The 233,838-nt window shown below is 40.0% G+C and overlaps 3 protein-coding genes across 5 annotated transcripts; 1 reads left to right on the top strand and 2 right to left on the bottom strand.

The window, feature by feature from the left end:
- Positions 1-17,232: 17,232 nt before the first annotated feature.
- Positions 17,233-31,835, top strand: LOC123820235 (INTS3 and NABP interacting protein). The gene is made up of 5 exons (XM_045840978.1): positions 17,233-17,365; positions 19,261-19,340; positions 25,398-25,500; positions 27,745-27,835; positions 28,925-31,835. Exons 2-5 carry the CDS (start codon positions 19,316-19,318, stop codon positions 29,018-29,020), a joined length of 315 nt encoding a protein of 104 aa, XP_045696934.1. The 5' UTR covers positions 17,233-17,365; positions 19,261-19,315; the 3' UTR covers positions 29,021-31,835.
- A 16,320-nt stretch (positions 31,836-48,155) lies between these two features.
- On the bottom strand, positions 48,156-152,573 carry KIAA1958 (KIAA1958 ortholog). Of its 3 annotated transcripts, XM_045840244.1 has the most exons (5): positions 152,441-152,573; positions 107,227-108,421; positions 80,351-80,434; positions 63,559-63,731; positions 48,156-50,671 (listed from the first exon to the last, which is right to left on the bottom strand). In XM_045840244.1, exons 2-5 carry the CDS (start codon positions 108,395-108,397, stop codon positions 49,865-49,867), a joined length of 2,235 nt encoding a protein of 744 aa, XP_045696200.1. In that variant the 5' UTR covers positions 108,398-108,421; positions 152,441-152,573; the 3' UTR covers positions 48,156-49,864. The 3 variants fall into 3 exon arrangements, with proteins under 3 accessions (XP_045696200.1, XP_045696199.1, XP_045696198.1); XM_045840243.1 differs by lacking the exon at positions 80,351-80,434; XM_045840242.1 differs by lacking the exon at positions 48,156-50,671 and having other exon boundaries at positions 63,597-63,731; positions 79,385-80,434.
- Positions 152,574-157,400: 4,827 nt separating this feature from the next.
- HSDL2 (hydroxysteroid dehydrogenase like 2) lies at positions 157,401-216,776 on the bottom strand. The gene is made up of 11 exons (XM_045840816.1): positions 216,624-216,776; positions 209,287-209,450; positions 208,245-208,343; positions 207,283-207,397; positions 202,105-202,208; positions 198,677-198,775; positions 181,853-182,047; positions 180,086-180,157; positions 177,198-177,341; positions 173,855-173,983; positions 157,401-158,166 (listed from the first exon to the last, which is right to left on the bottom strand). Exons 1-11 carry the CDS (start codon positions 216,638-216,640, stop codon positions 158,054-158,056), a joined length of 1,251 nt encoding a protein of 416 aa, XP_045696772.1. The 5' UTR covers positions 216,641-216,776; the 3' UTR covers positions 157,401-158,053.
- Between the last annotated feature and the right edge of the window lie 17,062 nt (positions 216,777-233,838).

Genomic DNA, 233,838 nt, shown 5'->3' with positions numbered 1-233,838 from the left:
GAGGCCTATCATAAGAATGGCATAAAGTGCTATTCTTAGGTTCAGAAGAGAACAACACGTCAAGGAGACTGCGTGAGATTTCTTCAAACGCACGCCGAGGTCCCCGTGCCATCTTGCTTCTGCAGCGAAGCTGGGTCTGTGCTAGGTTCAACCGCGGAAGAGCGAGCGCCAGAAAATGAAGGGAGGGAGTGCTACAAATGATACGTGACTTTTAAACTCACTTCTTGACTGAACTGCTTTTTGAAAGAACCGTGAGGTTTAAGCTCTTTTTTCATGCTTTTGGGCTTCCTTTCCGGGCCTTTGGCCTAGCTGGAAGCCCTAGCTGGATTCTCGGCATTATTTGCTGGCGGAGTGGAGATAGCTAAGGCATTCCTTCAGCTCTTTTGGGGATGGAAGTTCCCTTCCTTACCCCACGTTGTCTCTGCAACGTTTGTTCTTAGGGCCCTGACAGTGGAGGTTATCAGTCCAGGCAAGAACAGATGGGTTACTAACAAAGTAACGGGTGGGGTGGCTTATCGTGAGGGAGCAGGCTTTCCCTGTCTGTTCCCAAGCTCTAACGGATTGCCCCCGTTTCACCTGACGAATCCTGAGGGTGGGATTCACTGTGGTCTACAGCCCACTTTCCTCTAGAAACAAGTCATGCTTCAGCAGGAGGAGAATGCAGAGAGTTGAGGCTGACCCAAAACATCGCTCAGAGACTCAGCGAACGTTGGAGATCTTCCTTACTTTCCCTGGTGTGATTCATCGGGCCTCCGGCCTCACTTAATCACCTCTTACCTCTCCCACATGGGTCTGCCTGGTGGGGAGACGAGGACCGAGAGGACACAGGGGACAATGTGGAATGCTGCATCTCCCACACAGAAATGCCAGTGTCTGGTTCTCCTAGAGTTGGGCAAAATTACCTTCTATAGTCAACAGCTGCTTAACAACCCCTACAGACCCTATTCACCATTCTTCTGATTGGCGCTAAGATAAATAGCATGAGTATAACTAGAAATGAGTTTTCTATAGGTGTGCAGCACAGGTGTTTGTTACTGAATGGCATTATGCATTTTAACAACCAGGCTCCCTGAACATAACGGAGATCTTATTAAGACTCTGCACAGCTTTCTCTTCGGCAGCCAGGGAAGAGTGGAAAGGGAACCAACCACCTTTGAATTCCTCCTCAGTCACCACAAGTGGGTGACCATGAGCAAGTTGCCTAATGTTAATGAACCTGTTTTCTAACCTAAAAAGAAAGAGCACACGGGGCCGGTAAAAGTACTCACTGTAGGTGGTGGTTGTAAGGATGAAGTAGCATATTCTCTAACAATCCTAGAAAAATGCCGGCGTGGAAATAGATGCCCCTAAATATCAATCCCCTTCCTCTCCCTCTCTCTCAGGTTTTCTCTAATTTTTTTTCTTTAATTTACTTTTAGAAAGAGGGTAAGGGTGGGAGAAAGGGAGAGAAACATCAATGTGTGGCTGCCTCTGGAGCGCCCCCCACTGGGGACCCGGCCTGCAATCTGGGCATGCCAGGAAATCCAACCCTCCACCCCCTAGTTTGCAGGCTGGTGCTCAAACCACTGAGCCACACCAGCCAGGGCTGTACTCTTCTTATGAAACAATTATTGTACAGTTTTCACAATGAAACATGCTGCACTCCAAGTTTTTCAGCTTGGGTCAGAGTACTCTATTTCTATGCTCCCACCAAAAACCCAAAAACAAAACAAAACAAAACAAAACAAAAATACCCAGAGTTCCTGAAAGGCCATATGAAGCAGTTTATTCATTTATTTTCCAGTTTCCTGGTTGGCCAGTGGCATGTGGCCACAATGACCCAGTGGGTAGTCAGCAAAACTAAAGAAAGTGAACTTCTGTGGAAAAAAGTTTGCTACAAAGTTTCCACCGTTCCATTTTAGCCCAGGACTGCCTATTCATACTCACCATTTCCTGTTGTATTTCAGTGGTCCTTGTGGTGGAAAACTGTCACTGAAATAACTCTAAAGTGTCCCGGAGTAGGTGACTGTGCTTTTACTAAAAGTTTTCAAAGCAACATGGTAGTAAGGAGGAAACGTGAAGTTTCTTTATCAGGACGAAAGTTTCTAGCATTTGATGGAATTTGTGGAGGGGAGCGTAGATTTCCTGGGCTGAGCTCTGAGGAAGAACACCCTAGATACATGCGCATAGGGGCCTGGGGAAGAGACCACAGAATCCAAGAACAGAGCACCGGGCCTTCCCCATCCACAGGGAATCTCAGGCCTTTGGGCTGGCGCCTTGTGGGAGACGGGGCCCTGGGCCTGATAAGCGAGAGTCCTGTAAGCCTCACTAGCAGGTCTGTGAGGACTTCACATGAGCACCCAAACCTCAGAAACAAAGCAGAGTCACAGCGGATGGAGGCTTCTCTCTTTGTCTCCCCTGGTACAGCATGTGCTTAGGCTGCATTCATGTTTGTGTCAGCTGCTCACACTCTCCAGTTTTGAATACAATCATGGCTTTATTCTATATGGCATCGCAAACCCTGCCTCAGAATAACACCAGCCCCTTCTGAAGTGGCCGGCTGAGGAGGACAAAGGAGGTTTTCAAAGAGCATCCACAGTGACACGGAGAAAGCCACAGAGGGCTGTCTCCAACAAGAGGGGCAACTGGGAAAGCACCATCACCGACTGAGGCAAAATTGTGTGGACAATTTAACTCAGCCAACAATGTCCCAGGAAAAAGCAAATGCCAGCAGGTCCACTTGAGGCCAGGACCTGAAGAGTTTTGCAAACAAGAAATTGGACCTTGCCCCAGAATCAGCAGAGAGGCTCGTGGGTAAATGGTAGGACCCTTTCTCTTGCCATATCTGAGTGCCGGGACCCCAAAGCACAGAGACCCTCTGCAGTGGGCAATGCAGCACAGGTCACAGACGGGTGCCCGAGAACCACCTGGGAGTCTGTTCAAACGCAGCTGTCTAAGAGATGCTGATTCTGGGGTGGGGACTGGAATCTCTGTGTTCTAACAACCGCCCACCTGATGCTCATGCTTTGACAAACGCCCTCCCAGAGCTCCACCCATTTCTCTAAACCAGAAACTGACATTCCAAACCTCCTTTTGTAAATAGTATTTAAGTGCTTGCTTTGGAGAAATTTCCTGTTTGCTGAAAAGTGCTCAAAACACCACTTTCTCTTACAAAATGCTATTGCAGAGTCCTTTACCCTTAAACTTTTATGGTTACTTTTATTGAGGATTTACCAGGTGCTGAAAGTTTGGAAGGGCTCGCATGACCTCAATTATCTGTTGACAGATTCATTTTGTAGCGCTGGCTGTGAAATGCCTCACAACGAATATTTCCCAGAGCCCCTCACTTCTTTTGGCTGGTCATGCAGGCTCCTAGGGACAGGGCCTCATCTGGCCATAGAGATGCAATTCACCGCCATCCCCAGGGCCACCTGCTACCTGTCTCTCTCCACAGGCAGCTCCAGAGTGGGTAGGGGTGTGTGTACTCTTTGTGGTGGCTGCCCACTACAGAGGTGGGGCTGGAGAAGACACTGAGCTGGCAAGTACTGGGAGCCCTGGCACTGAGTCCATTAACAGAGGATTTTGGATCGGATGGAAAAACCTATTTACTGACTGTGTGCTGCTCCACGGTAGTGCTCTGGTCTATCTGGAAGAGGAACTTTCAGACATCATGTGACCCAGCAGTTTCGCTCCCAGACCACAACGGAAATGCATGTATATATTCATCAAAAGATGGATTCAAGGATCTTCTCATCAGCACTCTTTATATAAGTGTATGTAAAAAGGCATCTAGTGTGTGATCCTAACTTTATAAATGAGGAGGCTGAGGCCCAGAGAGGTTAAGTAATTTGCTCAGGGCCAATCAGCTAGTGCTACTGCTAGGGTGTCCTTCCATTTGGATGTATAGTGATTCCCATGTGGGTTTGGGGAATGCTAGTTAAGTAAAGCCAAAAGGTAAAGGAGTGAGGGGAGGTGGGGAGGGGGAGAAAGAGAGAGAGAGATTGAGATTGAATAGCGACTATTATTTGGTTGCTAGTCATTTGTCCTTTTTCACTGTTGTCCTGTCTCCCTCCCTCCCTCCGTCTCCCTACAAAGGCAGATTGTGAGGCCCGGATGCCTGGAGCTGCTACTGCCACCTTGTGGCCAAGAGTGGAGGCACCCGATGCCCTGAGGATCGCTGAGGGCGTGAGAACCTGGGTTTCGATGGCATCACTGAGCCCCTGCACCTAACCCCAGACTTCTTGAGCAAACAGTAAACACCCCTCTGGGCTCAGGCAGTTCGATCAGTATCCCTGGAACACGCAGCTGAACTCATCCTTAGAAACTGAGAAGACAAGAAACACAGCAAGCGGGCAGGAGAGAACGTAAGAAGAGAGATTCCCTTTCTGGGTAGCAAGGTTTCTCAGCAGCAGAGCCATTCTTCTGTCACGTGTATTCTCAAAAGAGGAAATTGATTCTTGGAAAGAAGCAAGAAAGTCTTAGATATTATAGTGGCTTGTGGCCCTCCAAAGCTATCAGACAAGATCTTATGTCTTATTTTTTAATGTTTCTCATGTGGGAAAACTTAAACCTAATCAACTTTTTCCAAATAGAGACAAGGATAAGAAAGAAAGAAAAAAAAACTTGAGAAACGCTCCTCTCTGAAGATGCAGGAAAAGCTCTAAGACAGAAGAGGAAGGGAGTTCCTGCCTTCCCACAGGCTCTGAAGGCCACCAGCTCTTCCCAGATCCTTGCCCTGGCTTCTGCCACCGCCACTGTGTGGCTCCAGCCAAGCCCGCTCTGCCCTGCACCGCCTGCGGGTTGTAACCCAGGTGCTGAGCGATGGACGGTGCAGGCCCACAGCCTCATCCCATCACACAGAGGCAGTGAGGCTGCACAACCTTGTGAGCAGGGTAGCAAAAGGGTGCTGGGGCCACAGAGGAAAATCAGACTCAGTGCCGAGATTACAGACCCAGGCGAGGTGACTTGCTAACAGCAGGGCTTTCCCCACCCCACCCCAATCCCCAGCTGTATGAGGGTATTAATTATGCTGAAACCTCAAGAGTCTCTGATTGGGCCCAGCAGGGGGCTGGTTCCCCATGCCCCCCTACTCCGAGCCTCCTACAATATGGCAGGCGGCACACCATCACCCCCACTCGTGAAGAAGATGGGAAATTCAGGAAGCTGCACTCACTACACTCCCATTAATCTGATTCTCTCTGTTTGCTAGACTAGCAGCCCTTGAGCCTAGGCCACGAGACAGAAACTTCCAGAAGTTTTATCTGTTGGAATGTTCATTTTCTACAAAATCAAACCCTGTCTTCTACAAGACTTCTTAAACCTGGCCGTCCTACGCTAGAATGAGGGTTCGTTCAGCTCCAGATTTCTGATGCCGATGGTGTTTCTCGGCTCCTCCAGGTCAGCACCCTTGTGAGGTCGTCGGTCTCATTCATCTGCTTTTTGTTGTGGGGGCAAGGCAGACCTGAGTTCTTCCGAGGAAATGCCACACACCTGGCCCCTCTGCGTGGGATCTTAGGAGGTTACTGATGATGATACAAGTAATTTAACGCTGAAAGGAGAGCAGGGTTCCAGGTTCACCCCGACATTCAGGTCTGCTCTGCTGACTTCGGTCCATCCAACTGCCCTGGCACTACCCAGAACCCCCTGGGGTGTTGCTACATAGGCACACGGCCAGTACCACCTGGGATTAGGAAACAGAAAGGACACCAGAAACTAGATCATGTCACTGCTCCCTTTACAAAGTAGAACATAGGGTACCAAATCGTAATTTGATATATGAGTGTAATTACTACTAGAGGAGAACAGTATTTTTTAAAAGCCGCTCTCATCTGGTAGCTCCTGTATTTTTCCTGGAGTACAGATATTGCTGCTGATGGCATCCCATCACTTGGATAAGAGAAGCTACACACTGCCCACTCCTTCCAAACGACACCCAGGGGGCCTTGGGCCAATCGGGCAGTGAGAGAGGTGGAAAGAATATCTCTCACCTGCAACTTCAGGTGGTACAGAAATCAAGAGACTGCAGAGTTGAGTGAGGAGCCAAGATTAAAAAAAAAACCAGGGCAAGGGCTCTGAATTGGTCCCTAAAGCAAGGGGAGGCTGGTCAAAGCAACTGTTGATGGTGAAGAAAAGAGCCAGGGTTCAAGAACCAGAACACCAGGTCCAGAAAACGAGCCTCCTGCTGATGTGAGCACTGTCTTGGGGCAGGAGAGGGGTAGTGGGGGGGGTGCCATTGTGCTTCCCGGGCTGGGATACACGGAGTGGCCAGGACAGCCAGAGCCGGCCGATCTGGAAGACTTCTCTGAGCTAGTGGGGGTGGGGGGAGACTTGGACAGGAGAAACGCCTTCCCCAGATTCCTTTCTGACCCACGCACATAATTTGCTCAAATTAAGCACCAGGTTGTAGAGACACCAACTCTTATTGTCAGAAGGCGGGAGTCTTCCTTGGCCTATATTATGCTCCCCCAGGAAGAACGTGGCCAGCAGAAGTATCTTCCCCTCCCTCTTCATTTAATCTTTTTATTTTAGACTACTTTTAGATTTACAGAAAAGCGGTGAAGATAGGACAGAGTCCTCACATACTCCTCCCCCAGCATCTCCTGTTGCTAACATCCTAGATCATTATGGTGCATTCGTCACAACTAAGGAGCCACCGCTGGTACATTACCATGAGTTAAACTGTATACTTCATTGGCTTTCACTAGTTTTCCCCTAATGTTCTTCTTCTGCCCCAGAATCTCATCCAGGGGACCTCATCACGTTTTGCAGGCATGCCTCTTCTCCTCTGGTGTGTGGCTGTCTCTCAGACTTTCCCCTTTTAGGGTGACCAGGATTTGATCAGGCCATTTCACAGCACACCCCTCAGTCTGGGTGTGTCTGGGGTTCTTCTCGAGGTTAGTCCGCAGAGGTGAAGGGCCCTTCTCATCCCATCATATCCACGGCACATATGATCAGCGTGATCAGTCATCATGCTGGTGGCCTCGCTGACGTGGTCCAGGTGGTGTCTGCCAGGTTCCCTCACTGGAGTTACTCCTCCCCCTCCCCCCATTTTCCATACTGTAGTCTCTGCAAGCACAGTGCTAAGCTCAGTTTGGCTCCCTTCTGCCCATTGCTGTTAGGACCCCATTTTCAACACTGTTTGAAAGGAGAAGTTATCCGGTCGAGGCAGGTCTCAAGCATCACCTGAGCGCATACCATACACCCTGCAGCGATCACACATGGGGCTGAGCAGGACTCTGCCTTTGGGGGGCGCTCCTCGCCCTTGCTCCTGCACTTTGGGCCTGGCCCTGGGGGTTTAGCCCCCCCACCCCTGCCCCAAGACTGCTGAAAGAGAAACTTCTCCTTCATTAAGTATAACAATTTCTTCTCGAGATCTGGTTAAGAAGTAGGAGGGCCTTTGATTAAAGGCTAGGAAAAAAATTGAGAATACATTCCAGATGAAGATGTAAGTGTAAAAATAAAATATTAGCAGAATATTTAAATACTTTTAGAGAGAGAGGGGAGACCTTAAACCACACTGGACATTGGAAGCCTAGAAGCTGAAGAAGAAAATATAGAGATACTTGACCATAGGAGAATTAAGGAAATTTGATATTAAAAGTACCACATATCAAAGGACAAATTGTGGTGGGGAACTGAGGAAGATAGCCAAGGGGCATGGGATTTCTCTTGTTTGTGCTGGACCCTGGATATGTGAAAAAAAGTGTTTGATCCACGAAATGTCAACAAAAGCAGAAAGAGACAATTTTTGTTTATCCTACTGGCAAACTTTGAAAGACCAATAAATCGGAGAGGATTCACACTTTAAGAGGCCTCAAATTTAAACAATTTAGGAGCCATTTTCAAGAAAAAGTACCCAACATTTTAAATATAAAAGTTGGTCCAAAGGTGAACACTTATTTAGAGTGAGAAAATAAATCACCACAATTATAATTTTTATGAAACTGATAAACATCACAAATATCACAAAACTTTTCATCTGCCTGACACACCTATGTGATACTATTTTTCATAGTTTTTGGAAGCATAATCTTCAAGAACCTCTTCATTAGACCACAGTTTTATAATACTATTTTCTATAAAGAGAATAGAAAGATAATGAAGTCTTTCTTCTAGCATGGTTGATTGAATTTTTTTTATTATTGATAGTTTAGAAAAGTTTCTTTCAGCTTTGAATTCAGTCTGATATGTTGGCAGGCATAAATATGTGGCTTGCCACAAAACATATCTGCTGTCTGTACAAATGCTACAGATTTTTAGCCTATAAATCCAGAAATTCTTATTCTGTTTTGAGTTAAGTTCCACCAAAAAGAAAAAAAAACATTTTTGTGGAGTTTATAATTGTATGTACTACTTTATCCAGGACAGTCTTAACAGGAGAGAAATTTTGGTTTTGGCTACTGATCAGTGAGAATGCAGTCATGAGCTTATAGTTCAATAACTCTGATGACGGGAAGAACTGCCTACAGACAAGCTTCTGGCTTCACACATTTCAAACTTCGTTTCTCCTCTAGATCCCTATACAACTGGTGCCAGGTGTCGTAAGACAAGTTCCTTTCATGACGTGACCTCTGGCCCTGTGTCTGAGGATACGTGGAAGCTATTTCTACATGAGGATGTCTGGCAATAACCCCACTAGGCATAGAAGCCACAGTGAACCTGCTGCATACGCCCCCACTAAACTGAAATAGATACATTCCAACTGAACTTTCAGAAATGCCTGCGACCCCTCCAAGGCCATCCCACCCAAGGGGACATGTGAACAGCGGGCAATTCAGAGTGGCAAGGCACAGTTGTCTTAACTGGTTGCAGGTAAGATAAACTTGCTTTTTCAAATATTGCAAAAATAATCATCTATGTGATTACATTGCTAAGACTTCTCTCCAGGCCTTGGGAGTGGGGCTGGGGGATTGGGAGGGTAGGAATACATGTTCAAGTAAAGGTCGTTGAAACATAAGCTTCATCAGCTTCCCATGAAATCTACCTCCACATCACTGCCAGTGAGGGTACAGGGAACCGGGTGCTTTCCAAGTGTCAGCACACAGGTGCGGTGCTATCAAAATAAAGTCACTGGTCCCAAAGGGTATATGTGCAGAGATGTTGGTTGTGGTATTGTTTGTAGAAGCAAAGAGAGTGGAAACAACCTACACATACATCACGAGGGAAAAGGTTGAACAAACACAGTACAGACACACTATATTATGCAGCAATAAAAGAAGAATTAGAGCTTTATGCATTGGGAGGTCTATGAGAAGTTAATTAAAACGTCAGTGATGAAGTAGTCTATACAGTGGGGTCACTGTATACGAATGAATGTGTACGCATGCATGTTTATACAAGGATAGGAACCCGCCTGCTAGGATAGGACCAGAGAGTTAAGGGATTTAACCTGGGGTGAGGGGACGGCAGGTCAGGCAGGGACAGATCAAATTAACACATTCTTTCCACAACTTCCTGTTGTTTACTTTCACACGTTACGGTGAACATTTACTTTTGTAATTTAAAAATTCTAATAAGAAAAAAATTTAAATCGAAACATAAGAAACGCCTGGGTTAAACATTTATAATACCCCCTACTTGTTTTCCTACTTCTGACACAAACAATAAGGGCTAAGCATTATTATTTGTGTCAGCCAAGCTCTTGCTTGCCTTTCTCCACTTCTAAATTGATACAATTATAAAAAGAACATTAAGAAATTCCTTTTACACCCCAAATGACAGTGCATAGCATTAAAAAAAAACCTCTTATAACAGGCATCACTTTCTGTTTCCAATTAAATGTATATGCTACTCAATAACAGCAAGCGGACGTCTAGGGTGCAGCCCTAGACGTCCCCACCTGACAGCCATGCTGCCCCCTCCCACTCCACAGGCACACTGCTCCGCGTCCCACCGCACTGTAATCAGATGCGAGGCCTGTGGTAACAAGCAAGGTTGAGTTTGTGTCACAGAATTTGAGGTGCACCACAGAAGTATTTACATTTTAGGGGAAAAAAATTCAATTTTACTTATTAGAATATTCTATGCTTCAGAATTATGTCTTTTTGCTGTTAACTTTATGTATAATGTGTATTTTTTAAAAGATTTTATTTATTTACTTTTAGAAAGGCTCTCTGGCTGGCGTGGCTCAGTGGATTGAGCGCGGGCTGCAAACCAGGCATCGCAGGTTCGATTCCCAGTCAGGGCACATGCCTGGGTTGCAGGCCATGGCCCCCAGCAACCGCACACTGATGTTTCTCTCTCTCTCTCTCCCTCTCTCTCTCTCTCCCCTTCCCTTCCCTCTCTAAAAATGAATAAAATCTTAAAAAAAAAAAGAAAGGGGAAGGGAGGGAGAATGGAGAGAAACGTCAACGTGTGGTTGCCTCTCACGTGCCCCACAATGGGTACCTGGCCTGCAACCCAGGCACGGGCCCTGACTGGGAATCGAACCTGTGGCCTCTTGGTTCACAGGCCAGTGCTCAATCCACTGAGCCATACCAGCCAGGGCTATAACGTGTATTTTTAACTGGAGCTGGTATGTTCTCAGAATCTTTATTTTGATGATGATCTTTAAAGTTAATATTCTGAGTACATTCTGAATATAAAATATAACACAGCATATGTTGAATCATCTGGATGACCATTATTTCATCAGTTAATGAAACAGATGTCAGTTCCCATACGTGCATTTAAGATCAAGAAACTATCAAACATTTCAACTCTAATTTTCTTTTTTTAACCTTTATTATATTTTTTTCCATTACTATTTAGTACCCTTAGACTCTCTTGTCCCCAGCAATTTCCACACTGTTGTCCAGGCTCATGAGTCCTTTTTCCTTTTTGCTCAATCCCTCCACCCTCCGACTCCCCCGCCCACTAGCTGTCATCTGTTCTCCATCTATGAATCTGTCTTTGTTTTGCTTATTAGTTCAGTTTGTTCATTAGATTCCACATATGAGTGAGATCATATGGTATTTGTCTTTCTCTGACTGGCTTACTTCACTTAGTGTAATGTTCTCCAGGTCAAAAAGGAGAAAATTTTCAACTTTAACTTTTCTTATGCAGCAGACCTAACACAGGTAAATGTACGCCTAGTCAGGCCTAGCTGGGCCCACCTGAGCATTTGTGGGACCTGGGGCAAGAGTACACGTGCAGGCTCACATTCCATGCGTTCAAATATTTGACAGTTATAAATCACGCTAATGAATTTGTGCAAAGCTATGGTTTTGAAATGACTGAAAGTTGGCTAAATATCGAAGACACCTTACTCTATTATTTTTTAAGTCTAGGTGGTCTGTTGCTATTTGATATGAGTAATAAAATCAATACATGAGCAGTTTATAAAATTTCTTTTTCTTGCCTTTCTAAAAGCAAGGTAATATTTATATTATTATAACATTATAAGATGTATCACATAAATTGTGTTCCAATGACAGTGTTAAAAGGTAAACTGGGACATATTAAAATTTTTACGTGTTTATTTGAGCAAAAATCAATTCCAATTGGGCAGCACCAAACCAAAGTGGTTAAGAGAGTTCCTCCAACAGCAGCTGGAAAGAGACTTTATAGAGAAAAGGGAGGAGTAAAGTAAGGAAATTATTGATTGGTTATGGCTTAAAGCCTAGTTGTCTGTGATTGGTTGTCCTCAGGCTTCAATTTCGTCAACTCTGAGGTTTTTACAGGCTTAGACTTTGTTTCTCTTATGTGGGCTGGGGCGGTGTGAGAACCACCTTGGTCCAATGGCCTCCTTTGTGTAATTAACTTAGCAACAGTATTGTCCAATGGGACAAACTCCCTTACGCATTTGTAGTTCTTAGACAGTTTTTTATTAATTTCAATTTGGATAAAACATGTCCTCTAGTAGGGACACAACTGAAATAGCCAGTTAAGTTATTAAAGTAACAGACTCAAAAATGTATCACATATTTTGTGTATCATATTAAGACACTGAAATGGGTATGCATAGGATAAATCATTATCACAGAACATTAGTTTGCATTTTAATTTTATTCTACGTGATCATCACTTACAATGTTCACCACCCCTTAAAGCAGCGTCTAGAGTCATACAGCAAATAATCTTCACTCACGTGTTGGAAACAACAGCCTCCAAATGGCAGCGCTTGTGCTAAGCCGGCATCGTGGAACTGAAACCGAACACCTAGCTTATCTGCAGTTTCCACCTCTCCTAGGGGTGTCATCTTACCCAGCCCGTCTGAAATTTCTCGGTCAGCACCAGTGAAGTGATCCACCTAATAGACCCTTTTTGTCCCCCAAAGGAAGGTGACCTTGCCAGAAACAATCCATCTTTTTCTTGAGGACTTCCGTATCCCATGTCCCCCTGCCTTTAAATGCCTTTCCTTTTGTGTAGCTCTTTGGTGCTCCTTTCTGTTCTCTAGATGGGATGCCGCCTGATTCGAGAATCATTGAATAAAGCCAATTTGACCTTTACATTTAGAGATAAATTTAGCTTTATCTTCAAAGGCACCAGAGGCATACAGGAGAAACTAAAGTGTCTGGCACCAGGGCAAGAGCTGGGAGGCAGCTTTCTCCCCGACAGAAGTGCTGGCAGAGGCCATTTCTCTTTTCTTTAGCCCACTCCCATCAGAGCCAGCAGGCAGGCGCCGTGTCTGGCCCTGGCCCACGCTGTGTGCCTCTCCCTCGTGATTCCTAGAGGCTCCACCCGCCCAACTTTCAGGCCCACCAGAGTCCCATCATCCTGGCACCTTGACTATGGACTTCCTAGCCTCCGCAATTGTAAAGCATAAAATTCTGTTGTATATAAGACCCCCGGTCTATGGTATTCTGTTCAGTAGTCCCCTTCCACACTATATGAAGGCTGGTCTGCGTGATCAACAGTATATGACAGAGGCAATGGATGTGTCACTTCCAAACTCAGGTTATAAAACACACTGTGACTTCTAGCTTGGCCCCTCTCTTTCATTCTTGTGTCACTTGCTCTGGCAGTGAGTTGCCATGTCATGAGCAACCCAGTGGAAAGGCCTGTGCGGTGAGGAACTGAAGCCTCCGGCCATTAGCCATCCTGAGTGAGTTTTGCAAGCAGGTCCTTCGTCCGAGTTGAGCTTTCAATGGCCATACAGCCCCAGGGGGCATCTTGACTGCAACCTCACAAAAGATCCTAAGCCAGGTACTTGGCCAAGATTGCAGCCCCTCAGAAAGTGTAAGAGAATACATAGTTGTTATTTTAAACCAACAAGTTTTGGGGTAATTTGTTACAAGCAATAGATGGCTGATACAGTAATTGTCTCAAATTTCTACACCCTTGATTTCAAAGGCTGTCTAGCCTAATGCATTTCCCATAAATAGTTTCATCACAGAATGGCAAAAGAGGATTAGAGTGGCTTCAGTTAGAAAACAGGGACTATTATCATCTCTACTTTGATACTGAAGGTGTATAACAATCATAACAGCTTCAGGATGAAGTAATTCACACACTGCTACCTTGAGTTTCCTTATCAGTTAATAGAGCCACAGGACTATAACATGCACTTCTTTTATCCTGGACTTTGCCCTAGTAGATAAGTGGGAGCTGTGACCTATTGACCAAGTACCAAGATACCCGGTACGACATGGACCTTCCATAGTTGCTGCCATCACCACCATCTATCCCCGAACTCTCTTCCTTTTGGAAAACTGAAAGCCTATGCCCATTAAATAATTCTCCATTCTCCCCTGCCCCCAGCCCCTAGCAACCATCAATCTGCTTTCCGTCTCTATTATTTTGACTACTCTAAGTACTTCGTATAAATGTAATCACACAGTAAATAGAGTTCCTGGACCCAGTTCCGATGTGGGGGTTGGTTACCCCATACCAACAAGCAGTTCTCAGACGCTAGCAGGGTAACAAAGAATTCAACTCAATTCTGACACTATCTACTCAGAGACAGCATCAGATTCCACATGCTAAGGAACACACACACTTCAGATGCGAGACACAACCCAGGTTACCTGTGCTTCTCCCTGAGTCACAGTATTAGACCGAGTGGCTACAGATTAGAGGTTCTGATGACCCTTACTTGGGTTCAGTTAATTTCCTAGAATGGCTCAGAACTCAAGAGAAATCTGTTTATTCACTACATTACTGATTTTTCTACAAAGAATATTAAAGAATACAAATAAGGAGCCAGATGGAGAGATACATAGGGCGAGGAATCCAAACAAAGGAGCTTCTGTCTTCATGGAGTGTGGGGTGCGTCACTGTAGCACAGGGAAGCCTTCTGGCTCCCCAACTTGGAAGCTCTCCCAACACCCTCTTGGGTCTTTATGGAGATTTCACTGGGTGAGCAAAACTGATTAAATCATTGGCTGCTGGTGACTGAATTCAATCTCCAGCCCCTTCCCATCCCAGGAGGTCAGGGGTGGGACTGAATGTTCCCACCCTATAATCACTGGGCTGCCTCCACTGGCCACCACTCCTCATCCTTTAGTGCTTTCCAAAAGCCACCTCATTCACAAAACAAAAGACACCTTTATCACTTTCAAGCCTGGGGAAATCCCAAGGATTTCCTGAGCTATGAGCCAAGAATTGTGGTGAAGGCGAATATAAATGAAAAATGCATATTTCTTAGAAGTCACTGTATCGCACACAGTATTTCTCTTTTTGTGATTAGCTAATGTCACTTAGCGTAATGTCCTCAAGGTTCCTGCATGCTATGGTATCTATTAGAATGTCCTTTTTTAAGGCTGAATAATATTTAATTATATATATATATATATATACACACACACATATATATATGCACCATATTTTGTTTATCCATTCATCTGTCAACAAACACTTGGTTTACTTCCACTTCTTGGGTATTGTGAATAGTGCTGCTATGAACATTGGTGTATGAATACATATCTCTTCAAGGCCCTGATTTCAGTTCATCTGAGTATGTGTAACTGAATGCAGGTCTGGCTGCTTGCCGCTGTGAAAGCCAATACTTGAGAGGCAGGTGCTGATGTTTAGTTTCAGGTGCCTGCCACCTGGAAGATGGGGGACTCATGTCACAAAGCCCATCTCCTGGGAAGACTGGGGACTCACTTCTCAAAGCCCGTCTCCACCTCTCAGTGGAGGCAGAGGTTTTTAAAAGAAGAGCAAGGGGAACAGAAGAACAAAGAGATCGACGGTGGGGGTTGAAAGTGCTCTGTGTGCAGACGAGCACAGTCCTTTCCCATGAGGGGGGTGATGGTCCCGTGTGCATCATTCCGGTTTAGTTATCCCAGCTTCATGTCATCCTGGCTCCATGGCCAAGGTCAGCAAATCTCCCAGAGCTGAGGTGCCTGAAGTTCACAATCTGTATCTTCTGAAGTTAGTTCCTAGGACTCTTATACAAACATGCTGTTCATCTACAAGCTACATATTAGTCAGAGTCAGCACTTACAGCAACAATGTCAACAGAATGGCGGTGTGGGTTATAATTCCCTGTTATAATATTCCACTGTTACATATATACCCAGATGTGGAAATGCTGGATCATATAATTCTATTTTTAATTTTTGGAGTAACTACCATACTGTTTTCCACAGTACCTATACCATTTTACATTCCCACCAAGAGTGCACAAAAGTTCCATTTTCTCCACATCCTCGCCAACACTTACTTTGTTTTTTAAAAAGTAGTAGCCATCTAATGGGTGTAAAGTGTTAACTCATTTATTTTTATTCTCCTTTTATAGATGACAGAAATTAAGCACTAAAAAGTTAAATAAGGGCTCAAAATCATTAAATGTCAGAGCTGGGATTTGAACTCAAGTATATTGACTATTAACCAATATGTTAAAATTCTTGTGAGGCAGAAGTTCCAAAACCTCTCAAGAAGAAGACTGAGTCAAGGGCTAACTCCTACCAATTAAAGGGCAAAATGATTAGCAGCAATTTATCTTTCTCCCGATAATGTTCTCCCAACCCTGGGAAGCTGAACTTGCCAGGAAATGGCAAATGTTCTGGGGGTGGAACTCTTTTTTTAGCCCCCCCCACCTTTCTCCTTAAATAAACTTTGCTCACAATGGGTATTAGGGACTTAGTTTGGAGCTTTCTCAATTTCCTAGTTCCTGTATTGTCTAGTCAGGCAATGTAAACCCAAATGTTCTCTAAGGTTCTATCAGTTATATACATATCGGTCATTTTTCTATTCCCTCCGGTAATCAAAACACCTTCAACTGAAAAGGGATCCAGGACAACTACCAAAACACTCACGAGTTACACTTTATATCTAGATTAGTCAGCAAGAGCTGGTCTCAGAGGAATTCCTTCCTTCAGAGCAGAGATGACATGTGAGGTTTAAGGACCCAGACCTTAGTGCATGGCAGACCTTCACTCCTTTGAAACTCTGCTGGCTACTTGACATAGAGTAACTCAACATTTCTTGGCTTCATACAAATCAGGTATGAGAAGCCTGGCGGTGATACACAGGGAGCACCTAGGTGACACACAGAAGGCATTCAATAAATGCTGGTAGTGTCACTGCTTTAGTCAGGAAACCACGAACCACAACAGGGCACATCCTAAACATCTACTGTTGAGAAAATATCGATTATTAGGAACATATTCTAGAAAAGATGCGTAACAGATTAACGACCACAGAACATGCGATATACATCAACGTAAGATGAGCTTTTAATGGAAATGTACGGATCTAGTGCGCTGGAATCAGGTATCAGGTGAGACCCCACTAGGAGCGACTTAGGGTTCTGAGATGTAGCACACCCATTTCTTAAATACAAGTTATTAAACAGTACTAAAAAGGTCTCCATGTTTAGCGCTTTTCTTATGTGTATAATTATGCAAACTATAGAAAAGAAAAATAATCCTGGGATTTGTGTGTGCGGACCTGCAACCTGAGGGAGGTGTTATAGTTTGAAAGCAAGCCCACCCTGTGAAGACGCGCCCTCCGAATTCAGGCAGCAGCTGCGACTCAGTTCCAGTCTGAGTATACACGCCGTCGCTGAATCAATCAGCCTGGTGGTGTCTTCTCTCCAGCCAGTGTGACCTCAAGGAAAGGGACATTACAAGGTGCTAGGGACCCAGTCGGTCTCCGCCCCGCCCCTACCTTGCAGAGCCAGCAGGATACGTCATTGCGCCCCGCCCACTCGGGCACCGCCCTCAAAGTGCAGCCTGCATCTCCCATGAGCCTCTTTGGCTGTCACTCTTCGGAAGGAAACTGGCCTCTGCCCTGAGGCGGCAGTAAAATACGAATCGTCGAGGGCAGCGGCTGTTTGATTCGGGTAGGAGGCGGGACTTCCGCTGCCTCGGGTTACGTCATAGAAGGCGGAAGTGCCGCGGGGGCGGGAAGGTTGTAGAGCGGCACGTTGGGCGAGGTTTGCCGGTCTTTAAGTGGTCGCGCCCCCTCGGAGAGCGCGATCGGACGGTGGGGCACTCCCGGGCGCGCACGCGTACACCCGGTAAGTAGGGCCGCTTGGCGGCGCCGGGGCACAGAGGAGTGTGGCTCCAGTGCTGACCTGCTGCCGTTGTCTCTGTTGCCACTGGTCATTGGCCTCTCAGCCTTCATCGCTTCCCAAAGTTTCTCACCGCTCCCTCCTCTCGGCCGCAGCCCCAGCCCCGCCTGCCATCCACGCCTGCCTGCGTTGACCCTTCTGCGGAGCAGGTCGAGCCCCATCACGTCCCTCACTGACGTTGACCTTCATCCGAAGCGCCCTCACAGCCGGGCTTCGCTAGCTCCGAGCTTCAGCTATAAGAGATGCCTGACCACAGTGGGTTCAAAACCGACGTCAGTTTGCTAGTCCCAGGGCTTTCCCCGGCTCCCCTGAAGGCCTCCCTCTCCACGCCAGGAGAACCTGCTCCTGTCTGCTTCCAGAGTTGTGTTTACGCCTCTTAAAGAGCGCGTTAAACTTTTTTAGTGGGGTTGTTTCCATGAGACTATGTTTTCCCACCTATTACGTTCCCAGAGGGCAGGACAAGGGTGTTACTTATTTGGGATCTCCCTTCGTTTCCTTTTTAGCTTTCAGTGTGCACAATTTTTGCTGGGTGTGTTTCTTTTTCCATTTTTTTAAAACTTTTATTGTTATTTTATTACAGTGGTCCCAGTTTTTCCACCTTTGCCCTCCCCTGCCCAGCTCATCCCCCACTCCCACAGTCAACCTCCACACCGTTGTCCATGCCAGTGGGTCATTCATACGTGTTCTTTGTCTAGTCCTTTCCCCTCCTACCCACCATTATCCCCTTCCCTCCCCGCCCCGCGGGTCGCTGTCAGTTTGTTCCACGTTTCCATGCCTGTGGTTCTATTTTGCTTGTTAGTTTATTTTGTTCATTAGATTCCTCCTATAGGTGAGATCATATGGTCTTTGTCTTTCAACAACTGCCTCATTGCATTTAGCATAATGCTCTCCAGATCCCTCCATGCTGTCAGGAAGGGTAGGAGCTCCTTCTTTCTCTCTGCTGCATAGAATTCCATTGTGTAAATGTACCACAGTTTTTTCATCCACTCATTTACTGATGGGCACTTAGGTTGCTTCCAGCACTTGGCTATTGTAAATTGTGCTGCTATGAACATTGGGGTACATAGGTTCTTTTGGATTGGTGTTTCAGGGTTCTTAGGATATAGTCCCAGCAGTGGAACTGCTGGGGCAAAAAGTAGTTCCATTTTCAGTTTTCTGAGGAAATTCCACACTGTTTTCCACAGTGGCTGCACCAGTCTGCATTCCCACCAACAGTGCACTAGGGATCCCTTTACTCCACATCCTCTCCAACACTGTTTGTTTGTTGATTTGTTTATGATGGCCATTCTGACTGATGTGAAGTGGTATCTCACTGTGGTTTTAATCTGCATCTCTCTGATGGCTAGCGATGCTGAGCATCTTTTCATGTGTCTCTGGATCCTCTGTGTGTCCTCCTTGGAGAAGTGTCTGTTCAAGTCCTTTGCCCATTTTTTAATTGGGTTGTTAGTCTTCCTGGTGTTGAGTCAGATGAGTTTTTTATATACTGGGTACATTTTTTAAGTAAATCAAAAGGCACCATAGATGAATGATTTTTCTTCCTAACACTGTGATCATATTGATGTTATCGACTGATGCATGTGGTAGTATTCGGTAAACAGTCTAATGCTATATTAAAGACAGTAATGCCAAATGTTTCACCAACATCTGCAAGAATAAACATTTGCCTCTAATTAAATACTTGCAGAGTTTGTGATTTAAGTCTGTGTTCTTTTCAAAAGATGTTTCTGAAGAGATGAAGCAAGTGCAAACGTTTCATAGTAGGAAGGCTAGCTGTTCCTGAGAACTTCTAATTTGTCACTAAAGTATGATGCATTTTTTCATGGATGTACACATTTTCACAGGTGATTGTAAAGCGTGGAGCAATTGCCAGTGAACGGTTAAAACGGAAATAGGAAGATGGCAGCAAACTCGTCAGGACAAGGTAATGGCATGCTGGAATTGACTGTATTAGTAGGGACTTTTTCCTCATACAGTAAGTGTATTTTAATAGAAAATTAGCACTAGGCAGTTACTGTAGCCAGAATAAAAAGTGAACAGCAAAGTAAAACCCCATACTTGAAGCAAGTCCGACATTGTATCAGATATATAACATCTTTAATAGCTATTAATCTTCTATTTTAATATGTTAAGATTATTCACATCATAAACCTTAGGCCCTCCTCTAAAATCTGTTTTCTCTTGCTCTTGTACTTGAAATCAGAACGTTTTCAAAGCAGTTATAATGTCACTAAGCTAAATCCATACCTGTGCCTTCATTTGCTCTGAAACTTTCATACACGTTTCACCGGTGTTGCTCTAGCTCTCTAAAACAAATCAAGTTAGACACATCCTAAAGACATTTTTACTTAAATGTAAGCTTTAAAAGGTGAAATTTAATCTCTATAAAGTATTAAGTTCTACTTTGTAAGTCGTTTCCTACCTGAAAACTTAAAGCCAACTCCTATTTAACTCACCATATTTTTTATTACTCATCTCTGTTCTGATCTTTTCTGATTTTTTAAAAAGTCTTCGTTTCATCTTATCTTAAACTTCATATACGTGGAACCATAAAGTGTGCACTCGTCTGTGTCCGGCCTCTTGCACTCCCTCTGCTGTCTGTGCCATTGACCCATGTTGGGCCACGTGCTCCAGTCGTGCCTTTCTTTCTAGTGGGGAATTCTGCTCTGTGATTTTACCCCAATTCATTTATTCGTTCTCCTGTGGGGAGGCTTTGGGGTTGTCTCCATTGGGGTCAGTGTGAGTAAAGCTGCTTTGAATATTTGCTGTAAGCCCTTTTGTAGCTATTTGGATAAATTTCTAGGGATGGGGCAGCACAGTGTATAGTAAACCTTATGAAAACTGCAGTCCGTTTTCCAAAGTGGTTGTGCCGTTTCCATGCCCTCCAGCAAACTGGGGGAATTCTGGCTGCTCCACACACGGCACTGGCTGCCTTCTTTTTGGAGCCGTTTTCCGGGGTGTGAGGTGATATCTCATTGTAGTATTAGCTTGCATTTCCCCGATGACAGATGTTGAGCAGCTTCTTAACGTACTCATTGGCCACTGTAAATCTCTTGTGCTGTGAAGTGTTTGTCGCATCTTTGCTTGTTTTTGAAAAAACTGGGCTGTTTATTTTAAAGGTTATTTAGAGTCTGGATACAGGTTCTTTGTCACTGCTAATTGCATTATCTGTATCTGATTCATCTTGGAGCTGGTTTCTGTTGACTGCACTTTGTTTTTTAGTATGGGTCACCATCGCCTCTTTCTTACCATACTCGGTGATTCGTTATTGGATGCTCGGTATTCTAATACATCATAGTGGCTCTGGATGTGGTTGTTTTCCCCTGAAATGTGATTTCTCTTCTAGCAGTCAGCTGGGCTCAGCTCAGCTCAGCTCAGATTCTTGCCTCCCGTGTGCTGGGCAGCAGCTGAATCTGCCCGTGCTTGTCAGCTTCCAGCTGCTGTTTATTGCCTGGCTCCCTGTTCTGTTCTCTCGAAGCACAGATCAGCGTTCCCCCATGGTCTTTGACCTCTTTTTCCCCAAGTTATAGGGACTCAGATGAAAAATAATTTACACTAGAAGGAAAACTAAGAGAAGTCTATTTTGAAAAGAAAATATCACGCTGCTAAAAATCACACCGCAGTCCAAGTGAAAATAAAATTTTAAATTATCTCTTCATTCTAACACAAATGAAGTTTACCTAGTTACTCTTTTTTTAGCAGTTGCAATAAAATGCAGTTATTTTCAGTGTTGCCTTTGATCCCTAGTCAGACCCACTGTGAAACAGTCAAAGCCACTTTGGCTTTTGTTACTACTCTTTTGTCAGTTCGTTGGTGTCCTGGAGCTGCTGCAGCTAGCCACCAGCAGAGGGAGTCAGTAGCACGTTCTAGAGACTCCCATACTCTGCAATGAAAATTGTAAATTGTTATTTGTATGTATGGCATTTTACTCTCTATATCAAATTATCTCTGCACTGTTTATGTATACAGGGACAACTTATTTTGGAGACTGAATGTCAGGTGCCATCATTATCTTACAGTGATAACTGAAAGAACAATGACTAAGAAAAAAGTCTTGACCCATGCATTATATTAATGTCTGTGGCACAGAGAACAGGATCCCATCATGTTCACTAAGCCCTCTTTCCGATCTAGTCCTCTGTCATGCTGCAGTAGTAATCAGGACTGCTGAATTTCATAAGCTCTTGGCGGACAGTTACTGAAGTCCCATATTCTTAGTAGCCGCTATAGTATAGAAACTTATTTGATTGAAGTAACATTTTGAGAATTTCAGTATGTAAAGGTAGATTGTCAAACTGGAATTTGTCCCAAGTACCATTCCTATGTTAAGAGTCTCTCATTCTTGGTGACATTAAAGTCCTGTGGTCTCGTGGTGGCAGCTGGGTTGGTCTAACCCAATTTCAGATACACAGAGAAACCTGGTGAAATTCTGAGTGAGGCGCATGAATTCTTCTCTGATTATTTTATACTTATCTCAGAATGCTTGTAGAAGAACTATAAACCCTGCAGATCAAGTGGTGGGAAGGTAGATCTGGGGCCACTCTGGATGCTCTTAGTTGCGATTCCAGGGGCTGTGTAGGGAGTGGGTGGCAGAGCCCCTGGGAGGTTGTCTTGCTTGAACCTCCCAGACCCAGCAGAAGTCTTACCTGAACCACCTGTGGTCCAGAAGGAGAGCAGATTTACCCCTCAGGCTTATACTAAGGTATGCTGCCTCTGGATCAAGGCTTTGTCCCAGTGATGCACAACTTGCTTTTCTGGAGCTTTTTGACTTAGCTACAGTTCCCTGTGTCCACCAGTTCCTCCTGCACCTAAACAAAAAAGGCCACAGCTCTACTTTATTAACGGACATATACTTATTAGGGGAAACAAAACACCTAAATGTTTACTTAATTATTAACATAGTAACTATTATTTTCACCCTTTTTTTACAACTGTCTTTTTTTTATGTACTTTCACTTTCCTTTTTGTATTTTATGAATTTATAGTTTATCATAGATTCAATCTGTTCCATTTAGCTATAATTATTCTCTTTAGTGTTCCATTTGTGACAGCCTGGCTAATCTCAAACTGGCTGCTTTGATCTTCGAGCACTATCCTGAGCCATTACCAAAAAAATCTTACTTTCTGATAAGATAATTCCAGGCCTATCTTGATTATTTTCCTGCTCTAAGACAGGGAACTAGTACTCTCTGAGAACCTTGGCTCCTTTTAGTGGAGGATAGTATGAAACATTTTCTTTTTTTTTTATATTCTCACCTAAGGACATGCTTATTGATTTTAGAGAGAGGGGAAGGGCAGGAGGGAGACAGAGAGGGAAAGAAACATAGATGTGAGAGAGAAACACCGATCATTTGCCTCTTGCATGCACCCCAACTGGGGACCAAATCCTCATCCTAGGTATGTGCCCAGACCTGGAATCGAACCCATGACCCTTTGGTTTACAGATGACGCTCCAACCAAATGAGCCACACTGGTCAGGACTAAAGTGTTTTCTTGTGAACAAATTAATCTTGAGGGAATCTATATTTCTGTAAACGGCACTTCAGTCCTTTCCAATGTGGTGACCTTTTTTTGCTTATCATATAATTTAGACATTCTCAGATTTTTTAATTTGCTTTTCAAGAATTTTCTATTTTACCCCTGGCTGGCATAGCTCAGTGGATTGAGCTCAGGCTGCGAAACAAAGTGTCGCAGGTTTGATTCCCAGCCAGGACACATGCCTGGGTTGCAGGCCATGGCCCCCAGCAACCGCACATTGATGTTTCTCTCTCTCTCTTTTTCTCCCTCCATTCCCTCTCTAAAAAAATAAATAAATAAAATATTAATAAAAAAAAGAATTTTCTATTTTATATTTATAGTATCTCTAAATCTCTAAAAAGGTGTAATTACATAATTCCCCTCTGAAAATGCATAAGCCTCTTCTGAAAAAAGGGAAAAAGTCTTGTCCTATAGTTGAAAATGTAGCTAGTGGTGTGTTTGCCTTAAATATTTACAACATCCTATATACAAAGGGGAGAGTACCAGCTTCCCTTGCGAAGCATTTTCCACTCTACAAAGGATTCACTTTTGGATTCCTTTAAATAATATAGTCCGGAATATACCTATCCTTCCATAGTAATATTTCCTTAATTTGTATTACATCTCTTTTAGGGAACTTTCTATGGTATAAAATCAGTAATACCCATATTCTAAATTTCCCACCTAATATATTATCAGATCATTTATAGTCATTTATTTGTTGGGATAACCGGCCAACCACTAGGTAGTAAGTAGATTGACAATAGCATAGCCTTCCTTAGCAGACTAAGAGCATTGGCAGTCAGAAACTGTGTTACTTTAGAAGTCATATATTAATTTAGAGCCTATAGTTACTACTTTTCACACTAATTTTCACGGCAGCAGGGAGTGACTGCAAGCTGCCTTGTGCTCTGATTGTCAAACGTGCATGGGTTTTTTTAGGAGGCTGTTCCTTCTTAACCAAGCCGAGAAGGGCATGTGATTTAAATTTTTAAAAAGTTGGTGAATTATATGCAATTGTTAGTTTTGTAGGCAGAAAATGGTCAGATAATAGGCAATTTAATAAATTTAATACATAAAATAAAAGTTCCCTTACACTGGTTGTCATGTTTACATAATACTCCTAATTGTATAAACATGAGTTGATGTTTATGGTTTGTGATGGTCCCCCTTCTTAGAGGTCTAGATATGTAAGACATTATTTCATCATTGAAACTATTTTTTTTGTTGCCTTTATTTGTATAGCACCTGATTTTCAAACCCTTTGACAGATTGCCGTGATGAAATGAAGGGAATTGTTCATCAGTTGCTTCGGTGTTAGTTGAAGTAAAGGCCTAACACTGTGGTTTGTAAAATACAGTAGTCCCCCCTTCTTTGTGGGGGACACGTTCCAAGACCCCCTGGGTGCCTGAAACCTCAGGTAGTACTGAGTCCTAGGTATATGACATGTTTTTCCTATACATAATACCTATGATGAAGTTCACCTTATAAATTAGGTACAGTAAGACATTAACGTGATAACTGATAACAGAACAGCTATAACGATACACTGTAATAAAAGCTGTGTGACTGTGTTCTCTCTCTCTCAAAACATCTTACTGCGTGCAGAGCATGAGGGCCCTGCACAAAGGAATGATTCGCGTCCTGGGAGGGACAGAGTGGGATGGCATGAGACTTAGCTGAGAATGCTGCAGACCTCAGTGTATATGTTTTGTATGTACTCTCTCAGTGTTTGCACGTTGGCATTTAATTCGGATTTTTAAAACATTTTGAATACTGCTTCTAGGCCAAGACTTTGCAGCTTCTTCTCTAAATCTTCGGTAAGTTTGGAGCTCAGAGCCAAGCCCGGTATTAGGTGTTGGTAAAGCACACACCTTTTCGGACCCTGTCAGTTACGCTCCATTTCTTTCTCAGAATTGCTTTTCAGTCAGTTGCAGTTCTTTGATTTGTTCCCTCAGAGGTTGTGTCATTTGGAATGAAAGCAGTTGAGAAAAAGAAATAAATACCGTTTTGATCTGAGTATGTCTAATGCTTTTTCCCTCCTTGAAAGAGGCCTTCACGAAGGGGCCTAAATCTGGGAACTGAGAAAACCTCCACTGCCAGGGCTGGACTGAGCAGGGCAGGTTGGTCCTTGCAGCATTTGGGGCCTCAGAGATTTTGTTAAAAAACAAATGCTGTCACCCATCCCTTGGTGGTTAAAATTATTTGGAACTGAGTCTTTAAGCCCTCCGCCATTGTTACACTTTGCATGTATCCACGTGTTGTGCTGTTCAAGTTGCCCGGAAACAGGCAGGAGGACACAGTAGCCATCTGAAGAAACTCCCTGCCCGTGAGTGAGTTCACCGGCGTGCTAAGAGAAGAGGATTGTGCTCTCTGGGTTTCTACATGGCCTAGGTTTATAAACTAGCTCTGAAGTGTTTTTTTATTTCTCTTTCTCCTCTCCCAACCCTCCTTTCTTCTTTAGGTTTTCAGAACAAAAATAGAGTTGCAATCTTGGCCGAACTGGACAAAGAGAAAAGAAAACTACTAATGCAGAACCAATCTTCAACAAATCATCCTGGAGCTAGGTATTAAAGAATAATGGGGTTTTTATGTTCAGTCATATAAAAAATACCTTGGACAGAATAATTGCAGTTGGTTGGCAGTGGTTTGTTTCTTTATCATTGGAATTTACGTTGTTTCGATTCCTAGTTAGATTTGAAAAAAATTAGACAATTTATTTGACTAAATTTTAAACATTTTAATTCTAATTAGAATATTTTACTTTCCCTATTCCCTAGAATATTTTACAGCCTACTTTTTAAAAAGGGGGGGTCTTGTATGATTTTTATTTATTACTGAACTTACTCCACTGTCCCATCTTTAAGCATTCTGCAAAGTAGGTGAATTGAGGCAGCTTAATGATCTTTATTGTACAGTATTCTGTTTCTGTCATCTCACCTCTCTTCCCTCAGGTTCATTGTCCCATCCACCCACCACCTTATCCTCACCTCTACTTTCTCACTCACTCCTCAGGCCACTACAGTCTGACAGCCAGGGGTCTCCCTCCCCCCACCCACAATAGGCCTGAGCCTAGTGCACTTGCACCCTCCTAGTGGCTAAAACTGGTAGAGCAAAGTCGTTTTCTTGTTAGAGACCTTACAGTCACCCGTCAGCACCGATCACTCTCCCCTTAAAGTACTCTTTCCTTGGCTTCCATTCACTGTCACTCCGCCACCTTGCTTTCTTTAGCAAACATTTCTCCGCTGCCTCTTTCTCTTAAATGTTAATGTTCCTCAGAGTTCTGTTCTAGACCCAGTCTCCCAGTCTACATCTTTCCCTGGAGAGTTGCATCCACTTTCACAGCCTGGTAGTTACGTGTAGATAACCTTCGCACATTCGCCCCTTTAGCCCACCTCTCTCCCCCCAGCACCCGGCTGCCTCTTGGACACACCCACTTCGGTGGGCCACAGGCCTTTCAAACCCTGTGTTCCCCAAACTGAACTCATCTCCCTTCCCTCTCTTTAACTAGTTACTCAATGTTCTTTGGCTTCTTGTCTCAGCAAGTGGTACGGATCTACCAGTTATCAAAGTCAGAAATGTGAACTTGAATTTGTTTATCATTCCCTTTCACTTTTCATCTCCAGGCACTTAACCCTTCTCTTACGTTTACACATTAAAACGTGTCTCAGATCTGTCCATTTCTCTTCATTGCCCGGGTCCTGGCACCGCCATTTCTGTGCTCAGTCACCACACCTGCTTCCTCACTGAACTTCCCTGTAGTCTCTCAGGAAACCAGCAGGGTCGCCCTAAAGGTTGGGGCACGTGTTAAGCGGGAGGTTGAAGAGAGGGTGCAGCCCGCTGCAATGGCACAGCCGTGTCAGCAGTGACCGGCTACGTCCTCCCGGCTCTCCTTTCTGCCTTCCGCACGGGTCAGCAGCTCCCTAATGGTCGCGATGGGACTGCGTGCCCTAGGCCTCCCCTCCGCGCTGAGCCGCCTACAGAGGCAAAAACCTCGAGGTCCCTATCCTGCGTTCCTTTTTCAAAAGTGAGGAAACTATTCTCAGAAGCCTTGCAACCGGCTACCCATCAAACCTAGTTGCTTAGAATCAGGGACCTTTTTCTTGCCTAAGCCAGAAACCAGCAAGGATTATGGCATTTTTTACACCGAAGTTCGCCCCGGAGGCAGGAGCCGGGCCAGCCCGAAGCGTGGCACCGTTGCTGACTGAACTAAGCGTGGGTTTTCCATTCGCACAGAAGAGAGATGCACAGTTGCTGAGGAGACCGGCCCTGTCTGCCATCGCTGTGGGCTTTCCCATCCGTCATGTGGTGCTTCTGGTCTGTCACTCCTCTGCTTGTGACGTCCCTCAGAAGCCTCCTTTCTTATCTCACTTCATATCCTGGCACCTGCCTTCCTCCCCCGCCTCATTTTTTGCCAACCCACTTCGCCCCTGCCCAACCCCGACCTCCAGTCCTACTGAACTCTTGACTTCCTCAGGCACGTCAAGTTCCTCTGCCCTGCATTCTGTACCTCCTGTTTGGGACATTCAGCTCTTCATTTTTCATCATAAATGTGGCTTTACGATAGACTGGAGCACCTCAGGTCTGTTTGAAAGCGGGGGAGCATAAATCATCAATAAAAAGGAGATCATTGGGAGCCCCAGTAAATAACACAGGCTCTCTTCGTGTACATTAATGTAGACAGCGGGAAAAGGTGAAATGCATTCTGGAAGGTCTTTTTTTACCCCTATATATTAGATAATGAAAAATGTGATTCAGAATTAAGGAGGCGTGTACCTTCAACAGCCGAGTAACTAAGCTCCCCTTTTTAGCATCGCACTTTCGAGACCCGCCCTGAACAAGGACTTCCGGGACCACGCGGAGCAGCAGCACATCGCGGCCCAGCAGAAGGCGGCTTTGCAGGTGAGCGGAGGGCGGCTGACACTCTCGTCTCCCTGGAGACGCCGGTCTCCCTGGAAGCCAGCACAGTTCCCATTCTGTATGTATTTCAGTGGAGCAATACCAATAAAAATGTTCCACACATAATTGCAGTGGTTTGCTGATGTTCAGTGGTGCCCAGAGGATTCGAAGGACCAATATAGCGGTAATGAAAATATCTTTTACGGTGTTGACACGGCCCTGATTGATTCTGTGCTGTCCCCGGCAAGGGAGTGCTTGTGCCTAGGCATTTAGCATGTCTGGATGGACAGAACAATTTTCAAAGCTGAACTGGCTGGTTTAACAGTGGTGAGGGTGTCTGTTAGGTAGGTATTTTCAAATTTGTCATGCCATTATATCCTTTGATAGTCTTGCTGGTTCACTGTTGTGTGGATTCTCTAATGGTCTGCGTGGCTGTTGTGCAGGAAATGTTTCAAGACTAACTTTTTCCGTAGGAATGTGATAATTCGTCAGTTAAAAAAACCTATTTTCTTCATGATAATAAACAGTTTTAGTATTTTACTGATCGTAGATAATTTAAGCTTCCCAGAGACACGGTTATCTATGCTTTTAAACCTTAGGATCTCAGAATTAGAAAAGATATTAAAGATCATCTCATTTTAGACAACCTGAACACAGTCCCCCTGTCTTTAGTGACAGAGGAAGTCGCTGGTGGTGTTCTGTTATTTACATTCCAACATTCAGCTGCCTTTTTCTTCGTCTCCTTCCAATTGCTGCCTTCCTTCTCAGGCTCCTGACTTGTTGGTCAAAAGCAGAGTGCTTTGGGACCGTTCTTGCTAGCTTCCCCCACTCCAAGGGTCAAAGTACATAATTTGTGTTTTTGACTGGGATCACTGGGGAGAAGGTGCACCAGGAATACCTGGTGCAACCTGTTGATGTGAATTCTTCATTATTGTCCATCTCCTGTGTATTTAAACAAAATTAGCACAAGAACTGATTTAAAAATAAATTTGATCTCAAGTACTCAGAAAGGATAAGTAATTTTAATGTCTTTGTTGAAGAATTATGAGTCTTAATAGCTTAATTGCTGTTCTTTTTAAAACCCTTTCCCAGCATGCACATGCACATTCGTCTGGATACTTCATAACTCAAGACTCCGCATTTGGGAATCTTATTCTTCCTGTTTTACCTCGCCTGGACCCAGAATGAAGAAATTATTTGTAATGAAACTGACTTTGTAACATCAAATGCCAAAGCTACTATTGTTCAGTGCTATACAAGCGGTGACTTTCAGAATTTCGGTGAACGTATATATTTTGCTCCTTTAAAAGAAAGGTATGTGCAAATGAACGGAAAAGAGGGGGAACCAGGATGATGAGAGCTTTGGAAGCTGTATCTGAAGACTGATTCTGCTACCCGTGACTGTAACTTATTTGTAATGCAGGTTGACTTTAGGGCTAAATCAAACTCTGAATTAGATGGTCACATAAACTCACTCCCCCAGCTCCCAACTACTTGGACTGAGTACATCATGTCCACAATAGACTTTTAAGAACCATTAATAGTACTTAGCTTAAAGAAATGAGGGTGCTTTTAAACATGTGAACCAAAAGGCTTAAATAAGTTACATTCATATTTGCTGTTTATAGAATTGATATCTGTGTACCTTTTGAGTTTATAGTCAACACGTCATCCTGAAATAATACTCTTTAACTCATAACTAGTTTCCTTGTTCTCAACTTTAAAAGAAAATCCAAGACTAAGGTACTAGTCACTCTGACACATCATTTATAAACCAATATGCCACTATAAATTAGGTGACTAAATGCTATTAAAAACAATGATATGAAATGTGGTTTTAAATTTTATGCATGCTCTTATTTTGTGTTACTACATGAATGGTGTGCCTGCATGGTTTTCCTGTCCATTTTTATTCTAATTAAAAAACATGGCAGTTGAGCCCCTTTTTAATTACTCTAAGGGGAAGGAGGTAGGTTAAGCAGTTTCTCAACATGATACATCTTAAACAGAATCTGGAGTGCTTATTTAAATATCCCCACTGCCTTCCCTACCCTACAGGACCAGAATCTCTTGATTCAAAATAAAGTCTGAAAACCATGGGTTAGAGAATTCAATTTTCATGATATACAGGGTCTAGCGCAAATAATGTCCCCTTTTTTACTACAGACTCTTTTATTACAAAATCATAAGCATGCAATTCTCTAATATAACAATATCACACTCAAGCACACCATATGACATTTTAGGTGAAATGTTCAATGTTCAAATTAAAACCATAAATGATTACACCCATATCATTACCCTGCCAACCACACTCCGGTGTTACTTCTGTTGGGTCCTGTAAGTTTATAAATTCATAATGTGCATGTCCCTGAAACTTAGAGGTCATTTAGCTAAAATCTCCTTTACTTTACTTTTAATATGATTCAAATTATACTTTATACTATATCACAGATACAGAATTTTATTTATATAACTGCTTATAACTGACCTCACCTTGGCCTTGAGTCCCCATCTTCTGTAGTGGAGGATCAAACTTAAACTTAAAATCCCAGTCAGGGTTAATATTTACTCAAAGTTCATGTCCCTTTTCAGAAAGTTTCTTCTCCGTCCCTCCCTAGACATGCGCACCAGCCACCTAGCCCCGTCTCACCCAAACTGCAGCAGGAGCAGACAGCTCTAGACTTGGCTGTGCCATTTAGGTTTCCTCTTGAGGTTCTGAACTGATTTTCTTCATCCGGTGAGTCGGCAGCTGTCCCCACTGCCATGGTCGCCGTCACAGCAAAGGTGCCCTCACTCCCGCCGCTGAGGAGCTGCCCGGGGGGCCCCCGGCTCCGTCCTGCCCCAGGTCCCTGCAGCTTCTTTGTGGTGGGCCTCATTTTCTTGAATTAACTTGACTAAGTTTCTGTTCTTTGTGACACATGACCCAAATCTGTGGTTCTAAATCTATCTACTTGATGCTAGGCAGATAGGAAATTGGGATTGTGGTTTTTATACTCTCAAAGCCTCTAACTAATGTGTGACTTTTATAATTTAGGTGAAAGAGATCTTTTTTCCAGTGATATCTTTTCTAGTATCTTCGCCTTTTCAATAGATGCTGCCTAAATCTGCAGTCCTGGCTCCTCCCACCCAAATCACTTTCAACTTCACTTCTGTTCCTTGTGTATTGATGAATAGCTGCTCGGTAAAACACTGTGCTTTGGGGGGAAACGGTGAGTGACACCCGCTCCTTAAGGAGGTCACAGTGGAGAGGGGCCTACTGTGGCGCAGCAGTGGTGGCCAAGGAAGCCAGATCGCAGTGAGGGATGTGGGAGAGGCACCGCGGAGCACGAGGCAGTCCAGACAGGCCTGGAGGTATCGGCATGGCCTCACCTGGCAAGGGAGGGAGGAGCTGCTCCAGGCAGAGCTGAGGATTTCCTAACCAAACAGCAGTAGGAGCTAAGACACGGAGCGGACCGCAGAGGATGCCGGAGGATGCCGGAAAGGGCAGCAGTGGGCTCAGAAGCCCTGAGGTGAAGTTTCATTATTGCTTCCCTTGGATTGTGGGTGAATTTGCTTCACTCGCTTGCTTAACCTCTCTTTCCGTGTCACTCCATCCCACCTGTAATGTAAGAACGGGACACTCCTTCACTGGAGAGACACAGCATGTGGTGATGGGAGGCTTCGTTCCATGAACCTGTTCCTGTGTGTATATGTGTTTTACTTATTTGTTTATTGTGTCTTCCACCAGTGCGGTCTCGGAAGGCAGGGATTTTTGTTTCCCTCCTTCTCTCCCTCCCTTCTCTTCCTCTCTTCCTCTCTCTCTTCCTCCCTCTCTGGTTATTCCTATTTTAGTAGAAGGTCAGCACCTACTTATGGAAGGAAGGAAGGAATGAGTATTTATAACCTGGATGGTGATATAACGGTTTTTTTCCCCTGTGTCTCATGGTAATAAAGTTTTGAAAGCCACTGGTAAATAATACAGGTGATAGTGCTTTGTACGATTCTGGAATAAAAACTGAAGTGACACAATTTCAAAAGCAGATATTTTTTTTCCTCAACAATCTGTAAGCTGTCTCATTAAGTTGTCTCAATTCTTCGCTTTGCTTTGGTGGTTGGAACGCCACCTTTGTATGAGTTTAAGGCCCACTGAGACAGGGCTTTGGAAACACAGTTACACAGAACAGAAGAACAGAGGATATCAGCTCATTAGTACAGGTCACCCCCACTGCCGAATCCCGTCAGCCAACACAAGTCCCGTTTCAACAGCATTAAGCTCAGCCAATATTTACTGAGTGCTTTTCTTACCCACTTCTGTGTGCACTAGTGTGCAGTAGATGCTGGGAGTTTTTTTAACGGGCAAATAAAGAATGGATGGAGGAGGAGACCTTCACTGTCCTCAAGAGTCTGACCATCTAGACAGGCACGCAACTAATGCTGGGCGCCACTTATTGCGGACAGGACGAGTCCCGGAGCCTCGAGGACCAGTGGAGGAGGACAAGCATCTGAAACTGGCCTTCACGATGAGACGATGTCTCCTCCTCAAAGGAAAAGCCTGCACAGCAGGCAGGGAGGAGGGCAGGTGTAGGGGCCGGTGTGCAGCGACCAGAAGTCCCAGTTGGCTGGACGTGCAGGAGTAGATTTGGAGAGATGTATATGGGGCAATCGTTAGAAATGAAGCCGAAGGTAAGCTGGACTCACGTTCTGAAGAGTCCTGAATTCCAGGGTGAGGCAGGTGTGTTCAGCCAGGCCCTTTGCTGGGAGCTATTGAACATTTTGGAGTGTAGGCAGGTATAGAGATGAACCAGTTAGGGCCTTAATCAGCTCTTGGGGAAGAGGAGCTTATAAGACATCAGAATAAGACTTTTTGGGGGGTGGGGGGTGTTTTCTATCTTTTTTAAAAAATATTTATTTATTTTTACAGAGAGGGAAAGGGAAGGAGATGGGGAGAAACGTTAATGTGGGATTGCCTCTCCCATGCCCCTCACTGGGGACCTGGCCCACAACCCAGGCATGCGCCCTGCACAAGAATCGAACTACTGACCCTTTGGTTCACAGGCCCACACTCAACCCTCTGAGCTACACCGGCCAGGGCAGAATAAGATTACTCTTAATTCCTGTTGAGAATTCAGGCAGGTATGTTCTGTGTACATGCATACGTCAGCTCCAGCCCCGCCTTCCCCTGCTGTCTCATTTAACTCTGGTACTCTTCCTCCAAATTTCTTTCTTCACGTCCCTCCCTCATCAACCAATCCTCTCTCCCCAGCTTTCTTCTGTATCTCCACCTCCCAGAACCTTTTAAAAAAGGAAAGGCAGTGCATCCTCACAGTTTCCATTTGATCTTCACAACAGCTCAGTAAGAACTGGATGTTCTCAGTAACCTACTCAGCATGAATTCCTCCTTCCCCCTCCCACCTCCCCCAGTACGGCCAGTGTGCTCAGGGGCAGATGACTGCCCGGCTACAGGACACCCTTACATGCTCCGCACCCATCAGGGGGTTTATTCCCTTTTGCCACAGCCAGTCAGCCCATGGTATTTCAGACAGCACAGGAATTGGTTCCGCATTGCACTTTATACCCAAATTCAACCCAAATGAAACTCCAGGAGAGGACTGCCGGATTTCTGGAAAAGGTATGTCCTCACACATCTGAGAACACTACTGAAAGGGTGTCTCTCTCCTGTTGTGTAAAAAGGGAAGTGTATGTATATACAGATGCTCCTTCACCTACAGCGGGGTTACGTCCCAATAAATCCACCGTTAAACTGAAAACTCTTCAGGGAAAACGCATTTAATACAGCTAAGCTACCAGATACCACGCCCTAGCCTGGCTTACCTCAGACATGCTTGGCCCATGTATCCAAAACTCGCTGGGCAGCACAGCACACCGCAGACTGTTGGTTTTTTCCTCTTGTGATCGTGTGCCTGACTGGGAGCTGACCCCCGGGCCCCGACTCCCCATGAGCCCCTGGTGCGAGGAAGCCCAGGCTAACCACACGGGGTGGCCACATGTGGGACACCGGTGTCAGACGTGTGAGTGAAGCTACCTTGCGCCTTCCTGCTCAGCCCAGCCATCAGCTGCGTGCGGCCAGGTGAGACCCCAGTGGGATGCCACACAGAGCCCAACTGCGGAGCTGAGCAGAAGTCCCACAGAATTGTGGGGAATAACACATCATTGCCGTTTCAAGCCTCTAAGTTTGGGGGTAGTTTATTATGCAGCGAAAGGTAATGGGAATACCCTCGATCTCCAAATTTCCGTATCTGTTGTCAACATTGACATCTCCACCTTGAAATCTAATAGGCGTCCTAATATACCGTATTTTGCCATGTATAACGCACACTTTTTTTTTTGCCCAAGTGTTTGAGGGAAAAATAAGGATGTGTATTATACGTGGGTAGTACTAATTTGTTACCGGTACATAAAATTTCTTGTACCTTGTATCTGTTCTTGTGTTTTGTAATTATTTGTTTCATTAAGTTTCTTGTACCATAACATGTTCAAATATAAATGCTAAAATTCCTTTATAATACAAAAAACAAGTATCGAAATATAAATAATTGAATTAAAAGGAAAGATTTTTCTCCTGAAAGTCTGGGCCAAAAACGTAGGTGTGCATTATACATGGCACAACACGGTAACATGTCCAAAATGGGGCCCTCGGTGTCTCACCTTCCCAGCACACTCCCCGCAGCACGCCCCATCTCGGCAAAAGGCTGCCTGCTTAGCCATGAACACAGCAGTCATTCTAGGCTCCTTTCTCCCGCTCCCCTTCCGTCCAGTGGCTCCGGCCTCCGTGTATCCAGAATGCCAGGAACTCTGACCAGTTCCGCTGCCATCGTTCCATTCCAAGCCGCCACCATCATTTACCTGGACGACTGCGATAGCCCGACCGGCCTTCCTTTTTCCACATTTCGTCCCCTGCCCTTCACAGTTGCGAATACTTGATACCTTAGCCAGAATGATACTTTCAAAACATGAGGCACAAGGAAATGATGCTCAGGATCACGAATCCGGAGGGAAATGCAGATCAAGCACCACGAGGAGACCACTTTGCACCCGTTAGGATGGCTACTATCAAAAAAATGGAAAATGGTTGGTGAGGATGTGGAAAAATCGGAACCCTTATGCACTGTTGGTGGCATTGTAAAATGGCACAGCTACTGTGAAAAATAGCACAGCGGTTCCTCAAAAAAAACCAACAATTATCATTTGGACCAATAATTCCACTTCTGGGCGTATACCCAAAAGAAATGAAAGCAGGGACTGGAGCAAATATTTGTACACCCACAGTTACAGCAGCATCATTCACAATAACCCAAAGGTGGAAGCAACCCAAATGATCACCAGTGGGCAAATGGATAAACAAAACGTGTTATATACACAAAATGGAATATTTTTCAGCCTTAAAAAGAAAGAAAATTCTGACACATGCTATAGCATAGATGAACCTTGTAGACAGTATGCTAAGTGAAATAAGCCAGACACAAAAGGACAAGTATTGTAGGATTCTACTTACATGAGGTACCTAGAGTGGTCAAGTTCAGAGCAGAAAGAGTGGTGGTTACCAGGGGCCTGGGGCCTGGGGGTGGAGGAGTGAGCAATTGTTGTACAGTTACAGTTAATGGTACAGAGTTACCATATGGGATGATGGAAAGTTCTAGAAATTGTCCTGATGGTCACAACAACATGAACAGACTTCATGCCACTGAGCCATACCATTTAAAAAATGGTTAAAACGGTAAATTTTGTGTCATATGTTTTACCACAAATATATTTTTAAATATAAATAAGGTTGTGCCAATTTTCTTCTCTAATGAGTTTCCAGAGCCAAACTCTTTACAATGGTTTGCAAATATAGAAAATATTTTCAAATGAGTCTATTTGTTAGAACAAAAAGAATTTAGCTGAAAACAGGCAAAGTGAAGTTTTCCCCTCTTGATATAATATAATCTTTCTCTTTCCCCCTTGGAGTTTTAAGATCTTTTATTGAGAGGCTATGATCTACCGAAAACGGTCAGTGACCAAAATGATCGTGGGAATTTGAGCCAAGAGTATACACGTTGGCTTATTAGCAGGTTTGAGTGATAATATCAGTCCCCGGCCCAGAGCGATATCCTTATTGTGTGCTACTTTGGTCAGGCAAACCAGCCTGACCGGCTAAACCAAGCTGGTTCATCGAAGAGAAAATGGTTAGACCTGAGATGTTCGGCCCTTCCACTCTTCCAGAAGGTGATGACGTTTCTTAGCCCCTGCTGTCTGCTTGAATGTCAGGCCGAAGCAACTTCGAAGAGCTAGCTCTCAGGATACTTCTGGGGCCTCAGGGCCTTTGCATGCGCTGTTCTCTGACCAGCATGCACTCCTTCCTGTCACCTGCGTAGCTTGCTTCCTCGACATCCTCCAGGTTCAAATGTCATCTTTTCAATAATGCCTTCTTTGAACACCTTGTTCAAAATTTCAACTCCGTTCCCCTGTAACCTTAATTGTTCTCTGGGGCACTTAGCAACTTCTAAGTTGCTCTTGTTGCTGAGTTATTTCTGTTTATTGTCTGTCTTTTCCCACTAGGATATATGTGCCGTAAGTGTAGGTATGTTTTTACGTGTGTTTTTTTTTCACTGACATATATCCCCAGTGCTTAGGACAGTTCCTGGCACATCATAGCAAGTGTTCAGATACTTTAATGAATAAATGAAGTAAGTCTGACATTAAAAGGAAAACTGGCATGTTGATCATCAGTAGTGGACCCTGTCCCCAAGTGAAATGTACACATACACAAAAATATAAATTAGGGGGTTCCTAGACACCCTGAGGCCCAGCCATGGGCTCCATGTTAAAACCCTTTGATCAGAAGGAATTTAGCTGTACCCCTTTCAGCTGCTTCTCCAGGGCAGTCTTCTGGAACTCAGCACCACAGATGTCACTGCCCTCAGGAGTCTCCAGGAGATGCAAGCCTTGCAATGTTGTGTAGCAAATGCAGTGAGGCTGGCAGCCCTCGTTCTGCTAAGAAAACAGGAGTGTGTGCGCCAGCCCCTCATCTGTCATTACTGAGCTATCAATTCCAGTTCTCTCAGGAAAGCATCCAAAAGTGAACATACAGGCTCTGAGCAGCCACAGGCAGGAGCAGGGCCCCACGCCCAGGGAGGTGCAGGCTGCCTTTACAGAGCTGATTCTCCCAGGGTAGCCACTCCGTGACCGCTCACAGGTGCCAAGCTGCTCCCTTCAAACGTGCTTGGCTCCCTGGGATTGGAGATGGCCTTCGGGGTGACGGCAAATCAGCTTGTAGCCTGTTCAACGCTGCTGACTTCTGAGGCTGCGGAACCCAAGAGGACCGGCTGCTCCTTGGAAGAGGAGCCCACATGTACACATGCCAGAAGAGAACTGAAGAGTGAGCAAGACTTTTACCGAAGGAAGGGGCAGTGGCAGGGGAGGGGGGAGGAGGAGGGAGAGGGCAGCAGGGAGGGGAGAAGCAGGCACAGTGGCAGAGAGGGAGGGAACGGTGTAACAGCACTGGCTGGCAATCCAGGTGGAGGGTTTGGAGCTGTGTCAGAAAGGCTTTGGAGAGCCATTGAAGGGGAAACGACAGAGTAAGACTTGTATTTCATGAGACTTTCCCAGGCAGCAGGGGAGCGTGGACTCGGGCGGGCAAGGAGACCACTCAGGTTGCTGTCAAGCGATGGTGGGGCACAGTGGTGCGGGCTGACCGAGAGGGCGGCAGTGAGGAGAACGGGAGGCGAAGAGGTTCAAGGACACTAAGGTAGGCAGAATGATCAGGAAATGGAAACTGATTATGGAGGATGAAAGAGGACCAGGGAAAGGGAGGAAGGAGGCCCTAGAATAACTCGGGTTTCTGGCTTGGGCAACAAGGTGGATACAGGTGCCATTTCCTTAGGAAGAAGTACAGGGTGGGGACACGGGGTTGAGGGGCCTTTCTCCACGGTGCTTCCCTTAGATACGGAGCCCTAATGCCAGGAGGCCTCCATTATCCGGGATAATTAACACCTCCCCACTGCACCTAGAGTGGTACTGGTAGTTACGTTCTAAGGAGAACTGAGGAAAATAGGCACTTGGGTCATTTTATGCACAGTGTGGCTCAGATGAGGAACCCCAGTGGAGACAGGTTGAGATAATGCACATCTGCTTAAGCTCAGGCCGTGGGGGTGGAGGAAATTGCCTTGAGAAAATGTATATGTAGTTGAATCTCTAAAGGAGGGAGTCAGGGGATGAGGAACCTGGGAAAGAGAACTTAGAGATGCAATGGGGAAACCAGGAGACACAGACACCTCATTCTCGTGGAAGCTGGCATGAAGATCCTTGTGAAAAGGAGAGAGGGTTAAAGCTACTTCCCAAAGTGTGGCTACCGTGCCACTGGTGATGCTCGAGTTGATTCCTGGGGTACACACAGGCAACCCTTTTCAATTTTAATAGTTATATGTATGTATGTATATATGTATTTATTGCAAGTAATACAGCATCAATATAGTAATATACGTAACCATAGCTATTTTTTGAGAGTTATTATTTACCAGCCATTGTTCTAAGTGCTTTATATGTGTTAACATCCTTCCTGAATCCTCACCACACCCCTACAAGGTAGGCATTGTCACCCCCACTTAGAGTTGGAGGAATGGAGGCACAGAGAGGTCATGTGACTTGCCTGTGGTCACAGAACTCGTAAGAGGCAGAGCTGGAATCTGAACCCAAGTGGTTTGCTTCAAGGAACCCTGCTTTAAAAAAAATACATTTTTTTTGGCTTTAAAATACATTGAAGTAAAAAAGGGAATTAATTTGCAGAATAAAAGTGGGCTTAGCTATCATAAAATTGTGGAGGCAGCCTGTGAGTGACTGACCCTTGGGAAGGAGTGCCCTGGCTGGAGAGAGTGCCACTGAGAAATAACGAGCGCGGAGGAATCCGTGATAGTGGGGTAGCCGTCGACTGCACACGTTCTGATATAGGACAAAAGGAAACATCTGGATCATACTATTCCCTGCCTAGGGGGAGATCAAATTATATCCTTCCAAATCTGGGCCATTATCCTGGGGACAACAAACCACAAATACTGTGTTACCTATTAACTATCAAAATGCATTTGCTGTGGTGGGGGTTGGATTCTTTAACAATGTCCTCGAAGATTCGCTGGGTTCTTTAAATTTGGCCTAATTCTTCAACATTATTACCATAGTTAAGTGTATTAGAAATGTGCTAAATTACTTCCTTGATTGCATTTTGAACATTTCAACAGCTGAGTACATTGTAAATACTCCAGCAGGAATTTTTATTTCTCATCCTTATTTCTTTGGGATCCCATGAGAAATACAAGAGTCTTGTTTATTGCTGAAATATATCTTGTTTAATGTCTTTCATGCCTGTCCCTGGTGTGTTGCCAGTAAAAAATGATCATGAAAATCCTCCCAAGCAAAGGAAGAAATAAAACAGGGAAACTGAAAGAGAGAGAGAAAGGGAAAACGTATTGGGAAGAAAGGTGGGTGTGCCTTCTGGGGCTCCAGGTCTTCATCTCGGAGAGGGCGAGACAAAGGAGACAGAACAGACTGAAACCAGCCAGAACGTACTGACAGCCCCTCCAAGCACTGGGAAATGTCGTCTTGACAGCTCAGTGAGAGGGGGCACACGCCTGGCCACTGCTGCGTCCACGCTACATGTATCCCTTGCTGGTGCTCGCCTGGAGGTCCCCTCCCGCTTTCAAGGTTTTGGGAGCACACAGTTCCCGTAGCGGCTCCTGGAGGGATATTTGTCCTCGTGGCCTACAAGGCCATGTGCTAGCCCAGGCCCGTGGACTAGCCCTGAGCCCAGTCCGGACTCAGACTGCCAGTCTTCGCAGCACTTTCAGCACGAAGGATTGCATATCAATCTGTTTGTCATGAGTCAATCCCTAAGAGCTGTGATAGTTGTGGCTCAGTTGGTTAGGCAGCGTCCTGCAAAGCAAAAGGTCGCTGGTTCGAGGCTCAGGGCACACGCCTAGGTTGTGTATTTGGTCCCTGGTCAGAGCATGTGCAAGAGGCAACCAATATTTCTCTTTCACATTGATGTTTCTCTTCCTCTCTTTCTCCCTCCCTTCCCCTCTCTCTATAAATAAATAAGTAAATAAATAAATAAAATTTTTAAAAATCAACCCCTAAGATTTCTTAATTAAAGAGAGAACAAAATGTGTCTCTATCTGGTGCGTACAAATGAAGTCATGTGAACAGTAATAGTTCAAATTTCACTAGTTACTGCCATTACTGCCACAACCCAGCCTTCTCACCAGAACATCTACTTTTTATCTGGAGGGCCTCAGATCTGTGTTGGGCAGGGTCAGTACTGTCATCGCTCCTCAGGTCCCTCCTTCCAGCTTGTGATCTGAGAGCCATGAGGAGGGCTGTGGAATCTTTAGTACAGGAGCTTTTAGGGGGTGTGTTTATTTTTAAACTCTGCCTTACAGAAAATTTCAAATATATACAAAAGAACAGAGAGCAGCATAACAAACTCTCACATATTTACGGATTTGCTTTAACAGTTATCTACTCAATACCAATTGTGTATCAATTATATCTCCACCTACTCTTCCCCTCTGGATTATTTTGAAGCAAATCCTTAAATAGTTTACTTAGTATGTATCTTGAAAAGACAACTCTTAAAAGTCTAGTGTAAGAGTTTTGAAATCAGGGTTTATGTATGTAGGGTGTTTCGTGCATTTTCCCGAGAAAATGGTTGATAGCTTTCATGAAATCTTTAGACTGGTTCAGGAGTCTACAACTGTAGGAATTATCGCTCTAAGCAGCACAGTGAGGAGAGAGAACCAATCCGTCTGAGGGTCAGTAATTGTCAGTGAAGTATCTTCACCATCACCACCATTCTACTCATAGTATTTTTCAGAACTTTCTTAGGAATGGCTTTAGCTGTTGTAAATATAGAGCAGTAAACTTCTACTTTAAAAGTTTTTAGTATGAAATGTAGTCTGCAAAAGCTGAAAGTGATAGATTTAAAGAGCAGAAAAACATTAATTGGAAGCAGGTACACAATGGTCAATGGACAATCAACGAGAGGCTTCCAGACGGGCTCCCCGCTTGCCCGGGGGAGCGATCCGAGTCAGAGGCTGGACGGGAGGGAACCACTGCACCCCGGCACTGGCTCGGGAGCGCAGACTCGGGTACGGAACGGTTCGAGATGTGCTGACGTTTTGCAAAATACAAAGGGAAACAATACTTCTAGGAATGTGATACTAAAATAAACATCCAGAAACCATACATACTGCTGGTTAAGTTAAAATAACTGTTATTTTAATAAAACAGACAAAATATACATTAACATTTTTTATTTTAAAAAATATGGGTTAAACAGTCAAGCTGCATTTACATAAACCAAACCAAACCAAACAACAACTACTTGGGAAAAAAAAACAACTCCAAAACCTTGCAAACTATTAACAGACTCCACTATAAAGTATCTACCAAGAGGCTGGACTAGACGAACAAAGAAGCCCTTCCAACTCTGACTCCGACAGAACACAGATGTCACACGTGCGTGTGTATGCGCGTGTGCGTGTGTACGTGCACGCACAGGCATCGCCGGGGGAAGAGAAAGTTGAAAATGGTACAATAAAATCACTCAAGTTACTGACCATTTCCTTCATCATTTAAATGATGTTTCCAGTGTTAAGAAATTATGGATACCCTCTTCTACAATAAAAACAAAAAAAACACATCCGGAACAGTGCAAACAGGAGGACGGTTTTGTTGCTATCATTTGGAACATACAGCCACATAGAACATATTAAAATTTTAAATACAAGCATTTGTGTTTCTTATCTAAGTAGTTAACGTGAACAGACTTTTGCCAGCCACAGCCAAGCCGGGGGAGGCCCGGGGGAAGTCACACTGAGAACCTGTCCAGAAGAGTGACAACCAGGAGAGGTGAGCTGTGCTTCCGAATGACAAACCCAGCAAATGTAAAGCAACCCATTTATTATTCCACTGCTAAATTTAAAGCAAACATGCTGGTGTTGAAAATTTAATTTAGACTGTCAATTGGCAAGCCCACTTGGGGCACAGATAACACCTTCATTCTAACGGGAAGGAACTGAGCATTAAGGCCAATGAGAGTGGACATTCCCGTGTTTTCAAAGCCTCCTAGTGCAAGGCCATGCAAAGCGACGCCGAACCACCCAGCTCCAGCTCCAGCACTGTCACTGTGGACTCCGGAAGTAATTAACTTGCTGTGTTGTTGTTGTTGTTACTGCTTTTATTCCCTTATTCACTGTAAACACGGTTCCACAAATCTTCAAGTGCAACAGACTTCTTGAGGGGATCACTTTGTAAATGATATACATGTCTAACCACTATGTTGTATACCTGAAACTAATATAAAATAGTATTGAATGTCAATTTTAATGGAAAAGAATTAAATTATTAAATTAAATTAAAAACAAAAAGACCCTTCAAGTACAGCTACGGAAAGCACCTCACTGCCCCAGGCCAGCTTTCTGCTGTTGAGACTACAGCTTTTTCTGGATTTGTATCTGAAACAAGTCTGATCAGCCTGATCTCAGACTTTCTAAGCCACACATATATCTATTCTGAATTTTCTAATTTTGCACTTGTTGTCAGCTCTGAGTTTCAGGAGAGCGGAGAAGCGCACGGCTGGCCTCCATAAACCCCAGCCAAGGTTCCCAGACGGCCAGATGAACGTGGGGGCCTTGGGTTTGGGCACTTAGAGACATGTGGCTTCCTGGCCATATTATCTATTTTAAAGCATACATATCCTTTCTGTGGGTAATGATCCTGATATTTAATGCCCCAGAGTCCCATGAAATTATTATGCAAAAATTGTTTTCTTAAATTAAACTTTGTAGGATGCAGCGCAATTTATCTTTGTAAGAATAGTATATGGATGGTTTATGCCCTGAACGATTGTCATAACTAAAAACATTTTGTGTCTTAACATACGAAATGCGTATCAAATTCCAAAGTCACAACTTTCCCCTTCAAAATTCTCTATTGTTTCCTGGCATTTGGTGCTAGAGTAGAAGTCTGAAGCCAGAATGCACTCTGGTTTTCTGATAAGCGAGTTGCTACTTTCCGAGTGGATGACGGCACATTTTCATCCTCTACCCTCGGTAGTTTAAAATTATTGCCATTAGGGGCGTAGGTAGTAGGGGTCTCACTTTGGGGAGGGGGAGCTGGATTGCACTGAGTCCTTTCAATCTACATACACAGATCTTCATTCTGTTCGGGCAAGCTTTTATTTTTTGGTTGATATTTCTTCTCAATATAGTCTGTCCACCAGGAAAACCAAGTATCAGTAATGTCAGCGAATGTTTCATCTTCCCAATCCATTATCTCTCTCCAGTATTTTCATCTTTTGTGTCTTTGGAAAGAACATAAAGGAGAAAATCTCGTTTGTCCTTCACAGTACTGATTTGAGATTTTTTTAAAGCACTGAGTATTATTTTCTGTTTCCAATGTGGATTTTAATCTGACGTCGTTTTTAGCTTCCCTAAAGTCCTTCTTTCTCATCTATCTTTTAAATTTTATTCTATTGCCTTTTTCTCTGAACCCATTCCCATTCTGACTGTTGTTGCATAGAATCAATTCTTCCGTTCTCTCAACTACGACAAAAGGATTCCAAAACTACTACTTCCACTCTCAAATGTTTGGGAAGCTGTTTATTTTCCTTAAGTCACATTTTTAAAATATGCATTTTGCTTTTTCCTCTCTACTCATCTTTAAATGGGGTCCTTTCTTCTCAGACCTAGAATTTGCCCCTGGTTATGCTATCTGTCCACCTGACAGACAAATCCCATTTTCCAACACAGAGGTTGATGGTAAGGTCACATGCAAATTTCCAAGTCCAGTTTCTAGTTTAGCACTTTTCTATTACAGTGGCATCCTTTTCCTCACCAGGTTCCTGCCTCTCTGAATCAACATCATACATGAAAAACCACAGTATCTACGTATCTTCTACCTAGTGATTGTTTCTGCTCTCGCCATAAAGGGTGTTTATCTCAGAAAGCACCGTGCCTCTGCCTCCTGCCCCTGTTCCAGCCCTAGAAGCTGGGGTCTTGGGCTGAATGAAGAGGAGGCGTGGGTAGGGAGGATAGAGAAACTTTCCATTCCTTATAGATTTGAGAATTGAAATTTGGCCTTTTTTCTGAGTCTTTTTTCCCCCCTCTAAGAGCAAGGGAGAGAGAAGAAGGGAAAGAGAAACATGGATTTGTTGTTTTACGTATTTATGCATTCACTGGTTGCCTCCTGTGTGTGCCCTGACTGGAGGTCAAATCTACAACCTTAAGGTACCGGGATGATGCTCTAACCAAGTGGCTGGCCGGGGCCCTACTGGGTCTTCAGGAGTCATTTTCTGCAAAGGTAGGAGCTCACTGGGGGCTCTGTCAGCCAGGTGTCATTCTGACAGATGCAGTTCCATTAATTAATTTTTAAAAATCCAAGTCTTGCCAACGATGGTATAAAGGAGAGAGTTCTGAGATACTTTCCTGATTCTACCACTTACTGTCCCACTGACCTTGGATGGGCCCTTTAATACTTCTGGGCTTTAATTTCCTTATTGGTAAAACGAGGAAATTTGACCTATAGCCTATTGTTTTTTTAAGTCTCAAAACAGAAAATAAGCATGTCCCCATAAAGGAAAGGATAAAAAACCCAAATAACTAATTATATTTTGCTCTGAGGGTGCCTTAAGCCTAAAGATCATAAAAATCCTCTCACACTAACATTCAAAAATGAAAATACCTGAGCATATATAACTGTGACATAGGTTAGAAGTCCTTTACATTTTAAGCAGTAATACCAATGTCAAAACAGGTGCAGTTTGTAAATTGCTTGACTTTTATTAGAATTAACTGGCATGACCGTTCTGCCCTTTAAGGTAGACAATAGGCAAAACAAGTTATTTATTGGATACAGGCAAGGGTCTCAGTAAGCAGAAAATGTTATACTCATTCACAGAAAACCATCGGGCTTTCCCAGAGCTACGGAACTGGGCCACGTGACCAACTGATCAGTAAGACTATGTATAGAAGGTGTGAGACAGTATGGCTTCGGAAATGAAAAACTTCTCAACTACACACTATGTTTAATTTTTTAAAAGTCTCTGTGATAAATGGACTTTCGTGGGCCTGAAGAAGGCAGTTTTGTCTGATGGTCTGAGCACTGGATTTGGGTCGGAAGACCTGGGTCCAAATGTCAGTTCTCCGGTTTATTAGCACTGTGAGACTTTGGGAAGTCTGGCCTGTCGGTCAGCAATCAGACCTACCTTGCATAGCTGATGTGAGGACTGAGTGGGAAAGGAGCAGCGGAAAGAAAGCACCTTGCTACAGTGTTAGTCAAATCCGAACCTTCTAGAAACTTGTTTGAACAAATAGTGACAATAACTACAGTCAATTACAAAGTAAACAGCTCAGTTATATGGATCATAAAATATTTAGGAACCCATTCTCATCTCAGTGGGGGAAAGGGGTGTATCTACTTGCTTTTAACAATAATGAAAGCAACATACACCTACACAGAATCCAGGGATCCTTTTTTGGTTTTGATAAATATTTCCTGAAACTGTTAATTTCTACATGAGCTGCATTTGGTAAATAATAAAGCACTTTAATTTACATAAAAATGGATCTGATTCACAGCTAAACACGAGGGACTCCTCTGGATTTCTTGGCTGGTAAGAACTAGCAGTACTCAGAATCAGCATCGTCACAGTAACAGACAAACTTTGTCAGAAGGACGGGCAGCCTCCCTGAAAGGAGTTCTGGGAAACCCTGTGAGGTCAGAATGCGTGGATACAGAGTATGCAATTTCCGGAGATGAGCTTGTTTATCATCCCACACGACCTCTCCTCTCTCAGAAAGGGGGCCTGGCCTTCGGTCACTGCCGAGCCCCGCCCCCCCTCATGTTTTGGCTAAGGTCGTTCATTTATATGGAAAACACAACAAAGGTTTTTACCTAATACCACTGCCTAAGTGGCTGAACGTTTCTCTTTTAATACTGGGCATGAAAAATTAACCCCAAAGCAAAAACACTTAAAAGATACGTTTGAGTCTGAAACTTTTAATGTATTCTTTTCTTTAGCGCGGTATGTTAACAGCTTCTAAATATGTACGGGCCTTAACTTGGACCAAATGGCAGCTCATGTGGAGACAATGAGGTAACTCTTCTTGGAGGTCTTCGTTTTTGCGTTTACTGATGCCTGAAGTGAACTGGTGACTAGCTCAAAACTGCTCAGCGATCCAGAGTCCAATAAAAGCAGCAAAGTGGTGCCTGTTGGACAAGCATAGCGAATCTTCTGTTTACTTTATTTAAGCAGTAACATGTGGTCAGTGTTAGCCTGAACAGAAAAATAACCAACCTTCTGCTGCCTAAAGATAGCAAGATAATTTTAGAAGTTGTGAAATTTGAAAATTCAAGAAAACTGTTATTCCTAGAGAAAGCGTTCCAGTCCAGTAAGACGCACTAACTTAGAAGAAGCACTCTGTGACCTTGAGGGATTGGGAATTTGGCTCCCTAGTTCTGCCCCGCCCCAGCTGCAGAAGTGCAACATTGTTCACTTTGGAGACAATCCCCTCGCCTGGTCCCACTGTATCCTCGGCTGGAAAGTGGGAACAGAACTTGCCAAGTGGGCAACCAAGGAGTCCCAGGCTAGTGATCCTTCTATTACAACAAGAGGCTTTAGCATCTCCGTGAACATTATTTTGTCCAGATTCTCCTCATGACCGTCTATGAACATGTTGAGAGAGTGGTATAGGGCTTAATGCTTTTAGTAAGGCTGAACTAAAATAAAAATCAAGGTAACAGAATCCTGCATTTCTTCAAACACCGTTTATCAGTCAGGGCAGATGAACACAGCATATGTATATAATCCATGGAAATTGCCACCATTTCTGTCACAACTTTGGTCAGGTTCTTCCATAACATTCCCCTTTGCAAACACACTCAACAATGGAAGAGCTTTCTTATAAAGTTTCTTGACATTTCTCCATTCTTCACTTATTTTTGCTTATATCTGAGGTATTAGGTCCTGGCTGTATTGGAGGTAGAATTGATGGGCATAGATATAACCAGATTATAAGGTTTGGTTGCCTCTTCACGTTCAACAGTTTAAAGAAGAAAATCTCCATATGGAAGAAATAAGTGGTACAATGCAGATCAGTTGAAAAATATTAGTTATTACTGTTACTGAGAGTTGTAACTAAAACAGCTAACATTTATTGCATGCTTACTATGTGCCTAGTGCTGCGCTAGACCCTGTATAGTTAATTGAATCACGCTCTTCCAGCTGACGCCCTGTTCTCTCTGGCAGAATAAACATCCCAGGGGAGACTGATGGACTCAGGGAGGAGGTACCGAGGAAGCAGGGCTCACTTCAGAGCAGGTGCGGAAGGTGCTGTGGGCACCCAAAGACTCTGCAGACCCTCCCATAACACCCACGGCACCGGCACTCCCGGTGAGGAGCCAGAGGCAGCTGTGCCTCAGGGAATTGGCGAATTCCTGATATTCGTACCCACTTTTGAGTAAAAACAAACGAAAACAAAAAAACAACTAAAGGTAAGTGGAGAAAACACTCAACTTCCCCCACTTTTTTCCTTGGGATTCTTCTTTTCCCTGGCTCAGGTGAAGAGTAGAAAACTGTGGAGCCCCCAGAGGGTGTGGTTTAGAGCCGTCTGAAAAGGCAGATCGGCTGCCTTGGAGCCAGCTGCTCTGCCCCTTCGAATCCTGAGCACGGGCACAGCCACGGAGATAGATACGGGCTTGGCTGTTTCAGCAGGTTCACTATGTGTTACCACGTAGGAATTTAAAGTGTGTGTGTGCGTGCGCAGCTCCACACAAACACATCACAAAGTACCCAAAACAGCGTTTGATAAATGCATTTTCTTTCTCCTTTTCCCCAAGGAGGCATGTCATAAACGGCATTTAGAATGCTGAGAGACAATTCTTTCATTTCATCGGCCATCACTGAAGTTTCCAACCCCCGATTTTTTATTATAATCACTCGCTTCAGAACTCTGGGGATTTACACTGCACCAAAGGTAATAAGTACCAAATATGAGAGATGATTGGTTCCTCAGCTGATGAAAAGCCACTGTCAACGCAAAGATTATACAACCTTTGGAAATCTGAAAAGATCCCAGTGATTCCTGGTGGCAATTTCTTCTTGAGTCTATTTAAATAAAAATGGAGATTTTACTTAACTGCCCAACAGGCTGCAGTCTCTGCCCAACAGATCATATAGGTTCTATTTCTGTTTAAGTGCAGAACTGACAAGAAAAAAATGACCATCCGTTTTCCACAAACAACATATCCTTTGGATGTTTAGCAAAACTAAAAGAAGCTACACCTAATGTTTTGGATCTCCTTTTAATCAAAACCCTAAAATCACCACAGGAAACTGTAATATAACAGTGTGCACCATGAAGTCGTAACACTGGGTTTTAAATATTACCTGTTATTTACATACAGATGGAGACATACCAAAGTTAATGTATATTCAGGACAGATCAACTAGTAAACGACGTTATAAATGTGCGGGAACTACAAAGGGAACAACATTAACCCTTAAGGCAGCATTGGTTGAGTCTCCTCTGAAAAAGGAAGTATTCAGTGACCAGTTAATGATTTTTTGAAAACAATCAATTAAAATAAATACTAAAATAATATTTTGAAAAAGTCATAGGACTGATTTTAGGACTCCTACAATGCCAACTTATACTGGAATTTTAACTTTGAATCAGAAAGCATACACAAGGAACATAATGGTATCACGTTGTAGCAGTCTTTCTTCAAATGTGAAAGAAGGATCCCTAGAAATTATTATTATTAGCTAGCACTCTTTAGGGAGCTTTCTCACTTCTCATTCAGGGTAGCTTCTGGAAAATTCTGCTGATGTCTCAGTCACAAGTGGTCAGGTTGGGTTTTACCTGAGTGAAATGGTTTCAAACTGTAATAATACGCATGGATTCTCACAGCTATGTCCTTAATGCTGGGTTTGCTTACCTGGTCGGCTGCCTACAGCATCGTGTCCCAAACACTGGTGCCAACCTACAATGATGAAATCTACTGTGGCTGAGTCATACTTGGACAAAAATGTTTCAATGCGCTTTAATGAACACATTTTCCGATTTGTTTCCTTTGCAGCTTGTTTTGTTGGGTTTTCCTGGGTCCGCCTGAAAACTACCTTTAGTTTGTGTTACAGATCCAGTGCTATATGCTGACAGAACACACTGTAGGACACACAGAACAGATTTTTAAAAGACTCCAAAAAATGTTCAAATGAAAAGAGCTTTCCCATGGTGCTGAGAAATACAACGTAGGCACTTCTGCTTCAGGAGGTGGTCACGTTTGAGCACAGACCGTTTTTCCAAGCCGCTGTCTTTCGCTACTGGAAATTCCCTCACTGCACAAACCCCCAGTTTACTGGAAGCCTTGCTCTCACACACAGCTTTTGGCGCATTCGTCTTTTTTCGTAAAATCGCCTCTAACGACGCAGAGGTAAGTTTCTCCCAGTGATGAGAGCGTGACCGAGTGAGTCTCCAGCACCTTCCACCACGCAAGGCTGCTTGCTCTGCAGCATCGAGTTATCCATCAACACAAGATAAAGAGGGGTGTCAAGTGCAATTCTCCTTCCGGAAATAGTTAATGTGTCTGCCTCTCTCTGGTTCTTCATTGTGAGTGTAATTTAATAAGGTGTATATAGTCTTCTAAACATTCTAAAGCTACTAGGCTACTGGGATTTTTAAAAAATCACTAATTAAACAGTTTCCTTTTTTTTTTTGAGAAAATCTGTGCTAAAAAGGCACTAGATAAAATAAACTTCCTTGCTCCTGTGTACGTAGCAATTACACACTGTATTAGATTCTATAATTTAACAAAGGTGACACACATTTGGATAAAACATCCTAATTATTCAGACTCATCTACTTTCAGCTTTAAAAAAACCCCAAAGTCAAAGAAATAGCAGGTCACACTGACAGAGACCGGCCTGGCCATGAAGTCACGGTCACCGCCGGCCGTGTCAAAGCAGTGGCCTGGACCCAGGGAAGGCTCACTGGCAGCTCACTGGCAGCAGCTGTGGGAGCTGAGCCTCCTGGAGACCTGAGTAAATGAGACGAAGGTGAAGTTCTCACAGTTTTCCAGCTTGACCTTCTTGGCTAAGTTTGGAACAATTCCTCGGAGAGACCGAAGCCCCATCCTCTGCTCCTCGTACCACACACTGCCCATGTCTATGGCCTCCTTCCGAGCGGTAAGGTAGAAAGGGGACTTGGCCTCCATCTGGGTGGGGGGCCGGTGGATGTACATGTACTTGTAGAGGAGGCAGTAAGGGCACTGTTTGTGTCCCCTGGAATGCTCATGGTAGATTTCCCCATGACATATTCTAGTGGAACCACTCCGGCTCTCCCGCTTGACACTGTCTGTCCGGGCAAAATAGGGCTGGTTTTGGGCGTCTTTAAGCAGCTCGATGTCACCATACATCAGATCTGCATGCTCCTGCAGTGTCCGCATATTCAGGTACTGGCTGTTGTACTTGACCACAGTGGACAGGAGAGTGATGGGGCTGTCGTCCCCCAGACACCCTGCCTGCCACATCTCCTCCTCGTCGGAAAGGGAGAAGTAGATGATGTTGCGAGAACGGGCACCTGACATCCCTGCCTTACTCAGTACCCACAGCTTCTCCTTGAGTTTCTTGGTGGAAGAACTGAAGGTGCTGCTGGTGATGGAAAAGCCCACGCCTGCATTCTTCAGGATGCGGTCCAGGCCTCGGCGAATGGCATGGAGCGAGGTGGCCAGGAAGTCTGAGCCATCACTCTTCTTAACGGTGACATAAAAGTTCTCCAGCAGTTCGTTCAACTTCACTGCAGGGATCTCAAATGAGACAAACACCGGGGTTACACATTTGAGGACACCCACATAGCCAGACCCCCTCCTTCCTTCTCCTAATCCTCACCAGGGGCTGTCCCGTAGGCAAGGCATCTTGTGGCCTCTAGAGGGTTGACTCCTCAGCGTGATATAATGGAAAAAATGGGGAACGTCAAGCTGGAAGATCTAGTTTCCATACTTGGCTCCACTTAATATCTTTAAACCTCAGTGTTCCAAGCTACAAAATGGGCCATAATAACCAACGCCTCCTCAAAGGATTACTATAATGCTTAAGTAAGTATGGATGTGAGAGGTTTGTAAACGTTAATGAATACACACAGGTAAATATACATACACATTTATTATTATCATTATTATTATTAATGTTATTGGCCTTTCTAACTTTCACTATTCCTCTCTGGAAAGCAGTTTCTTCTCTTTTCTAGCAAATCCTTTCCTTTCCTCCCCTTCAATAAAATTCAACCATCCCCTCTGAAGAACTCCTCTACCAAACTTATCAAACTCTGAGTCATTCCAACATTAATTTCCTTGATATCGGCACATAGTATTTGGCACTGCTGGCCCTAAACATGGTGCTGTGGCAGGTTAACAATCCTTGAATTCACTTGAATTTACCAGAATAGGTCTGGAAATGTCTCTGGCTTAATGAACCACACGGTTTAGATGTCACTGTTTGTTCAACATAAAAGAAAAACTTAATGGCCATACTGACAATTTGAGAGAGCTCCTTATCTGGGTATAAGGAGGAGAAGGAAGCTTTGTTTTTAAGAGGGAGCTAAAAGAGAAAACCAGACCTTGCTCAGTGCCCATTCATGCTGAACGAACACACATTCTAGGACAAAAGGAAGCCTCAATAAAAAATGCTTTAAAAGCAGAAACTGTACCGGTAACATTTATTTTTCTAATGGCTATTGGGTCAAAGAGAAAATAACAACTGAATTACAGATTTAAAATAAACCAAACTGAAAACATTACACATCACAATGTATGAGATGCTGCATTAACATTCCAGTAACATCCCATGTGTTAGAAAACTTTACTGAAAATAAGTAAATATTAATCAACTCAAAAAGCTAGAAAAAGTGAGCCAAATTAAACAATAGTAGAGTGAATCAATAAAAATGGAATGGATTAATACATGAAAATATATGAATTGGAATAGATAAAAATAAAGACTTGTCATTTTTGAAAAGACCTATAAAGTTGACAAACTTGTAGATCAGACAGAGAGAGAAAGAAAAGGAATGGAAATACACATAAACAATGTTAGGATGAGAAAGACTGTACACAAAATGAGTCAAGAACATGGAAGAATATTATATACTTTACGCATGTTAATTTGAAAATGTAGAATAATTTTCTAGGAAAATATAAATGACCAAAGTTGATTCCATAAAAGGTAGAAAATTCTGAATAGCCCCAAACAAGGGCAGAGGGTGGAAGGACTTTCAAAGATGCAGATCACTCCCAAAGAGATGGCTTTGCGGAGTCGACCTAGCTTTTCTCTCGCATTTACACGTTTTGCAGCATAGGAAAAGGAAACATTCTTCATTTTTTTCTAACCCAAATCTGACAGATATTATACCAAAAAACAAAGTACATGAATACGAATATAAACTTCCCTAAGTAAAATAGAAGTGCTTTTTGTTTTGCACAGTAGCATATTAAATAAAACGTGTGCATGTGAGAACCCTGCATATAAGAGGGACAAGGCTCTGACACGTGCACAGGGCAGTTAACGTGCTGCCGCGCACAACGAGAACTGCCTCTCTCACGCAGTCGCACTCAGGAGGCGGGAAAGTCACACCAAGTCAAGACAATGAAGGATTACTACAGAGTGCAAGGATGATCTAATCTCAATGAATATTTTAATATAATCGACTTATTCCCATATTAAGGAGAAGTAATATGAATTTCATAAAGACTAAAAAAGTATTTTAAAGAATGTGATCTCCATTTCAAATTTTTAAAAATTCAAGTTCAATTTAAATTGGAAAGGATAATCCTCTTACTATGATGAAGAGTATTTTACAGACAAAAACTACAGAAATTACACCCAAGATGACAACATTAGAATCTTTTTTATAATGTCAGGATTAGGGTGAGTATGCTGAATATCACTGCTATCATGTAACACTGTACTGGAGGTTCTAGCCAACCAAGTAAAGCAAGAAAAAGAAATTACATACACATGTATACAGGAAAGGAAAAAGGCAAAATATAACTGTTTTCTGATAATCTGATTATTGGTCTATGAAACTCCAAGCTGAAAATCCATCAAGAAGAGCAGGATAGTTGTATAAAAAATATAAAAAGCAATGGCTTTCTTATCTACTACCAAAACTAAGTTAACCATGACATCCTAAGTCAGCTGGTTTCAGATTTTTTTGTAGCCACTTGTACTCTCTACTTAAAGAGTGGTATTAACCACTCTTTGTATTAGTTGGGACTTATCTGGTTGCAAGAAACAGATCAAACTTGAATGAGCTCAGGCAAAAGGGATGTCAAAATTAGTAGAGCATCAGGACTCTGTCCCTCATCACCACATCTCTGTGCAGAGCGGTTCTCTTTATATAGCTCAAAACATAGCCACCTAGCACTCCCCAAGGTTTACATGTGATGGCTTCGGGTGTTGGCAAGAGACCACCTCTCTTCAGCAGCTGAAGAATTCTGATTGGCCCACTCTTGATCCAAACAACTGACCAAGGGATGGGCCACTGTACTAACATGATGGCTTTTGCAATACCCACGGGGACTGTAGGAGAGAGATGGCTCCTAGATAAGGGGTTCTGAGTAGAAAATGTTATTTATCACCTTAGTGCTTAGAAACCAAACAACAGCAACAACAAAAACTAACTTCTGATAGCTTCTTGTGGCCCTTAGGATAAATTCCAAACTATTTACCTTGCATGCAAGTCTTCGTAATCTGGCTCTACTCTGTGGTAGATTATTTCCAAATATAGTCACAATAATTCCCCCCATCCCTGTCCCCAAATCCCTCCCTCCCCCTGCCCCACTGTTCCCATGCCCCTTTGCAACCTGACTTTGCTGCTCCTCCCATCAAGAGGTGGAATCTATTTTCCCAATCTGGATTGGCTGTGATTTACTCTGACTCATAGAATGTAGCATGTGACAATGTGTGAATTCCAACCTAGGCCTCAAGAGATGCTACTTTCATCTACTTTTGTTTTATAATTCATTATAAGTTCTGCTTTCATCTTCTTAGTGTGTCGTTGCCGCTGAGGAAGCCCCATTAGACCATGGGAACATGTAAAGCAGAGGGAAGCTGCCTTTGTCTAATATCCAGATGACTGCACCCACGTGCACATGCCAACTGAGCCCAGCAGAAGAACTGCCCAGCTGAGCACAACCCACAGAATCATGAGCAAATAAAATGAATGTTGCATTAAGCCACTAAGTTTTGGGGTGACTTGTTATGCAATGGTAAATAAATGGTAGACACAGCTTTTCTCTAGCCTCATCATCTGTTCTTTTTGTGCTCTATTTCCAGCCTCATTCTGTGAGTGAACTTTGTGTCATTCACAGAAACCAAATGCTCTTTCATTCTTCTCTATCTTCTAACTTTCTCTAAGTGGAAAATCTCAATTACTTATTTCAAATCTAGCTCAAATTCTGCTGTCTTATTAAAGGCTTCTACAGCTTCCCTAAGCAAAGTTACTCTCTCACCTGGGATCCCACTGCACTTAAGCTTTGTTATGGCCTCTCCATAGTGCACAGCCTTTTTTCTACCTATATATCTGTCTCTCTAAGTGGACTAAAAGTTCCTTGAAAGCAAGAACTGTATCTTATATATGACTAGGTCTTCATCACATGCCAGAATCCCTGAACTATATCATGAACCAATGAACTGATTGATAAACATGGGTTAAATCAATAAATTAACCTTGGTATCAGGAGAACTAAGCTGACTTATGAAGCATAACATTATTCTGGTTTACAAAGAATACAAGTTTCAAAGAAAACTAGTTGCAACAAGGCAGTGAACTGGTGGACCAGGGTGGGCAAGGCAGTGGCTGGAGGACCAGGGCAGGTGAGGCGGCAGCTGGCATACCAGGATATCCTACATTCACTAGTGGATAATCCGGGAGGAACAACTGGAGAGTGAGACAGACCGCACAACCCAGGGTTCCAGAGCAGGAAACTAAAGCCTCAAAACCTCTGGCTGTAAAAATTTGTGGGGGTTGTGGAGGTGGGAGAAACTCCCAGTCTCAAAGGACTGTCTGTTGGAGAGGCCCATAGGATCCTAGAATGTACACAAGCCCACCCTCATCGGAATCAGCATCTGACAGAGCACAATCCACTTGTGGGAAGCAAGTGAAATGACTAAAAGCAGGGTGACAGCCAACCAAGCGGCACTGTTCTCTCTCTGACCCCTCCCCCAAATACAGCACTACAATGCAGGCAAGTGGGTTGCCCTGCCCTGGAAAATACCTAGGGTTCTACCTATTACAACATAACAGGTGCACCAAGACAAAGAAATATGGCCCAAATGAAAGAACAGATCAAAACTCCAGAAAAAGAACTAAGCAATGAAGAGAGAGCCAACCTATCAGATGCAGAGTTCAGAACACTAGTAATCAGGATGCTCACAGAAATGGTTGAGTATGGTCACAAAATAGAGGAAAACGTGAAAGCTATGCAAATGAAATGAAGAAAAATATACAGGAAACCAACAGTGACGGGAAGAAAACTGAAACTTTGATCAAAGATTTGGAACAGAAGGAAGAAAGAAACATTCAACCAGAAGAAAATGAAGAAGCAAGAATTCAAAAAAATGAAGAAACACTTAGGAACCCCCAGGGCAACTTTAAACATTCCAACATCCAAATCATAGGGGTGCCAGAAGGAGAAGAGGAAGAGCAAGAAATTGAACACTTATTTGAAAAAATAATGAAGGGGAACTTCCCCAGTCTGGCAAAGGAAATATACATGCAAGTCCGGGAAACTCAAAGAGTCTCAAAGAAGTTGGATCCAGGGAGAAACACAACAAGACACATCATAATTACATTACCCAAGAGTGAAGATAAGAAGAGAATCTTAAATGCAGCAAGAGAAAAGGAGATAGTTACCTACAAAGGAATTCCCATAAGACTATCAGCTGATTTTGTAAAAGAAACCTTCCAGGCAAGAAGGGACTGGAAGGAAGAATTCAAAAGTCCTGAAAGGCAAGGACCCACATCCAAGATGACTCTATCCAGCAAAGCTATCATTTAGGACAGAAGGGCAGATAAAGTGCTTCCCAGATAAGGTCAAGTTAAAGGAGCACCTCATCGCTAAGCCCTTATCATATGAAAGGTTGAAGGGACTTACGTAAGAAAAAGAAGATGATCAAAAACTATGAACAGGAAAATGACAACAAACTCATAACTATTAACAACTGGACATAAAAAAAACAAACAAACAAAAAAAACTAAGCAAACAACTAGAACAGGAACAGAATCACAGAAATGGAGATCACATGGAGGGTTATCAGCAAGGAGACAGAGGAGGAAGAATGGGGCAAAAAGGTGCCGGGAATAAGAGGCATAATTGGTAGGCACAAAACAGACAGGGGGAGGTTAAGAATATAGGAAATGGAGAAGCTAAAGAATTTACATGTATGACCCATGGACATGAACTAAAGGGGGGGATGCTGGTGGGAGGGGAGTGCAGGGCAGAGGCAGGTAAAGGGGAGGAAAAAATGTGACAACTGTTAACAGCATAATCAATAAAATATATTTTGAAAATTCACCATGGATTATAAATGTGATTTCCCTGATGTGAAAATGAACAACGAGAAGTGAGAGTGTAGTCATGGGGCTGGTGACTCCAGACGGGAAAAAATAAAAATAAAAAACCTAACTTGTCAGGCAAACTCCAAACTTCTGGAATTACACAGCAATCCTTGAAACTTGAGCGTGAGAAGACAAGTAAAACCAAGAGTTACTGTTGGGGGAACGCCTCAAAATTCCCTTTGTGACCATGTTGTCTAAAGGGATGAAGGAGGTAGAGAAAATGCTTATGAACTTCCAGAACCTAATAGGAAAATAAAATGAATCTCAAAAGAACCATCTCTAACAAGAAAATGATTTCACCAATTTTACTTTGTTCAGAAAGACAGATAGTGAACTTCAGGATGCTCTATTTTCTGAGTGGATGAGAGAAATACAGAAGTCAGTGCGATGGCAACCTTGAAGGAGATGGATCAGTGAGGGGTGGGTCACCCCTGCGTGAAAAATTACTAAGTTAAATACACACAGAGAATGACAGTGTATACTCTACGTATTTAGATTATATTTTGAAGTCTTATTTGACTCCTTGCTTCCTTCCTTAAGTAAACAAGGGCTGTTACCTACCTTGTCTGCTGTCAGCTCTATCTTTAAAGACACACCTAGACTAAACATAGCTTGCATTGAAACCAAGAAAGTGAGGTTAAAGAATATGGGCTTTGATGCCTCAAGCCCTTCTTTTATTTATTTATTTTTACTTTTAATTTTTAAAATTCTTTTTAAAAAGATTTTATTTATTTATTTTTAAAGAGGGAAGGGAGGGAGATAGAGAGAGAGAGAGAAACATCAATGTGCGGTTGCTGGGGGTCATGGCCTGCAACCCAGGCATGTATCCTGACTGGGAATCGAACCTGCAACACTTTGGTTCCCAGCCCGCGCTCAATCCACTGAGCTACACCAGCCAGGTACTTTTTATTTTTAAAGTGATTTTTTAAAAGACTTTATTTCTTTATTATTAGAGAGAGGGGAAGGGAGGGAGATAGAGAGGGAGAGAACCATCAGTGTGTGGTTGCCTCTTGCACACCCCCTCCTGGGGACCTGGCCTGCAACTCAGGCATGTGCCCTGACTGGGAATTGAACCAGTGACCCTTTACTTTGCAGTCCGGCTCTCAATCCACTGAGCCACACCAGCCAGGGCTCAAGTCCTCCTTTTAACTAAATACTGGCTAATTCTCCAAGATACTGGCCTCATTATTAAAAATATGTGAGTAGATTACAGAAGACTGAAACATATCTTCTTCCTCACCCATTATCTCTCTAGATATCACAGGGAAACTAAGAAATACTAATTATTTCTATCATATTAAGAGCACAGTAGTGTTGATAAGGTGCACACTACTGAACCTTTCCATCTCCTGGGATGTATGCTTTCTAAGCCACAGAAGGTTTGAAGAAATGGAGCTCTTTTCATGGATTCCTGCATGGAAATGTAAAGTTTCCCAGCAACAGAGAGTATCTTCACAGCGACTTCACTGACCTCTGGTCTGGAAAAGGTTAAGGTTCACAGGGATGAAGAACTAACTGGTGATGGGGGTATGTGAGAATAGCTGAATTTTAAAATTATTAATAAAGGTGAAAGTTACATTTTATTGATCTTTTTGTTGTCATAAAATGTGTATATGTAAAAAACACACAATTTACCATCTTAACCATTTGTAAGTATACAATTCAGTGGCATTAAGTACATTCACAATGTTGTATAACCATCCACATTAATTTCCATTATGTTTTTAAACCATTCCAAACAGAAACTGTGCTTGTCAAACAAAAACCCCACACTTCCTCCTCCCTCCAGCTCCTGGTAACCCTCTATTCTACTTCCTGTCTCCACGAACTTGCCTTTTCTAAGTGCTTTACATAAATGGAGTCACACACATTCAGCCTTCTGTGTCTAACTTATTTCACTTAGCATAACGCTTTCAAGGTTCTGCCACGTTGTGGCATGCAGTACTTCATTTCTTTTTATTGTCGAAGGCCGTTCCCTTGTATGGATATGCCACATTTGTTTATTCATTCATCTGACCTTTGGGTTGATTCTACAGTTTGGCTACTGTAAATAATGCTACAATGAGTAATTGTGTATACTTTTTTTACAGATATATACTTTCCATATTTTGGGTATATGCCTAGGAAAGGAGTTGCTGGGTGGCAGAGTAACCCTATATTTAACATTTGGGGAACTGCTAAATCACTTCCACAAAAGCTACATCATTTACTTTCCCATCAGAATCGTATGAGGATTCCAATTTCTCTCCATCCTCATCAACACTTGTTACTATCTGTTCTTTTTTGCATTCTTGCCCATCCTTCCTTCCTACTGCATATGAGGGGAAATCTCTTGCAGTTTTGATTTGCATTTTCCTGATGTCTGATAAAGTTGAGCACCTTTTCATGTGCTTACTGGCCATTTGTTTATCTTCTTTATAACAACTGTTTAATGTTTCTGCCTGCTAATTCTAAATTCCATGTCAGTGTCAAGTTGGTTTTGATTGGATCATTCTTTAAGAAATATATTTTCTTGCTTCTTTGCATGTCTGATGATGTTTAGTTGCCAGACATTGTGAATTTTATTTCTTGGGTTCTAGATATTTTTACATTAGTATAAAATATTCTTAAGTCTTGTCCTGGGACATAGTTACTTGAAAACTGTTTGATCCATTTGGGTCTTTTTCTACTTTAAAAAATTCATGTGTAATTTTGAGATGATATACACTATATTAGTTTTAGTTGTACAAGGTAATGATTTGATACTTGTATACATTGCAAAATAAACATCACAATAAGTCTAGCTAACATCCATCACCACATGTTGTTAAAAATATTTTTCTTCTAATGAGAGCTTTTAATATTTCCTATCTTAGCAAGTTAGAAATATATAGTATAGTATTACTAACTGCAGCCACCAAGCCATACATTACACCCTTAGGTCTCTTGACCATCTTCACGCATTTTACCTGCTCCCTCACCTCTAGCAACTACCAATTTGTCATCTGTACTAGGAGATTTTTTTTTAAAGATTCACTTATTGGTGAAATCCTATGAAATTTGTTTTTCTCAGATTTATCTCACTTAGCATAATGTCTTCAAAGTTCATCTGTGTTGTTGCAAATGGCAAGATTTCATACCCTTTTATGGCCAAATAATATTCCATTGTATACATACATTCCACTATATATATAATTGTAACACACACACACACACACACACACACACACACACACACACAAAATGAGGTCTGTCCGAAAAAAGTCCAGCCATTGTTAATATGAGAAGGGTTGCGAAAGCGACATGGATGTAACCTGGCAGTCAAGGAGAGTGGATTGGAATGCACATGCATGAACAATGGTGACTTCACTGTATTTGTCAGTGGGGATGATAGACACCCTTGAGTGAGCATGTGTACTGTGTGGCCGTCACATTCAAAATGATTGAGCGAGTAGAGCCATGAATCTGCATCAAATTTTGCATTAAGCTTGAACATTCCTCCATGGAAACTACTTGGATGACTCAGAAGTCTGCAGCTATGGGCAACTGGTGATTGGCAGCTTCACCATGACCACATGCCCACTCATGCACCACGTCTCATACAGAGTTTTTTGGTGAAACATCAAATCACCCAGGTTACTCAGCCCTACTAAAGCCCAGATTTGGCACCCTGTAACTTCTGGCTTTTCCCAAAACTAAAATCATCTTTGAAAGGGAAGAGATTTCAGACCATTGATGAGATTCAGGAAAACACGACAGGGCAGCTGATGGTGATTGGGAGAACTGTGTGAGGTCCCAAGGTGCCCACTTTGAAGAGGACTGTGGTGTCATTGTCCCATGTACAATGTTTCTTGTATCTTTTTTCAATAAATGTCTCTATTTTTCATATTACATGACTGGATACCTTCTGGACAGACCTCATATATTACATATATACATAACAATTTCTTTACCCACTCATCCATCCATGGACACTTAGGCTGCTTCCATGTCTTGGCTATTGTAAATAACACAGCAATGAACATGGGGGCAGGTATATATATATCTTTTCAACTTAGCATTTTTGTTTCCTTTGGATAAATGCCCAGAAGTGAAATTGCTGGACTGTATGGGGTTCTATTTTTAATTTTTTGAGTAACCTCCATACTGTTCTCCATAGTGTCTGTAACAATTCACATTGCACAAGGGTTACCTTTTCTCCACATCCTCGCCAACGCTTGTTATTCCTTATCTTTTTGATACTAGCCATTTTAACAGATGTAAGGTGGTATCTCATTGTGGTTTTAAATTGCATTGGCCCGATGATTATTGACGTTTAGCACCTTCTCACGCACCTGGGTCTTGCTTGTAAGATTTGTTGTGTGGGATTAGAGCAGAGCTCAGTCCAGGGACAGTTATTCTCTACATCTGATGCCGGACCTTTCTGAGTACTCCACCCCATGAATCCGGAGGTGTTTCTAGTCTGGCCGATGGGAACGGGTATTACTTCCAGTTCCATGTGAGCTCTGGGTACTGCTACTGCTGAACCTTTCAGGTGATTTTTGCCAGCCTGAGGCAGTTTCCCCACATGCATCTGTCGATCGGTACTCAGCTTAATGCTTGAGGGGAACTGTCTTCAGTTCTCTTTGTAGCTCTCCACTGTCGAATACTCTGTCATGACAATGCTAACCCCCTTGGTTTCTCTGGACTCTCAGCTCCGTTGCTCAGCTCAGCAACCCAGCTGGGCTTGCTGGCATTGCCCCTCCCTGCACCAGAGCCCAGGAACTCTTCTTAGGGCAGCGGGCTGGCTGCTCGTACAGCTCACCTCATTTCCCGTCTCTCAGAGAGAACGGCCCTTCCTCGAGTCTTATACAGTACCTTGCAAAACACTTTATATTATTTGTCTGTATTTTGATTGTTTCAGGAAGGAGGATAAATCTTACTCTCCAAATTGGCCAGGAGTGAAGGACAACTGATTTTTCTGCTGAGTATGGGTTACACTTCTTCTGGCGAGGAGTACTTGATTGTATACTAGGAACTGTGGAGTTTACATTGTTCAGTACCCGATTTGTCCTATTTTTTCAATGAATGTTGGGACTTTTTTTCCAGTGTCCTCTTGTCCTTGTCCTCCTTGAACCCTGATCTCAGTCTCCTCTCAACTCAGCAAGATTCCTGGGTTCTGTGTGGGTCCCCCTGGCTTTCCTGCAGCTCGGAGGCTGCCTCCAGGCAGAAGGCCGGGGAGACGGCAGCTCTCATCTCCCTTGCTACCTCTCTCTTAGGGGTCAAGTCCTGTGCTGCCCGTCCTGTCTCAAAGAGTTGTCCAGTTTTCTAGCCGTTACAGCAGAAGGATAATTCTGCATCTTTTCATTCCCCTATGACCATGAGTGGAAATTTCAATTTATTTTCAAATCTGCTGGATCAGTTTGATTACTATGCTAGTGCTGGTACATTTTTATAAGTATTTTTGATCCACAGTTGGGAACCCACTTATGTGGAGGGCTGACTTAAGTTATATGCAGATTTTCCACTGTGCAGGGGTTGGCACCTCTAACCCCCACATTGTTCAACAGTTCACTGTAATTCTTTTCATTTCATACACCCTTAACATTTCATACATCCTTAATCTATAACCTACTATGTGAAGTCCTGGGTGTCTGAATCTGTGGTTTGTTTCTAGTCTTTCTCACTCACAGTCATGCATTTCCCTGAGTGGCCTATGACTTGTTGAAAAATGAGCACATTTAGTTGCTTTTAATTTGCAAAAACCCGAGCACCTACATTTCAAGGAATGTTTCCCTTCAAAGATTATTACAACATAACAGTGAGGAGTCAGGGTAGGCTGCTCGCCTAGAACCTCTCAAGCCCCTTTCAGGGTCCTCTCCTCAATCAAGGGTTCTTCAGTTCACCTGCCCGTCTCTTCTCTTCCCTAACAACGTTGGCAACATGTGCCCTCAGGTAGAGCCCCGACTTTCAGGTGTGCTTACTGCTCACCACTCCAGTTTCAGCTGTCCTTTGTTTTGGCCCTGAGATGCCTCCTTCTTTTTCTGCAAGTACAGCAGAGAGGCCCCTTGCTGTGTCTAGTGCGCCCTGCTGTCAGAAGGACAAACCTGGGTTTCCTGTTTCATCTCTTGTGGGTGCCCTAAACACATCGCCCAAACTTGGAGCCATCATCGGCCCTTGGGCTTCAATTACCAACTCTATTTGCCTGGCCTTTAAGTCTATACTTCTAGATTTAACACGTCCCCCATGAGTGAAACCCACATTCCCAACTGCCTACTTGCCATGTCTGATTTAGACTCAGTATATCCAAATCAAATACAACATCTTTGTCTTCTGTCTCCACACGTCCAAGAACTTTTCCCAGTCACAAACCCCAAACATTTCAAGTTGGAACATATTCTCAGAGCTCATTTTACAGGTGGGGAAAATGAGGACCAAGGATAGTAACTGATTTTTTGCTCATCAGTTCCACATAGTTCCTCTAAAATATCACTTTCACCGTTTCTTCCCATTCGGACACCTTCAGTGGCTTCCCCTTTGCCTGAACCTTAAGACCCTTGCAGACTGCATGGTCAGAGTGTCCTCCCCATTACAACAGTCCCTTCCCCACTATGCAAACAAAAGCAAAACAAACTTCAGTGACTTCCCAACAGCCACAAGATTGTGGCTTGGCATGGGAGGGTTACCCAAATCCAGTTTTATAGCCCCTTATTCCCATGGGTGAAGCCTCTGCTACGGGCAAGGCTAACCCTCCAAATGTTACTTTTGTCCGTGTCACTCAGCCCAGAAGACTCGTGTCTTTACCCAATTCTACTGAAATTCTACCTCTCTACCCAAAATACAGCTTAAATATCAGTGCTTTTGCTAGTGTCACCACACTGAAATTAATTTGTCCAACTGATAATATTTTTTTTGGCATTTCTGATCTGTGAAGTCACAGGGTATTTATTAAATTCTGCTTGGAACTATGACATTTTTTTCCTTTCTATTTTATGTCCTTTCAAAGTTTCTCCTGGCAGAAAGCAACTGTTCTGTGTTCTCCACCATCCTCAGCACAGTGCTGGGCACTTGGGCACTCAGTGACATTGGCTGAAAGAAGTAAACTCAAGAGGTCCTTACCTTAGTGATGTCCGTGTGATCTTTGAGCCCATTGGTCATGCACCAGTATCGCCACACATTCAGGGCATAGCGCGTGGCTTTGGTAGTGTTTGGGCTTACTGCACTGGTACACAGATCATTCAAGTCATCATTAATATTAAATACAGGAAATTTGTTGAGCTTAGTGGAATAGGCTAGAAACAGAAAAAATAAAGGGCATTAACAGAACTTGCCATTCCTTTCTTTAGAGAATTACATCTTGAGCTCATGTTAAATAACAGGAGGCTCCTAAGAGATAGCACTTATAAAAAATGAAATTTCTATCAAGTATACATATATCCGGATAAATAGAAAGCAATATTTCTAGCATAAAATCAACGCAGTAACCCTGCATTTAATCACAACAATTTGCCATATATGCTAACTGATGTACTCATGCAGGCATTCCAATGACAAAAAGCAGGGGAAACGAATGCAGGGAAACAAAGAATATTCTATCTAAAATTTTCACTGGAAGAAACAACATTTCTATTAACAACAACAACAAAATGACAAATGGGAAGACAAGTTACATGTCCTTTCTCCTTACCCTTAGCACATGAAGAGCTGTTATTTCTCTGTAATATACAGCCTCAGATGCCTTAATGTGCCATCTTGGGCAGCCGTGAACTAAACAGTATTAGCATATTTCTTAAGTTCTTTTCAAAAATTAATAAAGAGAAAGACATTTGAACCTGACTCCACAACTCATCAGCTAGCTTAGAATCAGAATGCTAGGGAGAGGGAGAGACATATTAGGGGAAAGACGGGGAAGGGATACTCCAGACACTCACATGTCTCAGAAAAAGGCAACAGGTTTTAAGATGCAATTGCCAAATTACTTCATATTAAAACTCATTTTCCTCAATGTATCTACTTTCTTGGTTACCAAAGACATAGTCAAGTCCATAACCATTAGCGGGCCCTTCCTCATACTCTGACCTACTAAAAATAGGCTTAAATTGTTCATACTGTGACCTTTGGCTAAAAAAAAATCAAGGTAGACCACCGAAAGTAAAAATGATGCCAATTCATATTTTATATCTAGTGGTTCTGACCTTCTCTAGAATGTTTCTATGTTCAAAACAAGGAACTAAATAGAGAAATAGAAAACTGAAAAGGTAGTTCAATGACCAAGGTGACCCACAAATCCGCTTCACTTTACCTAACTCACCTCACCTTTCACTGCTCCCACCGAGGAACTCGAACCACCAGCCGCCTGCTGCTCCCAGCACCTGGCTACACCCAGGACGCCCACACCCCACCTTCCCCACACTCAGCCTGAGAAATCTCCCCACGGTCTTTGTATTAAATCAAAAGTGCCTTTTTTCCCATTCCAATTCAAAGCTCACTTGTACATGTTTGTCCATTCTGCTCAACTCCCTTATTCTTTCTTTCAGTGTGTCCCACATTTACTTTATTCTGTAGAATTGTGACCTGTGTTAGGAAGATCTCAATGGGTTTGTATGCTCCTGAAGACTCTGCCTTCACCCTTTAAGCCTGCTGTTAACTGTTGAACACACAATCTGCTTTAACAAATGGTTGTAGCAGGACAGGAATAAACGTTGCTAGCAAAGTCATCTGAAGCATGTGAGTCACGTAGACACATTTCTCTCACCACCCTCATAAACTGAGGTAACTTGTGTTACTTCTGGGACTTGCTTGATATTAATGAAAAGATTCTAGCATAAAATGTATTACTATTACATCTAGCACTAACATCTACTAGCATCTGCTTACTATATACCAGAGGTGTCAAACTCATTTTCACCAGGGGCCACATCAGCCTCACAATTGCCTTCAAAGGGCCGAATGTAACTTTAGGACTGTGTAAATGTAACTACTCCTTAACAGTTAAGTGAGAGCTGGGCACTGCCGCTGGGTAGAAACAAGGTGGAGGGCTGAATTCGGCCCACAGGCCTTGTGTTTGCCACCTGTGCTATATACCAAGAGTTATATAAAGTATCTGTAAGCTCTAAGCAACCCTACTGTTGTAACAATTTTACAAATAAGGAACCAGAACTCTCTCTCAAACAGTTCGTAACTTCATACATCGTGCACCCAATACTGACTGAGGTACACTCTCCGTGCCAGGCACTGAGCCGTCCCGAGTCATACAGTTAGCGAGTGCATGAGCCAGCCAAGTCCAAGCGCCGGGATTTGGACTTGTGTCCTGCTGACTCTATGCTCTGGACACTGCGGCAAAAGAATCAGGTACTACAGAGATCAAGTTCTCAGTAAAGAATGCGATTTAAATACTGGCCACTTATAAAAAATATATGCTGCCTCCCAAAATGGCCTCAAATTAACCTGCAGAGAGGAAAACTAAGTCTGATTTATTTAGACAAATACTATAGTTTCAATAGTTTTTTAAATACAACAAAAACAGGATTTATTTGCAACACAGCTCAGTCCCCATCACTTCATTACAGCATAAGCACAGGAAAGAGTCACTGCAAGATAGGATGATTAGGTTTAATTATTATGTTAAATGATGCAACCTTAAATAATTTCACTTTAATAACAGGGCAGAAGGACACAGACTGTACAATGAAAATGGAACCTGTATGCCCATGGAAGTTCTGCCAGTTGCCCCAATAATGTACTGCCCTGGGAAGGGGTCCAGTTCAGCATCATGTATTGCGTTTCGTCCTGCTCCTCGGTCTTTCACGGATTTTCCCTCACCTGCTTGTGCTCTGACACCTGGCTGTGATGTGCCCCTCCCAGACACACAGATGCCCCCCTTACCCACTCCCAGCGTGGCACCCGGCACTGGGCCATCCTCCAGACACGGACACCTTTCTCACGCCACTCAAACTCACACATCCCATGCCGGAAGCCCTGCTACATGGAAGCCTTCATCACCCTTCCTGGGATGACACCTCACACCAGGCCACCCCTATGCGTGGAAACCCTACTCACTTCAGTATGGCCCTGACTTCTCACACAGGGCTTCTCCTCATGTTCCCCGCTGCAGTGTGGGGGCCCCACTCACCCTGCTCAGGCGATCATGCCACATGCCTGGCCACGCCTCCATGGGATGTTTTTCTCTCCCAATTCAAGCTGTTACCACTTTGCCAGATTGCCCCCTTCCTGAAATATATTTCCTGCCCCAGTCACTTGCCTACGGCCCTCACTGGGCAGCTCTCCGGTGTACATGCCCTGTTGACACTTTGCAGGCTTCATGCCTGACCATCCCAGCTCCTTCAATGCACACACACTCCAGTGCCAATGCCTGCTCTGCTCTCCCCACCAGGAGCTTCCAAACTGAAGAGTTCAGGGGAAAAAAGGGAAGGGGAAGAAGAGAAAGAAGGAAGAGAATTCTAAATTTCCATTTTGTTAACAGACAATTAAGTAATCATATACTTCTAAATAAACCCTTAGTGAAAGGAAAACAAAAATCAGTGGGACTTAGTATTTCAAACTGAATGATAACACAACTGAATGATAACTTGTCAAAGTTATGGGATAAGGTTATTGTAGTGTCTTTAGGAAAAATGATTATATTAAATTCAGAGATTAGAAAAGAAAGGCTGAATATCAACTGTATCAGGGCATCAAAAAAGAGAAAAACAAATATACCCAAAAAAGTACAATGAAGGAAACAAGACATGTAAGAACAGAAATCAATTAAAGTTTGCAATAAAAAAAATAGTAATGCCAAAAGATGGAGTTGAAAGACTATTACAATTAATACATACATAAGAAAAAAGGAAAAAGCACAATTTCTACAGCAGAAATGAAAAGGGAGTTATCACTGCAGACCCTACAGATATATTAGAAAGACAGTAACAATATTATGACCTTGATGCCCATAGATTTGAAATTTTGGATAAAATGGACAAATATCTAGAAAAGCCACGTTACGAAAACTGAACAGGAAACATAAAATTTAAATAGTCCCATACCCATTAAAGAAATTCAATCTATAATTTAAAATCTCTCTCTCTCTCTCTCTCTCTCTCTCACACACACACACACACACACACACACACACACACGAACCCTTCAGGTTAAGATAGATTTCACAAGTAAATTTTTACAATTTAAGAAACAAATAATGCCAAACCACAAAACTCTGGCAGTGAATAGAAAAAAAAAGAGCACAATTTAATGTCTTTTACAGGGCAGCATAAGTTTGCTATAAAAATATGACAAGAAAAATGCAATAAAAGAAAATTACAAGCCAACACAGCTCCTAAACAGATAAAAAAATCCTCAACACAATATGAGCCAACCGAACGCCTATAGTGTGAACACTATAAACAACAAAATTCCAAATGTATTGTGACCTCTGTGTGAATTGTAGTAACAATAAAGTTCCTAGAAGAAAACACAAGAGACCATTTTTGGGACCATGGGGTAACTACATATTTTCAAATAGGACATCAATCTTATTAGCCCCAAAGCACAAGATCAATAAATTGGATTTCATTAAAATTAAAAAGACACTTATCAAAATGTGCCTAAGGGGGTGAAAAGACAAGCAAAACAGTAGGAGATAGTTGACAAATATATCTGAGAAATCAATTAGAAGGAAGATAGTCCAATTAGAAATGGACAAACTTGAATGGGCACTGCGTATAGTAAGAAATTATCATTAACATTTCAGGAAATATAAATTAACATACACTCACCAAAACATCTAAAATTAAAAACAAAATCTATAAACATCAAGTATTGGTGAAGATGTGAAACAACAGAACTCGTTCACTCATCTGGTAGGAATGTCACTTTGTACAGCCACTTTGGAAGTTAACAGGCAGCATCTACTCAAGTGAGCACACATGTACTGTAGGATCCAGTGATCCTATGCCTGATGTACAGCCAACACTACAGTGTGTTATATGTACTAGCTGTTTTAGTCACTTGAAGTCTTAGAAAAGATTATTATAAATAAATAAATTTAAAATAAATAAAACTTTAAAAAAGAGAACATTTCGTGATTTGCAGGCTAAGTATTACTCAACCTGAATTCTAATATTCTTCCTCTATCAGGGAAATAAAATCTGTCACATTTTAATTATGTAACTTGTTTCTTAAAGTAGTACAAAAACATGAAAATTAAGTTACAACTATTTGTAAAGTAATTTTAATGCCATTTAAAATACTATCATCAAAGTACAGCTATTGCTATTTGCAATACTCAGCTTTCTGAGTAGACCTTGCTGGATTATACATCTAAAAGAACTACACTTGCACTTTTGTGAAAGAGAACATTATGTTTTCTGGTGTTTTAATATGCTTTTCTTTACTAAATAACTTTAGTGACACAACAAAGATCTCTGAAGTTAACTAATCTTTTTGAATAACCATTCCTATTCTGCTCACAGAACATCGTCAAATGTGCTAAATGCAACCAAGAGCACATGAAGAATTCCACCTGACCAAAAAGGCGTTTCCTGAAAATTAGGAAGTCTGGAAGCAGACTCAGCTTGGTATACCTTTGCACAGTTGGCCGACAGAGCTCCACAGACAAAAAGAGAGTGAATTTGAGTAGAGACTTTTGCCCCAAAACAGGATTTTGGGGGCTGGGGTTCCAGGAAGCATGTGATTAGTTCAGTTGTAGATGCCCTCCTGAAGTGTCTTCCCCACCTCGGGGGGCTGTTTCCACGTACTCACATAGAGAGATGCTTCTCTCTCCACAATTCCCACTCCTCCATTAGAAACATTTGACATGGAAAGCTCTGCTTAATATGCACTGACCATGTAGGGCTCATGCATGGTGAAGAGGACAATTTCGTTTTTCACGACATGGTTTTAAGTTGTTTTTAAACTGTTGTAGCTACAAAAGTCAGCCGGCATTGTGGAAAAACATTTATTAAATGAAGACTAATCATGACAAAATACTGTGATTAAAACATGCTCCCATTACAGAGACATTAGCTGATTTTATTGGATTGTATTTCTTATTTCCATAAGTTGAGGCTGCACCAACAAATGCTGAACACAATAGGAAATCACACTATTACACTGCAGGCAAACACTGCACACACAATGAACAAGCCGCCGGGACACAAAACTAGAATTTTATTTAGAGCACAAGTACACAGACAAATATGAAGCAAAAACAGTGAGCTGGTAAAGATGGAAACATTTTAGAGGAAAAGATCAGTGAGCGTTAAAATAAAAATGAAACCAAGAGTATACACTTATTAACAAAAAAGTTGTATTATATTACAAATATCAACTGGCAGAATATTAATTAACCAAGAGTATCACAGTCACACATTTTAACATATTAACAGAAATTTCTCTTCATTTCAATTCACCTTTTTCCTCTTTCTTTCACAAATTATAAATGTAGCAGCTTAAGAAGAAAATTTTTAAATATTAGAGTGAATAGGCACACATGTGCTTTTTTCATGTAATATCAGTTAAAAACCTAGTGACCAGAAAATATATCAAAAATGACCTATATCAAACAGGGGAAAAAGTGAATGCATCTTCAAAGAATAGTCCAATTGTTCACAAAAGTTTTCTAGGTATTGTGTGGTTATATTTCCAAACAGATGCCTGGTATTATGTTATACTAAATTGGTATAATTTGTATTCTCAATGAACTTCCAAGTGGTAGACTTAAAGGAATTTTTAAATCATTCTTAAAATTTGTAAGAAAGATGGAAGACCTTATTTAAGTTGAATACAGCATTCATTCTACTGAACCACCAAATAAGTGAGTCATATAGTGATTCTGTTGAATCCAAAACACTTCCAGTCATTCTCTCACCAGGTTTCAGCCCATAGGATTAGTTACATTTTCAGATTACAGCAAAAAAGGTACAAGTTATTGCTCACCATGGGGCAAATCTATGTCTAACGTTAGCAGTGAGAAAAAGCTCAAAGTCATGGTTGAAACATAACCCTATAAATTAGAAACCTAACAAATATGTGTGTATTACTTGACTCAAAAATAGCCCATTTATAGGCATAAAGGTCTCAGGACAGACATATAAAATGTACAGAAGACATAAAGGGGGTAAATAAAACTTAAGAGAGGATTCAAATAAATGTGCCCACTGCTAACTAATAGGAACTGCGAATGTTAGTCATCAGGATACATTGCCATAATCTTTGGTGTCCAAAATATAAAAGGAATTCTAAGAACAAAAGGCCTTGCCTGCAAACCCCCAATGCAGGAATCAAGAAATACGTTAGTTTTACTCTGAAGGCTACTGACCAAGGGCAGAACATCTTCAGAATATGCATAATTGAACTTCCTTTCATTGCTTTACTACCTCCCTGGAAGGGCAAATGTTTAAAGCATATTCTGGAGAGAAGGCTCCCACTTGAAATCTGCCTTTCTTTTCCTTTGAGCAAAGAAGGAGCAGGAGCCTTAAAGAATTACTTTTTATATTCTTAGAGTTAAATCAGCAATATCAGCAGCAGTGTTTCCACACACGGCACTGGCTGTCGCCATGTGTCTGACAGTCACACGAACAGCCTCTGTACAGTCCAGATTATCCCTTTATTAAAGGGGACTGTACAGCTACAAACCCATTGAACAGACAGAACGAAACACCGCAATGAGGGAGGAATCTGGGCATGTTGGGGTAACAAGGGTATTCAGGAAGTAGCCTTCTTAATATTGTATGATAGTTTCTCTTCCATTTTAAGACTATAAATGTACAAAAAAGTATAACGATATTTCCCCCATGTTGACTTTTAACAAGTAGTATAATAGAGTTAATCCACTGAAATTGTTTCTCTTTACTTTCAGAGCTTGTATGAAATTGCCGAAGCAAAATGGAACTACCAGGAACCAGCTAAAGACAAACGGGCATGAAAAAATTCTGATGTGAGGCAACAGAATATATTAAATAAGTCCATACAAATGCTGAATATAGAAGTTAACATGTGGGAACACTGAGGTTTCCATGGTCACTTGTAAATAAAACTTAAAAACTAAATATTCTCATTAAATGCAATTCAAACAGTAAGTTATGATAACCAACAAAAATTATGTATGCACCTTATAGTCCTGTGTTATTACATTGTTCAACCTAAAAATATCCAGACCAAGGGAAATGTTGCTGCTATACTGTCATTCTATTGGACTTTCTCTGCAAGGTACTCAAGTATCAGGGAAAGAAGAAGATTTAAGCTGGGGGAGAGGAGTACTAAAAAAGCCCAGAATTCTTGCTTTCTCCTTTTGCAAACATTTCCCTCTCAAAGAGCTGGGGATAAAGAAGAGCTAACCTGGAATTATACACATGAAACAAGATTTCGAAGTTGGCACCACTTGACAACTACAACATTTCCTTCTGTAGAGGCCACTACGTACTGGCTCAAAATATTAACCACTAAGCACATACTTTCACAGGTCACACATAAAATGTCGACTGGCACAGCCTCGTAAGCACAGTTCTTCAGTTTAACTACAATAAGTGATAGCAGCAATGATGAACAATTCCACATAAACACCACTAACACACATATGAAAGAGCACCCTATGATGACATGCAAAATCTCAACAAAGACATCACTGAATATTACACAATGCATAGAAATTGTAATGGTTTTTGGCAAGGTTTTTTTTGTAACAAATATTTTATAAAACGAAAGTTCTTTTGTTATAAATGCTATTTAAAAAGTTGTAATATAATGGACTGTAGATACAAAAGTTCAGTTTGATAAAGTTGATCTGAGTGGATTCATACTAAAATGAACCTGCTACTTCATCCAGTATAAATAATCATTATAAATTAATTTCTAGTGGAAGTATACTAAGCTATTTGATTTATAAAATAGAGGGATTACAGAAAGTAAACAGGCATAAAAATCACTTAATACAGTATGCACATTACTGTTAGGATTACATATTGCTGATGTCTTTCTAATTCTACCAGCCACAAATAAATATATTATGCCAAACATTTGCAGAGACCTTTGAAATGAATGTAAAATGGTAAAAATGCTAATTCCAGTGTGATATAAAGAACATTAGAAGTCTAAGCAAAATTCAACACTGCATTCCAAAGGCAAAGTTTCATTGTACTTTAACAACCTAGAATTTCACCTTTTCCCTTCAACTATGATTTAGTAAATATAAATTGTAAAATAAAATTTTGTAGAATGTTTTTGTATTTATGCTTGAATTCCCTGTTAGAGGAGTAAGGAGGCTAATATGAGAATTTACAAATATTTTGTATTTCTACATCTTCCTGCTATGCGTAGGTCTCTTTCCTAGTTCCCATTTTCTTCCCCTTTCCTGTCTCTAAAATAAATTCACTTCAGAAACATTCTAATTATGTTGATAGAAATGTGATCATTTTGACTGAAGATCTGCCCAAACCTTTAAGACGGTTTTTAAAACTTTTCATAGACGAGAAACAGGGCACTGCAGACTGCATTCTAAACCAATGATATGGATGCTACACAGCTGGATATACAAATGAATACTGCAATTTTTAAGAAGTTACTTTTTAGTTTATAATCATTATAGATTATACTAATTACTGAATTCATATCACTGAAAACTGTAGTTTGCTTCCCCTCCATAAATAAGAATTAAATATAAATGGGGTAGGGTAAGAGATATTCATTAAAATAAAAAGGTAAACGATTACATTTGGAGATCATCCCATCAATTTTCCAAAGTTGTTGCTAAAATCAAGAGGTAACACTACACAACGAAAAGTGAAAATACACATGGCAAAAAAAAAGCATATTTGAAAACTGGCAGCTTGAATGTACTTCTAACAGAAACTTGATTAAGCTTAAAATTCTTCCTAATTTTGAAAATGACAATATCCCTTCTAGCTCAGTGAAAACATGCGGTTGTTTTTCTTCCCGAAACTCTAGTTACAGACTGGACGTTAGGATGCCTGGGTTCCCTTGGGTTCTACTCTTGGCTCTGATTCTTAACAAGTTGTGTGCACCTGGGCACTCCTCTAGTGTCTCTGGGGCCGTTTCCCTCTTCTGTAAGAGGAGGGCTGGATTAGTTCACATGTTTCTAATACTCTGGCCTAACTCATTTTCTGATTAGCTTAGCACACTGATCTAATCAGTACTCTGAGCCTAATGAAACTAGGTCATGGTTTACATAAAACCTCAATTTAAATGTATTAAAATGCTATCTTTTAAAAAATAATGTAATCTTCAATACCACACCAGGTCTTGGCAGAGCCTCAGCTTTGGCAGACCCAATTAGTGAACTTACAAATAGGATAGACGGCAAGATATTTTGATTACCTTTCTCTGTTCAGAAAAGTGAAATTGGAATTCTTGGCAGTTCACCAATATCATCCCTCTTTTCTGTTTTTATATCATTAGAAATACTCCGAACGCCGACAGGATGACACATGCAGTGTATTTCTTTACCCCAGTACGCTCTATGTATGGCAAGGATCTCTTAACAACCATCCTGGTTTCATTACTTTGCCTTAGAGAATGCTATGCAGTCATATCATCTCTGCCAGATCTTAGTGGGGAGAAGCCACGTTTGAATATTGTGCATTAAGAAAAAAAAACAACAACAAAAGACAAATGAGGACATTGTTGCCAATGGGGTTTCTTAATAAGTATTGCAACTATTTGCACCACATCATATGCTGAATATGCAGGTGTATCGTGCCTATTTAAAAATATGTTAAAATGATTGAGAACTTGTTAATTCTTCAGTATTTATAACAACTTTTTCACAATTGAACACTTTAAAATTATTTTACTGCAATAAATTATCACACATGCCCCATGATATTCCTCCTATGCCTGGAAATTTATTTACTTCATTATATGGTAGGGAGTTCTTATTTATAGATGCTAGGTATTACAGCTTTATTTTGGCCCGCTAAACAAAAACTAAAATACAACCTTGCTGTAGACAAAGAAAACCAGTCTGAAAAAGGCTGGTTAAAATCAGAAGTGTTGGTGTCTAATACATGAAATGGTAGAGAGAGCCAAATGACAAAACACAGTAACGGTTCAGGGTTAATCTCTAATTCTGAGAATTGTGAGGTTAGTATCCCCCCACAAATTTTGTTATAGAATCATAATTGATTAAAAAACAGAAACAAAATATGAACACTTTACTAAATAGTGTTCATTTGCTAGCACCAAACTCATAGGTAAGACCAAACCCCCTGGTAGCCTGTCCCCCAGTCCTCACTGTCTGGGGAAGGGCAATGTCGCTTCTGGGCTTCAGAGGTGCTCTCTCTGACCACAACCTCCCCATTCCTCGTCTCAATTATAAGGAACTTTCTTGAAACTGGGTTTCTGGTTTATTTGGGATAAAAACAAATAATCACTTCTAAAGCATTTACACACCCCTCTTCACGATAAAATGTTCTTTCAAGAGTGACACAAATTTTCACTCTCTCCCAGTGACCAGGGCAAACAAACTCTCCCGAGTGTCCCATCTCACAAAGCTACGGTGGTGGAGCCTAAGCAATGTCTACCACATAGTGCTAGTGATGGCACTGCTCGCGTTCAGAGCCGAATGAATATTGAGAATTTTATCACACCAGGAATTTCATTGATAACTTACTACCTTGGAGGGTCTACAGAAGCACAGCAAACCACTTTGTGAACAAGAAGCTACAGCCAAGAAGGACAGAAAAGGATCTAGTTTCAGATCCTGATGCTCTTAAGTATTAACAACAGTGTGGGCAACCCATCTGACTTCTCTGGACTTCCTCATCTCAGAGATGCGAAATGACCATGCCTACTCTCATGGGACTGTGGTGAGAATTAAGAGAAACAACTCATAGGGGCAGTTAGCACTATGGCACACTGTGTGAACTCAATGAATGACACTCCGCAGGGACAACCTGCACTTCCCTATGCATGTGTGCACCTGTGTGAACAAATGGATGGTGTAGAAAACGGCCCTGACTCATCAATCATCTTAAAACAGACTCTGTGGAAGATTCTCCACAAAATGCTCAAATCAATATTATGTATTCTATGGGAAATCAACATCTCCAACGGCTAAATAACATGAGTACAAAGTTTGGGAAGCTGCAAAAACAGTACTGGCATAGAGTTGTTTTTTTTTTTTTTGCTGGGCTCTCAAAAAATGAAACGAAACTTTTATTACAGTATCTTTTTTAAGTTCTTTGAGAGCAGGGACTATTTCTACATCTTTGTACCCTCACTGAGTCCAGATACTAGGTGCTCCAACTCTTGTTGCTTTGGCTGTACACGTCCTCTCAGTGAAGTCATTGGATTTCACTGAGCCACTGGAAGCTAAGTCGCGGGACACAGCCAAGTGAGCGCAAGAAAGATATCAGCTAACAATGACCTAACTAAAAAACCAAAGAGACCTGATCTATGATCTATGCTGGAAACTTTTCATGTTATTCCTTTGTAGATCAGGAAGTGATTTAACATAGGGAAGAGTGCATTAGCATAGGGAAAATTTGACATTGGGAAAAATAATGATCAAATAACAAACATTTAAAACAGCTGATGTATATTTATGAATCATATTCAAACCAGTCCTACTAACCAAGATAACAAATGGAATCTTAAGTATAAGGTCTGTTGGATTAACATCCTGAATATCGCTAATCTCTTCAAACATTATGTTTTTCTTTTAAAAAAACTGTTAGTCTATGGTTTTCAATAGCCAGTCACTTAAATGAATATAGATGATTGAATTATGTGGCTATGTCATCCGAACGAACAGATGGGTTTGACATTTTTGTTACAGACAGTGCAAAACTTCCAGAATCACGTGAGGGGCACTGGAAACTGTCTTACATGACATTGCACTGACCTTAAAGTGTAAATGTGGCAAATAAAGTTTTAGTGTTTCTATATGAACCATGGGATCGCCTGGAAAGGCAGCGCATGTATTATATTGCTAAACTGTCACACTGTTGCTGAAGCGCATATGTGATTTTGGTGTCTACCACTGTCACAGTATGCACATAATTTGTCTTAAGCTGCAATAACAAATAATAAAAATGGCATCTGCAGTGGCATGCCCTCAGTATTGTTTATATAAAATCACAAAATTTAGAGGTAGTTGCAGATAATTTTTCATAATTTAACGCAAACAGATACTAATTTGGCTATATGTCTACCAAGCTATTCTTCCAAAAACAGCTTTCCAAATCTGTTGCGATGTTCCTATTTGGTTTCAGTTACCAAAGCAAAAGTAAATAAAAAATAATTCACATTCTCCATTTGTGTTCTTCTAAATGAAAATGCAATAGGAATAAAAACAGATTTTAAGTTTAATACCTCAATAAACACAAATAGAAATTTGAAATTTCCTAGTTCTGTTTTCATTGCTTACTGACTGCTCCTCTTCCTTGTAACAAACTTACTTTGCTATCTAAATCATATCAAGAATTTTTAAAAAAAGTCAATGCAAAAATAAAACACACAATCCCATTTTAAGTGTTCTTTACAAAGAACACTTTATAAGGCTTCTGCCTTTTCTTAAACATGAGAGGTACCCTATGTAAAAATATCCTTATTTTTAAAAAGTTATTTTACAGTAGGCTGTCCTATGCACTTACAAGACCAGTTACCAAATAAGGAGAACAGGAATGTTTCATAAAGAACTGGGAGAAAGAGACCCACGGTTCAAAATGAATGCGAGGACCAGGGGACAGAGTGCACCTCCATGAGAGAGAACTCAGCACCCCTAGAGGTCTGGGAAGACACTGCCCCCACTTCTGGCTCAAATCACTGGAAACTGTGAGTTGGAACTAAGAAAGGTAAACAGAAGAACTCTGGAGTCAGATGACAGACAGTACCATTTCCTTAGCTATAATCTAACTGATTTGTCTTGATCTCAACATAGAACGAAGATAATTTACCTTCCTTTCAAAGTTATTGAAAGGATTAAAGATAATGCACATAGAAATACATAGGTATATATTGAACTGTCTGAAGAAATATATACCAAAATGTTAACAGAGGTTATTTTTGGCTAGCTAATGTGTGTACATTTTGTCTTGTTTATGCTTATCTGTACTTCCTAATTTTCATACAATTAGTAATTACTTCTTATATAACTAAAGCATATAAGTCACTTGGCACAGTGCTAGAACACATACTGGATCAAAAACGGTGCCTATCATCATTATTAATACACAAAAATAGGATATCTTTTGCCCTTTCTTCTTGTTTATGGATGCCTCTCTATGGAGGAGAAGTCATGAAATGAAGTTGATTCCACCACACAAAGGCTGCGACAGACTTCCCACTCCCAAGCCAACGCAAAGGTCACAGCTCAGAGGAAAGGGTCCTTCATGTGCTTATTATTTAGTGTTGGAAAGAGCTGCCTAGCTGCCTCGCCATGGGAAAGTTCAGCTAATGTGATGCTTTAGCAAAGCAAATCAAAATGAAATTTGTCCTGGTGGTACAATAAATTAATACATAATACAACACCTACCTTCCTAGCTAACTGAATTATGAGGTTTCCTTGAAGAACAAATACTCCCCAACAGAATGCCCAGATCCAGCAAAGCAATTAAGATTTGGATTTTTTTATGCATTAATGATTATACAGGATGGGAACCTAGCTCAGCTTTATTGTGGCCCTAATGTCTAAATTTATTTTATTTTTGAAGTATGTTAACTAATAATTCACCACAGGCTTCAAGACTTGCAAATAAAGACCCTGGAAAAACTACCACAAGGAGCTGTTTACCAAAATTATTATTATTGCAGGATGATGCAGATAAATGCATTTACATTTACTATAGAAGGAACTTTGCACATTTGCAAGAATGCTTTGAATTCAGCTAAGTCTGGTAACAAATGCTGCTACCTAAAATGAGTGTCAATTTTCCTTTGATCTCAACTACAGAGTCAAGTAATCCCCTAGAGAAAAGATACTGAAGTTTAATGCTTATAAATAAATAATTCAAGAGGGATTTGAGCTTTGAAGAGAATGAATTTTTTGTTGTCTTAACTAGTGCTTCTAGATGTTTAGTAAGATTTTCCCATTCTCTACCTTCTCTTTATGCTTGATATACAATCCAATGCTTGGGAACATTTTCAAAGCTTTGGTAGTTTTAAATTCTTTTAAATCTGATCATCAAATTTCATTTACACTGATTTCTTAGGGAACAAAAAAATTCTATCCAAGTTCAAGCACAATAGTAAAAATAAGTCATGTAACAGTCTGTTTTGCCATAAAAATGGATTTTGCATATTATTTTTAAATTGTGTTCCAAAATGAGTAGTACCTTATTCCCTCCCTCTATTCCCTCCCCCCAAAGAAAAAAATGTTAGCTAAGCCCCTAAATTTTCATACATTGCAAAAATTGAGGTGCAGGGGCTAAAATTCTAATTAAGTAAAAAAAAAGTATATAAATAATTGGAAGTCGAGCTTACAGCCAACACTTTCATATTTTGGATCTGATTGAATGTAATTTTGTGTAAGCAGTAAAGTTAGTGTTATCCCCTCCTGGTTAATAGAGAATTTTAAAAATTAAAAAAATAAAGCCATTTATTAAGTAGACTAGCAATGAGCATTGCGGTGGGAAGAAAAAGTGGGAGTTGAGGACACAGCGACTAGCATGACTCAGTTTCCTTTTGGACAGTTTTTTAAAAAACAGAATTCCTTTTCTAGTTTGTGTTGCCTGAGAATCACTACGGTTTTGAAAAAGTCTGTAACAGTAATTACACTGACTCATCCACAAGTACGTTTGTTGGAAGCCTATAAATACTATGTTAGTAATACTAAACTATCTCCGTTGGCTTATTTGTAAAAAGAAAAATATATTATAGATTTATATTTTTATAAAGTTAACACTGAGGGCAGAGGAAAGGGCACGAGAAGCAGTGTATAATCACAGTTTCTCTGGACACAGTAACCAAACTAGGGTCAGGCTCAAGCCACCTGGTCATGCAGTATCTGAGGAAGAGTCGTAGGAGGCAGAGACGATGAAATTGCCGCTGCTGGAGTGCCCCGCCACTGACTGGGCCGCCTGCTGGCTCAAATTGTTACAGATAAGCACCAGCTGGTTGCTCTGGGCCTCGGACAAGGTGCTGCAGCTCTGATACACGCTGAAGTTGGTTTTCCTGCCGGGGATGTTGCCCTTCTCACACATGGTCTTCACCATCTTGGCCAGCTTGTTCTTGCCCAGGGCCTGGCAGTTGTACCAATGCAGAGCCGCCAAGTTCACGACTGGCTTGATAGACAAATAGAAAGGGGCATCCTCGTAGCGCATGGCAGGAGGCCGCCGCTGGGCATACTCCTTATAGTCCTGCACAGGGCACGTCTGTGGGGCATGCTGGGTGGCATACACACGGGAATCTGTCCCCCCTCTCTTGGTTTTGGCATTCAGGTCACCGGTGTCTTGACCCATCCACTCTAAGTACTCCAACCCTGTCTCTGTTACCCGGAGACGGATATCACCCCACTTCAAGGTAGATCCATGGAAGCCTGTGCAGTGCCCAAAAGCTTTTGTGTTGTTGAGCCAGACGAGGTTGAGCAGACCCTCAGGGTTATAGCGGCTTAGCAAGCCCCTTTTCCGCAGAATGAGCTCATCAGCAAAGGTGAGCTTCATGGACTTGTGGGGTTTATTTCCTTTTCCTTTGCAGCGGAGTTCAATCTGCTTCTGTTTCAGGGCCTCTTGAGAACGCTTGAATTCCTTATCCCTGGTGATACTGTAGCCATACCTGTGTTCTTTTAGGTACCGTTCCAGCCCACACTGGTAATTGGCCAAGCTATTGGGTTCATATTCGGACCCATCCTTCTGCCTGGCATCCACAAAGAAAGAGGCAAGGTAGGCATCCAGCTCTTTACAAGGGATGACATAAATCTCTCTTGTTTCGGAAGGATACTTGGAGATGAGGAACTCCCGGAAATTGCGGAGCGCGGTCTGCGTGCTCCGGATGGTTTTCTCATTCTGCTCCCTGCTGAGCTCAGCTGCTCTTTCATCCTGGTCTGCAACAAATTGGGGAGGGGAGGGATAGAGAGGGTGTTGATGAGTTCAGACAATGCACTTTCTACTCTGAAATAAAGTTTCCTCTTATAATGAAAAGGGAAAGAAGGAATCAGTTTTACAGAGATCACTGATACATGTCATTTACATACCTGTTGCATTGTGATAGGCAACTATTATATTCACAAATGATGTACTAGGCAAGAGTATGGCCCACTGCAGTCAGAACGAGCATCTCATGCCGTTGGCACGTAGTTTAGTGCATGGAGGTTTGTGGAAAGAGATTAAAGGTCGCCTTCATTTTAGGAAAAGTGTGAGGCAGAAATGTGCTAGGTATCCCACGGCAGTGTGCAAGGACCCCATTACAATGGACACATTTGTTTTGAATCACTTCATGTGTGAAACCAGAGGTTGTACTGGATCCATTTTATCAAATTAAACTAAAATATATGAATTTATTTAGCACATCATTAGAGAGTTCTACTTAAAAATTACTAAACAGATCATTTACAGCAGTTAATTCACTAATTCTACAGTGATTTGGGTAAAGGATAAACAGAGTTTACAAATACTCTGCATATAATTGCAGGGCAGTTTGTAGTAAGTGATAAAAATAGTTTGTATTTTGCAAACTAATGAGGATAAAACTTCACAGCTACAAAGACAGGACAACGGGATTTAAATCAAGCTATCACAATCAAGATGTAAGAAAGGACCGGGGTCTGTCTCCCGGATAAACTGTTTATTACTTATACTCTGCATTATGGGTCATCCCTGACCAGGTGACACTGCTGTGGAGCAGAGGCTCCCATGCTCTAGAGTGCTTCAGAGTCATGCGGGACGCTCAGTCAAAATCAGGGTCCTGGGTGGCAGGCCAAGGAAACGGCATCTTGGCTGGCACCTCCAAGGCCAGGCTGAGGTTCAAAAGAACACACTGAAACAAAGTTCTAGTGGCTTACGTCTAATGAAGAAAACCCTACTGCACTTTACTCAGTTTTTTAAACAATGATTTAGTTTAATGATCATTTAAATGGCTTCCTTTCAGTAATATACAATTTAAATTTGGAATTTTACATTAACAATGAAAACGTTTTGTCAAAATCACCACTATTATATCGGACATGGTAAGGTATGGAACTCAAAAGAGAAATCCTAAAAATGAAGTTACACAATGAAAACTAGGCTATCACAACATAAACATGTAATTTCTGATTCTACAGTATAACATAAAATATTCTGTTTATTGTAACTATCCACTTAGGAAAACTTTAATTTATAAAGATGCTCAGTAGAAGTAAGTCTTTGCAATAACAGCACACAGTAGTAAAAAAAAATTTTCTAATAAACTGAATTTTATTTACAAAACACACTACTTTTTATATTAATGTACACATTTAAAAATGATGTTATTTTAAAATGACAGTCCTAAGATATAATTGCCAAAATCCTCATAACTTTATAAAATGAAATAAATTAAAATTCACTAAACTAGCAAATTATTTTATAAGCACATTTTTTAGTTCATAATTCCAAAATTCCAATTTACAAAAGTACATTTTATGCTTCATTAGATTTAACTTTCAGGCACGCTATTTTCTTCCACTTGAAATAGTTTATATTACAATAAAGATGCGTGTAAAACTGTGTCTCGCTCCATCAAAAAGATGATGCCAGAGGCTACAAGCAACCTTTACCAAGCTGGCTCCCTTTACTGTTTACATGTAAAGCCAAGGGGAGCGGCACATCTGTTGATCTTGGCTACTTGTTCAAATACCTATCACAGCAGTCTTCAAACTTCAAACAAAGACTTTCTAAGAAATAAACATTCACAGACAACTTGAGGGAAAAAACCCCCAGTTCCTCAACTTTCCCGTGGAACCTTTTCTAAAACTTATTTGTCTGAAGTGAAGACCGATTTTGCACATGTTAGCATCTGAAATCCACCTTGGTACATACTGGAGGGTTGAAAAGACTTTAAGAAGCCATCAAAATTTCTAAATTGGTTACTATATCCATCATGGTTCTTATCCTCTGTCTTATACGTGTTCTAATTTAGGTGAAATTTGCCATGAGAAACAAGGTACTTGGGCCTGAATGGCAGTGTTCTGAAATCAGGACTTTCAAAGGGTTATAGGTTTGGGAGGTTTTGATTCTTTTAACTAAAACTGGAATATTTTCCAGGACTACCAAAATGTTAAAATTTTATTCAATTCTTTCAGAGACAGCCTGCTTCTGTTTATAAGATGCTTAACCCCCATTATTTTCAATGTCTCTGGTTATATTTTGCTTGCTTGTTTTGTTGATTAGGTCCCACTTAATGGGGGGAAAGGAGGGAAGGGTTTGCAGGAACAACTGTAAAGGACACATGGACAAAACCAAGGCGGGGTGCAATCAAGGGAGGGGGCATGAGGGAGGAAAATGCAGACAACTGTACTTGAACAATAATAAAATAATTAAAAAAAAAGATGCTTAACAACTATTAACAAATCATGAAATGATGATTCTAGTTATGGTCAATTCCTCATCTGTACATAATATTCAATATTTTCTACCTCCTTTTTACAAAAATACACATATTGAAACTAACATCAAAATATCTTAGGGTGTCAATTTAAAAATCAGTTTTTCAAAGTTCTTTGAAAGAACATGTGAGTAAAAGAGTTTAAGTCTGTAATTAAACATTAGTCAGTATACTATAGAGGGTATGAGTGACCTCAGTTCTTTGAACGAATGGTCACATATTTCTTGCTATACATCCATAAGAGCCATAATATTTATTACTTAAATTTACTCTAAGCTTTTCAAAAGAGAAAGCCATCCCATAAAACCTAGTATAGGTATCCCGTCCCCCTTTTCAAAAGCTGCATTATGCCACTTCACTTCTGGAAAAGACCTACATTAATATTATCTGTTTCTGCTAATGGGAAGAAATCCAAAGAGGATTTTCGCTGTTGTAAAAATAGCATTCAGTGTTGCCTGTGCAGTGAGCTCCTACAGAAGCAGAGCCAACTTGGAACAGCTTGAGTAGTCCGGCCAAGCTCCTTTCCTGGGAACCACACTCAGCATCTCAGCATCAAGCTGCCACAGCTTTGAACTGTGTCTGTGAGCACCTGTGCTATAACTTGATTTATTTTGCACATCCTTTAGCTGGATGCTAAGGTATCAGAAAAGCCAAGAGAGCTTGTACAGGTGGAATGATGAGCGTAAAACTATACATAAATTAAGCGTTTCAATCATGAAATAAGGACATAATACGTCAATGATAATTACTTCTTCGCTGTATGACACTTCGGCTTACGGAAGGTTTCATAGGAATGCTCTACTTTCTGACAGCAGGGGAAACATGTACAGTGAAATGGGTCTGCAACAAATGGAGCCCCCCCCCCCAAAAAAATAGAAAGGTCAGGTGACTGATTTCCAAGAGATCTGCGACCTGACCCGAGAGGGAGCTGCAGAAGGAGTCTCGGCACCTGGCTGACAACGCTCACCCAGACCCTAAGTGAGGTTTCCACAGACTGCTTTTCTCTACTATTTACACAGTCTTCACGGCCCATTAATCCAATTATTACCTCCCTTGTTAGGGGCTAGAATGGAAAAACACAAAATTAGGGCACTATCTTGTGTTCTCACTTATTTTGAGATTTTCTGTTAGATTTAAATTCAGATCTATTTGCTTCTATTGCTAGAGCACTCAATTTAACAAAAAGACAACTCAGCTATGACATTCCTTTTAGAATTTTACTGAAGTAATACATTTCTTGATGTTTAACTTCTTTATTATTTATTTGCATTTAAGAAGAGTATTTTGTCCTTTCACGTGACAGAGAAAACCAATGATGTTCAAATTCTTATAAATCAGTAAATGGTAAACCCATGAGCTTATTAAATAAAAATGTTTTTTTTTAAATTTGGAAAGTAAAAGTATAAAGAAAACTGGTGAGTAGATTTATATTTACAAGGCTACGGTTGGAATTAATATTTAATCCACGTTTGTGAGTACCCACTGTGCCCCCTAGCATTTCAAGAAGACCTACGGAGTGTAGTCAAAGGCAAGTCCCTGACGGTTATATAGATTCTATCATAGCTAGAAGAGATGACTATTATACACAAAACTAATTAAAAAGACCAAACACAGCTGTGTAATTAGGAATTGAGTCTGTGGCTCTAGATCCTATAGGAATTCAGAAAGAAGAAGAGAGAAGTCGAACAGAGCTGAGTGGTGCTGGAGCTCTGTTCCCTGAGGAATGGAGACCTGGGTTAGGTATTAAAGGATGGGTACCACTTGGTTAATCAGAATAGGAAGGCAGGGCATTCCAGGAAGAAACTGCATGAGCAAAGGGAAAGAGATGGAGAGGAACTGGCTTATGGTCAGGACTATAAAACACTGGTCCTGGTTTGGAGGTGTGAGAAGGATTGGCGTGGGAAATAGAGCTAGACCAGTAGGATGACCACATATACAGGGTTGTATATAATAATTATAAAAATATACACCAACGAGAAGAGACTAAATATTCTAAATGCAAAGAAACTCCAAATGCCAGACATTTGAAGAAGTTGCTTTTGAAAAAACAAATACCCCAATTTTCCACATCTGTGTTATTTTCTTCCATATCACCATCTGACATGCTACACATTTACTTCATAACTTGCTTAGCATCTGTCTCTCCCCAGTGGGCCGTGAGCACTGTGCAGGCCGGAACCTCACTGCTTTATTCCCAGGGCCTGGAAAAGCACTGTAGAATATAGCATTCATTACAAGTGTGTAGGCTGAATTAACACAAAAGCTGAAAAGGAGTTACTGAGATAACTCTGTGAGGGAGATCACACAATTCACTTCAGCCCATTTAGAAAAGACGGCATTTAGAAAAGATGAAAACGAAAGTCAGTGGCATAAAATTAAACTTTGGGACTCGCAATCAGAATCTGTCACCTCATCCTTTGTTAAGGCTCTTTGGAGAGTCAGCTGTGGTAGGAAATAACTTATGAGGCCACTAGAAGCTTTTCCCAGGGCTAATTCCGTAGGAAATAAGGACACACCAGCCATCACACAAATTGCTACAAGACAGTATCTTTATCTTACTCTTACGATAAGGAAAAATGGCAATACTTTTAACAAAAGTCTAGAATTAATATATCCACAAAATCGAGGGCTAGCTCCCTCCCCCCAATCCTAATCTCCACGTTAGAAAGATATTATAGTGACATTATGGCATTGCCTATTAGGGACTTACTTCATCCATACATGTATTCATTTGAAAGACGCTTTCTTATAACCCTTTCTAGGTTCAAAGTAAATAATCTTGGTATTTTTACAAAAATACTCCCTAGCTGGTCATCTTAGGAAAGGGGCCAACTTCAATTTATTTGTCAGGGGTTAAACATTCATATTTGCCAACATTCATTGTTTCATTTTTGAAAATAGCAATAGTTCCTAACCCCTGCAACGGACTCAGTGTCTTTTTTCTCATTTGAGCACCCAAGTCCTTGCGTACTTGATGCATTCTCCTAGAACTTTAAAATAGGTTATTTTCTAGGATTGTTAACATTACTAATTGAAGCCAGACTTGTATGCTTTTATTGCTGTCTGACCAGTAAATTATTTTCAGGCTTAATTAATCTTTTCCAATAGTGGGCATAAAACACTTATCTTACATAAACATTCAGGAGCATGAAAATTTAGAATAGTACCAGTTAGTCCAGTATGATCCTTGATAGTGCTTTTCACTGAAGCAGAAATCGCTTAAACATTGTCATCTGCTTAGTTCTCCTTGCTGTATGTTATGTGACTCTACAATACCTAGAAAAATTTCTCCTTAATAAAACTTTTGAAATAAAATACAGCACAAAATTACCAGTATTATGAACCAAAGCACAGGCAAAAAGCCACATCTCTTCCTCACGCAATATTTACTGTTCATCTATGAATCGCATCAGGTCAAGGAGCTGTGTGTGCTGGACGGTGGGGTAAGATACTACGCGTGTGAAGAGACGAGGCACTGACCTTGCAGATCCTCACAACAAGGAATTAACTTATGGCCAACAGGGTGCAGGAGTCTGTGTGTTTAACAAGTTCTCAGATGATTCTAATATAGGTGAGGTCCAGTAGGCCATGATTTAAGAAACAGTGTCTTATCTCTCCTTTCCTCTGGAAAACCCAGAAAACGAGTCCTTCAAATAAGCCTCAGCCCAAGCTCAGCCTCAGTTACAGCATTTGCCATCCTAAAGGAACAGCAGATTTTATGATCTGAAAAATTCTTTCTCCTAGCAGAACAGTTGCTTCATACATAGATAAATAATAAGTGTTTAAGTGAGTTCTGCTTCAGTGAAAAGTACTATAAAAATCCATACTGGACTAACTGGTATTGTTTGACAAAATAATGAATGAGTTAAAGAATTATTTCCCTCTGAGACCTCTTGGATTCACACCTTTTCTTTTGTAACTTTCCTGGAATTGCTAAATTCAACACTGTTTCCCTAATTGCCAAAAACAATTTTTCAAATCTCATCTTACTTGGTCCCTTTCAAGGCCTTTGACGTAAGTAGTGTAGCAAATGGTTAATGGCTCCATCTTTGTCAGTAAGAATGCAGTTAAATCCCAGCCTTCAAATCACTTAACCAGCTATGTGAATTTATGTGGGTTTTTTTTTAAACTTAAGCCTCAGTTTCTTCAATTGTAAAATAGGTATGTGAAATAATAATTGTACTTATACGAGATGTATGAGTATTCAATAAAATAGAAAAACAATACACTTATCTCAGCCTTAGAGCACACAAATCACCTAGTTCTACTCTTTAAACATATCACTGCTTAGAAATGTGTTCGAATTCACAAACGTCGAAGTGTACTTCAACTGAGTTCCTCCTCTACTGATGCTTTAATTTGTAGCAACTAATTGCTATTCTTCCAAGCTAGCTCTATAAAGGTCACCAATGTTAGGCATATCCTGTCACAGACGTGTAAACAACTGGAGTTAATAGCTGAATCTAAAACAGCTGTTAGGGGCCCTTCCATTCCACTGACCTCGCATCCTGTGATTGGACAAGCTTATTGTGTCACTGTAAGAGACATCACGTGACTGTACGAATTCAGTACAGTACTAATGGGGAAAATCATGCAATCCTCTTCTAAGAATGCTGCTTTTTTTTAGTTAAATTAAGGAAATGAGGGTTTCTCCTCAATTGTTCCCTCCCACCCCCTCAAAAAAAAGAGCTGTAGCATCCCAGGTGGGGCTTAACAAGCCTTACTGTCAGTTCCGCCAGCCAGGGACAGCTCTGAGCTAGCCCACGTTTGTTTAGGAGAGCAGTCACACAGGCTTCACATATAAAGGAGATGCAACATTCAATGACAACTAAGAAGACACAGAAAGGCAAAAAAGGAGACCAGATGACAGGAATGAATAAAAATGAGACGAAGCTTTTCAAATCTCAAACTTAATTTCAAGTCAGAAAAGAAATTAAGCATTCCAAAGGCGAAAGAACAGAACACGAGAGTAAATACTGTACTCCATTAATCACAATAAGCAGCACTTTTGTCTTGGCCAAACTATATTTTAAATCAACTTTAGAATGTGGCTGCATTTTCAGGCTTAGTGGCATGAAACCCACATGCCTGTAATTAATGCAATAAATCATGCTGTGGAATTTTCCACAAAATCTGACAGCTCTCATTGATATACTGCTTATTAGAGACTACAGAAATTTCTTCCCCACTTTTTTATTATACAGCCAGAGACAGTGAATCAAGAGTACCTTCTGATATCTGTGATATGTCTAAAATGTCTTCTGCTGGTGCAACACATAGAATGCACAGTGAGGGGCTGCCACCAGACTCTGAAATACAAAACATCACATACGATTTCCAAAAAGGACCCTGTTTTTACATTCTTGCTTTTCTGCTTAAAACAGCTGTTTAAGATACATGGATCCATTATAGATGTGATATTTACATTCTCCAGTTTCAGTCATGGAGCCACAGCTTTCCACACACGGTTCTCTTTTCCAGTTAACTCTACAATGACGCCATTACTGCAGGGTCCAGCAGAAAGCCTAGGCGCTTGAGTGTGGTTGGCAGGATAATAATATGGGTGTAATAATTTATGGTTTTAATTTGAACATTTCACCTAAAATGTCATATGGTGTGCTTGAGTGTGATATTGTTATGTTACAGAGTTACATGCTTATGATTTTGTAATAAAAAGCGGGCGTTATTTGTGCCGGATTCTGTATCCAGCACAGAGGACTGTTTAACAGGCATTATTTCATCATCCTATAAAGGTTCTTTCATTGTTTTCAACATCTAACTCTTAAGCAAAATTTTATTGAATAGTAAATCATTTTCCAAAGTAAAAACTAGTCCTTTCACAGTTCAGGAATTCAGCAATGTCTACATTTTACCTCAGTGAGTTAACACATCCTTAAAAATGCTTTGCATAAATTTCTTCTAATTTAGAAATGACTGAAGTTCTAAAAAAACAGATGGCTGTAGGGTAAATATTCACAAGAGGAAAAGATTATTTCATGTAGATTTCCTCTAATAAAAATAATTGTTTTATCATAAAATATATATTAAATATAAAGTTTTCCCCAAATAAAGGTATAAAAAAGAAAGCAAAACTGCCTAAAAATCCATCACCCATAGATAGCCATTTTGGTGGATAGCTGGCTTTAAATTTTAGTTCAAAATATTACTCTTTAATCACCAAGAATCTAGTCTATTTCATCTTAACTATACACTTCAGTTCTCTTTTGTGATTTATTTTATCTTTCTTTGCAAATCTGCTTTGTCTGGTGTTCAAGGGCAACATTACTATTAACACAGTGGTGCCTGGGTAAGATGATCTTTTGATCATCTAAAATTACAGATTTTAAGACTTGAATAAGAATTTGCTATTGGATGCATTATCTACTGGTGGCCCAGAAACTCCTCTCTTAGCTCTGAGAACTCCCTGTGTCCACTTCTGCCCCCATCAAACTGTTCTTCACACAGCAAGTAGCCTGAGTGAGTTTTCCCAAAAGAAAACAGGAAATGAAAGTTATCTTTTCTTTCTACAAAGTTTCCTATTTGCATAGTTGCTTCAACATTCGACAGAAATATATTCGGTACTTCCACATGACAGGCATTGTTTTAGGCACATTCGTCAATGTCTCCTCCTTGGGGAGAAAACTAGACAATAAAAGCAGACAGAAAAGGAAGAGTAAAACTGTAAGTTTTGGTGATAAGGATTTTTGAGAAATAAAGAAAACTGGAAGTCCAGGTCCAGAAGAGGACTTTTAAAAGTGCTAGGAGGGAGAACACTGAAGCACGTTAAGAGCGTTACCGTGGCAAGTGAGCCTAGTGGTTAAGGGCACGGACTTGGGGATCACACTGCCTAGGCCAGAACCCCAGCTCTCCCCGCACTCTTCCTGTGTGATCTGACAGGTTCAACCATTTTACCTTCAGTTTCTTAATCTGTAAAATGGAGTTAATTGTAGTCCTAACTTCACAATTGTGGGAACTGAGTTCCATAAGTAATTAAGTAAGATAATAAGCACTCCACAAGCACTGACTATTTTTACTGCTATTTCGCATACAGTAATCAAAGAAAGCTAACAGCACATGACCCTGCCTACGGAAGAGGAGTTTGGAAGCAAAATAATCGTCGCCACTTGTCAATAGTTCATCGGCATGTCAGTCAAAACTGAGAATCTGAGAAGTACTTTTTTTAAAAGATTTTATTTATTTATTTTTAGAGAGGGAAGGGAAGGAGAAAGAGAAAGACAAACATCAATGTGATGCTGCTGGGGGCCGTGGCCTGCAACCCAGGCATGTGCCCCAACTGGGAATCGAACCCGCGATGCCTTGGCTCGCAGCCCGCGCTCAACCCACCGAGCCACTCCAGCCAGGGCTGAGTAGTTTTCATGAGTTTGCAAAAACTCTATGGCTTCAATGACTGAGCAGAAACTCAAACACAATATACGAGGTAGCATCTGGTGAGTTTAAGAGATGAAGTGCTATACTGCAGTAGAAAGTTACAGTCAATAACAAACTTCTGATAAGAAACCATTTCTTCCTTTAAATTTACATTCGATGTACACAAGTGCATATCTTAATTGGTGAGGATGATCAACATGTGAAGCATCTTTTACTGAAACTGTATAAAATAGTCAAAAACACAAAGGAATTATTAACTTGAAACAAGATGTTTGGCACATAAAGCAAAGGAAAACAGATAACACAAAAATGGAAATGCACGAAACTCTAATAAGTTACCTCCCTCTTTTCTGAGTTAGGCTATTAATATTGATTAAACTCCATCCAAGAAGTAGTAACCTAATGAATAGGAGGATATCAACTTTAGTGGATAATAACAAACCATACTCTTGAAAAGTTAAAATAAAATAAAAATTTTATTCCTGATAAAATAATTTCCTGATAAAATAAAAATTATTTTTCTATATATATTAGCTTTCTATTATTCATTTATAAGTACAGGCAAAATAGAAAAATAAAGCTTTCTCCTTAATAAGACGGCTGCTTTCCATCACATAGAATAATAATTTAGCGGCAGTTAATTATAACCATATAAAGATAAGGAAGAAAACACCAGCTTCCTGTCCTGTATTCTTAAATGTGAACAATTAGACTAGGCATCAGGAGAAAACTGGCAACTTTAAAGAGAAGGATAAGAAAAAAGGACAGGAAAAGCAAAGGAAAAGATAATTCAAGGATGTAAGAGAACTTTTTAGAAAACTTCTAATTAAAATTTTCAGAGATTTGAGAGATTATGAATACATACAGTCCTTCTAAAGGAACAAATACTAAAGGAAAATTCTAAAAAATACTATTAGAGGAAAGGCATTTTCTCCAATTTAAAGACTCAAAATTCTCTTTCCACATATCCATTCTTGGGAAATTATTTGATGGGCTCCAGCAAAAATGAGGAAAAATAGAGGAATATATAAAATCCAGGGAACAACGGATATAGTCCAGAGGAAGCCTCAGAGTTGGGGGATGGATTACCTCAGGCTTACATGAAATCAGTTAGTCCAACTTAAAGCAGAAAGACTTAAGGCCCAAAATGGTAGTGGGGGTAGGGAGGCACATATATATCAAGGCATACTGCTATTCTGTCAAGAAATGCTACCAAAAATTTTAGGGAAACACACACACACAAACCACTGAAAACTAAACAGTACCGTGTTCCATTGATTGTAAGGTATATTTCTTCACATTTTAACAGCTCTGAAGTTTGTCTCAAAATTCCTGGGCGGTTTTCTTTCTTTGTGAAACATAAAATAATGGTACATCTTACCATCAGTGGCATTTCGGATGCAATGAAATACAGTGGTAATAATGACGATGCTGGCTGGGATAGACATACTCTTTGAGGACTTACTCTCTGTACCAGAAATTGCTCTAGCACATGGACCATGCCATTTACCCCGCCACTGTTAGGAACATTCTGTTTTCAGTGTCCCAGAGGTCATGAAATTCATCAGGATGGCAAGAAAAGCTATGAACAATATTTACATTGTCAAAAATAATATAAATGGTGTTTTTTATTTTGAACATTCGGAGTCAATCTAAGGATAAAGCAGAAAAGGCAGTTATGGCCACAAAAGAGAATGAAAATATTGACAACCTTGTGAAGAAGAGGGTGAGAAGGGAGGGGAGACCAGTGGAAGGAAGGATAGGAGCACCAGTATCTAAACCCTGAGGTAAAAAAAGCATATTTATTTCCCATTCCATTACTTTCAATTTTTCTATTTGTTACTTGGGTATTTTAATAGCATAACAATCAAATATTAGAAGGGTAAAAAAATGAGTTGAATCTTCATCATTCACAAGGACTCTGTAGCTATTTCTGAAATTGATAAATCCAGAAAACAAATCAAGAAACAAAAGTATAAACAATTTGGTTAGAACTGTGGAAGAACTGAACAGAAAGGCTCAAAAGAAGTTTCCTTGGAAGAGTTGGGATTATGTGGTGATGAGATTGGGATGGGACAGTTATTGTTAAACAATTACTATTTTATTGCCACATACACATATTACGTTGGTAAAATAAAAAAATGAAAAAGGCAATAAATATCATTGTTTTTGTCTAAGAAAGCAATTCTGTAGTTGTAAGGCAGTACTGAAGAATCAGCCTGATGTGTGTATCATAACTGAAGTCAATAAACCAACTGAGCGCATCGATCATTAAATCAGATTTACTTGATTGTAAATCTGATCACTGTTCTCACCTAAAATAAAGCTTAAAATAATCTTGTAGTCACAGAAGCATAATTTATCATTTTTGCCTAATGTTACATAAATACTTCTTCTGGGTCTAGTTTCCCTCTCGGGACTACAAGTCCTGAGTTACATAAGTGAGACCAAGACCGAAAGAGAAGTTGTCGCTGGGCCTGAAACACAGTGGGTCACCTGCACTCTGCCTGTGCCTGCGGGGACCCGAACGGCCGGACAGCTCGCCAGTGAGGAGAGAAGACACACAGGGATGACGAGACACTGAAGCTGAGGCTTCGGCGCTTTGACACCGACTCATCCGCCCTGACTGCACATTATTTCATCTTTACAGATCACAAGGAATGAATACCCAGGCTAGAAAATCAACGCCAATACCTCTTCAGTTCTGACCCGTTTCCTGGCTTCCTAGTAGTCTTAGTCAAATCCAAATTTATTGAAAGAAAATTACCTTCTGAGGTTTGTAGCTAATAGTTAGCCTGCTGTGTTTAGGTACATTTTTTATATTTGGAAGTCTCAATTGTATTTAGGTGAATTTCTATGTATATAAATAATATATACTTAATATATAAATAATAGTTTTCACTTCATTGGTGTAACAGAAAAATGCCTTTATTTTAAAGAAATAAACAGTTAATTGGGAAGACTTTCTTGTGAAATATTAAAACAAACGATATCAGGAAAGAATGTGCAAGCACTGGAGGAAAAGCCATTCAGAAAACTAACAATTATATTTTTAATTCTTAAAAATAGGTCACTAGTTGTTTGCAAAAACAAGCAATATTATAATTGTAATATAACTAGGCTCCTGTTATTTTTGGCTGAGGAGAAAGTGGTTTCAAATAAATTGTGATGTGGAATGGGTTGCCTGTAGCCTCTGCACATTTAATTCCCAGCGAAGAAAGACCTGACTTTCATTTATCATACTGGTTTAATTATTCATTTAACCACTTTTAGTCATATATCATCTCAGAAATGTATTATCTAAAGGCAATCAATTTAGTCTTACAAAGTCACTCACAGCTGAACAGCATCTTGGTTCCATTTTGTTTGCTTTTTCTTTAATTGGAGATGCTTCGGGAGGGCAAGCGCTAGGCTGTCTCTCCCGTTCCAGTGTGGGCGGTATGAGGACAGGAACCACACTTCTGGCCCTGCCCGTCGCTGTGCTCGGAGAGCCAGCTTGTATGCAGTCTTCCGACAGATGTCTGTTGAATGAATGGATAGCTGAATGGACGGTCATGGCATGTTTCAGCACTCTTAACACTGTTTCATCCTACACACAGAGGATTATGGCTTCCTTGCAGATACTCGTGTTCTGAAGACCTTCCGGTGTTGCCTAAAACGGTGCTGTGCCTTTTGACCGAGAATATCGGGAGACAACAGAGATCCCAAAAGGCCCAACACGCGGAGGTCATCAAGGCACTTTCTAACTCCTGAAATCCTCAACCTCCCTCCTCCTGTCTGGGGCCTTACGGTTGCCTCAGTGGAGGGCTCACTGCCATCGCCCACCTGGATGGCTGCAATGCCCTATACAACGGGTCTTGTCTCTCAGTCTCTACTTTCCCACTGTTACGGGTCTGATCGTCTAAGAGGATGAACTGTGTCCCTCTACTCCCCTCGTAGGGCACCTGTGACCTCACTTGCACAGCCTTTCCCAATGGCTCCAGCCGCCTTTCCAGCAGCACCTCTCCTGACTCCTTTGAAACCTACTCTCAAGCCACACTCGAATCCTTGCCTCCCTAAGTAGTCTGCCTATGTCCATGCCCTAAGGCTTTCGCTCATCTTGTTCCGTTCACCTGAAATGCCATTCCCCGTGTCCCATACGGCTGAGTAAACTGCTCCTCACCTGTGTTCCACCGCATTTTATATACCTCTTTCTATATACTTGGAAGTGGAGTTGTTGGTTTGCCAGCCTCCTTTTCTAAAGAGTGATATTCCAGGAGTAGGAAATGTGACATTCATCTTTGTATTTTCACTAGCCCTGCCATATGGTTGATCCTGAAATAAATGTTTAATAAGCTGAAGGGCAAGTGATGTGTCCAGATGCGCAGCAGAAAAAGAGACTGAGACACGTACATCTCCCTGCTCCTGGTACAATGAGTCCTTCTATTCAACTCTGGGTCCTTGTAAAAACGATTCTTAGAGAAAACGGATGATCTCTTCAGGATACACTTGAGCAACCTAAGCTTTAGGAAAGTGATGGGCATGACCTGAAAATGAAAGGGGAAGGGAAGCAATCGGCGGCTGAGGCGATTCCTGCACCAAGACAAGCAGAGGGAGGGATCAGGGCGCAGAGCAGTGACTCACTCCATCCCTCTCGGTTAACAAGGGGGAGACCAAGTTTCTTCCCATTGGAACTCCAAGCAAGTCATCCAGTTATTTTGTGTCTCATTTCCTACAGTAAAATAAAGGAAACAACCTCTTTCTCCTCATGGAATTCAGGCAGTTGTTGATCCTGGAAATAAAAGTGCTTGATAGAGTATTACAGGACATTTTGTGTTTGTGTTTTTTACTTATTCCAGCAAAAGAACTTAATAAAATACCCCAAGACAGCATCTCACCACAGTCACAAGGAGGGAAGCCAGAGCACTGGAATTTATGGTCAATTCTCAAATTCTCTGTCCATAAACAAATATACTAGAAGACAATGTTAGTGAAGTTTTACTTTCTTACAAAAAATTCCTCTATATTCCGTAATAACATAACAATGTTGCAATGCCCCCATCATTCAGCAATCAATTTTACTTAAGCCTCACAACCTGTATTTTAAAAGTGTTCACATTTTAAAATATACAGAAAGTATGTAGAATATTAAAGGATGCCTACCACAAATCAGAGGGCTTTTTATACATTAATTCTATGTCAACCCTATAAAACAGATACATTGTTTTCTTCATTTTACAGATAAGGCTACACCACAGAGAAGGTAAGTAACTTGCCAAAGTTGCCTGGAAAACAAGGAGCAGAGCTGGGATTTGAATCCAGGCAACTGTGTGCCTCGATTTCCAAAATTAGGCCCTGTGCTTGTATTTGCCTCTTGTATGACCCGAACTCATGTTCTTTCACATTTAAATCTGTCATTCAGATTTAACGCTAATATTAATATTTTGTCACATTTTTATGTTTTTATTTTTTACTATAAACAAAACAATTGTCCTAGTTACTTGCAGAGTCTCTGTCACATCCAAACTATCAAGGACTATGTGTGCCACGATAAGTGATCTGGCTGCATATTTCTTATGTACTTCATACCACTAGTCAATCCATATCTCATACATCAGTCATTCTACCTATTCCAGTTTAATCCCCTTTAAAATGCAGCGTTCAGATTTCTTCTCACATAAGATAGCCTTCTGATTTTAACATTTTTACATGTTTTTAAAAGAAAATGTTAGAGTTACAGTTCGAGTTTCCCATGCGCCCATTCCCACACCCCCCTCCCCAAAGGGAACCACTATCACGTGTCTGCGGCAACTCTCTTCCCTTCAGGTTTCACGATCAATTCTGCGTGGTGCGTGTGTGTGTGTGTGACATGCACCAATACACAGCAACGTTTGTATTTTTAAAAAAGGTATGGTGTTCTAAATTTCAATTCTTTTTCTATTCAACTCTAAATTGTTCTGTAACTTTGTTTTCAAGATTCATCTACATGAATCAATGCAGATCTGGCTGATGCATATATTCCACTGAAAACTGTATCACAGCTACTGACAGACGCTGGGCTGGGTAACTGATGTTTCCCTTGTTATCACAAAGTTGCAATGTATGCCCCAGTATATTTGTCCTTTTGAGGAATATATATATATAAATAGATAGATATTCACAAGTATTTATGAAAGTTTTTCTAGGGCAGATGCCTAGAAATCCAATTCCTGGGTCTTATGATATGCACATCTTTAACTTTATCAGATACTGTACACTGCTCACCAAAGTGGCTATACTAATTTATACTCCCACCAGCATGTCCTTAACTTTCCCATGCTTTCAACACCACTTAGGGCAGTTAAAATGTATGCCTTTTGCCTTTCTGCTGATACCTCATTGTTGTTTTAATTTGCATTCTCCTGATTATAAGTGAGGCTGGGCATTTTCCACATATTTACTAATTACATAGGTTTCTTCTTATTAGAAGTGCTTTATGACCTTTGCTTATTTTACTAGTGGATTATTTGACCTTTTTCCTGCTGATTTGTGGCAGTTCTTTATATATTCTGCATGTGAATATTTTGGTTATGCACATTGACATAACCTGTGACAGCCCCTGTCCCAGCTAAGATTTTTATTTTCAGGCTGTCAGCATTTTCAGCTTTTTCCTGTATGGTTTGTGCTTTTTGTGTGTCATGTTTAAAAACCTCATCCTGACACCAAAGCCATTTTGCAAGATTATCATCCGTCTTAAGTTTTATATTTCCACCGTCATATCTTTCAATGCGATTTATCTCACGTCTGATGCGAAGGAAAGGTCTAACTTTATTTGGCCCCACACTGGTGACCAATGCCCAACGCCACTCGCTGACTGGTCTGTTCCTCTCCCGCCGATGTGCTGTGACAGCTCTTTCACACAAGGTTCCTGCACATGTGTGCGTGTGTTTCTGGGCTGTCTGTGCTGTTCCACTGTTCCGTCTGTCTATCTTTGTGTCAGCCCACTCCACTTTCATCACTATAGCTTTATAATAAGGTGTATATGTTATACATTGTATGTTATGTAAGTTATAATGGGCTTTCACTATTGGTAAAACTATCTTTATAAAAACATAAATACCTTGAAAATATTAATACATGACAATATAGTCAATTCTTTTTCAAAAGAATGACAGTACTTAACTACATATCCCCTTCCCATACCTCTGCCCCAGTATAGAAAACAAGGCTAAAAACTACTAATTTTAAAGCCATTTTCTAAGAACTGCATTGCAGGTAGGAAGGAAGGGAGAGGTCAGAAGCCAGGGGCTGGAGATGACCTCATCCGGCTCCTTCACTGCATCATGATCACAGGCTTTCCCCTACACACAGCCAAACCTAACACAAACCCCAGCACCACTCGGAGAACTGCACTTTGCTCCACAGGTGGGGAAGGGCATTGCGACACTTAGGGGAGGAAGATCTTGTGACACTCATATAGGAGAGTCAAGAGCTGGAGGCCTTCGGGGAAAGAAATAACGAAACCTTGTGATCCTCAGCAGAGGGCGGAAGGTAGCCTCCAAAAGGCTGTGGAAAGGGGTGTTGATAGTACAGTTTGGAAAGGGTTCCCAGAGTCTAGTGACACATCAGGGATCCATGATTTCATCAAGGTTTTCATGTGCTCTCTCTTCCCATGGACATGCAGTCCCTTATCTTACTGACTTCTTCCCTGCCAATTAGGTGAGTGGAGGAATGAAACCAGGTTATTGCTTTTAGATGAGGTCGCTAACATCAAGCAGTTAAGTCCTGGAAACTCCTGGGACCAAGTATATAATTTTTCCCTAAGATGTGTTCTTGCTGTCAGTTAGTTACCAACACGATGGCCACATGTGTACAATGTGCAAGACACTGGGACTGGAGATAAGGGTGCTGCGTAGTCCCACTAAAGCCTCCCTCAGCATTAACGCAAGTGCGAATAAGTTAGTTAAGCATCTACTCCAGTAACTTTCATCTAGAGGCCCAATGAAATAAAGCTCATTCCCCTTCACTGGACCCTACCAAACTTTCCACATTACTACCACTACTGATGGCAACTGAAGGAAATTAGGCAAGGAGAAAGAGACATAATGGAAGGCAGAGGAAAAGAGGGAAGGAAAGAAATGACATACACAAGGCAATACAAAATGTCAACGTCCAGATTCCTAATGTCCTCCTTACTTGTGTGTGTAACACAGCCTTACTTGTGGGCTACCTCCTGGTGATGCTGCTGTTCAATTCCTCTCAGTAATATAATGCCCTTCAGCAAGGGACCAATCTAGGAAATGCTAAAGAAATAACATAGACCATTTCAGGAAATAGTGGTATCATGTGAATTGACATAAAAAAAGGTACACCTAAGGGAAAACTCATAATTCAAAATTAACTGTTACTATAGATGCAACATGGTGGTAAGAAGTTCCAACTGGGATTTCTCTTATTTCCCAGAATGTCCTTAAAGCCCTGGGCGGGAAGCAAAGGCACTAAGTACCTCCTTCTCCCATTCTAGGCTCAGAGAATGTGTTACAAGGAAATGCCCACAAAGGACACATTTCAGTAGAAACTCCCACTGGGAAAGGGGGGAAGGTTTAGTGTGAGAAGAAGCTATCTCTACCATCCAATGGGATGCTTGTACAGTCTGAAGACTGAAGCACACACTAAGAAGCATCATCATACCAGTTGTTACCTAGCAAGGAGATGTCATTTATTTTACCTGAAAATACAAGCCTACTGGCAAAAAGAAAATTATTTTATTTTCCTGCAACACTTAGCAGGGGTTAACACCTTTCCTAGATTCAGATGCTATGTTCCTCCAGATTGTTTTAAAAAATGAAAGCCCAGTCTAGCTAGCTTAGGCAGAAAAAGAATTGAATAAAGGCCACACAACTTCCTGGCACATCACTGAATCAGGCTTGGAGGTGTCTACCGATAATTCCCTGACCACACCACAGATTTGCTCTGGTGGGGACAGCCCAGAAATCAACACTCTAGAGTGGGCCTCTGACACTGGAACTCCTGCTGGGAGGCGGCTCCTGCTGCCTCTAAAAACTGACTGTATTTGCCAAAACAGATTCTTTCTTCTGAATAGTCCAATGTGAGTTACATTTGACTCACAGGACTGCCCTCACTGAAGTACAAACTTGGAAAGCAAGTTTCTGGCCCTTCCAATGGGGAGTGCAGATGCACAAAGAACGGAGTTCTCTCACACAGGAAGTGCTCCAAGTTACTGGGTACCCAGATGAAATAACAGTGTGCCCCAGAATGTGGATGCTGCATTCCCCAGATAACTGCTTCTCAACTTACGATGCAATAGAGATTTAAATTTATGACAAATGTCCAAATTAAAAACTTCAAAAATTAATAGAATCTAAGCTACTGGGAAATAGTCAGTATTCTTCTAATAATGTATGTCTTTTTTACTCATCAAAATTTGCTAAGATTTGGGTTGAGCAGTATGATAGAACTGATGTGAAAATTAGTAAGTTTATCCATACCTTGATTGAAATTTTGTAACTCTGTGAGTTTAGTTCTGAACAGAAATAAGGATGCCTTTTTCCACTAGAGGAATAGAACTTAAATGCCATCTTTAAAACTGAACAAAATTGAACAATTTCTCTTTGTTTCAGCTGACTCAATAGTCACCTGTCAAATTATTTAAAAATATTATTCAAATAACAAATAAAAGCCCAAAGTGAGTAGAAGGAAATAATAAAGATCAAAGCAGAAATAAACAAAATAGTCTAAAAAAACAGTGCAAAAGATCAATGAATTCAAGAGCTGTTTCTCTGAAAAGATAGACAAGATTGACAAACCTTTAACCAGACTCATCAAAACAAAAAAGGGAGGACCCAAATAAAATCAGAAGAGAAGTAACAACTGACACCAAAGAAATATAAAAGACTCTAAGAAAATATTATGTACAACTATATGCCAGTAAATTGGACAACCTGGATGAAATGGATAAGTTCCCAGAAACACATGAGGTCTGTCCAGAAGGTATCTAGCCATGTAATATGAAAAACAGAGACATTTATTGAAGCTACAAGATACAAGAAACACTGTACACAGGACAATGATGCCTCAGTCCCCTTCGAAATAGTGCCTTAGGAACTCGGACAGTTCTTCCAGTCGCCACAGCTGCCGTGTAGTCTTTTCCTGAATCTCACTGACAGTCTGAAATCTCTTCCCTTTCAAAGGTGATTTTAGTTTTAGGAAAAGCCAGAAGTTGCAGTGCCACATATGGGCTGTAGGGGGCCTGAGTCACCGCGGTAATTTGATGATTCAACAAAAAACTCTGCAGGAGATATGACACATGAACGGGCACGTTGTCATGATGAAGCTGTCAATCATCACTTGCCCATAGCTGTGGCCTTCTGAATCATTCGAATAGTTCCTGCAGAAGAATGTCAAACTTAAAGCAAAATTTGATGCAGATTCATTGCTCCACTCACTCAGTCGTTTTGAATGTAACAGCCACATGACACACATGCTCACTCAACAGCGGCTAGGGACCCCCTCACCAGTAAAGCGAATTCATTGTTGTTTATGCGTTGCATTCCAGTCCACACTCCTTGGCTGCCAGGTTCCACTGATGTCGTGCAAACCGTTCTCGTTATATTAACAATGGCTGGACGTTTTCCAGACAGACCTTGTATAATCTTCCAAAACTAAACAGGGAGAATCAGAGAATCTAAATAGACAGATTATACCTAGTGAAATTGAAGCAGTACTCAGAAAACTCCCCGCAGACAAAAGCCCTGGACCGGATGGCTTCACATGTGAATTTTACCAAACATTTCGAGAAGAATGAACACATCTCCTTCTCAAACTATTTCCAAAAATTCAAGAGGAGAGAAGACTCCCAAGGTCATTTTATGAGGCCAGCATTATCCTAATTTCAAAACCAGATAAAGACACTGCAAAAAAAACTACAGGCCAATAAATATCCCTGGTAAACATAGATGTTAAAATCCTTAACAAAATGTTAGCAAACTGAATACAGCAATACATCAAAAAGATCATACTCCATGATCAAGTGGGATTTATTCTGGGAGCACAAGATTGGCACAACATTTGCAAATCAATAAATGTAATATACCACACACACAAAAAGAAGGAAAAAACCACATGATCATATTAACAGATGCAGAAAAAGCATTTGATAAAACCCAGCACCCATTTATGATAAAAACTCTCAGCAAAGTGGAAATAGAGGAAATGTACCTAAACATAATAAAGGCCATATGACAAATTCACTGCCAGCATCGTACTCAACAGACAAAAACTTCAAGCATTCCTCTTTAGACTGGGAACAAGACAGAGTTGTTTGCTTTCACTCCTCTTATTCAATATATACTAGAAGTCCTAGCCATAGCAATCAGACAAGAAAAATAAATACAAAGCATCCAAATTGGAAAGGAAAAAGTAAAACTGTCTTTATTTGCAGATGACATGATACTGTAGAGAACCCTAAAGATTCCTCCAAGAAACTACTAGAACTGATAAATGAATTCAGTAAAGTAGCAGGATACAAAATTTTATATCCAGAAATCAGTTGCATTTTTATATGCCAAAAATGAACTATCAGAAAAAGATTAAGAAAGAAAACAATCCCATTCACTACTGCTTCAAAAAGAATAAAATACCTAATCAAGGATGTAAAAGACCTGTAGACAGAAAATTATGACACTGAAGAAAGAAACTGAAGAAGATACAAATAAGTGGAAGCACATACTATGTTTATAGATAGGAAGAATTAACATCATTAAAATGTCCATACTACCCAAAACAATCTATAGATTCAACATATTCCTATCAAGATACCAATGACATGTTTCACAAAACTAGACCAAATATTTCAAAAATTTATATAGAACCACAAAAGGTCCCTGCATGCAAAGCACCAGTGATCCTGAGGAAGAACAAAATTGGAGGAATCATGCTACCTAATATCAAACTATACTATAAGGCCATAGTAATCAAAATAGCATGGTACTGGCATAAAAACAGACACATAGAAAAATGGAACTGAATAGAAAGCCCAGAAATAAACCCACACCTTTATAGTCAATAATATTCGACAGAGGAAGCAAGCACATATAATGGGCTAAACACAGTTTTATTCAGTAAGTGGTGTTGGGAAATAAAACAGATACATGTAGAAAAATGAAACAAGGTCACCTTTGTGCACCACACACAAGAATAAATTCAAAATGGGTTAAAGACTTAAATGTTAGACCCCAAAACATAAAAATCCTAGAAGAAAATATAGGCAGTAAAATCTCAGATATTGTCCGTAGCAATATTTTTTCTGATATATACCTCAGGCAAGGAAAACAGAAAAGGAAATAAATGGGACCACATCAAACTAAAAAGTTTTGCAGAGCAAAGGAAACCATCAACAAAATAAAAAGACAACCTATGGAATGGGAGAGTATGTTCGCCGATACATCTGATAAGGAGTTAATGTCCAAAATGTATAAAGATCTTATAAACTCAACATCAAAAAAACCAATCTAATTAAAAAATACTCAAAGGACCTGAATAAATACTTCTTCAAAGAGGACATACAGATGGCAAATAGATATATGAAAAGATGCTCAATGTAACTAATCATCAGAAAAATGCAAATTAAAACCACAATGAGATATCATCTCACACCAGTCAGAATGGCTATCATCAATAAATCCCCAAACAACAAATGCTGGTGAAGATGTGGAGAAAGGGGAGGAACCCCTTTTGCACTGTTGGTGGAAATACAGATTGGTACAGCCACTGTGGGAAGCAGTATGGAGATACTTCAAAAAATGGAATTTAATTTTTTGAAGATACTAATTTTTTAATTGAAGATACTTCAATTAAAATGGAACTGCCTTATAACCTAGTGTTTCTGCTTCTGGGAATTTATCTGAAGGAACTCAAAACATTAATTTGAACAAACGTAAGCACCCCTATGTCCATTGCAGCATTATTCACAATTACCAAGATATGGAAGCAGTCCAAGTGTCCATCACCAGATGAATGGATAAAATAACTATAGGACATTTAGACAATGGAATACTACTCAGCCACACAAAAATAAGAAAATTTTACCCTTTGCAACAGCATGGATGGACCCGGAGAACATTATGATAAGTGAAATAAGCCAGTCAAAGAAAGACAAATACCATATGATTTCACTCATGTGGAATCTAATGAACAAACTGAACTAACAAGCGAAATAGAGACAGACTCACTGATAGAGAGGAGGCTGACAGATCTGGGCAGTGAGGCAATTAGGGGGCAGAGGGATCAAGCAAAAAGAAAAAAAGGACTCAAGGAAGTGGACAAGTGTGGTGATTGCAGGGCACAGGAAGCTACAAGGGGAATAAATGGTAATGGAAAAAAATACAATAAAAATAAATTAGCTAAAAATAAAATATTGTCACTTGGAATGGTGAACACACAATACAATCTACAGATGATATTATTAGAATGGTACACCTGAAACCTATAATTATATTAACCAATGTCGCCTCAATAAAAAAGGAAAAAATAATATTGTCCAGCAAAGCAATAAATCAATAAATAAATGTACCATTCAAACATATGCAGTATTTCCACAATGATCTGATAAAGACTTCAACCTATACAACACCCACTTCAAAGCAGAACTAGTTCTGCTTTGCCCTAGTTCTTTTGGAACCTCTCTTCTTTGCTTAGTCCCAAGTAATGCTTCACGTAGTAACTGTGCAAGGTCCATCTGTACACATTTATTCACATATATTTGGAAATGCTGGGTTCTACATTTAAAAAAAGATCTATGTTTATAATGAAGACTGTAAATAAATAAAACTTTTTTAGCACAACTACTTACTATAAATAAATATGCAAAACAAATAAATAAAATTTTTATAGCACAAAGTGTAGTTTGGGCTCTGTGGAACAAGGTAAATTATAAGTTAAGTTTCTATATGTTTTCCACTAGAAAAGCGTCAGATTTTTATCTGTCCCATTGATGTTCTCAATCCAAATAGTGTTTCCCTAAAGTTAATAGTATCTTAGCAATATAATACTCTCCCACAGAACAATCGATCAAAATATCAGAATCATTCCTTAGGAAATTCCCACCACCAGTTCTTCATACTGTTTTTTCTTGAAGGTTCAATTCCAAGCTAAACTAATCCTCCCTGTAACAGTAAAGCCAAATCATAGTTTAACAACTGTATATGTTATGTGCTATCCTTGTCCATGTTTGCTTTTTACAGCTGTCTTAAAAGTGCACTTTCATTGAGAAAAGGAAAAAAACCTAAGAAAATGTCATCTATACAACATTAAGTAGATTAAAATATTTTTCCAATAGGCTGAATTTCTTTTCCAAAATAATTATATGGTAAGATACTCCTATTTGGTTTAACAAAGAGCCTGAATGTCTCATTTAGTATCCCCTAGGCAGACACAAGTAAATCTTGCATCTTGCTTTGCAGGGGAAGTCAGTGGAAAGCTGTGTAGTACAAAAAACAGTCTCACTGTGCTGTTTTGGTCTGCTGACTCACTTTGCAAAATATAACTGTACCCTCAAATATAAATTAAGTGAGAATGCAGAAAACTCACTCAGGCTGTCTCCTATCTATTTTTTTAAAGATGGTGGTTGGGGAGAGAAACAAATAAACCAGATTCACAGCAATTTAAGGGAAAAGGTACTACTCATATCCTGTATGTATCAACAGTCAGATATCCTAGTACTAAGACTTCCTCAACCTAATGAAGATAATATTGTGTCTAATGATGTGAAGATTAGCCAAAGACCATATTGTTCTTAAATGACTTAAGTAAAACTTTAAAAAGAGAAAGAAAGGGGGTAGAGAATGAGGGAAAGAGAAAGCAGGGAGGAAGGGACAATTCATGGAATGGGAGAAAATATTTACAAATCATATATCTAGTAAGGGACTTTTATTCTGAATGTATAAAGAGCTTTTACAGCTTGCCAATGAAAAGACAATCTCATTGAAAATGGGTAAAGGATATGAATTTTTCAAAAGAAGATATACAAATGGTCAATAACCACGAAAAACAAAGTTTGACATCATTAGTCATTAGAGCAATGGAGAACAAAATCACAATGAGATACTACTTAACACAACAAACAGAATGACTGATCTTGTAAAAACAGAAAACAACAAGCATTGGTGAGCATGTGGAGGAACGGGAGCCTTCCACGTGGCTGGTGAGACTGTGAAATGGTGGCGCTGCTGAAGAAAACAGTGTACAGGCAGCTCCTCAGACAGTCAAACATGGAGCTACCACGCAACCCAGCATTTCTACTGCTTGGGTAGCTACCCAAGCAAAACAAAAATACATGTCCACACAAAACTCGTACACAAATGTTACTGACAGCATGACTCCCAACACCCCAAAACTGGAACAACTTAAATGTCTACCAACGGATAAAAGAAAAAAACCCATGGTATTATCCATACAATGAAATACTATTTTGGCAATAAAAAAGGAAAGAAATGCTGATATATGCTACAACATAGATTAATCTGTAAAAAAAAATTATGCTAAGTGCAAGAAGGCTATCACAAGAGGCTATATAATGAGACTCCATTTGTAGGAAATGTGCAGAGCAGGCAAATCCACAGAGAAAGTTCGTTAGTGCCTGACAGGGGCTGGGCGGAAGGAAAAACCGTCTGCTACCGGGTACGGGGTTTCTTTCAGGGGTAATGGAAAGGGGTAATTTTTTGAAATTAGATAGTGGTGATGGTTGCACAAGCACGTGAATATACCAAAAACCACTGATCTGTATACTTTTTAAGAGTGAATTTTATGGTTATGTGAATTATATCTCAATCAAGCTAGTATTTTAAAATGAAAAACTGAAAAGCACAATTTCAAATCCAGATGTGTTTTCAGTTGTATGTTTTATTGTAATACCATGACTGTGTCAGGAAAAGCAGAAGTCAAAGGCTTCCTTTGGTGATCTCAGGTTTGACACTAGCATCAGGAAAGCACTTTTACAAAGCACCCTAACTGCAGGAAGTTACAGGGAGAAGGCGCAGGTGCCTCAGGCCTCTAGGAAGTTTTTCCCAAAATCCTGACATTCTTGACCTGGACTAAATGAAAACAAAATGTGCCACAAATTTCTACTTTCTATATCCTCTGCATGTCTGTTTATCTTTGTCCATGTTTCTAACTCTGGCTCATTAGATTCGAATCATGAACCTAAAAGCATGACATCCAAACCCTCTTCATATAATAATAACCCAGATTAAGTTAAGTACTGAATGTTAAAATTACTGAACATTAGATACTAGAATCACGGAAAACTATTTCCCTGTCCTCCCAATCCATTCCAGTTAGACTCATGTATTCCAGACATACAAGCTATCTGATTCCTTTAAATTTTGAGAGAAAAGATCAAATACTTTTTTTAAAAAACTTATCTTAAACTGCCACACCAAGTAAAATAAATAGCAATGCCAAGCTGGTTCAGACAAATTAGTAATAATGGAAAAACATAAGGCTTATTGTCATTATATGCGTAACTCAACATCATTTTGGCTTCAAACAGCAACCAAATACCTTGATACTAATAGGACAGCATAAAAAAATTTTTTTAAAGTAACTTCACTTATAAAAATTTTGCTTAAGATCAGATACGAACCTTAAATCTAGCCATGCACTATCAACAGCACAATCCTACAGCTGCCCTCCCAGGCTTGAGGTATATCAACTGGACGGATGGCCTTAATTCAGATTTCCCTTACAGCATCACCTGGATGTAATCCATTTCACTATTTCTATCTTTCTGAGAATAATAATAAAGGCCTGATGTCTAGCAAACTCAGCCTATGATTTTAGAAGTGCGGGTGGCGCAGAATTCTCTGGTGTACGAGGATGAGGGACTCACTGTCACCTCCCGTGCCATACCTGGTATGCACTGTGCCATGGCCTCGGTGGTTATGGTTGGGGCCACCTGGGGCTGCTGCTGACTGGAGCTCACTTCTGGCTCTGTGTTAACTGAGGGAGAAAGGGCCACCTCACAGGAGGAGACCTGGCTGGGCAGGTGGGGCAGGAACTCTTCCGAAGCAACTTGCTCATCCTGTCCAGGCAGCTGCAGGGCAGACAAGGGGATGCTGATCTGTTTGTTAGGATGGGACGTGCTCACAGGCATCTGCATGGCCACCTGCTGGTTGGTGCCATGCGCACCGGAGGGCCCTCTGTTTGGTGAAGCCAGAGGTGCCCTGGCGGTCTTCTGGACCACTGGCCTGGACATCACAGAGGGAGACGCAGAAACACCATGTGGGTCTAGCTCTGTGCTGAGGGCAGATGTTACATGGGGAATTAGCTTAGCAGAGCCGACACAGGAGGGACCAGCATGAGTCTGAGGCTTGGGTTTGGCCATCTGCGTCAATGACAAGGCCGGTCCATCTACTCCTCCAGTCAACTCTGCATTTGCCACAATGTAATAATCTTCAGGAATCTCTTGTTTGATTTTCTTGATGATAACATCACTGCTGCATTCATCAACCATCTGAGCCTGGGAGCTTGAATGGAGAGAAGACGGGACTATTCCAGGCCTTTTTCGAGCAATGCTTTGAGGCCTTTGGGTTGGGGGTTCAAAGTCACTATCCTCATCTGTAACAGAAGACTCACAAACCATGTCAAACAGGGTGTTTTCATCTTCATACTCTTCAACAGCTTCGTCCAGTTCAGAGGGCTCACTGCAATAAGAGAAGTCACAAGAGTCTCTGGTCCGATTACAGTCTAGCTTCGCTTTCACTGGTCTCCCAGGGTACCTTTCAACTGGGCTAGTCTGTGTCTCAGAGGGCACTCCGATTATACTGGGACTATCGGAGTTAAAACTTCTGTTATCCTGGAAACAGACCCTTTCCTGGGACCCAGCTCTGCAAGTAGCTGTCAGTGGCCAGTGATAAGCATGCCCGGCACTACAGCCCCACATTGCAGTCAGGTTCCCATGGGAACCTTCCGAAAGCAAGTGTTTCAGGTTAGGGATGAGGCTGCAAATAGTCCCATGGCTGTGGGCCCAGCTGACCAATTTGGACAGATTCTCAGATGAGGTATGAAGGCAGTCCTCCATGTTACAGGATCAGCAGTGTCTTTCCTAAAGGGAAACAATCCAAATAAAAAGCCGTTATTACCCGAGATATTCCCGTATCTCAATTACTTCCATTTCCTTGAACTATGATCATCGCGTAGCATAAAAAAGAAATGCATTTCAAAACTGAATCCAGCCAGTATCACTGCATATGGACAGGCACTGGAAAATACAGCAAAAAGTATGGTTGTGAGAGCTGAGAAAATTCTTATTACTTTCCTTTATTAGTGCCTGCATGACGAGAGAGAGAGAGAGCGAGAATAAGTCAGTTAACCGGTAAAAAGTGAGACTTTTCATGGTACATTATAGTTTCAAAGTCACAAAGAGAGTTGTTCAGTCAACCCCTTAATAATAAAATACGTACATTTTTTATTAACCAAGGTGACACACTAAGAACTTCCCCCTCTGCCATCAACAATTTCCTTGCTAGAGGCAGGCAGAGTCAACCAAGGCTCAGATCCATTCTAGGACGGAGGTGCAAGAAGGGAAGTCAATCCGTCAGTCCTCTCCTGGGCACCAGAAAGCAAACAACACAACCAGGAGTCCAAGAATGGGGATGGGGGCTAAATTTGGGAAGTAGGGAAGAAGTTTTCAGCAGAGAAGGAAGAGCGGATTGGGAGAGCCACTAGTGGGCAGGATCCTGCTGGGGTGGGGGCACAGGCTGGCTGTAGACCAAAGGTCTGAAATTCTGTGTCAAAATATTTGTCCTTATTTGATAATGAAAAAAATGTAATTAATATAAACATATTAGGAATCATCTAAATAATCTCCTTATACCCTAACATTGTGGCATAACTTCAGCACCCCGCTGCCTTTGTATCTCTGCTCACATCCGTGTCCACAGTCACCTAAAGTGCCATCACTCTACCTCCAATTTGTTGGGAAACTTGTTCATGCTGTAGCCAATTACCCAGACACCCCTGGGAGTCATGCAAACAGGCCCTTATACCAGCTATACAATCTATCCTGCAGTCACCTTAAAACTTCAGTCCCAGAGTTTCTTTTAACAGAAATCCATCCTATGGCCATGCTTTTCAGTGGCATCGCTTCATTCAAATACAGAATGACACCGAGTTGCTAGGCACTAGGAAAACTGCCGTGAACGAGACAGTCATGTCTGCGCCTACGTGGAATTCACCATGGCAGGATGACAGGGGCAAACGATAATTATATACGACATAATTCTGTTGCAATTCTGATAGAAATTTTGCAAAAGCAATGTACTGAGTGCTAAGAGAGCATAAAACCAGGGAGAACTGTTCTCTTCTGGGGGATCCGAGAAATCTTCTCTGAGAAAGTTATATCTAAGATAGGAGCTGAAGGGTTAGTAGAAAGGGTTGGTTAGATGAAAAGGAAAAGGGATGGGGCCAAAGGGGAGAAGAGACTTCTGGGCATAAGGATAAGCACGAGCAAAGAATCTAAGAAAGGTTCTGGAATTCCCCCCATTATACACCTACCCTCAGCCATATTCTGCAGTATCCCAGCACCCGCTCAGTGGGTCGGGATAACAGATGCAAGGATCTGAAGTACTTCTCGCCCTGACCACCCTACCATAGTTCACCTGCCCTTTCCTAAAAAAATGCAGCTCACCATCTCTTTGGTGGTGGCATTCCATTCATTCAAATTGTTCTGTGGGTGTTTACTAGCAGAATTATTTGATCACATTTTAAAGCGGTTTCCCCACCAATGAGCATGATTTCACATGATGATTTGTGCCTTGCAGCCCACTCAAAGAAGGGCAGTAAACAGAAAAACAGAAAATCCTATCTCAAAGTAAGTGGTGTTAACATTTTTGCCTGCCTTTAAATTTACATAGCCTCATTCTCCTGATGGAATTTTCTAAGACTGAAGAGAGTAGCAGAGTCTGATAATGCAGAACCTGCCCTAGATGCTGAAAATACAGTCCCACGTCGGTAAGTGAACTAAAGGCAGGCTGCAGTTCCCAACCGCAGAGAACCGTGTGGAAACACGCTTGCCACTCTACTCTCCACTGGAACTGCTCTGGCCAAGGTCACTAACAGCCTCCACGTCAGGAACCTCAATGGACATTCCTTGGTTCCCTTCCTTCGGCTTCCCAGCGGCTAAAAGAGCTTTCTGCCTCACACGAAAGCCTCTCTTTCCTTAGCTTCCACCATACCACCCTCCCTGCTCTGCTTTTTCCCAGTTTTCCTGGCTGGGGCTCATCACCCTCTTTTTGACCTTTAAAGCAGAATTTTGTCAGTGGTCTGGCACTCTGCTCATGTTCTGTCTCACTAGATTGCTGTCCCTCAACCACCCCTGTGGATCTGGTTATCGGGGATATACCCTGACAATTAGGATCCAAATTAATATTTCAATAAATGCATTACCATCTCCTCAGCTGCTGAAATCCAAACCTGCGAGTCACCTTTGACTCCAATATGCCCTCCACATTTCTACACACAGGAATGTGCAGGGCTGGTTCAATTCCAAGAACTCATCTCTGGCCTCCAGTTTCCACAAATGATTAGGTTTCACAAAGATTCTGATTACTGCTACACTTCTAAAGCTTGTAGAAAAAAGATGAAACGTTCAGACAGAGTTGTATTTTCTTTACTCGTTATCATTTTAAATATGGTAATAAGTATGGATACAATTATATAACATATATGGATACAGTTACATAATATGCAATTTAAATCTTACATCTTTACTAGTTCTCAGGAAAGGAAGACGGGTGTTTCTTATCATTGTGAAGTATTTGCTTGTGGGAGTAAGATTCTGAAACTATTGTATAGATCATATCAATAGCCCCTCCATTCTGAACGAGGGTGGTGAGTAATGAAAGTGGTACCAGTGCTCCAGATGCGGTGATGAGTCTGTGACAGGTGCTGGGAATGTAACCTAGTTTTGTTCATGAAGTGAAATACTTTAGAAATAAAAGGGACACTGGTAACAGAACTAAGCCCTCCAACTCAGGGTCACAGCATTCATTTTAGAAAATATCACAGAAGGAAAGAAACCATTTTCCTGAAAAAGGCAAAGGAATTAAAAAACTGATATGGTTTTCGTTGAATATTATGTATGGTCCCTTTGTAAAAACACATTCTGAATCCTTGATCTATTTACCTATCTTACAATTAATGCATCACTTAAAATTTCTACAGCTGAATATGTTTTTATATTTAGGAAAGCAAATCCCTCCTCATTATCCCTATTTTTCAAAATTGTACTCTAATTCCTAACTTCTGTGGCAAGGCTTTCAATGTTTCACTAATTAAGCATGACATTAGACATTTGTTCCCAATAAAAGTTTTAACATTGTTAAAACTTTTGTTGTTTCTTCATTATAAGGAATGTTGAACTTTATCACACGTTTTAATCAACTATAATTTGATCTTTTTTCTTTTTCACATTGTAAGTTGAACTTGCAGACTTCTGAGTGCTGACCCACTTTGCATCCCCACCGCTACTTAATCCATTTCTGTCACTGGCTCTTTCTGACCTTTAAAAGCTAAGTTTGCCAGTGGTCCTGGAAGTCCTCTCATGGTACTGTCTTGCTAGATGAGGCTTTCATCCACGTCTGTGAATCTCATTAGCAGATACAAATTCCCTAATGTTTCCCTAATTAATATCTTAGTAAATGGCACCACCATTTTCCCTATTGCTGAGGCCCAAATCCCAGAATTAAATTTCTAAATGTTTTTTTTTTAAAGATTTGGGGATCTTTACAAAAATACACTGCTCTGATGCTAAGTGGTTGTGTGCAAGGCATCTTCTTGCTCTGCAATCCTTCTGTGAGCAGTAAATATAGACTTTGGAAGGGTAGAAACCTTACCCAGTACTGTGTCTCCAGCACTACTCAGGCTGATAACACAGAAGGCATTCAATTAATACTGAACAAATATTGAATGATTACATGCCACGTGAACAAACTCAATTGAGTTCTCATGAATTCTTTGATTTGAAATATGCTACCCACCTGTTCTGTTCACCTGTCAGCTCAACCTTGTGTGTCTCCCAGGTCTGACTACCTCCTGCCCAACCTGACTAGAACAGATGCCAAGAGAAGGGGCAGGGGTTAAAATCCACGGGAAATATTCACTGGCTAAAAATCCTTCAACAAGTATGCATCATCTTTAATTGCAGTTATACATTACTAAAAAATGACCCAGAAAGCCTGCTACATTTCTTGCCTAGCTCGTTCAAGAAGTCTAAGTGAAGAGGGATGTATTATATCCAATCAACAACAAAATTAGAGAGTAAAGCTATAGGTCGGTGAATTAAATATGTGAATTCGTGCATGTGTGTATACCAGGTGGTAAACTGCTCAAAACTATGCCCAATGCCACTCTAAGGAACTCGGCTGGGAGCTACTTGGCTTTGAAGGCAGCAGACGTTGCCCTGGGTACAGAGGGTTTTCAGGAGAGACCAACAGCTGAGCCTCCCATGAAAGCACAGTGGCTTCAACTTTTAGGTTGCTTGGGTCTCCTCAAAGAAGAAGAGACATCACTGAGTATTCTGAACTTCATCTGGCTCCCAAGAGGTAGCAAGTGAAGTCAGAGGGTGAACACCATGACCACCAGCTCTGTGTGGTACAACACCTCAGTCTTCGTTGTTCCTTAACCTCTCACTTGCCTGGCATGTGCTCATAGGATCTCAGAAACATCTATGGTGACTAAAACTATAACTAAGATCATCAACTCTTTTCTTAAAATAAGTATAGGTGCTATACAATATTATACTAATTACATTAGGTTCATGTGTACAATAGTGATTTGACATTTGTATACCTTAGAGTGTGATCACCCCCTCGTTCTAGTAATCACCTGTCACCATGTACATTTATCACAATATTCTCGACTATACTCCCTTTCACCTTTTTCACTCCTTTCCCCACCCCATCTTTTTGGTCTTTGCTTCTGAGTCTGGTTTTGTTGTGTTTGCTCATGTGTTCTTTTTTTGTTTTTTAAGATTCCACATGTAAGTGAGATCATACAGCATTTGTCTTTCTCTGTCTGACTTAGATCACTGAGGATAACATCCCCTAGTTCCATCCATGTTGTCGCATTGAAGGATGTTCCTTCAAAATGCTGCCTGGCTGTGAGCCCTGGAGCAGGTAACTATCACCCCCAAAACCAAGGCTTGCTGCTCCACTTTTTAGGAGACTCTTGTTCTTTTGGGGGAAACTCATCCATTAATTTTTCTAGTGGGTAAAAAAAGACTTTTCCTTGGCTTGTGTTAGGGTGCTCAGCACCAATTTTCTTTCTGGATAACCTAATCCCATCTCCTTCCTTTCTTCCAGATTGTTCTGGGGGGTGGGATGGGGGATCTTCGGAAGTCTTCATTCTTTTTTTTTCTAGGGTTCCTACATATTTTAATATAGTTGGCATTCCACTTGGCTTTAGGAGATGAGTAGAGGAGATGGTGATGTAGGCAAACACAGCTCCCCTCTTTGCACAACCACTTCAAAATTACAACTAAAATATAAAACAATCATCACTCAGGAACATTAGAAACTGAGTTGCATGGAAGTCTGACTACGGAATTGAAGAACTCACATCCATCCAGACTGGTAGGAGGGGCGTGGACACTAAACAGGCTGGCTCCACACCCATGTGGATAAAATTTCAAGGGGTATCTCAGGAGTGAGGAGTCCCAGACTCACATCAGGTCCCCCAGCCCAGAATTCCAGTGCCAGGAAGTTAAGTCCCCACTACTTCTGGCTGCAAAACCCAGCAGGGACTGGGTTGGTAGAGGAGGCTTCTGAAGCACTAAGCAGTTCCTCTGGGGGAACCCCCACACGGATCCACCTATTCACCCACTGAGCTCCAGCACTGGGGTGGCAGCTTGAAGGGAACCAGTGGTGTACAGGGAGAGACTGAAGTGCCTGGCATCGGGGAGAGCAGTGGCCATTGTCCCTTTGCTGAGCCCTCCCCCGACAGAGCCCGTAGGCTGGTGCCATGTCTGAGATTCCATCAACCTGGCTAACACTATGTGACCCACCCTGCAGATCCAGAGAGACTCTATCCTACCAAATTTACAGACCCACCCAAGCTGCATCTCCATAAGAATGGCTGATCTTGACTCCTAAATCCTATCAAACAAGCAACAGCTCGCTTCATTGAGCGTTAGAGCCACAGTTCCGCTTCACCTGGGACTCCAAGCCTAGCACAAGTAGCAGCTATCTCAGATTGCTTTACAGCTCAGGCCGGGTGCCCAGGGCAAAAGACAGGTTGGAGCTGATTTTGGCCTGAACCTCTTGGGAAACCCCAGGGCCTGCACATACCGTGCACAGCTATAGACCACATTAGAGTACCACCACCCTGCCCCCCTGCACAGCTGATCCTCCACGGAGGGCAGAGATTGGTGGTCAGTGGTCATAGCCAATCTTTGCAGCTGACTGGCCTGAGTAAATCCCTACAAATGATCTGCCAACAGCAACTAAGGCTCAACTACAAGAGGATGTACTCAGCCCACATGAAGGGTGTACCTCGAGTACCCTGCTTGGGTGATAGGGGAGCCTGTGCCACTGGACCCTACAGGACACCAACTACAACAGGCCACACTACCAAGACAGGGAGTCATGGCAGCTCTACCAAATATACAGACACAAACACAGGGAGAATGACAAAATGAGGAGACAAAGAAACATGACCCAAATGAAAGAACAGATCAAAACTCCAGAAAAAGAACTGAAATGAAATGGAGATAAGCAATTTCTCACAAGCAGAATTCAAAACACTGGTTATAAGGCTGTTCAAGGAACTTAGTGAGGACCTCCACAGCATAAAAAAGAAAAGGATACACTAACTGAAATAAAGAACAATTTACAGGGAACCAACAGTAGAATGGACCAAGTCAAGAATCAAATCAATGATTGGGAACATAAGGAAGTACAAAATAACCATATAGAACAAAAGAAGAAAAAAAAGTCCAAAAAAAAAATAAGGATATTATAAACAGTCTCTGGGATAACTGTAACAGGTCCAACATTTGCCTCATAGGGGTGCCAGAAGGAGAAGAGCAAGAGTAAGAAACTGGAAATCTACCTGAAAAAACAGTGAAAGAAAACTTCCTTAATTTGGTGAAGGAAATAGACATCCAAGTCCAGGAAGTACAAAAAGTACCAATTATGATGGATGCAAAGAGGCCCACTCCAAGATACATCATTATTTTTTTTAAGAATTTATTTATTTACTTTTAGAGAGGGAAGGGAGGGAGAAAGAGAGAGAGAGAAACATCAATGTGTGGTTGCTGGGGGCTGTGACCTGCAACCCAGGTATGTGGCCTGACTGGGAATCGAACCTGCAACACTTTGAAGACACAGCATTATTAAAAAGCCAAAGGTTAAAGATAACGAGACTCTTTAAAGACAAAAGAAATTAGTTACTATAAGGTTGCCAGACGGGAGGGGTGAAGGAGAAAATCGGTAAAGAGGTGAGGGGATTAAGAAGTACAAATAGGTATAGTTACAGAATAGCCGTGGGGATGTAAAGTACAGTACAGGAAATGGAGTACCTAAAGACCTTACATGCATGACCCAGGGACATGAACAATGGTGGGGGGATTGCCTGAGGGAGTGCGGGGCACTGGGTGGAGGGGGGCAAAGAAGGAAAAATCAGGACAACCGTAATAGCATAATCAATAAAATATTATTAAAAATAAAAAGGAGATAAGTAGAATTTGTGGCTCAGGTGACCACAGCAGTGGCTCCCAAATCAGGCTGTGCACTGAAATCATCTAGGGTTCTCATTAGAAAACAGAGACTCTTTCTCAGATCAAATCTAGTGTTTCTGATTAGCTTTCCCAAAAGGTTAAACTTGGAAATCTGTTTTTATCTAATGTTTGGTGACTATCTTGCAGCCAATATAAGAATCATTTGAGAGCTATAGCTCTAAAAATTTTTACCGTTGAATATATTATACTTAACCAAGCCTTTACTTTAAGATGTTTTACTTAGTTTGATTCCAATTATTCACTAATGTACGTGCTACAATGAACATATTTTTATATTAACCTCTTAGTACACCTGGATGTGATTTTGATAAATGCTTAGACACAGAAGCAAAAGCAGAGACTTCTTTAATTCTCTTGGTCAAACTGCCTTCAAGGGAGGGTCTACTACCGACAGCGCCCAACTGTAGGGCGGAGTGTCTATTTCCTCACCTCTCTGCCTATGCATGACAGTATTTTTTTTCATCTTTGCTAACATTAGAAGTGAAATAACATCTTATTGCTGAATTATTTTATAATTGTTAAGATATTTAGTCATTCAATAAATATTTCTTAAACACTTCTCAGGCCCTGTGACCATTGTAGTACAAAAACAAACATGGTTCTTACTCTTTTTTAAAGTGTCATTAACTTGATAATCAAATAAGTAAATCTAGTGAATGGTACTTATTATCATTACTGTGATAGGTGGTGCCATTAGATCCTATAAAGCAGAGACCTGACCTATTTAGAAATGTCAGCGAAAGCTCCTCTAAGGATTCAAGTTAACAATTAAGATAATAATACACACTGACTTAGCACTTACCATATTCCAGGCTCTACTCTAAACACATCAGATATATTAATGTACTGACTGACCTTTATGAGGAGGTACTGTTGTTATCTCTCTTTCACAGATGGGAAAACCGAGTCAGGCAGTTTAAGAAACATGCCCAATGTCACAAACCTGGTAAATTAAGAGTCAGGATTCAAATCTGCATAGTCCACCTGAGTCAGGGCTACTCACCACTACTTTATACTACCTCTCAGGTGATGCTCCTGAGCATCACTGAGCCCACGCCCCATCAGCAAAGGATGATGTGCTGCTCAGCTCCAAAGACACGGCACGCAGGCTCCTCCCCCTCTTGCTTTCAGAACTGTAGCCCTCGCGTCCCAACCCCCAGAGTACCTGACTAAGGAAGGAGGGGAATTTTCCTTGTTTCTCAACTAGCATCACCAAATCACCTATGTTGATAATTTCTTGGTAATCATCTCTGTATTACAAGATATTTGAACATTAACCACCACTGTTTTATGAGGACATGGGGGGAAAATCCATCAATTTCTGATTTTTAAAACTCTCCTACTGAAAGCGATTGCCTCTTGTAATGACCTTGCCTGACCGCAGCCTGGCTCCGATAGGCTGGCATCTATCTTTACACTTGCATGTACACTACATCTGTAAACACTAAGGAGGGACTGAATTACTTTGAACATGGTGAAAACACAGGCATTAGAAACAAGGGAACTATAAAGGCTTAAAACCAAAGATCTTTAATCCTTTCTCAATCTGCCAAACTATTTGAAAATTTAAAGTATGACAACTTAAAGCAGCACATTCCAGGAATATTGTGAGGGACATTCACTGGGTCCTGCCCCTAAATGAGTGAGTGAGCTAAATCCTCTAACAGATTATTGAGCAAATGTACACTTCTCCCACAAATAAAATACAGAAGTCTTCATTGTGCAGATGCTCATTAACCATGACCCTATAATCATGAGGTTGTGGAGAGAAGAAAAAGCTGTCATACTCAAACACATTCCCCAACAAGCTGACCAGTCTCCACTCAAACTCCCTCTCACCCAACACCAGGTCTAGTTCTGGGAACCTGTTTCTGTCACTCATTCTGACTTTTGGATGCTGCAAATACCTGAGCACATAAAAGCAGGATGAATGTAAACAAACTAAAAGCATTTCCAAAGAAGTTGCTGAAAAATGCTAGAGAACTACTTTAATCGTGTGTAAAGCCATTTTAACAAGTTCATGTTTGGCAGAGTTAGACTAGTTAACAAATGTGGAGAATTCACAAAGATGATACAACAGATACTTCAAAAAAGAACAAATCAAATTTCCAAGAACGAAGAGAGGCCCTTCAGAAGACTGAAGATGCCAAGGAATATTTGTGCAATAATACCCTCTTGCTAAGCTGGCTACGTGAAGTCAAATTGATGGATATATGGCATTATGCTCTTAAATAATTTTGTCAGGAAAACTATATCCCCCAAATGACCACCTAAGACACTTCTTATTTATTTTAAGAATTAGCATGACCTTCAATTATATAAACACTGCTACATACAAGATTTTTGAAAGACTATGAATAATTCCTGGTTTATTTTTGGAGTTGAAACTCGTTTGTGCAGCATCAGGGTTAGAAAGGAATGAGACTGTGACGCATGCCACAACATGGGTGAACCTTGAAGACATTATGTTACATAAGCCAGGCACAAAAGGACAAATGTGTGATTTCACTTACCATCAGTCACACGGAAAAGTCAAATGCAAAGAGACAGATCATTGAATAGTGGTAACTTGGGTCTTAGGGAGAATGAAATGGGTAGTTACTGTTTAATGGGCACATTAAATTTTCAATTTGGGATGATGAAAAAATTCTAGAGATGGACAGTGGTGATGGTTGCACAACCACGTGCAATGTAAACATACTTGATGCCACTGAACCGTACACTTAAAATGATTAAATACCAAGTTTTATGTTATGTCTATTAACCACCACCAAAACAAAAAGCCTTCATAGTAAAGCAGAAATAATACGTAATTTCCTTACAACCTTAAGGGGAAAAAAAGACCTGTGCAGTAAGGGGTTAATTCAGCAGGCTAGGGTTGCTCAAACCCTGCACATTTAAAGAAAGGAGGACTAGCCCTTGACCAAGTTTCTGGGAGATCACCTCTAAAATCACGCAGTACCTTGGCTATAAGAATGTTTTTCTATGCCTGAGCACTAAGGCCACAGGCTATCAGTTTGACCTCTAGGTGGTTGCAGGCTGAGTGGCTTGGAGGTGACCTTTCCTGGTTGGCGATACTATCGTACATTGCTGCTGGGACTTAATGACTCCACCGGGAGGGCACACCAGGAATCTTATGCCTGCTTTCTCTTGGACTTCACCCACCTGTCTTTTCCCTTTGCTGACTTTAATCTGCATTCTTGCACTGTAATGAACTGTAAAACCACGAGTACAACAGCTTTCTGAGTTCTGTGAGTCATTCTAGTGAATCATTGAGCATGGGTGTGGTCTTGGGACACTCCAACACTAAGCCCCCATCACATCTCCTCACTAGCTCCTATAAAATTGTCCCTACGTTTTTCAGTGGCTTCCCTTTAAATGTGCTTTCAGTGCCATTTATCCTCAGCTAACAAGGACCTCCCTGACAGAGCCTTACCAACGATCCTCTCAGTACGTGGGTAACCAAGAGTTCAGACTTGCTAGAATGTTTGTTCTCAGTGACACTGCTCTACCATGGGTGTCTACAGATGAAACTCAGATTGTTACTAGTTACAAAGCACCAGAGTATATCAACTGTTTACTTATTAGTGGATTTACAGTAGAGTGGATTTTAGGTTTTGCCCAGAGTAGTATCGCTCTCCATCAAGGCTCCAAATAGACCAAGAAAAGACATCCCAACTTCTCCACATGGCTTTTAAGTCCTGGATCTGGACTCTGCCTTCAAGGCATACCTCTCAAACCTAATTCCCTTCCATTCAGAAGCTAAACTCATTCTAGTTCCCCAAACTGCAGTATTTTAACTCCAGATCTTTACAAATACTGCCTTCTCCCCCCTAACTACACACCTTCCTACTCAATCTTTCCAAGTTAATTTAGGGCTAGGTTTCTCAACCCTAGACACTAGTCACCTAGTGAGCTGGGTAATTCTTTGTTGTGAGGGGCTGTCCTGTGCAGAGAATATCTTACAGCGTCCCTGGCCTCTACCCACTAGATCCCAGTAGCACACTCTCCTCTCTCAAGCTGTAACAACAAAAAACATCTCCATGTATCGTCAAATGCTTTCCTCTATTCCACCTCAGTTTGAGGACCACTGACAGAGACATCTCTTCAACCTCTACTCCCCTTCCCACCCCCCGAAAGGCCTGGTTAGGTGCCTCTCCAATTGCTCCCCTGGGACCCTGTGGTACCCTACTGCAATGTCCATCTCTGCTGAAGTGTTAACTCCTCGAACATAAGGCTTATGATTTTATTAATCATTATATTCTCAGCTCCTAGCCCAGGACCTGGCACATAATGAGGCTTTAAATACTAGTGGACTGACTGAATAGAATCAGGATATACAGAAATAATGTGGGCATTTATAGAGAGAAAACAGTGTTAAGAAAAGGCAAGAAGGTGGGAAGTTCCGGGTGTACAGAGAACAGCAAAAACTTTCATTTGCTTGGAAACAGAGTAGGTTAGGGAAAGGAGCCAGATATGAGTTACGAAAAATAGGATGGGATGGCATGGAGAGTTATAGAGGCTGAGCTAAAGAGCCTGAACTTTATTGGGATGGAGACATCAGGGGACTGAAACCGGTATCTGTCATAGTTACATCCACCTATGCCATTCATGAATTTATATTACCAGCAAGAACTTACATATTATCCTGGCAAGAATGAGGCTGCACATCCTCTGGTGTTTCTTTGGTCAATTGCTATCTTGTATATCTGCCTCTGTATGTTGAAAGCCAGTGTGTATGTGGAGGGGGGGAGGGGCAGGAAGCTAGTGTATGGAAATGTATCCATCGTAGAGTTTGGCATGCACTTAAGAAAATGAATCATTTCCATAAACCTTGACTCTCTAGAGTGTTGCAGTGTGTCCGACCTTAAATATACTAAACTGGGATTCAGCAGATGTAGGCTGTAAGCCCCTTCATCCATTGGGATTGACTGATTGATATTTTTTATTCCACACCAATAACTGAACATCTACAGTAAGTCCTTACTCAATGTCATTAATAGGCTCTGGGAGTTGAAGCCAAAGGACATATAATGAAACCAAGTTCATTTTAGGCTAATTGATATAAGCAAATGTGAAGCTCCTACAACATCTCATCATTATAATGAAACATTATACAACCTGCTGTATTCTCTTCCAAGCACTGCACTCAATGCCGGAGATGAAGCATTAAATAAGACAGATGTGATCCCTATTCTAGAAATGACTATGGTTAAACAAGCTATTATAAAACTGTGGCATGAGTTATAATACTGAGGAAGTAACTAGAACTTCAGGTTCTTGATCAATAAAATAAAAGGACTGAATGGTGGCCTCTGAGGATTCTCTCAGATCCAACATTCACTTATAGAATGTTAGTCATATAGAAAAATTTAAAAACCTTTCAAATTGCTAAACACTTCCTCCACTTTATAGTAAAGAAGGCGGACGATTAAAAGAAGGACTAAGAAATGAATCTAACATATTGTACTATGGAAATGTGGGAAAGGAGATTTTAGTGCACAAAAATTGGGTACACAGAGAAGAAAACATCTTTATTAAGACAACAGAGACACAGACAAGGGTTCACATCTACCACCTTTAACTAGTTAATGGACAAAATAGCAACACAAACATCATTGGGGAAATGTAAATACTGTAGGAAAATCTATATTACAATGACTTGGTATTTCAGCTGAAACCTCTTACAAACATTACAACAATCGTCTATAACAAGGTATTTCCATGATAGATACTTCACATATGTATGCACTAAAAAAGATTAGGCATCTCTGTTGTAGCATGGTAACTATAAATCAGAAATGGGTACTAAATTTAAGAAATTCAAAGTTTAGTGGTGGATTTAAACTTAACAGAGTAAAGCATTTTACAGAATTCTTTGCACAAACATCAGAAAAATTAGTATCACATGCGAAACATCAATATAACCAAGAGGTTCCCAAGATCTGGTGTACTCAGCATGCATTTACATTTAATTGTTAACTGTTTACTCATATTTGTATGTTAAGTATTAATAGATAGTTATTATCTCTTTTTAAACATTTTTATAAAATTTATTGTGGTGACATTGGTTAATAAAATTATGTAGGCTTCAGGTGCACAATTCTACAATACACCATTTGTACGCTGTATTGTGTGGTCGCTACTCAAAGTCAAGTCTCCTTCCGTCACCACTAATTCCCCCTTTCCCTCCCCCCACCCCCCTTTTTTGCTCTGGTGATTACCATACTGTTGTCTGTGTCTATGAGTTATTGTTTTTTGCTTCTTAGCCCCTTCACTTTTTTTCACCTAGCCCCACCCAGTCCCTTCTGACAGCTGTCCGTCTACTCTCTGTTTATCTGTGAGTCTGTTTCTATTTTGTTTGTTAGCTTATTTGTTCATTAGATTCCACATATAAGTGAGATCATATGATATTTGTCTTTCTCTGACTGGCTCATTTCATGTAGCATAATACTCTCCAGGTCCATCCATGCTGTTACAAAGGGTAAGATTTCCTTCTTTTTTAAAGTCAAGTAGTACTGCATTGTCTAAATGTACCACAGCTTTTTATCCACTCATCTATCTTCTGATGGGCACTTGGGCTGCTTTCAAATATTGGCTATTGCAAGTGATGCTGCTATGAACATAAGGGGTAACAGTTATTTCTGAGTACCCACAGAATGCTAAGAAATTTTAATAGTAATTTTTCCAAAAGATGTGCCTGTGATTTTCTTAAATGAGTTGAGAAATTTGGGTTGTTGCTGGCAGGAAGCCTCTTGGGTGAGCAGGGTTCAAGCTGTACCAAACTCCAATCTGCTCAAGGTGAACTCAGACCATAAATGCTTAATTTACAAGATCTTAGGGTAGCAAACTGAAGCCCGAACATTCCTTTCTGAGCTACCAAAACATAAGCATTCCTTTCTGAACTATCAAAACACAAAAATGAGGTACTACACTCACAAAGCAAGCCATGCGATTCCCAGATTCCCTTCATTTTAAGTTAAGCTCTATCATTTTGCAGATGATAGCTGGGCTAACCTCCTCAGCCCCAAAATACAACTGATTCAAAATAGAAAATAGTAATCTTCAGAGTATCATTAGCTCCAAGTTTGAAAACACCTTATTCTATAACAAAAGACGGAGATGTGCCTCGCAGGTACACCTCAGATGCATTTACAATCTAAAATAGGTGGCACCCGCTTGCCAGTGTTGCTGAATGCCAGGCGAGGGGTACGGAAAACACCTGACGTAGCATGGAGCACGTCACCAAGGAGACGGACCCAGACCCCTTTCCCGCCTGCAAAGCCTATTCTGAACTGACCCCCTCCAACTTCTTCAACCATATCTAAACTAAAATCTGTTAAGAAATATTAAATGGTAGTCTTTTCAGTTATATTCTAATATTTAGTTATTTTGTATTTTATTGCTGAAACTTATTTTAATCAGTGTATTTGTCTCAAAGCAGAGCAGATGTGCTGCTTAATACCTAGTAGGCATGCAATGCACTATAATTGATCATCTTTTTATCAAAAAAGACTTTGAGAAATGAGTATATGTATCCACAAAAAGCACAAAAATATAAACAGCAGTCTTATTTCCTAGCAGTGCTAAAGTGGAACCAAACTAAAATCAAGAGAATGAATTAAAAATGTATTGAATAGTCACACAATAGACACCAATAAAAAAAAATTCTGATACACAATTATAGTGAATAAACTTCAGAAATATTATGCTCAGTGAACACAGCCAGACACATCAGAATTATTGCTGTATAATTTATGTATATGAATTTCAAGAAGCAGCAAAGCAATCTCTAGAGGGTAAGTACTGGCTAGGAAGGGGCATAAGGAAACTGTCTAGAGTGATGAGTATTCTATATTTTAGTTGTTGGCTGTAAGAATTTGTCAATCTACACACTTTAAAGACATGTGCATTTTATTGTATATAAATTATATCTCAATTTTTTAAAGAAGACTCAAGGTATAGAGGCAGTAAATGAAGTCTGATTTCCAAATGTAAGTGGTCCAATCTCAAAAACCACTCTTTCACTATACTGTACAGCAGGAGTGTCAAACTCATTTTTACCGGGGGCCACATCAGCTTTATGGCTGCCTTCAAAGGGCTGGAATGTAACTTTAGGACTGTATAAATGTAACTACGCCTTAACAGTTAAGCAACAGCTTAGTGATGCCACCAGGTAGAAACAGGTGCCGGGCTGGATAAAACAAGGTGAAGAGCCGGATTCGGCCCACGGGCCTTGTGTTTGCCACCTGCGCTGTACAGCCTTTTGAACATAAGCCCAAGGGAGATGACCAGGAACCTGAAGTAACAATGTCTGGCTGCATTCACTGACTTACTAGTCCCACGTATCTGCGTACTCTGCTTCTTGGGTGTTGTGCAGTGTCATTATGTCTAACCGGTACTATCATGTTCTTAGTGTCATAAACTGATCTTCTCTGAGTATTCAGATAGCCCAGATGTTTTCAATATCCTCTCTTTCTTGTCATGGTTTTCCCAGAATAGATGCTGCAATAAATAATGGTTCATCTCATATTGAGAGAGAGGGCTCTAAATTAATTTGCCAAAAATTATTCACTAGGAGCCAACTCGTAAATAGATCAATTCACTGAATACACTAAAGTTATTTTTTACTCCTTGAAGATTTCAATAAAATTTTAGCATTTGCTTCACAGCAGCATTTTAAGAACTATTTAAAAGCAAAGAGTTGTAGAGTGGTTTAAGTTTTCTTATGAATATATTCAATAAATATGAGTATATTCTTTATGATGATTATATTCATGAATATATCCTCCTTATGAATATATTCATGAATATATTCTTCTTTGCCCTACAGGGAAAACATTTTAATGCAGTTTTAAATTAATGAATATCAATATATTCATGAACATTTTCATAAGTTTATATTCATATTCATGAGCTATGTTCTTCACATTGGGGCATTTTTGAACCTGGTTTAAAATTTAATGAATATCAATATAGGCATTAAGACTATATTCATATTTTCAACAGCAGATCTTCATATTCATGCCCTTTACTCTTGGTCATATTAGGAGATTCTGAGCTCAATTTAAAATGTAATGAATATCAGTAGATTCATTAAGAATATATTCATTAAGAACAATATACACATATTCATTGCGTATATTCAATTAAGAGTATATGCACAAGGCAACTAACCCATCCGATAATTTTAACCTTTGACAAAAGGAACATTCCTTCAAACTATTTTAAGAAGAATACACTTGCTTTTATGGGTGAATTGGCGTACTTTCTTCTGAAGGGCTATTGCCTCCAAGCACACAGAAGCCCCAGGACCTACCCAGTGAAACTCACTTGCGCACGCACCGGTGCCGTCCTGGGGTCTCAGCTCTCACCGGCTCTGAAGCATCTCTGTTTTTCTCACCATACTCTAACACAGCGATTTGGGATACATACAGAAGTAACAGGGGTTTTGGGGGTCTAAATTTAAGCAGTACCTTCATTTTTGTTCTACATTTTAGAATTGGTTTTTATTTAATTCTGTGATTTGACTGCTCTGTTTTACTTAACTATTTTAATATTAGAAGGAGACATCCTTAACACAATAAACAATATTTATAAAAAAATCATAAGAACTTAAAACTGGAACAAGAGATTGCCACTAAAAAGAAAGATGCCTACTAAGCATAAGCATTCAAAGCTGTTACAGATTTTGTTGGCTTGTGATTCAGGCAAGATGGAAGACAAAAATATTAGAAAAGAATTATAAAACCAGCATTATTTTCACATGATCTGCATGTCTACCTAGAAAACAATTTTTAAATTTAAAAAAAAATTTTTTTAATTAGAATTAAAAACCAACAAGACTAGGAAATATTTTCAGAATTTTGGAATGTTTAAGGCATTTTTCTCTTTAAATGTGATTTAAAAAAAATTTTTTTTAAAGATTTCTTTTATTTATTTTTAGAGAGGGAATGGAGGGAGAGAGAGAGAGAGAAACATCAATGTGCAGTTGCTGGGGGTCATGGCCTGCAATCCAGGCATGTGCCCTGACTGGGAATCAAACCTGCGACACTTTGGTTTGCAGCCCACGCTCAATCCACTGAGCTACACCAGCTGGGTGATTTTAAAATTTTAATACATAAATATTACAATAATATGATCACAGAAAACATTCTAATGGCATTTTCCTACTTTTTTATTAGTATCAAACATAGATAAAATAGACTAGTAGAATGATCATCCATATAGGCTCCACATGAATCAACTATTGTTACTATAATAAAACATTATATCATAAATTTTAAGTATTTTGTTTTTTCTAATATTTGATCATTGTAAAATACTCAGATAACATAGTAAAAGCTACAACATGGATGGAAATCTAAGTAAAATAATCAAGTGATACAGGACCACACATTCCATTCATATAAAATGAGTAGAACAGGCAAATCTATGGAGCTAGAATGCAGATTAGTGGTTGCTAATGACTGGGAGTGGCTTTGAGGGGAAATTGGAGGTAAATGTTAATAAATACCAGATTTCTTTTTAGGGTGATGAAAATGTTCTTGAATTGATTGTGGGTGATCAGGTTGCAAACCTGTAAATATACTAAAAGCACTGCATCGTACAGTTTAACGAGTGTACTTATGGTATGTGAAATACATTGTCAGTTGATATGAAAAAGAAGAAATTAATTATAGTTAAATCAGCTGACTTTAAAGGAGTTCCCTACGGTAAGTCTGAGTAAGGAAAGCAAGATGCAGAAAAATGTACACGATTCCATTTTTTATTACAGTGACAAAACTGCACATATGAATATACGTATGCATGTAATTAATGAGCGTGTAATAAATATGGAAGGACTCGTACTAGACTGTCTATCTTAGTTACCCAGGTAGGGGGTGCTGATGTGGGGAGAGGGTGACTAAAGGGGAAAGAAGCAGCAGCAATGCAATACAGGGGCTGTTTAGACAAACTGCACTTAAAAAGAAACTTCAGGTGTGTCGTATCTGCAACTTGTTTCAGATGGTCCAGTAAGGAGATGTGTATATGCACACATACATAATTTCATATATATACATATGCATAAAGATAGATAAAGCAAATATAACCAAATGTTAACAGTTTATTTAATTATACATGTGATACACAGCTTTTTCTCAATTTTGAAACAGTTTTGTGAACAGACAGCCAAGTTTTCTTGCAATGATTTGTAAGGGCTATTTTGAGGGCCATTATAAAGAAAAGAGCCTGAGAGTTTCTGCACAGCTCTTGATTACCATTTTAGTGTCCTGATAAATCCAGCTGTAAAAAACTCACGGACATTCTACTGAAAACTACACTAGCTTGTCAAGGCACAGGGCACGCTTCCACCATGCACAGTGGCACCCAATGGGCTGGAGGAACCAATCCCACTGACACCATAAAATGACACTACTAGAATGGGGCCTCAGTTTCTGGTGTTGCTATCCTAATTCCATGGCTGGGCTACCAAATTCTGTGGTGAACCCACCACTTATCAGAATCTTCTGTTAAAAGAGACTAACCCTCAGGAGGCAACCAGGGATATGACCACTTCCATCCCTATTCTCTTGCATGTATTTCCCAGGGACAGAAAGATCAGGAGGCTGGGTACTGGCCATTAGGGACAGGGTCATCCTAAAAAGAAAATAATTTTCCTCTGCCTTAAGAACAAAAAAGAATGTATCTCTAAATGTTAAGTTAGAAAGCAGAGTATGGTCTTTACTTTTTTAAGAAGGGATTAACAAAAAGAAAAGTGATTTGAATGCTTCTGCCTTTAATTGTGGTACCTTTGTAAATCTTTTGAAGATTGGAACATATAATCCATAAAATCTATCACTATGATCCTCGATCTGTGCCCCATCCTGAGGATATGCAGAGATGCAGAGACATCAGGCTGCTAAAGCTATTATGCCAATTCCAAGCCTCCATTCATACCTACCCCTCACTGCTTTAAAAAGCAACACAGCCAAATAATGCTATGTGGGTTTTTTTAAAGATTTTATTTATTTATTTTTAGAGAGGGGGGAAGGAGGGAGAGAGAGAAACATCAATGTGTGGATGCCTCTTGCATGCCCCCTACTGGGGAACTGGCCCCCAACCCAGGCATATGCTCTGAGTGGGAATCCAATCGGCGACCCTTTGGTTCATAGGCCGGCACTCAATCCACTGAGCTACACCAGCCAGAGTTAGGTGTTTTTAATCTGAAGAGGCTCCCCAAGGGATCTATTTAGGCCATCAGTCTTCTATGAGAGGAACTGAGGCTGTCCCTCACAATGTGGTCTGTCGGTAGCCACGGCAAAGGCCAGGGTTCGCCCTGCAGCCTTTGGGGCCCTCAGCCTCCAAGCCTGCTCCACTGAGCAGACATTAATCAAGCCAGGGTTTCAATCCATCAACACTGAGTGTTAACCTTTGTACCTTGATCCGTTTGTGTGTATAAGTGAAGTAAAAATCCATTTGATACCAGACTTTTTTAGAAAATAAGGTATATTAAAATTTTTGTAAACTGTAAAGTGTTGCTATAAAAATAAGAACTGGCTCACCAGGTCACTGGAAGAGAGAAACTAAGTTATGGAATATTTTTTTTAAAGGCCTTTTAACTCTCAGCATCTAGAATGGAACAAACAAATAAACAGTGAATAGCAGTTGTTGCAGAATATGCTTTTTTCCTAAATTAAAAGAATTTCCTTCATTTTTGCTTTAAAAAAAGAAAAACATGCCAATTTTTTAAACTGGAAAATAACAGAAAAGTCACGTCATACAACCTAACAGTCACTGACTGTTAGCACTTTGGCATTTTCCTTCTAGCTTTTTATTTGTACTTGGGGTCACTTATTTTCTTTTTAAAAAATAGCAATAATAAATCTAAATATTGCTGTTTACATCCTGTTATCATAAGCATTTCCTATGTTGTACAATCACTTGCTATATGTTATTCCATCAGCTTTAGCTCAGAATAAGCTGAACATATACTATATAATGGAATTACTGTGAGCTTCATAACAGTCTCTGAAATATTTAAAGATAAACATGAAGAATTCCAGGCTTCTAAAAGCTAAACTTAATTTCTGGCAAATATACTGGTAATTACAACCAAAAGCCAAATATTATGGAGTCCTTTTTTTAGACTAAGCAATCTTAACACTCAGCACATATAATCACTGAAATTCTTCCAGCATAATGATATCTGTTCAGCTACTGGCAGCCATAAATGTCCCTGAAAACCAGAGAAATGTAAAACTTCTCTACTGTGAACTGCAAAGTAGAATTTGTATCTGAACAAACTGAAGTATAAAAATTGGCCATAAACACAATGTTTATTCTGAGAAATTTCATATCCCTATACATTTTCACCTATGAGAAGGAGCTGTATAAATCATTACAAAAATAAAACCAATCAATACTGAAATTGTTTTTTACCTACACCACAGCCTGAGTTCATCTACACACATATTATTTTTTAAATTCTATATGAAATCACTGAAGGGAAATCACTTACACTTTCAAAACAAGATGCCTGAGGACCCCACAGAACCGGGGGTGAAGGAGATGCCCCAAAACAAGCGGACGGGCGCATGCTCAAGGAGCGCGGGAGCCTACTCTGAGAGCCCCTGACGGCCAAAGGTACAACAATGGGAGGAACACGATACATAAAATGCTACTGGATTGTAAACCAAAGTATAAAATAAATCTCCATGAGTCCACATGATATAAATAAATCACTGACTACAGAAATACATGAGAGAACAGGTTAATCTACTGCATAGAAAAATTCCCAGTAATTCATATAAATGCTGCCTCCTCAAGAATCTGGAGCATAGCTCCCCACCCCTAGGTGCAGGCTGTACACAGTGACTTCCTCCCAAAAAGCGCAGTTTCGTGGGCGGAGGGAGTACTTTGCAGTGTAAAAACCTGACAAACAGTACCCCTCGGCCAAGTGATCAGGCATCAACAGTGGTAATTCACGTTGATGGCGTGTACCACTGATGTCATGGGATGAGAATGGTGCTTCATCTCTGTGGTCTTCCTCCCAGGGAGCCATATCCCCTTCTAACCACGAGGAAAACATCAGAGGAACCCAAATCGAGTGACATTCTCCATTCCACAGAATCGGTACTCCTTAAAACTGTCAAGGTCGTCAAAAACAAAGTCTAAAAAACTGCCGCAGCCCACGGAAGTCTAAGAGGACATGACGACTAAGTGTACTGTGGTATCCTGGATGGGATCCTGGACAGAAAAAGGACATTTGGTAAAAGCTAAGGAAATGTGACTCAAGTGTGGACTTTATTTAATAATAAGGTATCAATATCACTTCATTAACTGTAACGAATGTACCATATTAACGGACGATGTTAATAATAGGGGAACCTGGATATGGGTAGGGTACATGGGAACTCTCTGTACTATCTTCGGAACTTTCCTGTCAATCTAAAACTGTTCTAGAATTACACATGATTGAAATGGATATCTAAGTACTGACAGATCATACACACATCCAAGTTCCCAGAGAGCGGGGCTTTGTTCTGTTTACTATTCTACATTCCATAGTCAGAGCACCTCCTGCCACTCGATAAACATTTCTGGAATGAATAAATGAACACGTTTTGTGACACTGGTTTTACTTCTATAATACCATCCACAAAAAGTATATGGTAAAGGAAAAGTATCACCTAATACTGAAGGAGAAATTAGCAATCTTTTACAGTTGATTCTTATCTGCTCTGTTAGTTCTGTTTAGAGTTCTGTTCTGTAAAGTCACTATAACACTGCATTAGTGAATAAGAACTCCTAGAGGAAAGAAATATACAGGCAAGTTCCTGTGAGCCTCTGGTCATAAAATTTTCACCATCTGGTCGACACACTGTTTCATCTGTGTTTTTGTTTAAAGATACCTATTCAACATACTGGACACCACTGATGATCACCGGACTCGCAGGCAACTGCACTGTATCTCATGCCTGAACAAAGTTCATCTACCAAATATTTTCTCCGTAAGACACATCACAGCCTTCCTGCACTCAGAACACTAGACGGCACTTTAGCACTACACGTGGGGGGCATTTCAAACAATAACATCACCAGAAAAGTGCAAAAAAAGGTGGCACAAAATAGACCATGAAAAGAACACCTGTTTAGAGTATGAGAGCGAACACGAGAAGCCAGAGCCTTGTTCAACCTTAGCTGGGCACGTGTGTATCAACTCAAATTTTTTGCCACTGTGGCATTTCTGCAAATGCCTGCAAGTACTAATTTTGGAGTTACAAATTTATTTTAGTGAGTAGCATGCTTCACAAATACGTAATCCACAAACAGTGGTGATCAATTGTATTTGATTACCACTATGTGCTGTGTAAGCTATAAACCCACAAGGGCAGGGCAGAGGCCAGACTATCTGTCCTCTTAGCATCTGGCACACCATGGCATTCAATAAATATTCGAGAATAAATAAATGTATAAATGTCTAACAGGCAGGTAGATATATAAACCTGAAGGTCAATCAGAAGCGAAGCTTTAGATAAAATAAAAACATGCTAAATAACCACAGGTGTGGTAAATACTGGGAAAAAACTCAAACAAGATACTATGACAGAGAATTATACGGGAGACCTAATAAAGATGATCAATCAGGGAAGGCCTTTCTGAAAAAGTGATTCTTAAGCTGAGAACTGAGGAATAAATACCAGAGAGTCATGAGAAGCAGAGGGGGGTGGGGGAGAAACTGCAGGCAAAGAGAACACTAAGCATAAAGATGCTGAGGAAGGAAAGTGCCTTAAATGCCTAGACAATACTGTCAATATAAAAGTTGAGATAAAAGGTTGTTGGTACATAAACATGTTAGTGCCTGAATGAGGTGATCACAAACACTTCCCAGGCTTACAGAAGCAGTGACCCCAACCTGTTCAGCACCTCCCAGAGATACACAAAGGGGATTCCTTCCTTCAAACTTTGTAGAACAATTTTTAGTTTTATACAAACACCAGAAAGCCTTGACAATCAATGATTAGGGTGGCACTGGGAGAATTCACAGATGAGGATATATCAGAATAAAAACTTAAAGGAGCTTTCCAAGTTCTCCCACTCCCAAGGTCCCAAATAACAGCCACTGAATCCCTTTGTCCTATTTCTTCTCTGTGCTCACCAGATTCATTAAATTGAGGGTCTATTTTTTTGTATTTTGGTTATGTAATGTAATTAGACTGTAAAATCACAACAACAATCAAGGACATGATGTGGCTTCTCTCACTCAAAAGAGTAAAATTGTAGAATCCTATCAGGACTAGACAATTACATAAAAAAGAAATATGTAATAAATTCCCCTTCATATAATAGGTACTAGGCAAAATTACTTTCACATATGAATAATTGCAGCAATAAACACCAATAAAGCAGGAGTAATGGCATCATTAAGAAGAGCCAAATAATTCAGGCAATGAACAGACCACTGGTGATCCCCAGAATCAGCCTACCTCAACCATTACTGGGAACATACCATTATGAATAAATGAAAACCACAGGAAAGGCTCATTTTCTCAAGATTTGTATGCTTACAGGGAGGTCAACTGCTGTGGATTCCAGGAGAGAATGTGTAGCATTTACTGTCCTGAGAGGATGAGCAATCTGACTGGAACTGAGCAAAGGAGAAAAGGAAATGTGTCAAATGTCAGTTCACAGCCAGCACAGTCAAATGTTCTGTGATTATTCAGTACATAGAATGCCTAGCCAAATACCTTCACTGACGAAACCATCTCTGACACACCAGTGGAAGAGTCAATATGGATTGAGCCTTATATAAATACAATGTGCTGTAACCCTCCGTGCAGGGCATTTTGGGGAGACAAAGTATAAAACACAGGGCAAGCCTCTTTAAAAAGATCGAGGTCCGAAGATGGTAAATCAACTGGTTTAGAATACAAATGAGGATGCTATCATAAAAACAATTTTATACGTAAAGTAATTAGGCTCTCAGGCCACCCACAAAAATCTCATTTAGCCTACTCTGCTAACCAGAAGTATAGAAGTAATATTGCTACATAACACTACCAACTAGAATTATCATTATTATTTCTGCGACAAAATGCCTTCCCAGTTTACCACGGTGGCCAGCCCTGACTCTTCACGGCATCAAAGCCCTACCCTCCAACAACCCTAAGATGCATCAGGATCATTACGGACTTACTAATCCTTGTCTACTGGGGCTATGTAAACTTAAAATAATTAAAAGTAAGTGTAATTAAAATTTCAGGTCCTTACTACTACTTTCCAAGTGCTCAACAGCCAAATGTGGCTAGTGGCTATCATACTGGACAGGGCAAAAGAGAACATTTCCATCACCACAGAAAGTTCTGCAGGACAACACTGCTTTCCATCTTTATGAAGGAAGTCTTCTCACTTTTTTGTAGCACCATAAAACAAAGCAGCCATCTGTGAATAATGGGGGTGAGGGCAGCACAATAATGTGAACGCACTTAATGCCCCTGAACTGTGTACTTAAAAATGGTTCCATTGGTTAAGTTTTGTTACATCTACTTATCACACCCCCCCAAAAAAAATTGAAATTAGAAGGAATAATAAAAAAAAAAAGCCTGCCAGAACAAGAGGAGCAAAAGCCCTATGTGTGTGGCGTGGACTGGGGGTAGTGGGGAGTAGTAGGTCAATGGCCCCAAAGTAAGAATAGCTCACAATCTCTGTAATCACCTACAAACCTCAGGGCTCCCCCGCTTATGAAATCTTACTCAAGAGTCCTGCCTTAAACCTATTAGAATGGGTGCATATTATGTACACTCCCCATGTGGGGCACATGTGATAATGTGCAGTGACTTCTAGGAACACAACTCCCCACATGAACAACACCTAACCACCCATGAGGGCCAAGAATAAAAACAAAGTCATCTGAACCAGAGCCCACTTATCACACAGCCCTATCTTGGGTTTTGTTTTAGCATTTTCTTTATATAGAGAAAGAAATGCTAACAACTTCATCAACATAGGTCATAATACATTGAGCTTTCTCTGTGCTGCTAAACCAGCCACACTAGCTTTCCTAATCCCACCAGTCAGCAGTCTATGAACATGGAACAACTGGCCTTTGAAAGAAGCCAGCACGCCCGAAATGGCATCATATGTGTGGTGTGGGCTCATGTGCACCATCTGACAGTCCACTCAGATTCACTGTTGATGTTGAATGAACCTACGCTCTCTCATTTAATCCTCAAATCTTAACGGGGCTACTCGCAAATTCCCATTCAGGGCAACGTTCCTGTTCAATCTGTTAAGACAAAGTGGAACAAACCTGAAACATTTTTTTAAAGGCAAATTCAAATAAAGTTACAGAAACACATCACCTCATGGATCTTATCAGTTATACACAGTAGTTCAATACACCACGCACAAGCTTTGGCATCAGACAGACATGGTTCAAATCTTGGCTCCAATAATCACTAACTATAACTGAACAATTCACAACCTCTGAGATTCAATGTTCACATTTATAAAAGAGAAATAAGAGTAACAGAACCTTAGTTTTACGGCTGTAGTAAGAGAATATGTGTAAAAGACTGACATCACATCCAGCAAAAAGACTGCTTAAGAAACTCCTCTCTGCAAAACTGCCACTGTCCAGTTCAGCTACCTGCCTCCCAGTTCTGCTGTATATTCAGCTCTCAACTCAGCCCCTAAGTCTGCCCTCAATACATGGAAGCTATTGTTTATTACAGTATACTACACTCCTCATCCACACAAGCTTTATTTCCTGGCCCCCTCTCCGCTAGTTTGTAGATTCAATGACCCTATTTACTTACTATGGTATCTCAGAGCATAGTCTACAGCAAGCTGATGCCCCCACCCCTCTCCAGTCAGCAGCCTGGCCCCCCTGTAGCTGATCTAACAGTGCCTGGTAATACAGAGACCGGTTCCATACAAGACTAGACTAGAAGTGATACAACAACCTGTGCTAAAATGACACTAGAGTATGTGTTCATACATATACCTTAGAGAAAAATTTGTACAAAGGTTCACTTTTAATTGTTTTCAGAATATATTTCACTATGAAATTCTCAACTACCTTCCCTAGGACTTTCAAAAAGCATACAACAAGGTGAAGAAATTCCAGGCCAGAGAACACATCTGAAAAATAGCCTAAGTTTCATTTAACCCATGTAAAACTTCCAAAACCACATGTCTACCCACTGGTGCTTTAAAATCAACACATTCAATTATACATGAATCTGAAAAGTCTCAGCATCCTGCCAGGCTCACCCTCCACCCTTAGCATCTGATTCTCATTGTCACTTCTCAAATTAGAAGTCATGAATACAAAAAAATCAATTTCTGAGGGGTAGCTGTGATGATGGTGGCTACAGTGGTAGGGGCTGTGTTGTGGATAAAAAAACATTATCGCCCAGTTGTCATCACATAACCCTGTACCTTGCTAGTTCCAGCAATCCACACCTGTTAAGTTGGAGGTGCTCCCACCATCCGCTCGACTCTAAAAGCAATTTGGACCATATGGATTCAAGTTTCCATTCTACCTATTATGACCAAGAGGCAGATGCTGGGTGTCAGATCCACACAATGAGAATAAGCTCCTGTAGTGATGCCCTCGGCAGCTGTTCCACTCTAGGCTGAACCAAGTCCTTCTGAATCAGTATCCTCATCTTGCCCTCCTTTAGACTCAGGGTTGGGAAAGAGGGATCACTGTTATGGCAGTAACCAAGGATTAAGCCACAGAAAAGTAGATATGGTAAATGGAAATAAGGAAACTGTCCCCAACACGGTCAGGGTCCAGGGTCAAGACAAGTGATGTGAATGACTGCACACATCAAGCCAATCATATCCACGGTGTGGAACCAAGGAGAGGGAATCCTGGCTCCTTCAAAGGTACCTACCAGGTGCTAAGATGGGTGTCTGAAGAACAGAGACTAGATAGACATCAAATGTGATTCAGGTGAAAAGGAAAGTAGACCAAGAGCTACTTAGAGGCAACAGATACACTAAACATACAGGACATGGTTAAGACATGGGTGCTGTTGTTGGGGACAGAATTAAGGGTACAGCACTAAAACAGAATATGAGATAGCTTATCTGTAACATGATATACTAGGAGACAACAAAGATGGTCTATAGTTTCTTAGGGGAAAGCTCTTTAAAACCAGAATTCTATGCCCAACAGTGATCATTCAAGTGTGTGGACAAAAATAAAGGCTTGTCATTTAGGGGCATGTAAGGTAAAGAAAACATCAGGCATATGCTGTTGCTTTATCAGACATGATAAATAATGCACAACTAATGCAAAATATCAATTTCATTCTGTCTCTAGTTACTTGAGACTATACCACATGCATTATCTTATTGGCAAGGGAAGGTAGTACTTCTACTCAAAGCTATTGCTAAAGGCTAAATTAATGAATATAGTATGTTTATCTGTTCTGTCTTTTCTACTTCCCATTATACTGGTCCACTTCCTGCAATACTGTATAATTAAGAACAAGAGACAAGGTGATATATTTATTATCAACAGTTACCGGAATACTAATTAAATGCTTTAATAATCCAACAACTATGCAAACATAATCCAATGACATCAAATTATTCCCATGTAGTTATGGTTTTATCAGAGGTTAGTACAAAAATGTCTTTGAACTCCAGTAAGTATGTGAGCATTTCTCCCCACTGTCCTCACTTGTAGCAATAATACATATCTGCTAGAAATGCCTGAAAGAACAGAAAGATTTGGAATTTAATTTTCATGATCACGACACCTACGCAAAATTTACTCATTCCACAAATAATCACTGAACACCTATACACCAAACACTAAGGAAGGCAAATAAGCACTGAGGAAATGTTCAGGAATTGCAAGGATAATTCAAAACAAAAAATTCCTAAAAACCTAAATGTCACTTGTATTTGTCTTCTACGATGCTTTTGCTGTAGTGAAATTGAAATTACATTTAAATACAAGAATATGATGTCCTGCTGATAACCAACAATTAAAAACTAGATCATGAAACTTCCAAATGGATCCTTAACAGTTTGGGAAGCTGTGAGCCCAAGCTCAGACATCATAAACATCTAATTTGTGTCAAGTCTCATGTTAATATAGGTAATAGCACAGACTGGTAAAAGGCACATGTTTTATAAAGCAATCAACAGAGAAACCACAAACTAAAATCAGCAAAGAATGATATTTCTTCTGCTTTCTTTGGCAGTTGACATTTTACTCAAGGAGTTTTATGGTTTTAACTCTGAAATGTTGTTGATTCATTTTGAGTTAATTTTCCTATATATGGTATGAGGCACGAGTCCAACTTCATTTCTTTGTGTATAGAAATACAGTTGTCCCATCTGTTGAAGAGACTATTCTTTTCCCATCAAATGAACAGGGTACCCTTGTCAAAAATCGATTAGCCCTAGATATATGAGTATATTTCTGCACCATCAATTCTTTTCTTATGACAATACCACACTGTCCTGATTACTATAGCTTTGTAATAGTTTCTGAAATCAGGAAGTGTGAGTTCTTCAACTTTGTTGTTTTTCCAAACTGTTGTGGTTCCTCAGGGCCTCAGGCAATTCCAAATGAATTTAAGGATGAGATTATTCATTTCTGTAAAAAAAGGCTCTTGGAATTTTGATACGGATAGCTCACATATGTACTAACAATATTAAGTCTTCCTATCCATGAACATGAGATATATTTATTTAGGTTGTCTTTCATTTCTTTTGGCTGTTTTGTAGTTCTCAGTGTACCAGTCTTTTTGCCTCCTTGATTAAGTTTGTTTCTAGTTATTTCATTCTTTTAGGTGCTACTGTAAGTAAAATTGCTTTCTTAAATTTCCTTTTCAGGTTATTCATTGCTTGTGTGCAGAAATACAACTGACCTTTGTACCTTGCAGGTTTGCTGAATTCATTTATTAGACCTAGAAGCTTTCTTATGTATTTGTTGGGATTTTCTATATATAGGACCATGTCATCTGTGAACAGTTTTTCTTCTTCCTAAGACCTCTAGTCACCTTGGCTTCCTCAGACTCCCAGTCCCATCTTCTCAACTCGGAGTCTGCCAGCCTCTACCTGGGTTCCCCCTTGCACCACCCACAGCCTAGAAACCCTTTCCAGGTGGTAAACAGGGGTCATCGCAGGGTTCATGTTATTTGTTTCTCATCTCTCAGAGATCACTGTCCTTTCATTGCCTAATACCCAATGTCTTAAAAATCACATTTGATATACTCTGTCTTGTTTACTAATTGTTTCAGGTGGTGTGACAGTTAATTTTATGTGTCAGCTTGACTGGACCACAGGGTACCCAGGCACTCACCAACATTTTTCTGAATGTGCCTGTGAGGGTGTTTTCTATATAAGATTAATATTTGAATCAATAGACTGAGTAAAGCAGATTGACCTCACTAACACTGGTGGCCTCACCCAATCAACTGAAGACCTTAACAGAACAAAAAGGCTGAGTAAGAAGGAACCTCCTGCTTGATTGCTGAACTGAACCATCAGTCTTCCTACCTTCGAACTCAAACTGAAACACTGGTGCTTCTTGGGTCTTGAGCCTGCCAAAGGCTTTCAGACTAGAATTCACACCATTGGTTCTCCTGGTTCTCAGGCCTTCTAACTCAGGGATTATGCCGCTGGCTCACCTAGCTCTCCAACTTACTGGCTGCAGGACTTAGGAGTTCTCAGCCTCCATAATGGTGTGATCCAATTCCTTATAATAAATCTCTTCATATAGTTTTGTGTGTGTGTGTGTGTGTGAATACTGTGTGTTTTTAGATGTATACACACACACACACCCTATTTGTTTTGTTTCTCTGGAGAACCCTAATACAGGTGGAATGATTAATCAGCTCCCAGTTACTCCACCTTGGCCAGAAACATAAGTCTAACATATTTTTAAGATAAAATGTTATCACAAGCCAAGTAATTACAACAATAGCCACGAATACTTCTTTTGTTGCTTTTCTACAAGATTCACACTTTTATCATAGCCATGAGGCAAGGTTTTTTACACTATGTGAACAAAATACAGGATGATAAAGGAGAGGAAGACCATGGAAAAGAGTGGAGGGCACAGACTAGGAAATGGGACTCCGTATTTTACCAAGATTTTCATATATTTGTCTCTCACTTCAAATTCTGAACAACTGTAAGGCTAAGCTATTAGGTATTTTTAGTCCCACCGTACTGATACTGGAACTGGTTCAGGATTAAATGATTTACTCAAGGCAAGATAACAATAAAGGCAGGACTTGAACTCAAAACTTTTGACTCAAAATTATTTGCTCTGATATACAACTATAAAGTCAGGGGACACTTATTATGAAGACATGTAGCTGAAGGGAAAACACCTGGAATTTGGAATCAATCAGATCCGTGTCTGACTTTTTTTCACTGACCTATTCTTTGACCTGCTGGGACCTAAGTCGATTGATCCTGTCATGTTTCCGCTGTCTCACTGACCTGTCTGTCCCCTCTCCATTCTTCATGCAACTTAGACGTCATGGTCTGTCACTTAAAGCGATCTCTTGTACATACTCAATACCCTCATCCCTTTCTTTCTTCAGTATAACCTAAATTATTTTCACATCAAACTTAAGACCATTAAACTCCAGTGGGTCGTCAGGACTACATAGTAATTGTATTTACCTCCCTAGTCCAGTGGTTCTCAAACTTTTTTGCACATTAGAATAATCCAGAGGGCTTGTTAAACAGATTGTTTCCTGTCACTGCGGAGTTTCTGATTCAACAGGTCTGGGATGAGACCCAAGGATTTGCATTTCTAACACATTCCCAGATGATATTGATGCTGCTGGTCCAGGATCACAACTTGCTCGAATCTATTCACTTGCCACTGTCCTAACTGAATGTCTCTTCGAACCCCCAATTCCTTCTGCTCCATCCCTCACAGAGGAAATAGAAGCAATGAGAAGACCACTTCCACCTGTTCCCAATGTCACATCGACCCACTTACCTCTCTGATATCCCCCTTCTTGGTCACTGTGTCCCATCTGCAAAATCTTCCTTGCTTTTTCTCAAATCCACCAACACTGCCCTCACTTCAGGAATTTTGCACTGGCTACTTGGAATGCTCTTCTCCCCAGATATTTGCATGATTCGCTCACTCCTTCACTTCCTTTATGATCTGCTCAAGTGTCCTCTTATCAAAGAGGCCTTTCCAAACCACCCTACACACCTCACGTGTGCTTGGCACTCCCCAGCCTCCCACCTTGAATTACTTTTCTCCTCGGCAATTATTACAACCCGATAGTTTACTTAGTTGTTTGTCTGTTTATCATCTATGTTGAGACTAGGAGTGGAAGAGAGGTAGGGGCAGCCAAATGCTCTGGGATTAAAGAGAGTTAGTGATAAGAGAACAGACAGCACTGTAATCCAATAATGTAAGAAATCGGACTGCTGAAGAAAGGGAAACCAGCAGCAGCAGGCTCAAGCAGAGGTTTTTCAGGATGCAAAGGCAGGGCTAAAAGGAACAGGGCCAGGACCAATGCAAAGGGAAAGCTTAAGGATGCTAAGAACTGAAAGGATGTATGGGAGACAAGATTGCTTAAATATCTGGGAATAATAGGTTCACACAGCACAGGATTTTTGCTTTTGTTTTTAAAGCACCTATCTACTCAGAGCTTACTAAATTCGGGGCACTGTGATAAATGGCTCGTACCCACTGTCACATCTGATTTAGCTGATCTCCACAACCCTAGGAAGGAGGAATTATCATCAAGGCCTTTGGGTACATAATCTGTCTGATGGATCTGTCCACTACAAAAATAAAACACAGCCGTGACGGGTGTAGCTAGTTGGTTGAGCGTCATCCCGCAGAGCAAAGGTTGCTGGTTTGGATCTCAGCCAGAACACATGTTTGGGCAGCAGGTCTGTCCCAGGCTGGAGCACGTGAGGGGACAATGGGGGCTGATGTTTCTTTTCTCTCCCTCTCTCTAAAAAAAATAATAAAATCTTAAAAAAAAATTAAACAAGGCTTTTGCTCTCAAATAGTTTCATCGTTCCTTTCTCCCTTACCATACTTATAATTGACCCTACAGTATCTCCAACTTCAGGGTTTCATGCAGTCAAATATCAGATTTCAGGAGCAAATTTTTGTGAAAGGGGCTGAACCACCTCTCAGCTGCCCAGGTGGGTAATCAATCAATTGCTACCCTCCAAGGATCCAGAAGTCACCCTGACTGGTAGGAACCGACGTCTGTCACCTGACTCCAGTGTTTCGTACCAATTCACTCCCAGTTGAAGTCTTGAAGCTGTTCCAAATAATTTTTCATCACAGCTGCCACTCCAAAGCCTTTCTTCTCATTCTTCTTCGTTGCCCAATTTTACCCTCAACCCCTTTACTTTCTGCAGAAAGCCTTCTTTCACCAAAACCATAGTAGGCACTGCGGAAAATGTTTCGGCCTCCCATCTCACCACTTCTGATTCTCAGAAATGTTCTTTTCTTTTCTTCTATTCCATCACGGTTCCTGCAAATGGTAGTACTTATAGGGCTTTCTTTAAAACATCTGTAGCCCCTTTTCTGGACTCACCTTACTACACTGGCTGGGACCTCCCAGTCCATGGTGATAAGAGATACCCTTAACCCACAGGCCTTCAGTGTTTTCCTCATTTGAAGTATTCAGAGTTCCTCATGAAGAATGGGCCTGGCTAATGACAACACTGCTTCTTTTAAATGTCTCAAGGATGGAACACCCACAAGGAGGCAGTCCCAAGCTCATCCAAAACTCTTTCTCTATGATAAAGTTTATCCATACATTATACACTATTCTGCTAATACAAACAGAGAAGACATTAGACATAGCTACATTACTTGTTTTTTTACCGTATATTCTTTTTCTAGGCATTTTAATCACAAGTTAGCTTTTGTTGAAATGCTTATTTTACTGTCTTCTTTATCACCAAATAGTTTTCTTTCAATAATGACCACAAATGCAGGCTATGTTTGCTCATTTCATAAAAGTACAATACAGATGAATGCCCTATAAAAGTGAGAGATTTTTAAACTGAACCATACAGTTTAACTAATGGCCAGCAGGGCCAAATAATTTTATACAAATCTTATTAGAAAAAAAAATTAGACAATCAGCTTTATGGTACAAACCAGCCAACAGAAAACCGATTTCAAAAACAATTCTCAAGTGTTTAATAATGTATGTTTTTATGACATGACTTTCAGCTGCTGTCTCACCTTCCGGCTAGACTGAATCAGATTTTAACTACCCTTGTGGCACTGCACATATGCAGGAGCAAATGCAATCTACTGAAGCGAAGCAGTGTGTGTAAAAGGGCTCAATTAAATGGTGGAATGTTTCTTGTAAATTAAAGTCCTATTGAATAATCATCTTCCATGCAAATTATCTTTTATGGGGTGTTCCAACAACGTGCCATTGTTGCACGTGGCCGCTTTAATACATGCTTATTTGTAATGCTTGATATAATGAATTCTCCTTCTATTCCTATAGAAATGAGAATGAAAATTTAAACTTTTTAATTTTTCCTTGCTAGTCTGCCATTGTAAATGCACCAGTAATAAGATACTGTTTCTTAATAACCTATAATGCAGAGAATGATTTAACCAGATGCACACTACTAGTACACTTATCAGAAACAACAGTTTAAATAAATTTCTGATCGAAAAATACCATGTTATCGTCTCCTCACCCAAAAAGTAAATTTTCCTTGGGAGCACATAAGCTCACTCACCTAAATCCTTCTCAAATTTATAAGGTTTCTAGTCTTAGAAGAAAATCATATGCTAAAATGTAATTACACAAAATAGAGATTGTTAGCACAATGCATCGGTGATCCACACATTTCTCAAAATGTATACAAAATTTCATGTTGTATATACAAATGGGCATTTCTGAGAATCCAAAATTTTTATCTGATTCTCATAGGGGTCAAAAATCCACAAAGTGATTAAGAAATATCAAAGACAAAAGAGACAAACTTTGATCTTGCAGGTATAGAAAATTTGATTGGTGTCCTAGGCGATATAAATTTAGTTTTCTTGGTGCTAATACTGCACATTTATCACACAGAACAAAAATTTCTGCTCAAAAAAATCACACTAAAACATTCAATCGCGGTCATTTCTTAAAGCCCAAAGAGATTCCACACATCCTTCCTGAGCATTCCGGACTAATTATGTGCATAACTGACAAGAGTGTTAAGGGAGAATCTGAGTTGTGCTACTCCTCAGACCAGGGTCTGGCGTATCAGCAGAGAGCTGGGAGACACAGGCTAATCTGGTGTCACAACTTCATGTTTCACGAATGCCTCTGTAAACGCATGGTTCCTTTCCCCAACCTTCAAATGCTTCTACAAGTCGTTAGCTTAACTAATAACTAAATCATAAGTACTGAATTGCATGTTTAAAAAAATCTTCTCGGAGGTCTTTCCATTCACTTTAATGGACTAGGAAAAATACAACAGGCCTACAGGTTCAACTAAATACCATGATTGCTACAACAGGAGTGTACTAGTAAGCTTATAAAAACCTGAGTCCTGTTAGCAACTTACAACCAAAACTGCCACACTCCTGGTTACCAAGCACAATCCTTGGGTTCTATTCAGAATTAATGTGCCTACAGACATCCCAAGTTACAATCCACGATTCTGCAAGGAAGGCAGACACCTTCTTATAGAGCTAGTGTGGCAGAAACACGGCTGACTATAACTGCATTTATCCACCTATGTTTGTTTTTGTTTTTTTTTAAAGCAGCAGCTTGACCAAGTGTAACTTCTGAAGACTTAGTACCAAAAAAACCCAAAATTATCCCTGTAAAAAGATTTCAGATTTTTCCCATTGTAAGGTAATATAATTTTATGTAATCCCCAAATAGTCACAAACCCAAAATACACTCAGGACACACTATGTATATAAAATTATCCTTCACTAAAACAGATACCACAAAGAAAAATATACCTAATATTTTTCATAAAAATTTTCCAAAGCACCATAGTATTCTCTAAGTTAAATTTCATTTTTTCCATACTTCAGACTTTACCAAAAGCTTCCCCATGTATTTTAAAAATTAAGTCATTTTCTAGAAAAGCTAAAAAAAAAGTTTTTAACTATATCCATTATGTGAGTCTTTACATAATGAAGACTCAGTGATCTTCAGCCTCTCTGAACAGCGGACACTCAAACACTAGAATTTTGGTAGCACAGTTCAAAGGACCGGGTCACATCCTCACTCACCACGCTCGCCTTGATCTCCTTTCACCACTGTGTGTATCTGTCTAAACAGAGTTGTTCGGCGCCCTGACCTATATACCCACAAAGCAAAGTTCCCACATGCTCCAATAAGCAAAAGCAATCTTTCCCAGAGCTGGCCGAATGCCTTTTACCACTCAGCCTGCCCCACGTTTCATCAGATGACCCACAAAAGCTGATCACCAAAGTCACAGTGTTTCTCCTATTGAAATATTCTCCAAAAGTCAATAACCATCTATAAAAGGTATATGGTATACGTGCTAAGACAGCACGTGATTTGGAGCTGCTGTGCTTAATAAATTACTACGTATTACCTATGAAGTCAAAGTAGACAGACTTTCAACAGAACAAGTTATTTGTTCAAACCAACTTTCTCTGATATCTAGCGTTCAAATAACCTTCCCTTCTAGATATTTAACCTCAATAATAATTTCTCCGATGTCTCTACCCACATGAATTCATTTCATCTTCAAAACAACCCTATGAAGTATATACAGTCCCTTGGTATCCACAAGGGATTGGTTCCAGGACATACCGCAGATACCAAAACCTGCAGATGATCAAGTCCCTCAGCCCTTTGTACTGTCCCCTCTGCCTCAAATGCTCTTCATCCAGCTCCCGGTAAGTCAAGCACTTTCATGGATTTTAAGTCCTTTTCTTGGTGAGGCCTCTTTGTCAATCTAAATTGTCAAGCCCTGATCCTGAAATGTTTCATATATGCCTCCTCCCTTTTTTTAATCTCAGCACTTATCCCTTATATGTTATTTTATACACTTATCTTATTTATTCACTTATCTCCTCTACTAAAATTAAAGTTCTAGGGGAACAGAAGTTTTTGTCTTTATTTCCCAGCAACTAGAAAAGTACCTAATGCATATCAAATGCCCAATAACTGTTTGCTGGATAATCTCTATAATCATTTTATTTATTTATTTTTAAATCTTCACCGACGATACGTTTATTGATTTTAATTTTATTTTTTTACTTTTTATTTTTTGAGATTTTATTTTTTATTTTGTGTTTTTTTCCATTACCTTTTATCCTATCCCCCCATCCCCTCTGCCACACTATCCCCCACCCCCACTGTTGTCTACATCCACGAGAAAAATAACACATTGATTTTTAGAGAGGGGGGAAGAGAAAGAGGGAATAAAGGTGGGAGAAAGAGGAAAAGAGGGAGAGGGGAGAAAGACAGAAACATTGATCTGTTGCCTGGGGACTGGACACACAAATTAAGTGTGTGTCCTAACTGGTGATCAAATCCCGTAACCTTTTGTTCTACTGGACAGCACTCCAACTGTCCAGGCTATAATCATTTAAATAGTTACATGCTATTCCATCAAGTGCTTATATCAGGATTTATCTAATAATTCCACTACTGTGGATATACTGGTTATAGCCAATCTTTCACGACTCCATATAGTACTCTAATGGAGAGTCATCAAACTTCTGGTAAGGGTCAAACAGTAACTATTTTCTGCTTTGCAAGGTTTCTGTGAGAACAAAACTCTGCCACCGCAGCACAAAAGCAGCCATGATGAATGGCTGTGGCTGGATTTGGGCCGCGGCAGGCCAGATTTAGCCCATGAACCTGATCTCCCTGTTGTTGCATGTGTTTGTGTACGTATCTTTTTCTCTTTTCAATTAGTAGAAGTACTGGGTATGACTACATATATGGCTCTGGATAAATTCTGTCAAATTGTTTGGGTTCATCCAGATGCCAGAAAAGAATTCCTTTGGCAAATTTCCAAAAGTAACTGAATTGGCACCTATAGTAAACTACACAAGGAGAATATTTTCTACCAGAAGATTAAAATCTTAAGTTTTCTCAAGATAAATGTTAGTTATACAGAAATTCATGAATATAGAGCTCTCTGTCTTCTCAAAATAACAAAAAAATGTGTATTATTGAAGCAGAATTGTCAAGAGAATGTTAAAAACCCAAGTAATTTAGAAAAGAAGTAAACTCTCTGCAACAAATATATAGGGTGGGGCAAAAGTAGGTTTTCAGTTGTTTGTATGGAAAATAATACAATAATTAATAAATAATAGTACAAGAATAAACTCTGTTTCATGTACTCACAACTGTAAACCTACTTTTGCCCTACCCTGTATATATTGGCTTAACACATATTTTAGAGCAGATCACTAAGAAGAGCTGTTAATAATCAAATTACTGCATATCTTACCCTTTTTAGAACCTACACAGATGAAGAGCAAAAAAAAAGTTTTCCAAGATAACAAAAAAACTCATACTTAAGAATGAACAAAGCCACCCTGGCCAGGTGGTAGAGTTGGATGGAACATCAGCCGGTACACCAGAAGGCTGCAGGTTCCCTCCCCAGTCAGGGCACATACCTACTGAGGTTGTGGTTTTGATCCCTGATCAGGGCGCATGCAGGTGGCAACCGATTGATTTTTTTCCCCCACATCAATATTTCTCTCTCTCAAATCAATAAACATATCCCTGGGGAAGGATTACAAAGAAAAAACTAAAAGAAATTAAGAAAATTATAGAAGATTTGAAAAGAACGCATATATCAGAAACAGGGAAACTAAAAAAGAAAACAGATAAATTAAGCATTTATAAGAAATGACAGTGTCCAGAACAGACTAGGAAAGAAAAAAAGTTCAGAAAGGGAGACAAAACTAAAAGGGACACTTGACTTACTAGAGAGATACTATGAAAAGTACATTAAAGAGACTAAAGGATAAAAAGGAAAAAATACAAAAGTAAAGGAAATGTAAAAGCTTAAAAGATTTTAAAGAAAGGTATAGATATAAAAGACAAGCAAAGAAGGTCCAACATACGAGTAACAGGAGACCACAAAGAAAATGGTAACAATGAAACAATAAATACTAAAATCTATAACTGATAGGTTTTTTGAAAAATACCTGAGCCAACATAATAAAACACACATTGTGTATCTGGAAAATTATCAGAAAAGAGCTGACACTTAAGACTGGCCTTCCAAAATGAAAGTGATTTGGACATCTGGGCAAAAAAATAAAGTCACTTAAAAAAAAATCGTATTGGTATCATAATCTGACAACACTTTTTTATCAGAATATGATAGATTTAAGATTCAGCAAACTATGGATTGTGAACTAAAACCAGCCCACTATCTGGTTCTGTAAATAAAATTTTATTAGAACACATAATGCTTGTTCATTTACATATTCTTTATGCAAGGGTTCTAGGTTTCGCACCCCTTATGAGAATCCAATGCCTGATGATCTGAGGCGGAGCAGAGGTGGGGATGCTAGCACTGGGGAGCGTCTACAAATACAGATTACCATTAGCTGAGAAGGTTGACTGCACAGAGACCATACTAAATCAACCGTCTGCAGACTCATACCAAAACCCTATCAGTGAGTGGCAAGTGACAATTATGCTGCATTTGGTGGCAGGCTATATAAAACCACCTCGTCCCCACCCTCCCACCCTCACCACCCATCTGTAGAAAAACTGTCTTCCACAAAACCAGTCCCTGGTGTCAAAAAGGCTGGGGACCACTCCTCTAACCAACTGTGCTACCCAGCCAGCACAGAAAAGTGTAGTATTTGATATGTGGTGGTTATGTCTTCAATAATGCAATGATTCAAAAAAAATTTAAATAGTAAATATTTACCAGGGAAAACTGAAAGGATATATTTGCAATTAGAAAAGTTTAGTGTAGTACTACCTTTGAGGAAAACCAAGAGCGAATCCAACCAAAATATATCCTGGTCCTGAAATTAAAATTAACTTTAAAAGGGTAAATAATCCAAAAACAATCCATCCAAGCGAGGGAAAGTAATGGAGGCAAGTTTGGATATTCTCTAGAATTCAACAGAAAAAAGGTAATAAAATTTTTCCTTGTAAATAATTACTAAAATATTCACCTAGCAAAAATCCTTGATGATTAGCAAACAAGAAACACTTTCAGGAATCCATGAAAAGATATTTGCAATGGGTATTAATGAAATTCTGATTCAATGCAAGTTTTTTTTTTAAATGAACACATAATAATTACTAGCAATTGCACACTACACATCTTGCCCTGGACCTGGAGTGACAGAGACTGTAGGTTTCAAGAGGAGAGGAAGGTGATGGGGAACGCTATTCTGAGACCCACTCCCTGGCGCTAGGCAAAGTTCAGGCAGACAGAAGGAAAAGTGCTAGAGTAAAATGTATGATTTTTATGGTAAGACTTTTAATGTTTTCACAAAGTTTATTAAATGTTTTAAGTCTTAACATTTTTTAAAGTTATATGAGTATTTTACATAAAGTTACACAATTTATCTTTTGAAACATATGTGTTATTTTTTTTCTTTCGGTACAAAAGGGCCAATTACTGATGACCTAGACCACAGCCCTTTGCTTTCTATGTTGTAAGTGTGATAAGGTGTTTCTGAAATACATCTTCTTTGGCACTAGAGCCACTGGTATGACCAATACGAAAAAGTCAAAAAGCTAGTCAACTATTCAAGTGTAAGACTTGCAACAAACTTGAATATTGCTACATAATGTGCCCTTCTCCAGAAAAGTATATTAACCTTTGTTGACACTGAAAACAAAGTAACATTCAAAAATGTGCATCTTCAGTACTTTTGGATTCTTGACCTTTACTTGAATTTGAGACTAAGCTTTACCAAACAACAGAATGTACACTGTAACTAGCCAACCACATGCCTCATTATGGAATCTATGCAATGCATTTGTTACCTAGGAAACAGGCCAGAGCACAGGCAGAGTGCAATTTCAGGATAGCAAAAGAATTCTCCCATTATGTCAATAAATAAAGTCTCATAAATCAACTAATCAAAAGCAAAGTCAAAAAGTATCATGTAAGAATTAGGCTCAGATGGAACTTTTTTAAAGAAAAAAAAAAGAAACCTATGGTGCTTCTGCTAGCAACTATGCAGATCTCTTACGTAATATTATGAACAGGTTTCTTTACAAACACAAACTGTCAGAAAATAAACTGTTCAAAATAAATGGCTTCTCTCCAATCTTCAGCTTCTCTATATTTGACAGTATTTAAGAGAAAAAGCCACTCTAGAGCCAGCCTCATACATCTGGTAGCAGAATATTAATCCAAGAGTAAATTCTACATTTTCTGCAAGCAGCAAGGGTTTGCACTATTTTTAAACAATGCAGGACATAAAGGCTAGAATAAGAGGTCACTCTCAGTCAGACCTGCTTCCCTCCTAGCCAACAAAAACTACACACAAAAAAAGGACTTGCAAGTCATAAATCTATTCTAAAAAGTAAAATCGTTACTTGTCAGCTTTCCATTTGGCTATTACTAATGATAATACTAGTCATTTGAGGGTTCCAGTTTATGTTAACTGGAACATTTTTGAGTTGCCTTTAAAGGTACCACACTGAAAATTAACAAACAGGAAAAGGGTAGAAAAGCCCACGGATTTTTAAGCCTATCGTATTTGACTGTGGATAGCTTAATGTTGTTTAAAAAAAAAGAATCTGGTGTCATATACTGCTCACCTATATTTAAAATCCAACTTTATACAAATTAAAAACTCCAAAGTAGCAGTAAGAAATGTCAACCATGAAAAGTGAAAAAGAATTTATATGCCTTCCTAAACAACAACATACCAAAAGGAAAATCAGTTGAAAACATGTAAGATTCTCTGGCATGCCTCTGATTACAGCAAAATATTATTATACAAAACCCCCAAAAGTAGTATCTACACAACACAGTCAAAAACCCAAACAACAAAAAGCAGCCAGTTGTACTGCCAATCCCAGAAAACTGTTAAGCACAACTACAACTTTGCCAAGCAGTTCTCAACACAGTCCACACTCTCTTACTGTTCAGTTTACACAGTGACTCTTTGTTACCCTTATCACTAAGACTCTCGTTCTTGTAAATAAATACATAAACAAGCAACTCGATTTGTTCACTTATCTTTTTTAATACTTCTAAGAGCTGATGAAGAGTGTATAAGAGCTGCAACTCTGGGAGGATCTTAGAACTCCAACGCCCCGTTCAGGATCAAGCCTGAACAAATTGCAATACCCACCCTCTCTGGGCCATCCATCCTTAATGGAAAAGAAAGAGGAACCTTGCTCAAGGGCCTACCAGCAGCTGGTACAGAGCTCCATGCCTTTGTGCAGAGTTTAAATTCACTTATCTAACCTAGACTGGAAGAGATAGTCTAGATCATCTCTTATTTTATTAGTTCCTGCTAAAATAGTTCCATTAGGAACTAATAAAATTTGATCAACTCAAAGGGGCTGGCAAGATCGTTGCTAGATGTTCCCTCTCCAAGGTTTTAAGGGTACAAAAATGTACACTCCAGGCATTTACAATATTCGGCATGCAATGATATTGATCAGTTAATGCAACTAAAGCAAGAATCCAGGATAAGTTTTTCTTCCAGAAAATGCTTTTAGGTATACCTGTTTTCTTTTTTAAATGACAAAACTCAGTCTGTCTAATTAAAACTGCTTAAATTGTATAATGTTTTCTGATGAATTTCTACATGATGAAAATCTAAACAAATATTTTTCCACCATGTTTTTCCTTCAAGTTTAGATATTGTTTTTATTTTTTAACAAAGCCTCTATTTTCTACATACAGCCGTACATGTAACTGAGTGCCCCCAAAACAGTTTTTTATACTATTTTTGGTAACTGTGATATTTAAGTTTGTCGATATGGATTTTAGGCAAAAATAAATAAAAAGTATCCAGAAGTGTGCAGCAGACTGAAATTAATAAAAAGATATAAATCTATACCTGCATTAAAAATCTGAATCTGTAAAATTAATTTTCTGGGTGCTTATTCAACTTCATTTATTATTTGAGTATCTGAAATACATAGCAACTGTTTGTAAGAAATGTAGCCAGAAAAAAATATAAATCAGAAATATCACGATACTTCTCAAAACGTTGTATCCACTAAATATGCAACCCAATCGTTGGGTTATGTACAGAGTACTCTTAAGTACATATAATAAAATAGGGAAAACACAACCATGGGGGCGGGATATCACACTGTGAAAGATCTATCCCGAGTAAGCAAAAAAGAAAGGTTTCAGCCTAAACGGAAAGCTAGGTAATTGTTCACTGCAGTCTAAATTACCCACCGTGGAAGCTGTCACTACCTGACTCACTTGTTAACTGTTTAAATAGGTATAAGATTCTATCATGTTAATCATAAGGAGTCTGGGAAATAACAAAACTTTACCCCAAAACTTTAAAATATACACATATAAAAAACTATAAAAATCACAGCCATGTTTGTCTTTTATTTCTCGCCTTTAAGTCCCTATCTTAACAAGAAAGAAAAGGAAAGGAAAGGAAAGAAAAAACGAAAAGAAAGTCACCCGAAATCCCACAACCATTCTTTGATTTTGGTTTGACTCTCGCCAGCCCAACCTCCTTCCACCCAGGGAAATACATTTCTGGATGTATTTGATAACAAACACAAATCACTGTGCGCAGCCTCAGATGGGGGGCGGGGGAGAGTCTTTCGGAGAAAGCCCTCCTCCGTTAGAAACAATAAATAAGGGACCGAAGCGCTGCACGTTCCTTCACACACGCCCCAAACGCACCTCCGCGTGCCTCCCGCGAGACACACGAGTCGGGCAAAGCCCGAACCACCTCTCCCCCACACCAGCTCAACACTTGGAAACTAAGAGGGTAGATCTTTTCTTTCCTTCCCGCCCTCTTTCCCTCAAACAAACCCAAAAGCAGGGGCAGGCGAGCTGTACCCTCGCAGCACGCCCACTGCCACCGCCGACAGGAGATGCTGGGCAGCAGGCGGCCCCCGGCAGGCGGACCGAGCAGTGGCCGCGGAGACTCGCTCCGGGAGCTCCCGCGCCGCGCGGGGTCTCCGCCAGTCACGCCCCCAAGCCCGTGGCCGCCGACGTCCGGCTCTCAGCCCCGACTCTCGGCCTTCCCACCCTCCCCCCGGCCCAGAGGAGACAAAAGGAGGGTTCAGCCGGGTCACAGCGCGGCTGCTGAGGGGGATGCAGACAAGACCCCAGCGTGGCCGCCCCCTACACAAAGGGACTCCCAGGCCACGGTTGGCGCGTCCGCGCTCGCCCCTGTGCTGCACTCGGGCTCTTACTCACCTGCAGGTGTCTGTGCGTCTGTCCATAGGAACGCGGGCCGTGGGGGGGCCTGCTGGAGCCGGGCAACCCGGGCAGGACTGGGCAGAACAGAAGGGGAGGGAGGGAGAGCGGCCAGAGAGCCGGGCAGCGACGGCAGAGAGAGCGGGAAGGCGCTGGGCGGGCAGCGGACCACGTCGCGGAGTGGGGTGCAGGATGCGGGGGCGCCAGCCTAGCTCCGCCGACCGGCGCGCACCGATCCGTGCGCCCCGGCTCCTCACACCCGGCTCGGTGCGCGGCGGGAGGGCTGGGGGCGGGGCGAGGGTGGGGCGGGGCCAGCGAGCGGGCGGGGGCTCGGACCCGGGCTTCAGCGGGCACCGGAAACGCTCCGTGGTCCGCGAGACCCACAGGAAGTGTGTAAGCGCCACTCCTACGACGGCGCACCGAGCTGGCCACAGTCACTGCCCCGAGGACGTGTGGCTCGACCCTCCTCCTACTACACACACCCTACTACACACACGTGCCCACGAGCTTGGTCTCCGCACCCTGAGCACCCTGAACGGTGTGCAACCCACGATCCCTGGGCTCGTTCTGAGGTGGGCGCACCCCCTCTTGCATCACGCCCGGGGTCCCGGCTGCCACTCGGAGCTCCTTACAGCTCCACCTAAAACCTGGGAGCAGACCTCTTTACGAGACCACGCTCCGTGGATGGCAGGTGTGTGTGTCACCTCTTTTACGCACTCAATAATTGTCTTTACACACAGGCTTGTGCAAGAACACTCTGACCAACAGACGTACACCCCACATTGACCGCTGCCCCGAGGAATTTTCTAATCCAACTGCAACACACGCATCCTTCCCACGGAAGGGGCGGGGCCGCTAAAAGCACCTAAAACGCACGAAGATTGAGGAATCATACAATAAATACCACCTATACTGCTCGTCACAACAGTAGTAGCAGTTGGACATGCTAGGTACTACCAGGCACCCTCCACCCTTATTTTACGTAGCAAACACTTTCAGAGCATTTGCTGAATGCCCGGAATTCACACTAAGTGCTTAGCCAACATTAATTTATTTAATCCGAAAAACTCTATGAAGTTGGTGTGAGCATTGCTATTTTATAGATGGGGAAACTGAGGCATAGAGAAACTTTGAAATCTGCCCAAGTTCACATCGCAGCAGGAGGAACCCAGATTCAGCCCAGGCAGTCTGGCTGCAGTGTCCAGTCTTTTAACCTTCTACTTACAGAAGTGAGCATCTCCAAAATAGTTATGATAATAATGACACTTGGAGCATATCTGATTAGTTGTATGTGGGTGGGGCTCACATCTTGACCTCATCCCAAATGTAACAGGGAAACCTCAGTCACTTATACTCTTAAGGTAGCAGAGACAAGATAGGACTGAGGCAGACAAATACTTAACTTCTGAACAAAGGAAAAAGGATTCTTAATACCTGGCTCTACCAACATTCCTCCTGGTCTAGGCTGAATATAAAATCTGTGCAAACATTTTTGACAAAATGATGTCTGTACAAAAAAAAAATAAAGCAAAACAGTTAATTGCTATATATTTCAAATATGTAATCCTGTGGAGAAACTGGAACCAAAAGAATTTAAAACAGGAGCTTGAGCCATTTACCTACTTACATTCACTGCAGCATTATTTACAATAGCCAAGAGGTAGAAGTAGCTCAAATGGCCATTAATGGATAAACAAAAGGTGGCATGTACATACAATAGAATATTGTTCAGCCTTAAGAAATTCGGTCACCTGCTAAAATATAAATGAACCTTGAAGATTTTCCACCAAGATCACGATCAAGGATATCAACTCTCACTACTGCTTTTCAACATCATACTGTTAGTCCTAGCCAATGCCATAACACAAGAAAAATAAAAGTTAAGATTCGGAAGGAAAAAATAAAACTGTTCATAGATGACATAATTGTCTTTGTAGAAAATCTGAAACAAATTACAAAAAAAAAATCCTGGAATTAATGAATGATTATAGTAAAGTTTAAGATACAAGGTTAAAATACAAAAGTCAATCACTTTGCTATACACCAGTTGTGAACAAATGAAAGTTTAAATTTAAAACACATTACCACTTATACTAACACTCCCAAAATGAAATACTTAGGTGCAAATCTAACATTATATGTACAAGATCTATACAAGGAAACCTACACAACTCTAATATAAGATATCAAAGAACTACTTAATAAATAAAAAGATATTTCATGTTAATGGATAGAGAGACAATATCATCAAGACATATATTTGTCCAAAACTACAATACAGATTCAATGTAATGCCAATCAAAATTCTATCAAGTTGCCCTGGCCAGATGGTTCACGTGGTTAGAGTGTCATCTCGTACATCAAAGGTTGTGGGTTCAATCCCTGGCCAGGGCACCTTCCTAGGTTGCGGGTTCTGTCCCTAGTAGGGGCATGTATGGAAGGCAACTGATCAATGTTTCTCTCTCACATCCATGTGTCTGTCTGTCTCTTTCTCCCTCTTTCCCTCTCTCTAAAATCAAACATGTCCTTGAGTAAGGATTTTAAAAAAAACAACCCAGCAAGTTATTTTGAGCATATCAACAAAATGGTTCTGAAGTTTATATGAAGAGGCAAAAGACCCAGAATAACTAATTCAATATTGAAGGAGAAGAACAAAGTTGGAAGACCAACTTCAAGACTTAATGTACAGCCATAGTAATCAAGTAGTGTTCCTTGGTTAAAGAATAAACAATAAATCAACGGGACAGAAGAGAGAGCCCAGAAAGAGATGGGCATAAATATAGTCAACTGACTCTTTGAAACAGGAGCAAAGATAGTCTTTTCAATAAATGGTATGGGAACAAATAGATAGCCACATGGGAAAAAAATCAATGTAAGCCAAGCCTTTACTCCTTTCACAAAAGTTAATTTACTGAAAATGGATCACAGATTTAAATGTAAAATGAAAAACTATAAAACTCCTAGAAAATAACATAGGATAAAACCTAGATGACCTTGGGTATGGCAATGACTTCTTAGACAAAATACAAGGCATGACTCATGAAAGAAATGATTGATAAGCTGGACTTCAATACAACGAAAACCTTCTGCTCTATGAAAGACAGCGTCAAAAGAATGAGAAAACAAGTCACAGACTGGGAGAAAATATTTGCAAAAGACATGTATTTGACAAAAGACTGTTTTCCAAAATATATAAAGAACCCTTAAAACACAACACAAAAAGTGAACAACCTGATTTAAAAATGGGCCAAAAACCTAAACAGATACTTTACCAAATAAGAGAGAGAGGCAGTAAGCACATGAGAAGATGTTCAACATCATATGTCATTAGGGAGCTGCAATTAAAACAACGAGACAGACACCACTACACACTTCTCAGTGTGGCCAAAACCACAACACTGACAACCAAATGCTGATGAGAATGTGGAGCAACAGGAGCTCTCATTCATTGGTGGTAGGACTGCAAAATGGTATGGCCACTTTGGAAGACAGTTTGGCAGTTTCTTACAAAACTGAACATATTCTTACTATACAATCCCCGTATTTTCCTTTGCACAATTTGCCATACTAGAAACTCAAAGTCCTTTTTCTTGGTGTTACTTCTCTAAAAAAATTACTCTTTTGTTAAGATGTTATATCAGCTCAAGTTCTAACCATCCCCTTGAGTTACTCACGTATGAATGCTCCCATGTACGAAGTCCGCCCAGAAGGTAGCCAGCCATGTAATGTGAAAAAGAGACATTTACTGAAGAAATGTAGATTACTTCAGGAATGTGGATTTGACTACCTTCACTTCTGACAGAAGAGTGCAGATTGCACAGTATTTCCTAGTAATGAGTGCAAAGGGGCTGCAGATAACCTCATCCAACTCCCTCAATTAGTAATGTGAAAACCGAGGCTCTTGTGAAGTTTCAATATCCTAAAGACTTTTCATTAGCAAGTTCATGTGGTTTAGTGACCAGAAACCAGAATTCCTGCCCCCACAATATTTCCTACTTTTTATGTTCCCAAAGCTTTGTGACCATATGGAGAGTACAGAAAAGGGAAGAAGTTTTTAGACAACTTCAGTAGAAAAGGAGGCAGCTGACAACATCTCTTTGTGAGCAGGATCCTTATGTAATTAGAAATGACTGGGAGATGCCAAGGGTGTTGTAAGACTACCACTCACAGTCACTCCACCTGGGCTTCAAGGAGTAGAAGGTGGGGCCTTCAAGTTCTATTCAAGGCCAATGTACTGGGAAGTTTTTGTTGGCTAGGGCTTGCTAATTTTGGCCTTGGGCTAGTCCTTTCCCATCTCTGACCCTCTGTTTCCTCATGTATAAAATACATACTAAATCCCCTGACATTATGATTCTATATAAAATGTAGGAATTAGTCAATTAGCTTAATAGCACAATAATATGAGTAAGTATGAGAAAGTAAAAGTATTTTACTCAGCAAGTATTTTTAACTAATTAAAATGAAAGGGATTTTTTTTTAAGTTTCGCTTTTTAAAAAAAGACAAACAAACAAACTATTGTATGAGTCTGCTAGGGCTGCCAGAACAAAATACCACAGATGGGGTGGCTAAACCAACAAAAATTTCTTTCAGTTCTGGAGAAGTCTGAGATCAAGGTGTCAGTAGATCTGGTTTCCTCTGTGGCCTCTCTCCTTGACTTGCAGATGTCCATCTTCTCGTGTCCTCACATGGTCTTTCCTCAGTGTGGACATCCCTGGTCTCTCTTTTGTGCCCAAATTTCCTCTTCTTATAAAGGCATCAGTCAGATTGGTTTCAGGACCACCCTAAAAGCCTCCTTTTAATTTAATCACCTCTTTTAAAGGCTTTATCTCCAGATACAGTCACTTCCTGAGGTACTAAGAGTTAGGATGTCAATATAAAAATTGGGGAGCAGACAATTAATCCTTTAACAACCATCTATTCTAATGCTCTCACTTCAAAGCATTGTTACCAAGCACGTACTTCTGGGGAGAAATTATTTTATTTTAAGACATTTTTGCATAATTTAAAATAGCATACAGATTAGTTGAGTTATATTAATATTTTCCTGTAGATAATTTACAGGAAAGCTAGTTAACAAAATGAAAAGCTGTTTATGTTTCATTAGTCTACAAAATAGTATTTATAAGTAGTTTATGATGTGATTCCTAGGAAAACTTATTGCAGACTATCTTATTTAAAGTATATAAAGATTCAAAATATCATTAAGATTTTTCATTGGTGTACAACTCCAAATTAAAAAGTTTGGAACTAACCATATTTTACATGGGAAGAAGATTTGAAAAGAGCTAATGTTACTTCACTGTGTGACCCTGATTGGTTGCTCATAATACTTTTCCCAGAAGAATAAGGCAAATGGTTTATAGCGCTCAGAGGGCAAAACTCACAAAACATAAAAAGCAGAATGTCTTTGAATTTTACTTAATGAAGCTTATGTTTGATTAGCTAGCTGCTGTAATTATAATTTCAAGTCTTACAAATACATAAATTCTCTTTTTTCCAGAGTAAAATTGCATATCTGTATCACACAATAGAGAATAAAACAAACATTAGATTTTAACTGTTGAGCCCTTTTACTTTTTGAGCTTAGAGACCGACATATTTTTTCTTTTCCTTCACAGCTTGGCATGCATCTGACTCATTAACTTCTCCAATTTGATGGCTAGCACCATGTTTCCTTTAATCTTCAATTTTCCTGACATGAATGCCATTGTTGGTTTTAGTGCCCCTAAAATGAGAAATTGAGAGGGGAAAGTGTCTATTAGTACCCGTAGGGACATACTGCTTCAAGAACATGCATTACAAAAAGAATCTCCTTGAGTTCTATAAATCTATGAAGCACAGAAATTTCTATTACAGCATTTTTAAATAAGTATCTTGGGAATTCCAATTCATAGACTTAAATGTTAACAATATCTTATAATATAAGAGATAATGTAAAAACAACAATCAGCAAAAGATTATAGCAAAAAGCTGAAAATGCAACATTTATATAATTGTTACAATACTCTCAAGGATACATGGCCCTCAAATGATTGAGGTAAACAAACACTATTTTAGTTAATGTTCCAATATATTATAGTTCATTAAATTTTTAACATTTCAAGTTTAGATTTTTCAAAAACAAATCTAAATGCATGTTATATTAAATGACCATTAAAACCATAGGTATGGACACAAAAGTATGTTAGCGTTATTTTAAAAAATATTTTATTTTATCTATTTTTAGAGAGAGTGGAAGGGAGGGAGAAAGCGAGGGAAAGACACATCAATGTGTGGTTGCCTCTTGTTCACCCACTACTGGGGACCTGGCCTGAAACCCAGGCATGTGCCCTGATGTGGAATGAAACCAGTGACCCTTTGGTTTGCAACTCGCGCTCAAACCACTAAGCCACACCAGCCAAGGCTGTTAGCATTATTTCAACCAAAGAAGTACAAGGACATAAAATGTGACCATTAAAACAACATTATAGCTAATTAGAACAAATAATAAATAGAAGCTCCACCAAGGCAAGAAACTTTATTTTTATTCACAGCTCTCATACCAGTGTTAGCACAGAGTCTAACACACAAAGCAATTAATGAGGAAACTGAGGCTCAAAGAGAATTTTGACTTTCTGAAGGTCACACAGCTTGTATATGATCGTGCTGCAATTCAAAGCCAGGTGTGTCTGATTCTCATTTATGGTTTTCTGAGCTATATTATTCCAATTCATATACAGGTCATATCTCCAAAGGGCACAATATGTATCTGGTGCATTAGGAAACGTTCACTGGGCCATGCACAGGCTATTTGTCAAAAAAAAATTTTTTTTGTGGGTTAATATATTGTATGTATACTGAGATAATAAACACTTTTAAATTGCTCTGTATAGGAGTTGTAGCAAAACATTTACATGAGGGGGAATACAAAAAACTGGAATATATTTTAAAAAATTGTGTATTCTTACATGTTAAAATTCAGTCACCTTTGAGTACTCTCTATTTGATGCAACACACCCATTGAGATGTTTTTTCCACTGCTCAAAATAAGTTTTAGAGCTCATTAATTCTGACACCTTTTAGTGCTTCTGCCATTTTTGTTTCACCTCTTCCACATCAGCAAAACGCTTCCTATTGGGAACCACCCTGCCTGGTTTCAGAAGCTATAACCCCCCCATGGCTAAGGCTAAGTGAGTGACCTTGGGACCATAAGCCACTAAGGAGACAAAGCTTATCTCCCTGGCAGGGGCGCTGCTTCTCTTCCTTTTACTTCACCCTGCCTAGCCCCCAATGCTTGATCGGTTAGCCAGTGACAGGTAAGATTCCCCAAGGAGGAACAACCTAAGACAGGCATGATCATGGAGAGGCCCCAGGGAAGGACTTGGGGGGCTATAGCAAAAAGGGGTGATGGACCCTCGCCCCTCGGCTTTGACATAGCCTGAGTCCTCATTCTGTCTGCAAGAAGTCTCCTAATCTCTTGACTGCCTTACTTCCCCTGCCTGACTTAAGCCTGAAACAATGCCTTAAGCCTGAAACAATGCTGGTGGTGGGTGTCATCCTGTGCTGGAAAGGGCAGATTCCCTGGAGTGATCAGGCCTAAGAAAGAATACATAAAATCCTGTGAAACCTGCTTTGCTAAGAATACTCTCAATTACATAATAAGGGTCTGAGCAGGGAATGAGTTTGTTCCTCAACATTTTATGCTCTTTAGCTACCTGACCCTAACTCAAAACAGGCCCTCAGAGTTCTTTGTATGCTATCTATTGTTTGATCCTTACTGCCTGACAATGATTAATGAGCTTTACATGTATTCCAGTGCAAGAGGAACCTAATAAAAACCCATTGAGGAAAAGACTCTTGGCCCTTCTCCTTTGAGATATCAGCCACCTTTCCTCCCCAAGCAGATCATGTCTTGGTAGACTTATTCTCATCTGTGACAGCCAGGGGGACCCTGCAGGCAGAGCACCCCCACAGTTTCCCCTTGAAGACTTTTTCATCCAGGGAAACAAAAAAAAAAAAGTCACTTGGGGAAAGATCAGGTGAATAGGGAGTATGTGAGTCATGCTGTTTTTGGTCAACAACTGCTGAACATCACCCTGGCTGGTGTGGCTCAGTGGATTGAGCACCAGTCTGTGAACCAAAGGGTTGCTGGTTTAATTCCAGTCAGGGCACATGTCTGGGTTGTGGACCAGGTGATGTTTCTCTCCCTCTCTTTCTTCCTTCCTTCCCCTCTCTAAAAATAAATAAATAAAATCTTTTTTACAGAAACTCCTGAACATGCAGTGCAGTGTGGGCAGGTGCACTTGTAAATCACCCATCATGAAGTGGGCAAATGTGTTGAAAGAGTCCTCAAAAAAAAATTCACTGAACCTGAACACAGCCTCTCACAACAATGCCAGCTGTACACTGATAACAGTGGGTTCCTAAACACTAATCTAACAGGGGAAGCCTGTACAACAAGGGACCAACACCCAGAAGATAATTCCAGGGTTTTTTTGGTCACCCCTTGTAGACTGGTTGCAGAGAGGAAGGATCCAGTCCAATATTGTATTATAATGAATAAACTGAGCTATGCATTAGTCCAAGGAAATGTGACATTAAAATACCTCCATTCAAGAGACTTCAGGTCAAGATGGCACCATAGGTGCCCCCTCACACAACCACACCAAAATTATAACTCAACAACAGAACAACCATCACCCAGAAATTGAGTTGAATGGAAGTCCAACAACTATGGAATTAAAGAAACCACATCCATCCAGACTTCTAGGAGGGGAGATGTGGAATGGAATGGTCCTACACCCACATGTAGATAAAAATTCGGGAGGGATATCTCAAGAGCTAGGAGTCCTAGCCCCACATCAGGTGCCCCCAGCCCAGGTTCCAGTGACAGGAAGATAAGTCCCCATAACTCTTGGCTGCAAAAACCATTGGAGATTGAATTGGTGGAAGAAACCTCTGGAGTCCCAAGCAGTTCCTCTTAAAGAACCCACACGTGGTGGTCAGTGGTCATAGCCAGTCCTTACAGCTGACTGGCCTAAAATCCCTCCCGTGGATCTGCCAACAGCAATCAAGGCTCAACTACAAGAGGAGTGGATACTCAGCCCACATGAAGGGTGCAACTTGAGTACCCAGCTTGGGTGACAGGGGAGGCTATGCCACTGGACCCTACAGGACACCTACTACATTAGGCCACACTACCAAGACAGGGAGTGATGGCAGCTCTACCTTATACATAGACACAGGGAGGCTGCCAAAATGAGGAGAAAAAGAAGCATGGCCCAAATGAAAGGACAGATCAAAGCTCCAGAAAAAGAACAACACAAAACGGAGATAAGCAATCTATCAGAAGTTGAGTTCAAAATCCTGGTTATAAGGATGCTCAAGGAACTTAGTGTGGACCTCAATAGCATAAAAAAAATCTGGTCAGAAATGAAGAATACAGTAATTGAAATAAAGAACAATTTACAGGGAAACAACAGTAGAGTGGATGGAGCTGTGAATCAAATAGATGATTTGAAATATAAAGAATCAAAAGAAAACCAATTAGAACAAGAAGAAAAAACAATCACCCCCTTGCCCCCCGCCATGTAAGCAGCCTGTGGAACAATTTCAAGCATTCCAACATTCATATCATAGTGGTGCCAGGAGGAGAAAAGAAAGAGCAAAACCCTGGAAATCTATTTTAAAAAATAATGAAAAAAAACTTCCCCAATTTGGTGAAGTAAATAGATTTGCAAGTCCAGAAAGCACAGAGAGTCCCAAACAAGATGGATGCAAAGAGACCCACTCCATGACACATCAAAATTAAAATGCCAAAGGTTAAATATAAAGAGAACCCTAAAAACAGCAAGAGAAAAGCAGTTAATTACCTACAAGGGAGTTTCCGTAAGACTCTCAGCTGACTTCTCAAAATAAACTTTGCAGGCCAGAAGGGATTGGCAAGAAATATTCAAACTCATGAAAAGCAAGGACCTACAGCCAAGATTGCTTTACCCAGAAAAGCAATCATTTAGAATCAAAGGTCAGATAAAGAGCTTCCCAGACAAGAACAAAGTAAAGGAGTTCATCACCAAACCATTACTATATGAAATGTTAAAGAGACTTATTTCGGAAAAAGAAGATCAAAACTATGAACAATAAAATGGCAATAAACATATCTATGAACAACTGAATCTGAAAACAAACTAAGCAAATAAGAAGAATAGAGCCCTGGCTGGTGTGGCTCAGTGGATTGAGTGTTGGCCTGCAAACCAAAGGGTCGCTGGCTCAATTCCCAGTCAGGCAACATGCCTGGGTTGCAGGCCAGGTCGCCAGTACAATGTGCGTAAGAGGCAACCACACATTGATGTTTCTCTCCCTCGCTTTCTCCCTCCCTTCCCTTCTCTCTAAAACCTAAAAAAAATAAAAGAAAAGAATAGAGACAGAATCATGGACATGGAGAACATTTTGATGGTTGCCAGATGGGAGTGTGGTATAGGAGACTGGGTGAAGAGGTGAGGGGGTTAAGAAGTACAAACAGATAGTTAAAGATAGCCATGGGATGTAAGGTACAGTATCAGGAACGGAGTAGCTGAAGAACTTACACGTATGACCCATGGACATGAACAATGGTGTGGAGATTATGTGAGAGAGTGTGGGGTGCTGGGGGGGCAATGGGAAAAAATGGGACAACTGTAATAGCATAATCAATAAAATGTAATTAAAAATACCTAAATTCATAAATAATAAAGGGTGATTTTTAATTTACATGGAAGATACTGGAAGATCTTTATTATTTGAAGAAACAGAACAGCCCCAGCAAAACCTTACAAACACTAATATTGGGGTGTCCTCCAGCCAAAAAACTGGTTCCCTGCTCTTATATCTACAGTGAAACCCACCTGTCCACAAGCCCACCAGTGTACTCACGATACACAGCTTCCAATCAGCTCTACTGAGCCTCAGTTATAAAGATAAATGGACATCAAATGAAGCCAAATCAAACAAACAAACAAACAAACAAACAAAACAGATAAAAGCAACTTGGAGGAAACAGAATGCAGCAGAGAAGAAAACTGAAACAAAGTATATGAATAACAAACAAATAAATTCCATTAAGTCATGTCCTCATTGGTAAGAGAATATGTAACACCAATGTATCATGAACAGGATGCTGGAGCAGAAAGGGAGAAGAGGAGAAGCACAGGAAAGAGGGAGAAAAGGAGGACAAAATGAAAAGGGGTGGGGAAAGGAGACAAAGAAGAGGAAGGGGGAGAAGGAGTGAAAGAAGGGGAATGGAATTGGGTAGAGTGTGGAAGAAGAAGGGAAACCTAAGAGAAGAAGAAAGAATGAGAAAACAAAAATGAGCTCTTGGGAATAACAATTTGATAGACAATATTAAAATACAATAGAAAGGAGATGCTTACAGATCCCTGGTCACAGCACTCAGTCAGTTTCTCTGTTGCAACAGTTTCCCACTATTGCAAAAGCATCTCCCTAGCCCTTATCCCAATAATCTTTTCAAATAAGGCATTTCTTTACTATTAAAAAAAAAAGTAACAGAAAAGAAAAATAAAGTGAATCAATCTCCTAAAAAATAATATGATTAAATCAGAGATCTATGTTTTTCCTAAAAGTGAGAACTGAGAAAACCAAGAATAGTACCAAAATAATAATAATAATAATAATAATAATAATAACAACAACAACAAAAGATACATTCCTAAGAGTCCCATCCAATACCCAGGAAAATGAAAGAAAAAAAGACCACACCACCTTGTATCATTGTGAAATTTCAGAATACTACAGAGAAAGATCATTTTGATTCTGAAGCTTTCAGAAAGGAGAGGGGTAGATACAAGAGAGTAAGAGGAATAGTGTCAAATTCTCAGTTGTAATCTAGAAGATGGAGCAATGCATTCAAATTTCTGAGGGAAAGTTAATTTCAACCCAGAAATCTCTACCCCACCAAATCATCAATGTGCTGGTAGACGACAAGTAAAATTACCCCTTTTGTATCCTTTCTCATGAAGGTACTGGAGAATGTGTGCCGCCAAAATGAGGATGTAAAACAAGAGAGAAGACATGGGATATAGAAATTGGAGATTCAATGCAGGGGAAAGTTAAAGAAATTTCTAGGATCACAGCTGTGTAGCAGGCCAGTATAATGAGATACCTGATTGTAACAAGATAGAGGGATCCAGGAAAAAAAAGTAGACTGACAGATAATTTGACACATTTGGCAGAGTAGAAAATTGTATGAAGAGGTTGTGAGGAGAGTACAGGGAGATTTTGCTGTTTCTTTATACCTGTACTAATGGGGGAAAAATGGGGCAACTATTAATATCCAGGAAAAATAAAAGTTCTGAGGGGAAACAATAATTGTATACTATTTGATTCAGCAGCAAACTATGCCAGAATCATAATTATTTAACATCAAGCATTGATTTAAACAAAAATTCTAAAATAACTACCTTATTTTGCCATGTATAATACATACTTTTCTTGCCCAAATTCTTTAGGGAAAAATATAGATGCACATTATACATGGGTAGTACTAATCCTATATCTATATAAATGTTTTTAAATTATATTTTATTGATTATGCTATTACAGTTGTCCTGATTTTTTCCTCTTGCTCCCCTCCACCCAGCACTCTCCACTCCCTCTGGCAATCTCCCCATTTTCATGTCCATGGGTCATGTGTGTAAGTTCTTTGGCTCCTCTCTTTCCTATACAGTACTTTACAACCCCCTGGTTACTCTGTAACTACTTATTTGTACTTCTTAATCCCCTCACCTTTCATCCATTCTCCCACCCCCTCCCATCTCTTTATCTTTAACCTTTGTCATTTTAATTGTGATATGCATTGGGTTGGGTCTCTTTATGTCCATCTTGTTTGGGGCTCTGTGCTTCTTGGATTTGCATATCTATTTCTTTCACTAAGGGAAGTTTTCTTTCATTATTTTTTAAAATAGGTTTCCGATTTGTTGCTCCTTCTCTTCTCCTTCTGGCACTCCTATGAAGTGAATGTTGGATTGCTAAAAGTTGTCCCACAAGCTGCTTACACTATCCTCAATTTTTTGCATTCTCTTTTCTTCTTGTTGTTCTGATTGGTTGTTTTGTGCTTCCTTATATTCCCAATCATTGACCTGATTCTTGGCTTCATCCACTCTACTGTTGTTTCCCTGTAAATTGTTCTTTATTTCAATTACTGTATCCTTCATTTCTGACCAGATCTTTTTTATGCTGTTGAGGTCCACACTAAGTTCCTTGAGCATCCTTATAGCCAGTGTTTTGAACTCTGCATCTGATAGACTGCTTTCTCCGTTTCATTTAGCTCTTTTTCTGGAGTTTTGATCTTTCCTTTCATTTGGGCCATGTTTCTTTGTCTCCTCGCTTTCACAACTTCCCTGTGTTTGTGTCTGTGTATAAGGTAGAGCTGCCATCACTCCCTGTCTTGGTAGTGTGGCCTAATGTAGTAGGTGTCCTGTAGGGTCCAGTGGCACAGCCTCCCCTGTCACCCAAGCTGGGTACTTGAGGTACACCCTTCATGTGGGCTGAGTACATCCTCTTGTAGTTGAGCCTTGGTTGCTGTTGGCAGATCAATGGGAGGGATTTACTCAGGCCAGTCCGCTGCAAAGTTTGGCTTTGACCACTTACTACCAATCTCCGGCCTCCATGGAGGATCAGCTGTGCAGGGGCAGGGTGGTGGTACTCTGATGTGGTCTCCTGGATGTGCTGGCTCTGGGGTTTCCTGGGTGGTGGAGGCCAAGATCAACCTTCACCTGTGTTTTACCTGGGGCCAGCCTATCTGAGTTCTAAAGCAATCTGAGATGGCTGCTACCTGTGCTGGGCATGGAGATTTCCTGGCAAAGCCAAGCTATGAATCTACACTGCTTGTTCTGAGCCTGGTGCTCACTGAGGCTAGCTGCTGCTGGTTTGAGAGGATTTAGGAAGTTATGAAGCATGAGTCATTCATATGGAAAAGCAGCTTGGGTGGGCCAATAAGTTGGGTGGGGTGGAGTCTCTGGGGATTTCTGAGGAGGGTCAAACAGTGTTAGCCAGGTTGATGGAATCTGAGATAAGGCACCAGTCTGCTGGCCCTGTGGGAGGAGGGCCCAGAAACAAGAGAATGGCCTCTGCTGGCCTTGATGCCAGACACCTCAGCCTCCCCGTGCACGCCACTGGTGTCCCTCAAGACTCCTCCCCTGCCAGCACTGGAGCCCAGAGGGAGTAAGTCTGAATAGGTGAGTCCATGTGTGCAGTCTTTTAAGAGGAACTGCTTGGGGTTCTAGAAGTTTCTTCTACTGAATCAATTCCAGCTGTTTTTCGCAGCCAGAAGTTGTGGCTTATCTTCCTGCAACTAGAACCCTGGGTGGGGGAGACTGCTGTGGGGCTGGTACTCCTCGCTCCTGAGATATCCCTCTGGAATTTGTATCCACCACATGTGGATGTGGGACCAGCCCTTTCTATGTCTGCACACCTCCCACAAGTCTGGATAGATATGGCTTAATTCTGTAGTTATCAGACTTCCATTCAACTCGATTTTTGTCAGTTCTGAGTGATGTTTTTTTAAAATTTTAGTTGTAATTTTGTTGTGGTTGTGCAAAGAGGTGAGCCATGTCTGCTTATGCCGTGATCTTAACCAGAAGTCCCAAGTGTTTTAAATTCTCTTATGCTTATGTATTTAAAACGTAACTCTAGCCCTAGCTGGTGTGGCTCAATGGACTAAGCACCAGCCTTCAAACCAAAGGGTCGCCAGTTTGATTCCCAGTCAGGGCACATGCCTGGGTTGTGGGCCAGGTCCCCAGTAGGGAATGTGCAAGAGGCAACCACACACTGATGTTTCTCTCCCTCTCTTTCTCCCTCCCTTCCCCTCTCTTTAAAAACAAATAAATAAAATCTTTAAAAAAAATGTAACTCCAGAAAGCAATAGCAATATCCATATGCAAAATAATACCCTGGAATACAATAATCAGTTTTGTTTCTAAATATAATTAAATAAATAATTAATTGAATTAAAAGATTAAAACAACAGATTTTTTTTCCTGAAAGTTTGGGCCAAAAACATGGGTGCACATTATACAAGGCAAAATACGGTATACTGGGAGGCTAAGAAAGGGGGAAGTGAAGCAGAAGCAAGGTACTATAAAGTACTTAAATCTTACCTATCAGTCTTTAGATCAGTGCGTCTATAAAAAATAAGTACTATAAATATAACACTGAGAAATATGAAAACATTGAGAACATGTGATTAAATAGAAAGAAATAACAAAAAGACCTGGAGACAGATTACCTCTAGGGAATGGAAGGGGAAAAGCCAATAAACCTATCATATATACTTTAAAAAATTGAGGTGATGTTTACATGACATAAGATTAACCATTTTAAAGTGAACAATTGAGTAGCATTTAAGTATAGTCACAACGTTGTATGACTACCACCTCTACCCAGTCCCCAAGCACTTCATGACCCACCAGGGAACCCTGTGCCCATTCTGCATCACCAGTTTCCCCTTCCTCCAGGCCCTGGTAACCACCAATCAGCTTTCTATGGGTTTACCTGTTCTAGTCTTTATATAAATGGATTCATACAATATGTGATGTTTTCTGTCTGGCTTCTTTCACTTAACATGTTTTCTAGTTTTATCCATATTGTATTATTAAAGTTTACAGCTAAATAATATTTTATTTTATATAATAAATAATAATTTGTATATAATAACTTGTTTATACATTCATCTGTTGGTGGGTTGTTTCCATCTTTTGGCTACCGTGCACAATGCTGCTATGAAAATGAGTATACATTTATCTGAGTATCTATTTTCAATTCTTCTGAGCATATATCTAGGAGTGGAAATACTGGCTATATTGTGACAGGATAGTAAGAAGCTGGGAAAATTCCTGGGCAAGTGGAATAGGAAAACTGAGACAAGAAAATTAAACAAGGCCAAGGCCAAACAATCTGAACAACTTACTGCCAGCTACTGAATCATAAGATCTATCATCCCTAACCAAGGACACTTGAGAGCAAATAGTTTATACCTCTCCTCCCTAACCAGATAATACATTGCTTAAATCTCCCTCGTCTGGGCAATAGAGAACAGAGACCCAATTAATGCCATCTGTGCCAGCTAAACCCAAGGACAAACGAAGTCAGAGGAACAAAAAACAAAAACCACATTAAAAGCCAGGCAGACCCAAGATAAAAGTAAAACAGTAGAGCTGACCAAATGATCGCCCCCTCCCATACACTCATTTTGATACATCAGCATACTAAAAACAGACTTGGAAAACTAATGAGTATTCTGCTGAAACCCTTCCCTAAGATACTCACTCACCTGCAGAAGAAAGATAAAAATACTTAAGACAAAGACCAGGTGACAGCTCACTCTAGTCTAGAGCATGATTGTGCCCCTTCTCGGGCATGAACTTTTTACTTCCTCCTAAACTCTAAGGGTCCCCATGAGAACTGCAGCCAGGGGAGCAGTGGGCAGCAGCTCACCACAGGCTTACCCTCTGATCCTCTCTCCAAGGCCCCCCTTTTCTCTCACTTCCCAGAGGAAGCTAAAAGCAGCCCCACCGTGGCTCGTTTCTTCCCCGGAACATTTCTAGACAACCACGGCAGAGCACCACCTAGGCTCTCTATCCTGTTGCTTCTTCTACCCTAAGTCCTTCCTACATTTCACTGTCCTCAGCTTTAATAGACATACTTTCAAAATCACCTGGACTTGTGAAATCTTTCCTACAAGAGTCAAGAACCCACACACTTCTGGCTGACCTGAGGCAAACCTGCTGCAGGCCAGTCCCTGTCCAGTAACACCATGGTAATTCTAGGTTTAACTTTACCCATACACTTATGGGTTTAACTAAAGCTACACATCTTTAACTGCTCTTTAATAAGGTTTCCAAAACCATTCAATGGAGAAAGGATAACTTATTCAACAAATGGTACTGGGACAATTGGATATTCACATGCAAACAAATGAAGGTGGACCCCTACCTTACATGATATACAACATTAACTCAAAATAGGTCAGAGGCCTGATTTTAAGAGCAAAAACTAAACACTTAGAACATAAGGTAAAATCATCAAAATTTGGATTTGACAAAGGATTCTTAGATCTGATAACAGAGGCATAAGCAATGACAACAACAACAACAAAACAGGTAAATTGGTCTTCATCAAAATTAAAACCTTTTGTGTTTCAAAATGTATCATCAAAAAAGTGAAAAGACAACCCACAAAAAATGGGAGATATTTTTTCTTTTTTTTTAAATTATATACCCAATAAGGTATATAATCATCATGTTGCATACCTTTTTTATATCTGAAATATATGAAGAATTCTTAAAACTAAAAGAAACCTTGATTAAAACAGGCAAATAGTCTGAATAGACATTTCTTCAAAGATTTTATTTTCATGTGCTTATTGGTCATATGGAGGAATATACATATTGGAGAAATATACATATGACCAATAAGCACATGAAAATACAATAACATCACTAGTCATTAGGAAAATGCTATAAAAAAAGAGCCTAAAAAATAACAAGTGTTAGTGAGGGTGAGGATATAGAGAAATAGAAACCCTCATACATTGCTAGTAGGAATAAAGGTGGTACAACTGCTACAGAAAAGTTTAATAATTCTTCAAAAAGATAAACATATGCTACCATGTGACCCAGCAATACAAGACAAAGGAAAACATACGCCCACACAGAAACTTGTATACAAATGTTTATGGCAACATTATTCATAACAGCTAAACAACCCAAATATCTGTCAAGGTGAACGAATAAACTATGGTATGTCCATATGATGAAATAGCATTAAGTCATAAAAAGAAACGAAATATTGACATGTGCTACAACTTGGATTAACCTTGAAAACATCATGCTAAGTAAAAGGAGCCACACAAAAAAATCACATATTGTATGATTCCATTTGTATAAACTTTCCACAACTGGCAAACCCACAGAGAGAAAGAAAGCATACTAGTTGTTGCCAGAGGACGGTGGAGGCTGAAATGGGGAGTGTTACTGGTATGGGGTGCTCTGGGGTGATGAAAAGTTCTGAAACTAAAGATTAGTGGCCGTTTGATGGAACTCTAAATGCAGTAAATTAAATGCCACTGAACTGTACACTTTAAGATGGTTTAATCTATGTTACATGAATTTCTTTTTTTTTAAGATTTTATTTATTTTATTTTTAGAGAGGGAAGGGAGGGAGATAGAGAGAGAGAGAAACATCAATGTGTGGTTGCTGGGGGTCATGGCCTGCAACCCGGGCATGTACCCTGACTGGGAATTGATCCTGCGACACTTTGGTTCACAGCCTGCGCTCAAAAGAAAAAAAATTTCTTTTTATTTTTTTAAGATTTTATTTATTTATTTTTAGAGAGGGAAGGGAGAGAGAAAGAGAGAGAGAGAGAGAAACATCAATGTGTGGTTGCTGGGGGCCATGGCCTGCAACCCAGGTATGTGGCCTGACTGGGAATCGAACCTGCGTCACTTTGGTTCGCAGCCCGCACTCAATCCACTGAGCTATGCCAGTCAGGCTGTTACATGAATTTCATCTCCATATTTTTAGAAAAGGGGATGGAGTACTACATCAATAATTAAACTTGAGCTCTGGCTGCTGTGGTTCAGTGGGTTGGCCTGTGAACTGAAAGGTCACTGGCTGGATTCACAGTCAGGGCACATGCCTGGGTTGCAGGCCAGGATCCTGGCTGGGGGCATGTGAGAGGCAACCAATCAATGTTTCTTTTGCACATCGATGTTTCTCTCCCTCTCTTTCTCCCTCCCATCCTCTCTGTAAAAAAATAAATAAAATTTTAAAAATAAAAAAAAGAATGAAACTTGATAACATGAAGAAGAAACATCCTAAAAGAAGCCAGTCACATACTGTACGGTTCTGTTCATATGCAAGTCCAGAACAAGGAAATCCATAGAGATCAAAAGTAGATTAGAAGTTGCTTAGGACTAGGGGCAGGTGGATGGGGGATATGAGGCGAATAATAGCTAATGGGCATGGGTTTCTTTTTGAGGTAATGAAAATGTTCTAAAAGCAACTGTGATGATGGTTACAAATATCTGTGAATATGCTAACTACTACTGAATTGTATACTTTAAATGAGTGAATTGTATGGTATGTGAATTATATCTCAATAAAGCTGCTTAAAAAATAAAAGCCATTAATGATAACAATAAATTAAATTAGTAATTTAAAAAATTTTTCCATAAAAATCTCTGGCCTAAATGTCTTCACTGGTTAATTCACAGGATACAAAAAATCAAAACACAGCCCTGGCTAGATACTCAGTTGGTTAAAGTATCATCCCCAATACACTAAGGTTATAGGTTTGATCCCCGCTCAGGGCACATACAAGAATCAACCAATGAATGCACAAATAAGTGGAACAACAACAACAAAATGGGAACAATTGTAATAGCATAAACAATAAAAAAAGAAAAATAACTTTAAAAAACATCTAGTAAGCACAGTATTCTATAAAGAATATATTCTGTCAATATATTAATCAGGTAATCTTGTTTAACAAATTTTCTTTCTATCATAATGCTTTACCATACAGTGGCCTCTACTGGCAAAAAGGAGAGATTCTGATTAGCTGGCCACTAGTTGCTTTAATTTTTTTATATTTATAATGTATCCATTATGTAAATTAGGTCATAGAAATGGCTATGGTATCTTAAAGGAGAATGCTTAGGATTATAAAGTCTAAATTGTGCCCATTCGAAAGAAAGTAGATGAAGTAAGAACAAAAGGAAAAAAGAAGCAAAAAAACTCACTCCCAATCTAAACTATTGCTATAAAGTAAACCTTACAAAAATACTTTTTAAAATTACTCATTTAACTGACTAATCTCTCTTTGTCAATCCAGGAAACAGAAAGTACATTCATAGAAATAAATAAATGAAGAGCCCATTAGTACACATTTATGCTACATAAATAAAATGTAAATTAAAGAAATAACTTGATTTTTGTACCTCTAAAGAGCAGAATAGCATCATAATTGAAAGAGCACAAGCTTGGGCTTGGATTCAAGTCCTAACTCGAACATTTACTCACTATGTGACCTTGGGTTTAATTCATCAACACCTTGGTCTCCATTTTTATAAAATGAAAATATTTTAGCTCACAGCACTCTTTTGAGTATTGCTTCACTCAGTAATCACTTACAAATGTTCACCATAATTATTGCTATTTCTGTGCAGAAGTTAACGAATTTTTATTTTAAGAGGTCATTAAGTTAAAAAAATTACATATTTGTATGATTTAACTTTACCAAACATTTATTGAGCATCTGTTATGTTGAAAACACTGTTTAAGCTTTATTAAGAAAGTCACTGAAACATTAAAAGTATTGAAAATAATTAAAGAGGTAACTATTCATCAACACTGAAAGATGTTATAATGTACTAAATGAAAAAAGATTATCAAACAGTAGTAATGCTGTAACACTGTTTTGTTTTGTTTTTCCTTAAAGCAAGATTATTTCTTTCTGTTAAAGATTTTATTTATATACTTTTTTTGCGAGGGGTAGGGAGGGAAAAAGAGAGAGAATCAATGTGTGGTTACCTCTCATACTCCCCCTATTGGGAACCTGACCCATAACCCAGGTGTGTGCCCTGACTGGGAACAGAACCAGCGACTCTTTGGTTTGCAGGCCAGTGCTCAATCCACTGAGCCACACCAGCCAGGGCTAACAGTGTTCTTATAAGCACATGTATTTATACATTCACAAAAACATACATGACTATAAACTGAAATCAACTGATAGTCATCTCTCAGTAGATAAAGAACAATTTTACTTATTTTTTCCTGTGTAGTTTTTAACTTTTATACTGTGAATGTTTAACACTATAAAAAATAGGAAAGTTGACAACACCTTTAGTAACATTATACACAGATTAGTAGGTAGGCCATTTGCATCCTGGATTAGAATTGGAAAGACCTACAGGGCACAGAACACACTATGATCTTCAATTTATGAAGATTAAAAGAGAACGAAGAGTCAATAACATTTACAATTCATTAAATGAAAGAATCCTTAGGTTAGAATGTTATAAGGCTAATGTTGCTTCTAATAAATACATATGCTAATTAACTTACCATCTGAAGTAGTGTTCTAAGACAGAAACATTTTTTTAAATTACTGTAAAAATTTTTTTTGGCACAGTTAGACATAGTTGAGCAGAACATAAAATTATAAAAAAGGTTCTCTTGGTTAAGGATGCAACAGAAAGCAGGGTCATGCTTTCTGTTGCATCCTTAAAATTCTGTTTTAATTTTTTAAAGAACTTCCACACTGTTTTTCATAGTGGAAAGCGATCCCACAAACAGTGCAAAAGGGTTCTGTTGTCTCCACACCATCACCAACACTTGTTTGTTGGTGTATTAATGAATTAATGCAATTGAAAACTCACCTGAAAACATTTTTACAAAATCATCAGTAGACATATGCATCACCACATCTGCCTGATCAGATGGCTCTCCATATCCGGCATTCCCACTCTTGTTTTTAAGATCAAGAAACCACGTTCCACCATCTTCACCTACACAGAAGATAAAGATAGAGAAATAAGTGCCCAAGAAGGCCTCTTCTTCTTAAACTTTATAACTGCTACAATTAGAATAAATAATTTTACATACTGCTATTTCCCAGGCTAAAATCCCCAGGCCTCTATCAATTTCAGCAAACACTTATTAAGTACTTATTATGTCCCAGGCACTGGGCTAGGCTCCAAAGACTCTGCAATAACATGGTTCTTACATAAGAGGAATTGGAGTCCGGAAATCCCAACTGAAGCTGAGATTTAAAAGTTAAGTAAGAATTAGCTAAATAAAGAACTGAAAAAAGTATAGTACAACCAGAAGGTAGAAAGGGTGAAAACAGTGGCGCCAGACAGGAGCCAAAGCAGTCAAATGAGTGCAGTGAGCCATGTACTCCCCGACTTCTAAGAGAGATGCTGTAGAAGGAGAATGACATAGACTTGTACTTTAAATAGATCGTGCTAACAGCAGTGTAAAGAACACATTGGAGAGGGTTAAAAAGGACGCAAAAGACTAGTTAGGATGGTTGGTGTTGGGTAATTTCGGAATTGAGGGTATATGGCTGGATCAGGATCACGGCAGTGGGGATAGAGAAAAGTAGGCGTATTTGAGAAATAATCTCAAAGCGGGACCCATTAGAACTAGTTACCTGAATGAATGTAAAGAGGAAAAGGTGGGGAAGGTGCATGAGAATGATTTACTAGTTTTGGGCATGAGGAACCGTAGATAGTGGTGTATGGTTTACTGAGAGAGGACTACTAAAGAAGAGCAGCTTTAACGGGTAGTGCCAAAGGCAGCTACTGGGAATGGTGAGTTGCTTTGGACATTTTCCAATTGTGACAGTCAAGTGAATATGTCAAATGAAGTCTGACTAGGCTAGAAATAGAGATATATAAGTAACCACTTCACACGGCCACTGAAGTCATGTGAGGGGTTGGAGTTTCCTGGCGAAAGTCTAGAGTGTTGAGACAGTGACCTGAAGAACATCCTTGAAGGACAAAGGAGAAGCCTCTAACACAGGAGACTGAGAAGGCACGATTACAGACAGAGAAGGAAAGCAGGGAAAGCTCCTGTCAAAGAGGCCAAGGAAAGGGAGAACTTCTGGAAGGAGTGGTCAGAAGCACCAAATGCTGCACAGGTGTGACCAGAATGATAAATGTCCACTGGTGACACAGAAGCCACCAAGGACTTTGGTGAAAACAAATTCAGTGGAATGGAGAAAAATAATACCAGAGCAGAGTGAATTGCAGGTGAAAATAATTTTGGCTTATTGTGTCTTGCTGTGTTTGTTTAAAATACAGAATAGACTGAACATGTTAAAATACCTTTGGGAAGGAGGTTGCAAGATGAACAGGTGAAAGAGAGGGCATAATTAATAGCGCAAAGTTCCTGAAGAGGCTAGAGGAGATGGAGTGTAGAACTTTGCTACTCAAAGTGTGCTCCATGGAGTGCCCATAGACTATCAACTGATTTCTCAAAAGAAACCTTACAGGCAAGAAGGGGTGGGAAAGAAGTATTTGAAGTCATGAAAGGCAAAGACCTACATCCAAGATGACTCTGTCCAGCAAAGCTATCATTTAGAATGGATGGGCAGATGAAGTGCTTCCCAGATGAGGTAAAGTTAGAGGAGTTCATCATCACCAAGTCCTTATTATATGAAATGTTAAAGGGACTTATCTAAGAAATAGAAGAAGATAAAAAACTATGAACAGTAAAATGATGACAAACTCACAACTATCAACCGAGCCTAAAAAAAAAAAACAAAAACTCAGCAAACAACTAGAACAGGAACAGAATCAAAGAAATGGGCATCACATGGAGGGTTTTGAGTGGGGAGGGAAAGGGGAAGAATAGGGGGAAAAGGTACAGGGAATAGGAAGCATAATTGGTAGGCATAAAATAGATGGGGAGAGGTTAAGAACAGTGTAGGAAACAGAGAATTCAAAGAGCTTATATGTACAACCCATGGACATGAACTGAGGTAGGGAAATGCTGGAGGGTTGGGGGTACGGGGCAGAGGGAGGATAAAGGGGAAAAATTTGAGAAAATTGTAATAGTATAATCAATAAAATATAATCTAAAAAAATAAAAAGTAATTAATTATTGATAGGAAAGGGAAAAAAAAGTGTGCTCCATGGACTGCAGTCTGGTCATCCCTGTCAGAAATGCAGAATGTGGACCTCGCTTCAGACCTGCCTGCTGAATCAGATTCTGCATTTTAGCATGAATCCAGGTCATTGGTATGAACATTCAAGTTTGAGACACACTGATCTAGAGTTGAATTCTGTTCTGTTGGGAGGGGAAGAAGGGAGGATGATGCCTACAATGGTTAATTTAATATAAGATGAAAGGAAGCAGAAGCAATTTATCTGTAGGTTTTTATTATCGCCCTGAAAGAGGAGATGGGATTATCCATTGACTCTGGTAGGAAGTAGTGAAGGGACAGACGGAAGATTTGAGGAACACTGAGGTTTAAAATAGTAACTGAGGAAAATAGGCAGTAACCAGATCACAGAAACAGAATTCTGAGGTGCTGCTCAGACCCCAGTAGAGGGGCAGTGATGAATTTCTACTGGTACAGATCCACTGGGTGGTGTGATTTTTTTTTCCATTTCTCTAGCAAGATTTAGCAGTCTGAGTGCAACTGTGGGTCAGCCAGATAGTTTGATTCAGCCAGGACTAGGGTGCTGGCAGGTGGTGACATCAGCACAAAAGGTCCAGAAAAGGAAGTAAAAACAGGAAGGTGCAGATAGATGAAGATTATTAAAATACAAGAGACAAAGGATAAAAGAACTGATAATGTCAAAGTCTTCCTACAATGGGAATGAGGTAGCCAGTTCTTAAAACTGTCATTAAGGTGTGTTAATGCTATATTAAGAATATTGAGATACTTTAAAAAGCTGACTACATTCAGACTGACTGGAAAAATCTCAAAGATAAAAGTAGTAAAGTGTCCATGGTGGATGATAAATTACTATATTATACTACCTGTTACACTGGAAGTATTTGTAATGTAGCTTTATATGTGTCCATAAGTACTGATCTTAACTTAAAAATACAAATCAGTAGCTATTTGTTATTCTGAAATGTCTGCATTCTAGGGTAAGGGTTCTGCATACAGCCAACCAGCCAGGTGATTATAACTGGAGGCTGATTTTCTTCCAAGGGAAATATCCTACTTTCATAAAAGACTCAGATAACCACATGTATCCTTACCTGAGAGTTCAAACTTATAGATTGCTTGAGTGGCTTTCACAATGTCATCACTGAGCGAGTTCTTAACAGCTCTAAATGTTTCTTCCACAGCTCCAGAACGTGATTTTGACTGTGGCTTTTCTTCTTTCACTTGTGGAGCAGCACCTGTAAAATATTGATGAAGATGGCTTTAAAGCCTAGGCCAAGGGTGTCAAACTCATTTTCACCAGGTGCCACATCAGCCTCGCAATTGCCTTCAAAGGGCTGAATGTAATTTTAGGACCATATAAATGTAACTACTCCTTAACTAGGGGCAAGGAGCTCAGCGCTGCCACCAGGTAGAAACAAGGTGCAGGGCCAGATAAAACAAGGAGGAGAGCTGGATTGGGCCCACAGGCCTTGTGTTTGCCACCTGTGGCTTAGGCAATATAAGGCCACACACAGAACTAACTGACAGAGTAGACTTGCTACCAATGAAACCTATTTGTCCAAAATGACTTTAAATATATTCAGTGGTATCTAAATGCGTAAACTGAACTAATGCAATAACAATCAAACATGTCAATTATGATTATAAATGCAAATTGTTTATATTCTCCAAGAAAAGGCTGATTCTCAGACTAGGCTTAAAAAAAGCAAACCACTACTAAACTATACAATGTTTATAATAAATGGACCTAAACAAACTATTGGAGCTTTCTTAATCATCCACTGTGAGTTCTAAAATCAAGTAAGAAGATGCCAGAGTCAAGAAGATGGAAGTATTGACTGTGTCATCATTCGATGTCTCCTGTGTAATCAGCGGAGCCAAATTGGAGACAACAGTCAGTAGACTACAACTATGTAAGCTTTAATGGGAAAGATACATTTAGAGCATTTCAATTACTCTTAAAAAAGAAAAAAGAAAAAGGACATAGCTAGCAGCCCTGACATAGCCTCTCCTGACTTCACACTAAATAAACATAAAAATATTTAAAAAAAAAACAACAAAAAAGACAAATACTAAATATCACCAAGGCAGACATCTGATCTGCTGTCAGAGTCTAGGAAGAAAGGTCATGGCTATTGAACAACACAAGACAACCTGTTGACTATGACTCTGCTCCCTGTGGAATAATGCCCACAGGGGAAAGAAGAGGCTGAGCATAGCAACCACACAGTTAGTTCATACAATGACAACTCCTCAATATAAATTAATAAGTTGAAATACTGGGGGAGGATATGCTAATTTAAAGGACTTGAAGTACTCAGGAGTTAGGAAAGAAATTTAAGTTTACTGCTTAAGGGTGTGGGCTTTGGAACTGAAGAAAGAAGAAATTAAATCCTGGCTCTGCCACCTGACAGCCATGTGATCTCAGATGTAAGATGAGAATAATACCTGTCTTGTAGGGGCATATGTATTAATGAGACAATGCATGCAAAGTATGTAGTACAGGGTCTGGCACACAATAGGTGCCCAATAAACATGTTGAAAAACAAATTAAATATATGTGATCAATGAGTGGTTCTTATTATTTAAATTTGGAATTTAAATAAGCTCAGTTCATGTACATCTTCCTCCGAAAAATAGATCCAATCTTTGACTGCTAGGCAAAACTCCGGATTTTGGACTTGCTTCATTAGAGGACCAGTCTCTGTTAGACTTTGATAAGCTAACTCATTTCTACCATTCCATACATGCCTTCTGAGATAAAGATGGGAAGTCTTGTTTTAATATTCTGATACATCCATGTGGCAACCAAATGAAAATCTCTTTTTTAAAGTGAAAAAAAATTAAATTTTAAAAAGATCTATCTCTGGGTGGTAAGATTTTGAATATTTTCTTTCCTTTCTATATTACAAAAGAAAAGTTTCCTAAGTAACTTTTTAAACTATCTCCAACAATCCGGAGAAAGAACAGATAAAATAGAAAGGATTAAGATTAAGCCAGAAAGGTTCAGCATGAAAATGCATTGCAGTAAGGTTCTATAAGTTTGCTAATATATAAACAAAATTTGTTCCTAAATTTTCTAGAAGACATCTAAAGAATTCATGATCACTTAGGAGATCCAGTGTCCATTATATAAAAATAAATTAAGGGCCCAGAAGAAGAACAACTATTCTTGTTAATAAACCATGAGAGAAATTTTTCTCATGGGTATTCGTTAAAGAGTGCTTCATCTGCCCTGGCTGGTTTGGCTCAGTGGATTGAGTGTTGGCCTGTGAACCAAAGGGTTGCTAGTTCAATTCCTAGTCAAGGCACATGCCTGGGTTGCAGGCCAGATCCCCAGTAGGGGACACTGAAAAGGTGACCACACACTGATGTTTCTCTCCCTCTCTTTCTTCCTCCCTTCCCCTTTCTAAAAATAAAGTCTTTTAAAAGAGGAGAGTGCTTCATCTGACATCTTTCAGTAAGCTGGTGGCATAAGGCTGGGACACAAAGATTATACCATGTAAACTCTGGACCAACTCAAAGGTGCTACTGTTTTTGAGTTATAAAAATAAAAAAAAGTAAAACCAAAACCTCCTTTGAAGTTAATTTCTCCCATAAAGTAGTCACATAGCACAAACTCTGTGAATGGTGTTAGGTATACTTTGGTATGACACATTTTTCCTCAAAATAAAATAACGCAACAATACAAAATACCTAAACTACCTAAAGATAGTGCCATGGGAAAAAAATAAAACCTTAAAAAGGGTTGAGATTTTTTTCAGACTTTTAAAAATTAAATCAAAAGCCTATATTATGAACTTTTTACTGGTAGAAAAAAAAGACAATCTTCTTTGCTAGAACCAAGACTTCACATTCCTTGTCTAGTTTAAACCACAAAATTATTTAAAAGCAGAAGACATGAATGTTTAATTCTATATTTTGGAAAAAACACTTAAGTATCTTTATTTTCCTACATAAAATATGGTCTAAATCTTACCATGGGATTTCATTTTCTGGGTAATTGTATCTGGGAATTCATCTAAGAAGAAATCTGGTAACAAAGGATGGCCTGAAAAAAATGACCCCCAAAATAATCAGGTTATTGCAACAACTTCAATATATTGAGATTTTAACACTTATTTAATAAACATTATATCTGTTTTTATTTAAATAATCATTCTGGTGTGATGGAAAGACCCCCAGGAGAATTGTTAAACTGCCTGATTACTAAGTAAAAATAGTTTCCCAGTGATCCTCCTCTCCTATGACAAATTTCATCTAACCATAGTCACCTGTTCAGTTAAGGCCTTACCTGCTCTTCCAAGGGCCTTTGCCCTCTTATCTGTCCATGCAACTCTTATGTCTTACATCCCTCCAAGGTGCTTAGGACTCATTTCCTACCTGACCCTCAAAGAGAAGGGGATTCCTCATTAAGAAGGACTTGTTCCCCATTTCTGTCTCTGTCTGTTACCCGCTCTCAGAAGATTAAAAAAAACTAAAGGACAGGGGTACATTGGTTTGTTATAGCCTAACACTTATCATAGTACCTAATCATATTAAGTTCTCAACACTTGATAGGGTTTTTAATTTAAATCAAATTTAAAATCTTATGTATAAAGATGCTATGCGTTTAGTACCTAAAGTGATAATTACACTGGACCCAGGACCCAGAAGACCTGGGTCTGGTCCAGGTTCTCCCTCTTACTAGCTGACTACCTTTAGACTGAGGCTCAATCTCTTCGAACATGTTTTTCTACTTGAAAGAGTAACTACTGAATACTGTGATTACAGCATATGCCAGGCACTGTGCCAAGCACATTATATACATTGCTGCATTGTTTTGACAAAAATCCTGAATGGAAGGTAACATTTCAGTAGTTTTACCAGTAAGGAAAGTGAAGCTCAGAGAAACTGGGGAACACATGTACAGTGCAGCAGAACTGGAATCTGAACCTGAGTTATCTCCCCCAAGACCCCATGTTCTTAATCATGACACAATATTGCTTCCCTCACAGGACTGCTGTGAGGTTAACTAGACAGTGTATATAAAAATGCTTTGTAAAACTGTAAGGAGCTATTTAATTCAATTCAGTTCAAACTGAGAGACAGGGATGATACAAATATAAATGGTTAACCTAATAAATAATATTTCAAACATACATTAGCCCAAATAAAGACTACATGTCCATTATTTGGTATATATTATCTTATACATATAGTAAAATGCATTATCATCACCATCATCATCTGCAATTTCAGAGAGAAAGAATGATTTTTGAATAAGGGGAACTACTGAGAACTTCTCACATCATGCCCTTGTACATCAGACCAGCCCTGCTCACTCACCTTCGCCATCTACCTGTAAGCTACTCTAGGAAACAAACATTTAGAAAATGCCCATCATCTTAAGAAGCTTTTGTGAAAAACCCACTGCTGTGTCTTCTGTTACCATGTCCTTGAATAAAATCTTTAGTCTGTGATTTTTAAAACTAATCTTCATTTCTGGTTTCAAGATTTGGAAATGGCTGAGAGGTGGAGTCCCACGGACCTTCTGCATCTGTTTATCACTTTAAAAGCCCCCAGCTCACCTCTGTTTTCCTTTCTTCTCTAAGGGGTGCTGGGATGGGGTTTTCCCCCTTATTGGGAGGACAGCTTTCAAAAGAGCATATTATTTTATAATCACACATACACACAAAAGAGATTTGTTCTCCTTGCAGAAAATGTGGAAAAATACATTGTTATTTTTAAAAACAATAAGCATTACCTGGTTTAATTGCATAGGCATCAAAATTTTTTATTCCTTCTTCTTTTAAGATATTTTCATCAATAATAAAGTTGCCAGTAAAAGTTTTAGGCTTTTTGAAAATGGAATACGCAGCATCTGCAATGATGTCAACTTTTCTACATTGGCTTTCAATACCTGATCCTCCCAGCATATCCATAGCGGCAGTGTGTATGGCTGTAGAGAAAACATACACATCCATAACTCCAAATCAAGTAATGGGACTATGGAAGTAACAAGCAAGATGGCTAGTCCCTTTGTTTCTCAGGTAGTGAAAACAAGATCCAGAGCTTGAAGCATTTGCTCAATGTTCTATTGACATAACAGGGGAGAAGACACATTTTCCTTGCTCTACACAAGGGTGCCTTACACAGAACTCCTTCATGAGGCTCACAGCAAAATTCAATTAGACTTTTCTGATTGAGAATACTTAAGAATTTGCACACCATTCTTCAGAGTCAAGAAAGCCAGTAAGATATAATAGAAAGCACAATGACCTGTAAGTCAGATGACTGAGATATGTCAACCATGCCATGATTTTTTGGAAAACCACATTAGCATCTTTCTGCCTCAGTTTCCTGTTTCTAAACTATGGAGCTCCTTTCTTAAGTTCATTGCCTCTCTTTCCTCTCTTCTACCATCTAGAGGCTTTGTTTTTCTTTTTCATCACTGTAGGCCCAGTGCCTAAAACAACAACAAACACATCACGCGAACTCAATAAGTAGAGGTTAACAACTGGATCCATCATAACATGAAATTCACTGATGACTTTCGGAAAAGAACATACATGATCTGTAGTAAAAGCTGATATAGCTCAGATCATAAGAATCCTGAAGGTGACCCTAAAACTTGAGTCTTATTAAGGAATAACTGGGTAAGTATCTAGTAGCTTCAGATTGAGTCTCCTGATTACAGGAGACTCAAAACAGTAACATGAGTCTTAAAATCAATGGGAGATTTCCTTTCACATAAACATATGCGTTGCATATCAGGTTTAAAACATCAGCATTGCCTTTGAGTCCTTCTTCTCTGGGGAGAGCGCTTATCTCACCTCTTTTAACACCTGCCAGCCCCCGCCAAGCACGCATATATTCTTCTGTTCACTCACTGAGTAAACCAAAGATAGCACTCATTATAAAGTGTACCACTAAGAAAAAAATCCTTAAACTATGATATATCATCAATTCTAAGGGCATCCTGATATCAAAGTGTAAGTGTAACAAAGTGATAACAAAGATGTGAAAGTGTAAAGCATGGGCATCTCAGAATCAATGAAATATGGTATAAACTGCCATGAGAAAACAGAAAGTAGGTCCTTTGAAAAACAAGTATGCTAGTTTTGGTTTTTAGCAACAGAGAAGTTTCTGTCACCTTGTCACCTTGGCCTCCCTGGTTAGCTGAGTTCCCACATCAATTTGCAATGTGTTCCACGTGATAGAGGACTGAAACTGTTCTGAGAGAGTATTGTTATCTTCCTCTCTGCTGCCAGGACTGAGATCAGTAGCTGTCATTTATTCCCAGACTCCTCACCCCAACCCACAGGACATCTACCCCAAAGTTGACCTCCCTCCTCTATACACTTGTTCTGACCAGCCAAGAGGTAAGAGGCCGCCGGCATTGTGAATAGCAGCTCTCATCCCTCCTCTCAGCCCTACCCTCCATTTCAGCAGGAACTGAACATACCACACGAATCCATTTATGAAATGGATTTTATAAAAAGAAAAAAATTATATTTTTGAAGGTGACCTAGCTGGGGGCCTGAGAGCCTCATGTTGTGAAATTACTAGAAGCCTGCTCACTGATCTGCGATCAGTGTGATCAGCTAAATTCAGTGGGGTCAAAAGTCTAGGCCCAAAGGGGTAATGTAGCTGGTGTAGAGAAGGCATTCAGAGTCAGAAAGGACAAACAGTAGACTGGGACACTGCTTTGATTGATGATAATATATGTTACACTGTACCCATCCCATTAAGTGCAATAAATCTCCTTTTCCTTACAGGGCAGTAATGTTGGGAGATTACTTCAGGTTCCAGTAGGGAGAGAGAGAAAGCCACTGTACACAGTCTTGGAAGAGGAATCTTATTTGTTTGAATAGAGATCTAATAGCAAATAGCTAGGGGGCTAGACACCCTCTCAAATCGATTTTCATTGCCTTGGTCATAAATAATGCTATTATCTTAGCTAACTTTCTTGCCTCCGCTCTCCACAGTCTTACAAGCCATCCTATATTCAGATTCCAGACTAAACTTCTTAAACTTCATCAACAATCCTATCACTCCACTGCTCCTGTTTTCCCTATACTTACTATTGCTCTCCTGCTTCAAAATTCTAAAGTGGTTCTCTACTGAATGTAGGCTAAAATTCAAACTCCTAAACCTGGCAATCAAAACCTGGGACTTAGCTCATCCATCTCCCCTCACCGCTTCAAACCCACCCAATATTCCAGTCAATCCAAACTTGCAGTTGCTTAAGTTCTGTGGAATATAGAGAGCCTACACCCTATCACACAGACACCAGTTCAAACTCCTTGTAGTTCCACCAAACATCTTCCCATACTATAGCCTTTCTTGTCCCTTCCCTCTGCCTGGAATGTTGTTCCCTCTGCCAGGAACATCTTGCCCAGTTCTTCAAATTCCAACATCCCCTTAAGGTCTCATTTCAATTGTTTACCTCTGTTAGGACATCTCCTTTCCTGACCTACAGCTTGAGACACAACACTCCTGTTATGTTTCAAAAGTATCAAGTACAAGCACATGGCATAATGAATTACGCCATATCACAAGGAATATGACTGTAGATTGAATTTACTGTGCCAATAAATCTAGAACCCAAATAGTACCAACGGTTCCAAGATGTCTAGTAAAACTTCTAAAATGAACATCTCAAAGCTAAAGTAAAAATCTTGGCAGTGACATGACTTCTGTCCATCCTGATACTGTCCTCCACATTCCCTCTCATGTAATGTCCTCCTCCTTTCTTACATAAGCTTTGTTCAGAATGTCTATTTTGAAGCTGGGCAGAAGATATGCATTTATTCATTTATCAAATATTTATTGAATAGCTATAATGACCATAATAAAATAAACACACATTGTCTCTACTTTCAAGCTTTCATTCTCACAAGACGTTACACTCTAGTTAAAAAATTAATAATTTACTTACAAATACTGTAAGTGATATGAAGAATAAGTGCATACTACTATACTAAATCCAACATCGGGCCCCATCTTATAAAAACTATCAGCAATATTTGACACAATTGATCATTCTCCTTCCTTGAAACACTTTCTTCAATTGGCTCAGGATATCATACTCCAGTTTCTTTCTACCCTGCTCTCCTATGTTGGGTCTTTCTCTTCTTCCCAACTTCTTACTGGTTAGTGGTCCTCTCCCTTCCTCTGTTTTCTCCCTAGATAATACCACCTAGCCTTGTGGCTTTATATACGATCTATATGCTGTTAACCCACAAATTCCAGTACCCTCTGGACCTCTCTCCTGACCACCATAATTGCAAACCCAGCTGCCTGGGGACCATCTCCACATGGATACTCAAACACGATGCCCCACCTGAACTCCAAACCTTGCTCTGCAACCTGTTCTACCTGAAACTTTCCCCAGCTCAGCTGATGTCAACTCCATTGTTCCAGTTACCAAAGCAAAAATCTCGGGAGTTGTCCTTGACTCTTCTTTCTTTCCTACGTCCCACACCTAATCTGCCAGCAGATATTGTCAATTCTAGCATCAAAATAAATTAGAATCTGACCACTCTCCCCACCTTTACTGCTATCACCCAGTCACATCTGCCACCCATCGGTGTCTAGGTTTCTGCAACAGCCTCTGAACTGATCTCCCTGTTTCTCCCTTTGCCCCCTGAGACACAATACCCAGAGATGCTTTCCCAAATTTATGCTTGATCAGGTCCCTCCTGGGCTCAAAACCCTGCAAAAGTTCCTCATTTCACTCAGAGTAAAAACTCAAGTCTTGGCAAGGACCTATAACACCTGGAGCCATGTCCTCACTGGCATCATCTCTTCATCTCCTACTCCCTTCCCTCACTCCAGCCACACCAGCCTGCTCCCTGCTCTCCCATGATGCCATGATGTATGCTCACTTCATAGGACTTTTACCCTGGCTATTTCCTCTGCCTTCACTGTTTTTCCCTCAGATAATTCATGGCTAACACATTCTCAAGGCTAATCACCTCCATCACCTCCTTCAAGTTCATGCTCAAATGTCACCTTCTCAAATTGCAACCTACTCTCCCTACCTCCAAATCCCCCTTACCTTGTCTACTTTTTAGCATTACTATATATTTTGTTTTTCATGATGTTAATTATCTATTGTGTCTTTCCTAATTAGACTGTAAGTTCCTTAAGGACAGAGAATCTTGTCTGTTTTGTTCTATGATGTATCTTAAACAACTAGAACAGGTGCCCAATAAATATCTGTTGTATGAATAAAATCTAAAATCTTTAGAGTAGACCAGGCTTCTTCCAATTTTGTTACCCCAGGATCCCAAAAACCTAAAGATTCAGGAAGTAGATGCAGGGAAGGAAGGGTAAAGTACAATGCAAACAGTTTTTCATCTCCCACACTAAATGGTAAACCTTTTGAGGGTAAGGACTGCATCACATCCACCTTAGTACCCCCTAATGCCTTGTACACAGTAGATGATAAATTGTCTGTTAAATATGTAATGAATGAATACTACAGAGAACTGTGCCTGGAATATAAAAATGTTTGCCAGATGAATGAAAAGACAGTAACAAGTAACATAACAGAGGTACAAGAATATTATGTTAGGACTTTGGTTGTCTCAGAGTCCTTCTTTTCTGCCTGCCTGACTTTCACTATCTATTAACTTTAGTAACAGCAATGTTTGACGTGGGAGCAGGAGGTTGAGAAGGAAAGGAAGTTGACAAAGGTCACAGTAAAGTATGAGCTTTTAAAGTCTTTGTGATTTACACTAAGTAACATTGTTTACCAACATGACTAAGAATACATAATATATATACTAACAATTTCATTTATGTATAATATTTACATATGAAACAATACTGACCCTTACTATGTGTAGTACTCTCTAATATTTTCTACTTTATTCCATTAGAAATAAAACAAAAAATTGTATAGCCATTTGCTGCCTACTAAATCAATTAATTCCATAAGCCACTAAATTGATTTCATGCCTCACTAAATCAATTTCATGACTCACCAATGAGTCTTAGCATATGGTTTGAAAAATATTGTAGAAACTCTTTTTCACTCTTACCTTTTACCCCATTGCAAAGAATAATCCTCTCCAGAAAATCTTAAAAGAATTGTGTCTGATACAGAAACATAAGAGAAACAAAGAAGCAATAAAAAATGGTTCCCAGACTGGACCAGGAAATAAAGGAACCTTGGTCAAATTACAGAAGAAAGGAATCAATTTTAACAATTGATTCCTGGAGTCCTTAGAAGGAAAGAAGGATGGAGACTACAGAGCTGGCTGCAACAGTTAAATTTCCTAAGAGTCGCATCGGCAACATGCCCCAGTGCTCCACATTTTCTTACCCGCAGCCCAGCAGCCCCTTATTTCCTCGGCTTCAATACCGGCCCATTAGACCTCTCACTACTGCCTGGAGCTGAGGAAATCCCTTCACCCAAAACACAGCAGATGGGAAGCGCAGATGAAAAGAAATCCCTCATCTGTTCCTAAGCTAGAATTCTGGATACATTTCACATTGCCATATGTGGCACTTCAGTTCAACAGTACCCACAAAGCTACAGTACTTCATAAAAATACTGGATTAAATGTACTTTTAATGGGCAACTCCTACCAACCTAGTCATCTACTAGGTGAAAATGCCAAAGAAGTATCCCCAGGGCCCTGCGTAGTGTCTGCCACATGGTAACTGTCTAGTAGGTATTTACAGAGTGATGAAAATATATAAAATAATGCCAGAAGGAAAAAGAATGGGAATAAACAATGTAAAGGCCCCTAGTGAATACAGGAATATGTTAAATGAACCAATGGAAAGAATCAAGAAAAATCATGCCCTGGCTGGATAGCTCACTTGGTTGGAGCATGACCCTGATATGACAAGGTTGTGGGTTCGATTCCCAAACAGGGCACACACTAGAAGCAACAAATGAATGCATGAATGGGTGGAACAACAAATCGCTGTTTCTCTCTCTCTTTCTTTCTCCTTCTCTCTCTAAAATCGATAAAGAAAAAAAAAAGAAAAAACAAAACCAGAATGTTAGATATTCTGTAAGATTAAATGACCTGGTTTTTCAAGAAATAAGTGGCAAGGAAATAAAAAAAGAGTGTAACTGCTAAAGATTAAAAAACATTTAAGAGACATAGCACATAAATATAATGTGTGGAACTTGTTTAGACCCTGATTTGAACAGACTCACTGCAAGGAAAACATTTGAAACACCTGAGGAAACTAGAGCACTGATAGGATATTTGATGATATTAAAGTACTACAGTTCATGAATTTTAGCTATGATAATGATTTTATGGGTTTCTTTTTTAAAAAGAGCCCTTATATTTTAAAGATACATATTAAAGTATATAGAGATTAAATGGCAGTGTAACTTAGATTGGCTTTAAAGTAATCCAGTGGGGCACAGGTGGGAATGGATGAAGGGGATGGAGGCATGTGGGCTGGCGAAACCAGACTGGCCATATGTTGAAAGTGTTGAAGCTGAATAATACATGAGGTAGTGCTGTGCTCTCCACTTGTGTACATCTGTATATACGTTTGAAATTTTCCATAATTCAGGATCTAAATAATAGGTAATAAGAGCCTTACAGATTAATTATAACTGCTCATTTTTAACAAGTTTATTTTTTATTTTTTTAAGATTTTATTTATTTGTAAAAAGAGGGAAAGGGAGAGAGAAAGAGAAAGAAACATCATTGTGAGAGGGAACATCAATTGGTTGCCTCTCATATGCACCCTAACTGGGGACTGAACAAATAGGCTGAGACACATGAGATAAAAAAGAGGAAACAGAAGGAAGAAAAATGGAATACCACCAAACAAACTCAAGAGTCAGAAACACAGAGGAAAAGAACCAATGTAGGCACAGAGCTACCAGAAAACAAACAAAATGACTACAGGAAACCCTCATACATTAGTATTTACCCTAAATGTAAATGCCCTGAATCTACCAAGAGAGAGGCACAGAGCAGGAGATTAAATAAAAAAATAAAACCCAACCATACACTGCTTTCCAGAGACACATCTGTGAAAGGGTGGAAAATAATTCTCCAAGTAAATAACACACACAGAAAAGCAGGTGTAGCCATACTTATATGACTTAATAGATTTAAAAATAACAAATAGATTTAAAAATAACAAATGTAACAAGAAACAAAGATGGATATTTTATAATGATAAAATGGGCACTCCATCAAGAAGACATAACACCTCTTAATCTATATGCACCCATTCAGGGAGCACCAAAATATATAAAGCAATTACTCACAGAGCTAAAAGAAGAAACAGACCAAAACACAATTAAGGTTGGGGACCTTAATACTCCACTGAGAGCTCTAGATAAATTACCCAAACAGAAAATCAATAAAGAAGTATCAGCCTTAAATGGTACATTATACCGAATGGACATAACTGACATGTATAGAACCTTTCATCCCAGAACATCAATTATACACTCTTCTCTAGTGCATATGGAACATTCTCAAGGGTAGACAATATGTGGAGTCACAAAACTAGCCTTAACAAATTCAAGAAGATTGAAATTATACCAAGCATAATCTCTGACCACAAGGCCTTGAAATTAGAAATCAACTGCAAAAAGGAAGTAAAGAACCCCATGAATATTGTGGAGGTTAAACAACGTACTACTAAAAAATGATTGTGTCAATGAAGAAATAAAAGGTGAGGTCAAAAGATCTATAGAGAGATATGAAAATGAAAATACAATATATCAAAACCTCTGGGATGCAGTGAAAGCAGTAATAAGGGGGAAGTTTATGTCATTGCAGGCCTATTTCAAGAAACAAGAGAAATCCCAAGACATAACCTAACATTACATCTTAAAGAACTAGAAAAAGAGCAAAAGCAACCCAAAGTCAAAAGAAATAACAACTAGAGCAGAATTGAATGAAATGGAGAACAAAGACTGTACAAAAAATTAACACAACAAAGAGCTTCTTCCTTGAAAAGATTAGTAAAATCGATAACCCCCTGGTTAGACTAAGGAAAAAAGAGAAAAGACACATGTAAACAAAACCAAAAATGAAAAAGGAGAAGTTACCACAGACACCACAGAGATACAAAGGATCGTACTAGAATACAATGAAAGACTATATGCCACCAAATTCTATAAGATAGAAGAAATGGATAAGTCCTTAGAAATATATAACCTTCCTAGAGTAAACCGTGAAGAATTGTAAAATCTAAATAGACCAATTAGCAGTGAGGAAATCAAAGCTACCATCAAAATCCTTCCAAAACATAGAAGTCCAGGACCAGATGGCTTTGCCAGTGAATTCTACCAAACATTCAAAGAAGAGTGAAAACCTATCATTCTCAAACTCCTTGAAAAAACTGAAGAAGAGGTAGTACTTCCTAACACATTTTATGAGGCCAACATAACCCTGATACCAAAACTTTCAAGGACAACACACAAAGAAAACTACAGACCAATATGTATGATGAATACAGATGTAAAGATCTGAAACAAAATACTAGCAAATCAAATACAACTATACATAAAAAAAAATTACATATCACGATCAAGCGGGGTTTACTCCAAGGCAAGAAAGATGGTTTAACACATGCAAATCAATCAATGTAATATACCACATTAACAAAAGAAAGCATAAAAATCATATGATCTTATCAATAAATGCAGAAAAACATTTGATAAAATAAAACATCCACTTACGATTAAACACTCCATAAAATAGGAATAGAAGGAAAGTACCTCAACATAATAACGGCCTTATATGACAAACACTCAACTAATATCATATTCAATGATGAAAGACTGAAAGCTCTTCCTCTAAAATCAGGAACAAGACAAGGAGGCCCACTCTCACCACTCTTATTCAACATAGTTCTGGAAGTCTTAGCCAGAGTAATAAGGCAAGAGAAGAAATAAAAGGAATCCAAATTAGAAAGGAAGAGGTAAAAGTGTCACTTTTCACAGACAACATGATTCTGTACATAGAAAACCCTAAAGACTCCACTAAAAAACTATTAGAAACAATAAACAAATAAAGTTGCAGGATACAAAGTTAATGTACAAAAATCCACTGCTATTAGTATACAAGAATATACTAATAATAAAACTTCAGAAATAAAATTTAAAAAATCCTTTTGCAATTGCAACCAACAAAAAAAAAACCCACCTATGAACAAACTTAACAAAGAATGTGAAAGACCTGAAAACTACAAAGCATTGTAAAAAGAGATAAGGAAAAAAAAGAGATAAGAAAAAGATACAATGAAATGGAAAGATATTCCATGTTCATGGGTTGGAATAATCCACGCAGTTAAAATGGCCATATTACCTAAAGCAATATATCGATTTAACGCAATACCCATCAAAATCCCAACGTCATTTTTAACAAAATAGAACAAAAAAAAACACATCAGATTTATATGGGACCAGAAAAAAAAAAACAATAACCAAAGCAATTCTGAGAAAAAAGAATAAAGCTGGAGGTATCACACTACCTTAAAATTATACTGCAAAGCTACGATAATAAAAACAGCATGGTATTGGCAGAAAAACAAACACAAATCAATGGAACAGAATTGAGAGTCCAGATATAAAACCACATATATATGGGCAAATAATTTTTGACAAAAGAGCCAGAAACACTCAATGGAGGGAAAAAAAAGCCTCTTTAATAAATGGTGCTGGGAAAACTGGAAAGTCACATGCAAAAGAATGAAACTAGATTACAGTTTGTCTCCATGTACAAAAATTACTTCAAAGTGGATCAAAGACTTAAATATAAGAGCTAAAACAATAAATTACATATTGGGTTGGCCAAAAAGTTCATTCAGTTTTTTTCTGTATGATGGTTCTAGTATTTAGTTGTCTTTAACTTCATTCAAAACAATTTTGTTAGATTGTACTGTTAGTGCTGTCATATCAGCATTTAAGAAAACATCAAAATTGGTGAATTTTTGTGCAGCTATTTTAATATTGAAGATGGAAGAAAACACAAAACATTTTCGGTATATTATGCTTTATTATTTCAAAGAAGGTAAAAATGTAACTGAAACACAAAAAAAGTTCTGTGCAGTGTATGGACAAGATGCTGTGACTGATTGAAAATGTCAAAAGTGGCTTGCAAAGTTTTTTGGTACTATTGACATTTTGGCCAACTAATCCTTTGCTGTGGAGCTGTCTTATGCATTGGAAGATGTTTAGCAGCACCCCTGGCCTCTAACCACTAGAAGCCAATAGCACGAGATAGCTGACAGGATAACAATATTCAAATCAATAAAGTTTTTGGTGAAAATGAAAAATGTGTCTTTTTATTTTATGGAAAAAACAAAACAGACTTTTTGGCCAACCCAGTGGAAGAAAACACAGGTACTAAACTTAGAGACCTTGGCTGTGGAGAACATTTTATGAATTTGACCCCAAAAATGAGGGAAACACAGACAAAAGTAAATGAATGAAACTATATTAAATTAAAAGGCTTCTGCACAGCAAAAGAAACCAACAACAAAACAAAGAGGTAACCAAACAAATGGGAGATATTTACAAACAACAGCTCCAACAGAGGTTTAATATCCAAAATATATAAAGAACTCATAAAACTCAACATGAAATGATCCAATTGAAAAATGGGCAGGGGGACTTCCGGCCAAGATGGAGGCGTAGACAGACACACTGTGCCTCCTCACACAACCAAAAGAGCAACAACAACAACTTAAAAACAAAAGATAACCAGAACTGACAGAAAATCGAACTGTACAGAAGTCCGACAACCAAGGAATTAAAGAAGAAACATTCTTCCAGACCAGTAGGAGGGACGGAGACAGGCAGCTGGGCAGAGAGGACTCGAGGCAAGGCAGTGGCTGGTGGACCCAGTGAGGCAGCAGAATGGAGCAGGGCAGGCAAGGTTGCAGCTGGCCGGCAAGGCAGTGGCTAGTAGAGCTGCTGGTCCCACGTTCGCATGCAGATAAACTGCAAGGCACAACTGCAGAGCAAGACTCCAGGGCAACCCAGGGCTCCAGCTTGGGGAAATAAAGCCTCAAACCTCTGATTGAAAACACCAGTGGCGGCTGAGGCAGCAGCAAGAGAAACTCCCATCGTTGGAGAGACCCACAGGGTCCTAGAACATACACAAACCACCTACCTGGGAATCAGCACCAGAAGGGCCCAATTTGCTTGTGAGTAGCGGGGGAAGCGACTAAAAACTGGCAGAGAGCAAAGTAAGTGGCACTGTTCCCTCTTGGACCCCTCTCCCACATACAGCATCACAACCCAGCAACGTGGGTTGCCCTGCCCTGTGGAACACCTTAGACTCCCCGACCCATACTACGTAACAGGCATGCTGAGGCAAAAAAAAATGGCCCAAATGAAAGAACAGATCAAAGCTCCAGAAAATATACAACTAAGTGACGAAGAGAGAGCCAACCTATAAGATGCACAGTTCAAAACACTGGTAATCAGGATGCTCACAGAATTGGTTGAATACAGTCGCAAATTAGATGAAAAATTGAAGGCTACGCTAAGTGAAATAAAGAAAATGTACAGGGAACCAACAGTGACAGGAAGGAAACTGGGACTCAAATCAATGGTGTGGACCAGAAGGAAGAAATGAACAGTCAACCAGAAAAGAATGAAAAAACAAGAATTCAAAAAAATGAGGAGAGGCTTAGGAACCTCCAGGACATCTTTAAATGTTCCAACATCCAAATCACAGGGATGCCAGAAGGAGAAGAGGAAGAGCAAGAAATGGAAAACTTACTTGAAAAAATAATGGAGAATTTCCCCAATTTGGCAAAGGAAATGGACTTCTAGGAAGTCCAGGAAGGCCAGAGAGTCCCAAAAAAGTTGGACCCCAGGAGGAACACACCAAGGCACATCATAATTACATTAGCCAAGATTAAAGATAAGGAGAGAATCTGAGAAGCAGCAAGAGAAAAGGAGATAGTTACCTACAAAGGAGTTCCCATAAGGCTATCAGTTGATTTCTCAAAACAGACCTTGCAGGCAAGAAGGGGCTGGAAAAAAGTATTCCAAGTCATGAAAGGTAAGGACCTACATCCAAGATTGCTCCATCCAGCAAAGCTTTCATTTAGAATGGAAGGGCAGATAAAGTGCTTCTCAGATAAGGTCAAGTTAAAGGAGTTTATCACCACCAAGCACTTATTATATAAAATGTTAAAGGCATTTATTTATCTAAGAAAAAGAAGATAGAAAAATATGAACAGTAAAACGACAGCAAACTCACAGTTATTAACAACCACACCTAAAAAAAAAAAACAAAAACAAAAGCAAAGGAATCAACTAGAACAGGAACAGAATCACAGAAATGGAGATCACATGGAGGGTTATCAGCAGGGGAGTGGGAGGGGGAGAGAGGGGGAAAAGGTACAGAGAATAAGTAGCATAAATGGTAGGTAGAAAATAGGGAGAGATAAGAATAGTATAGGAAATGTAGAAGCCAAAGAACTTACATGTAGGACCCATCGACAAGTACTAAAGGTGGGGAGAATGCAGATGGGAGGAGGTGTGCTGGGCAGAAGGGAATAAAGGAGGGAAATGGAAAAACTGTAATAGCATAATCAATAAAATATATATATATTTTAAAGATTGTATTTTTATTTATTTTTAGAGAGGGAAGGGAGGGAGATAGAGAGAGAGAGAGAAACATCAATGTGTGGTTGCTGGGGGTTATGGCCTGCAACCCAGGCATGTACCCTGGCTGGGAATCGAACCTGCGACACTTTGGTTTGCAGCCCGCGCTCAATACACTGAGCTACGCCAGCCAGGGCTAATAAAATATATTTTTAAAAACTTTTTAAAAAGGAAAAATGGGCAGGGGTTCTAAACAGACACCTCTCCCAAGAAGACATACAATTGGTGAATAAATGTATGAAAAAATGTTCAACCTAACTATTAGGGAGATGCAAATCATAACTACCATGAGATACCACCTCATATTATCAACACAAGAAGTGATAACAAGTGTGGAGAGGTTGTGGAGAAAAGGGAACTCTCCTTCACTGCTGGTAGGAATATAGACTGGTACAGCTACTATGGAAAACAGTTCCTAAAATAATTAAGAATAGTTACCATATGACCAACCAATCCCTTTCCTGGGTATCTACCCCCAAAATTACAAATATGTATTCTTAAATATATATGCACCCCTTCGTTCATCACAGCATGATTCACAGTGGCCAAGACACGGAGACAACCAAAGTGTCCTTCAATAGAGAATTGAATAAAGAGGATGTGGTACATACACACAGTGGACTACTACTCAGGCATAAGAAAAAATGAAATACTGCCATTTGCAACAACACGGATGGACCCTGAGAATTTATGCTAAGTGAAATAAGTCAGTCAGAAAAAGCTAAGAACCATACTTTTCTTTCACCATTTTTCCATGCTCATATGAGCTCTATATAATTCAATTACTTCCATATTTTCCCCTGCCCCTTCTCAGTTTTGAAAAGACAGATGAATGCTTTTGGTTAGAGAGACTAATCCTAAAGTTTTCTCTTACAGTATGTTTCCTATATCAAGTTATTTGGTACTTATATTTCATATTCCCAATGATTCTATCACAACTCATTTACATCTAGCCATACAAATTACAGGGTTACTTCCTAGAAATTATTTCCACTCATTTCCCTCTATTTAGAAGTCTCTTTTCTGATTGATTTGTTTGGTTAAAAGCACTTACAGATGATTTTTGTCAAATATGATATCCTTGCACATACCCCTATCTTCCCTTCATCTTGTTAATACATATTATCTTGATTGGATCCCTTCTTATCAGTAATCTATAGATGTTATTCCTCTGACTTCTAGTTTCTCTTGTTGCAGACAATGAGTATGCAATCTGTTTTTTCCTTTGTAACATATTATTCTGGAAAGCCTGTAAGATTTCTTTTTTATCCATAAAATTCTGAGATTCTCCAAGGTGTCTTTTCTTCCCAATAAATTCAACCTTAAACTTGGTAAAAAGTTTAATCTGTACACTAAAGTCTTTCTTCAGCTCAAGGGAATTGTTTTCTGTTTTTAGTTCTATTATTGTTTCTCCTCTATCTGTTCTTTATCCTCCTCCTGGGATTCCTGATATTTGCATGTCATGGTCCCTAAATCTTTTTTCTTTTTCTTCAGAGTGTTTTTCCTCTGAGATATCCCTTGTACTTGAACTTGTAAGCTACTTACACATGTGTTAACAGTGACCATTCCATTCTTCAATTCAAATACTGTATTATTATTTTAATTCAAAACACATCTTTGTATAGTTCCAATAAATCATTTTTCATGCTACAATTCAATCTCTTAAGTAGCTGTATTTATTTACTCAAGGTATTTTCTGTTTTCTTTAGCAGTTTTATTTCACTGAAAGCTGCTTTTCTGGGACTGTGGCATAGTCTTTCTGTGTTGGACATTAGCTGCACTGCACTCTTTTGTCTCCTTATTGTTCTATTCACCCCTAAACAATTTAAATGGTGGCAATCCTGCCAGCAGTGGCAAGCACAGCAGTCTCTTCCCCATGGGTAGGTGACGTATCAGATGTACCAGTCATTGAATCCCTCTGGGGGCCTAAATAAGGCTCCTTGGTCCCCTCACTGTCTGAGCCTCAAGGGTAGGAAATACTTACTTGACCTGTTGAATCACCCTGTTGAGTACTCAGATCTCCATGGGTCAAGCTATTTCCAGGAACTTCTGAGTATTTATTCTCTTTCCAGTGCTGGTCCCATCCTGTCCTCTGGACCAGAAGGGAACCAAGTTCTTCACAAGCTTCTCATTTGCTTCTCTTATAGAATCAATGCTTTGCTCATTCCTTCCAAATCCTGCCTGCCTGCCACCCCAACATCTGCTCCTCTCAGGACAGTTTGTGGCTGGTTAGAAAGGGAGGACAGCAAGGACATGACTTTCAACAGTCACCTTTCCAGAAACCCTCTACTCTCAAATAAGTGGACTATAGGGAATCAGTCCACATGGCAATGGCGAATGTAGCTCAGTCCTGGTTCGGATAACTGACAGGCGTGAGGCGGCACACAGGAGCCAGGCCCACAGATCGGCTTTCCCCTGGGGAACCAGGCCTGCATTATATCTAGGCTGCTTTGAGGCTTGCTTTTGCTAAAACTCCCTCACCCTGAGTTGAGGCAGCAAATGTTTAATGCATATCTTCGAAGTAACTTCCTAAAGTCTATGCTAACCCTCCCAAGGGCGAGTGTAACCAGTTCAACCACTTTTCCCCAACCACTTTGCCACTTCCATTTTCCATTCCCCTTCTTTGTTATCTGTAAGAAGTAATCACCTAAAGCAAACTTGAGCATGATGAATGAGAACCTTCTTTGATGTAATGCTCCCAGAAAGCAATTAAAGCCTGTCTAGGCAAGGGTCGGTGCTCTCTCACTCAGAGAGTAGCCATGCCGCCCCTTTTCTCCACAGGACTTCTGCAGTCCATGTGAATTTGTTCGTCGTATCCACAACACCACAGACACCACTGATTGGAGTCTGCATCAGTGAACAATATTTCCGTTGCCATCTATATGTCTCAAGGAATGTAATGAAGAATATAAAGATTCTTTCAAAAGGATGCCAAGGCTTTCATTCATTCATGCAATAAGTATCTGTGTGCCACAGTGGTTTCAGGAGCAGAAACATCATTATTGAGTTTCCTTGGAATGAGGCCACTCTAACTTAGGTGTTTAAGTTCTGTGTTAGTATAATAAAGGTTCTGTTAAATTTTTAAAAAGTGAAATGAAAAAGTGGTTCCCATTATGTATTCTCTTGATCATTAAATACACTTTCCTGACATAGGATTGCCATTTATTTTTAAGATGAAAAAACTTCAGGTTTGCACAAGCATTATCTGTTAAATATATGGAAAAAAAGTATAGAGAAGAGATTGTCTTTTTCCTTCTTTAAGCTAGTTATTATATGTAAGTGGAGAATAGGAACCCATGAGAAGGGCAAGCTTTCCCTTTCTGTCAATTTTGTTGGGTCTCCCTCATTTTTACACAGCATTTTCCCAGGCCATCAATACCTGCCATACATGAATTCTAAAGCTGCATACAATGTAAGGAGGTCTAGGCACTCTGTGGACTCAGAATTCATGTGGAAGTACACATAAATCAGCTTTTTACACATGAAAAAGATAAAGGAAGCACTGTAAGAAAGTAAAGAAGCATTTGTTGGGATGTATGAGGAGAAAACAAAAGCATGAGAGTCTGCAGAATTTAGTAAGGTACCAAGATGAGGATGCACAGTTGGCTTCCTGTTGGCATCAGTAAAACTCTCCAAGTGATCCAGTGTTCAATGTTTCAAGTATAGCAATCTGCATAAGTCAGTCATACAGTCCAAGTCAAAGCTAGAAGATATACAATAAAGACTTTAACTCGTTTCCCAAAGACTGAGGTTACCTTCGATAGCCTACTCATGACTACACTACCTTGCTCACCCAAGTTGCATCTCAAGTGTCAAGAACAATAAATGACAAAAGCATTTGAGATCTTGCTCCCCAGCATACGCCATCGGTTTGGTTCAAATAAACTCTTACAGAAATTTAAAAAACAGAACAATAAATGAGAATCCAAAAATAAATTTTTTTAAACTATATACCTGTTTTAGGCCATAATGCATTGACTGCAACTTCACCTTTAAATTCTTCTGCCATTCCAAGCACACACATAGACATACCATACTTAGCAATGGTATAAGCTGAAAAAAACCACAAAATATTTAATTAAGAAATAAATTTTTAAAAAAGAAATTAATTTGCAAATATAAATAATCAATTTCTTTCTATTACTATTTCCTTCCTGACACATTTTTTTTGGAATTCATTTTTTTTAATTTTTGAAGATTTTACTTATTTATTTTTAGAGAGGGGAAGGGAGGAAGAGAGGGAGAGAAACATCAGTGTGTGGTTGCCTAAATCACACACTGCACCCCCTACTGGGGACCTGGAAAGCAACCCAGGCATGTTCACTGAATGGGAATGGAACTGGCGACCCTTTGGTTTGTAAGCCAGCGCTCAGTCTACTGAGCCACACCAGCCAGTGCTAGAATTCTTTAATAATATGTAAAAAACATAATTTTTGAAAAATTATGCTATTACAGTTGTCCCAAGTTTTCCTTTGTCTCCCTCTAACCAGCCCCCATACTCCCTCAGGCAATCTCCACACCACTGTCCCTATGTATGGGTCCTGCATATGGGATATGTACTTTGGCTACTCTATTCCCTAGGCTGTACTTTATATCCCCATGACAATTCTGTAACTACCAATTTGTATTTCTTAATCCCCAATACCCCTCCCATCTGGTAACCATCAAAATGTACTCTATATTTATGATTCTGTTTCTGTTCTGTTTGTTTATTTTGTTTTTAAGATTCAATTATTGACAGGTATGTATTTATTGCCCCTTTAACATTTCATATAATAATGGTTTGGTGATGATGAACTTCTTTAGTTTTTTCTTGTCTGAGAAGCTCTGTATCTGTTCTTTGATTCTAAATGGTATCTTTGCTGGGTAAAGCAATCTTGGATGTAGGTCCCTGCTTTTCATGACTTTGAATATTTCTTGCCAATCATTTCTAGCCCACAGTTTCTTTTGAGAACTCAGCTGACAGTTTTATGGGAACTCCCCTATATGTAACTAACTGCTTTTCTCTTGCTGCTTTTTAAAGATTCTTTATCTTTAAACTTTTACATTTTAATTATGATGTGTCTTGGCATAGGCCTCTTTGCATCCATTTTGTTTGGGACTCTCCTTGCTTCCTGGACTTGCGTGTCTATTTATTTCACAAAATTAGGAAAGTTTTCTTTCATTATTTTTTCAAATAGATTTCCAATTTTTTGCTCTTTCTCTTCTCCTTCTGGAACCCCTATGATGCAAATGTTGGGCCTCTTGAAGTGTTTTTGGATTCTTCCTTCTTGTTTTGATTGGTTGTTGTTTGCTTCCTTATGTTCCAAACCATTGATTTGATTCTCAGCTTTATCTACTCTATGTTGTTCCCCTGTAAATTGTTCATTTCAATTAGTGTATCCTTTGTTTCTGACCGGATCTTTTTTAGGCTGTTGAGATCCTCACTAAGTTCCTTGATCATCCTTATAACCAGGATTTTGAATTCTGTATCTGATAGATTATTTCCATTTTGTTTAGTTTTTTTTCTGGAGTTTTGTTCTGTTCTTTCATTTGGGCCATGTTTCTTTGTTTCCTCATTTTGGCAGCCTCCCTGGGTTTGTTTTTGTGTATTAGGTAGAGTTACTACATTTCCCAGGCTTGACAGAGTGGCTTAATGTAGCAGATGTCTGGTAGGGTCCAGTGGCACGGCCTCTATTACACAAGGTGTGCCCACTGTGCGGGCTATCTACAACCATCTCTTACAGTTGAGCCTTAATTACTGTTGGCACATCCAAGGTCAGCTACTGAACGTATGTTCTGTCCAGGGTCACATTAGCTAGAAAGCAATCTGCAGATGGCTGCTTGGAGGTGCCCAGGAGAGGTCAGGCTGTGAACAAAGGCCAGTTGCTGCTAGTGCCAGGCTTGGAGCAACTTAGTGAGAAGTATGGGGCTCACTGAAGCCAAATGCTGTTTGTTTGAGAGACTTTAGGAAAATCTGAAGCATAAGCCAATGCAAGAAATTCATATGGAATAGCCACTGGAAACAGCTTAGTTGGGCCTGAAACTTGGGTGGGAATCATCAGCATGGGGCAAACGGTGTTAGCTAGGATGACAGAATCTCAGATACAGCACCTGCCTGCTAGCTCTGTGAAGGAAGGGCTCAGAAAAGGGAAAATGGTCTCTGCTAGCACTTCTGTCTGGGAGAAAGCTGTCCTCCAGATCTTGCCCTGATGCCAGACAATTCAGTTCCACCCTGTGTACTTCTGATGCCTTTCAATCTGCTGCCCTAGCACTGGAGGTCAGAGGGAGTAAATTCAAGTAAGTCTGTGCATGGGCTCTTCAAGAGGAACTGCTGAGATTCTAGCAGTTTCTGTCTTCCACAGCCTCAATCCCTGCTGGTTTTTAGAGCTAGAAGTTATGGAGACTTATTTTCCTGGCACTGGAACGCCAGACTGAGGAGACTCATGTAGGGCTGGACCCTTCACTCCTTAGATATTCCTCCTGATTTTTATCTGTCACACGTGGATACAGGACCAGCCCATTCCACATCTCTGTCCCTCCTACCAGTCTCAATGTGCTTTCTTCTTTACTTTCATAGTTAAAGGACTTCCATTTAGTCAATTTCTGATGGTTCTCCAAAGTTTAATTTTTTAATGTACTTTTAAAAAAACAGTTTTACGGACATAGCTAAACAAGGATGAGCTACTTTTAAATATTTCCATCTTAATATTTTATCAAAAGAAACAGTAATAAACTTTCATTTTCCTTAATAATATTGAGGTAAGTTACGTTACGGTTTCTTAAGCTGTGTTTTTACCTTTTAAAAAATGAAAGTGGTCATTTAAAAAGAAATTGCTACTAGTAAAGTAACAACAATTAAAGGTCGCAAACTCATTTGACCTCATCAATGAAAATAGAACTTTCAGTTTTGCTATGTGAAATAAGGACTAAGTCTCTGATACAACTATTTTAAACGAGGTACTTATACATAAATCTTGTTATTTAACTCTTGTCATATACTCACCTTAAATCATTAGTTTGCTGTGAAAGGTTAAGTATTTCATGGATAGTTTTTAACCGACTTTACTGAAGGACAAGTTACATTCAATAAAATACACCCACTGGAACTTGAAGGATTTTTCTAGGATAATGAAAATGCATATCTTGATCTGGATGTTGGTTTACAGGTGTATAAGTTTCTCAAAACTCATCAAAATGAAGCACTAAGATCTGTGCATTTTATTGAATATAAATTATACCTCAATTGTATAATTACAGACAAATAATTAAGAATCTACTTTCCAAAATACTACTGATTTGCATAGAAAATGTAACGCTGAATGCTATATGTACACTATGATTACATAATAGATACACTGATTTAATACAAAATAAATGAACATAACATCCCCTCCACCTACCACAGTGCTGTTTGAACCACAGTGGATTTAGGTTCAGTGGTGGGCTGAGATTGAGGATATGACCAATTTTACTTTTTTTCAAATAGGGAATACATACTTTAGACCTGAAAACAAAAGAAAACACAAGTCAAATTAATAGCTTTCTAACAACTGCCCCACTTTTTAAAGTTATATTTTATTATATTTTAAACTATTTCTAAAGAACTACTGAATTTGTTCAGTAATTCATAGGGCACTTTTTACTCTTCCTGTAGCTTTGTTTTTACTCTTCTAGAATGAACATAGGTAAAGCAGCTAATTTTCTTCCTTGAAACTTTGCTTAATGGCCTGACAACATAATCTGCTCAATGATAATAATGAAATCCTTGTTACATTAGCCTTAAATCATTGTTACATTAGCCTTAAATCATTGTTACATTAGCCTTAAATCATTGTTACATTAGCCTCAACTACATTCTCCAAATTCTCTTTCTCCAATACGCACACACACACACAGAGTTTTCAGTAACAATCAATGTACTTGTCAGACAGCACATGTACTTGTACTGTGGTAAAGAACATGGGTGTTCAAAGCATATAAACCTGGGTTCAAATCCTCCCTCTGCTCCTTCCTTGTGTAATCCTGGGAAAAATACACAGCATTCTACTTCTCAGTTCTCTCATTTGTAAGTGTTGGTAATACCTGCTACCATTTAGGGTTGATCAAGGGTGTAAAATGGGATATATATAAGATATTTAAAACAGTACATATGCTAAACGTGAAATAAACAGCTGCTATTATCAATATTATTTAGGCTGACTTATTTCCTCTCAGTAGGTGTGGTATTCCTACTATGCTGGAATTGTAGTTTAACAACATAACTCCCAACAGATTCCCAAATTCAATTTGCACCAATATGCAAAGCAATATGACTTTGGGGGCAATATTTAGTTTTATTTTTAAAAAATACTGTTTATAGTGTAGTACTATTCATAGTACAATTTATTTTATAGGAGACTCAGGTACAATATTTAAAATTTTTTCATTATTAAGCTAAAACATGTTAAAGCTTAACATAGTATAGCTTAATAATTTTATAGCTTTTGGTTTTATTGTACATTCCATAACTTCTAGTCTTTAAACTTATCCATTCTTCTTTCAAGTCAGTTTTCCTACTATCAAATGTACAACACTCTTGTTACCATCAGCAATGCATTTTCAAGTTTATAAATCAAATACAATCAATATTACTAAGGGGTTTTTATATATTATTCCTTTCCAAAGGTGCTTCTCTCATACGAGGGCGAAATGGAGAGGGGCACACAATATTGGAGCTGACGACCATTAAAACAGTGAAGTGTATCTCAAAACATCACTAGGAAACAAACCGAACCTATTCCAGGCAATAAGACCATATCTGACATTCAAAGGAAAGGGCTCATTGTATTTACATTAGAAACACGAGCTTCTCCTTTGATCTGTTAGACAAAACCTTCTACCCACACTTTGCCTGCTGGCTCTCATCATTAAAAATCCTAAATCAGGTGCATTTTCCTACAGTTAATATGCTCTGTCTTACACATTATATTGAAAACTCTTAGTACCATGCTTAAATACTAATACCTTCAGCTTAATAAAATAAGTTTACTGAAAACTTACTGTAAGCTCAAAGGCCTATAACATATTTGAGTCAATAAATAAAGTGACCTGGGTATAGGAAAAATCAACTGTTCAGAAATACAAACTTATAACTGAATTTCCATAAGCACCTAACATGATAACAAATACACATACTACTGAAGATTACACATTTAATTAAAACTTAAAAATAAAAATTAAAGGCCTACCTTGTACCTCACCTCTGCCTTCCACCCCACTAAACCACTAAAACACAAGTCACAGGCCCTAGGGTCCCTGGGCAACAGGATCAAAAAACCGTTCCAGATTCTTGCCAAGACCTCCAAATAGGTCAGTTCTTTGGGCCTTACCCCCACTTTTTCCCTGAGAATGCTTCTCAAGCCTCCCTGATAAACAATATATAATTATCTTACATGAATGAATGAGTGTCACCAAATAAAAAACAAAACAAAAATTAAAATGGAAATGTCTTGTTATAAATTTCTCTTTCATAACTTAGACCTTTCGTAAGACCAACAAACTGACACCTTCTCTTTTTTCCAAAGGTTTTAATGTCAACTCTTTGATTTGGCATTGTAATAAGCCTGTACTTGGGAGCAGTATTTAATTTAATTAATTAATTTATTTAAATAACAGCTGTTCATAAATGTAGGAACTTTCAATAGTAAATAGAATCTTTGTTTTTAGAAAGTGTTTTTATTTTAGACTATCTATCCCAAGGTATTTGTAGCTCTGTTTTTCCAACATATTCATGTTTAGTTTTTGGTACCTAAGTGCCCTACAGCTGATATATTCCATTTGTAGTTCTTTAACTACAGAAATAGTATTCACTGAGAAAGGGAAGTGAAGAAGGTTAGTTCCTTATATTACCATTTGAAATCACATTTTGTTATGTTTTATTTTATTTTAAACTGAAACTTCAAGTCTACAACTGTAGAAATGTAGTTTAGGCTATCATTTTCATTTTTGGAAAATGACCTCAGTATGGATAAGGGTCCAGATTGCTCTTGCCAAATGGGTCTTCCAAAGATATAATTTCACAAGGAATGAATAATGAGAATCATGCATTTGTGTTTACTAAAAGTCATGTCAGCTAAAAAGGCCACATCTTTGACCAATTTTTCTTTGGGAACTGAATTGGGAATTTTCTCTTGGGTGGCAAACAGTCAATTTCTTCAACAACACAACATGTTTACACAATCTTGTCATACAGCAGGCAATCATGTTTATATTCAATATGAGTAACTGTCCGTGTTTCAAACTACAGAGGTGTAGTTGGTACTTAGAATTCATAACACAGCCCATTTTTTACTTTTTAGCAAGGCACTTTTTTGTATCTTTGTATCTAGTGAACAAAAGAATAAACAAACAGCCCCGATTGCTGTGGCTCAGTGGATTGAGTGCTGGCCTGTGAACCAAAGGGTCGCTGGTTCGATTCCCAGTCAGGGTACACGCCAGGGTTTCAGGCCAGGCCCCCAGTAAGGGGCACATAAGAGGCAACCACTCACTGATGTGTCTCTCTCTCTCTTTCTCCCTCCTCTCCATTTGAAAGTAAAATAAATAAAATCTTTAAAAAAATGAACAATTTCTGAACCTCTATGCAACATTTCTACAATAGTTAAGTTTTTAATAAGTATAAAGTTAACACTGACTATTACAGCAGCATTGCCTATAGTTATGATTACTAATTTTCACAAATCTACAGAAAACTTCCTAAGATATTTCTCAATATTTGACAAGCCATTTCCTGATGTTCATGTCCAGGGTACCTATGATTAAATTTTTTAATCATATCAAAATTCTCCCGATACTAAATAAATATAACTAGGTGGGTGGAATATTTCTATTTGTGGCATCATCATCTACAATAGAAACTGCCACATACGACTTGACTTTTTCATAAACCACGTCCTTCTAAACTTTAATTCGATATACTGAGCAATAGTATCTCTGGCTAGACTTATATTTTTAAACACTTGTTTAAGTAAGTGTTTATATTCAATCAAAATTATTCCACAAAATTACCAGCTGTAAAAGATTATGATGCCCAGACCAATTCTTCGTGTAACACATAACTGCACCACACAGCAGCATTGCTTACTTTATGTGAAAATAAACACAAACCCTATTGAAATGGTAGTCCCTTTTCTAGTACATTAAGTTTTTCATCACTATCTTTTCTATATGTTTGCTGTAGTTCTTACTATGGTTGGATTCACTATGTTTTCCATTCAATAGAGATATACCATACATACTGAATTTACAGAAACATGACCCATCTACAAAGAAGTAGACTCTCCCTCATTTCAGGTGAACATATGGCCCTCTTGGAATATGTCTCATTTTCCCACTTCAGGTAAGAGAAGTGTGTATGAGAAATATTTTACTTTCCTCTTTAACGTAAGAAAAACAACAGTACAAATATAATAATAAATGGCAACTTTTTAGCCTGTCCTCAGCATCCGGAACACAATGGAGCTCAGGCTCCACTGAATGCAGCAGCTGATATCCTGCTACTCAGCTATACCAGCTGTTGTCATGTGGGAATGCTGTCTCTGTGGGGCCAGATTTTCAAAAAAGGCCAGAAAGCTGGAGTTTTGTCTAAATCTCCTGTTTTTAATCATGCAGGAAACTAATGAAATTTTTTAAAAAGATTTTTAAATTCCCTGGCTGGCGTAGCTCAATGGATTGAGCGCGGGCTGGGAACCAAAGTGTCCCAGGTTCGATTCCCAGCCAGGGTACATTCCTGGGTTGCAGGCCATAACCCCCAGCAACCACACATTGATGTTTCTCTCTCTCTCTGTCTGTCTCTCTCTGTCTCTGTCTCTGTCTCTGTCTCTCTCTCTCTCTCCCCTCCCTCCCTTCTCTCTCTAAAAAAATAAATAAATAAAATCTTTAAAAAAAAAAAGATTTTTAAATTAATTTTTAGAGAGGGGAAGGGAGGAAGAAAGAGAAGGAGCGAAACAGCAATGTATGGTGGTGTGCCCCCTTCTGGGGACCTGCCCTGCAACCCAAGCATGTGCCCTGACCGGGAATCAAACCAGCAATCCTTTGGTTTGCAGGCCGGCGCTCAATCCGCTGAGCCACACCAGCCAGGGCACTAATGAAATTTTTAATGTAGATAATCATAAAAACAAATCTTTTAACATTGTTAGAGCCAAGTTTTGCTGACCCAATAAAACACAACTGAGGGCAAAGTTCAGAACAACAAACTTTACATTTAACCCTTATGACCAATCCTAGGCCATACTTAATCATCCCCACTTTACGAATGAGGAAACAGAATCTATAAAGAGGTTTAGTTACAGTTACCAGACAGCAAGTCATGATAGCATGTGGTGGACAGGACTGGAATCCTACTCAAGGGAGTCTGACTTTAAAGCCTAAGGTCCTAACTACCTGTTCTATATATACATGTAAGATAGATACATATAAGGCAGACAAGCAAGTTCTGTGCTTGACTACACTTTAAACCATATTGCTAATCTGATTCAAACCGGTTTACAACTAGTTCTTAGAGCAAACATTGCAACATTCTTCCCGGCAACTCTCTAACTTACGTAAGGTAGGTGCCTCTGGTGTTGACATTCATCATCAAATCCACCTTCTTCACAGGTGTTTCCAATGTGTTGGTCAAGCTAATAGCACTGGCATTATTCACCAAGATATCAATTCCTGTTTTTAAAAAATCAAGTTCCTATTAATATAATTCAAACTGTGTAACAAAAAACGGAATAAAAAAACATTTACTCTGTATAACTGAACCCTAAGTTGGCTCACAAATACTTCTTTTAGAGAAAGTGACTAACCAATACACCAATATAAGACTAAGTAGTGATGTCACAAATACCAAAATGATTTTCACTGGCTCCACGAAGACTGCCAACCACCAGAGCTCCATGTGGAACTACAAGGAGGCTTTGTGGCTTCCATTCTTTTCTGATCTCATTCCTTCTTGTCTCCAAGCCCCTAGGTTAACTTCCTTAAAGTTGCCCCTCCTCTCTAGCATCTTCCCAAGGCCCGCCCTCCTTCCAAACACACAGGTCTCCCTCCCTTCTAAGGCCCTTACTAAATAGAAGAGCTCCTTTCTGGTCCTGAGAAGTGGGAAAAGAGAAAAGATCCAGAGTTTCAATTCCAGGCAAATCACCAGAGTAAATCAAGTTTGTTTTGGTAACTCATTCATACGATAATTCCTGCATCTTCTACACAGTCCCCCCCATATGTAACATAAGATTATGTTAATTAAAGGGAGGCAAAAGAATGGGATCTGTGGAACTAGTTTTGGTTAGATGTCAGTAATTGTCAAGGTCCTAGCTTTATACTAGATGGTAGACTTATTATATTATTCAAAATAATTCTTACCAAATCAAAAATATTCATCAGATGGGTTTTAAGCTACATTTCTATATGAACAATACTCATTTCTGATTATACTCCAAAGATTCAGAAAAACTGAATAATTTAATTAAAATTATGGTTATACCTATATCTTATGAAAAGTCAGTAAGATTTAAGGCACTACCTCCAAATTTCTTGACTGCTTGCTCCACTGCATTACTGATTTGCTGTTCATCTCTCACATCAACAATACATGGTAAGGCCTTTCCTCCAGCAGCTTCGACTACAATGGATAAACAAAGAGAGCATTAAAGCATGCAAATAGTAAACCTTTCATTCTGATATAAGAGTCAAAAGAAAGAAGTATCATATTTTCAGAAAACCAACATAAATAACTGTGTCTTATAACTACCAGTGACTCTGCCCTGTAGTAAGACAGACTGACTAGTCCATATCCAGCTTCACATTAGGTAGGCCAGTTCCATTAAAAACAAAGCAGAATTTACAAACTCTATTACAAAGCAAAAAATGGAAGGTAATTTCTAAAAACTTTATTTAAATTTTTTAAAAAAATATATAGAACAGTTTAATGAACTACCATGAATCTATCACCTATCTTTGATGATTGTTAATGTGCAGCCAGTCTGATTTATCTATGTCCAATGCTGATGTATTTTAAAATAAACCCCAGACACCACTTCACTCATCAATACTTCATAGGTATTCCCCAAACATAGCCACAATACTATCAACATAACAGAACCAGCAATCTCAACTAAATTGAATTTTTGAGCTCTTCCTCCAGGAACTGTGATTTGCACAATGCCTTGAATATAAGCACTTGATAATAATTTGTGAAGCGAAAGTGTTAAAATAATGATTTGCAAGTGGTATAGAAAATAAAAACATGGAGAGTATTTTCAGAGTATTCACGTCATCCACCTCTCACATTCTTCTCTATTTCCACTCCCCATTCTCTGCTCAGATCCAAGAACCACTGCCCTCATGGGACACGAGTTTTAATGGCAGTCTCTCATAGCACTCAAAAGTGCTGGGGGAGAAAAACAGTTCCCAATCACTGCCTAAGGTGACAAAATACTTTAAGCAGATAAAATTATTTTTAGGGTAGCTTTCAAATACCTAAAATTAAACTCTCCAGCAAATTCCCTATGTAGTGACATCATGGTGAGAACATTTCATGAAATGGCATTGTCACATTCACTCACTTTCTTCAGCAGCAGTGTAGATAGTGCCTGGAAGTTTGGGATGTGCATTACTGGTCTTCGCAGCAATCACAATATTTGCTCCATCCTTTGCTGCTTTCAATGCAATAGCTTTGCCAATGCCACGGCTTGCGCCTGTGATAAAAACTGTAGCTCCTGCTAGCTTCCTACAACAGAACAAATATGGCCTTTTTATAAACCTTGATGTTTTATTTACTTACCAGCATACAAAACACACGCATGTTTTTGCAATACATGTTTCCTCCTCTGTGAAACTTTCTCTAAACCCTCCTTCTTCCCTACCTGGTTAGCTAATAACTCTACTGCTCTCCTACTGCACATGATTTATAAATTATTTATTACAACTGCTGTTGGCCAGTCTTGCAGTGATTTGGCAAACAAAATCTGCTCAAATGAAAAGTAAATCTTAAAGAGAAATGAGAAGTTAATAAACTATATAAACATGTATTAATTTCCAAAAAAAGTATTGATGAAGCTTATTTTTAAGTGGTAGAATTATGAACAGATTTTATCATTTTTTATCCTCACTCAAGGACATGCTTATTAATTTTAGATAGAGAGAAGGGAGGAAGAGAGAGAGGGAGAGAAACATCAGTGTGAGAGAGGAACGCTGATCAGCTGTCTCTCATACACACCCCAACCAGGGACCAAACCCACAGCCTTAAGCATGTGCCCTGACCAGGAATCAAACCTGTGACCTTTTGGTTTACAGGAAAACCCCCTGACCAATGAGCCACACCAGCAAGGGCTATCATATTTTTCATATTCTTTGGCATTTCAAATTTTCCACAATAAATACATACCACTTAAAAGAAATGATCTAAAAGCAAACAATTATTCAATATATGTCCATCATTATTCATAACAGCCAGAGTGGAAGCAATGTAAATGTCAATCAACTGATAGATGGATATATAAAATGTGGTATATCCTTACAGTGGAACATATTCAGCAATAAAAATAAATGAAGTACTAATCCATGCTGCATCATGGATGAACCTTGAGGACATTATGCTAAGTGAAAAAAGCCAGTCACAAAGGACCACAACTGTATGATTCCACTTACATGATGTGTCCAAAATAGATGAATCTATAGAGATGCTAAGATTAGTCGCTGCCTAGAGCTGAGGGTGGGAGGTATCGGGGGCTGACAGCTGAGGGTTGTGGAGTTTCTTTTGGGGTAAGAAATTGATAAAAAATTTTTAAATTAATTACCATAATGGTTGCACAACTGTGTAAATATACTAATAGTCACTAATATACTAATATTCATCTATCCGGAATTTCAGAGAGTTCTAGCCCAGGTGACTACTTGATTTCAGACTTTTGGCCTTCAAAATTGTGAGAGAATTAGTATCTGCTTAAAGCCACTCAAAGTACTTCATGGTACTTTGTTATGGCTGCCCTAGGAACTACTGCACTCTTCCCCATGGTGCAACAAATATTCTTGTACACTTCTTCCCGTCACTTGAGCAAGAGTGTCTCTAGAGCATATGTATTTACTGGTGAAACTGCTGGATTAGAGGACATTGCTGTGGATTTAACACGGCCACAAATCCTTTGGCATTCCTTCCACCAGAGCAGTATATTTTCCCCCTCCCCTTGAGTCTGGTGTAGCCTTATGGTCTTTTTTTAAGAAACAGAATGTGATGGAAGTAATATTCTGGGATTTCCAAGCCCAGGCTATAGATAACTGACAGCTTCCACTTTCTCTTTCTTGGAAGCCAGATGCCATGCTGCAAAGAACAGGGACAGATTACTATGTAATGAGAGGCCATGACAGAGAGGACCTGGAGGGTGAGATGCCTTTTAGAACATTCTGGCCCCAGACAAGGACCCAGCTAAATGTAGCTATATGCATGACCTTAACATACACAGAGCAAAAAAAAAAAATCACTCAACCCAAAAAACTGTGAATAACAATAAACCACTGCTGTCTTTCAAAAGTTTTATGGTTTATCTTTTAAATGTTGGTCTTTAATCTGCCTAGAATTTTTATATATAAATTAAGGTGACCTAATTACATTTTTTCCCATACGAATAACCAACTGTCCCAGTCTGAAAAGCCCATCTTTCTCACAGTTCTTCAATGCAAGCTTTGTTGGAGACTAAATCCCCAAAAATATATAGATTTGTTTGTAGGCTTTCTTTTCTGTTCCACTGGCCCATAAAAATCACAGTGTTTTGATTACAATAGCTTTCTCAGTCCTGATAACTTATTGGGAACCGCCCTGCCTGGTTTCAGAAGCTGTAACCACCCCCATGGCTAAGGCTGAGTGAAGGACCTTGGGACCATAAGCCACTAAGGAGACAAAGCTTATCTTCCTGGCAGGGAAACTGCCTCTACCCCCTTTTACTTCACCCTCCTTGGCCCAGGGGGTGGGGGAGGATGACTGGTTAGCCAATGATGGGTAAGATTCCTCAAGGGAGGGATGACCTAAGACAGGCACAGTCATGATGGGGCCCTTAGGGAAGGACTTGCGGGACTATAGAAAAAGGGGGTGATGAACCCTCACCCCTTGGCTTTGACATAGCCTGAGTCCTCATTCTGTTGTGTAAGAAGTCTCCTAATCTCTTGGCTGCCTTACTTACCCTGCCTGACTTAAGCCTGAAACAATGCCAGTGGGAGGTGCAGCCCTGGGCAGAACAGGTGGTTCCCCAGGGTGATCAGGCCTGATAAAGAATGCATAAAATCCTCTGAAACCTGCTTTGCTAAGAATGCTCTCAATTAAATGATAAGGGCCCGAGCAGGAAATAAGTTTGCTTCCCAAAGTTTTATGGCCCTTTAGCTAACAGACCCTGACTCAGAATAAGTGCTCCTAGTTCTTTGTATGGTACCTATTGTTGATTCTTACTGCCTGACAATGACTAATGAGCTTTACCTGTATTCCTGTGCAAACTGAACCCAATAAAAGCCCACTGAGGAACAGGCTCAAGGCTCTTCTCCTTTGAGAGATCAGCCACCTTTCCTCCCCATGCAGATCATGTGTTGGTAGACTTATTCTCATCTGTGGAGGATTGAAGGGGGAGGGGGGGGCCTGTGGGCAGAGCCCCCCCACAGTAATTAATAAGGCAAATACTTTCCATTTGTTCTTCTTCAAGAGTTTCTTGGCTATACTTGAACCTTCACTTTTCCACATATATTTTAGAATCAGCTTAGCTAATAACTGCATAAGCAAAATCAGTTGGATTTTTGATAGAAATTGTATTGAATCTATAACTTAATTTAGAGAGAACGGACATGTTTAGACAATGAGGGCCCCAATCCATGGACATGGTATTATTCTCTGTTTAAGTCTTCTTTAGTCTTTCAATGAATTGTGAAACTTTCTACAGAAGGGTATTATACATCTTTTGCTGGCTTTGTTCCCCGGTACCTCATTCTTTCTAACTTTTTATTTGTAAATATTTTCCCTTTTTTTATTGTCATGCAATCACAGTTGTTCCCATTTTCCCCCACGTAAATGATTTCTAAGAAAAGTTGCAAGAATAAGAATAGTGCAAAGAAAACACATATATCCTTTACCCAGATTCATATATTGTTAACATTTTACCCCCCTGCTTTAGCATTTATGCTCATTTTCTCTTTCCCTTCCTTTCTGTATATGTTATTTTTTTGAATTACTTAAATGTAAGTTGAATGTCATGTCATGGCCTATTATTTTACATAACCACTATAGAATTATCAACTTCAGCAACTATAACATTGATACAATATCTACTTTTATCAAACATACTGCCAACATTTCAATTTTGTCAATGGATGCAAATAATGCCCATTAGAGTAATTTTTGCCCTATAGTACAGGACCCAGTTTAGAACCAGATAATGTATTTAATTGTCATATCTCTTCAGTCTTCTTTAATCTAGAACATTACTGCAACCTCTCTTATCTTTTATGATACATGTTGATTTTTTGAAGAATGTAGTGCCACTCATTTTTAAAAATGAATGCTTCTCACTTTGGATTCAGTTGTTATGTCCTCATGATAGATTCAGGCTATTTATTCCCAGCCAGAATATGAAATACAGTGTCCACAGTGTATCACACCCGGAAGCACAAGATATCCATCTGTACTTATGGTGATATTAATTTCGATCACCCAATCATATTATTATTTCTCCACTGTATAATTACCATTCTTTCCTTTACAACTAATAAACAATCAGTGCAAAGACATTTAAGGACATCATTAAAATTTTATTATGGAATTTTCAAATATATTTAAAACTACAGAAAATAGTATAAGCTCCCATGTTTAACAATTCAACAATTATCAAAATTTGGAGTGATTATCAGAAAGCAAATCTCAGAGGTCATATAATTTCACCTCTAAATATGCATCTTCAACTTTTACATAGCAATGTCATTATTACAGCTAAAAAATTAACAATTGCTCTATGTCATTCAGTACCTACCCATATTCAAAGTTTATCATGTCCCAACTATTGATTAAAAAGCCCTTTCTCTTTGCCTCCAGTCTAGCTAGATTGATTCTCAGTAGAACAAAGGACATCTTCCTCCTCATTCAGAGTCTCAGGCATTGCTGAAAGAAAGGCAAAAGCAGCTTCTCCTCATAACATGAACCCTGGCTCCCTACTACAAAGGAACTCCTCCAGCTTTAAGGCATTAGAACCTAGGGGTTAGCAGGGGATCCTCATTGCATAAATGGAAAGGAAGGAAGGGAGGAAGGGAGGAAGGGAGGGAGGAAGGAAGGGAGGGAGGGAGGGAGGGAGGGAGGGAGGGAAAATTTCTCAGTACATAAATGGCTAAAACTTGCTACTGTAGAAATAAGCTACACTACAATTTACCAAAATTCTCTATACCTCAAAATCAGCATAATGGTGATAAAATTTGAAACTATTTTTAAAGAGAAAAATCACTTTTAAAAAACTATACAAGCTATTCTAAAGTTCATTTTGAAAAATAAACATCCAAAAATTACCAGGAAGATTCTGAAAATAAAAAAAAAATCCGAATGAGGTGGGAACTAGACTTCCAAGATATTAAAAACACTTTATAAAAGTACAGTATTTATGGCTGGCGTAGCTCAGTGGATTGAGCACGGGCTGCGAGCCAAAGTGTTGCAGGTTCGATTCCCAGTCAGCCCACATATCTGGGTTGCAGGCCATGGCCCTCAGCAACCGCACATTGATGTTTCTTTCTCTTTCTCCCTCCCTTCCCTCTCTAAAAATAAATAAATAAAATCTTTAAAAAAAAAGTACAGTATTTAAAATTGCTTGGTACTGGTGCATGTAGAGACAGATTAAAGTAATAAAATTTTAAAAAATCAAGAATCGGACCCCTATACATACAAGAATTCAGTATAAGATAAAGGTGGAGTTTCTAACAGAAAGGGAAAGGTAACTAGTCAGTCAGCTGTGCTGGGACAACTGTACAGCCAGCCACCTGAGCCAAAACGAAGTGGGCTTCATAACTCACTTCCTGTGCCAAAAGCCTATGCAAAATTTTCATGAAAAATTTGAGAGCCAAAGAAAACCCCCCGAAACATAAAAATACTAGATGATAGTTACCATTAAAAAAAAATATGTTGATTTAAGATGGCCTTAGAGGTTTGCACAAAAACACAAAAGACTTAAAAAAGACTGATAACTCTGACTCTTGTAAAAACACGTATCTGCATGACAAATAATGTAGTCAAAGTCAAGGCACAGGAAAAAATACTGAGAAAAATATTTGTGACACATATGACAGAACAAATTTTTTAAACTAGAGCTCTCAGAGATCAAAAACCTTATTGTGTAAGGCAAGCAAAGAAAAAAGATACAAAAATGTCTTTAAACCAGAATTTCTCAATCTCTGCACTACTGATATTAAAAGGTGCTTACCAGCATCCCCAGACTCCATCCATTAGACACCAGTAACAGCCCCCTCATTTTTATTATGGAACACTTCACTGTTTGCCAACACGTTGGATTAGGAAAGCTCATTCACTGCTTTGGGTATGCAACCTCTTTGGAGGGCTACTAGTATTCTATCAAAATTTAAAGGGTATATACTCTTTGATCCAGCAACCTCACTTCCAAGAATGTATCATATAGATACATTCAAATATATGCAAACAGATGACTATGTGGATAATCATTGCAGCAAAGATGGAGTAACAAAAAAATTAGAAGTGATCTGGTATCCAATGGTAGGGAACTGATTATATAAATTATGATGACTCAATAGAATACTATGTAACCATTAAAAGGGAAGAAGGGCTACATGTACTTAAAATGTGTGTCCTAAGTCATATTAGGTAAAAACAATAAGGCCCAGAAGAGAGTTTGCTACCATTAAAAGTGTGTGCAATGCCAATACACAGAGGATGACTATAGAATAGTACACTTGAAATTTACATAATCTTATTAACCAATGCCACTCCAATAAATGTAATAAAAATTTTGAAAAATGTGCTGTGTATTCAGGGTAATATACAAATATATTTACAAATGAACATAATATCTTTGGAAAAAATACCAGAGAGCAACAGAAGGACTGGAAGTTAAGGATGACGAAAATCACTTAAGTGACACTCAAAAGTTGAGCTGTTTAAGTCTTTTGGGCATGGGTTTGTATGTTTCAAGCAAATTGCATATTGGACATTCCATTCAGCTCAATACACCCATACTTCACAGAAACAAAGTAGAACAGTGGTTGCCAGGCGCTGAGGGGAAGAGGAAAAGGGATGTTTAAGAGGCATAGCCAGAATTTTCAGTTGAAAAAGTTCTAAAGATTGGCTACATACCAATGTGAATATACTTAACACTACTGAATAATACTACACTGAAAAATGGTAAGATGTCAAATTTTGTTGTGTATTTCACAACTGAAAATCTTTTTAAAGTGAAAAAAAGTTCCCCATACCAAAATGCCTATATTCTGTTAGTTTTGTTTGTTACTAATTTGAAAATCACTTTTTAAACACGCCATTATTTCATCATTCCAGAATGAGTGCTCAGAACAAGAGAACACTCATGAGGTGCACAAATGTTCCAGCGACCTTTCACCTAGAACTTGCGTGCCTTCACCCAGACAGGCAGCTACAGTTCAATCCAAGATGGGGCCGGCCCTACGCGCGGCGGGGTAACCCACTCTGGATCCTTTACCTGTCGAAGATGTTTTTATACGGCTGCCACCCTGCCGTACACAACTTTGGGTTACTTCTCCCGCGTTAACGTAGTTCTAGAACACTGCGTCCAGCGTGGAGGAGATTCATTAGTCCTCCCACCGCCTCCAGGCCCCTCCGAGCATCTATGCTGACTTACACTACCCGACCCGGTCTTTCCCAGTGGCGACCCCAAATCCTTACCCTGTATTGGGTAACATGATTTCGGTAGATGAAGGTCGGTGGCGAAAAAGCAGCAGCAGGCAGATAGTGAGAGGCGGTTCTTCCCTCCGCTTTTAGTTGCGCCCCAGACAACGCCCCCGAGGCCCCGCCCCGAGGTTTGCGGAGAATGGGCTCTGAAAGCAGTCGGAGGTTGCTGAGTACGCATGCGCACGCAGTTGGCCCCTCTCTCTCTCTCCCCCCCTCCCTTTCCTGGCCCTGGAAACCGATCCTATGCGCAAGCGCGGTAAAAGACAACTCTGCCCCGCCCCTCTCGTGGGCTCTGCAGTGACAATCGGTATCCCGCGCGTATCTAGATTATGGGGCGCGTCCGCCGTTACGTTTGCCTTTTCCCTGCCTGTAAAGGGTTCCTCGACGCAGCACTGCGTTCTGTTGCCAGCAGGGTTGCCGTTTGAGTCGTGATTTAGAGACCTTGTGGGCTGAGATGCGGCTTTTCAGTCGACCTTCCCTCCACGCCCAAACCTGAGCTGGTGGCTTACCTTGGAGGCTCCCTTTAGGAATACTTTTCGTCGCGGATACTCACTTTCTGCCAGAAGCCAGCCAGCGTCGCATTTCGACTCTCGCACTGAATCTGGACGAAAGCCGACCCGACCTCGCGGGTCTGGAAATAGTACTAGTGAGGAGCAGCTTCTGGATCAGAGCTCTTTGCAATAGTCACGCCAAATAAGTCAGTTAACTCTGGTTTTTCTTCTCTTAGCTGATAGTGAGGCAAATCCCAATCTCTGTGCTGGAATAAGGTTAATTCTGGGATCCAGTGTTGCTTTTGGTAGTATACCTTGGACATAACACAGCTACTCTAAAGACTGGCATATTTTTAGGTAGACTTGAAGAAATTGCTTTGTACCGTGAAGCGGTAGAAAGGATTGATTATGAGGAGGTTCTTTATGAGGACTAAAGAAGCTCTCCAGGGGTATGTATCCCACTTATTTACAAGCCCCAAATGGTTCTATTTACTCATATCACTTGCCATTCTCCTATAGACATTTGAATTTGCTCTCCATGATATGGTGCTTAGGTACTCAGGAGGAAATTACTTGTATGTGCTGCTCAGATACAGCAGAACAAAAAGGACAAGGTCTCTGACTACAGGGGAGGAATGAGAAGTAGCTAATGTGCACTTGAGACTGTTGTTAATATTAAGTGTTTTAGAAAGTGTTGATAGGGGCTGTTCAGTGAAGAAACTCTCCACTCAAAAGAGTGAAAGGACAACTTACAGAGTGGAGAAAATATTTGCAAATCAGGTGCCTGATAAGGTCTAGTACCCAGAATGTATAAAGAACTCTTAACTCAGCAACAAAAGATGAACCACCCAATTGAAAAATAGGCAAGGATCTGAATAGACATTTCTCCAAAGAAGTTATACAAAAGGCAAACAACACACTTAAAGATGCCCAACAGCATTAGTTATTAGGGACATGCAAATCAAAACCAAAATGAGACTCCACTTTAACACCCATAGTATGGTTATAATAGAAAAGATGGAAAGTGTTGGCCATGATGTGGAAAAATTGGAACCTTGTTACACTGCTGGTGGGAATGGAAAATGGCACAGCCACTTTGGGAAACAGTTTTGCAGTTCCTCAAAAAGTTAAACATCTGCTCCCAGCTACTGGATAGCTACATGAAATTATATTCTTAGAAGTATACCCACGACATGAAAATGCTCAGAATAACCACCAGATGGCACTGTTTTTTTAATTCAAAATATAATACCACAAAATGTTAATTTATTAACAATGTGCTATATTATAACTTAGTTTGGATTAAGGCAAAAACAGCATGAGATCTCAGTAGGACCCCCATAAAGGGGAAATAAAAGCAGGTATAAACTTCAAATTCTTAAAACTATTATTAAAATAGGACGTGATACTCAATTCATTTTATATTAATTATAAAAGTCAAACTTGTCACTTGTTTTGTGACTTCTAAAGTCTATTAAGTTTAGTTCTCCAATATTAAAAAGTAATTTTCAGATGTATGAGAGATTGAAAATGCCAACTTAAATTGAAACATCAAAAGATATGACATTGAAAACAACTTTAAATTATCAAAAAAATTACTCTCCTAACCCTGGCCCTCTATATAAGAATATACTTTTTAAGTGTATAATGCAGTAACATTCATGTTTTTTTATCACAACCCACATAAGGAAATAAGTTTTTATCCAGACCCAGTACACTCACAGTTTTCTATTCTATTTTATTTGATTTTATCTGACTTATTGTTTGTAAGTTGGTCATAACCTAGTAAATTATCTCGATGACTCATTAATGGATCTTAACTTACCCTTTGGAAAACATTGCTTTAGTGTATTGTAATGTGCCATTGTAATTTTTCAACTTGCCTTTTAAGATACCCTAAGCTTCTCCAGTCAAATATAAAATTACCAATTAATGGTCAGAGGCCAGCAATACAATGTGACTAAGAGCAGAGGCTTTCAATGGCTTTGAATGAGTCAGGGATCTCAAAACTTTCCATTTCCTTCATGCACAAGACAGCCCACTCTAGTTCAGAAGGTTAAATGGGAAAATCCTTGGGGTTTTGAGGGTATGGCAATTGTTTCTCATGATGTTCCTAATCCTCCCCATAGGACTCCCAGCTTTGCCTTTTGTTGAATATCACCAATCATTACTTAATTAATAACTAATTACTGGATATTGAACTCATTGCTGTATTTTAATGTCAGTATCTTTCTGATAATACACAATTCCAACAATCTAGAAAAAGTGGAAGTTTGTCTCTAATACTATCCTTCAGAGGTAATCATTGAAAACAGTTTGGCATATATCCTTCAAGAGTTTGAAATTTTTATATAGATTCTAATCATTTTTAAAGCACTGGGGAGATATATACTATATTATTTTTGAAACTGTTTTTGTTTTACTTAATGTATCATAGACATCTTCCCAAGTTTACACCAAAAAGTTTACCTTAATGTTTTAATGGTAGGTGCATAGTTTTCCTTTATATGATGTACTCCATATTATTTTACCCATTGTTATTTTTGGTGGACATTTAACTTATTTTAAAATTGCCTTTATGGTAAACAGTACTGCAATAAAAGTTTTTGTGCATACATCATGGTTTACTAATCATACTACATTTCCCTAGAATATATTCCTGGTTTGCTCAATACACATTTACACAAATTTAATAACCTTTAGCTAAAGGTTGTGCTAGTAATTTACACCAGGATTTCTCAACGTTGCCATTATTGACCTTTTGGGTTGGATAATTCTGTGTTACAAAAATCTGTGTATATTCTGGATAATCTGTGTAAATCTGGATGATAATTCTGTGTTACAAAAATCATGTATATTGTAGTGTATTTAGCAGCATTCCTGGCCTGTATCCCCTACATGCCCCTCTCCCAGTTTTCTTTGTTCATTGTGGTAAAATATACATAATATTTACCATTTTAATTATGTGTAAGTATATATTTCAGTAGCATTAAGTACATTCCTATTGTTGTATAACCAACACCATCATCCATCTCCAGCCCCTTCCAGTTTTAACAACCAAAAATATCTCCAGAAATTACTAAATGTCTCCTGGAGGGCAAAATAGCCTGGTTGTTTACGCCATCACAGAGGTGAATGAGAAGCCCAAAATGTCAATGTCATTAAAAAAAAAAGATCAAGGATCTGTAATAGATTTAAAACGACTAAGAAGACATTACAACTAAATGCAACACATGATACTGGACAAGATCCTGTAAAGGAAAAAAATTGCTCTATTAACACATTTGACAAATTGGACTATGTACTACAGATCATTGACACAACGATAAATTTCATTGACACAAATTTATCATTGACACAACGATAAATTTCCTGAATTTGATAACTAATGTGGTTATATAAAAGAATGTCTGGGTTCTTTGTGTAAAGTATTAAGAAGTAAAAGGAAATGAATATGCACCAACTCTCAAAAGTGTGTGTGTGTGTGTGTGTGTGTGTGTGTGTGTACAGGGAGAGTGAGAGGTTGCTAAAAGGTGATTTGTGGTAAAGACATACTAGTTCTTTAATTATTACAACTCTTCTATAAACTTGAAATAAATTCAAATTAAAAAGCTTTGTTTTAAGTGAATGAGAATGCTTATAGCTAAAACTATTGATTGTTTGCTCATGTTCTTCAACTCCTGGTTCCTTGCTAATTTTGTTCATCAATGCTTCAGAAAAGGTAACCATAACTGCAGCCCAGGTCAAAATCCTATTACTCTAGGCAATGGTTCTCAAACTTCCATGTGTACCAGAATCATCTGAAGAGCTTTGCAAAGCACGGATTAATGGGCCAGACCTTCAGAGTTTCTGATTAACTAGGCCTTCAACCATGGAGTTGAAGAATTTGTATTTCCAACAAGTTTCCAGGTATTGTAAATGCTATTGGTTGGGGCACAAGAAGGCATTGATCAGTAGTTCCCAGACTTGTTTGCAAATTGGAATCACTTAGGGATCTTTTAAAAAGTCTAATGCCTGGGTCTTACTCCTAGTAATTCTAACTGAATTGGTATGGGATACACACAGGAAGTAGACTCAGGTAGTTCTAACACACAGCCAAGACTGAGAATCACTGATCTTGTTCATTGCAATCTTATTCCCCTTGTCAATGTCTTGTTTAGAATTGAGCATGTTATGCAGTGCTGACAAATGCTGGGAAAAAGTTTTCCTACTTTTAAGAGACCACACAATTGCCTCTTTTCTTCTAGATGTTATTTCTGGATATGATGCTTGGAACAGCTGTATCTATTTTGCAACCAGAAGGGGAACTGGCTTTCCCCTTTCCTATAGTGCCTTCAAAGGTAAACGTGCTCCTATAACATACACGAAGGAAACGGGGTTGGGGGCAGAACCCTTCTGCTAGTTTTCTAGTACTCCTGCAGCCTTAAGGTACACTGTGAGTTTTCCTCACTTCACAGCTGGCCATCTCCTAGAATTCCGGGAAACATTTCCCTCAGTGGACAACTGATCCTTTGCGTGAGGGCAAGCTGTGGAATGGGTGTGCGGATCAAGTCATATTTCACTTTTTTGTTCTGTTGGTTTATTTACCCTACCATTTCCACACAATTCATTGTCAACGAGTTGAGGCTTATGAAAGGGAATTACTATACATCAGCAATTTTCAACTAGTGCTCCACAAGAATTTTAAAAACATGCAGTCCCTGACTAGTTGGGCCTGACCTCTTTTCCCTTAGGCTGCCAAACTAAAAACAACAACAGCCACACAACAATAGCTGTCCGGTGTGAATGAATCAAAATACAACCTATTTTTTGTCAGATTGGTAAAAATATATTTTCGGTGTGCCACAGAATTTTAATAAGTACTTTATGTGTGCCGTGAGGTGGAAAAGGTTGAGAATCACTGCTGTATACATGTAAAAAATTAACTGTATATGGCAGCTGCTATGTCAGAAACTGTATTTGCCTACCCACCACACATCCTTCACTTCTTACCAACGTTTTCTATTATTAGAAGTGGCACTATGCCCAGTAAAAACACTACCTCTCTCAGCCTTTCTTGCAACTAGGAGTGGCCACGTGACCAAATTATGGCTCTTGAGACATATGTAGACAATCTTAGACTTCTGGGGGAAGCGTCTTTAAAGAGCTTCCAACCAGTTTGTGACCTTAAGAATGAGAGCCACATGCTCATGTAATGGGGCAAAAAGGAGGTGGGATCTTTGATGAACATGTAGTGTCATAACACCTCAGAAACCACCACTAGAATGCTTTTGCATGAGAAACAAAATTTTACATGATTTAAGACATGTTATTCTTAGTTTTCTGTTATGTGCATCTGGGCCTAACTTTTAATGATAATCTCCCTGTCTCCAGGCAAAAGTATCAAAAGAATATAACCAATGCAGGGGGTTCTTTCTTGAACACACCCAAATCCCTAGCTTTGCTCTGGCTTCATGTCTGCTTTTCTCCCTGAGTGCATGAATTTTGTTCAAATTTCCTTCTTTAAAATGGGCTTTAATATCTCCACCCCCTTTCAGGAAATCCCATGCCCTGCCCAAAGGGATTGGTCTTATACTAGGGTCCATCCTCCTTTCCCAAGCCAAACATTTTCCAAGTCTGAATTATTCATTCTATTTAAGGCTATGACTTTAGCAAGAGAGTCCAGGGTGGGCGTGGGTTCCAAGTCCAGTTCCCTTCAAGATATTTCCACCTAATTCTTGCTGGTGACCTCACTTAATAGAAACTACTATCTCAAATACACCCACATCTCCCACAGTGAGGCATGAATTCTGAGACAACAGTACTCTACTTTGAGTACCGGTACTCTCCATGCTGAGAAACACTTGACTCTTTTGTTGAAACAATCAACATAGTTTCACCCCTGCTCACTATAAAGGTAGCATTAATATTTTGCAAGGCAATAACAGTTCTTTTTTATCTTCTAGCGTTCAAACTGTTTCTACCAGGCATTAAAAAAGTTTTGTGGGTTTTTTAAGGGCAAAGTAGCTTAAGAATCAGGCCCATGATTGAGCCACCTGTCTCTTAATGGCCCCTACTTTGCTACACAATGATCAAGCTTTGGAATTACCCCCCATATCTTTACTCGATGCCAAATTAAACTCTTGAAGGTGTCATCCTCCTACTATCCTATACCAAATTGAATTTTTTATTAAGTTCTTATACTCCCACTGCTCCAATTGAAGAGAGGCTATATGAAAACTTAGTATCCACTGACACAGTAATTCTCTACCTCCGTGGATGCGGGTAGGGTTGGGGAGGAGATTTGCTTTTTTCGTTACATAAATAACATTTTCTCAAAGAGAAATGTTTCAGATTGTCCTTCAGTTTTGTTTTTCTGCAACTGACCTTTGGCTCATTTGCCTGTTCAAGCCTGACTATTTGCCTGTTCTGTTGGCTCATTTGCAATTAAACGTTTTCTAGAACCATACTGGGGTGGGATAACAGCTTCATCCAGTTGTCTGGCATTCCAGGAACCTTTCCACTGAACCTGTAGGCTACGATCTGCTTCTTACACAAGGCTATTATTTCAACAAAGGACAAATAAGGGAAAAGAAAATAAATATACTCTAACCAATCTGTTCAGCTCCTTGTTAAATAATTGTTAAAAAATTTGGGAGTAAAAGGGAGAAAACTGTACTTGAACAATGATTAAAAGAAAAAAAAAGAAAAAGAATTTAGCCCTGGCTGGTGTAGCTCAGTGGACTGAGCGCAGGCTGCAAACCAAAGTGTCACAGGTTCGATTCCCAGTCAGGGCACATGCCTGGGATGCAGGCCACAGCCCCCAGCAAACACACATTGATGTTTCTCTCTGTCTCTCTCTCTCCTTCCCTCCCCTCTCTAAAATAAATAAATAAAATCTTTAAAAAAATTTAGAGAGTAAGTTTGAATTAGTGGCTAGAGTGTTCTAATTGTAAAATAAAATTTTTATTTCCCATTCGTGATATGATCTCAGACATCTAAGGGACTATTTTGTCCCATAAAAGAACATTTACAATATTATAGGCATCCATAATACGTATCAACTTTATATATCTATACACAAATGGAATACCAAGGCAGGAAAAGCAAAATCTACTCTTTGTATGGTAGGCTAACTTCAGCTCAGGGAGGAAGAGTTATAGGTAACAGGTTAATTGTAAAAGGAAGAAAGGGGAATTGCGTATTTTCCTCTGCTACCCTACTCACAGCTGTTCCTCCACCACCCCCTCTTTAAAAAAACTGAGGTGAATTACATCAGTTAACTGGTTAGGGATAAATAATTTAAAGGAGAATCATGTTAAAAGCTGATGAAAGGACTGTATCCATTGCTGCTTGAAAAGACTGGAAATACTTTTAATGACAGTCATTAATTGTAACATAACTTTCAGGGACAAATGAACAAAACCAGATTAGAAATTTCAAGTTTAATGAAAGTAGGGTAATCCTACCACAGATTATGAAGAATACCTCCCAATTTGTACCCAAATTGGAGAAAGTGGTGAGATTTGATATCCATTCCTCTAAATAATAACTCAGTACCATTTAGCAGGTAAATGAGGTGGTCCTAATGAAAACTTGATCCTGAAACTTGAAGAAATAAGGAGTATGGATCTGAGTGAACCATGGAAAGATTAAGAAAACCACCCTTGGGCTCCCTCCAAGATGGTAAGAGTGTGGAATTGAGGAAGAGACAATGTGACACACATTTGACTTCCTAGGATTCAGCTTCCTGACCCATAACAGAACCTTGGAAATGAGGGGCAGCGGAAGGGTTAACAGTGAACTGCGAGGTAGAACTGCTGACCAACGTAAACTGAGCAGAGCAACTTAACACTGTCATATTATAAAAATAATATGACAGGGTCAATGAGCACTAATCCACTAGAACAGATACGTCAAAACAACTAAGAATGTTTATGGAATTTAATGTGACGGTTGTAGTTCTTGACAGAAAATGTACATAAGATGAAATGGCCAAAATGGACTATAAAGAAAGAAGAGAGTCATGAGACACAGTGTGAGGGCTAATTTTTCGTTTCTCAGAGTGTAGTCAATAAATACAGGGGTGGGCAAAAGTAGGTTTATAGTTGTTTGTATGGTTGTGATTATTACAATAGCTTTTTAAAAATATATTTTATTAATTATGCAATTACAATTGTCTCATTTCCCTCCCTTTACTCCCCTCCGCCCTGCACACCCCCTCCCACTCACATTCCCCCACTTTAGTTCAAGTCCATGGGTTGTACATATAAGTTGTTTGGCTTCCTATACCATTTCCTATACTATTCTTAACCTCCCCCTATTTTTCTACCTACCAATTATGTCACTTACTCCCTCTACCTTCCCCCCTGCCACTTCCCCGTTCCCTGCTGATAACCCTCCACATAATCTCCATTTCCGTGATTCTGTTCCTGTTCTAGTCGTTCGCTTAGTTTTTGCTTTTAGGTTCAGTTGTTAAAAGCTGTGAGTTTGTTGTCATTTTGCTGTTCATATTTTTTATCTTCTTTTTCTTAGATAAATCCCTTTAACATTTCATATAATAAGGGCTTGGTGATGATGAACTCCTTTAACTTGACCTTATCTGGGAAGCACTTTATCTGCCCTTCCATTCTAAATGATAGCTTTGCTGGACAGAGTCATCTTGGATGTAGGTCCTTGCTTTTCATGACTTTGAATACTTCTTTCCAGCCCCTTCTTACCTGTAAGATTTCTTTAGAGAAATCAGCTGATAGCCTTATGGGAACTCCTTTGTAGGTAACTGTCTCCTTTTCTCTTGCTACTTCTAAGATTCTCTCCTTATCTTTCATCTTGGCTAATGTAATTATGCTGTGCCTTAGTGTGTGCTTCCTTGGGTCCAACTTCTTTGGGACTCTCCACGCTTCCTGGACTTCCTGGAAGTCTGTTTCCCTTGCCAGATTGGGGAAGTTCTCCTTCATTATTTTTTCAAGTAAGTTTTCAATTTCTTGCTCTTCCTCTTCTCCTTCTGCTACCCCTGACTTGGATGTTGGAACGTTTAAAGTTGTCCTGGAGGTTTCTAAGCCTCTCCTCATATTTTTGAATTCTTGTTTCTTCATTCCATTCTGGTTGACTGTTTATTTCTTCCTTCTGCTCCAAATCATTGAGTTCCAGTTTCCTTCTTTTCACTGTTGGTTCCCTGTATATTTTCCTTTATTTCATTTTTCATAGCCTTCAGTTTTTCCTCTATTTTGTGACCATATTCAACCATCTCTGTGAGCATTCTGATTACTAGTGTTTTCAACTGTGCATCTGATAGTTTGGCTATCTGTCACTTAATTGTATTTTTTTTCTGGAGCTTTGATCTGTTCTTTCATTTGGGCCGTATTTTTTTGTCTCTATGCTCCTATTACATTGTAAACTGCAGAGCCTTACATATTCACCAGGGCGGAGCAACCCACTTGCCTGCAAGGTAGTGCTGTATATGGGGGAGAGGTCCGAAAGGGAACACTGCCGCAGCCTGCTCAGTTCTCTACCAGTTTTCAGTCACTTCCCCCGCTACCCACAAGCATATTGGGTCCTTCTGGTACTGATTCCTAGGTGGGTGTGTCTGTGTACATTCTAGGATTCTGGGGGTCTCTCCAACGAACTCTCCTGTGAGGCTGGGAGTTTCTCTTGCTGCGGCCTCAACCCCCACAGTATTTTTCAGTCAGAGGCTTTGAGGCTTTATTTCCCCACACTGGAATCCCGGGTTGCCCCAGTTGTTCCTCCCAGTTTATCTGCACACGAATGTGGGACCACCTGGTCTGCCAGCCACCGACTCACCTGGTCCTCTAGCTGCCGCTTTGCAGTCCTCTCCACCCTGCTGCCCCACTCCACCCCTCCTACCAGTCTGGATGAATGTTTCTTCTTTAACTCCTTGGTTATCAACTTCCATACAGTTCAATTTTCTGGCAGTTCTGGTTTTTTGTTTTTAAACTTGTTGTCGTTCTTTTGGTTGTGCAAGGAGGCACAGTGTGTCTACCTATGCCTCCATCTTGGCCTGAAGTCTACAGTAGCTTTATTAACTGAAAACAATGTCACGATGGCACAATCTTGTAAGTGCTCAAACTGCCAGCCTTCATTATTTTTGTAGTTTACTTGTTATACTCAAGCACACTTTGGCTTGAGCACAGAGGGTTTTTTTGTTTGTTTGTTTTTTAAGATTTTATTTATTTGTAGATAGAAAAACATTGCTTGTGTGCCCCCAACTGGGAAACTGGCCTGCAAGCCAGGCATGTGCCCTGACTGGGAATCAAACTGGTGACCCTTTGGTTCACAGGCCGGCACTCAATCCACTGAGCCACACCCCACAGGGATGGCACAGAGTTCTTTATTATCATCAATAAACCTACTTTTGCTAACCCTTGTACATTTTTGTTTCTGAAGTTAATGATTTAAGTATGTTATTTAAAATTTAAAGATAATTATTACTGGAACTAAAACTAGACCTTCTAATTTATCAGAGGAAGTTGCCATAATTCTGATATAAACTTTACAAAGTGAAAAAGAGCTCTGCTGAACTGTAGAGAAAGGAAAATTTTTAAAGGAGGAAAAGGGACAGAAAAAGGAAATCAGTAGTAAAGGATGTACTGTTTCTGGCTAGATCACCCTAAGGGGAATGGCAAGGTTTTATCTGGCAATTACTTTACTAGTGCTGGCTAGGTAATTCCAGGTTGACTGGTTAAAGGTTAAATTCCTGGTAGTAGTTGAAACAGCAGTTAGATTAGGATTATTAAGTCTTAGGCTGCTGATGTGGAGCTTAGCACAAGTGACTCCATTTTGGGCCTGGTGTCTCTTTCTTAACACTGGAAATAGAAGCAAAGTTTCCTTTTGGTGCAAGTATGCCTTTTACACCCATACTTGGTAGTCTCCCTTTTTATCGAAAGGAGAGACAGGTCTCCGGCCCAGGGCCTTCAATAGATAATAGTATCTAGCTAGAATTTAATATTGTTTACATTGTATTTAGTGACAGCTCTTCTGGCACATGACATTGGTTTTCCATTTCTAATAGTAATACAAAATTTCTTTTAAAAATAATTGAAATAAAAAGTGATAGATTGCTTATCTCCATTTTGTTTAGTTCTTTTTCTGGGGTTTTGTTGTATTCTTTCATTTGCACCATGTTTCCTTATCTGCTCATTTTGGCAGCCTCTCTGTGTTTGTTTCTATCTATAAGACAGAGCTGCTTTGACTCCGTGTCTTGGTAGCGTGGCCTAATATAGTAGGTGTCCTATGGGGCCCAGTTGCATAACCTCCCCTATCACCCAAGCTGGGTACTTGGGTCGTGCCCTTCATGTGGGCTGAGTATACCCTCTTTTTGTATTTAAGACTTGATTGCTGTTAGCAGGTCAATATCAGGGATTTGCCCAGGCCAGTCAGCTGCAAGGACTAGCTGTGACCACTGACCACCAATCTCTGCCCTCCGTGGAGGATCAGCTGGGCCGGGGTAGGGTGGTGGTGCTCCAGTGTGGTCTATAGCTGTCCACCCTTATGGAGCTATAAAGCAATCTGAGATGGCTGTTACTTGTGCTGGACTTGGAGATTCACAGGTGAAGCCAAGCTGTGAATCTAGGCTGGCTGCTGCTAGTGCCAGGCCTGGGACTACTTAGCAAAAGGTATGGAGGCTGGGGGCTTGCTGAGGATGACAGTTGCTGAGAGGATTTAGGAAGTTGTGAAGCATGAGACAAGACCAACCATTCATATCAAAAAGTCACTGTTAACACCTTGAGTGGGCCCTATAAGTTAGATAGGTGTGAGTCTCAGGGGAACTACAGGGCAGGACAAACAGTGTTAGCCAGGTTGATGGAGTCTCAGATACAGCACCTGCCAGCTCTGTGACTTTGTTGGGGGAGGGTTCAGAGAAGGGGCATTGGTCTCTGCCCATCTTTCTTTCTGGGAGAAAGCTGTCCCCCAGCTCTCACCTTGATGCCAGACACTTCAGTTTCTCTGTGTAGTGTACACCACTGGTATCTTTCAAGCTGCCACCCTGGTGCTGGAGCTCAGAGGGAGTGACTGTGAGTAAGTCCATGTGTGGGTTCTTTAAGAGGAACTGCTTAGGACTCCAGAAGTTTCTTCCACTGACTCAATCCCTGCTGGTTTTTATGGCCAGAAGTTATGGAGACTTATCTTCCTGGCACTGGAACCCTGGGCTGGGGAGCCTGGTACGGGACTGGGACTCCTCATTCCTGAGATATCCCTCGGAATTTTTATTTGCACATGGGTGTGGGGCCAGCCCATTTCACTTCTCTGCCTCTCTTACCAGTCTGGTTTCTTTAATTCTGTAGTTGTCAGACTTCCACTCAGCTTGATTGCTGATGGTTGAGAGTGATGGTTGTTCTATATTTTAGTTGTAACTCTGATGTGGTGGTATACGGAGGCAAGCCATGTATACGTATGCCACCATCTTGACTGATCCATTCTTGTTAAAAACTTTCTTGTTAAGGACTGTAGGAGACTGTTCTGCATGGTGTGGGCCCAGCTCCCACGTGGAGATGCACAGGACCCACGCCCACGGATAGGTTCTCCTGTGGGGAATCAGGCCTGCAATGTGCCTAGGCCACTTTGAATCTTGCTCTTGCTAAAAAACTCCCTCACCCTGAATTGAGGACATTTACTGCAAAGTAACTTCCTAAAATCCATGCTAAACCTTCCAAGGATGAGTGTAACTGGTTCAACCATTTTGCCTTTTCATTTGCAAATACCCCTCTTCTGTGATGTGATTAGCAGCATTGGCTCCTTTGTCTTCTGTAAAAGGCAACCACCTAAAGTGAGCTTGTGCATAGTAAATGAGGACCATCATGTTATATGCGGAGAAACCCAATAAAGGCCAGTCACATGGCAAGGGCCAAGGTTTTTGCTCCCCTTGAGAGAAAAGCCATGCTGTCCCTTTTCCTCCACTGGACTCGGTAGTCAGTGTGAATGTCTCATTTCATCCATAATGACGTGGACACTGTGGGCTGGTGTCTGCATCAAAGGACTGATTTTTTCTTGTTAAGGACTAGCAGTTTACATGATCAGTTGGTGCTGATCCATGGTCCACTCTAAATACACGATTCTCAAATCATATTCTCAAGGGATTCTGCTGCTTTGTAAGCTCATAATAGTAATACAAAATAATAATAAGTATAAACATATTAATCACTTACCACGTGTACTTTTTATGTATCAATTCATTTAAACTTTCCCACAAAGCTATTAGAAAAGTACTATTACTCCTTCCCCACCCTTTATAGCTCAGGAAGCTGCAGCACAGAGAGGTTAAGTAACTTGTCCTAGTTCATTTTTAGCTAGTACTGGTCTATAAACATTTTTTATTTTTTGTTTTGTTAAAAAAATTCTGACAAATCAGGAAGTGGGGTTTTAGGAGGGGTGGTGATGCAAGACGGAAGCTGTGGGATGGGGATCGTCAGGGGTAGGTGACAGTAGTGTCTCCTTCACTCCATGCCAGTGTCATCTCCAGAAGAGGGACAGAGAATGGCACGTTCAGAATGGGCAGGTGAGTCCTCTACCATGTCTGTACAATGCAGATGTTTATCTTATTAAGCAGCTCACTTATATTGACCTCAGAGTGATCTTCCATATCACTGAGGATGGACCTTAGCATCATTCTCACCAGGCACAACCATGATGGCCAAGCCCTTGGTGCCACAATGGCCTGCTCTGGCCACACAATGTAGGTAGGTGTCAGAATACTTGCACATGTTATTGTTAAAGGCAATATTCAATAACTTGATGTCCTTGCCTCAGCCAAACAGGTTGATAGCCACAAGATTTCACCGTTGAAAATCTTTAAACTGCTGATACCAAGAGCACCTCTCCTCCTCTGGCAACTCATAGTAGATAGCAATGGCTGAGAAGTTCCCCTCTACCAGAAGCTGGGCCAGGGCAATGTAATGCTGCACATTCAGTTTTTGATTCTAACTAGCAAATCTGGTTCTAGATTACACTCTTAGCCTCCATACAATCCTTTTCACTTTAATGCTGAGGCAGAGGTGTTACTCAACTCAAATTGTGCCCTTTTTCTAGTTCTTTGATAAATAATGTTAGTTAATAGGATCCTCTCTTTGTGGGAGTGATGGGGGAGTCTCAGCTTAAAATTAAGCAAGATCAAGTATATTCAAGCATATCTGAAGTGTGACAAATTCTATTTCCAAGAGACTACTTCTAAGTGGGATCAAGGAAACACCTAGGTAAGAACCCACCCTCAGAGAAGAGAGTGGGATGTACCAGTTTTAAAGGTAGGAGCTGCCCTGGCCAGGTAGCTCAGTTGGTTAGGGCGTTGTCCCTATACACCAAGGTTGTGGGTTCGATCTCCAGTCAGGGAACATACAAGAAGCAACGAATGAATGCATAAACGAGTGAAACAACAAATAGATGCTTCTGTCTCTCTCTCAAATCAATACATTTTTTTACAAAGCCTCCATTAAAAAAAAAAAAAAAGAATGAAAGCTAAGTTGTAATGGGGACTGATAAAGTGATTCTGCTCTGACTGTTCCCTGGCCTAGCCATGCAGGCTCACACCTAAATCTTAAAGGATTTTCTGTGAATAAAAATGGGAAGGGCTGTCACATTAAAAACTGAGAAACTAGAACCTAGGTGATACAGGACAAAAAAGACAGGAAAGGAATTCTCCCCTCTTCAGAAAAGTGCTTCAGAAAATTGGCACGGGCCATCAACTCCTACTACAGGACAGCAACAGGAGGCGGCACCTTTAGTGCAAACATTGGAGTTTTCTGAGCCAGGCACTGGACAAGGCAAGGAGTTTCACATGATTACATTAGGGCCACTCACAGGATGAGGAAAATGGATATGACTCATAGTGGTAAAGCCAGTGAGCACGTAGGAGATGCTATTAAACCTTCTCCTCAAAGAGTTTGGGAAGGACTTTGAAGAAAGATGCATAATTCAGCAGGCCGGACAAAGTCTGTCAGACTTAGTGTGTGTCAGCCGTTTTAGTAGCCTCATTTGATTTACCAAGGTGATACAGTGTGAAAAATATGAGTTATAATCCCACACATTTTCCTTAAACCTTTGAAGTTTGTTATTGCTTATCTGTTAAACAAACAAGTATTAAGGAAACACTCTGCAAGATTTCTTCTTATTTTATTTTGTAATACTTGTAGATTCACAGGAAGTTTAAAAAGTAGTACGAGGTTCTGTGCACTCTTCACCCAGTTTCCTCAAATGCTAAAATCTTAATAACTGTAACAAAACAGGAAATTGACATTGGTACAATCCACGAATCTTACTGAGGCTTTGCCAGTTTTATATGCACTTGTGTGTATCTGAAGTTCTATGCAATTTTATCATGTGTAGGTATGTATAAACATAATTATACCTTATATCCCATAATCAAGATACAGAACTCTTTTATTACCACAAACATCCCCCTTGTAGTCATGCCCATCCCCTTGTCTCTCCATACCCTCCCACACCTGGCAACCGCTTACCTGCTGTCCAACTCTTGAATTTTGCTATTCTGAGAATGTTATATAAATGGAATCAAACAGTATGGAACCTTTTGAGTTTAGCTTGTCTCACTTGGTATAATTTCAGATGTTTCTATTTTAGGAAACAGGTTAATAATTACAATTTTATATTTGTGATGGAATAAAATGATATCAAAATGTCCACATCCTAGATTTTCCTAAAAACTGGTCTTGTTTCTAACCTATATTGGCATTTTGGTATTACTTTTATATCTTGAGAACTCTTAGCTGTAAACATGAATAGGGTAATGCTGGTTAAATATTAACTACCACTGCATACTGGAATACCTTAAGGCAAATGTTCAAAGTTTGTATTTTGTCCAAACATAGTAATAGTTTGTGGTGGGGGGTGTTGTCTTTATCTGATGAAGGTGTTTTGGAGGAATTATTTAGGCAAATCAGAATAAAAACAGAAGGAAGGCAAAATGTTAGACAATTTATAAACTAAATTATTGTAACTGTCTTCCATTTCAAAAGTATAGAGCAATTAGCAAATACAGAATGTGTTACCTTCTTCACCATCAAGAAGCCAGTAGTGTCAGAACGTAAAGCTTTCGTGCCAAGCCAGGTCACGTGGGTGAACATGGAATCCATTCAACCATGAAGGCTGGAACCTGATTTTCTTGGGTACCCCTGCAGTGCTTGGCACATAGTAAACAGTAAATATTGACTGAATGATGGGTGGCTGGTTTGAATCATTTTAGTAGCACCCCCTTACTTAAAAGAAGCATTTTATTAAGGACAGATATATCTTGTTATCTGAGATTCTCTTTACTTGCTTTCCAAAATTTATTAAAATAAATAAATTTTATTTTTTGAAAGAAGGGGAGAGAGAAAGAGAGGGAGAGAAACAATGATGGGACAGGGGAACCTGGCCTCGCAACCCAGGCATGTGTCCTGACTGGGAATCAACCAAGCTACCTTTCAGTTTGCAGGCTGGTGCTCAATCCACTGAGCCACACCAGCCAGGACTCTACTTGCTTTTCAAATGAGGCAGAGAGGGAGCAGCCCTTTCTTTAGAAGGTTAAGAATTTGGTAGAGGACAGCGTTTAGTGCCTCACGTTTTGGTGATCTGTGAACTGAAAATTCATCCAATTTCAGAACTAGATAGATGAATGTAAGAGGAAAAAGAGGTGCCAATATCATCAACTCGCATATATGTATATATTGGCAACTCGTTTGTTTTTTTACATAAAATTATATGTGTCTATAATTTTGCTCAAACTAGAGGAA

Source organism: Phyllostomus hastatus, unplaced genomic scaffold (assembly GCF_019186645.2).
Source record: "Phyllostomus hastatus isolate PE091 unplaced genomic scaffold, TTU_PhHast_1.1 phas_contig_34, whole genome shotgun sequence".
NCBI lineage: Eukaryota > Metazoa > Chordata > Mammalia > Chiroptera > Phyllostomidae > Phyllostomus > Phyllostomus hastatus.
This window is presented reverse-complemented; position numbering and strand designations above follow the sequence as displayed.

Bases quoted from the DNA above. Each gene is read 5' to 3' on its own strand.
- LOC123820235 (XM_045840978.1), top strand. From the start codon at position 19,316: ATGGCAGCAAACTCGTCAGGACAAG. The intron at 19,341-25,397 runs GTAATGGCATGC...TTTCTTCTTTAG, and splicing joins AGCAAACTCGTCAGGACAAG to GTTTTCAGAACAAAAATAGA. The intron at 25,501-27,744 runs GTATTAAAGAAT...TCCCCTTTTTAG, and splicing joins ACAAATCATCCTGGAGCTAG to CATCGCACTTTCGAGACCCG.
- KIAA1958 (XM_045840244.1), bottom strand. From the start codon at position 108,397: ATGGAGGACTGCCTTCATACCTCATCTGAGAATCTGTCCAAATTGGTC. The intron at 80,435-107,226 runs GTATGGCACGGG...AATTTGTTGCAG, and splicing joins CATGGCACAGTGCATACCAG to ACCAGGATGAAAGAGCAGCT. The intron at 63,732-80,350 runs GGGAGTTCCTCA...TTCTGTTTCTAG, and splicing joins GACCGCGCTCCGCAATTTCC to CCTATTCCACTAAGCTCAAC.
- HSDL2 (XM_045840816.1), bottom strand. The intron at 208,344-209,286 runs GTGAGTGAATGT...TATCCATTGTAG, and splicing joins CTACACTGCTGCTGAAGAAA to TCGAAGCTGCTGGAGGAAAG. The intron at 158,167-173,854 runs GTGAGTTTTCAA...TTCTCATTTTAG, and splicing joins TTTTGTAAAAATGTTTTCAG to GGGCACTAAAACCAACAATG.